Raw genomic sequence first — 250,621 nt, 5'->3', positions numbered from 1 at the left:
AACCAGTGTGACACGGCACACTGGTGTGCCACAGTAATTTTTTAAAACATGCAATACCTGACTATTTAATCAGGGGAATTGACATCTTTTCCTTTAGATTGTCAAATTTTAAAAAGATGATAACAGCCAACACAACAATAGCCATCCAGTGTGAATGAATCAAAAGTATACCTATTTTTTGTCAGATCAGCAAAAAATATATATTTTTGATGTGCTGCAGAATTTTAGTAATTAGTTTATGTGTGCCATGAGATGAAAAGGTTTGAAAATCACTGTCTTAGATCACTGAGCCATGATGATGTCAGTGATTAGATGTCAGAAGCAGAAGATGTCAATGGTTGGGGAAATCTCCTATTTTCAGACCAAGGTGGACAGCTGGTAATTGACACCAAGCATAGGTGGGAACTACAGTACTTGAATGTTATGTCATAATCCTATCAAATCCAGTTTAAGTCTGATTTTATCCATATAGCTGAACTTAACCAACTCACACCACAACTATCTTTAATAATCCATGTCAGTGATCTCTTAGAGGATAGTCCTCACTGACGATTGTGTTTTATGATGTTCATCCTAACTCCCCACATTCAAGACATTTACAACCTGTTTTTTAAAGAAAATTATATACCCATAAACAGTGCTGTGGGAGTATTTTTGTATATCCTACATCTACAACACATTTTTCATAAAATATATTTTTAAAAAAAACAGATTCAGATTTTATCAGGAAGGGAGTAAAAAGGTGGTGAAAAAAATAATATTTCTTCAACATAAATCTGGATCTTCACAAACCCTCAGGGTTAAGTATTATTAGGTCCATTTTACAGATGAGGTTCAGAGAAGTTAAGTAAATTGTTCTAAGTTATACCTTATTAATGGCAGGTCGGAGATTTTAATACAAAACAAGTCCTAAAGCTCATGATCTTTCAGTTCAAAGGCCTATCTCCTTCAAGAAGGAACCTATGCCTTTTCCTCTAGATCCAGTACTTTGAAAAAAAATACTTGTAGCACATAATCAAAAGTTATCTCTATGATTTCAATCTTCCTCTGTCCCTTTAAACATGATCGCCAAGAAGTTTTACCCTGTCATCTTATTAGATAAAGGCAGGCAGGTCCCATGATTTTCTAGTCTCTTGTTTGTAATAGAAATTCCTATGGTCATCTTACTCCATCATTCAGAAATATAATATTTAACCCAATATATTAATTAACCCTTTAAACTCCATTCATAAGCAAGACTCTCCCCGCTGCTCTTCAACTAAGGCTGGCCACAGACGGGACACCTATCTTCAGGAATGAAATACGGTCTGTTTCTTCTCTCCTTTCCTCACGTTTTTCTCTTTCTCTCTTTCTTAATAACTGCTGTTTCTTGACCTTCCAGGATCAAATGTGTGGTGGGATGGAGGAGAGGTGACAGAGACAGGAAGTTCTCACTTGATTGTCATGAGAAGGGACTATGTCCTTCAGGCCTGGAAGACTCATTCTCTCATGGGTGCTTTTACAGCTTCTTCGGAGATTTCATGCTGGGCATCTGCAAATGCAATTCCCTTGTCCAAGGCGTGCCTTACCTCTGTCTGGCTGCCCATAATCTTTCTGTGGCTTCTAACCGCAGTGACATACGCCTCAGCCTCTTACTCTGGTCCCTCCACCCTGATATACTTTCTTCTTTTGCAGAGTCCCATGTTTAAAAGACTTCAGGCTAATGTTCCTACTGAATTTTCTACATGGCTACAATTCATACTCCTTTGGCCCTCAACTGAGGGACATACAGAAACGTTCCAGATGCAATTCTTTCCTTTAAAGAATGGTTTGACTTTACTCAAGTGTGGATCAGATACTGGTCCACTCTGTTCGGAGTTATAAGGAACACACATCTAGTTCTCTAAGTTGAACTGTTCACAAGATTCCAATCACTGAGTTGAGGAGGGTGATACCCACAGCATTTAGAGGCCTCTCTAAAAACTTTCCTCACCAAATCCTGCTTTCTTGTTCTTCAACCTGGATTTCAGTCATCTCTCTGGTTCTCGGGTAAGGGGTCACTTTCCTAATTCATTCTTCAGTATAGCCCCCAACATCTTCATGCCTCAGCCAAAGTGAAGAGAGAAAGAGTCCCGTTTTAAAGTGCAATTGCCTCAGAATATAATCTCTGGGTTATGGATTGTATTGATCACAGAGTGGTGACTTATTTCTCAAAAAGTATACATTTTACATATATCAACACACTCTGTATCCTTTCAGTAGCCAATTATTTTTTCATAGTGACATAATTTACTTTTTTTCATAACTCTATAAATTTTTTCATAGTGACATAATTTACTTTTTTCATAACTCTATAAATCACATTTAAGACCTTCCAAGTACATAATTAAATGTTTTAAATTTCATCTCAAGTGTCACCCCTGGTTTTCTCTATTAGCAAAAAGTAGATACTATTTTCTCTGTCTTTAATTTCAAATAAATTGCTAGTCTTATTGCAAGTAGTAATCTTCACTCATCCAGTTGTCTTTCACAAACAGAGCAAAGCAGAATCTGTTTCTAAGTTAAACAAAAAGCAGAAATCAGAATGTCACATTATAATTGGCATATCCCAGATATAATCAATATTGCCTTTTGCAAGTTCCTCCCACAGTTAAAGTAAACCCTGGTTAGAGCTGGCCAAATCTTGACTAATTTGGCTTCAAGTTATTACTATACTTAATATCTCTGAATCAACACTGATGACTAAGATAAAGGGAACTACAGAAATGATCAGTCTTCAATGCAAAAACTTTTTCACTTTGTGCCAACTATTGCTGGTGCACCTGTTTTATGTTCAGAGTGGGAAGAAAATAAAAAAAAGCATAGCCAATGTTGAAAGAGACACAATGTTTTAAATATCTCAAAATAGCTCAAATACATAGCATTGCTTCTACTACTTATTCAAACTACAACACTGCTTAAGCATATGTGTAAGTCAGGCATGCAAATAAAAGAATTACCTACTCACATTCCATCTTACTATCCCAGATTCCAATTTCTTATCTTAAAATTGATATTGTACCAAGTAGAGGCAGAGAGAATGGAGCAATTCATGGAGTTTTCATGGGATTTTCACATACAAAGAGGTAATGTGAGAGGAATTTCAGAATTTCTGCTATTGCCTTTGTGAGGAGTTCTAGAAATAATGTAACCAAGCCCTGTTTTGTTTTGTTTTTTTTGAGGGAAACCTCCACTCTTAGTTCAAGTATATTACACTGGTTATACTAACATTAACAGTAGGTAAAGGTGCTGTGATCTGAGTCCTAAGAAACCGAGAACAAAAAATAGACTTTATATTAACTAGTCATTTTTTTCCAAAGTTGTAAATCTAGAACAATGAGAGGCTCAGAAATTGGTGATAAGAAAGTACTTTATTTTATTTATTTTTATTATTTTAAATCTTTATTGTTGAAAGTATTACATATGTCCCCTTTTTTCCCCATTGGCCCCTTCTAGCCCACCACCACCCCCTGCCACAGGCCTTTACCATCCTATTGTCTGTGTCCACTGTTTCTGCATATATGCATACAAATTTTTTGGTTGATCTCTTCCCTCCCACCCCAACCCTCCCTTTGAGATTCGACAGTCTGTTCCATGCTTCTATGTCTCTGGATCTATTTTGTTCATCAGTTTATTTTGTTCATTACATTCCATATATGAGATCATGTGATACTTCTCTTTCTCTGACTGACTAATTTTGCTTAGCATAATACTCTCCAGGTCCCTCCCTCCATCCTGTCTCAAAGAGTAAGAGGAGAAAGTATTTTAAAGAATTATGAATGTGAATAAAGCAGTATCATTTGGCTGGAGAGCCCATACCAGGAAAGTGGAAATATAAAGCCATGTTTTAGATTCATTCCTTCGACCAATTTTGTTGGTGCCACAGGTCCTCCCAGGCCTCAGGACAAAACACAGGTTAGATGCATAGGTGAAGATTGAGACTCACATCTGTGCAAATCAGGTATGAACTATGAGTAACAAGATGAGATTAAAGCCAAGTATCAATCATTAAGGAATGAAAAGGTTGTAATGAGACTAGAAGGGATTCAAAACTGAAGAGACATCTCAAGCATGCATCAGCATCAGGAATGTGCTCTGTCCACACAAGTTCCCTAAATTAACCTTTCTTGTTTTTCCTTAAGTAATTTCATTTTCCATCTTTACTCACTGCTTTATCTATTCATTAGGCCCATAAAATTTTTAGATATATTCCCTGTATCTTGAATTTCCTGACACTCCTACACTTTCTATACTGCCCTCTACACTGCCATCTGAGTCTCCAATCTTCTGTCCTGATCACTAAATCTCAACTCAATGAGTCTCTAAATCAGGCACCCATCTCCTGACTTGTTTGTCTCTTCTAAAAAAAACACCAGTAAACATCAGCTTACATAGAGTTCTTTTGAATTTTATGTCAGAATCTTCTAGGGGGTAGTGGGGGGGGGGTTGTATAACCTTGAGTTTTTGTGTAATTTAGGCAAATCACTTAACCTCCTTTTGCCTTAATATCCTGATATGTAAATTGAGGTTAATAAGAGAAAATTAATCTCATAGAGTTGTGAAGATTAAATGAACAAATATAGGTTAAGCAATTAAAACAGTGTTTACACATAGTAAGCACTATATAATATATTATTATTACACTCAATTTCGGAAGTTATATTTTACAGTCTAATTTGGTTTTTAAAGGCAATAATTTCAACTATACTTAGTAAAACACACTAACTGCCACCTAATTAGAAAATGTGCTGATTATACAAATATAAACATACACTATAAAATTCTAGAGTCCCTCAAGACAGAAGAAACTGGCCTATTTCCAATGGAATTTGCTACAATACCAGCAGCCTGGGTGACGTAGTTGGCAACAGTCACTAAGTAGACATTGTGCTGGCCCTTGCATTCATTGGGGTTTTGGTCCAACTAAGGCACAGATAAGCCCTCCAATTTGATGGCATCATCTCAAGTTCACTCCAGGTTGAAAAGCCATCCACTGAGCTTTCTAGAAGCTTTTATTTTATTGAGACAATGGCTCATCATTTAGGCAGTTGTTCTGTGCATGCCAAATTACTACGGACTTTAAAGCCCAGAGAAGGTAAGAAAACTATTTGTCTTATCAGCATGAAAATTAATTCAGATAATGTTCAATTCCCCACACCCCACCCCTTGTTCTCCAATCTGTGCTTTAATTAGACTGGTGAGGAGGAACCAAACAATAAACTAAAACCAGTCATGAACCTCATTTCATTAAGCCCCTGGCAAGCTTCCTTATTAATTGCCTATCCAACATCCAGTTGTGCAAATATCCAAAATAGAATTCTAGTTATATGGTTGAGGTCCCTATATCATGTTCCATACATCTCACTGAGATTCTCACAAAAGGGGCAGGTATATCCCAAGTAGTTTGTTTCAGCAGTTAAAGTTGGATGTAAGAAGGAAACATGACCTCTGCAGAAACAACAGGACTTAAATCACCAGGAGGGAGATGGTTTAAGGAAATGTTGGATCCCATGTTCCCACCACAAGCACCGGGGAGATTTTGGCCTTTAGGTGGGCTGCGGAGGGAGGCAGGAGCATGGGTTGTAACAATAGTAGAGTGGCCAAGAGAGAAATACTGGGGGCCAGACAACAGGCATGGATTTCAATAGCTGTTTGGTAAGACAAAGATGTTTTACCAAAACTTTGGAAAGGAAAGCCAGATCTTAGACTGTAAAACAAAGAAATATGGGTATTCAAAATACAAAAATGAAAGATTCTGTCCTAATACTCTTCCCTTTTCTGTTTCCCCTCAGTGTGTCTCATTCCTTAACTAACCATAATATGAACCTACATTTTTGCATGATTTATGAAATTTATATTTTCCACAAGAAAATAGATTGAACTGCTTGGGTATAGAGGTTTGGGGGGTTTTCTTTCTTTTTTAGATAAATATTATTGGCCCTCCATAGAAAAAAAAATACCTACCACTTTGAGTAGCTACTTTGTTAAAGCAATAAATTGTATAGCACAGTGACCAATTTTTTAAAAGGACATGCAATTTATCTTAAGAAGTTAGTTGATTGAAGATGTTAATTAACTAATAGAAAAATTAGTCATTTGGCTGGTTCACTCAATCAGAGTTAGTTATAAAATTATAGAGGCAAAATAATGATTTCATTGACTAGCAAAGAATATTATCTTTGTTTCTCCCAACTGGTTATTTTTTAAACAAGAGATTTCAAAAGCATCTCTAATGTGCTTTTGTCCTTCCTTTAAAGAATATTAATAAAAAATTAAATCATTTTATATTTGTATGGGGTATTTGGGTTTTCATATCATGACATTTGACAATCGCTATAATTTTGTAATGGAGATAGAAAAGCCGATGTTTATTCAAATTTTGTAGGTAAGGAAATGCAGACTCAGAATTTGTTAAGATTCCTAGTATTCATATAGTTATGATTGGCAAAGCTAGTATTCAAGGCAGGATCTTCTCACTGCAAGTTTAGTGTATTTCCTCTATACTAGGGGACTTTAGTTAGAACCACCAACTAAGGGGGATTACAATTTGGCCAGTGAGTCTGCAACCATGGAAGAGATAATGCCATGATAAAGTGCAATACTTAGATATTCTATCTTGAAATAATATGCTTTCATATTATTTTAAAATATGAAAGTCTAAAATAGGAAGATAATGTACTTTGTCTTTGTTAAAAAAAAATAAAAATCCAAGGCATTACTTTCAGTTCTAGAGACCAATTTTCAAGAATTATATTGACAGAATATAAGCAGTGCTTCTGATATTTAAATGATACAAAAAATATTAACAGAAGAGGAGGGTCAACTAATTCCTCTACTTCATACACAAATATAGTGAAACATATTCAGAATAGCTTACTGCAACCATAAGATTTCAGTTTTTTGAAGTGAAAGCCTATGTTAATAGGATGGGTATCCTCAACTCTTCCATCTTTCTTGGGTCAATCTCCTCTACATTTAATTTTTTTTTAAATCTCATTTCACAATATAGTGAATAGAAAATCCAGTGTCAACCCCACTCCCCAAGCATGCTCAAGGGTCTCTGCTGCATTATTATTCTCCTGCTCACCCAACTGACCCAATTTTGAAACACAGTTGTCCCTCGTTTTTGTGGTAGATTGGTTTTAGGATTCCCCATAGATACCAAAATCCCAAAATGCTCAACTCCCTTATATAAAATAGTGTAGCCATAGCTGGTTTGGCTCAGTGGATAGAGTGTCAGCCTGAGAACTGAAGGGTCACAGGTTTGATTCCGGTCAAGGGCAGGTACCTTGATGATAGGATCCCAGCCCTGGTCAAGGGCATGCAGGAGGCAACCAATCGATGCGTCTTTCTCACATTGTGTCTCTCTCTCCCTTCCACTATCTCTAAAAGTCAATGGGAAAAAAAATCCTCAGGTGAGTATTATAAGTAAATTAATTAATTAATTAATAAAATGGTGTAGTACCTTGCATATAGTTAGTCCTCAGCATCTGCAAATTGTTGAGTCTGCAGACACAGAGCCAGCGGATACTGAGGGCCAACTGCATGGCTATTTTTTCCATCAATCCTCCCTCAGTACCAATAATAAAAGGCACTAATGAATTAAAAGCAGTGTATGAAGTAGATTTTAACTACAGGTCAAGTGTAATGTATCTGAAGATAGAAGGTAATAATACATGAAAGCATCACGCCAAACAAAAAATTAAAAATGCTTTCCAGACATCCCTACTCCCTAAGTGCTTTTGCTATCCCCACCACATCAATTTTTCCCCCCACATGCCATATTTTCTCTTCAGGCACTCCTGCCTTACAACTACTGGTTTCTCCCCTATCAGTTGCCCATTTTACCCTCTCCCTCTATGAAGCCCTTGAAAACACATTTTCTCATGCAGACCAAGTGAGCCCTCCCTCACCTTCCAGACCACATCCTGGGAACTATCTTTTCACACTCAAATGGCCCAATTATTTGCTTTGCTAAAAGAAGAAAAAAAAAGTTCTCTCCAAAGAGCAATGTGATTAAAACTTTTGGAATAACCTAGTTTTACTCCGATCACAAAAGTCTTGATTTTTATCTTAGAAATTCCAGAATTTCTAGTAGAAATGTTTTATTCTACTCTATAAAGTAACCATCTTTGATATGAAGTATTGTTTTAAGTGACTTTTCATCAAGTAAAATCAGTACTCAGAATACATTCATAGAGAACAATTAAAACAAATAGGTGGAAGTTACAGGAAAATAGTGTTTTGCTATTTGTTAATGCCTCTAATCTGCTTTATTGGTGAATATAAGCAAGACTTAGTTATATTGATTATTACAAATAATATCTAGGTAAGAAATAATTTTGTTCTAAATGTAGTCTTACCTAATTGGGTATGCTAATGATCATTAATTATGCATGTAGAGTTTAAGAAAAATAAAGACAGCCTTTGAATATCCATGTATCAGCTGATTCACACAGAAAAGTATAATAAGCTCTGTACAGAAATTGTGTATTTGAGAACTCGGGGTAAGGAACCTTCAATCTAGTAGAAATATCCTTTTCTATGAACCTCAAAAAGTGTTTCACAGAAGTCTTCTTTATATCACTCATCATTATATGGTGTATTATAATTCTGCCAGGTGATACCAACAATTTTATTTAAGGAATACTTATACTTTTGTTTCCTAACCCTGAAAAGCAAATGGTAGTTATGAAATCTAGAGTATTCCATATTCATATCCTTGACAAGGTGAAAAACGGTTAGGTACAGATAGTTTTCTTGTAAGAAAGTCAAGTTATCCTCAAGATTTTATAAGCCAAGTTTCCTTAGTATAAACTTTTTTATTCAATCAACCAACATTTACTGATTATCTACTAGTACACTTTAATGAATACTAATTAAAATTCATAATTAGATATTTATTTGTAACATTTATCAATTGTATTGCTCTAGGTTGTAAGCACTGCTAGGAAAGGAGCTGTGTCTGTTCTGTTGACCACGGGGTCCACTGTGCCTAGCTCAGTGCCTGCTACATATGAGGGATAACAGAGGATGTAATGTGCTCAGAGGGACCTGGGCTGGACTCCTATTTTAGAAATGTTTAGCATATATTAGACATAAAATTGCTATAAAACATTCATAATAAAAAGAAATAGCCAAAGACTGAATTCTATGAAACATCCCCGTGTGTACCCAGTTTTATGCCCTAGCAAGTCAATTCCCAGCTATCCAGGTGAAAAAAATATGAAATTACAATGGAACTGGTGGCACTAGTATTGAAGGTAGCAGTGATCAGTGATGTTGGCAAGAATGATAAAGAGAAATTCTTATGTTTTCCTACTCACCACTTTCTGTACAATTCCAGTAACTTCTTTTGATGTTCAACTTTATCACAGCTGAGTTCTAACTGCTAAGCATATAAACTACAGAATGTACAAGCCTTCTCTTTGAAAACCATAGGCAGTTTTGACAATACATTTGAATTCATTAACCTCATAACTCTGGTACAAGTCTGTATTCACAAGTATGACAATGATTAAATTAATGAGTTAATCATTCCCTTATAGTTACAGTCTTCCTTAATTAGTTTATTTAAATTGGGGGGTGGGAGGAAAAAGGGGAAGTATTTTCATAGTGCCAGATAAGAACTCTGAAGGCTCTTTTTATTTTTGAATATGCAGAAACATAGACATCTTTTCAATACTGTTTATTATTTTTAAGCTACCAAGCCCTACTAAGCCAATTATCATATTTTAGCAAAATATGTCACTTGACAAGCACTTCCTACATGCCTGGCCTGCAGAGACCATACCCTTAAATTGGGCCCAGCAGGGAACCAAAAAGGTCAAGAAATATGACTTGTGCTTTACAGGCTTGCAAATTTGAAGTCTGCTAGTCACCTAACCAAAAATTTAGAATCAGCTGCATCCCCTTATAGGGTCTTAGTTCACATGTAACACTGTTCCTAGGTCTTAAAAGAGAGTGTCAGAATTTACTCTATGAATTGGACCAGGCCCCACAAATGCTCTATCATCATATTAGCCCAACATTGTTTTAAAATATTCTCAGCATTTTAATTTCCCTTTCTTGTTAATGATTTTAAAAGCTCTCTCAAGTGACCTTCAATAATAGCTAGATGACAGTCTCACATTTCCTCACTTCAATAATTTCTGTCTTATCAGTGCACTTCCAAGTTTTAAAATATCTTTGGCCCTCTCCTAATAGAATACACATCACTGGGATGACGCATACTCATTCGGTACCTTTGGAGTTCAAGAATCTTTCATTTTACATCCCAGTGTCTGGAGCACAAAGGTAATTCAGTGAAAGAACACCTAGCTAAAGAACTGGAAAGATGATACCAGAGATTCATTGAGGTACTTAAGAAAGTGATTTATACACAATTTCTCTTTCCACTTCCACTCTCCTCCACTCCCTAAAACATTTCTCAGTCTCTGCTTCTACAAGTTTGACTGTTTTACATACTTGTATAAGCGGAATTATGCCGTATTTGTCTTTCTCTGACTGGCTTATCTCACTTAGCATAATGTTCTCCAGGTTCATCCATATTGTTACATATGGCAGGATTTCCTTCCTTTTTAAAGATGAATAATAAAAGCAAAGAGTGGAATGGTGATTGCCAGGGGCTGGGGGAGGGGAAAATGGGGAGTTGTTCAACTGCTATGTAGTTTCAGTTATGCAAGATAAGTTCTAGAGACCTGGTGTAAAGCATATTGCCTGCAGTTAACAATACTGTATTGTACACAGAAAACTATGGTAAGTGGGTAGTTCCCATGTTAAGAGTTCTTATAATAATAACAATGATTTTTAAATTTCTTATTCCCTCTTTCTCCCCCCACATATCCCCCACCTCCTCTTCTCTCTTATTGTTTTTCCTTAACTATATCTTCAATTCCTCAAATAAAAAATCTTACCAGGTTGAATTAATTATTTTCTTTCCACTACTTTTTAATCAAACTCAAAATACATTTCAATTTAAATACTTCTAAGAATTTTTTTTAACTATGCATTAGTCTCCAGGACCCTAAAGTAATCAAAATTAGAACTCTATGACACTGTCATTTGGAAACATAGAAAAGAGATTTATTTTTCTTTACATGGTTTCTTAGATATTATCTAATTGTTTATACATTTTTACAAATTTATTTTCACTTTACAAATGAGGATATTAAGGCCTCCGTGAAAGTGAATTGCCTCACACCTGATAGAGTGGCCATTATCAACAAGATAAGCAATAACAAGTGTTGGAGAGGACGTGGAGAAAAGGGAACCCTCATTCACTGCTGGTGGGAATGAGGATTGGTACAGCCACTATGGAAAGCAGTCTGGAAATTCCTCAAAAAATTAAGAATAGAGCTACCACATGACCCAGCAATTCCGCTCCCGGTATATAACCAAAAAATTCGAAACCATGTATTTGCAAAGATATATGCACCCCTGTGTTCATTGCAGCATTATTCACGGTGTCCAAGACATGGAAAAAACCCAAGTGTCCTATGATAGAGGACTGGATAAAGAAGATGTGGTACATATACACAATGGAATACCACTCAGCCATAAGAACAGATGAAATAGCGCCATTTGCAACAACATGGATGGACCTTGAGAACATTATGCTAAGTGAAATAAGTCAGTCACAAAAAGCCAAGAACCATATGATTTCACTCATATGTGGGATATAAAACTGGAACTCATTAGCACAAATAGCAGTGTGGGAAGGGGGTTTGGTGGGAGAAGGAAGTCCTATATATGGTGACAGGAGAAGATTTGACTTTGGGTGGTAGTCACATGGTTCAATATACAGATCTTGTAACATAGAAACCCACACCCAAAATCCAAATGTTCATGTTGACCAATGTCACTCCAATAAATTTAATTTGAAAAATAATAAATAAATATAAAAGCCATCATTATAAATAAAGCTTTGTAAGAGTAGGAATTTACTAAAAACTGTATCCTTTTTGGAAAAGACCAATGATCCCAGAACTTCCACCCTTTGGTCTCACCCTTTGTTGGGCTTCTACTTGGCTCAGATATTGGCCATAGCAATGGCAATAGGGTTCTCAATGTAGCTCTGAGATCCCTAATAGGAACAAGGGGAAGAAAAGATAAAAAGAGGGTAGGGGAAAGAGAAACAAAATAAGCAAACCATTCTGTCATTTAGTTTTTTATTTGCTTTTCCCCATAAATATTCCAAAAAACAAAGAATATAAGTATTATATGTAATTAATCAAGAACATTATTCTGAAAAGTAAATACTGAACCACGTCCAGCACAGCCAAGGGTGTACCTGAGGAGGGGCAGTGAAGGAGTAAAGAAAACAGACAGGAGCATACAGTTGGGGGCAGGTGGATCACTGTGCCTGGATGAGGAAACAGTGACACAGCCTGTAAGCCGAAGCTTTATTTTATAGTCAGATCACACAAAGGCAAGGGCAAGATGTTTACAATGTTCTTGCGAGTTTCAAATCTGCTTCTTTCCTGTTGTTGCCATTCTCTGAACTCTATCAAGCTTTGTTTAGGCAGCACTTGCTGCACCTCCCGTAGTCCACATCCCTTAGCTACTTAGGAATGCAGGGTTGGACTATAAGGTCAAGCTTACAACCATAGCCTTTGGGCTGTAATTGTGCTGGGAGGGCTTTGCCCTCTAAGCTGGAACTTGTATGTGGCTTTGCCACAAGTCAGTCCAAGGCTTGAACCTGTCTGAACGTTGTAGCCACTCTCCACAAAATGCTATCTAGCACTTTGCATTTTAATACAAAAGAATAATTTTATATTGTTTAAAACTGTTGTTTACTTATATTATTTATATTCTCTCTAATATTGTTTTCAAACTAGATTACAAGCATCTTGAAGGCAGAAACCTCGACACAGGACTCATATATACTGCTTAGGAATCATACTGCACCAAGTATATATGTACTTGAATGTTGAGGTGAAATAGAATCAATCGTTACCTAAAATTTTAGTGCCATAAGAAGGAAATTAAATATTTCATATTGGATTTAGAAGGGATCAATTTACCTGTATTTCAGTAAATAATTTAAAAATGTGTTTTAGACTGATGGTTGCTAGAGGAGAGGGGGTTAGGGGACTGAGTGAAAAAGGTAAAGGGATTAAAAAGTACAAATCAGTAGTTACAAAATAGTCATGGGAATGTAAAGTGCAGCATGAGGAATATAGTCAATAATACTGTAATAACTATGTATGAGCCAGGTGGGTACTGGAAATATCAGGGGGAACACTTTGTAAAGTATATGATTGTCTAAGCACTATGCTGTACACCTGAAACTAATACAAAATAATATTGAATATAAAAAAAACGTTTACTAAAAAAAAATGTCTGGGGATTTTTTTGATCACTTTACATGGTTTTTGTTCACCTGTAATTTTAAAAACTAAAAATAACAGTGAAGGATCATTCCAGTCTAACCTTGTATGTGTATATATGAGGGTGTGTGTGTGTGTGTGTGTGTGTGTGTGTGTGACAGAGAGATGGAGGGAAAGAAGAGTCCCTGAGCACATGAGCAGCCATTTAGCTGAAGAAACTATAGCTAGCATGTCTTCTTGCCCTTGAGATCATACATTTAATCAGTGCCTGCCTTAACACTTGCAAGTCAAATCTCTATTGATTTGCAGCCTGGCTGCCTCAGGATGTGCTGTTGGTGGGGAGTCTGTCTGGCAAGTGGGAGAACTCAGAGTGCAAAGCACTGGGGGAGAGAGTGGCTCTGCTCAGAAACGGGTCACAGGGCTTTCCTCTCCATGGTGCACGTAAGGGAGTATAATCCTTCAGAAAAGCAACAGCAGCAAAGCTGAGAAGAATAGTACAATGCATCCAATATGATCAAAGAAAAATAAGTCCCCAACAAATAAAGATATGTAACTTATGAACCTGATTCTATATAGCATATGATAAGGAAATAATTAAACCTTCAGATCAATATAGCAGTCAACACTTAACTAAAACATTAGACTAAAATGGGTATTTTTCACACTGGTTTGTACAGTTTGACCTATTTCACTTCTAAATAAGATTGATCAATTATACCATGTAAATTCTTTCCATGTGGATGTAGTTTAAGAATATTACAAGAATATGAAAAATCACATGTGCAGTCATTTCATAAGTGATTGACCAAAAATGGAATTTCCAACACAGTGTTAGTGATGATGGTATAAGTCGTGTATATAGTTTAAAGACTGATCTAAACTATTTGATAACTTAGATGTGTGTTTGGTCTTTTAAAGCTGCCTCAGGCAGCCTTGTTGTAGAAGGTTTGGGGACAGGTTATCAGAGTCTTGATGCATCTCTGGGATAAGAAAGGGAGTCTCTGACCACAACATTACCCACGAGCTCTAAAGAGTCCTCCCCAGTGAGGACCACATTCGAAAAGGATTGACAGTTTAGACTGAAAACAGCTTTCAAAGAGACTAAGCTTATGAAGTATCGCAAATGAATAAGGACAACAGAAGTAGGTGTTCACCTGCCAGCCTCCGCGGTGCAAGATGAGAGCCTGTCTGTACTCACACATGCGCCGACTTAAAAAAAATCACATAAAAAACAACATCTTTGCTACGGAGACATTTTTAACAAGTATTACAGAAAGAGCACCAGCTACCAAAAAGAGTTGCCAGGGCCAGAAGGAGCCATCAATCGAAACAGTTTACATTTCAAAGTTTTTCCAAGAAGAGTGAAAACCGTCTCCCCGCCTTGATGAAAAACGGAGGTGCCGTAGTAAAGAGCCTGTGTGCTGCTTCTCAGGCACGGCTCTTTCTCCGGAGAGGCCTTTAACCCTAAGGTCGGTGCCATCAGGTAGAGAGAAACAGAAGTGTCTGTATTTCCTGGGGCTTGTGCTCTGAGCAGCTTACTAGACTGTGGAGTTGGCATAAAAACCCTCTTCCTTTTATGAGATTCATAAGAAAAGAGCCTTCTTGCTCTTGGGCACTATTTGAGATTAATCCTTTACTTTTACTTCTATACTCCATACCTCCTGCCATCACTTAACAAATAATTACATCTATCTGCCTTGGAATGTTTTTCCCCCTGGAGATAAATCAGGAATTGACTCCTACTTAGCTAGGCTTCTTTTAGAAACTAGGAAATGAAAGCTAATAATGCTATATAACCAGAGTGTACATTTGTTAGTTTCTCCCTTTTTTAAAAAAAATTTTATTTGAAAGAAAAAGTTTGCACATTTTTCTTTGGCCGTAGGGAAGGGGGAGTTTCGGGGGGGTGAGAGAAAAACACTTCTTAAATTCAGTAACAATTTTCAAAAAGTGCATCATCTAATGTATATTTATATTTTAGCTTAATTTTTCCACAACATTTCTAAACACCAAATCTAATTTCTAAAATCTATTAGGATAAACTCTACATATATTCATTCTTTGTTCTAGAAGCAGGTCAAATGGAAACACTAGTCTAAGAATAATATTTAATTTCATAATTAAGACTTGGAGAATGAAAATAACAACAGACATTGAGAACCTTTGTCACTGACTTGTGTCCCATGAAAATGATTATTTGTGCATCTCCCTCCCACACATTCACCCCTTATGCCAACGATCCCCCCACTAATTCCAATTGTGTCACCACATCTCTTTGACCAACAGGCAATTTGTACAACCATAATGTAGACTCAGACATCCTGATAACCCAGAAGTATTGCCATGGCCATTTTCTTAGATTGCAGTAGAATAGGTTGAATAGGAGTGGAAAAACTGGAAATACTACCCTGTTTTTGCATATACATACAAATGCCGTTCATTATGATCACCAAAATTACAGCCACTTTCTTAGATTGATCTATTGACATACGTTACACAATATCACTGCAAGATATTACTAATTTCCATACCAACATCCTTTATAAATACCACTGATTCTCAATGAACTCCTCTGACCTCCTGGTCTGAGGCTGTCACCGGATGATGTACATAATTCTCTCAACACTGATACATTACTTCTGCTCAGTGTTGGGGGTCGGGCCAATAGTGTAAAGTCAAAGATAATTAGCAGCCCTATCAATAACCAGCTACAGGATTACTGCCTAAGTGACAGGCCAGAAAAGCCGAGAAAAGAGGTAGCAACAGAAAGTTGAAGGGAAGTGCCCGTGCATTCTGTGGCTCGAGCAGCTGCTGTGGACTGCCAGCATCACCAGGAGACCCCATTGCATTAGCATAAATTCAAATGACAAACACACAGTGCTATTCAGAGACTCATTAATTTGCAATGGGTGCAGTGCTCATGACATATTAGTGCAAAATTCAAATGTCTTTGTAGCAATGTGAATTTAGTTGTGAGACCAAAGTTGATAAAATGAAAATGTGTGGGGTTTTTTAGCAGTTTATTAAATTATGAACTGTGATGACTATATCTGTGCATCTTTTTAAGCAGATGAGGTCCAGCGTGCTCCAGCGGCAAATCGCATGTTTTGTGTTGATATTTCCCTGTCAGACAATTTCCAAGCAGCAGATAAGAGAGTATGTAGTCTGCCTTGCTCCGCTGCATGCGGACTGATAGCTCCCCCTCCTGGACAAATAGCATTGTCACACTAAAAGAAAAGCCTACCATTTACTGTCTTCTTTTTATATTTCAAACAACAGGCTTTGATGCAAAGAATTTCAGTGTCCACCAAAAGCAAGAGAAAATAATTTTGTATCATTCATAGTAGATGAGAGTAAATGGCAACTTTCTATAAAATGCAGAAATCACCCTCAACTGAAGATGGTCTTTCACAATTTTATATGAAGCTACTCAAAGACCTCATTTACAAGATCTTTTAAAATATAATTTCCTGATTTATACATAAGAATATAATGGAAAACAATAATAAAGCACTACAATATTCACATTGTTTCCATGTCATCACAAACTAGCTTACAATTATTAGCATTCAATTCTATAAAGAAAAAAAGCATGCATATACATAGACAGAGCCTTTTAAACAAAGCAACCAAATATATATTGTATTCTACTCAGTTGAATGAGATTATGAACAGACACAGACAAGGAGAGTCAAATCAGACCTATGCCTCAGGTGTCTGGTGGGCTAATTGTTCTTTTTAACATAAGGAATCCTCTGTCCAATTATTTCAAGTTAGTCAAGGCAAATTTATCACTGTTGTGCCTTTTAAAAATTGGCACATCATGTCCACATATATAAATAATGACTCAGATTAGCTCAATAATGGGTTGAAGGAAGTTAACTTTGTCTTCTGTATTGACATAGTCCAAATGTACAAAATGTCAACACACATACTTCCCAATGTCTAGGGTCTCAGAGCAGACCCAGTTCCCACTTTATATGATACAAATACTCACGTTTATATATAATACTTAGAAAGACATCCATTTTAGCATTTTCCTGTAAAAGCTATAGCTTTCCAAACCATGTAACATGCCTTCAAATAAACTGAAAAGCAGGTTACCTTTTGAAAATTCCTTTAAGGGGAATAGAAAATTCACAAGTAAATGATATGCACTTTGACCATTTGAACTAATCTCCACTGGGCTACAGAGTGTGCATTAGCAGATCCTTGTGAAAAATTATGTTTACCACTTTCTAAACTTTGAATATGTTTATATTGAATATCATGTAAAAAGGAGGTATACCATCCTATTATTACTTCTATACTTAATTATGTACTTTCTCAGTGCTTGGTTTATGGTGAATTTGGAAAAAGACATCTTACTAAAAGCTGTGTACTTTTAAATTCCATTTTATAATATCATTGATGCTTTGTATCATCTTCAATAATTAAAAGTCAGATCATTGTAATGTATTCTACTTAGTTACAATGGAATAGGTCTTGAGTTATTTAGCAGGCTCATCTTATTTTATAGTAACTGCTAGAAGAAAGACACAGAACTAATGAAGATTGAGAAGGATCACTGTACATTAAACATATGGAAGGAGCATGTAACTGAGCAATATATGAGATTTATCTCTGTAGCTGGCTGTCTAGGCATTGCTTTTCCTTAATACATTCTCTTTCACCAAGTCATTACAATCCCAGATTCACAGAATATTAGAGCTGGAAGGGCCATTGTTGATCATCTTTCATTTTATAGACATAAGAACCAGAGACTCAGAAAAGCAGCAAATCTACCAAGATGTAATGACTATAAAAAGGTAGAACCAAGAAAAAAAACCCTGGTCCCGAAACATTCCTTCTCAAACTTTAGCAACAACAGAATCACTTGGAGGGCTTGTTAAAACAGATTGCTGGGCCCACACCCAGAGTTTCTGACTCAGTATGGGGGGAGGGGAAGCATTCTCATTTTTTGACAAGTTCCAGGTAATACTGATCTTGCTGGTCCAGAGACTACACTTTGAGAACTAGTGGTCTCTAAACAAATTTTTGTAAACTGCTGTTATCTTACTCTAATAACTTCTTACCATGATGAGCAAAGCAAACTCAAGTTAATACCACATTACTTTATTGTCATCTCTCTAATAGAGGGTACTGGTAATACCTCCAGTATGAAAAGTTTAGAAGAATACAGAAAAAATTTAAGAAAAAAAACCACACAAACAAAAGCAAGTTACCCAAAGCCAAATTAACATTTAGGGGCACTGTGCACTGAAAAGATTATGGCCACCCAGGTGAATCTCTATCCCAACCAACTTATCAGCAATATTAAATCATAACTCCTGTACAGAACTAAACAAAGCTTTAAGATGTGTTCATTTCTCTCCCTCTCTCCCTACCCCCTTTTTTTTCCTCTCCCCCTCTCTCCATCCTCAGAAGCCTCTACTTCACTTACACCTAAGCATTTCCTAGATATCTATCAGATTGTACTAAAGACAGCTTCACTTCTATCATTACCAACCTGCCCATTTTCATTATCTCTTACCATGATCACTTGCCTATTGTGTGAGTGTAAAATCATCTCTGAGCTTCAGTTTTCTAAAATCATAACAGAATCTAGTTAGCAGCCAACCATAGAGAAGATGGCTTTATTGTCTGCTGCCTGCCTGCCCCTACCAGCTATCAATAATTAAACCAACACAGAAGTTTACCTTCTGTTCAGTCTCTAAAATAAAATAGCATCCACAGACCTCTATGAATTAAAGTGCAACTCATCCTCGCCTATATAGTATTAGCAAATTTAGGTCACAAGAACTAGAAGAATGGGAGCATACTCAAGAGGAATTTCACCTAGGCATTTGCTGGTTCCTTAGCCTACTGCTCAGAATTCAACAAACCTATTCAGGACTCTGGTCTCACAGTTGTAATATCATTGCCTATTTCCTGGTTTAGAGAATTATTTCGATGAAAGTAATCACCAAAATAAAATAAAATAGGTTATTTTTATTGTCTTTAAAATCGTGTTGGTTGGAAAATGAAAATGACTGATGGTGAAAAAAATACATAGATATGTAAACCTTGATGTTTTTGTGTTATTTCTCCCATTTTTATTGGGGTATAATTATCTTTTTTCATAAACTATTTAAATAGATTGCCTTTTATCAGTTTTCTAGAGAAATTTGATTTCATGGAATTCCTACTGTAAATGAAATAGTATTTTTCTGAATATTAAGAGTCCTTCCCCCCCCCCAAAAAAAAATAGCATTCCTGTTTCTGGGGCTCTGTAGTAAGTTATTACATTAAAATCTGTTTTAGGCCGAAACCGGTTTGGCTCAGTGGATGGAGCGTCGGCCTGCGGACTGAAGGGTCCCAGGTTCGATTCCGGTCAAGGGCATGTACCTGGGTTGCGGGCATATCCCCAGTGGGAGATGTGCAGGAGGCAGCTGATCGATGTTTCTCTCTCATCGATGTTTCTAACTCTCTATCTCTCTCCCTTCCTCTCTGTAAAAAATCAATAAAATATATTTTTTTAAAAAAAATCTGTTTTAGTATTTTACTTAAACTACTATCAAAAAAATAACCTTTTTCATTTCATAATAATTTATAAATATAAATGGTTTCCAGGTAGAGTTCACTGTATTTCTGCCTATACTTACTTTTCTCCCATTGTCCCCATTTTTTCAGGTGAGCCAATCAATCACAAAAATTAACATAGGTTAATCAGGACTGCAGGTGCATCCAGGGTATTACCACATGCCTAAATTAACACTGTATGTTCACAATCATTTCACCAAGGCCTTTCACTAGTACTTGTAATTCCAAAATTTTTCTTAGGTGCTTCCTTTCTCGTTTCTTCTTCAGGGTTAGGTATAATAGGCCTTCTGTCCACCACATTCTTTGAGTGCTTTGAAATTTCTGAATTGGAGCATAGGTTTTATTTTTCTCTGTCTCAATTAAACCGAATTATTTAAATCATCAATATTTTTTTTAAAAAAATTGTGAGTGGCAAGCAGAATTTGCTTATTCAGGATGAAAGGCTATGAGAATATGATTCTTCTTTACAAAACAATAGAATGACCATTTCTTAAAAACGCACACACACACACACACACACACACACACAAAACAAACAAACAAAAAACATTTGTCCTTTAAAAGAATGTATTAAGTGAGATCAAGTCCTGTAACTCAGAGGTCGTTTGGCAAAAAGTTTATTAATGTAAATGGCTAAAAGCTAGCCTCATGTGAATAGTAAGGCAGATAGATACATAGTAGTCTATTAATTCAGTTTATCTGCTCTACAACTGCATTTTTATTTATACCTTTTCATTTTAAAATATATGCGCATATGCTATTTTTATTCCTCAGTAAAAATAAAGCTAGATATTTTCTGGTGTATTGAGCAAATCTGTTTTACCTGTTTCTAAAGTCTTCTCTCTGATATTTTAAGACAGTTACCTTACGCATACTCTAAAAATGCAAAGGCAATAAAAATGAATACATTTTGTCTCATGGTGGAATCTTTACTAATGACTTTGTGAACATTCCCTGTACCACTTAGTATTCTGCATCCACCCATAAAAGTCTACATAGTATATTTTTGTGTATGAGCTGATTATTTATTAAATAAAAATATTACAAATGAAGAGAGCACCTATCTTTCCTTCATAGTAAGATCTTGTATTTCAGAGCTTAATAATGACCCTCCCTGGGGTTTTCAATAAAGCAGGTGCTCTGGTATTGGAGGCAGTTTTGCTTTTTTCTCTCTTTTTTTTCTACCCACGAGGGGAAAAATCTCAATAAGAGTCATGATCCTGCTTTTCAAAGACAAATCTAGTATACTCTGGACTATACCTGGTATACCACCGCAGCTGATCCAGATCTCCAGCACAACCCACTGTTCGTTACTGAGTTTATAAAGCACAGCATGCCCTCTGAAATTATATATTGGAGCATTCTCCATCTGTCCTTGCCACAAGAAGTATAAAACCAGTTTAGAGTAACTGGCAATTGTATAATGTTTCAAATTTAAAGAAATACAAGTTATGTGGGGTTAGAGTAGGGGTGGGGTAGTTCTTAAATGTTCTTTTCTCCTACAGAATACAAAATGACTAAAATCTATTCAATCCTGCTAATGCTTGTCAAATATTTCACAGTTCAGCTTTGTTCAGATGTTTTACTGACTATGAAAAATCAATTTGGTGGGATTCAGATTCTAGAGACAGAAGAGCTGAAAGAGACCTTAAATAACCTTATTCTATCAGGTCAATAGGTAAAAACCTGAGTCCCAAGGAAACTAAGTGACTTGACCAAGATTTTGCAAAGAATCCTGCTTACTAGGTATACTGGTTAACAATGTGGATTTTGTGATCAAAGAAAACACAATAATTTCAAGAGAAACATCAAAAGTGCTTTATTCAAAGTAATGTCCATCGCTAGCTACACATTCCCCCCATCTTTCAGGTAACTTGTGGATACTGTCCCAATAGAAATTTTCTTGTTTGGAGGCAAACCATTCAGAGACCCAATTTTCCACTTCTTCGTATGTTTTGAAGTGCTGCTCAGAAAGTGCATGTGCCATCGATCAGAACAAGTGGTAATCTGAAGGAGCAAGGTCTGGTGAATATGGCGGGTGGGTTAATACTTCCCAGAAGAGATCTTTTAACGTGTCTTTAACTGGTTTTGAAGTGTGTGATGGTGCGTTATCATGAAGCAAAATTACTTTGCGGTGTCTTCTGGCACATTCTGGTCATTTCACGATCAAAGCATGGTTCAAATTGATTATTTGTTGTTGGTAATAATCAGTATTAACAGTTTCACCTGGTTTAAGAAGCTCATAATACCCCACACCTTCCTGATCCCACCAAACGCAGAGCATTGTCTTCTTTCCGAAGCGATTTGGCCTTGCAGTTGATGTTGATGGTTGACCTGAATCAACCCATGATTTTGTGCATTTGGGATTCTCAAAATAAATTCACTTTTCATCGCCAATCACAATTCGATGCAAAAAAGACTTTCTTTCATGCCGTTGAAGCAACATTTTACTGATGACTTTTCGGTTTTCCATTTGCCTTTCGTTCAATTGATGTGGCAGCCATTTTCCTTCCTTTAAAATCTTCCCCATTGCTTGTAAACAATCAGAAATTGTTTTCTGAACAACGTTTAATCTTTCTGCAAGTTGTTTTTGAGTTTGACAGGCATCTTCATCCAATAATGCTTGTAATTGTTGGTCTTCAAACTTTTTCGGTTGACCTGGATGTTCTTTGTCTTTCACATTGAAATCATCACTTTTAAAGCGTTTAAACCAGCATTCACATGTATCTTGAGATGGAGCATGTTCACCATAAGCTTCCCGAAGTATATGATAACTTTCAGCAGCACTTTTCTTCAAAATAAAGTAATGAATTAAAACTTCCCGCAAATGCTCTTTTTTTGGCACGAAATTCGACATTTTTAAGCGTAAAAATATCTATGATGTTAACACCTTCAGAAAATTTGACATATGAAGTTTTGAAGCTTTCTGTCAATACAACAAAATAGTATACATATCAAATCACATATATATATCAACATATGTGTAACTCCATCTATTGAAAAAACTCCCCATTATTAACCGGTACACCTAGTAAAGCTAAAGTCTGCAGGTGCTCAGCATCCTTCCCACTGCTCATTTCATCTGGTATTTTTTTTCTTTAATGATTAAACAATTTCAAGAAGCTATACAGTATAATTTCACATCTAAGATAAAGCAGTCATATTATATCCAGGGTTATATAGAATTTCACTTGTGCAGAATTTCATTTGGTATTTAGTCACTACCATCAACACGTATTATCTTTCAATTACAGAGATCAAGTTTAGTTCATTAGCAAAGTAAAATGGTTGCAGGAGGTCTATGTGAATTCTTGAAACTGCAGTCTTTTAAATGTCAGAAGTAAAATACATTTCATAAAAAATAAAATTTGACAAGAGTACTGAAGTTTAAATGACAGCGTGAAAGTCTCACTGCCCTGTTATCACAGAGTTGCTAAAATAGCATAACTCAAAGGTCTGAAAGGGAAGCTATGTGCCATGGCCATCTCATAATTGCCATTTCCCCTTAATTCTTGGTTTTAGCAGCTTTTCCAGATTTGGGTCAAGGGTATTGTGACATGAATAAAGCATTATGGCATAGGTTCAAGCTAAAATGACCTAGGGCCTACAAAAAAGGAAGACTAGGTTAATGTCTAAGCCTTACAAGAAGATTCCTACCTATAGGGAAAAACAATGACTCAAACAAGATAGATATTAGGGATGTTGACAACCATATCTTTCTGAACTGAGAGCCTTAATTGCTATCCAGGCAAACTCCAGCCAGCTAAGCAGAGTTAAAGGTAAAGTGGGAGCAATATTATCAAGTTAAGTGGATGCCAAATATCCTCTCAATAAACTGTATTGGTATGATTTGGATTAAGTGATTTACAAAATATATATATAAAGCTGTTGTTCCTTAATATGTTCAATTATTATGAGGTTATATTAGACTTTCTAAGATAGAATGGTCATTTCAGTGTTAAATTGTTAGCGTGTGTAAAACAAAAAATATGGCCTTTGGTTTTCAGCATATTTGTAATTATACTTTTTTCTAAAGAAAAAGGTAGTGTTCTGCTCCTACTATGATATGGCCACATTAATATCCCAACTAGTGTCGGTCATGGTATAAGTCAGGCTTATAATAAAGGACTTGTTTTCCTACTGATATGGTCAGAAATTTTAAAACAAAAATGTTGAAGGTAGTTAAATTGTGCTTTTATACATAAGCCCTTTTCAACATGAATCAACTCTCCATGTTGGTTATACAACTTAAAGACTAAATGATCTCATTCTTCTTAGTGACAACTAAGTTCCACTAAGTTTCACTTCTTGGAAATTCAAGAAGTTCCCCTTGTTAAACACATTGCTAATATCGTATAAAGATCTCTGTGTGTTGGACAAAGGGCAATGGTAGTCAGGGAGCCTGCAGTAAGTAAAGCTGGTAAGCAAGTAAACAGGAATCAGGGGTGCAATAAGAGTTTGCTAAACACAAGGTAAAGCAAAATACTAATCAAGAGAACAGAAGCAGATAACAAATGAAAGGGCCCTTTAAAAAAAAGATTGAAGCAAGGCCTGGCCCAGAAAGTAAACTCCTGGGGCTGAAGTTAACGGCAGGGAAGCGTGGGATCCACAATGGGCAGACAACAAACAACTCTGGACCCCGCAAAGAGGCCTCAAGGGAGAAGAGCTGTGTGTGATGCAAAGGGCTGGGCACTGAGGCTCACCCACTGAGGAACACCCAGGGCTATGTGCCTCCCTCCAAGGCCCAGAGTCATCCTCCTTTGAGCCCCAGCTGCTGCATGAACTAGCACATGGAGGAAGACCAGAGCTCAACAGCAGCAGAACATGTCAGTGAAAAGCAACCTGATAGTCAAAAGCACAAAGCTGATACAGGGTTCATCTTTACCTGGAGTGTTGTTGGGGAACGGCTTTGTTTTGGTTTGCACAATCCCTGAAATTCTTGGACTACCTTGGAAACTGTTTGCACACACACACAGCCATCCCCAAGTACGCAATACTGTACTTCTGGCCAATCTGGTGCACAGAGGCTTGAGCCAGTCTTAATTTAATCTAATGGAAGAAAAGCTAAGAGACTGTTCTTGCATGAAGAGCCTGGGGATTGGGTTATTCCAGTTACATAAGTACTGCAGTATTTCTGTGTCTTCTATTTTAAAAATAACACTACTGAAAGTAACTGCTACCTGTGCAGATGGAAATGGAAAACTTCACTACACAACTTTTGATCTATTTTGCATTTTTTACCTGGAAGCTTAGTCTTTTGGATTATGATATTTATAACGAATGCCTTTATGTACACAAAATATAGTATTGTCCCTACTCTTGCTCTTATACTTTATTCCATAAATAAACCCATGTTAACAGGGATGCTGATGGTCAAATTGTCCTGAATGCTGCCATTACTTTTTAGAAATTCTTAGCAATTCCCTGTTGATTCATGACATGTTGCCCAGCATTCTTCACTTGCACTTACCTTTTACAAAGAAAACAGAACTAAAACAAATGCTGGGAGATATTTATGTTCTCTTAATTTAGCTTAGAGATAAAAGGGAAAAATTCAACCCTGGGGTTTAGAAAACACTGGCATGACTAGAAATGTAGTTCTCCATCAACAAAACCTTTTTAGTGGAAAAGTAACAGATTCTCTTAAATAGCTTGGATATTCTGTGGAAGGGCAAGAACCTAGAAAGATAACTTCTCAAATTATTTTAATTTTTAATTTCCCAAATGACACATTTGAGCATTTGCATTAAATTTCAAACATCACAAAGAACGCTGCAGCCCACTTGATCATCACCCCAATTCGAATCAGCTCCCAGAGGTAAGTGGTAAGCACTGCTACCAGTTACAAAGGTATTCTGGCAGACTATTTCCTATGCATTTATAAAGATGTACAGAATAAGTGCGCATATATATGAGATAAGATACCTTCTAATTCTAGGATGGCATAATTTGATTAATTATTCTGAGGAAAATAAAACACTTCTTTGGAACTATAGGCCTGGAAGCTGGCATTGAATTTTGCTTTGAAATAGCATATTAGCAGGAGAATCCCCTAGCTAAGAAAGAAAAATCTGATTTAGTAGCTTTGTCATGTCCTTTACAGCCCTCTGACCAACAGCACATAATTAGCTTCAGTCTCATCTGTAACTAGCAATGCTATTCACACGCAGTATTCATTATAAAACTTGTACACACACTCACGCACTCACACACAAGGCCATGGAGAAAATTAAACCCTATACTGTTTTTCCCTTAGAGGGGAAAGAGAAGAAAAACAACGAAGTTAATATTAAATATTTGCTGTGGTCATTTAAGTGTGTGTGTGTGTGCGTGTGTGTGCGTGTGTGTGCGCGCGCGCGCGTGTGTGTGTGTGTGTGTGTGTGTGTGTGTGTGTGTGTGTGTGTTTCCTTGGAAGTCGCTTGATAAAGGATGGATTTACACAAAGTTTAAATAAGTGGGTCAGTCTCTCTAAGACATACAGAGACTTAACTTCTTTCAACTCTATTAACTGGGACTGTTTGATTTGAAATGAAAAGGATTAAATAAATGTTTGGATAGTATACCGGATGGCAGTATTTAGCAATCTTGTTTTCTTTACATAATGTAACACACTAATGGACTACATTTTTCTTTGCTTTCTGCCGTTAACTCTGAAAATAAGCAAGTTACTGTCCAAATCAGAGCCAAAAAAACACCACGGGGTTTCTGGCTGCGAAGGGACACTTCATGCACAAATGTGGGAAAGGAAAAAGTTGATAAACAGCCAGTTGGGAAGTGTGAAGAGATTATTTTTATTTCATGATGTTTTCAGTGTGTAGTATCTCAGATGTTCAAAAATATGTCACTGAGCCTGAAAGTTTACAATCCCCATAGTAGATATTATCTAATGTAGTGGATGTGAAACACTTATAATGGGGACACTCTCCTTCAATCTGCCCCTCCCTCTTTTGGCCCACTCCAAGTCTAATGGGGTTAAATGCAGCGTCACTGAAATCGAGCCTGGGCACATTGGATTTTAATGAATGGGTCCATCAGATGTGGGTCCTAAAAAAGTAAAACAGATGCTGCCCCTCTACTGCTGTTCTCTCTTACTGGTTATTTTTATTCCTTTCCCAGCCAAAAGAGTCTGGTGGTTCGGGTGATTTTCCTTTGCTAACCATTCTCTTCCCAACACTGAATACCTACATATTATGTGCAGACCTCAAGGTTTACAATGTTAGTATTTGAACAAAACTAGGGGAAAAAAACTTGAACAAATTACAATCTTCATCCCATTGTTGATCCTGTCAAATAAGAGAAATTATTATGTAATAAAAACACACCCACGCACAATATGACTAGCCTGGATCTCTGAAATGATAAAAATTAATTATCTGACCAAAGTGCTGACCTCCAACATCTTTGCAAGGTTTCCAGTGTGTCCTACCCATTTTCGGTCTATATGAAACATTAACTACTCTTGCTCATTAGTTCATTCCTCTCATTGTCATTGCCTCTGATCATTTTATTATGATTTTCATTATTACTATTTATAGACTTGCTAGTTTTATAACACAACAAACATTTGAAATTTAATAAAGCAAAATTCTAATTGTCTCATTTAATAAATAAAGGTATGTTGTTTGGGAGCATAAATGGAAAGTTAATTTGTTTTGCAAAATAAATGTCACAATAATAGAAAGTGAGAAAGATTCAAAATTCTCTTCATAAAGGACAGAGTGGAGAATATTTTCACTTGATATCTTGGAATAAATAAGTATCCTATCTAATAATAGACAAAGATTGAAATTGACTGTACCTTCACTACGCCTCCCATTGGCTAATCAGCAAGATATGCAAATTAACTGCCAACAAAGATGGTGGCTAATTTGCATACTGCAGGCAGATCCCACTGCACCAGTGCAGGATCCGGGCCTGCCATGTCTTGGGCGGGGTGGGCGGGGCAGGCGGGGCGAGCATCAATGTGATCCGTGAGAGGGCACAGGTTGGGCTGAGGGACCCCCCCTCCTCTGCCAGTGCACAAATTTTTGTGCACAGGCCTTCTAGTAAAAATATAATCAATTGACCCTTGTATAATCATGATTACAAATAGTTCATGTATATCCATCTTCTCCCCCAGAAAGCTATTTTAAATGCAAAGAAATTATTACATATGAGCTCAAAAGTATTCACATCTGCCCTGCCAGTGTTGCTCAGTGGTTGAGCTCCAACCTATGAATCAGAGATCCCCATTCGATTCCCAGTCAGGGTACATGCCAGGGTTATGAGCTTGATCCCCAGTAGGGGTCATGCAAGAGGCAGATGATCGATGATTCATTCTCATCCTTGATGTTTCTCTCTCTCTCCTCCCTTCCTCTCTGAAATCAATAAAAATATATTTTTAAAAAGTATCCCAAATCTTATCTATAGGGAAGATAGGGGGTGGGGTGGAGGTAAGGGGGAGAGATCAACCAAAGGACTTGTATGCATACATATAAGCCTAGCCAATGGACACAGACAACAGGGAGGTGAGGGCATGAGTGGGGGGATGGGAAAGGGGGGCAATGGGGTGATGAGGACACATATGTAATACCTTAATCAATAAAGAAAAAAAAGTGTCCCAATCTTAAGGATAAATTACAAGGTTTCCCTAACTTCAAGGGGACCACCGTTAAGCTTCCCTGCCTGATCTGTCCAACAGGAGTCTTTCTGTGCCAGCTTTAATCCAGTTCTCTGGCAAGTTAGATATTATTTGTCTTCATATGTGCATTCTTTTTGCCAAGGCATACATAACAGGTTTGGATGATATGGTTTCATTTTATGATATTTTGCTCTTATTTGTGCTTCATATCCTATGGAAGACCTAATCATGTGTGGGAACCAAAATGTTAAGGTTTGGAATACTGCCACAGCAGACTTTTCAATAGTTTTTTATTGATTTGAGAGCAAGAGGAAGATGGAAAGAGAGAGAAACATGGATCAGCTGCCTCTTGCACCCCCCTACGGGTGATATAATCAAACTGATGGCCTCTTGGTGATAAGCCTTGCTCAACCAATAGAGCCATACAGGCCAAAGCAGGATATACTTTTAAAAGTCAATTAATCCAAAAAGAAAATGTCTTAATTTGGGAAGACTGGTGTTATTGAATGGTAGTATTTACCTAAATCTGGATGAAAGTTCACTCATACATATTTGATGGGATCAAGCACTAAAAATAATTTCATAATTATCTACCTATGCTTACTAACATTCCTCTAAGTCAGTGATTATCAGCTGTTGTGTCTCGGCACACTGGTGTACCACAAGTATTTATGAAACAAGCAATACCTGACTAGTCAGGAGCACTGACCTCTTTTCCCTTGGATTATCAAACAAAAAATGACAACAGCCAACACAACAATAGCTGCCCAGTTTGAATGAATCAAAATTATTACACCTTATTTCTGTCAGATTGGCAAAAAACAATATATTTTTTGGTGTGCCACACAATTTTAATAATTAGTTTATGTGTACCATAACATGGAAGATTGAAAATCGATGCTCTAAGTAAAAGGTTTCATCCTTTTATTTAACATATGTATGGTCAGAAGCTCTCTTTATATAAGATTAGATCAGAGAAGGACGTGAGCTGAGAAGCCTGAAATGGGCTGAAAGGTTTCAAATTAGATGACCAGTGAGCATATCAAATTTAATGTATTCCTCTTAAATACCACTGTCTGCTTCTTATATCTAGACATTTCTAACTACTAGAAATTTAGTGGCATGATGGTCATGTACTTCAGTATTTGCTCTCATGATCAACCTAAACAAAAATTAATCAGCCGGTATTTTAGTTGGGTTCCTTTGACTACAACAGAGATCCACACAGGCCATCTTAAAATAAGAGAAGTTTATCCAAAGGCTTAAAGAACCAGTTACTCTTGGCATCAGTTTCTGTTTTGCAGGGAGTTTTTATAGAGGCAGCATGCGCCCTGAGCATCTGAGAGCTCCTTCTTGGAGAACCACACTCAGCATCTCAGCATCAAGCCCATTACCTTGAACTGTATCTGTGAGCATGTGTTCTTTTTTTCTCTCTCTCTTTATTAAGGTGTTACATATGTGTCCTTATCTCCCCATTGTCCCCCCATCCCCCCACTCATGCCCTCACTCCCATGGGGTCTGTGTCCATTGGCTAGGCTTTTATGCATGCATACAAGTCCTTTGGTTGATCTCTCCCCCTTACCCCAACCCTCCCCTACCTTCCCTCTGAGGTTTGAAGGTCTAATCGATGCTTCTCTGTCTCCGGATCTGTTTTTGTTCATCAGTTTATGTTGTTCCTTATATTCCACAAATGTGTGAGTTCATGTGATATTTATCTTTCTCTGATTGGCTTATTTCACTTAGCATAATGTTCTCCAATTCCATCCATGCTGTTGCAAATGATAAGAATTCCTTCTTTTTTACCGCAGCTTAGTATTCCATTGTGTAGATGTACCAGTTTTCTAATCCACTCATCTTCTGATGGGCACTTAGGCTGTTTCCAAATCTTAGCTATGGTGAATTGTGCTGCTATGAACATAGGGGTGCATATATCCTTTCTGATTGGTGTTTCTGTTTTTTGGAGGGATATATTCTTACAAGTGGGATTACTGGATCAAATAGAAGTTCAATTTTTTAATTTTTTGAGAAAACGCCATACTGTTTCCACAGTGGCTGCACCAGTCTGCATTCCCACCAGCAGTGCATGAGGGTTCCTTTTTCTCCACATCCTCATCAACACTTGTCATATGTTGATTTGTTGATGATAGCCATTCTGATAGGTGTGAGATGGTACCGCATTGTTGTTTTGATTTGCATTTCTGGGATGATTAGTGACTGAGCATTTTTTCATATGTGTTTTGGCCTTCCTTATGTCCTCTTTGGAAAGGTATCTATTTAGGTCCTTTGCCCATTTTTTTTATTGGGTTGTTTATCTTTCTTTTGTTAAGTTGTATGAGTTTCCTGTACATGTTGGAGCAATCCCATTTACCATCACACCAAAAAAAAGTAAGACACCTAGGAATAAACTTAATTAAGGAGGTAAAATGCCTGTATTCAGAAAACTACAGGACACTGAAAAAAGAGATAGAGGAATACATAAACAGATGGAAGAACATATCATGTTCATGGATTGGTAGAATCAACACCGTTAAAATGTCCATGCTACCCAAAGCAATCTGTAGATCCAATGCACTCCCCATTAAAATACCAACAGCATATCTCACAGACCTAGAATGAACTCTCCAAAAATTCATCTGGAATTTTAAAAAAAGACCCCAAATAGATGCAACAATCCTGAGAAAGAAGAACAAAGTAGGAGGGAACTCAATACCAGATATTAAGCTGTATTACAAAGCCACTGTTCTCAAAACTGCCTGGTTCTGGCACAAGAACAGACATATAGACCAATGGAATAGAATAGAGAACCCAGAAAATGACCCAAACCACTATGCTCAATTAATATTTGACAAAGGAGGCAACAACATACAATGAAGTCAAGACAGTCTCTTCAATAAATGGTGTTGGGAAAATTGATCAGATACATGCAAAAAAAAGAAACTAGACCACCAACTTACACCATACACAAAAATAAAGTCAAAATGGATAAAGGACTTAATCATAAGACAGGAAACCATAAAAATATTAGAGGAATCCACAGGCAGCAAAATCTCAGACATATGCCGAAGCAATATCTTCACCGATACAGCTCCTAGGACAATGGAAACTAAAGAAAAAATAAACAAATGAGACTATATCAAAATAAAGAGCAACTGTTCTTTATCTAGATTTATTTTGTGCAGCTGTTAACAAGATGTGTCCTGAGGTATCAGAAAAGCCTAAAAGAGCTCCTAAGGGTATTTCACTTAACATAAAACTGGACGTAATTAAACATATTTGGCATGATTTTGGTAGGTCGTTTTTGGGGTCTGGGAATACTCCAAATTGTTTCCATATAAATTAATGGTGATTGCTGTTTCACTTTATGCCATTTCAGCTCTTTAAGTGTTTCATAGGAACACTCTACTTTTGGATAGCAGAAGGAACCTATATCATAACAGACTTCTAACTTATCTCCCTGCTTCTACTCTTATTCCCCTATCATCCATTTCCCACACAAGTGCAGAAATATCTTATTTAAAATCTTCCAATAACCTCATTTCCTTACTCTGTCTTACAAATTGTGTGTATGACTCAGCTTCAACCTGCACTAACCACATTTCTCTCCATCCTTTATGCTCTAGCAACACTGGTTTTCTCTCCATGGCTTGAACATACCATGCTGGTTTCTGGCACAGGGCTTTTGTAAAAGCTTGCTCCTCTGCTGACACCATTCTTGACAGTTGGGTCTCAGCTTCATCTCCTCCTCAGAGAAGTCTTCACATTATGTTATTTAATAAACAGCTTCTGGAGTCCAATAATTATTTCCTATCAGATCACCTACATTCATTCTCTACATACCACTTACTGTGGTCTCATAGCTTTCTTTGTTGCTATTTTGAGAGGTTATCTTATTTCTACTAGAATAACCTGAGAGTAAGGGCCATGTCCATTGTGTTCACCTTTGTTCATTTTGAAGCCAGAACAGTCAATGGCATATAGCAAATGTTTAATATTTATTGATATAATTAGTTGATTGTAACAAAGTATCCGCAAAAGACATCTTTCAACAGGGTCAGGCAATTTTAAAAGCCTTTGAGGAGACTGCATCAGATGACTATAAAAAGAGGTAGAGTAGGAGAATGGATCAAAACTAAGCTTGGAATCAGATCCAGCAGGACTCAAATCCCAGCTCCACCTCTCATAAGGTAAAAGACCTGAGCAAATGTCTATCATTTCTTTTTAGTCTATCCATCATCTTCCTCTCAGGGTTGTCATTGGGAATAACTAAAATGATGTAATAGGGAACACAGCACACAGTAATAATAATTTGAAATCTTATAGAAGCTGTGGAGTTCCTTGAAAAATATGTTATATATTGTATATAACAATATGAATGTAAATAAAAATGAAATAAAGGGGGGAGAATCTACCTATAATCTTGTTATCCAAAAAAATCAACTTTTCATTTCCCTTTTTATACACATAGAATATGTTTACATAATAAAAATCTTAAAGTAGATTCAATTTTGTAATGTCTTGACTTTTTGAAAACCCAATAGAGAAACGTCTCCTTTTTAAATTTCTCTCAGAGAGAGGTGATCAATTGCTAGTCCCCCTGCCTTTGAAGCTGAAAGTTTTACTACCTTCTTGAACTGCAATCTCTACATTAGCAGTTTCATCCTACACTCTGATATTATGAATGTCACGCCTTTAAAATGCATGAACCATCTCTCATTTGCACTAAAAATTCCCAGCCTTTGATAATTCCCCATCCTTTTGTCTCAAAAATAACTGTTCCAGGTTTTGGCTTGAATAGTGGTCAACTCAAAGGCACACATCTCTGTGTCTGATCATGAATCTACAAAATTAAAAGGCTTTGCTCTTACTGGAGCAATGCTAGTAACAGAGAGAGGAGTGAGCAGGCAGATGGGAATTGCAGTAGTATGATGACTGTCAGACTATTACTGTTCAGGAGAAACTGTGAGTGCCATAAGGTGGAGGACTCATGGTCACTCTGGGATGGGATAATAAGTGTAGTGAGAGAAAAATGGTAAACTAATGGATTCTCAAAAGTAAACAAGGTGAAATAAAAGTATCCAAGTTCACAAACTATACAAACAATATTAATTGAATGGCTTCTATGTGCCATGCAATATGCTAAGTGCTGGAAAGGTAGTAATGATTTTTTTAAAAATACAGAAAACTGAAACCTAGTCATGGTTCCTATTCTCATGAATTTATAATCTAGTGTAGGAAATAATAATGAGTCAAATAAACACACAAATACACATAAATTTATTACTGAGATTATTGTTGAAAACAGGGGTACATAGTGCTATAAGATCATGAAGTAATTGGATCTCACCTGAATAATGGATCAAGGGGGGCCTCTGTGAGGAGTGGGCATTGGAACTGAGACCTAACAGTACATGTTAACTAGATAAGTGCTTTTGAGTTGGGGATAGAAAGGAATGGGTGTGCAGAACATTCCTGACAGAGAGGACAGAATACACAAGTCATGTTGATGGGACTAATAGAAACCAATATGATGATGATCAAAACTGCTCAGAAGGTGAGCTGGAGTGTGCTGTAAGTTAAGGTCGAATGTATTTGAATCAGTGATGGAGTTCAAACTTACAAAGTCTGTTGCGAGGATTAAAGAAGTTAAACGAGATAATCCCTTAAAGCACATAGTACAATGTTTGGCACAAAATAAAGTAGGTGGTAAGTGTTCTCTATCATTATTATCATCACTTGGTATTACCATGTCTACTGCCTATGCATTAACTGTCTTTCTCCTTTCTGCCACTACATCAGGTCAGATCAGGCCACTGTTGTCCCTCATGTAGGTTATTGCAATAGTGTCCTTCAAATCCATTCTCCACTGAATCCTCCCCTTGCCACATGAAAGCATTCAGGACTCCACCTCTGCTCAGTTGTGTAGAAGATTGGTTTGGGATATGGTATATTTTATGTGAAGATTATAAGATTAAAAGCCAGAGTTATTTATATTGGCCAAAATATATAGAAAATACAGTGTCATTTGCCAGGGTCCAGCCCCAGTGGTCCAGGGGTTCCCAAAGGTGTGGACGGAGTCGGCGAAGAATGTTTTACATGGAGACAGCGTTCAGAACTCTCTAGCTCTCTTTAGTCTCCATGGATCTTGAGTTGGACTTTCTGCCTGGCCCCCAATATTCCCAAATTATCTCGTGTCTTTTCTCTTTCATTTGTGTGCAGCTCTTCTTCCAGATCCCAAACCCTGAACCACGTGGGACGTGGAGGGAAACATTAACGACAGTCATTATTACTTAAGAAAGTGGTAGACAGGGTTTAAATATTATAAATTTTAAATACAAGGTGGAATTAAAATATTGTCCAAAGTGATCAATTATAACTTTAACTAAGAGTTAGCTGTCAGGTAGAAGCTCCAAAATATAAAATGTCTGGATAGGGTGGTTATATCTAGCATGGAAGACAAGACCACACATGCTGGGTGAAAGATCTAAAGAGGGCTGGAAATCCCACCTGGAGCTCTGGCCATTTCAAAGTAAGGCCAGCTTCAGGAAAATCTCTCCAGAATGATGTTCCATGAGAGTCAGAGCACTCTGCTCCTGCTAACCAAGTCCAGAACCCCAACGTAAGTTTCCATTTCTTCCTGACCCAGGACTCCAACTTCTTATTCAACAGTGTAAGAGGGGAGGGTGAGAGGAGAAAGAGAAGCAATAAGATTACTGATTGAAGAGCACTAAACCTCATTCTCTTTTTATTTTCAATTTACTCCTAGGTAAACACCTAATTTAACAGTGAAACCTAACAGAACTCTTCAATACTAAGAGACGTACAAATATAATGGAGTCACCCTCCTAAAACCCTACTAATGATTCACCGTTGCCTCAAGGTAAAGGTGATACTTCTCAGCACTCCATATAAAACCTTGTATGACCTGTACTCTTCTTGCCTCTGAAAAACTTAACCATAGCTTGAAGTTTCCTGAATGAACAATGCTCCAGTTCACCTTTGGTCTTGGTACATATGTGCTACTCTCTCTGCCTAGAATTTGTTCTGTCCCTCCCACAACTTGTTCTTTGGGATTCCGATTAGAAATTGTCTCCCACAATGCCTTATGTTGAGTTTTGTATCCCACCTGAAAGTTCCACAGCACCCTTTTTGTATGCTTATCATAACGTACCTATTGACTTTTTTTTAATCCTCACCCGAGGATATTTTTCCATTGACTTTTAGATAGAGTGGAAGAGAGAGGGAAAGACAGAGAGAAAACATCAATGTGAGAGAAATACATAAATTGGTTGCCTCCAGCAGGAGCCCCAACCAGGGCCTGGGCTAGGGAGGATCCTGCAATCGAGATATGTGCCCTTGATTGGAATCTAACCTGGGACCCTTCAGTCTGTAGGCCAATGCTCTATCCATTGAGCCAAACTGTCTTTTTAGTATTTGCCTCCCCAACTAGATTGTGGCACCCATGAACAAAGAAACAATGATGTCTTCATTCATGTCTTGTTTTTTATTCATACACTAAATTGAGGGCTTTATTTACAGTAGTGAATCAAGTCCCTATCCTCAAGCAGCCTACATACTGCCTTTGGCTTGTATTCCCAGCATTTTGTAGAGAATGTTGCTCAGTAAACACTTAATAAATGGGTAGCAAGGAGAGTTTAGGTGGATTTGTTATTGATTAGGAAACCTCTTCTGAGAACAACCTTGTCTGGGGCATGAGATTTAAGAACTTTCATTTAATTTATAATACTTATTTTCTGGTGATTAAGAAGTATATTCAGTATAGAAATTTTAAATATATATATTAAAAAGAATCAAGTAGAAAATCACCTGAAAACACATCTGAAACTTTTATTAACGTTTTGATTTATTTCCTTGCAGTGCGCTTCTGCATATATGTTTATGTAGGGGTGTGTATACTATTTTAAGAGCTTTATTGAGAAATTCATATACCATAGAACTCATCCATTTAAAATGTACAATTCATGTTTTTTAATTAGTTCACAGGGTAGAGCAACCATCCCCACAATCTAACATTCTTATCTTCCCCAAAAGAAACATACACCCTTTACCATTTAATTAGCAACCGCTTCCTATTACTTCTAGTGTCCAACTCACAACCTCAAGCAAACACTAATCTACTTTCTGTCTCTATGGATTTGCCTCTTCTGAGCATTTCATATGAATGGAGTCATACAATATGTAGTATTATTATCTACTTAGTATAATGTTTTCAAAGTTTATCATGTAGCATATGTCAAAGCTTCATACTTTTTTATACTTGAATAATATTCCATTGTATGGATATACCATATTGTATTTATCCACTCAAAAATTGGTGGACATTAGGTTATTCCCACTTTTTGACTATTAGGAATAATGCTGCTAGCAATATCCACGTATAAGTTTTATGTTGATATATTGTTTCCATTTCTCTTGGGTATACATGCAGTTGGCCCTTGAACAATGTGGGGCTTAGAGGCACAAACCCCTCCACACACAAACACACAGTCAAAAATCCACATATAGCTTTTGACTCTCCAAAAATTTAGTTGTCCTTCAGTATCCACAGGGGATTTTTTCCAGGACCCCCATGGATACCAAAATCCCCTGATATAAAATAGCATAGATCAAAGCATGCAGTTGGCCCTCTGCATCCATGGACCACAAATCAAAAACAGTACAGGTATTTATTGAAAAAAAGAATCCCCATATAAGTGGACCCATGCAATTCAAATCTGTGTTGTTCAGGGTCAACTGAACACTGGGGAGTAGGACTGATGGGTTTTACAGTAACTCTATGTTTAACATTCTGACCAACTGCTAAACTGTTTTCAAAGTAGCTATACCATTTTATATTTCTACTAGCAACATATAAAGGTTCCAATTTCTTGTATACTTTTTAAAGTCTTAGTGTATATAATTTTGTGTCTGCTTTACAATCTAAATGAGTACTTCTCTCTTTAAAAGAATTCCTTTTAGTGGCTGTAGTAATCTGCTCAGGCTTCCATAGGGTGGCTTAAACAATAGAAATTTATTTTTCACAGTTAAGGTGTCTGAAGAGCCCAGGATCAAGGTTTTACCAGGGTTCAATTTCTGGTAAAAAAAAAAAAACTCTTTCCCATCTTGTAAATGGCGACCTTTTCACTATGTCCTCACATGACCTTTCCTCAGAGCACATGTGAAGAGAGATCTGGTCTCTCTTCCTCTTCTTGTAAGTACACATATACTATCAGACTAGGGCCTCACCCTTATGACCCTATTTAACCTTTCTTACCTCCTTATAGAACCTGTCTCCAAAGCTGTCACACCGGGGGTTAGAGCTTCAACTATAAATTGGGGGAGGGGGAACGGTAACACATTCAGTCCTTAGCAATGGCTAAACAATAGTCAAATGAAAAATTCTATATAAAATAATGCTCCAGGAGCAAGATACTAAAGTTAAGAAACTTCTTCCTTAAAATATATTATTTGCAAATTTCCTTTAAAATTCATTTTGTTGTGTTAGCTACATACCCTTCACATCCAAGTGTGGATAAAAGTGTCTTTCTGAAATTTCTCACCTGCATCTACTTACAATCTGGAAGAACAGACTTCACACTCTTTCAAAAGATATTTAAATTTTTTGTGCAGCTCAACTGTTGTTGTCTCTAACTCCATTTCTATGCTAGAGAAAATGATGCCTTTTGCACCATTGAGAGCATGAATAATCTTGAAAGTTTTCATGTGAACTGATAAAGGAAAAGAGGCCATCCTAGAGTTGGCCCTATTGGAAGCTTCTACTGAGCAAAACAAAATTTTAGAATTCCAAAGAAAACTAATTGGAACCCTATAGCAGATGGGAAAAGCAGAATTTTCAGAACACTTCCTTGACCTCATTACAAGCATAATGAAGGAGGCAACGATGGAGTTAATTAGAAAAGAGTCAAGAAAAAGATTAAATGAGAGTACAAAAACAACAAAAATGTAACTCAAAGAAAGGGAGGCATTCAGCAAGAAATAGAATATGCTGATCTCTGCAAAACTATTCAGAACTGAGGGAGATGGGAGCTAGAATCAAACAAAAGGAATATAAACCAGGTGGCCACTGAGGATGAAAAGTCTGTAGAAAAAACAAAGAACAAGCACCTGGAAAGGAATTACCAACTACCTGCATTAAGCAGAAAATACAGGCCTAGTAGGCAGAGGAATTTAGCTGGTTACACGAGAGGAGTCATTCTTAGTTGAAGAGCATTAATTGTGTGCCTGTGTGGGTGATGGATAAAACTCGTGTTCATTAATAGTCGTAAATAGATGTTAGTCCAAATTTGTCCTGTGCCACTTAAGGCTACATTAAACTGTTAATATCTTCACCACTTTCTAACCTAAGGGATATTACTTTATCTACTATAAATAGAGACTGAAAATGACCTCTAAAGATCAGTAATTATTTTCACAAGCAGTATTTATCCTTCAGTTAGGCTATAGACAGTAAATTTTAAAATTTATTCATAAAAATTGCATTTTAGAGATGCAGTTCGTCCATTTACCTATGGTTCACACTTGTTTAGACAACAAGAAGACAGGGCATAGCCCAAAACGTCACTGTAAAAGTTTGTGACAAAGAGTACCATGCTTTCTGATCCAAATATAATTAAGCTACTTGTGTAGACAAATAGTTTAGATTATGAGCAATAAATGGCAAAGGGATCATAAAATGATGAAGTTAATACAAGTCAACTTCTAGCAAGTCAAGTATAAATTTTTATATCTGAAATACATAGATGAGCTAGTTACAGTGAGCACACAGACTGGAAATTTTCCACATATTTTTTTTTTTTATGTTTAAGACTAGAGGCCCTAGTGCATGAAATTCATGCACAGGTAGGGTCCCTAGGCCTGGCCGACAGTCAGGGCTGATTGGGGTCCTCTGGCTGCCAGCCAGGATCTCCCTTCATTCCATGCCGCCCCCTGGTGGTCAGCACACATCATAGCGAACGATCGAACTCCCGATCTTCTGGTCAAACTCCCGAGGGGACACTTTGCATATTAGCCTTTTATATATATAGATAGCCGATGTCTATATGCTGTGGTTGAACTGATCATGAAATGGTAAAATATGATTTGCTATGGTTCGCCTTAATATCACAACAATGATAGATTTAGGGCTCCAGATTCTCGTTTGGGTCAGCTTTAGCTCAAGTGGTTACTTCGTCATGGCAGACATAAATCCTGGTTCTCATTCATGTACTGCCCCAGGGATGTCTCTTAGCAGACATCAAATTAGGCTGGCCAGTCATTTTTACTATAGTCATATAGCTTTTTGTATATCAAGAATGTAAGATTTCACCTAGCTTATGACTAATGTAAGGGTTCATTTCTCACATGTATTATATCTTTAAACCTCTCATAGAGCCATATTATATTGTAAAGATAAATGAAAGGATGATGCTGCAAACTTCTTTTACAGTATAAAGAAATAAATGAAAATTTGAAATATAAACAGAGAGAAGACTCAAATTATTATTTTTAATCCTCACTGAGGATATGTGTTTTTTGTTTATTTGTTTGTTTTTTAATATATTTTATTGATTCTCCACAGAGAGGAAGGGAGAGAGACAGAGAGTTAGAAACATCGATGAGAGAGAAACATCAATCAGCTGCCTCCTGCACATCTCCCACTGGGGATGTGCCCGCAACCCAGGTACATGCCCTTGACCGGAATCGAACCTGGGACCCTTCAGTCCGCAGGCCGACGCTCTATCCACTGAGCCAAACCGGTTTCGGCGGCAAAGATATGTTTTTATGGAATTTTTGAGAGAGAGAGAGAGAGAGAGAGAGAGAGAGAGAGAGAAACGTCGATGTGAGAGAGTAACAGTTATTGGTTGCCTCCCATATGCATCTTGACTGGCGATTGAACCCAAAACCTAGGTATGTGCCCTGACCAGGAATTGAACCTGCAACCTTTTTGGTGTATGAGACTATGCTCCAAGCAATTGAGCCACCTGCCCAGAGTAGGGTCAAATTATTGTGAATGTGATTTTGGGAGGGCTGATTCCAAATGAGTATCTCGTTAGGACTTATTTAAGAATTTATACCATGACAGCCTACTTCATTTACACCCCTGGTGACAATTATTTCCTAGCAATTAACCTCTCCTAGAAAGTCAGAACCTCATTTCATCCACCATGGTCTTTCTAGTCCACTAATCTCTTTAATCACTCCACCTCAAACACCTTTCCAATTTGTGCCAGGCCAATTCCAAAGTCTAATATTCTGAACTGTTCTGTTTCTTCTGCCCTGAGACTATAGACCATTTCTAACGGAAGTCAGATAGCCAAAGGACTGGCTTCTACAAACTCCTACCACGTGTTTCCCCAACCGCTTTTAACGTCCAAGAATTGCCGTCCATGAATTAACAATAGCAGTTGTCCACTACTCAGCTCTGGAGTCTTCCTGCCCCATCTTTTCTTAACCCTTCTCTCAGCCTTCTTAATAACTTTGGCTCCTTTATGTAGATTCCTTCTCTGGCCTGCCCACTGGATTTGAACTGTTTTGAAATGTAGTTATTCCTACTTGGCTTTGCTTTTTGATGATGCTCATTCAGTGCAAAATACAACACTATTTTCTCTTTAAGGATAGGTCTTAGTCACATTTGATTCCCACACACAAAGGTTGAACAGCAGCCACTGAAGGGTATCCTATCCCCATCACCTACCCAAAAGTTATTACCTGACCAGGTGCCATGTCTTAGCTCCTTGCAGGTAAGGATCAATCCTAAACATTTCTTAACCTTATTCAGGCCTCAACACAGTTTAATAATCATTTTTGCAACTCCTGGTTTACTTTATCATGTTTCCTTCTGTGTTCTTCCCAGCTTCTATAGCTGCCAAACACTCCACCCTCGTTTGTAGTAGACATCCTACTATATCCATCAGTCTAAAGTCATTCAGCAATATTAGGGCTCTTGCATTCTTAACATTCCAGGAGCAAGTACCACTTTCTCAAGAGCTGAGTTCGGAAATACCCTGAGTTGGGAATGTCCATCTTTCGCTCTAACACTTGTAGCCACTTGCAGGATCCTGCAAGTTTGGCAGGAACAAGATGACCTGCAAAACTAAGCCCCCCATCTGCTGGCTAAATTTTTAAATAGAGGGAAAGACTTAATACAGGAAAGGTATGAAATATCAAAGGCACAAAGGAGGAAACAAGGTAACTGATATCAAATTGAGCTCAGGAAGATTCTGGAAAACATTTTAAGTACTCATCCAAAAAAAGTGAGAAAGCCAGCATCAGTCACTAGGAAAAGCATCAGAGTCATAAATAAGCAGCTGTGAGCGGGACGTATGTACCAGGGTAAATGGGCAAACAGAGCAGAGTTGGAGTGGAGGCTTGCCTCTCCTAGATGAGTTGAGCTGTGGGCAGCAGCAGAATGGTGTGATGACAGGGATAGAATGGATAGATTGACTAGGCCAAAAACCCAGTGCCAAGGCCTCTACTGTCACAGCACAGAGACCACATTACTAACAAATCTTGCTCCTCTTTTAAATAAATCTAGGATTTCTAAGTTATAAATTGGCAAATTCTTTTATACAATTTGTTCTTATCCTATTTGAAATCAGAATTATGTGCATGGAGCAAGTAATGTTCTATATTATATAGAAAAATTTCCTGGGCATATTTGACAGCAAGGAGAAGGCATAAAAGTACAATAATAATAGCACCATTATATCTATATAGTATTTTATCATAATAATTTCTTAAAAAAATACTTGATTTTATAATAAAGAATAGCATAACCCTGTTCAGTTTTGCTCAGTGGTTAGAGTGTGGACCCACAAACTGAAGGGTCACGGGTTTGATTCCCTGTCAAAGGCATGTACCTAAGTTACAGGCTCAATCCCTGGCCCCTGTCAGGGTACGTGTAGGAGGCAACCAATCAATGTGTCTCTCTCATGTTGATGTTTCTCTCTCTCTCTCCCTCCTCCCTCCCTCCTACTCTCTCTAAAAAAAACAATGGAAAAAATATCCTTGGGTGAGGATTAATGAAAATAAAATAAAATGAATAACATATAATGTATAGTATTTTTATTACTATTATATAACACAATAACAAAAACTATATATATAATGCAAATGAGGTCAAGATTCCATCACAGTCATGACCAGTTCAGGAGGAGGGGCTGGGCTCCACCCGACCCTGAGAGATCAACACAGAGGGGTGCCTGCTCTAAGCCTCTGCAACACGACGGGGGCAGGCCCCCAGCGGACACACACACACACACACACACACACACACACACACGGTGCCTGCTTCAAGCCTCCAAGATGCGGCTGAGGGCAGACCCCCAGCAGACACACACACACACACACACACACACACACACACACACGGTGCCTGCTTCAAGCCTCCAAGATGCGGCTGAGGGCAGACCCCCAGCAGACACACACACACACACACACACACACACACACACACACGGTGCCTGCTTCAAGCCTCCAAGATGCGGCTGAGGGCAGACCCCCAGCAGACACACACACACACACACACACACACACACACACGGGGTGCCTGCTCTGAGCCTCTGTGGAGCGGCTGGGAGCAGGTTCCCAACACACACACACACACACACACACACACACACGGCGCCTGCTTCAAGCCTCCAAGATGTGGCTGAGGGCAGACCCCCAGCAGACACACACAAACACACACACACACACACACACACACACACACACACACGGGGTGCCTGCTCTGAGCCTCTGTGGCCAGACTGCAGGTTAGGCCTGCTACCCACGGGGAGCGGGCCTAAGACATCAGTAGTACATCCCCCGAGGGCTCCCGGACTGTGTAAGGGGGCAAGCTGTGCTGAAGCACCTCCACCCCCTGGGCACGAATTTCGTGAACTGAGCCTCTAGTCCAATATAATAAAGAATTAATATGCAAATTAACCCTCATACCCTCACAAGATGGCTGCCTACATCCAGGTCGCCAGGGGGGTTAGTGAGGGACAACCAAACAACTGAACAGCAGGCTATGTGGGGCGACCAGGCTGGCAGGGGGGTTAGCGAAGGATGACCAAACGGCTGAACAGCAGGCTGTGTGGGGTGACCAGGCCGGTGGGAGGGCCGTGAGGGGCAACCTGGCCAGCAGGGGGGGGGGACAGTTGGGGATGACCAGGCCAGCAGGGGGTGCAGTTGGGGACAATCAGGCAGGCAGGCACGTGAGTGATTAGGAGCCAGCGGTCCAGGATTGTGAGAGGGATGGCTGACTGCAGGTTTAGGCCCATTCATGCACCAGGCCTCTAGTATAATATATAGTATAATAGCAAAGACTAATCTACCCTATCTAATAATAGACAAACATGGTAATTGACCATACCTTTGCTACGCCTCCCATTGGCTAATCAGTGCAATATGCAAATTAACTTCCAACAAAGATGGCGGCTAATTTGCATACTGCAGGCAAATCCCGCTGTGCCGCCCTGCCTTGGGCTGGCGGCAGCGCGATCCCTAGCCGCTTGCCACCCCAGCGCAAGATTCTGGCCTGCCGTGTGCGGCCCAGGGCAGGCGGCAGCGCGATCCCGAGCTGCCGTCTGCCCCAGCGCGGGATCCAGGCCTGTCATGTGTGGGGCGGGGCAGGCGAGGCAGGCGACAGCACTATCTGAGCGGCCGCCCAACACAGCTCGGGATCCGGGCCTGCCATCTGCAACCGGGGGAGACGGGGCAGACACCGCGGGATTGGGCATGCCATCTGCCACCAGGGGAGCGGGCCTAAGCCAGCAGGTGGTTTTCTCCCAAGGGGTCCCAGACTGTGAGAGGGCACAGGTTGGGCTGAGGGAGCCCCCACCCCTGCCAGTGCACAAATTTTTGTGCACCGGGCTTCTAGTATATATATAAAAGCCTAAGCGACTGAACAACTGAACAACCAAACAACCAGAACAACCAGTTGCTATGACGAGCACTGACCACCAGGGGCTGACGTTCAATGCAGAAGATACCCCCTGGTGGTCAGTGCGCTCCCACAGCAGGAGCGCTGCTCAGCTGAGACCCATCCTGGCAGCCCACCAGCCTGGCAGCAGCCACTCACTCCCTCAGTAGTCTAGGTCCAATCTCCAGAGAATAGGCCAAGCACCAATGGATCAGCACTGCTGGCACAATCCTGACAGCATTGCCAGCCTCCTGGAAGTTGGCCTCGAGCACTGCAGCGGCTTCCTTCCCTAGACGCTCCACAAGAAAGAAACAATATAAAAGCAGCCGCCAGGCGACCCCCGATAACCTGCGTGAATGTCAGTGGGACGGATCTGGATCCTGGGCCGGCAAGGGCGTCCCACTGCCAACCTGGAGGGCCGGTTGCATCCTGGTGTCCCCCCCCCACACACGGGAACCCCACCCATGCACGAAATCATGCACCAGGCCTCTAGAATATAGTATAATACAATACAAGATAATATAATTAATATAATATAATATAATATAATATAATAATATAATATAATATAATATAATAATCAATATTATAAAATGGTATTTGTCTCAAAGGCTTTCTCCTCTACTTTTGGCTAGCTCCCAAATTGCTCACACTCCTCCTGTCTGTGAATGAATAGAAAAAGAACTTTCTCTTCCACCTAATGGAGCTCTGGCTTTGTGGTTGCTTTTTGCACTGCATAGAAAAGAAGTCCCACTAAAGCCACATAGGGAACTGATGCTTTTTGCTCCTCTATCCCCATTATTACCCAAAAATCAGTGTTCAGGGACATAGTCTGCTTCCTTATCTCATCTTCCCAAAAAACTTTCCTCATAGAATCAAAGCTTCTATTACACAATTTCCTGAATGTGACCAGGGAAGCATCAGTTCATATTTCCAAATATCAAAAAATTATGCCAAGACCGAGTAAATAGAGAATAGAAACTTACTCATTCCATCTCTCCCAAAACTATAGCAAAAGAAAGAGGCTGCACTGAAAGCAACTTCAATTAAGTGCCTAGATAAATAGTTCATCATGGAAGGACATTTTCTTAAGGGCTGGTGGCAAACAAAGACCAGAAAATAATCTACTAAGGGTACCTTTGGTTCAAACCCTGTGAAATAGAGACAGACAAGTGTGAAGATGGAGGAAGTGGTGAGGGACAGAAAGGGGCAAAGAGGAGGAAGAGAAAGAAAAATGGCATTTTTATTTACAAATGCATATAAAATCATCTAAATGTACTAGTAAACCACCTTTACAAAATAAATATATTTGGAAAATGGCCACTGCTCAGTTAGACCCTAGATAACCACTTATCTTAATGGATTACTTCACTCCCACATTTGTCACTTTCCTCTGAGCCATGGAGATCTAAGTTGTCAGTTAATAGATAGTGTAAATTTACCTAGATGTCATGTAAGTGTTTAGCCATGTAGAAATACAATGTTCTACTTCTCTTTCAAAGATATACTGCTTAATCAAACCTTGATTTTCTGAGAACCAGTGTTTAATAAACGTTTAAAGATTACAGAGTCAATGATCCTTTAGGATGAGAAGTAATACAATTAGGATTTTTAAATGGGTCTAATACAGCAGTTCTCAACCTGTGGGTCGCGCGCGACCCCTTTGGGGGTCGAACGACCCTTTCACAGGGGTCGCCTAAGACCATCGGAACACACATATATAATTACATATTGTTTTTGTGATTAATCACTATGCTTTAATTATGTTCAATTTGGAACAATGAAATTGGGTGTCACCACAACATGAGGAACTATATTAAAGGGCTGTGGCATTAGAAAGGTTGCAAACTGTGAACCACTGGTCTAATAGAATCTCAGTTCCATAAGATGTTTATAATATACTAGAGGCCCAATGCATGAAATTTATGCAAAAGTAGGCCTTCCTTCCCCTGGCTACCAGCACCAGCTTCCCTCTGGCACTCGGGACCCGGCTTTGCTACGGCCTCTGGTAGGCACCTGGGACCCCGGCTTCCCTTCAGCTCCAGCTTCATCCAGAAGGATGTCTGGAATGATGTCTGGTCTAATTAGCATATCACCCTTTTATTATTATAGATATATGTATATAAACATATACTATATAACTTTTTAAATATAAATGATTGCAATTTTAAATATCCTAATTAATTAATTTTAAATTGTTCTTTTGTTTTAGTACATTTTTGTCTGTTTTTAAAACATAAGTACAATTCAACCTGAAATAGAGCTATATAACACCATATGATAGAACTGGAAAACACTTGTCTCATACGGATATAGCATCAATGTCTCTGAAGGTGTTAATATAACTTCCAAAAATACCAAACCAGGGACTATGGGAAAGCAGTGAGAAGACTGGTTCAATATAAAATTGATTTGTGGAATTCTTGAGTTCAGAGCAAGAGTTCCCCACTTAAGTCTATAGATCCAATTTAGGTATTCCTGGAACCAATATCCACAGTTCAGGCAGAGCTCACGAGAAATCTTAGCAATATAACCTTTGACCAAATTACTTCCAAAATGCTTTAGTTACCAGTCCACATATAACAGTGCCAGTGTGCGCCTGTGAACCCTCAGACCTTCCCATACTTCCATACATTGATATTGCTGTGAAATGCACAGACATACTCCAACAGTTAAGTAAATAATGGATAGCATTTAATAAAAGAAAATCAAAGTTAACATTTTGAATCAATTTCTTTCCCTAATATAGCAGCAGAGGTTTAAAGCAAGTGTTTTAATGGTGCACTTCCTCAGACCAATCTCATTCTAGCATTAAAACGGTGCCTCCTACCACTTTGTCACTCCCACCTGCCAGTACTAATGTTGTAGTTGTGTAGGCATAACCCATGTGCATTTAGGTCCAAATTTAAAATATTCTGGAAGTCAGTGTTCCTCTTTAATGTACTTTTCTATATACAAACAGGAAGAAGCTAAGTCTAGGCAAAATCTGTATCTCTTAGGACATTACTTCTTAAGCATTTTCCTCACACTCTTTAATCTTCATAAAACTGCTTTATGAAATAATAGCAGTTAAAGTCTTTAAAATAGTAGAAGATTCTAAATAAAGAACACTATATACAGCTCCTTGCTCCAAATTAATAAATATCCTGTTATATTGGATATTTGGTCATCACAGTTGGTCATCAATGTAATTACAGTTTAAAAGCAGCCATTAAATAATAAATATCTGAAAACAAAACACACTTTTCTATCTTTTTAGGACTTTCTATTTCTCTTGGTTAATAACGTGAATCATTCAAATATTACATTTGAACCTGAATCATAAATCCATCAAAGAGCTTATTTTCCCCAAATCCCAACTTCCAGAACATATGGGAAATTGCCTTATGGTATAGAAAGTTGTTGCTTTTATCCTACTGTGCATCTGCATTCCCAAAATGATTGATTTAATGAGGTTTGCACATTAGAAGTCTTTTCCATTGTTACAATAAGAGGAAATCACAAGAAAGATTAATGCCCTCCACCTGGTGCCATTGTATTAAAATGTCTTTGAAATGTCTTCACTCCAGGAGCACTTCCTACTCACACCAGTACTTAGTAAGTTGGTCTCGGTGTAAAAAATTTATTAGCTATGGCCAATGAAGCTGTTGTGCTGGGATTAATACTTGTGACATGCTTACTTTCCAAGAGCCACATAAGCCAGTCAGTTTCCAAACAAAATTTGATTTCATAGCTTGGTTACAAGAAGAGCATATCTCTGAGGTACTTGCAAGTGAGGCCACCCACAGGCCTGCCATGGTATCTAGGATCTTGTCACAATACTGCAGTGTTAGCAAATGAGAAGCAAAGCCCAGCAGCCTCCTATCATTGGGAAAGATTCTCACACTTAGTCTTACAGGTGTTTTGTCTCAAGTGACAGAATGTTTTCTTACCCTTGCCTTCTCTCTTCTTCACAGGAGAAAAGAAAACATTTCAACCCACTCAATAAATCTCTGAGATGGTGACATAAGTCTAAGTCTGTCCTTTCTTATACCCACTCTGATTATATAAAAGAGGTGTCTTTAAATAATATTTTTTAAGCCTGATAGTCTCATATACCATATGTAATCAATCATCCAACCAATTAACTGAACACAAATCCTATACTTGGAATATACACATGAGACAATTTATGAACCAAAAAATATGATATGATTTAATATTTCATTACCACAAAGTAAAATAATAAAGTCCAAATAATGTAGTCTATACAACAACAAAATAAGTTAAAATAATAAGAATCATACAGAAAAGCAACAGAACTGTGGCTGACATATACCAAAATGTGCATGGCATAAAAAGACAACAGTTAGTGCACACCAAATATTAAACCAATATAGCGTAGAAGCAAAAAGTTTTCTATCTATCACTTCAAACTTATTCCCTAGTATTATGCATTTCTGTTTCTTTGCCTTTACTCTGGCTGCTCTGGTCCAGAATGTTTTATCTCCATATTCCAAGGGATTCACTCCTTAAAGACCCAACTAAAATTCCACTTTCCCATGGCAACTCCACACCCCAGAGACATCGCATTTCTGTAAACTTCCACAGTTTTTATGATCTCCACTTCATACTTTAGCAAATATAGTCCTATACTGCTTGCTATTATTTCCTCTTGGTTAATTTTATAATCCTAGCTAGCTTGCAAGCTTACTGAGCATAGGAAACAATTCTTCTATAACTTCTGTCTCCCCACAACACTTATTACAAGAGTGAGCACATTATTATTATTTGCACTTACTAAATACTTGACAATTTGACTTTTTCTAAGATGGCCTATTACCAAAAGGACTTACTGAGATTAGAATCCCCAGCAATCACTGGCCTTTTTACTGTCTCCATAATTTTGTCTTTTTCAGAAAGTTGGATCATCAGTATTTATCCTAAAATTTATCTAAACAAAAATGCAAATAGTATTCCAACCTCACAGAGTTTTGTATGATTACATTAGTTAATCTATAGAGTGACATCACAATATCCCAACTATCCTGGCATACAATTGTTATTATCCCTACCATTATAGTCACCCCTTACCTGTTCAGCTTGTATTTATTACAGTTTCTCTGAACTAAAATCTTAGCTTTTCTCCAAAGTAGAATATTTGTTTAGTTAGATCTAATTTTCTTCCTGCCCATATATTGACCCCATAATCAATCTCTTAGTCTTAACTCTTATGATTTCAAATATGTGAGCAAACCAATGAAGAAACTCACCCTTGGTATACAAGACCTAATCCTCATGTTGTATAGAAAAGAAGATCACAGTAATCAGGAGGGCACTGATTTGGTAGTGAAACCACCAGCCTTTGGTACTAGAATGTAGCTAACGGGATAAAAATCCTATATTCTGGAAATTTGACTCATATATGCTAAATACTATCTTTCTAGTTAAATCTCATGTAGAGGTTTCAAATATGTACTAATAAGGTACCTTGGGCGGCAAGAGTTCCATGGTACTCAAAATGGTCCAAGGGAATAAGTCATGCCATGGGATCATAAAGCAATTGCAAGCCATTGCAGGAGAGGAAAGTAACACATTGGGGTAGATTTACCACTAAAATGTAATGAGACATTAAGATGAAAAAATAAAGATTTAAAGAAACTAAAAGGTACTCAGAGTGCACAAATAAAAGGTAAGGTTTATTTTAGTAAATTTAGTTAACTTTTTAGTGATGAGAAAACAAGGAGGTAGCAATCACATTCATGTAGACAATGATGTTCCACTGTGCATTGTGGTTGCCTACCCAGCAGCAATTTCTCTGCCTTTTCATTACAAAGAGCACCTGATTCATTTAAATATAAGTTAGCTATATTCTTCCCAAAAGACTTGGCTTCTACCCAACACCAAGAAGTTAAGCCTGTTTGTCACTTGTGTTAATTCCATTTGCCTTGTAAATGATTACTTTGGGAATGAACATGTGTTGCCAAAGTGGCCAATAAGAAGAAGGAGAAACTTCTGAATATGGGTGGGTGGGCAAATTTTATCACTCTTTCCTATATTTTGAGTAGACAAAAGTTAATGAGGAAAAATTCTTCTTAATTCAATAATTCTAACTAATAAATGCCACCCTTAAGAGAATAATGAATCTAGATAAGCATCAATAGATGTCAAAATATTATGCACAAGTTTATGTGGAACTTTACAAAATATGAATCTTGTTGACAACTTCTGAATCCACTGATAAATCTTAATATCACTAAAAGTAGAATAACCAGCACATTAACTTGTCCTCTGATTTGAACATTTAAGTTCACAGTATCACTTAATAAATATTCTTGAAAAACAAAACAAAAGTCAATCTGAACTTATTCACATCCCTAAATTTAAATCTCGAGTTTAGAAGTAGGAGAAAGAAGATCAAGTTAAGTGCATGACAAGGAAGCAATCAGCCAAATCCAGAATGTGGATAGTCTACAGGACAAAAGACCCTATTTCTTCAACAAAACAAATGGTAAGGAACAGTTGTAGATTAAAAGATGCTTAGAGAAATATAATAACCAAATTGCAGTGTATTTGGAATCGGGGTTTTTTTTCATTAGTTAGGGAAAATTGAATAGATTACTGTGTAAATTCTTTTAAGGAATTATTATTACTTTTACATATAATAAAGGTATTATGACTAAGTTTTAAAGTCCATATTTGCTAAATGCATGCTGAAATATTTATAGTATAAAATATGTGATGTTTGCTTTAATATACTCAAGCAAAAAAAGCAGAGGAAAGGAATAAATGATTGGCATATGTCTTGAAGCTGGGTGAAGGGCATAGCCTGAAATTTCTCCAAACTGAAATATTTTAGAGATGTGAGAAAAACCTGACACAAGAATAGATGCATCCTTTTCCCATTCCAGCTTATATACAGTCCTATGATCCTAACAAAGCAACTCGTCTTGTGGCAGAGCAGAGAAGGGGAAAGAAATTCAGTCATTGCTGACATCATTGAGCCACTGGATTAACCAGCCCTGAATCCATTCTTCTCTGTGATGTCAGGTAACAAATGCTTTATTATTTGAGCTAGTTTTAAGATGGGTTTTCTATAACTTGCATCCAAAATTACCCTGACACAATGTTATGCAAAATCATTTTATTGCTATTTTTAATTAATTATTTTTAATTAAACAAGTAATTGGATGCTCATTGAAAAACAACAGTAGAGAAGAATAGAGGGCACGGAGTCATTTCCCTGCATATCCCCAATCTCCCACTCCTGATCCGATGCTACCATTATTAATGCATTTCGATTTAAATGTCACTGAAGTTTATGCTCCCAGGTTTGCCCAAATGATATTGTTTATGAGTACTCTTCTGTAAGTCTGTGTGCCTATGTATCTATGTGTATCTTCATGTGAGATCTAAGCCTTTTGGGACAAAGAATTTGTCTTTTCACTCATCTATTACCATTTCCACAAATGGATAATGTAACTAAAATTTCACCAGGCACTTAATAAACACTTGTTTGTAGGTGATACTGATGTTAAGAAGAGTAGCTAGCCTCACAAGAATCATTTCTAAACTGCACTTCAAGTCTGCAAATGCAATATTGTACCTCCCCCATCCCCACAAAAAAATAACAATAGATCACAACCAGAGATACCAGCAGGTGTGCTACATGCAAATGGCAAGCATGGAAACCGAAGTGACTGACATTCTAAAGACATTTTCCAGCAAGATAAATTGTCAAAGCTGAGAACATTTGAACAGCAGGGCACAGCAAAGAGGCATTACATCTTCACATTTCAAGTCACTTGGCTGTGCACAGCAGACTTACTTATAAAACTTAGTAAAGAGAAATCTACATTAACTGTGGAGCCATCCATAGGATTGAATTTGGTAAGGAGAGAGGGCATATGTGCCCATCTGTTCCGGATCTAGCTACCTTCCCAACCTTCCTTCTCTTGTCATTTTTAGAATGTAAACATTTTGAATGTAGGGAGAAACTGGGTTCTGTGGTATGTTCTGAACAGTTTCCAGCACTTTGAGCACTTAGAACATTTTTAAGGAATAACAACATTTTGCATTGGACTGAAGGGAATAGAACTTCCCCTTCATTTGCTAAAATGAGAATATCTTTTATTCACCAAAAGCTGTTCTTTGGCTGACCAATTTAGTAAAAGAATAAAGAACTCTTCCTCTCATGTTTAGAAGAGACCTGTTCTTAAACAATGAAATGGTAATTCAAGGAGACATGTAGCAGCAGACAACCAGTTTGTAAAAGTACTTATCTGAACAAGAAAGATAGTTTCAGAGTATAGAAGCTCAATTACACCCAGCCAGGGGTTATGCCTTGGGAAGCCCACAGTCTCTAGAGCAGATACAGAAGAAAGTCTGCAAGATTAGGCCAGGCATTTATAAAAAGGACAGAAAACTTTTGATTTCACATGCTTAAGTTTTTAAAAAGTGGAGGGTTTGGTGTCTATCTGGTAGAATATTTAAGAAGTAATAGTACCTGTTTCTTAAAAAGTAAATCAATTTTTTTAAATCCTATTTGGAATTTATCCTACAGATATCATTGCTCAAGTGTGAAAATGGGTGTAAAAATAAAGTGAGTCAGTGTGTACTGTAATTGTGAAAGATTGGAAACAATATAAATATCCACTAATAGGGGACCAGTTGTATCATTTATAGCACACCAATACAGTGGAATAATATGTAGCTGTAAAAAAGAATTTAAAAAGTAATCTGCATAGTTATGGAAAGATCTGAGTAATACATTGCTAAGCCAAAAATAATACAGAATAGTGTGTAAAATATAATGCCAGTTTTATAATGAAAAAGATACATATCCAAATTTGTAGCAAGTATATGCATAAACAAAATTCTCTCAGGGAATATTTTACTGTAGCCACCTAGGAGTAGTGAGACCTGAGCTCGTGCAAGATAAGAATTAGAGGACTACTTTTCATTGTGTAGTTTATCCTACTTTCTCATTTTGAACCATATGACTACTAAAAACATTTTAATTAAGTTCCTTTTAAACCTTCATTAAAACTTAAAATCAATTCATTAGGCCAGATTTCTTCCTTAGGATAATTGCTTTTAAATGCATTCTTCCTTTCTCGTATTGCAAGAGGGAGGCCATGCTGCCCACCCTGACTGCCTCAAAAAATGAAAAAATAAATTAAAAATTGGAGCAGGTAAAAAGGATGTAAGTATACAATACACTATTTTTCCCTAGACAGCTGATAACCTGAATATATAAATATTTGAAATGGCGAGTTGCTAATGTAAAATGAAAGATGTAACCTCAGGGGTAGAACTGAATTCACAAGGGAATGACTACAATTTAGAGGAAGAAAAATACATACAGTCAGACTAATGCTAAAACCTCAGTGTGTCCACTGAGACTGTAAACAAGAAGTCTAGGTGAGTGACAAACATTATAAGATCTTCAGCAATGAATGCTAGTTTATATGCACCACTACATTTTTGTCATAACAGTTATATTTATGGAATATATATATATAATAGGACCCAAAAGCCCTATTACCATAGAAAACAAAGGTGTGGACTTGTATGCATGCATATAAGCATAACCAATGGACACAGACACCAGGGGGGTGAGGGCATGAATGGGGAGGGAGCGGGGGAATGGGGGGATAAGGACACATATGTAATACCTTAATCAACTTTAAAAAAAAAGAAAAGAAAAGAAAGGTGTGGGATAAAGGGCAACTCTGCCCACTGCCCCTGGTGAAAATAAATTGTTGAGGATACAATCCAGTCAAAGAATGAATGCCTAAAGGCTGCTCTTAAAAGTTTTAACCTAATACCTAAGACCTTTTGTTGTATCTTTATTTTCTGTTATTATTCAATTGCTTTTGAAAATAAGCACCCATATAGTAGGGGAAATAAAAGCTATATTAAGTTCTCTGTTAAGGCAATATGGGTCCTTCTTCAGTAATAACATAAAACAGAACAAAACAAAAAATCAAGTACTATTGTTGCCTCATTTTACATTCTTTCCTTATTAAAAATATTTTTTAAAGAAAATGGCCATTGTTTTTCAATGTCCATTAAATGATTTAAAAAGCCAATATTATACTAAAAAAATGCAATGAACATAAATGTTAAACCAGCTAACACCATTATATTTGCTATTTAATTTATGGGCATTAATTATAAATGTAAATCAATATAATATAGGCATAATGTTTTCCTATAGTGATAACTCCACATTGTGATCCACATAAAAATCTTTCACTTAAAAATGAAGTCAGTTTTTAAAATCAGGGAAAATACACTTGGGAAGATTGGAGCCTCTCCAAATAACCCACAGAAGCATACACTTGAGTTAATAATGAGTGTCATTTCAATTCAGTGTTTGTGAGGTATCAGATGTGTGAAAAACTGGGGTGAAAAATAAGGGGAAAACATGTCCCAACAAATTCTTATAAGAAGTTTCATTTCTACAATTTTTGAGTTGGTTTTACATCGGTGATTGTTCCTAAAATTCAAACCACAGTATATCATAGATAACACTAGAGGCCCAATGCACAAAATTCGTGCATGGGGCGGGGGGGGGGCAGTGTCGGTGAGATCACCTCAGCCCAGCCTGTACCCTTTCCAATCCTGGACTCTTCAGGGAATGTTCGACTTCCCTCTCACAATCTGGGACCACTGGCTCCTAACTGCTCACCTGCCTGTTGGCCCGATCGCCCCTAACTGCCCCCCCTGCCAGTCTGGTTGCCCTCAACTGCCCCCATCCACCATCCTGGTCACCCCGAACTGACTCCCTGCTGGCCTAGTCACCCCATGCAGCCTGCTGTTCGGTCATTACTGTTACTGTGATGGCATCCCAGACAATTTGCATATTCCTCTATTATTAGTATAGATTATTTCATTTATCCAACATCATTAAAATTTATACCCAAGTTGCTATCAGTAGTTGCAACTTAAAAAAAAATTATGAAAGACCCTGTTTAACAATTTGAGTATGCTATACTGTGACCAAAAATATAAAAAATATAAAACCCAAATGCAAAAGTAGAAGTGCCATCACTCATATTGACATTTGAGTGGGTCGCTCATGGATGTGTAGAGTTGTAATCTGACATGTTCTGAAGCTGTCCCCTGGGTGCACTGGCTCTTGAGCACCCCTGGAGATGCAAAGTCAGCCACTGCCTGTGCCCTGCCTAGGGCTACTCAGCAGGAGCTACAGAGCAATCTGCAGATGGCTGCTACTTGTGTTAGGTTTAGAAGTGCCCAGGAGCAGCCAAGCTGTGAAACAAGGTAGGCTGCTGCTAGAGCCAGGCCTGGGGCTGTTTACTGAGAGGAATGGGGCACTCTGACACCAGCTGCTGCTTATTTGAGAGATTTTAGGAAAGTCTGAAGCCTGAGCCAGGACAGGCCATTCATATGGAAAACCTGCTACAAACAGCTTGGATGGGACTGCAAATTTGGATGGGGTGGAATCTCAGGAAATCACATCAGAGTGAACAGTGCGAACCAGGCCAGGCATTTATAAAAGGGACAGCTGTAAAAAAGAATTTAAAAAGTAATCTGCATAGTTATGGAAATATCTGAGTAATACATTGATAAGTTTAAAATAATACAGAATAGTGTGTATATTATTTTCACCAGGAGCAGTGGAAACTCAGATATGGCTCCTACCAGTCACCTCTGTGGTCTCAGCATAGGAACCTCTGTGAATACTTTTGTCTAGGATAAAGCTGCCGCCTAGTTTTTGCCCTGATGTCAGACAATTTAGTTCCTCCCTGTATGTCCCTAGATGCTTTCAAGCCACTGCTCCAGCACTGGAGTTCAAAGGGAGTGAGTCCAAGTATGTCATTGCGCCAGCCCTTTAAGAAGAGCTGCCTGGACCTCCCACAGCCTCTGTGTCACTCAGCCACAATCCCTACTGGGTTTTACAGCCCAAAGTTACAGGGGCTTCTTTTCCCGGCTCTAGGGGTCTGGTGTGGAGCTGGGACCCCTTGCTCCTCATGGGAGACCTCTACAGCCGAGATATCCCTCCCGAATAAAAACATGCCACACACGGGTATGAGACCAGCCCGTTCCAGGCCTCTGCCCCTCCTGTCAGTCTCAATGTGCTTTCTTCTTTACTTCTCTAGTTATAGAATTTCCGTCCAGCCAGATTTCAGGCAGTTCTGAATGATGGTTGTTCTTATTTTAGTTGTAAATTTGATGTAGTTGTGAGAGGTGGTGAGTCCCGGTGTTTACCTATGCCACCATCTTGTAATTTCTCGCCAAAAAAAAAAAAAAAACTTTTAAGGACTTTTGGGGGCTTTTAGTAATGGAGGGGATTTCATCTTCAACAATCCTTGACAAATAATCATTCACACTGGATATTCAAGTGTACACTCTCAGTTCCTTGTTGAATAGTTCTAATTCTTATAAGAAAGGTTTTCCTATTCCAAGAACTACCCCCCACATCTTATACCAATTATCCCAAAGCAAACAAACAAGTCTCTCTCCTCCACATGGCAGCCTTTCAAATATTCAAACACTGCTGCCATGTACCCAGGTTCTTTTTGGTGCCAAACCAAACATCTCCACGTCATTCAAGTGTTTTCTCATAACATACTTTCCAGGCTCTCCAACTCCCACATTCCTTATTTCTCTATGATGCTCTCATATATCAATGTCCCCCTTGGAGTGTGACACCTAGAACTGAATGTAAGTTTGGTCTCACCGGCAGACATTGCTGAGAGAAGTGTCTCTCTTGATGTGGATAACACCATGCTTCAGCTGATACAGCCTGTGATTGTATGCCTCAACAGTCCCATCACATATTGCATTTAGAATTAACCATAAGGCTAAGGACTTTTCAATATTATACTTTCTGATTTTTATATTATTTTAATAATTATATAACTTTACATTAATATCTGCCAAATTTTATCTGATCGGTTTTAGTCAATCTTTCCAATGAGTACTGATCCTGTTATCCAATATATTCACTATACCTCAAAGTTTATCTTAATTATAATTTTCATAAGCCTAGGTACTATTTCCAAGGCAGTAAGAGGAATGTCTAAAAGGGAGACTAGAGCATTATGGAACTTCACTAGAGAAAGTCCTAAAAATTGACATTGGTGCATTAATTAACCAAATTTCTTTGCATTTAGTTACACAATCATATACAATTTTAGTTAATTGTATATCATCAATTCTACATTTTATCACCTGTTCTAAAAGTACTTGAAGAGGTGTTGTCAAATGACCAAGTCACACTATACCATGGAATATTGCTGACCCATTAATTTAGCAATCCATTAAATAAATGTGAATGTGAAGGACATTTTGCTGGTGAATACATGCTGCTACCCAGAGATTATATTTCACATTTCTATGTACCATGTACCAATTTATTTCACCATAAATACAAAAAAAAATAATTAATTATACAAACATATAATCTTACAACTTGGAATTCAACTTTATGAAGTGTGAAATGTTTCAAAGCTTAAATACTAATGAAATTACTAAAAGTGATCAAAGGAAGAAACAGAAATCTGGTATGATTACTCAATTCCAGTGGAATCTGGATATCTTCTTAAAGGAAAGAGTTCTATCAAGTTCTATCTTCAATGTAGTAATACCAGGAGATATTCTAGAGAAGACCAGTTCCTTTTAAACATGTATCTTATAAAATTTTGGACTTCTAATTATAAATGCAATATATTTCCTGCCATTAAAAATCCTTATGCTCATTATTTTTTTCCTTCTATAAAAAAGGAAAAAACTATAACATCTGGACAGATCCTTAAGCTACTTGGCTGGTAAGAAACAGAGCCTCATTCAAATTACTTCAAAAATAAGATATATTATGAACATTATTGAACTAACATAACAATCTACGGCAGAGGTTCTCAACCTGTGGGTCGCGACCCCTTTGGGGGTCAAACAACCCTTTCACAGGGGTCGCCTAAGACCATCAGAAAACACATATATATTACATATTGTTTTTGTGATTAATCACTATGCTTTAATTATGTTCAATTTGTAACAATGAAAATACATCCTGCATATCAGATATTTACATTATGATTCATAACAGTAGTAAAATTATAGTTATGAAGTAGCAACGAAAATAATTTTATGGTTGGGGTCACCACAACATGAGGAACTGTGTTAAAGGGTCGCGGCATTAGGAAAGTTGAGAACCACTGATCTAAAGGAAATTCAGAAAAAGCATGGGGTAGAGCTCTAGAATTTGGATGTTTGTATAGATTTTTAGAAAGAGAGGAAGGGAGAGAGAGAGAGAGAGAGACTTCAATTGGTTGTTTGTTTCTTGTATGCCCCAACCCAGGATCAAACTCCCTAGCTAGTTTGGCTTAGTGGATAGAGTGTCGGCCTGTGGACCAAAGGATTCTGGGTTTGATTCCCGTCAAGGGTATATACCTCCATAGCAGGTTCCTCCCTGGCCCAGGCCCTGGTGCAGGAGGCAACCAATTGATGTTTCTCTCACATCGATATTTCTCTCTGTCTTTCCCTCTCTCTTCCACTCTCTCTAAAAATCAATGGAAAAATATCCTCAAATGAGGATTAAAACACACACACAAACACACACACACACACACACACACACACACACACACACATAAAACCCTCCCAACCTAGGTATGTGCCCTGACCTGGAATTAAATCTGCAACCTTTTGGTGTACAGGATGACACTCCAACCAGACAAGGATCCACTCCTATTTTGCGAAAGCTGGTAAGGTATGTGGGACTTTATCATCCTAATCTCACAAATTATGAGATGCTGGTTCAAAGATAAGTATCATGCAAGGCCACATGGAAAGTTAAATGGTGACAAGGGCTGAGGACCCAGGACTTCCACCCCAAGATCTGGTGTTCTTCCCATAGCACTTCACCAACATGGATAAGTGAGAGACAAGGACAACTCAAGTGCTTGCAAATAATAAAAAAAGGGAAAGCTTGGCCAGGCTTTCCAACTCAGGTCTCAAACCAATGTCAGATACCTTAAATATATGGCAGCTCCTAACTTCTGATTTCTTATCCACTCAAACAATATGGTTTTCTATATATTTGCCTTTTGAATTCACCCATTCATTAGTCCAGTCAATATTAACTGAATATTAAGAGAAGTATTATGTTTGTTAATCAAACATATGCCTAAATTTTCATGGGGGCAAATAAGAGACTTACATGCATTAAAACTAAGTGAATTTCCATTACAAGTGCATTTCAAAAAATTAAAATTACTTGACTTAAATCCACACAAATGATCCCCAACATATTTAAAGTGTAATACTACATTGTATTAATAGTCTATTTTTATAAAATATATTTTTAAATGAATTAAATAACTTTGACTTTAAATTATGAACAAAAACATTGTTCAAATCCCCCCCCTCCAATTATCACTCAATAGGAAATAATGCATTTATTTTGAGAGACAAATTACATTTGACCAAGATTTAATGAATTTGATAATTCACTTCAGGAAATATAGCTCTGTTGGTTTCTTTGTTTATGATTAAGACTTCCTAAATTACTCATTTATTTATTTTATTTTTTATTTATCCTTTCAAAAACAGTTACTGAGCACCTACTAGGAGTCAGTCTGAACACTGGGAATCAAACAGTAAAAAAAAAAAAAAAAAATGTATAGTATATTAGATGGTGATCAGTGCTACAAACAAACAGTAAAGGAGGAAAACGGCTTAAACAGGGTAACCAAGGAATCCTAGTTTTCCTGGGACTGACTGGGTTTTAAAACTAAGTCCTGTGTCCTAGGAATCCTCAGTCCCAGGCAAAACCGGATACTTGGTTACTGTAAATTGAGATTGCGTAGCCAGAGAAGGCATACTATGAAGAAACCGTTTGAGTAAAAAGAACATTCAAGGTAGAGAAAACAGGAAGAGCCAAGACTGAGTCAGGAACATGCCTGGCATATTTGAGCAAGAGCAAGGACAATTGTGGTTGCAGGTGGTGTGGGGCAAGATGTAAGAGAAGTAAAAGATGAAATGAAAGTATGAGCCAGGAAGGTGCTTCAGGGAAATGCTCGTTGTCTTCAGCAGAAGGAAAGAGTATCATCCACACTGCTATCACTTCTTACCAGGAAGAAACCTGCCCTGGATTCTAGCTGTTCCCAGTTCTGACTTCTGGTACTGCTCAGGAAACAAGAAGCAAAAGGGGACAAAAACAGTAGCTGGGAAGGGAAAAGAAGGTAATGAGCCCAGACACAAAGAAAGAACCACTCCCACAAATTCATCTCCTCTAGGAAGTTTCAGGTTAAATCCTTGGATGTGCCTGAATATTTATCCCATCTCTCCATTTCTTCTCTAATCCTGTTCAACTAGGTTCCTTCTGTTTGTTGACAACCCAGGATTTCAAAGTTAGTACAACCACCAGGCATTCCTGCTAATGGAAGAAGTCCAAATTCTGTTTGGCCAGGAATACAATTACACCCACAGAAGTATATTTTTGCTCCTAGCTCCAGTCTGCTTTTGCCAGGTAGATAATTTATACAGAGCTAGAAAAAGATTGCTTGGGGGCAAATGAAACAATACACTTGCCACAGATAGAAACAGCCTCTGTTTCTGAGACCGAGACACTAAGCAGTCGCTTAACTTTTCAACTCCTGTTTCGGCATCCTTTTTCATTTCAATGGAGTTGATATTTTTACCATCTACTAGCACTGGAAGGGTGTCATGAAGACACTTTTTAAATGCTTTCAAGTACCTAAGATGAAAGATACATTGTAAGTATTATGCCATACCGTCACTGAATCTTTATTCTCACTAGCCCTATTTATGTGTCTCTCTTTTTTATTTTCAACAAACACAATCATGCAGTACATCTATTGTCTGCATAGTTGGCAAATTTGCTAACTAGGCATGGGTATGCTCCTTCTGGTGTTTCATCCATATTTATTGATAATCATCAAATATGCAGAAGTAGTAATGTAGCCTGTTTTTATTTTTTTTATTTTTTGCTGCTCTAGTTGCAAATTAAATAGCCTCTCAGATGTTAACAGCAGCTGTCAAAAAACATACCTTACTCAAAGGTCTACTAGTATTTTGTATTCAGACAGCACAAAATAACACAATACATTTACTCCAACAGCAGCAATCTCAATGGTTATCTATAGTTGTTAATTGAGGACCAACTCTGTGTCAATCATCAAATTCTTATGATTGTATATGGGTGCATTCCCAATAATGGGTAACCACCATGTGACATGTATGATTTCAAAGATTCTCAGCAATACCTTTCCCCTTAATGTATTTTCTTAAATAGAGAGGCACAATAAAGGTCTACAGGCTTTAAGTGAAGGCTTCCCAAGTTATATGAGTTCTAAAAACTCTCATGAGAGGGGTGAGTTTAGGTTTAGGGAAAGAGAAAATAAGAAGATAAAAGCATAAGCATAAGAAATGTGCTTGAAGGAGATTGAACTGGATATATGAGACCCAGGCCTGATAGAAAAATTAAGAGCAAGAATGAAAATGCTATTTAAAGAGTATTTTTAAAGTATTTTAAGTCATTCAATTTCTTCAAATTCACACTTACTAGTATACCTTGCAAGATCTCATAATCCAGCAAATGTATATCCTTCAGAAACTGACCATTATATATGTGTTTAACATAGTATGGGTTTTTGTTCAACTCTCTCTCTTTCTTTTCTCCTTTGTATTTTGTTTTGTTCTTTAAAAAAAAAGGAGGCGGGGATTAAAATATTTTACTAGAAAGTACACACACATGCATGTACACACACATGAAAAGGAAACAAAAAGTTAGTTCTTAAACCTTCCACTTGAGATTCAGATATGTTGATTTCCTAATCTCTGAAAGGTTGTAATATCTACAACCTTCCCTTGTCACAGGATTACTCCATATGTGAGGTAATGTAATACAAAAACTGAAAAATACGTCACTATGCAGATATTAGGTGGCAATTATTATTGTTCTAGTATTTAAACTATCAATTTTATTCTCCCTTCTGTCTATCAGAGGTTGCCCTGAAAAAACTTGCAAAATGAAGCTTTTTGCATTTCCTCATGTAGCTGGCCTCTGCCACTTCCATGGGAGAATATGTTTATCTTTGTCCAGCCTCTGGCAAGCACATGGGTACAACCCTGTGTAGCCGGAGGGGAAGAATGGTCCTAAATAAAAAATAAGGGTCGATCATTCAATTGATACAAACCTCTTCTGGTTCTGTCATCCATTTGTCATGATGAGAAGCCACAAAGCTATACTTGCATAGGAAATACAAAAAAGAAAATGAAGAGGGAAAAGAAAAAGGGAAACCTGAGTAATAATCGCATATTTATCCTTTGAGGGAACATTCCTCAGTCTGTGTTTCAAGAAGGTATTTTTGTTAAGGCTTTTTTTGGGGGGTAGATTTCTCAATATGTAACCTTATAATGATGTAACCTGCATCTCTATAAATTATATAGCATGTGTCAAAATCAAATGCTCTTAAAATATTATCAAAGGTTGCTAAATATATTTTGCACATTCCTTTCTAACTCTATGTTATATAGTAATTGATACACAGCCCACGAAACATCTAAAAATACTTTACAGCAAAATAAGTGCCTGCAATTTCTTTCTACTCTATGTTAAATGTGGACCACAAAAACCAATGTAGAAATTCAAAAGTACAATTCAGGAAGCAAAGGAAAGGAAAGATAAAACAGCGGTCTCTGCAACTCAACATTTACTTCATCCCTCCCTAATTACCAATCCACACATAGTTCAAAGAGTTAGAACCCATTAGAATTATGCCCTTTTTCCCCAATAATAAGGAAGTACTTTTTCTCTGGTCAGGAGACCGAATTTGGATTAAACAAATAAGCAGCAGCAGCAAACATCTTGGTGGGATGCACTGTTGTTTGTCTAGCCCACATTCGTTCTCCCTTCCTCCTTCCTTAGGCATCCATGCACATCTTCATGACTCAGAGGAGGATATCCTGACTCCCTGCACTTTCTAAGTGTACTTCTCTGCTGAGCAAACAGGATATTGTTTAAGGCTCCAACTGCTTTTGGTCCAGGATAGGACATGTCCCATCAGACTGAAGGAAACAACTTGATCCCATACTTGAGGTAAAGGATCTCACTCCCTCCTGTTGCATGCGAATGGGAACTTACATAGCCCTGGTACCCCAATGGTAACCACAAAGGAGAAATAGGAACAGGATGGACCTGATGCTGTATATGTGAGAGCATAAAGGCATAAAGAATCTAGAATCTTAATGACTTCTCATGAGCAATTGTATGTCAAGAAGCCTGCCTGACTCCTCACTTGCCAATATATAACACAAATTTTATAATTGTTCAACCAATTTAGGTTGGGGGTTTTTGTTAGTGCAGCCAAACACATAACTATTTACAGCTATATTCCTTCCAAGTATTCTTTTATTTTGTGAAGCTTAATATTATTATTACTAGAGGCCTGGTGCACAAAAATTTGTGCACTCGGGGGCGGGGGGGTCTCCTCAGCCTGGCCTGTGCCCTCTCGCAGTCTGGGACCCCTCGGGGGATGACCACCTGCTGGCTTAGGCCCGCTCCCCAGGGGATTGAGCCTAAGCTGGCAATCAGACATCTCTCTGGCAGCCTGGGAGCCCTCAGGGGATATCCACTTGCCAGCGGGGACCAGGCCTAAGCTGCAGTCAGACATCCTTAGCGCTGCTGAGGAGGCGGGAGAGGCTTCCACCACCACCGCTGTACTGGCAGCCATCAGCCTGGCTTGTGGCTGAGCAGAGCTCCCCCTGTGGGAGCGCACTGACCACCAGGGAGCAGCTCCTGCATTGAGCATCTGGCCCCTGGTGGTCAGTGTGTATCATGGTGACCAGTCATTCCCAGTCGTTCTGCTGTTAGGGTCAGTTTCCATATTACCCTTTTATTATATAGGATAGAGGCCTGGAGCTCGGGTGGGGGCCAGCTGGTTTGCCCTGAAGGGAGTCCTGGATCAGGGTGGGGGTCCAACTTGGGTGCCTGGCCAGCCTGGGTGAGGGGGCTGATGGCTGTTTTCAGGCTGGTCACACCCCCTTAAGGGTAGAGGGTCCCCACTGGGTTGCCTGGCCAGTCTGGGTGAGGGGCTGAGGGCCATTTTCAGGCTGGCCAAGCCTGCTGGCGATGGAAGCTCCCAGCCTCTCCTTTTTTTCTTTTTATTCTGGGATTTATTTACCTTCTATAATTGAAACTTTGTCGCTTTGAGTGGAGCTCAGAGCCGGCCGCAGCAGGGAAGCTTGGCTTCCTGCTCACTCCAGCTCTGTGGCCACGACCGGCTGAAAGCAGGTATCTGGGGTTTATTTACCTTCTATAATTGAAACTTTGTTGCTTTGAGTGGAGTTCAGAGCTGGCCGCAGCAGCTTGGCTTTCTCCATCATTGGGGCAACCAAGCCTCCTGCTCACTCCAGCTCTGTGGCTGCCGGCCGCCATCTTGGTTGGGTTAATTTGCATATAGTTGCTCTGATTGGCTAGTGGGTGTGGTTTAAGGCGTAGTGAAGGTATGGTCAATTTGCATATTTGTCTTTTATTAGTGTAGTTTCTGTGTAGACCTGTTAAGTAGGTACATGTAAGTTCATACATGTAGGCTTGCATTCATTATACTATAGCAAGTGATCAGTCCAGCTAGTTGCTCTTACTAGGGGCATACTCAACAGTGAAAAAGCTTCATGTGTCTTGTTGAGGGTATAAGTTTCAGCACTGACACAAAGCAAGTAGGGACTTTTCCTTGCTAGGAGTACTTTAAAACAACCTTCCCATCACAACAGTGTGCAAAATATGCTTTAAAAAAAAAAAAAAAACCTAGTTAGTTTAATGGTGTGCTGCCACTCTTCTTCTCACCTGATCTAGCTGAGTCCTATTCACTCTTCACAGTTCAATTTCACTGCCTCTTCTCCTGGAAAGCCCTTTGATCCATGAAGATACCCTTCTTGTATGTTCCCATAGCATTCTCCCTTTACCCCAATCCCAGCTCTCTTCTGTATGACAATTACCCTTTTGTTTGTTTGTATTCTCCTGGGGCTGGGATGGTATCAAATTCACTAGTGCACTCACAGTATTAGCACAATGCCTGTTAATCATAGATGCTCAACAAATATTTGTACAATGAACACAAGCTCAGAATGCAGTGCTTTAAATAGAACAAGAGAGAGAATTGCAGCATAAAATAACCATTCCTTTTAGAAATTAAATGAAAAATATTTTGGAAAAAGCCAAATTTCCAAAAAATGACTTTCTTTGGAGTGAATTTGGAGCATTTGTAATTGCATATTTCAAAAATTTAGGCCCTGATGCAAGTAAAAGCTATCTATACTAATAAAAGAGAAAAATGGTAATTGGCATACGACGATACCCTTTTCATTGGCTAATCAGGGCTATATGCAAATTAACTGCCAACTATGATTGGCAGTTAACTGCCAACTAAGATTGGCAGTTAACTGCCAACAAGATGGCGGTTAATTTGCATATGTAGACACAATGCAGGGAGGCGAAAGGGAAAGCAGGAAGAAGCCCCCTGCCACTGACTGTAATCGGAAACCCAGGGGGGAGCTAAGAGCTGGGGGGTAGGGCAAAGGCGGCCCTGGGGTCGCCTTTGCCCTGCCCCCCAGCCATGATCAGAGAATCAGGCGCCTTTGCCGCCCTGGCCAGTGATAGCAGGAAGTAGGGGTGGAGCCAGCGATGGGAGCTGGACACGGTCGAAGCTGGCAGTCCCGGGAGCTAGGGGTCCCTTGCCTGGGCCTAAAGCGAAACCCACGATCGCGGGGCCGCTGCAGCTGCGGGTCCCCGCTACCCGAGCCGGACGCCTCAGACAGAGGCGTTAGGCCTGGGCAGGGGCGGAGCCTGCAACCGTGGGGAGCTGGGGGTCCCCTGCCCAGGCCTGACACCTCTGCCAGAGGCCTCAGGCCTGGTCAAGGGCCCGATCCGGTGATTGGTGACCGGAGGGTGATGAGGGTCAACTCCTCTGGCCGAGGCATCAGGCCTGGGCGGGGGGCTGAGCCGGGGATTGGGGGGATATGATGGTCCCCTTGCCCAGGCCTGAAGCCTGGGTCAGAGGCATCAGGCTTGGGCGGGGGGGTGGAGCAAGCGATCAGAGGGAGATGGGGGTCCCCTGCCCAGGCATGATTCCTGGGCCAGAGGCCTCAGGCCTGGGCGGGGGCCAGAGCCAGTGATCGGGGGGAGATGGGGGTCCCCTGTCCAAGCCTGACACCTCTGGTGGAGGCATCAGGCCTGGGCAAGGGGCCGATCAGGTGATCAGAGGGTGATGGGGGTCTATGCCTCTGGCTGAGGCATCAGGCCTGGGCAAGGGGCAGAGCCAGCAATCGAAGGGGTCTGGGGGTCCCCTGCCCAGGCCTGATGCCTGGGCCAGAGGCATCAGGCCTGGGCTGGGGGCAGAACCAGTGATGGGGGGAAATGAGGGTCCCCTGCCCAGGCCTGACGCCTCTGTCAGAGGCGTCAGGCCTGGGCAAGGGGCCGATCCTGCGATTGGAGGGTGATGGGGGTCAACGCCTGAGGGCTCCCAGTATGTGAGAGGGGGCAGGCTGGGCTGAGGGACACTCCCCCACACACACACCCAGTGCACGAATTTCGTGCACCGGGCCCCTAGTTATTTTATAAGATATATATATAATATATGGAGGGAAAAAATAATCTGGGCTTACAGCAGACAGTGCTTTTAGCTACATTGTCTAGATTTATCACCAGTTCCTTAATGAGAAGCAATTGAACAGGAAGATCAGAATAGAGTCTATGTTCTTCATGATCTGTTGTTCTAAAATAGAGTTTTACAGTTCAGTTGTTCTCAACAGTTTGGTAGTATTCATAAAGGTCCAGGTTAAAGAATCCTTTCGATGTTTTGATGTAGGTAATTCTACTAGACTATTTTACCCTAAAGCAGTGGTTCTCAACCTTCTGGCCCTTTAAATATAGTTCCTCATGTTGTGGCCCAACCATAAAATTATTTTCGTTGCTACTTCATAACTGTAATGTTGCTACTGTTATGAACCGTAATGTAAATATCTGATATGCAGGATGGTCTTAGGCGACCCCTGTGAAAGGGTCATTCAACCGCCAAAGGGGTCGCGACCCACAGGTTGAGAACCGCTGCCCTAAAGATTCTGTTGTCCAGAAATGATTGATGCCTGTCATGTGTGAAGCTTTTAATAATTATTATGTTTCTAAATTTTAATCACTAGACACATTATTCTTGGTGCATATAACTCTAGAGGGTAACTACTATTTAAAATGAATCAGAGACTACCAAAATTATTTTATTACCATAATTTTTGGTATCAAATAGTTATAAAAACACAAGCTCCATTAGAACTTGGAAATCTCCTCCAAGTACTGTACTAATATAAGCCTTTGTTAAAAATAGAACATGTTTTATGCCATTAGAAAATGTCAAAATTTTAATAATATAAATTGTAACAGAAGGCTTTCATATTGCCTAATTAGAGCAAAGAAATGTGTTTTGTGTTTTTTAAGTAATATTTTTATTCATGAACACCAACACCCCAAAGAGGCCATAAAGGGTGTGAAAAGCAGATTTCATGGGAGATAAAACAGAATAATCACACTATATCTCCAGAGTATTTGCATTGGTTTTTACTTGATGCCTATTTTCACTTATTTCTAGTTTTCGGGTGATAATGGGATTTTCCAATTTTATTTCTGTTGAAGGATAATGATTTTAGCAGCATACCTCAAGATTACACCTATTGAAGTTTATAAAAGCCAATAAAGACCCCCTTGATAAGAAGTCCCTGTGTATAACTTATTAAAAACAAACTAGGTTAACTGAATTTCTTTTGCAAGCTACCATTCTTATCAATAAATATTTCTTGAAAACCTATTGTTGTTATGAATCAGCCTTTGTATGGGTTAGAGGTGGGGGTGGGGGTTGCATCCTAGTATCTGAAATCTTGTCTTGCACCAATACAAAGAAAGTGCAAGAAATCTAAGGAGACATGACAGAGTTGGTGACTAAAGCTAACTAATTAAACTCTAGAACTTCTTTGAGCTTCTTATAACCACCATGAATGATTTTGATCCACCTTTATTGAGCATGTATCCACTTAAATCCAAGCTTTGTTAATTGGAACAACCTAATCTGTTATTGCATGATTGGTTGGTTGACTGATTTTTATTGATGAGGGAGTATTTTCCTAGACTACGACACTACTACCAGTATGTTGCTTTGCTAATATTTACTTTTAAATAGTGACTATTCTTGTATACCACCTTAAAATGTTCCCCACAAAACATATTACATCTGTGATTCAGTCTCATGCTCTAGCTCTCTGACTCTACTCTCTCCTCCAATCTCACTTTCCCATAGGTAAGTCACTGTAGAAAAAAATGTTAAAAACATTAAATATGAAATGATACAACCTAAAATTATATGCATTCAATTTTATTTTAAAAGTCTGGATAGGAGAGAGATCCAAAAGCAGCCAATAGATTCTACCTACATTACAGAATAGGAATAACAGATGTAAGGTTATTAAGATGATCAACCTGAGAGAGAGAGACTAGGTAAGGTTCCAAGAATGATGGCATTTATGGCCTAAATATTTGTGAAACTATGCTTCAGAGTACACCAAAAAGACCAAAAAGCTCTTGGTAAGTAAAAATAATGGAGAGATTAGAAGCCTGATATATGAAGGGGAGAAAGGTAAAAGTTGGTTACAATCCAGAGATTAGAAGGTAGCATTGAGAATAGTGGAAAAAGGAATTCAGAAAATCAGAAATTCTGACATACCCCATTATAGAGAGTGCATAAAACAGAATCAGATGGTAAAAAAGGACCAAAAACTGGGGAATTTATCTTAGAAAAGAGAAATGCCATCATAAAAACTGGAAAAAGTAGATTGGAAGTGCAAATTGTAAGAATTGAAAGGGATTCTGAATATTTGCATATACATACATATATAAAATGTCTATTTTAAAAACTGACTGGAAAACAAAGGAAAAGAGGTTCACCTTGGGTCCCCTTTATTGAGTAGAAGTGAGTCTTAAGACCATACCTCACTATGCTTGCTGAGACATTAATGTCAAAACCTAATATTGATATTGAATAAATCACTAAATTTTTGCTAAAGTCTGTAATGCATAACTAGAAATAATTCTCTAAAGATATGTGGATGAATGTGAATATTCATAATAGTGTGCTGTGAGTACTACTATAAGCACTTTTTCCTTTTTTGCTATTTCAATATCCAGCAGTGTGTAATTATATAATGTCAACCTGTTGTGTTTGAAAATAACACCCCCACAGGGGTTGGCTTGTATCACAAAATCTTTGAATATGAATGTGGCTATAAAATTTTTCCTTTTGTTATACCTATGTTGAGGTAATTTATTGCTGTAGGTTGTGATAACAATACATATTTCTTAGTCCCTTTAACCAAGAATTTGGGGAGATGTTACTAAAAACAGGAGAGCTACAGTTCATTAACTAGATAAGTTAAAGTTGTGGTTCTATCTCTATTCATTATGGAACATTTTAAAGATAAAATTTGAGATGGCCACTTTTCAAATTTTGCTTTGGTAAAACAGAGGAAGATTGTGCTAATGTAAATGTAGAGGCAATTACAGGAAACATACAATTGCATAATGAACTAGAGTATATATATTGAAGAAAATAGATCTAGAGCAAAGGACAGATAAGCAGTTAAAGACTGTTTTGAAGTCTAATAAAAGCATTCTATATTTAAAAATAGAATGACACTAGTGAGCTCCTTTTTTATCTGTTTTCTCAGTAGTGTAATTGGACCCATGTTTGTCAAACAGCAGAATATGTCTAGAGTGCTAGGCTAATTCATTATTTGGGACTGAATCTACAACTAGACCATAAGTAAAACACATCAAGTTAATCCATGACACACGAAGGCAGCCAATGTTCTGTACAAAGAGTAGACCAAAGAAAAGAACCTTTAAAACCAGCAGAGGAAGAATATCATCTAATTTGTCAGGAAACAAAAATTACTGTACAAAGGTTGGTCAGTATATTGATTTGTAATGCAAATGATAACACTAAAGGATTATAGCACTTGTTTTAAGGAAAAAATGTGTATGCCATTTAATATCAACTTGTGTGAATCTCAGTTTGAAATTGATAATAATTCTCTTCTCACCTCAGTCTAAAATTATGTAACCTCATATGTCAATGGTTCTATTTTGGTTGAGGTTTTGTTTTGTTTTAATAATATATTCAAGTGGTAAAAATTTCAGAGTATCAGGCTAGTTCAAAATTGAATTCATGTTTCCAATTCCATTACTTATTCCTTCAATAAATATTTTTAAAGGCCTTAACAAAACCCAGGCACTGAACTAAGGACTGAGGAGAAAGGCATGAGTTGAAGAAATACAGCCCCTAACTTCATAAACCTGACAGTCCAGAGGGTAAGAGAGATCCCCAAAAAGCACTGTGAATGCCAGGCAGCTACCATAATGGCCATAACCTAACAACCGGTCGCTATGATGCTCACTGTGGCCAGCAAACCGGCCTGATCAGGGGGTGGGACCAGCAGCCAACCTCACGGCCCCTCCCCCTGGCTGACCATACCCCCGATGGGCCCCCACCATCCTGATCAGCCCGCAGCCCCGCCCCCCGGCCAGCCCTACCCCTGATGGCCCCTCAACCCCAATAGGGGGTGGGGCTGGCCAGCCAATCTCCTGCAGCCCTCCCCCACCCAGACCCACCCCAGATCAGCCCCCCCACCCCAATCAAGGGCAGGGCTGACTGGCCAACCACCCATGGTCCCTCCTCCAGGCCGCTGGCCCCTGATTGGCACCCCCACCCACCCCATTCAGGGGTGGGGCTAGCCAGGCCACTGCCCCTCCCCATGGCCGGCCCTGCCCCCAATCAGCTCCACAACCCAAATCGGGAGCGGGGGCCCACTGGCCAATCACCCGTGGCCCCTTCCCCCCGCCGGCCCAGCCCTGATCGGGGGCCCTCATCGGGCCCCAATCTAGGCGGGCCAGCCAGCCAACCTCCTGCCATCTCTTCCTCCTAACAGGCCCAGCCTCAATCCGCCCTGATAGGGCCAGGCCTGCCGGACCCCACCCGTGCACAAATTTGTGCACTGGGTCTCTCGTATTATTATTAAAGCCTTGAAGAGAAATCCAGGCTAGAGATATAAATTTGTGATTCATCAGCATATAGATGATGAATAAAGTCATGGGAGCAAAAGAGATTTCTCTTACCCCAGGGCAGCAGTTTTAACCAGGGACAATGACTCCAGCTGCATTGCTGAGGTTGAATTGGAGATAGCCATGATGGGAGAGACTGAAACAAATCAAAAGCTTCTTGGCCCAGATGGTGTGGCTCTTTCTAATTGTGCCATAGAGCCTGGAAAGTCTCAAGAACTGGCAACACCAAGTACTTCCGAGGTTAGGTGTGGAGTTGGAAATGAAAACAAAACTATAGACAAATCTCTCTCCTCCATCCGTGCTGAAGGCTGAAGTGTACTGGAGAAGATGAATCAGGGAAGTGCAGGATTCAGGGACAGACATTATAGCTGAAGGCATAGGTGAGCAACAAATTGAAAACAGGGGCACTGAGGGAAAGTTTACATTTAGAACAACCTTTATGCTCAACCCCAGCCCTTATCTGGCTCTCAGAACACCAGTATCTATACTTGCTTCATACCCCAAGTCATAAGATCAAAGGTTCTTCTCTGAATAAGGTCCAGGGGAAGAGACAAAGACATGGAAATGAGAAAGAAGTTAAAAATTAAGTGATCCATTCAAAAAGCCTAATATCAAAATATCAGAAATTGCCGAAAGGAAAAAGAGAAAAAGAAAAATAGAAGGACATAAATTACTACAGAACTAAACCTAAAAAAAAAAAAAAAGTTTCAAGTCCTGAAAGTCATGAGTTTTCAAACTAAAAGTTGTATAAGAACAGCTCTTTTAGGCATTGGAAACAATAAAGGAAATCAGAACTTGAACAGCCAAGATCATAGAGAAAAGGGAAGCATACTGAGGTAAACCTTACATTCACTGATGCTTTTCCCTCAGAGCATTTGTTAATTTGCAATGTGGGGCACTGAACAAACTGAACAAAAAGATTGGGAGTTTGTGTCAGTTGGCCATTGTGGTCTGGGGAGACCCAAATTCAAGATGAGGGATACGTGGCTCCCAAAATTTGAGGCTCCATTATCCTAAAGAAAAGGGGACCACTGGTAGAAGTAAACCTGGTATTCTTGGAACTTTTTCTTATCAAGGCATTTGCAGATTCTTAAATTGTGCAGGATTGGAAGCCAAGAAACAAGCAGAAATCTGCAGTCAAAAACTAAAAGTGAAGCAGAGTCTTGAATTGACCACAGTGTCAAGAAGACAAAAATTGAAATTCAAAGCCAGCCAAGAATAAGAAGTCTTGATAAACAGCTCCAGAGTTTTAGTGGAGATTCCCTGAAAGGAAATATTCTAGGAGTAAGAACAGACTAAAAAAAATTACCGCAAATGTACTGAGGTGACCCATCCCTCCTCTTGACTGCCTGCCAGAGAAAATAAAATTTTTTCTAGAAAAAGAAAAAATCATTGAGAGCATCTATACATTTTAATTTACTATATCCAGCATTAAGTCAAAATCATCCACTAAGCCAGAAACACAAAAACTAAAAACAGAAGAGAAAAAAAAACAGGTAGTCCAGGTATCATGGTTATTAATAAGGACTTCAAAATAGCTATGATAATGTATGCAAGAAAATAAATGGCAAGATGAAGAACTTTGTCAGAACTGCAATCTATGTTAAAAAGAATCCAACTAAATTCTAGAACTGAAAAATAAAATATCTCATTTAAAAAATCAATAGATGGATGTAACAACAGATTAGGTTGGCCTAGAGAATTAATGAATTGGGGAATAGTTCACTAGGAAAAAAATCCAAACGGAAACATAAAGAGAATAAAAGAATGGGAAATTCAAATAAGCATTAGAGTTAAGTGGGGCAACAGCATGCAGGTGGAGCAAATACACAGATGGGAATCTCGAGGTGACAGACTGAAGAGCAACCAGTGCAGATTAAGGCAGGAGAACAGAGGCCTGTGAAAGAGATGTCTCTGACACTCAGTAAATATAACAGCTACCCAAAGTATTAGAATTTCAGTTCTGTCAGAAAATTGGAAATGAATTACTGATATTTACATGGAAAAGTAGAAAACAAAAAAGAAGGAATGTTTTTTATTTCAGAGAAAACATAAGTTATATCTGAAAGGAAATGACATATAGTATAATATATGGTTCACTATGTATGTATAATATTAAATGATCATACAATGTAAACAAATATTGACTTAAATAAAAATGATCATATAATTTTACAGAAAGGATGAGAAATCATAAATATTTGTATTGAATAGATGGGGACATAGAGAACTAAACGATAATCTTTAGAGCAGGAAACTGATAAATCATATTTAAAACTGATAAATCAAGAAGTAGCAATGAACATGGTTATTTAGCTATATGGAAGCAAATATTAAACAGCTAAGGTAATTTAAATAGTTGCCTCTGGAGAAAATAAATTGAAAACACAAGAAATAAAACAGGGGCCAACTATTTTTTATGAGTTTCAAAGTATTGTTTGATTTTTTTAAGCATGTACAAGTATGACTTGATTAAGAAAAAATTACATTAAAAAGATAAAGAAAGTACCTAACAAAATGACTGGTGCATGGTAGGTATCCCATAAATGCTTATTATATAAATTGTATGACCTCAGAGAATGTGGTGAAAGGTACCTAACCTACATTTGTTGAGCTCATGATCCTTTTGGAGGAATGAAACATTGCCCTTGCGTATTCCGCGTGTGTCTTCTGTCCCCATTTGCTGAAGTCTCTCCTGACAACTATTCTGCAAGACTGTCCCTCTACAGAGAAGCTGTCTATACAAGGCTATTTGATAACACTAAATTGTTACATGCCTATAGGCAATATGCCTACATTTATTAAAGTTTTCCAAGCTCCTAGAGTCTGACTATTAACCCTATGGTGATATCAATTGGCTTTCCTTAGCTGCTTATTAAATCCCAGAGAAAATTCATGCTAAGTGGTCTAGATTGTGGTGGCATGTAAGAAATCCTCTTATAAAGCTGGAATAGTTTATCTCACACACCCTCACCCAAAAAAACACACACATAAGACTCACATTTCACCTCTAAGTAGCAATCAGGCCTGCTTAGGTAGGTGATCATATATCTGAAAAATTACATTTATGGTGTGGCTATTTATAGCTTCAAACAGCACCACAAACCTGATTAAGTACCTAGAGAAACAAAGGTTCAGGCTCATTGTTTGTTATTAAGGTGATGGATATAAGGATGAGTATTGATAAGGGGACAAAATATAATCCTAGCACATAGCAACTTATGTTAGACATGCAGGGTCTAAAAAATGAAAGTGCGTTAGTATCTCATATATTCCTTTCCTCAAAATTTTGGATCCACCAAATAAGGTTACCTTATACGGTCACAGATCTTAGAGTTGAAAGGGGAATTAGGAGATTGTTTCATTCTCATTATTTTAACAGGTGGGGAAACAAAAACTTTATGAAGCCAAAGTGGGGGAAATTCTGGGAAGATAGTTGTGGCAGTGGGGTAGCTTTGAATCTCTCCAATTCTGTCATAAAACCAGAAAACAGCTCTAACAGCAAAACAAAAAACCCACATACCAAAATCTAAAACAAAATACGTGATAACATACCCCACTAAACTCCCAAATCAAACAGGAACAAGAAAATATGTGGAGTTAGGATTGTGTGCAAGAAGGTGTAGGGATGTCTGACAGACCTGAGGACAATATAAGCCCTGAGTCATTGGAAAGACATGAGGCTCATCCTAATAAAAAACAAAATTGTTGTTTTAGAGATATATGTTGATTTAGTTTATGTCACAAAAGATCAGTGAGCTATTCTTATGCTCCAGTCTACAGATTAGGTCACAGAAAATTTAAATATAGGTAAGTCAGAGGTTATAACAATCTAGTTGTAACGGTTGTAGCAGGTTTTTTTAATTCTTAAGAAAATAAATAGTAGGTTGTCAGTTTGCACTCAAATAAATTCTTGTAAAAAATAAAGGAAATAAATAGTAGCCTGAAAGACCATTCATGTGTCTTATCTGTATCTATCTATCAATATTTTCATATAATCTTTCCTTCAAACTATTACTTTTGTTCTCCTTTCAGCATTAAAGCAAATGAATCTAGAAATTCACTATATTTTAATTTAAAAACTTTGGGAACTATTAGATAAAGGATATATATATATATATATATATATATATATATATATATATATCCCATAGACACAAACAACAGTCTATGAGGGAAGGAGAGAAGGAAGAGGTAGGGACTGGGTGGAAGGGGGAGGGTATGGGTCTTCTGTCATAGTGTCAGAAATAAATAAATTAATTGATTAATTAATAAAATTGTTTGGAACTATAAAATTGACCTTTAAAAATGCTTATGTTTCAGCTAAGTGCTCAAGTATCCTTTTAGCATCAGGAATACTTGCTCTCATCATGGGGATATCAAAACTGCTATTTTCCCCTCAAAATGCATGAGAAGACCCTCTAGTGTACATTAATATGGTGCCCTGAGGATGTCTCTATTTATAATGTAGAGTATCTCATGAAAAATTCTAGTTCTAGGTAACAGTGCTCCAAGGCAGAACAGAGTGGTCTGTCCCAGGTGAGTTTCTTAGGTGGCCCCCTGTGATGCAAATTGTGCTGCCCTCAAGGCACCCTATAAATTTATTATAAAAATATAAAATAAAAAAATCACAAAATAACAAAAAAGTTTGCCTTACTAAAATGAAAATCATTCCCCTGAACTCAAATGTAACTTTAAGAGAGAGCAAAGCAATAGTTATCATAAGAAACAATAAAAGAGGCCTCCAGCACTCCACACTTTCTTATATATCTCTCCCTAAAAAAAGTAAAAAATTTGATTTTTAGTTGCTGAAGTAATTATGGTGTTCTATGTGCTTTGTACTCATTACATTGCTTTGGGTTGGAAAATGAGCATTAACAATTATTATAATTTATTGTGTCTAAAATTTGTTTAAAAATCGTCGTATCACTTATTTTGATGTTTCCAGAAATGTGTACTGGCAAGAACTTCTGAACAAACGGTTAAATAAAAATCGTACAGTACCTTTTAAACACCAGTTATTTGAGACATCTGCTTCTGGCCATGATAAAGTAACAGGGAACCTTCCACCTTAAACAGAGAAAAACTTGACAAAAGTATAGAAGGAATTGGTTCAGAGCTTGAAAAATAAGCAGCACATGAGTGGTCCCTAAGAAAAGAGGGAAAACGTGAGCTTTGCCACTGCTCCAGCTGACTGATTGCCTAAAGAGAGTTTCCAGTTCTCAGACAAGAGAGGGGAACCAAAACTGAGCCCTGTGATTTCCACATTGAAAAGACAGAAGTTGGAATACAGAAGGCCAAGACAAATGGAATTTCTGGGGTAAAGTACCAGTGAGGAGGGAGCTACAAAGATAAAGATTTTCAAAGCTTGGGAGATTTACTTCAGATCTTTGAATGAGTAATGATCTGTTCAAGAAAAGACAATACTGTACCTCTGACCAAATAAAGAAGCAACAGAAAGCAATAAGCCAGGCAATTCCTACAACTCCGACAGGGATAGAAATGTTCCTACCAGCTGGAGTGGGAAGACCTCGTAATACATGCAGCATGAGGAAGAGTCTTCAGAGGGTTCTGCCTTAGCCATAGAGTCACATTAATCCTAGACTAACAAAACGTAAAGCCCAGTCTCAAAGAAATCTAATTCCTAAGAACTTAATTGTGTGGCAGGACAAAATCCAACATTAAAGAAATGCCAAAAAGTTCAGCACCCAAAAACAAAAACACAATATCCAGTATCCAGTCAATATTCACTTTGATGATAGAATTATCAAACATGAGTTTGATGAGGAGAAAAATGGAAAGCATTTTTTATTGGAACTTTTAGAGATGAAAAATGTAGCACCTGAAATATATATTTATATATCCTGCATATGATTAATAGCAGACTAGGCACTGCAGAAAGAAAGAAAAAAAGTGAATTTGAAGACATGCAATGGAAACTATCCAAAATGAAGCATAGAGAGAAAAAATAGTCAGAATAAAAGAAGTATTAGTAAGCTCTGGAATGGTCTAAAGTTGTCTGACATGTGTGTAATCAAAATCTAGAAGAAAGCCAAGAGAGGAGAGGAGAGAAAAATATTTGAGGGGGAAATGGCCCAAAATCTCCGAAATTTGGTAACTTCTATTTATTTTGTTTTTAAATCCTATCTTTGAGAAAATTCTATTTCCCAATGATTGACTTGGACAGACAAATAGCCCAAAACTCAAAGCTGGTACTGAGAAATTCAACATAATACCTTAACTATTTTACAAAAAATTAAAAGAGTGAGAAAGAAAGAAAATGAAAATAAATAGCAGCCGTAGAAGTGAGTTAGGTTGAAATGCCATGTGGTATTTTTGCCTTAATTCTGAATTTCCTTGTTCTCATCAATCTAAATCAGGCCCTAATGATATTTAATGAGGCTACTTGTATCTTCATAATAGGCAAACAGAAGGGAGGTTTAAATAATTCTATTATTTCACAATGATGAAACAGATTGAATATTTCAATTATCCTACTTATTATAGTACACATGGAACAAGCTCTGTAATCTGCTTCGATATATATAGGCTCTTTAACCACACCATGGTGGGACTAATGCAGTCAATTTGGTTGAGCTTCTCTCGCTGATTCAGTGTTGGAATAAAGTGTTTCACAGATTAGCTTAGTCTGCAGCACTTAAAGGTCAGGATTTATTGTAATGTAAATCACAAAGCAATTTTATCTTGACAGAGATTACATACTGTTACAATATTTCTCGCTGAATCTAGTGATGCGTTTGCTTTTTCTTTGCAACTGCTGTGCAAATTGGACCGTAGCCCAGAAAAGAAAAAGAGATGGCAGGCTGCTTTGGCTTTTTAGAAACAACTTAATTCCCTTCATTTTTCAAAGTTTCACACAAAAAAAATAACTCTGAAAATACACATGAAGTCATACACAAATACTTGTAAACCTTTATAGACCCTGAGTTTGAGTGCACACCGAATCTGTGAATGACCATCTCTCAAATATGTTGATGTGTTTTAGGAAAGAGAATGGCTGACCTTGAATCATTCAAACCCAAGTATCTTAATACATTACCAAAATTGTCTCCATTTTAAGCAAACAAACAAAACAATAAGAAGCATTCATGTTTTTCATTGACAGAAGTCACAAAAAGAAAACTGAATAAAAACAAAGTAAGGTGAGGAAACCAAGATGGCGGCATAGGCTAACGCCAGAGTTTCCTGCCTCGAACAACCACTTCAAAAATACAACTAAAAGAACGGACATCATCCAGAACCACAGGAAGGTTGGCTGAGTGGAAGTTCTACAACTAGGAGGAAAGAGAACAGCATACCGCGACTCAGAGGAGGCGCAGTGCTGAAGTCACATACTAAGGTGCGGAGTGCATGCGGAGCAGGCTGGCAGCTGAGGGTGCGGTTGTCTGTTTTAATCGGGAGGGAGTCTCAGGCTCAGAGCTCCAGACCCGGGCGAGTCTCTAGGGACTCAGACTCAAATGGGAGAAGTGGGACTGTCTGGCTTCGGTCGGAACTCGAAGGCAGCTTTCTCTCAGAGGTTTGCAGCTGTTGCTGGGACTCTGAGAGACAGAGCCCCTGGGGACGGGACTGAGAGCAGCCATAACTGCCCTGTAGATACCCTGGGACCCACCCTGCCCAAGCCCTGCACAGAGGCATTTGCTGGATAGCCTCAGGCAAAGGCTAGATTAGCAACTCCCTAGAGGACAGAAGTTCTCTCACTGCAGACACAGCTGATTCTCACAGCCACTTGGCCTGGAGGTCAAATCCCCCCTAGTATCACCTACAACAATCAAGGCTTAACTACAACAAGACTGTGCACAAAGACCACTAGGGGGTGCACCAAGAAAACATAAAAAAATGCGGAGACAAAGAGACAGGATGCAAATGTCAGAAATGGAAGATATAGAGCTCAAAACCACACTTTTAAGGTCTTTCAATAATTTTCTAGAAACTGCCGATAAATGTAGTGAGATCCTCAAGAAATCTAGTGAGACCCTCAATGTTGTGATAAAGAACCAACTAGAAATTAAGCATACACTGACTGAAATAAAGAATATTATACAGACTCCCAACAGCAGACCAGAGGAGCGCAAGAATCAAATCAAAGATTTGAAATGCGAAGAAGCAAAAAACACCCAACCAGAAAAGCAAAATGAAAAGAATCTGAAAATACGAAGGAGTCTCTGGGACAACTTCAAGTGTACCAACATCAGAATTATAGAGGTGCCAGAAGATGAGAGAGAGCAAAATATTGAAACCTATTTGAAGAAATAATGACAGAAAACTTCCCCTTCCTGGTGAAAGAAATAGACTTACAACTCCAGGAAGCGCAGAGAACCCCAAACAAAAGGAACCCAAAGAGGACCACACCAAGACACATCATCATTAAAATGCCAAGAGCAAAAGACAAAGAGAGAATCTTAAAAGCAGCAAGAGAAAGAAACCGAGTTACCTACAAGGGAATACCCATACGACTATCAGCGGATTTCTCAACAGAAACTTTGCAGGCCAGAAGGGAGTGGCAAGAAATATTCAAAGTGATGAATACCAAGAACCTACAGCCAAGATTACTTTATCCAGCAAAGCTATCATTCAGAACTGAAGGTCAGATAAAGAGCTTCACAGATAAGGAAAAGCTAAAGGAGTTCATCACCACCAAACCAGTATTATATGAAATGCTGAAAGGTATCCTTTAAGAAGAGGAAGAACAAGAAAAAGGAAAAGATACAAATTATGAACAACAAATATGCATCTATCAACAAGTGAATCTAAGAATCAAGTGAATAAATAATCTGATGAACAGAATGAACTGGTGATTATAATAGAATCAGGGACATAGAAAGGAATGGACTGACTATTCTTGGGGGGGAAAGGGGTGTGGGAGATGCGGGAAGAGACTAGACAAAAATCGTGCACCTATGGATGAGGACAGTGGGTGGGGAGTGAGGGCGGAGGGTGGGGCGGGAACTGGGAGGAGGGGAGTTATGGGGGTAAAAAGAGGAACAAATGTAATAATCTGAATAAAGATTTCATTAAAAAAATAAAAATAAAAATAAATTAAAATTTTAAAAAAGTAAGGTGAGGATTAGGAAGTCCACTGCTATCAATGGCTTTGTATCAAGTATCAAGAAGCAGATGATAATATCTTCCCAATTTTTCTGGTTTGTTTTTTTGGCAACTGCACTTAAACTAGATGGGATTAGGGTCAGGTACCAGGGCATTAAATGAACTACTCAAAGAGTGTGAGGAGTCTTTCTGAAATTCTCAAGACAAGACCAATTAAGTCCCATCCTAAATTTCAAAGGATAAACACGAATAAAATATCCACACAAAGATTAAAGCAGCGTACGTATTACATTTTGCCAAGTTTTATCAATTCTTCATACATCGTTTACATTAATAATGTACAAAAATGATGGTGAGGCTCAGGACTTACCAGGAAATGTGTCCAAAGTTAACCTTCAGCTGCAATTACTCCATTCTACTCCCCTCACCTGGGCCACAGTTGGGTATTGATCTTTTCTCCAACTCTTGCAAAGCACTTTTCCTGGAATGAAAGGTGATATATTATAAAACTGTTTATTCAAATACTGAGTAGATTATTCTTCATTCTACTGGCTGTATCCTATCCAGAAGGGCTTCCTACATATCAGTAGTTCCAAGCCAACCTTACTGTATCTGTAATGCAAATGTAGGATAATTTACTGACTTATTTTCTCTAAGTCAATTCATAATTTGATCTAAATCAATTTATTTTAAAATAATAATTTAACTTCCAAAATTATAGATTTGATATGATAGGTTAAAAAAATTGATGTTTGCTGTATAGTACTTGAAATGGTCTCATGTGCCACCTGTTGTCCAGGTAGCAATTTTGGTAAATACTACAAGCTATACAAAGGGTTGTGATTCAGGTTCAACTTATAAGTGGGCTATAAATTATATTCGTATTCATAAAATGTAGGCATTCCTATCCATAATAACAGGTACAAGTAAGCACAGGTACCCCCCGTCTGAAAGCTTCCCTGTATAGAGATTAATCATACATCCTGGTTTGCTTAGGGCAGTCCCAGTATCAATCTGTTGTTGTCCTGGAGTTCCCTTTTTCACTCTAAAAAAATGGTTTGGATCGTACCCAGAAGAGTAAAGCGAATCAGCCCCAGAAAGCTGGACAGTCAGAATGTTTTTAATTGGCCTTATTTTTCTCTGCTAGATAGCATTGCAGCTCGTTCATGTTCATTATCTTATTTAATCCTCACAGTAACTCTGTGAGATAGGTATATATAAATTACAAATGGGGAATCAGCCTCAGGGAGGTTTAACCACTCAGGGTTCACACAACTACTACAGGATACAACTAGGACTCACATCAGGTCGCTGTTCCATACCAAGAGATCTTTTCTAGGGAACTGGGAGGTATGGGGGTTTAGGAAAGAAAAGATGAGGCGGGAGAGGCAGAAGTATTCTGGAAAAACAACTCATTCTATCTCACAGTGGATTTGGAAAGATGAGAGAAAGAAACAGACATGTCTGCAATGTTGCCACATTCACCCTTCATAAGAACCCATTTTCACTTACAACTGTAAAAACTGATTCCATGGCCAGGATTATAATCAACAGGACTTGTGAGTTAAATGGACTTTTGTGTTCTGCCCTGAAAATTTAACCAGACTATTAATGACAAGTTAAATTTTATAAATTAGTTTTCTTTTTTGATGCTGGAAAGAAAACAAAAATGAAATGGAGGAAAAGGAGGCACCCCTGTGTAGAGAAATGACGGGGGAGGGCACATAACAAAATAGCCTGCCTTTTCCACAGGACCCTCCCTTCCTCCTGCACTCCGGTGTGCTGCCAAACACATCTATCCTCCCCTCTCACGTGCGGGAGGGCCAAGAGCTTTACATTACACCACTGGTTTACACCCTGAGAAACGTCGTGTGAGCTGCAAAGTACACTTTGAAGCAACTTTCTAAAAGGCACATCTATATTTACCAATGTGTTCCACATGATTAAACTGTGAAATTTGTCTCCAGTTTGGCAATACCTTAGAGAGATGTGAGGTTTAGAAAGAAAATGCCTGTGAAGCGCCTTAAGTTCCACAGAAGGAAAGCGCCACATACATCCAAGGTGCTATTGCACGCCTTGATGCTCTATTGGTGCAACAGTAAATAAAATAGCGTAAGTGATGATGTCACAATGTTATCATGCAACATCATCCACAGTGAGCGCAAGAAAAAACTGTTTTTAAAATGCCTTGTTCCCCCTCCTCTTCAGAATGTTAAAGCATATGGTATCCAAAACTAGTTCACAGTGAACTTCATTTCTGCCACTGCTGTAAATGAAGTTTCTTCTCAGGCAGATGTCAGTGCTAAAAGTTTGGTGCTCATAAATACCAAATTTACATAAAATCTATACAGCTTTTTTTCAAAAATCGTTCTTGGTTGATGTAGGCTGCTTGGCTAGGATACATAGTTTACTTACTTATTCCTGAAACCATAATACATTTCCAGATTCACTAATTTGAAAAACAATAATTATGACTGAGCCACAATGACATTCTCTGGCTATAAATATCATGTGCCAGGTTGAAAGAAAAAGAAAAAAATAGTGAGTTAATTGAGATTTTTTTGGACTATTATTAGGCCTATGGTTCCAAACTATGGGTCACCATTTATGCAAAAAGCATCAATTGTAGGAGGAATGAGAAGTGACTCTTATATGTACTTTACTCCCTAAAATCACCACCAAAATAGCCTGTTGATAAAGCAAACTTGAGTTTATTGTTTACCACAGTGAGTGAGGCTGCCACCTTGACAAGAATCTTGGTGATGTTTCAGAAGAAGAAAGACAAAGATAAGATATGTTTAAGATTTGGGAAATCTGATTTAAGGTTGATCGTTTGGTGTGTGAAGGGGGCTTGACTGTGATTTGGCACATTTGTGACCTAATAGTTTGGCATGGGTACATACAAAGAGGAGAAAGTTTGAACAAAGGGTCTCAAAGCAATTCTTGAAGAGTAAACAGCTGTTTGATGCTGCTTTGATTTGAATAATGTAATATTGGTTTAAATGGATTTTCAGGAAATTTTTAATATAAATAATAAAGTTATTAGCAACTTTATCTTTCTAGGCAAGAATTTTCTGAAACAGTCAAATCAGGTTGATGAAGACTGTGGAATAATAAAATCACCTTAATGAAGCATCTGGATAACAAAGTCACATTATTATAAATCATAAGCAGGTGTGGATATGGAAGGTTTTGGTTCTCAACACAAACACTTACTAGTATTACTCAAATTCTGCTAGAAAGGCAACACCCAGAGCAACTCCTTTTCCGAGAAAAGGACTCACTTTAAACCACCAAAGCAGACATGCCCAAAATCACATCAATATATTACCTTTATATTATTAATTTAAGTACCACATAGAAGAATCTTAAATAGCTATAACAGCTTAAGGGAACAATTTTATAAACTGACTATAATAGTCAAATCCTTTGAGAGTATACTGATAATCTATTTAATTTTACTAATAATACACTAGGGCAATGATTTCCAACTGTATTCCAACTTTTGTCTGCATTGTGAGGTTCTTCTGAGAATAAACATTCTACCCCATCCAAAGATTGGTCATGGTACCTATGTGTTACTCAGTGACCTGGTGTCATAAGCCACAACTAATTGGGCTAGATTTGGATATTAAACTAAAGCTTTCCCAATCAGATTTCCTCTCCAGGAAGTTGTACTTAGGATTAAGCAATTCTAGTTTGTCTCTGATGGTGGTAAAAACTAAATGACTTTGGGTTGACTACTAGTATTTAGTTGTTTTTTGTTTTTTTTGTTTTTGTTTTTTTAACAATATGCAGGAAGGGAAGATGGCGGCATAGGTAACCATCTGTACTCGCTGCCTCCCACAACCACATCAAAATTACAACTAATATACAGAACAACCATCATCCAGATCCACCAGAAAGCTGGCTGAATGGAAGTCCTACAACTAGAGAAGTAAAGAAGAAAGCACACTGAGACTGGTGGGAGGTACAGAGGTGCAGAACAGGCTGGTCCGGCACCCACATGTGCCCCTTTCTTAATCGGGAGGGAGATTATCTCTGCAGAGACCACCTAGAGAAGCAAGGAGTGCCAGCCCCACACCACAAGCCCAGCCCAGGATCCAGAGCTGGGAAGAGAAGTCTCAAAAACTACAGGCTGTAAAAACCAGTGCAGACTGGGGCTGAGTGACACAGAGGCTGCTGAAGACCCAGATGTTCTCTTAAAAGTCTAGCACCATGAACTGAACTTACAAGGTCCTGCTTCCTCTGAGTTCCGGCACCGGGGTGAGGCTTTGGGGAACACAGACACTTATGAGGAGGAACTGCATTGTCCGGCATCAGGGCAGGAACTCGGGGGCAGCTTTCTTCCAGATGGAGGTGCTCACAGGGATCATTGTTCCTATGCTGGGACCTCCCCAGTCAAAGGACTGACTGGCAGCCACTTATGTTTGCTCCATCCTGGTGATTCCCTAAGACCTAGCCTCATCCAATTTACAACCCACCCAAGCTGCCTGCAGCAGCTTTTGCATATGAATGGCCTGCCCTTGCTCAGGCTAAAATATCTCCAACAATCTGCAGCTGGGTCAGGGAACCCCAAACCTGCCAATAAAAGGCCCAAAACCCAGCATCAGCATAAGCCTGTCTTGCTTCACAGCTGGGCCTTGTCTGGGCACTTCCAAACCCGACACAAAGAGGAGAAATATGCAGATTTCTCTGTGGTTCCTGCTGGGTGGCCCCAGGCAGTGGCTGACTTTGCACCTCCCTGGAGACCCAAGAGTCAGTGTACCCAGTGGTCAGTGTCAGACCATACCAGATTACAACTCTACACATCCATAAGTGACACACTCAAGGGGCAGATTCAGCGAGTATCAAAGCCCAGTGAAGCAAGTCCTGCTCCATAGGGGTGTCTCCTGCATAGCAACTCTCCCACTGTAGTCACAGCTGTTCCTCACAGCCAATTGGCCTGGAGGCCAATTCCTCCAGTAAAAACAACAGCAATCAAGTCTCAACTACAACAAGACTGGACTCACAAGCCCACAAAGGGGTGCACCTAGAGTTCCCAGCTCAGGTTAATGGAGAGACTGAGCCACTGGGCCCTATAGGACACCCACTACACAAGGCCACTCTACCAACTCATGGGGATGTAGAGTACAGCACAGGGAATATAGTCAATAGTATTGTAATAACTATGTAGTGTCAGGTGGGTAGTAGAAATATCAGGGGCACCAGGCTGTATGCCAAAAACTAATACACAATAATAGTGAATGTAAACTGCAATGAAAATATAAAATTTTAAAAAGAAAAAGAGATTTTCCTGGGAGAACCAAGATGGTGGCATAGGTTAACGCCGGAGTTTGCTGCTTTGAACAACTACTTCAAAAGTGAAACTAAAAGACGGAACGGACATCACCCAGAACCACAGGAACGCTGGCTGAGTGGAAGTCCTACAACTAGGAGGAAAGAGAAACGCATACGGACACTCAGAGGAGGCACAGTGCTGAAGTCAAATTCTGAGGTGCGGAGTGCGCGGAGCTGGCTGACGGCGGAGGGCGCAGTTGGCGTTTTGAATCGGAAGGGAGTTGCAGACTCTGAGCTCCAGATCCGGGCGAGTCTTTAGGGACCCAGACTCAAACGGGAGAAGCGAGTGCAGCTTTCTCTCCCAGCTTTGCAGCGGGTGCTGGGACTCAGAGAGGCAGAGACCCTGGGGACAGGACTGAGAGCCACCATAACTGCTCTCTCCGGCCCACCCTGTTGATCCTGTGCGACCCGCCCTGCCCAAGCCCTGCACAGAGGCATTTGCCAGATACCCTCAGGCAAAGGCTAGATTAGCACCTCCCTAGAGGACAGAAGTTCTCTCACTGCTGACACAGCTGATTCTCATAGCCTCTTGGCCTGGAGGTCAAACCCTCCCTGGTATTAGCTACAACAATCAAGGTTTAACTATAAGACTGCGAACAAAGACCACTAGGGGGTGCACAAAGGAAGCATAACAAAATGCGGAGACAAAGAAACAGGACAAAATTGTCAATGGAAGATATAGAGTTCAGAACCACACTTTTAAGGTCTCTCAAGAACTGTTTAGAAGCCGCCAATAAACTTTATGAGATCTACAAGAAAACTAATGAGACCCTCGATGTTATATTGGGGAACCAACTAGAAATTAAGCATACACGGACTGAAATAACGAATATTATACAGACTCCCGACAGCAGACCAGAGGAGCCCAAGAATCAAGTCAATGATTTGAAATGCGAGGAAGCAAAAAACATCCAACCGGAAAAGCAAAATGAAAAAAGGATCCAAAAATGCGAGGATAGTGTAAGGAGCCTCTGGGACAGCTTCAAGCGTACCAGCATCAGAATTATAGGGGTGCCAGAAGATGAGAGAGACCAAAATATTGAAACCTATTTGAAGAAATAATGACAGAAAACTTCCCCCACCTGGTGAAAGAAATGGACTTACAGGTCCAAGAAGCACAGAGAAGCCCAAACAAAAGGAATCCAAAGAGGACCACACCAAGACACATCATCATTAAAATGCCAAGAGCAAAAGACAAAGAGAGAATCTTAAAAACAGCAAGAGAAAGAAACTCAGTTACCTACAAGGGAATACCCATACGACTGTCAGCTGATTTCTCAACAGAAACTTTGCAGGCCAGAAGGGAATGGCAAGAAATATTAAAAGTGATGAATACCAAGAACCTACAACCAAGATTACTTTATCCAGCAAAGCTATCATTCAGAACTGAAGGTCAGATAAAGAGCTTCACAGATAAAGAAAAGCTAAAGGAGTTCATCACCACCAAACCAGGATTATATGAAATGCTGAAAGGTATCCTTTAAGAAGAGGAAGAGGAAGAAAAAGGTAAAGATACAAATTATGAACAACAAATATGCATCTATCAACAAGTGAATCTAAGAATCAAGTGAATAAATAATCTGATGAACAGAATGAACTGGTGATTATAATAGAATCAGGGACATAGAAAGGGAATGGACTGACTATTCTTGGGGGGGAAAGGGGTGTGGGAGATGCGGGAAGAGACTGGACAAAAATCGTGCACCTATGGATAAGGACAGTGGGTGGGGAGTGAGGGCGGAGGGTGGGGCGGGAACTGGGAGGAGGGGAGTTATGGGGGGGAAAAAAGAGGAACAAATGTAATAATCTGAACAATAAAGATTTAATTAAAAAAATAAAATAAAAACATTTTCCTAAAAAAATAAAATAAAATAAAATAAATAAATAAATAAAAAGAAAAAGAAATAAAAATCAATATGCAGAGAAAACCAATAAACATACACACCAAAAAAAAAAAGTGTGAATGATCTTAGAAAGGTGCTTCATAATTATTTAATAAAACATGGCATCCTATCTAATAAAAGAGAAACATGGTAATTAACGTACATCCGCTACCCTTCCCATTGGCTAATCAGTGAGATATGCAAATTAACTGCCAGCCAAGATGGCAGCCGGCAGCCAGGCAGCTTGAAGCTAACATGAGGCTTGCTTGCTTCAGTGACGGAGGAAACCAACGTTCCCCGCCTGCCTTGCCGGCCTCTGAGCTTGCAGTTTGAAACACTGTTACAAATATAGAAGCTAAACAAAACCCTAGAAACCTGCTTTCAGCCCGCCGGGATCTCAGAGCTGGAGTTGATACAGTGTTTTGATTATAGAACCCAAACAAACCAGATACCTGCTTTCAGCAGCAGAGGCCTCAGAGCTGGAGCCAGAGCTAAAGCTGGCCCAGAATAAAAAAAGAAAAAAAGAAAAAAAGGAGTGGTTGGGAGCTTTAGTCACCCACCAGCCTGAAAACAGCCCTCAGCCCCTCACCCAGACTGGCCAGGCACCCCAGTGGGGACCCCCACCCTGAAGGGTGTGTGACCACCTGCAAACAGCCATCATCTCCTCATCCAGGCTGGCCAGGCACCCCAGTGGGGACCCCCAGCCTGATCCAGGACACCCTTCAGGGCAAACCAGCCAGCCCCCACCCATGCACCAGGTCTCTATCCTATATAGTAAAAGGGTAATATGCCTCCCAGCACCGGGATCAGCAGAGCCTTGAGGCCTCCCAGCACCGGGATCAGTGTGACAGGGGGCAGCGCCCAAACCCCCTGATTGCCCTGTGGCTCTGTGTGTGACAGGGGTCGGGGCCACAACCTCCCTATCGGCCCTGCCCTGTTCGTGACAGGGGAAGGCACGCCAACCCCCTGATCAGCCCTGCTCCGTGCCTGATGTGGGGAGCTCCCCAGCCCCCTGATCGCCCTGCAGCTCTGTGTGTGACAGGGTGCGGCGCCCCAACCCCCTGATCGGGCCTGCTCTGTGTGTGACAGGGTGCGGTGCCCCAACCCCCACCCCATGGGCCCTGCTCTGTGTGTGACGGGGTAGAGCCATAACCTCCCCATCGGCCCTGCCCTGACTGTGAGAGTGGCGGTGCCCCAACACCCTGATCAGCCCTGCTCTGTGGGTGATAGAGGGCAGCGCCCCAACCCCCCCTCCACAGGCCCTGCTCTGTGTGCGATGGGGTAGAGCCATAACCTCCCCATCGGCCCTGCCCTGAGTGTGACAGTGGCGGCGCCCCAACCCCCTGATCGGCCCTGCTCTGTGGGTGATAGAGGGCGGTGCCCCAACCCCCTGATCTGCCCTGCTCTGTGCGTGACAGGGCCGGTGCCCCAACACCGCTGATGGGCCCTGCTCTGTGCGTGACAGGGGGCAACGCCCCAACCCCCTGATCGGCCCTGCTCTGTGCGTGACAGGGGGTGGCGCTGCAACCTCCCCATCGACCCTGCCTTGAGTATGACAGGGGGCGGTGCCCCAACCCCCCAATCGGCTCTACCCTGAGCGTGACTGAGGGTGGCATCATAACCTCCCAATCCGCCCTGCTCTGTGCATGACAGGGGGCGGCGCCCCAACTCCCCAATCGGCCCTGCTCTGAGCCCGAACAGGGGCTGCACCTAGGGATTGGGCCTGCCCTCTGCCACCCGGGAGCAGGCCTAAGCCAGCAGGTCGTTATCTCCCAAGGGGTCCCAGACTGCAAGAGGGCACAGGCCAGGCTGAGGGACCCACCCCTCCCCCCCCCCAAGTGCACAAAGAAAAGTCCCTTCAGTTTGTCACAATTTACCTGAAATACAATAGGTTGGTTATAAAGTAGTAGGTAAATTGTGAGTCATAAAATCACACTGAGAAACTTCTAGTTTAATGTAAATAAAAATAAAAATAAAACATTTTCCAAGGTCAAGGTTTCAAATATCCTTTACCCACATTTAAAGCAATGGTCCTATTTGTGTAGATGGTTTTTGTGGCTGAGCTACAAAAGAACTCACAAGCTGCTTTCTGCCCTTCTGTCAGCAGATTTGATTATAGACACTGGGCCTTTAGTAAGAAAAAACTTAATTCTGTATGTTTCTCCTTTACTATCACATACCACCAAACTTCTGACACCAGATGTAAGTTGTTGTTTTTCTCACACCAAGCAATTTCCAGCTTGTGTCCTACAATTTAATTCAATTCCAATACCAACCAGAGTTAATGTAGACTCCACATGTTAAGGGCTCAGTTCTACAATACTGCCCCCAACTTTAGAAACCAATTAGAAATAGTAGGTCCCCAAGTTATCCACAACTCTGTCCAACTTGGCTACAAATTGGAGATTCTCATGACACCTCCCTCTCCTCAAATTCGAACATTTCCTAGAACAGCTCACAGAACTCACAAAAACACTTATGTCTACCAGTTTATCTAACTAGAGGCCCGGTGTACAAAATTCGTTTAAGAATGGGGCGTCCCTCAGCCTGCCTTATACCATCTTGCAATCCAGGACCCCTCAGGGGATGTCCGACTACGGGATTGAGCCTGCCTGATCACCCCTAACCACTCGTCTGCCTGCGTGATGGCCCCTAACCTCTTGCCTGCCTGCCTGATCACCCCTAACTGTTCGCCTGCCTGCTTGATTGCCCCTAACTGCCTCTGCCTTGGCTCCTGCCTCCACGGCTTCGTCCGGAAGGACAACCAGAATGATGTCCAGGTCATTCGGCTATCTGGTCTAATTAGCATATTACACTTTTATATTATAGATAAGTGTATGATAAAGGAGACAGATGAACAGTCAGATAAAGAGATACCTAGGGTGAGATCTGGAGTTGACATGTGCCACCTTCTGGGTAGCAATGTGTTGGCCATCCCTGGAGCTCCCTGAAACCTGAAATATGGGAATGTTTATGGAGGTTCCATCACATAGGCATGATGGAATATTAAGTACATTTCCAGCCCCTCTCCTAAACCTGGAAAATAAAGGGTGAGGCTGAAAGTTTCAAGCTTCTAATAACAGTGACCAGCTCCCAGAACAAATGACCAGCCCCTCATTAGAACAAAAGATATTCCTGCGCAAGAAATTTCAAGGGACTTGGGAGCTCAGTGTTAGACACTCTTATCACTTAAAAAATTATAAAGGTCTGAGGAGTTCTGTGTCAAAAACAGGGGTTAAAGATAAATATTGAAATAAAAGATTCTCCTAGCACCCCTATTTACAAGGATTTTAGGAGCTCTGTAACAGGAAGGGGTGAGGGAGAGGAACAGAGACCAATTTACATATATTTTTATATATATTTTTGGTAAGAAGTAGGAAAAAACTCAGTTCGCTCCATAATTATTTCTCACTTAAGGCTCAAGTCTGGCCCACATATTTTTATTCATACCCAGCCCTCCTGGAACAACTTCCACCATCTTGTGAACTGTCTGGGACTGAGAGGCCCCACGGAGAAAGCTCAAGTTCAATCCTAGAGACGCTTCATGCTTTAGGAGGAATGGATATCGAAATTATCAGGGCCCCCGCTTGCACCCACCTTGGCCTGGCGCCGATGGCTCACCTGTTCCACCATCTCGTCGCTGACGCCCACCATGTTCCGCGCCGCCCCCTGGTGGTCAGCATACATCTAACTCCCAGTCAGCCGAACTCCCACCCATGGGGACAATTTGCATTTTAGCCATTTATTATATAGGATGATCACAGGAGATTTCAATCCTGTCACTAAGTCACTAAGAAACCCAAACTATGGAAGTTCTAACTTAACACACAGCTTAATGATCATCATAGGAAAGGGATACCAAGACTGTTCATGCAATAGGCTCTTACCACTCTCACCTCTGATGTTAACACTTATCACTTCTACGAATTTCATTAGCCAAAACATGTTTATAGTCCACCTAAATTCAGAGGGGGGTGAAAATTCCATCTTTCCATATGCCCAAAAGTATAATGGAATACTTGTGAATAAGTTATTACATATTTTGTATTTGAGCACCTGACAATTTACATTTTTTTGGTAAGAAGTACGGAAAAACTCGGCTCCCTCCATAGTTATTTCTCACTTAAGACTCAAGGCTGGCCCACATATTTCTACTCATACCCAGCACCTCAAACACTTTTGAGCTATCTTTTAACTTCTTATGTTACAGAAAAATCCTCTAACAAATTCTGGGATAGGCACTGACAACCTTTCAGAAATCAGAGGAAGATGATTTGTGTAAGCAAGGGAAATAGACCTTGCTTGTTACAAATATCTTCTACCTCCCATAGTCTATCCAGCTTTGCATCTTTAGACTAAAGAGACAAGTACCATTTGATTTCACTCACTAACAAGCAAAATAGAGACAGACGAGAGGGCACTGGGAGGGGCAAGTGGAAGAATTGAGCAAAAAAGAAAAAAAAAGAGGAAACACTCATGGACAGGGACAATAGTGTGGTGATTGCCAGGGGAAGGAGGAGGGAGGTGGAGGAGGATATAGGGGGGATAAATGGTGATGGATGGAGATTTGACTTAGGGTGGTGAGTACACAATACAGTCAATGTACAGATGATGTGTTGTAGAATTTTGCACCTGAAACCTGTATAATTTTGTTAACCAATGTCATCCTAATAAATACAATAAAAATAAAAAGACCTTAAAAACATTTTTATTTTTAAAAACAATGTATGCTTAGAAACTTCAGAAGGGGGAGAAAAGCATCAGGAAAATTAAAGTATTCCTATTCACTAGCCAGAGATAACTATTTCTTATTTAGAGAATTTCAAGACATATACAAAAGTATCTAGGCATTTGATAATGATGCAATCAGAATTTGTATACATCAATCTTAAGTATTTATCAAATTGGATTAATTAAAATATAATAACTAAATCAAAAAGTATACACATTTTTAAAGTTCTTAATGCATATTGTTCACTTATAAAATCTATGAGGTCAGGAACTTTATCTTATTTGCCTCAGGGTCAGCAGAGCCAGAAGTGACTGGCACATAATAGACATTCACTAAGAATGTGCCAAATGAATGAATGTATTGCCCAGGGGCTTTCCAAAATAAACTGTACTTTCAAATATAATTATTCTCACAGAAAGTTAAATCTATCACTTGTCATCATCTTGGTCTAATTCATTATTTAGCTAATTTATTTCTTCCTGATACTCACTAAAGGATTAGAAAAATTTAATGAGAGACATTTCCTGGGAAGTAGTAGATGAGGGAAAGATACAAATTTACTTTTCCCTTTATTTCGCTCCAAAATTTCCCTGGAACTTTAGGATTCAACAATTTATTTGGTAATCTTGAACAAGAAAAGGTAATACATTCAATAGGCTGAAAATATTTATATTTTCTTAAAGCCTAGAATTGAAATAGATGCTGATAGGTGAACAGAGGTAATGTAAGTAACTGGTGTGTGTCTGTGTGTGTGCACTCACTAATAACCACAATGGCATAAATTACATCTTATCCCAGATTAAAAATTGTTCATATCCCTCAAATTAATCCACATCCCACATCCACATATTATTTCCCCTTTCTGCACAGTACTACAATCCCCTAACAGCCTTTGATAAATCCTTTAGCTTGTCTGACTCACTTCTCTCTAATAACACAAAGTATACATCTAATACTGTAGCTTGATATACAGCTTCTATATTTTAGTTCCTAAATTAAAGCCTTTCACAGAGCTTTTAATAATATAGTCCCATGCTCCTAGAGTTACAGGCAAAGTTAAAAAATCATTCCTCCTTTGCTTTTCAACAAAATTCAGTTCTCTGCTCTAACTGTGTGCATGTAAACACTGTTAATGCTAATGGAGGCAATGCCCATGCATACAGAGTGGACTATACCTCCAAATTACACTTTAATCTTTAGCTGCATAACTCTGGCACCTGTTCAAATGACACATGTGTTCAAATACTCACTGTATGTCTGTTATTTCCTGTCTGGATATTAAAATTTATTCATGTATTTTTAGTAGCTATTACAACATTTTGGCCAACAAATTTTCTTATTGTTATACATGTGTTGAGTTTTAACTGGGTGCTAGATTTAACCGCAACATTCCTGGTTTATTATAATGCAATTATAATGTAAATTCAATTCCTAACCAGGTTATATTTGCTTTCAAAAATGGAAATTTTCCACCTGGTTAAACATATGTAGTTAAGAAAAAACATAATGCAAACAAAATAAATATAAGTAAGCTGGCTGCTTGTTTCTGTATTGAATAGTGGTTATCTTTACATTATAATAAAAAATTTTAATGACTGCATTTAAAAAAAAACAGTTAAATGCCATCATATTTGGTTTACTTCACTAAAAATATTTTATTTGCCAAATTTTAAAGTGGTTAGCTAAATAATTTTACATCATTTTTATGTGATCCTAACTGATGTTATCTATCCATTTTCCCACAATGTTGCCCCAAAAGGTAAAAAAAGAAAGTTAATCCTGAAATATGTAAAATATACCAAGGCCAAAATTCACATACTTTGAGGGGAGGAAAATGGTCATTTTTCTCTACAACTCATCTCCTTTTATTCTGGAGTTCCTCCTTTTATTCCTACAATTGAGAACAACTTGCCTATCCTATCTAATAAAGAGGGATATGAAAATTGACCGTCACACCATCACAAATATGGTGGCACCCACAGCGGAGGCGGGGTTTCCATAACACAAAATGGCTGCACCCACAGCAAAGGCTGCGTTCCCATAACGAGCCTTAATGAGCAATCAGCAGGGACCTGAGGCTGTGTGGCACTGGGCTGGGGCAGGGGACCTTGACAAGGAACCTCAGGATGCGCCCCCCCACCCCGGCGCCAGGCCGGGGGACCTCAGGCTGTGCTCCCCATCTGGCAGGGCTTGACCAGGGACCTCAGACCACACCCCCCGCCTGGCAGGGCTTGACGGGGGACCTCAAGTATGCCCCCCACCCCAGTGCTGGGCTGAGGGATCTCAGGCTGCTCCTCCTACCTTGAGCTGGGGGACCTCAGGCCGTGCCCCCCACCTCAGCGCCAGGGGACCTGAGGCTGCGTCCCCTGCCCGGCAGGGCTTGAAGGGGATCTCAGACCGTGCCCCCCGCCCAGCGGGGCTTGACAGGGGACCTGAGGCTGCACCCCCCACCCCCACCAGGTACCAGGCCTGGGGACCTGATGCTGCTCTCCCCACCCGGCCGGGCTTGACAGGGTGCGGCTAGCCAGGTCTGGATCTCGCCCCGTGGGGTGGGGCCCGCCGGGTCTGGGTCTCACGCAATTTTGAGGCACTGCGGGTGGGCGGGGACTTGACTCTGGGTCCCACAGCATGCCCCAGATTCTGACAGGAGGAAGATTTTCATATACATTTTACTAATTTTCTTTCATCTCTGACACTTCTATTATAGAGAAAGGGCAAATAGCAATATTAAAATATTTCCTCTAATTAATCCCCTTTTAATGTGCATGAATTTTGTGCACTGGGTCACTAGTCCTAGCTAATAAAAGGCTAATATGCAAAACGACCAAACGGCAGAACGACTGGTCACTATGACGTACACTGACCACCAGGGGGCAGATGCTCAACGCAGTAGCTGCCTCCTGGTGGTCAGTGCACTCCCACAGGGGGAGCGCTGTTCAGCCAGAAGTCAGGCTCATGGCTAGCAAGTGTAGCAACAGTGGCAGGAGCCTCTCCCGCCTCCACAGCAGCCCTAAGGATCTGACTGCCAGCTTAGGCCTGCTCCCCACATCCCCTGAGGGCTCCCGGAGTGCAAGAGGGCGAAGGTTGGACTGAGGGACACCCCCTCCAGTACATGAAATTTGTACACCAGGCCTCTAGTTAAATATAATTCAGTCTATTTGCTGTAAATACTCAGTCCCTGCTAAGCTCAAAGTTCCTAACAGGATTTTTTCACCTTCCGCTTCCTTCTCCTTGCATCTTCTGGAGAGAACAGAGGCAGAGTGAAAGCTTTTATATCCTAGGGCAGTAGCTTAGGAGAGCTCCCAGTAGTGCAGCAGCTTTTGTCAATTCTTTTGGATGCTTCCCAGGAATTCTCTGGCTGCAACCACAGTCTCCAGGTATAAAATCCACCTTATGCAGGAACTTCAGGTTATATGGAACTCACACACAATACCAGACCCTTCACTTAGACCCATTCTTCAGCCATGTAATCTCTTACACAGTGACATACTGTCTATGGCTTCCTTCTAATTTCAAGACTTCTCTAAAAGAAGAAGCCCTCTAAGTTTAAACCTGAAGGTGGGGATTCAGGACATTCATCTCTGATCTTTTGCTCCCTTTCTTTCTCCTCTTTGTGAAAGAATTTTTTCCTTTCTCTTCCTATCTCACAGAGCCATCACTAAAATGTGTATTTCTTCTTCCCTATTCCATGGCATTTGACCTTTCCTGCTTTATTTTTTGCTAACATAATCCTGACTTTATTCAAGTATGGGTCAAGTATGGGTGTGTTTCAGGGTTGCCTGAACCCCTCCCCAACTTCAGAGAGTTAATATTATTTGGATTAAGCCAGCCCTGGAATTTCCATTACTCTGGCCACTTAGGTTAGGAATGGCATGTAATACAGTATGGTCATTGAGATGGTAAGAGAAACATATGAGGGACTTCTGGCAAAAAGTCCCTTTCTTAAAGAGAAACATGAATATGGATAGCCTCTTCTCCCATGCAGCCTTTGGACACTGTTTATGAGGACATTAGGCCTGAAACTGCTCTGGTTAGTTAACTTTTACCTAAGAGGAGACTTAAGAATGGCATTCCAGATTAAAGATTAAAAACTTGATCCTTAAGAATGTCATTGATTCACTGAGCTAGATGTCCTCCATAGAATCAACCATTTCAAGATTTCTTTTGATGTGAGAGAATATTTCCTTATGGTTAAACGTGTCTAGCTGGCTTTCTGTTACTTGCAACCAAAAGCACACTAACTGATTATACTTTACTTGGGGTAAAAATGTCAAAAGAGCTACAGGGAGAGAAAACAGAGGTCAGAAAAAGGAAAATATGTGGAACTCCAGAGAGTTCTTAATCACTCAGATGAAAAAAAGACAAGAGAAAACTGATTTATCAGACTCTGCCTTTTTTTGTGTTTTTATCAGTTATAAATATACATAGTTTAATGGGTCAATGAGTTTACAAAGCTTTCAATTTTTAAAAAAAGCAATCCCTCTTCCCTATCATCATATCCTGTTTCCCAAAGGTAATTACTCTCAGTTGTTTAAATTGAATCTTTTTATTCTCATTTTCAAATCTTTCAATAATATAATAATGTATCTACTGGATAGGATTGCCAGACTGGATGGCTTAAATAACAGAAATTATATTCTCACAGTTCTAGAGGCAAGAAGTCTAAGATCAAAGTTTGGTTTCTCCTAAGGCATCTTTTCTTGTCTTGAAAATGTTTGCTGTCTCTGTATGCTATCTGTGAGAAAGGCATGCTATGTCTTGACATGGTCTTTTCTGTGTTGATGCATCCTTTGTGTCTCTTTCTGATGTTCTAATTTTTTATTATAAGGTCACCAGTCATATTACAATCCTCATTTTAACTTAAGTGCCTCATTAAAGGCCTTATCTGAAAATACAGCCATATTCTAGATACTGGGGGTTAGGGCTTCAGCATATGAATCTAACACCTTTTGGTCACTCTGCTGTGAGGCCTCAGGTGGAGGGACACAATTCAGTCAACAAATAACAAATTGAAAATATTTATACAGTAGTTACAATAGAGCAGAATGGTGGTGTTCTCACACTTCTCCTCAGTCTCTAGAACTGTGTGTTGTATATTATCATTATCACCATTTACAGATGAGTACTGATGCGCAAGAAGTCAAGTAACTTGCCCAAGGTCAAACTGCTGGAAAATAACAAAGCTATGATTCAAATGTAGGTAGGCAGTCTGAGCCCCAACGTCATGTTCATAATACTAAAGCATGCTCCATTCTTATATTGTCACTTATCCTGGAGATGTGCCTGCAACCAAGGTACATGCCCTTGACCAGAATCGAACCTGGGACCCTTCAGTCCACAGGCCGGCACTCTATCCACTGCGCCAAACCGGTTGCAGGGGTGGGCAAACTTTTTGACTTGAGGGCCACAATTGGTTCTTAAACTGGACTCAGAAGGAGGAGCTGCGGCCGTGTTTCCCCACGTTGCCATGTTAACACTGCTGCTGGTAAAGGAGCGGAGGGGAGAGCAAGAGAACCCTCCGCTCTTTGGCTCCGCCGGCCGGATAGAACAGCCGAACGGGCCGGATCCGGCCCGCGGGCCGTAGTTTGCCCACGGCTAGGGTTAGGGCTTGGAAGTCATTTTTTATTCACCATTTCAAACATATCTATTTATAGCCTTCAAGATTCCGGTGTGTTGTTAAGAAGTCATTCTGGCCCTAGCCAGTTTGGCCCGGTAGATAGAGCGTCGGCCTTCGGACTGAAGGGTCCCAGGACCGATTCCAGTCAAGGGCACATGCCCAGGTTGTTGGCTCAATCCCCAGTGGCTGGCGTGCAGAAGGCAGCCAATCAATGATTCTCTCTCATCATTGATGTTTCTCTCCCTCTTCCTTCCTCTCTGAAATCAATAAGAATATATTTAAAAAAATAAAAATTTAAAAAATGTAAAAAAAAAATCGAAGTCATTCTGAGCCCTTGCCACTGTGGCTCAGTTGGTTGGAGCATTGTGCATGCACTGGAAGGTAGCAGGTTCGATTCCCTGTCGTGGCATATACCCCGGTTGGGGTGCCTATGGATGACAGCGAATAGATGTCTCTCTTGCCCCCTTCTCTCCCTCTCTAAAATCAATTTTTAAAATTCATTCAAAATAAAGTCATTCTGATTCTAATTCTTTGTTATGTGAACTATCTATTCTCTCTGGAAGCTTATAGAATCTTCTTTCCCCCATTTTTTCCAGCCCCCAGTATTCTGAAATTTTGCTACGAGGTGCCCTATATTCATAATTGGGTCAAACACTCAACCTGGAAACTCATATCCTTAAGTTCTGAGAAATGTTATTGAATGATTTTGCTGATGATTGCTTTCCTATTATTCTTTCCTATGACACCCATTTTCTGTTCTCTTTCTGAACTTCTTTTATTCAGATGTCAGATATTTAGACTAACCTTCAAACCAACTTTTCTTTCCTCTTTTTGCTCTATTTCCTGAGATTTCCTCGACTTTCCCTTCCAACTTCTCTATTGAATTTTTCATTTGTTATTATTTTTAGTTTCCAGCTCTTTTATGTTTTGTCAATGTTTCTTCTATGATATTTTGCTTTTATATATTGAATGTAATATCTTCTATTTTTTTTATCTGAGGTTATTAATCCTTTTCTTCCTACTTTTATTTACTTGTTTTCGATTTTGTTGTAGGGTTTCCTGACCAATACTTAGGGGCAAGTGGTTAACAATACCTTGAAGGGAGTGAGGGAGGCAGAACCTGACTGACTGAAAAGCTAAACTACAATGTAGTTGTAACAGCCAATCCCACAGGAAGCTCTAGAGCTGAGATGGCTCTTTAGAATTGTTCTGTTCCCCTTAAGGTGAGTAAACCATTAGGCCTCCAACTCACACCCTACCTCTCAAGCAGACTGGATGTGATTCCTCGGGAAGAGGATGTAACCTAAGGCAAAATAACACCTTTTGGTCACTCTGCTGTGAGGCCTCAGTAGTCAATATTACCAGCAGCTAGATGAAAGAATGTTCCAGTCCTTGAAGGGCAGATTTGAGCAGTGCAACACAGCATCCACTACAGTCTTTACCTTTCATGTTAAGAGCTTTCTTTAGTTACTTAGTGATCTTTGGGTTTTTCATATTTAAGAGTGAGGTACTTTGAAAAGTTGTTTTAAAGCTCTAAGTTTATGCTAGCACTTGTTAACTGTAAGCTTTATTGTAGGGTGTCCTGGCTAGTTATTTCATTTGGGTTCCCCAGATGTATTCTCTCTTGTCTGGTAAGATTTCATAACGAAGTATCTCCAGCCTAGACTGGACTGTCAACTATCTGGGTGTCAAGTGGGAAAAGAGAGGTGAGGGAGAAGGTCTTGATATTCAGTATGCAAATTCTCAATCACCCAATTTTCAGCAAGTTACTTGCGTCTTCCCCTCATCTTCCTGGTACATCTCAATCCAGAGACTGGGGGCGGGAGGTGGGGGGTTGCTTGTTTGTCCCTACTCCAGAGATTAAACCTGAACATTGAGAAAGGAAATTTGCCTGGCTGTACAATTGGGGATTTAACTGCTTCATATAGAAGCTTTCAACCAGTCCTCCTATTTTTAGCCCCACCTTCAATCTCATTTCCAGAGGTACCTGGAAAAGCCAATTCTTGAATCTTTTGGATAGTCTACAATGCGAAAGCTTCTCAGCTTTTTCCACTGTCAGCAAAGAATTTAGCTTTTCTAGGTCTGCTAAGTCAGTACCATTCATTCATCTGCTTTCAAGCTTCCAAAAAACATTTGCTTTCTTCTCACCTTCTCTGTCCTGTGAGTGTATGCCTTTTAAAAATATATCCCTTTACTGTAATTTTAGGAAGCAAAGTATATGCAGATAATCTTTTACTTTCTCTTTTTCTCACGTACATTTTTAAAATAGGTAGAATATTCTTATGGTTCTAAGAAAATAACTCTTACCCATTTCTCAGTTACCCAGTTGACTCTTTTACATACAATCCCAAACAGGTAATCACTTTTATTAGACCTTTGTATATATTTCAAGTTTTCAAGAATTTATGTATGTAAAAGGAAATATGAATATGTATCCTTATTCTTCCCTTTTTATATACTAGTAAAACATAGCTTCAGATATTCTGTGCCTTAACAGTTTTCATTTAATATTGCTAAAGCTCTTTGTATATCTGTATAGAAGGGTCTCATTCTTTTTAACTACTGTATAGCATTCCATTTAATCAACCTAACAAGGGGCATTACTATTTATCAATTGCCCTCTATGATGGGTGTACCAATTATTAATTCCAACAGTAGAAGAATATCTGCTTTATTAATTCCCCCACCTCCTAGAATTTAACAGTGTATTACAAAAATAATAAATAGATGAAAGTGGTATCTCAGTGTACTTTACCTGTGCATTTCTCTTAGTACAAGTAAAACTTTTCATACATTTAATACACGTTTTCATTTCATTTTGCTTGAGTTGCATTCCATTCTTCCTAATGCAAAGTTAAAATTTTTCTTTGGAGAGAAAAATTATGTGTGTGCATGGAAAAAATTCAAAGGCACCATTACAACATTGTTGAGCCAATGTATTAGGGAGTCTAAAAAATATCTCTTGTTACATCTAAAATACCATTTGTTGGTATTTCTTAGGGACAATAGAAGAACATACCTGGTTAGAAGGTATACTAATTCCAATTATGAGTTCACTATCTAGTTTGAGAAATTATATTTCTCTCCTCCCAAAGAATTATTGTAGTTTGAACAGTCAGATCAAGTACATTCTTCCTTGAAAAAAATGCATAGATGTAGGGAGTGGCTTATAGAGTTAAGCCTCGGACTGACCTATTGGCAAAGCCACAAACAAGTCCCAGCTTAGAGGGCACAACCCTCTTAGCATAATTAGGCTTGACCTTATGAATCTCCCTAGATCTTATCTGGGTAGCTAATGGAATGAGGGAGATGCAGCAAGTGCTGCCAAAACAAGTGAAACTCACAAAAACATTGTAACTATGCTGACCACTACCTTGTTTACTTCTGGCTATAAAATAAAGGCTCAGCTTGCTGTCTGGATCTCTCTCTGTGGCCTTAGCCAGGCACAGGAGATCCACCTAGACCCAGCTTATTCTCTCTATCTTTTGTACATCCTTTGCCGTCCCCCCTCAGACTCGCCGAACCCTTGGCTGAGCTGGCCTGGCACACATACAGAAAGGTTTAAGAGAAGAATTGTCTAAGTAAAGGAGGTTAGAAGGCCTATGGATTGACTGTCATCTACTCTACATATAAATTTGTTCTTAATACATTCATAATTACAAGAATAAAACCTCTCCCCCTAAAAAGAATATCCTTCAAAAGATAAAGATTTAGTGGATAGATTTAACAAACTGAATATGCATCATAGTAAAGCTTTAAAAAATTAGATTCATAGATTAAAAGAATCTAGCTAATAATTCCTCTCATTGGTCAATATCTATTAATGCATCCAAGACAAATAGGTCCTTAGACATGAAAGCATAATTATTAGTCATTGAAAACTCACAAGAGAATCGAGAACCAAGATGGCGGCATAGGTTAACGCCGGAGTTTGCTGCTTTGAACAACTACTTCAAAAGTGTAACCAAAAAACGGAAGGGACATCACCCAGAACCACAGGAACGCTGGCTGAGTGGAAGTCCTACAACTAGGAGGAAAGAGAAACGCACACGGACACTCAGAGGAGGCGCAGTGCTGAAGTCAAATTCTGAGGTGCGGAGTGCGTGGAGCGGGCTGGTGGTGGAGGGCGCGGTTGGCGTTTTCAATCGGGAGGGAGTCGCAGACTCTGAGCACCAGATCCGGGCGAGTCTTTAGGGACCCAGACTCAAACGGCAGAAGCGGGTCTGTCTGGCTTCGGTCAGAGCGAGTGCAGCTTTCTCTCCGAGCTTTGCAGCGGGTGCTGGGACTCAGAGAGGCAGAGCCCCTGGGGACAGGACTGAGAGCCGCCATAACTGCTCTCTCCGGCCCACCCTGTTGATCCTGTTCGACCCGCCCCGCCCAAGCCCTGCACAGAGGCATTTGCCAGATACCCTCAGGCAAAGGCTAGATTAGCACCTCCCTAGAGGACAGAAGTTCTCTCACTACTGACACAGCTGATTCTCATAGCCACTTGGCCTGGAGGTCAAACCCTCCCTGGAATTAGCTACAACAATCAAGATTTATCTATAAGACTGCGAACAAAGACCACTAGGGGGTGCACCAAGGAAGCATAACAAAATTCGGAGACAAAGAAACAGGACAAAATTGTCAATGGAAGAAATAGAGTTCAGAACCACACTTTTAAGGTCTCTCAAGAACTGTTTAGAAGCTGCCGATAAACTTAATGAGCTCTACACGAAAACTAATAAGACCCTCGATCTTATATTGGGGAACCAACTAGAAATTAAGCACACACGGACTGAAATAACGAATATTATACAGACGCCCGACAGCAGACCAGAGGAGCGCAAGAATCAAGTCAATGATTTGAAATGCGAGGAAGCAAAAAAAATCCAACCAGAAAAGCAAAATGAAAAAAGAATCCAAAAATGCGAGGATAGTGTAAGGAGCCTCTGGGACAGCTTCAAGTGTACCAACATCAGAATTATAGGGGTGCCAGAAGATGAGAGAGAGCAAGATATTGAAAACCTATTTGAAGAAATAATGACAGAAAACTTCCCCCACCTGGTGAAAGAAATGGACTTACAGGTCCAAGAAGCGCGGAGAACCCCAAACAAAAGGAATCCAAAGAGGACCACACCAAGACACATCATCATTAAAATGCCAAGAGCAAAAGATAAAGAGAGAATCTTAAAAGCAGCAAGAGAAAGAAACTCAGTTACCTACAAGGGAATACCCATACGACTGTCAGCTGATTTCTCAACAGAAACTTTGCAGGCCAGAAGGGAGTGGCAAGAAATATTCCAAGTGATGAATACCAAGAACCTACAACCAAGATTACTTTATCCAGCAAAGCTATCATTCAGAATTGAAGGTCAGATAAAGAACTTCACAGATAAGGAAAAGCTAAAGGAGTTCATCACCACCAAACCAGGATTATATGAAATGCTGAAAGGTATCCTTTAAGAAGAGGAAGAGGAAGAAAAAGGTAAAGATACAAATTATGAACAACAAATATGCATCTATCAACAAGTGAATCTAAGAATCAAGTGAATAAATAATCTGATGAACAGAATGAACTGTTGATTATAATAGAATCAGGGACATAGAAAGGGAATGGACTGACTATTCTTGGGGGGGAAAGGGGTGTGGGAGATGTGGGAAGAGACTGGAGAAAAATCGTGCACCTATGGATGAGGACAGTGGGTGGGGAGTGAGGGTGGAGGGTGGGGCGGGAACTGGGAGGAGGGGAGTTATGGGGGGGGGAAAAAAAAGGAACAAATGTAATAATCTGAACAATAAAGATTTAATAAAAAAAATACTTATTGTGCAAAAAAAAAAAAAAAAAAGAAAACTCACAAGAAAATTGTCAAATTGAAGTACGAAGAGATACACTTTCATTGTTAAGTTACATGAGCTGATAATCTAACAAATCCTATGTAATAATCCTATATAATAAAAGGGTAATAAGTAAATCAACCGAATGGCAGAACAACCAGTCACTATGATGTGCACTGACCACCAGGAGGCAGACGCTCAACGCAGGAGCTGCCCCTGGTGGTCAGTGCACTCCCACAGCGGTAGTGCTGCTCAGCCACAAAGCCAGGCTGCAGGACCCCCCCACACACACACACTGAGTGCACGAATGTCATGCACCAGGCCTCTAGTGATATATAATGGAAGAAGTAAGTGTGCCAACTTCTATGCATGAATAAAACACAAAGTTTTACAGTGAAATAAGAGCCAGGTGTTCCCATTTAATTCCATTAGTGGATGCCTACCCACAATTACCTTAAAAGTATGGAACTTAGATTTCATTCCATGCCCTTTTAAAAACTGAGGTCAAGCAGAGTCAGTTCCAGAGAAAAAAACTGAAATTTAGATGTCATTGTCTTTCCTTAGCTGTTCCCTACACCCTAGATATCCTGGGGATCCTAGAACATCCAAGATCATATTGTAAATCTATAAGTCACTGGAACACACAGGCAGTAACTACTCAGCAGTTGTTTTTTTCCATCAGTGTCTCCCTGCAACTCATCATTTCCCTATAACTCCTGCCAGCTTCTCCCATACCACCTTTAAATCTCTGGCCTCCTTGAGGTTTAGGAACCCCAGAATAGGTATTGATTACCTATTGGTTGGTGTATTCTTCAATAGTTATCAGAATTCTGAGCCATATTTTAAGGTACTGGGTCATACTTTATAGGAATCCTAACTTCCTTTCATTTCATGTTTCTAGACTTTCTGTAGGAAGTAGTATATGAGATATATTACCGGCAAAGAAGATGTGAATTTGCACTTCAAAAACCTCTATATCAATACTGTAAGTCATATTCTAAGTCAAATCCCTTTACCTCTCATCCCTGACTCATCTTTTACCTCAGTCTGGATTTCTGGAACAAGATTCTTGATTATATAGGAAAAGGTGAACTAGTCTTATAGTAACAACACTAAGGCATAACAGGGGTCTAACAGTTTCCCTTGATAGTTCTGAGAGTTAGAGCCAATGTGCTAGAGCAGTGGTTCGCAACCTTCCTAATACAGTGACCCTTTAATACAGTTCCTCATGTTGTGGTGACCCCCAACCATAAATTATTTCCGTTGCTACTTCATAACTGTAATTTTACTACTGTTATGAATCGCAATGTAAATATCTGATATGTAGGATGTATTTTCATTGTTACAAATTGAACATAATTAAAGCATAGTGATTAATCACAAAAACAATATGTAATTATATATGTGTTTTTCGATGGTCTTAGGCCACCCCTGTGAAAGGATCGTTTGGCCCCTAAAGGGGTCGCGACCCACAGGTTGAGAACCGCTGTGCTAGAGAATAAAGAGAGGCTACTGTAGGTTCTTAACCCCACTTCAACCAGAGGTGCTTCTCAGTTAACTCAGCACTTTTCTAATCGCAGGGAAACAAGGGGAAAAAGAGGACAGCAAAAGTGATAAAAAGGCAGAAATTTGTGATGAGGAAAGAAGTTTGTCCCAAGTCTCAGGTGTGTCTTAGCCACAGTTATTTAATAACTGAAGTTGTCTAATTTGTCTCTTCTTCCTTTCATTGGTTTGGGATCTATTGCTTCTAATTTAATAATCTTACTGTATTTGTGCTAGAGAAATTTGCTATAAATTCTTCTTTGGAAAAAAGACAAGATATAAATTATAAATGAAATAGAAACGAAAACTCTTTAAGAAAAAATATACCTTTTCTCTTTCAATGTGAATTGCTCCCTTAGATGTGAAGACCCTAATAGCTACTACAGAAACAAGATTAGCTTCGTGAAAACAATTTTAAAAAAATATCTCTTAACCATAAAAACTTTTTTTTTTAATTAAATCTTTATTGTTCAGATTATTACATTTGTTCCTCTTTTTCCCCCCCCATAACTCCCCTCCTCCCAGTTCCCGCCCCACCCTCCACCCTCACTCCCCACCCACTGTCCTCATCCATAGGTGCACGATTTTTGTCCAGTCTCTTCCCGAATCTCCCACACCCCTTTCCCCCCCAAGAATAGTCAGTCCATTCCCTTTCTATGTCCCTGATTCTATTATGATCACCAGATTATTTATTCACTTGATTCTTAGATTCACTTGTTGATAGATGCATGTTTGTTGTTCATAATTTGTATCTTTACCTTTTCCTTCTTCTTCCTCTTCTTAAAGGATACCTTTCAGCATTTCATATAATCCTGGTTTGGTGGTGATGAACTCCTTTAGCTTTTCCTTATCTGTGAAGCTCTTTATCTGACCTTCCGTTCTGAATGATAGCTTTGCTGGATAAAGTAATCTTGGTTGTAGGTTCTTGGTATTCATCACTTTTAATATTTCTTGCCATTCCCTTCTGGCCTGCAAAGTTTCTGTTGAGAAATCAGCTGACATTCCCTTGTATGTATGGTATTCCCTTGTAGGTAACTGGGTTTCTTTCTCTTGCTGCTTTTAAGATTCTCTCTTTGTCTTTTGCTCTTGGCATTTTAATGATGATGTGTCTTGGTGTGGTCCTCTTTGGATTCCTTTTGTTTGGGGTTCTCCGCGCTTCTTGGACCTGTAAGTCCATTTCTTTCACCAGGTGGGGGAAGTTTTCTGTCATTATTTCTTCAAATAGGTTTTCAATATCTTGCTCTCTCTCATCTTCTGGCACCCCTATAATTCTGATGTTGGTACGCTTGAAGCTGTCCCAGAGGCTCCTTACACTATCCTCGCATTTTTGGATTCTTTTTTCATTTTGCTTTTCTGGTTGGGTGTTTTTTGCTTCCTCGCATTTCAAATCATTGACTTGATTCTTGGGCTCCTCTGGTCTGCTGTCGGGAGTCTGTATAATATTCGTTATTTCAGTCCGTGTATGCTTAATTTCTAGTTGGTTCCCCAATATAACATCGAGGGTCTCATTAGTTTTCTTGTAGATCTCATAAAGTTTATCGGCGGCTTCTAAACAGTTCTTGAGAGACCTTAAAAGTGTGGTTCTGAACTCTATTTCTTCCATTGACAATTTTGTCCTGTTTCTTTGTCTCCGAATTTTGTTATGCTTCCTTGGTGCACCCCCTAGTGGTCTTTGTTCGCAGTCTTATAGTTAAACCTTGATTGTTGTAGCTAATCCCAGGGAGGGTTTGACCTCCAGGCCAAGTGGCTATGAGAATCAGCTGTGTCAGCAGTGAGAGAACTTCTGTCCTCTAGGGAGGTGCTAATCTAGCCTTTGCCTGAGGGTATCTGGCAAATGTCTCTGTGCAGGGCTTGGGCGGGGCGGGTCGCACAGGATCAACAGGGTGGGCCGGAGAGAGCAGTTATGGTGGCTCTCAGTCCTGTCCCCAGGGGCTCTGCCTCTCTGAGTCCCAGCACCCGCTGCAAAGCTCGGAGAGAAAGCTGCACTCGCTCTGACCGAAGCCAGACAGTCCCGCTTCTCCCGTTTGAGTCTGGGTCCCTAAAGACTCGCCTGTATCTGGAGCTCAGAGTCTGCGACTCCCTCCCGATTGAAAACGCCAACCGCGCCCTCCGCCGCCAGCCCACTCCGCGCACTCCGCACCTCAGAATTTGACTTCAGCACTGCGCCTCCTCTGAGTGTCCATATGCGTTTCTCTTTCCTCCTAGTTGTAGGACTTCCACTCAGCCAGCGTTCCTGTGGTTCTGGGTGATGTCCCTTCCGTCTTTTAGTTTTACTTTTGAGGTAGTTGTTCAAAGCAGCAAACTCCGGCGTTAACCTATGCCGCCATCTTGGTTCTCCTCAACCATAAAAACTTATGTAAAACTGTTATAATCTTTAGGCTTATTTCGACCAAATGGAAATAATAAACAGCATTATTATTTCAACCAAACAAAAACAATATATGATACTTAAGTTCTTTACTTTGAGATACCTCAAGTTCCCTAAGAATATAATTCCTTTAAATGGACTGGACACTTGGCTTGCTCATCTGCTTAAGAATACACACACACACACACACACACACAAACAACAACTAATGTGAGGTTAGAATTTACCACCAAGCAATATCTTAGCTACCTGGGTCTGGGTACACCTGAGAGTTCACAAGAGGCCTTGGAGATCACATTTCCAGAATTAGAATGTAGAACTGTAGGTTACCTGGGCCCATAGACCAATAATTCCATCTACGTGACAAGCCTAATAACTTTATATTTTAATACAATTTTGCGATTTACAAAACATTTTCACTAGTACAATCCGATTATTTTTTCTCCAAAACCAAATAACTCATTTAGAATAGATTTAAATGTTCTAGTTTTTATCTTTTTAAATATATTTTTATTGATTTCAGAGAGGAAGGGAGAGGGATAGAGAGATGGAAGCATCAATGACGAGAGAGAATCATTGATTGGCTGCCTCCTGCATGCCCCACAAATTTTCTAGTTTTTAAAAAAGTTTTCCTAGTTTTTTTTCTTTTAATCTTTGCTATAGCAGTGAAACCAACCAACTAGATATAAGCAAAATTGTATTTTATAAAGAAAATTCTTAGAATCCAAATCTTGCTTTCTTTTTTCCTTTGGAGGAGTTATTTTGTTCTTACTGCCAATACTGAACAATGTCCCACCATCCCTTAGGACTGAAATTGAAACAATTACCTCCCAGCAACACAGGTATAGAAAAAGTCCCCTGGAAATTCAGTTTTGGCCAGCTATTTCTGATATAATTGAACATTTTTATCTTAATATAAAATGAACAAGGAAAATGTGGACCTTGCTTAAAGTATGCTTAAATCTACCTGCTTTTCAGAGACTTTTAAAACATGAACTTTCAATACAAAATGTCTATTTTCTAATGAAAGATTGCTCCTTAGTAGGCCAGCCCCAAACCTTTAACCTGTTGTTAAATTTAAGAAGGTCCTCTATGGTAGAATACATGCTTCAAAAATATTTTTATCACTTAGCATTTAACTGGTATGTGCTGAGTGTTTTTTATTCTAAAGAGCCATCCATCAGCAATAGATGTGCATCATTAAGTCACCAGAATGTATGTTCTAGCAACAGTACACATTTCCTAGCTGTCAGGCTTACACAGACCTTTTGGAAGACCTTGAGGATAAACAGTCTATGGCAATGCCATAGAGTGAACATGATCACTTTTTTCAGAAAACACAGTGGTGTGTTGGACAAATGTTACAAGCATATTAAAATTAGAAATGTTGGACTCCAGGGAGTGTATTAAGCATCCCTGATTTTTATTATGCAATAAAGAAAACCCATTTTAAAATATTTTAATTAAGTATAATGTGGGAGTAACCTGCTGATACTTGATTCTATAAAAGGTCAGTAATCTTCCTAAAACTATATAATAAAAAATATTTTACATATTTTCAGAATAGCACAAGACACAGAGATCTCCAGAGTTCTAAAGAAAAGGATAATCTGGATTTTTGTAGACAGGTATTGATAATTACACTTAATATTTGGAGAACACAGAGGTAACTCTAATGTAAATATATTCTCGGATAAACCAGATATTTGGTTTCAGCACTTTTAGATTTAACTTGGCAATCTTCCATAGGGTTTTTGGATGAAGTTTTCAATGAACACTTTAACTACAGGATGACAGATTCAAAAATCAAGAAATGTAGACAAATTATCTATATCAATTGAATGAATGAGCCTAGCCCGTGGTCAGCAAACTGCGGCTCGCGAGCCACATGCGGCTCTTTGGCCCCTTGAGTGTGGCTCTTCCTAAGCCTTAGGAGTACCCTAATTAAGTTAATAACAATGTACCTACCTATATAGTTTAAGTTTAAAAAATTTGGCTCTCAAAAGAAATTTCAATCGTACTGTTGATATTTGGCTCTGTTGACTAATGAGTTTGTCGACCACTGGCTATTTAACCAAGACCCAACTAAGCTGTCATCCAGGCGACTATCGTATTTCATTCCAAGAATTCCTGCTTGCTACCCCTGAATAATTTGTTAATTCATTATTCTATTATTAAAATGATCCCTTCTCTGACAATGCACCTCCACTGAGATCTACCAAAAGCTTTGTTTAGACTTAGATCCAGGTCCATAAATCCTCCTCCTTTTCTCTTTGGCTTGATGTCTCAAAGACCCTTTCACATATCCTTTTACCAATCATATGCCTAAACCCAAGGTTCCTTCCATTTCCTACTAAGAATTAAGAGTTCTTTCTTCATTCAAGCAATCCTCTAAAACAAAATCTTCTCCACAAAGGTTAATTGGAGGAAAAAATGTTTAAGTTTTACACTCAAAATGCAAACCTTTTATGAGCCTTCACTACTCAATACATATTTCTTAGTATTTGCTTAATGTTGTCTTTGTAATTAATATATTTCTTTCCCTAACATCTAATTTTCCATTGTGTTGCCTTCGTGACTATAAAAATATAGACTATCTAGGATTATTAGCTTGCAGGACCTGGAACCAAACACTAACTCACATAAAATAACACAATACAATGAATGCCATGCTAGATTAAGCAGAAGTGTTTAATAAATGCTTGTGCTGCTGAGCTTCTCAATTCCAAATTCTACCTTTTAGTTCTGCAGTTTTAAAGGTCTGGTACTTTACACTTTGAACTAGTCTACAAGAGCCATTGTAAGGAGACGGTAAAATCTAGTGGTTATGAATAGGCTCGAGTCAGAAAGCTTAGGGTCAAATTCCAATTCTTGTTACCTTGAACAAATTACTTAAGCTAAGCTCTGATTTTCTTGTGTGTAAAATAAAGACAATCCAACAGTATCTGACCAGGTTATTAAGATTAAAATATATAATGCACATAAATACTATGTATGCCTGGAATAAAGTAGCACTGAATGTCACTAAATTTTTAAAAAGAGATTTCCTTTATGAAACTTAGCTGCAGAATGCATACAATATTCATGCAAATTTATTTCTATACTTTCATATACACAAAGGAAACAGGTAAAAATAATCTCTAAAATAACAACGGTTACTATTCCCGGAGATCGGGTAACCTATCTCCTAGTTTTCCCAAGGTAATTCTGAATTACACCTGTTGTCCCAACATAAGTCAGTCTCCTACAAGCCTCTTCACTCAAATAACCTGGAGTTCAAATGATAAATGTATGGTCAATTGTGCTGGTTATTAAGCATTTTTTTTTTTTTTGCTCCAAACCACTATTTTATACTCAACTGTTTAATACTGGAATTGAACTATGTAAACTACATTTCTTCTTTGCCAGCTGCATTTTTGTAAGGCTCCACTAATAGGACTAGAAGAGTGAAACAGAAAGGCAGGAGGCAGAAAGAATCTTTGCTTTTGTTCCTGGTTCCAGTCTCCAGCTTTTTCTCAGCATTTCCCAAACCAGCCTCCTCATCCCTCAATACTAGCACCACCTACCAGTGTCCCAGACTACTTGCTCTACAAGAATCTTCCAGTTTCTCTGTTCCCTCAGCTCTAAGGGTGGTAGTCATTTCCTGCAGTTAACTATCTCAGTATTCCCTTCCTGATTATTTGGTTCCCGGTACCAGTTTAAACTATTTCTTATATTACACTCTGTTAAAATATATAGTTATGTTATTCTTTTCTTTTGATTTGAAGCCAAACTGGCACTAATACTATTCAGAAAGGAATGGGAATGGAATTGAGGGCTATAAAAAATTGCCTTTACTTTATACAATGTCTTTATGTATTATTTGTGCAATTTAAATTTAATTACATATTTTTAAGGATTTTTGAAATTATTGTGTTTTCTTCACACTGGTATTCAGAACATTGTAAATAATCTTTTTAAAAGACATATCACTAGCTCGGCTGGCTTAGCTCAGTGTTTGAGCGTCAGCCTATGAACCAGGAGGTCACAGGTTCAAGTCCTGGTCAGGGCACATGCCCAGGTTACAGCCGGATCCTTAGTAGGGTAGTGTAGGAAGCAGCCGGTCAATGATTCTCTCTCATCATTGATATTTCTATCTCTTTCTCCCTCTCCCTCTCTGAAATCAACAAAAATATATTTATTTAAAAATAAAAAAGACACATCACTGGTAAACCAAGAGAATTTACTGTCAGAGTCTATCACCAGATAGATGGCTAATGGAGTTGAGGCCATTTTAGTCACTCAATTGAGTCTTCTCATCATGGCGTTTGCTAATTGAAGGCCATTAACACTAGCACATCAACAAAATATGAAGTCTCCCATTAGAAGTGCTGCATGAACATCCTGCAATACAGGATTAAATAAGCCTAGAACAGAATTTATGATATATTAAGTATGTAACAAATATGTATTTGTATTTTCCCTCCATCACAACTACCTACCTCCAGAGGCTAATCTAAGAGCTGCTGATAGTACATAGCTTCTTTAGAAAGTAGACTTCATTGGCTTAAAACAAAGGTTAAGAAAAAAATCTTAGCTAACAAATCCCAAACTATCAAAGATTACCAGGACATCAAACAGCAATGTACTAGGCAAGTTTAATAAGAAATAGGTATTTTCTTAAATCATGAAATGCCACTACATGACAAATACACCTACAACACATTTTGTGATCAAGATATAGAAGGCATTTCATCAGTAGACTGATAAAAAAAAATTTAATTTCTAAGTCTATTTGTTGCCTTGGATATTGTACTAATATAAACATTGATTTCATATTCAAAATTAACTTTTAGTATGATGAACAATTAACTTGCAATTAACAATTAACTTCTAGATAACTATTGAAATGTCACCACTGTTATATTACTTCCTACTAGTATTTTTTTGTTAAATTTCCCATTGATAATTCTTTGTGGAATATTCTACAGTGGTCAGCAAACTGCGGCTCGGCAAACCGTGGCTCGTGAGCCACATGCAGCTTTTTGGCCCCTTCAGTGTGGCTCTTCCACAAAATACCGGCTCTTCCACAAAATACCGACTTCTGCGTATGGGCCACGAAGTTTCAATCGCACTGTACGTGCGCGCCCACACGTGGTATTTTGTGGAAGAGCCACACTGAAGGGGCCAAAGAGCCGCATGTGGCTCGTGAGCCGTGGTTTGCCGACCACGGCTCTAGGAGGTTCACAACATTTAAAGGGCCTATTATTATTACTGTACCTTACATTTAAAACAAGAAATCTAAGGAAAGATCACTGGAATAAACAACTCAACTTTCTTCCTAGAGTGCCCATACCAAAAGGAACTCGATTATTAGTGAAAGACCAGTATAGATATAATTTCTCTATTACCTATTTCCCATAACTATTTGTTTCCCCCTAACATAAACTACTACAGGCAGAAGAACCCACCAACACCTGCAGTATCTGTCTCTTCTATTTCCTGGCAAATCAAAGAATGTTCCTTATACAGGTAAAACAGTCTTAAATGATTTCTGTGGCTTATAATTTTCTATTTGCATCACCGTTGTGTTTAATTGAATAATTATCTTAACAGGTCAAAATTCCAAAATTTAAATCTTTCATTTTGTCAAGAAATTGGATGATTCAAACAATATTCCATTAGTTTAAGAAGGAAATATCCACATTTGACATAACTTACATTAAGACACCAAAAATGTTATAGAATACCCTAGAATAAATAGATCTATATGCACAAAACTTTCTTTCTTCAAACTGACAGACATGACTCTTAAAAAAGGAATTATGCTTACACAGGATGTCCCCCAAAATGTACAAACACATTAACAGCTGAAAGCTCAATTGATGTTTCTTTTCAGATTTGACCCATTATAATTAGAGGCCCAGTGCACGAAACTCCTGCAGGGGGAGGGCGTGTCCCCTCAGCCCAGCCTGCACCCTCTCTAATTGGGACCCCTCAGGGGATGTCCAACTGCCGGTTTAGGCCTGATTCTGCCTAAACCAGCAGTTGGACATCCCTCTCACAATCCGGGACCACTGGCTCCTAACTGTTCACCTGCCTGCCTGCCTGATCGCCCCTACTGGCCCCCCTGCCAGCCTGATCACCCCTAACCGCCTCTGCCTGCTGGCCTGGTTGCCCCCAACAGCCCCCCTCTGCCGGCCTAGTCACTCCTCACTGCCCCCGACTCTGACCTGGTCACCTCCAACTGCCCCACCACTGGCCTAGTCACCCCTCTCTGGCCCCCTCTGCCGACCTGGTCACCCCTCACTGCACCCCCTGCCGGCCTGGTCACCACACACACAGCCTGCTGTTCAGTCGTTTGGTCGTCCCTCACTAACCCCCCTGCCGACCTGGTCACCCCACTCAGCCTGTTCGGTCATCCGTTCAGTTGCGATGGTCCCTGGCTCTTTATATATATAGATAATTATTCAAAGTGTATATACATTTTGAGGGGATACCTGTACTGAGTCATCATCTTGTATGGAAACATGAAATGCTAAACTTGTAGTGGAAAAAAGTGATATTCTATTGTTATTTGTATTTCAATTATGTTTCTGAAACCAGTAGCGTAAAGAAGAAAGATTTTTGAAAGATACTATTGGGGGCTAATAAGTATTTGAAATAAAAATGAAACAGAAAATTTACAAAAGTTTAAAATACTAATAAAATAAACATTTTATTAATGAAAGTCTGAAAAACATGTACACCAAAACAAAAGGGACTAATGCCAATTTAAAAACCTTCTAAGAATTTGTACCACGATTCAATTTTTTAAACTTTATATATATAAAAAGCTATATTATAATTACAATGCTATGAACTATTAGAGTGCTAACAATACTTTTTCATACAAAGAAACTTAACAGTAGTAAAATATGAATACATAAGATGCTTATTTTTGGTCCCTTTTGGAAAAAAACAAAAACTAAGTTGTGGTGTGTGTTTTTACATGCCTCCAAGCACAAAAATAGAATATAAGATGATAACTGCAACATTCTTAGTGTTTTTCCTTGTAATTCTTTAAATGTCACCAGTCATAATAGCAATGAACTCCTCTTGATTTACTGTGATAAAAAAGAAAACGTAAGTCAGAAATACAATTTTTTCAGAGAACATTATTATTTTGTATTAAATATCTTTAAATTTTATATTATACAAATTACTAATAAACCAACACAGTATTTGCTTTTAATTCTTTGCTAAGAAGTTGAACATTTATTAAACCAAATTTCATGAGTGCACAAATATATAAAATGTGATAGAAAAGGTAATATTGTTACAAAAAAGTCCATCATCATAATAATATTTGTATACATGCGCAAAGTTTTTAAAGCTTGGAATTTTTAATTTTTAGATGGTTAAAGCCTATGATCTTTATTCTACTAGTTAATTTAGCAAACCCTTCCTTCATAAATAAGTTAAATATTATCAAGCATATAAATTAGAATTCTGAAAGATGAAAACATAAGCATTAGAAAAACAGTCAAATTGGTTTATTTGGTATTGTTTTGTTTTTTTGAATTTTGATATGTTTAAAAGCCTATTTTAAAGAAAAACTCATTGAAACCAGGTCTCCATACAACAAAAATAAACAGAGAAAATTATAATTTTAAAATATACAGATTTCATCTTAACTACAAAGGTAATAGCATAAAATATAGTTGTGAACGCAGGAAATAATCACTGATTAATTATTAGCTTATCAAAATTATAAATAAAATCCAGTGAGAACCTCCAGTTTATAAAGCATAATGCATAAGAAAACCTAGAAATAATAGGTGATGATGCATAATATTAATGTGATCTTATTAAATATAAGTTTTAAAAAACAAATATACATACATACACATAAATATTAATAGAAATCTTCAGAAAAGAATGCTTTCACTTTGTAAAACAGGTAAGTTCACAGGTCCCAAGACTTAACATATACCTTAACAAGACACAAGTTAGGAATGATAATTTTGATAATGATAAGAACATAGCTCTGACACAGAACTGTTCTGCATCTGAAAATACTGTTCTACATAGATAATCTTTTAGGCTGTTCCTAAATCTTAAATACCAGAGATGATATATATGAAAATACACCATATAATTAAACATTTTAAAGTGCCTAGTGAATGCCAACACCATACTAGAAGTTATGTACTTTATCAAAATAAACACCAGGGTTCCTATTATGGAATATCTTAAAATTTAATTAAGAAAAATATTAAGTGATATAAAATTGTTAATTTTCTTCTGATAACAATGATATCATAGTTAGGAAAGATAATATCGTTAGTAGTAGAGGCATGCTAAAATATTAGAGGGGGTCAAGTTTATGATATATTTTCAAATGATTCAGAAAAACATATATGTATGCATTATATAGTTAAAGCAAAACAATATATTGTTAATTACTGAATCGAGGCAGAAGGCATAAAGGTGTTCGCTGTACTAGTCTAATATTTTTTCCTCTGTGTAAGAAGAATTAAAAAATTAACCAATTAAAAAAGTTGAGTAGATAAGATATGTACATCAGAAATAAAAAATTAGCCCTAACCGGTTTGGCTCAGTGGATAAAGCATCGGCCTGCAGACTGAAAGGTCCCAGGTTCTATTCCAGTCAAGGGCAAGTACCTTGGTTGTGGGCACATCCCCAGTAGGGGGTGTGCAGGAGGCAGCTGATCAATGTTTGTCTCTCATCGATATTTCTAACTCTCTATCCCTCTCCCTTCCTCTCTGTAAAAAATAAACCACACCAATAAAAAAAAAAAAGGAATAAAAAATTATGCTGGTACCAGAAACCATATATAAAACCAATTTCAGTCATCATGTTAGTCACATTTTATACCTGAAACAGAGAATAAATGCTGTATAATACAAAGCATGATTATTAAAATAAAACTACATTATTAGTGTTGAAAAAAATCCATTATAATGGGAAAAATCATTACTGATGAGAAAATGTGGGTAAAAATAAATCTTGACTTGGGCTCCAAAATAAAAATATAGGATTTAGTTTGACAGGTGGAAAAAAAGCTAAGGTTTTTTTTAGCACACCATCAGAAACAGCTGAAGATAGAAAGTAGTGTAAAATTAGGCTATAAGGAGTGAAGAAGAATGAGCTCTCCAAAAGGTGAATAAGAACCATGAATCCATGTATTCAATATTACACATTTACAAGACACTGTGACAGGTATAGAACAGAACAAAAAACCTCTATTACTCAAAATACTTTCATTACCTTACAAATTATAGTTCATTAACCTTTGCAGCTAAATTAACACATTTCAATATTTGAGGAAAGCTGTGATCCCTCTCTCACCAGTTGATATCTATCTTATCCTCCTATATAATAAAAGGCTAATATTCAAATCGACCAAATGGCAGAACAATATTCAAATCGACCTAATGGCAGAACAACCTGTCTCTATGACACGCATTGACCACCAGGGGGCAGACGCTCAATGCAGGAGCTGCCCCCTGGTGATCAGTGCACTCCCACAGGGGAGCACCGCTGAGCCAGAAGCCCTGAGCTGGGAGAGCAGCGGCAGTGGTGGGAGCCTCTCTCGCTTCCGTGGCAGCGCTAAGGATGTTTGACTGGCAGCTTAGGCCCGCTCTCCCTGGGGAGGGGGCCTAAGCCGTCACTCAGACATCCCCCGAGGGCTCCTGGATTGCGAGAGGGTGCAGGCCAGGCTGAGAGAGCCCCCCCACCAAGCGCACAAATTTCATGCACCAGGCCTCTAGTGTGTGTGAAAATTTTAAACGATTTCATTGTTATGCACCTTCATTTTAGAATCCTGATTTAGTCAATCTGACTGAAGCATGTAAACCAAAACAGGAAATAAGAGGATGTTTTCTCGCCCTAGCCGGTTTGGCTCAGTGGATAGAGCATCGGCCTATGGACTGAAGAGTCCCAGGTTCGATTCCAGTCAAGGGCACATGCCTGGGTTGCGGGCTAGGTCCCTGATAGGGGGCATGCAGGAGGCAGCCGATCAATGACTCTCATCATTGATGTTTCTATCTCTCCACTTCCTCTCCCTTCCTCTCTGAAAGCAATAAAAATATATATATATATATATATATATATATATATATATATATATATATATATATATATTTTTTTTTTTTTTTAAAGAGGATGTTTTCTCAGGAAAAACAACAAAATGAAAGCAGTCTTAGAATGATTTGATTATAAATCATTTTAACAGCATAATAGAGCCATGATTAAAATATTCAAAGAGAACTTATGTTTTGTTAAAGACCTAGACATTTTCTCTAAAATTTAAAATTTTAACACTCAAATTTCAAATTAAACTTCATGTCATTCTAAAACCACACTTAATTTTTATATTATTTATATATAAACACCTTAAAGTATTAGCGCATTTCAAAAGTATTTTAAACTATTCCATAATTTCATACCTCAAAACAGAATACTTAAAAACAAAAAAGTGAAAACTAAAGGGAAGTAGTTAAGAAATTAAACTACTTCCTTTATTACCAGTAAACCATTCAAACAACTAAAAGACTCTGTGATGCCTTTGTACATTTGATTTTATGATCTACTCTATCAACAATATCTTATATCAGGTTACTACATCTAATAAATCTAGCATAATACCCACCTTAAAATAGGCATTTAATAAAACATTTACTGAATCAAACGATATACTTTATTTTCTTCTACACTGCCTTTTAAAGAAAATGTTCATAAATCAATCATTTCATAGGGTAAATCACATTACATGTTATTAAAATAAAGAAATTTGAGAAATTATGTAGATTAAGTACCTTAAGACCATCTGTTTTTGGAGGGGAAAAAACATATTTTAGCATCTGAAGTGCGAATTGAATATTTGTACTAATCAATTTCTTCCTATAATAGTATGCATTTTGTAAAATTCTATGAACATAAATACCTAATATTTAACTTCATAGCAAAAGAGGCAATACAGTGTTGTAATAGAAAGTATGCTGTCATTATGGCAATCTGAGTTTGAGTTCTAGCTCTGCCATGTATTAGCTTTATGATAATGTTGAAAAGGTTATTATTAATCTCTCAGAGCTTTAGTTTCCTTATCTATACCTGCATCTACCCTAAGCACAAATAGGTTTAACATTGCATTTACTTCACAAAAGCTATTATGACAATTAAGTGACATAACTTACCATGTAACATACTAAGCACAGAATCTAACATATATTAACTGGTTAATATATGTTAACACTCATCAGAATTATTTACAAAACTATAGGCCCAGTGCATGGGATTCATGCACTGGTGGGGGACATGGCCTGCAGGGATTGGCCCGCTGCAGGAGCAGGCACTCATCCTGGTCAGCCAAGGGGTGCACTGTGGGAGCGCACTGGCCACCAGGGGGAAGCTCCTGCGTTGAGCGTCTGCCACCTGGTGGTCAGTGCGTGTCATAGCAACTGGTCAACCAGTCATTATGCCATTTGGTCGCTGTACTTTCATTATAAAAGATGGTCCACTTTGGCTTTTTAAATGTTGCTTCCATTTTCCAAAAAAATTTACTGTGTTTTACTTTATATATGTTGGGAGAGATGATAGAGAAGAGATTCTTTCTATATCATTACCACAGCTTTATTTATATTTCATACTAGAGGCCCACTGCACGAAGAGATTCGTGCAATAGGCCTTCCTTCCCCTGGCTGTCAGCACCGATTTTCCTCCAGCACCCAGGACCCAGGCCTTTGCTCCGGCCGCAGCGGAGAAGGCAAGTCTCTTCAGTCTTCAATCGTATTCAGTCTTCTCAGTCTTCACTCTGCACCTGCATATGCAAATTAACCACCATCTTTGTTGGGTTAATTTGCATAGTCATCCTGATTGGCTGGTGGGCATAGTGGAGTGAAACCAATTTACATGTTTCTCTTTTATTAGTGTAGATTATAGCTTCTTTTCCTTTAACTCCTCATTCCCCATGTTTATGATTCTGATATACACAATAAAATATTTCATTTTTATAAAACATTTTCATTGCTCTTAAATACTGAAGTGTAAAAAATTGATAAAAGCAAAAGAATTACTAAGGTTCACAAAAAGAAGCAGCAAAGTATTATGAGCTTTACCAGTTTAACACATACATAGAAAGTAGGTTATATCTGCTTGGCTGATGTGGCTCATGGTTGAATGTCGACCTATAAACCAGGAGGTAACAGTTTGATTACCACTCAGGGCACATGGCCGGGTTGCGGGCTTGATCCCCAGTAGGGGGCATGCAGGAGCAGCCAATCGATTATTTCTCATCATCAATGTTTCTATCTCTCCCTCTTCCTTCCTCTCTAAAATTCAATAAAATATATTGAAATTTAAAGATAAATAAATATTAGGCCAAAAAGAAAAGATTATATCTAAATGAAATTGTTTACAAAGAATCCAAATTAAGTGATCAGATTAACAAGTTATTATAAAAATACTAGAGGCCTGGTGCACGAATTTGTGTACCAGTGGGGTCCCTCAGTCTGGCCTGCAGGATCAGACCAAAACCAGCTCTCTGACATCCCCCGAGAGGTCCCGGATTGCAAGAGGGCACAGGCCAGGCCGAGGGACACCACTGGTGCACAAGGTTGGCCAGCTGGGAAAGGACCACAGGAGGGCTCCACGGTGTGTCCAGCCCGTCTTGCTCAGTCCCGACTGGCCGGACCCCAGCAGCAAACTAACCTACTGGTCAGAGCATCTGGCCCCTGGTGGTCAGTGCACGTCATAGCAAGTGGTTGAGCAGCCTTAGCATATCATTAGCATATTATGCTTTGATTGGCTGAACAGCCAACTGAATGACGAGACACTCAGCACATTAGGCTTTTATTATATAGGAATAGAGTCCTGGTGCACAAAATTGTGCACTCGGGGGGGGTCCCGCAGCTGGGCCTATGCCCTCTTGCAGTGTAGGACCCCTCGGAGGATGTCCACCTGCTGGCTTAGGCCCGCTCCCTGGGGGATTGGGCCCAAGCTGGCAGTCAGACATCCCTCTGGCAGCCCAGGAGCCCTCGGGGGATGTCCACTTACCAGCAGGGAGCAGACCTAAGCTGCAGTCGGATATCCTTAGCACTGCCGAGGAGGCGGGAGAGGCTCCCGCCACCACCTCTGTACTGGCAGCCATCAGCCTGGCTTGTGGCTGAGCAAAGCTCCCCCTGTGGGAGCACACTGACCACCAGGGGACAGCTCCTGCATTGAGTATCTGCCCCCTGGTGGTCAGTGTGTGTCATAGTGACCAGTCATTCCCAGTCGTTGTGCTGTTAGGGTCAATTTGCATATTACCCTTTTATTATATAGGATGGAGGCCTGGTGCACAGATGGGGGCCAGATGGTTTGCCCTGAAGAGTGTCCCGGATCAGGGTGGGGGTCCTGCTGGGGTGCCTGGCCAGCCTGGGTGAGGGGCTGATGGCTGTTTGCAGGCTGGTCAAGCCCCCCCCCTCCAGTGGGGACCCTCACCCCATGGAGGTTCGGCCAGCCTGTGTGAGGGGCTGATGGCTGCTTTCAGGCTGGCCACACCCCCTTTAGGGTAGGGGGTCCTCACTGGGGTGCCTGGCCAGTCTGGGTGAGGGGCTGAGGGCCATTTTCAGGCTGGCCAAGCCCCCTGGCGACCTAAGCAACCAGCCTCTCCTTTTTTTCTTTTTTTTTTATTCTGGGATTTATTTACCTTCTATAATTGAAACTTTGTAGCCTTGAGTGGAGCTCAGAGCCGGCCGCAGCAGGCAAGAAGCTTGGCTTCCTCCATCACTGGAGCAACCAAGCCTCCTGCTTGCTCCAGCTCCGTGGCTGCTGGCCGCCATCTTGGTTGGGTTAATTTGCATATAGTCACTCTGATTGGCTGGTGAGTGTGGCTTAAGGCATAGCGAAGGTACGGTCAATTTGCATGTTTGTCTTTTATTAGTGTAGATGACTTCCTACTTATTCAAAAATTGGCAGTTTTTCATATAGCTGCAGACACCCATACAATTTAAGGCAGTGTCCCAAAGCCAGACTAAACAGCTTAGAGTTGTAGCTCTCATGGTTTCTGCATATGAACATGCCTTTCAACAATAATTTTCTGAACTTACCACAATAACTACTACAGGGTGGGGTAAAAGTAGGTTTACAGTTGTATGTACACAAAACAGAGTTTATTCTTTTTTTTAAATTTTATTTTAGAGAGGGAGGGAGAGATAGAAACATCCTATATAATAAAAGCCTAATATGCAAATTGACCAGGGGAACGACCAGTCACTATAACGAGCACTGACCACCAGGGGCAGACGCTCAATGCAGGGGCTGCCCCCTGGTGGTCATTGCACTCCCACAGGGGGAGAGCCACTCAGCCAGAGCCGGGCTCATGGCTGATGAGCATAACAGCAGTGGTGGGAGCTTCTCCCACCTCTGTGGCAGTGCTAAGGGGCAGAGAGCTGAGCAATAAGGAGCAGAGGGCAGATGGGCAGTAAGGAGTGAGGGGTGTCCTGGACTGTGAGGGAGCACAGGTCAGGCTAAGAGACCGCCTCTTCCCACCCCCCCACCGCACTCCAGTGCATGAATTTCATGCATCGGACCTCTAGGCAATGATGAAAGAGAACCATTGATCAGCTGCTTCTTGAATGCCCCCAACTGGGGATTGAGCCTGCAACCGGGCATGTGCCCTGGACTAGAATTGAACCTGGGACCCTTTAGTCCGCAGGCTGACGCTCTATCCACTGAGTCAAACCAGCTAGGGCTAGAGTTTATTCTTGTATTATTATTTATTAATTGTTGTATATTTTTCTTACAAACAACTGGAAACCAACTTTTACAACCTGTATACTAAGTATGTGTTGCTTGAAAAATGTCAAATAGCTACTATGAATTCTGCAATAGTATTTACAAATAGTATTCTGCAATAGTATATAAATGAAAAATAGCATTATACACATGCACATGCAATACAATTATTCATATGATCTACAGACAATGATGTATATATGAATTCCCAGACCCATACAATACCTAGGAAGACCCCCCAACCCATTGAGACCCACACCCACATCCCACATTGGAAACTACTGGATTAGACTATTTTAATATGATAAGACCACATTCTCCTCCAGAAACAAGACAAATCTTAATAAAAGACTATGCATCAGCTATATTTTATTTGTAATTAAATACTTGGAAAAAACATTATTTGCCTGTTAAGTCATTTGAATAAATGACAGTAGGATATCCAAGCAACACATGTATAGTGACAAAGTGGAGTAAAACAAGCAGAGAGGACTGAAGAAATGTTTTCAGGATGCACTAAAATAAGTCTTCAAGCAAGGAAGTATAAATGTGAACTGGGAGATTCAAAAGCAGCAGCCAGAGCAATATAACAAGGGATGAAGAAATGGACACATTTTCTAAAGCAAAGTTTCACATCAAGTTTCAATTTAAGAGGCAGCTTCCTAATTGATATTTTCTCCTAATGTCAAATGCAGCTAATAACTGAAATCTGATTGCATGGGCCTAGTCCAGTAAGAAAGAAAATTATAACTGACCTTTTGACACATTGTTAAAGATTTATGAAACAGACATACCAAGAATCTCTATGTCACTGAAGATAGTACCTTTACAGAACAGAGTTCCTTTAAAGTTAATTTAGGGAGTAAATTTGAAGTCCAAATATTAGAGTGACAGCTTAAGAAATCATCTAAATTTCCTCGAGTTTTAATCATCTTTGCTTCAAAATATAAGTAACTATATCAATATCCTTAAAAAAATCTATTATTTAAAAATAGAAAAGTTTTATAATACTTAATTTTCACATAAATATGAGAAAGTACAATAATGTATACATTTAAAAAACAATCTATAAACCTGAACTGATAGCTAGTTGCTACTGTCTCACCTCCTTATTAAAGCATGCCAGTATTACCAAGGTAATATATATGTATGTATTTATGAATGTATATACAGTGGATGCTATATCAACATGTATCTACTGTAACACACACTCCAGCTCAGGGCTTTAAGTCAACAAATATAAGAGCACTCATTATGTTCAAGAAAATGCAAGGGAACAAAGATTAGTAAAGACAAAAAAGAAAGGAAAACAAGCTTACACTTAATGCTAGGCACCATCAACTATCTTCATTTAATATTCACAACAATGCTATAAGGTATTACCATTCTCATGTCTACAAATGGGAAAACTGAGATTCAGACAATGTTGAAAACTTGCACAAAATTACAAAACAACTAAATAAAGGGTAGAGATTCAATTCAAATGCAGGTCTGCATGATTCCAAAACCTCACATTATATGATTCCATACTGTTCTTAAGGGGCTTACAACATAAGTGGAGATATTACACATGTATATGACTAACAGAAAGCAGTGTATAAAGTGTCAAAATAGTTTGTTCCTCTAAATGCTCTGGGCCCCCAATGAAAGTATCATAACTTTATACAGAGCCCACTGGGAGAGGATTTTGAGAAAAAGGATAGAATTTAAAATGTTCCTGAGAAAACAACTAACATTTTAACAGACAGAAATTAGCAATTAAAATATTCTAGGATTAAGGAATGGAACGATTAAAGGCGCCGCATAAATAGTATTTTCAAGACAGAATGTATTTTGTCAAAGTGTATGTATGGGAGGTGAGGGTTAATCATTTGTATGCCATAAGCGTCTATAGACACAAGCATCAGACCTTTTTTAATTAAATTCAAAATATCATGGCAGTTAACTGGTTAAAGTAGAAAAGTGGAAGACTACAGTGGGAAATAAAACTAGATACTTAAGGTAAGACAGATCATAGAAGCTTTGAACTTTACTCTGTAGGCACCAAGGAATCACTCTAAGTGTTTGAACAAGGAAATTACATTATCAAACCTGTACTTTAGAAAAACAATGGTATCAATAGATTAAATTAGGAAGAGAATAGAGGTTTATAGGCATGTAGGGCAATTAGGAGGCTACAATAGTCAACAAAGTCAGTGAGGGCAGCGACTACCATCTGCCATTTTCATTGTGAAGCACCAATCAGCACATACGACACTGTAATCAGCAGGCATCCAAGAAAATAACAAGGCTATAATAACATTCCTACAAAAAAATTAGGGCTGAACTAGGACACCAGCAGTAAACAAAGATATAAAATAGAGCCAAAATATTTTAAGGATAGAATCAATAGAATAGTAAAGTTTAGAAGTGTATGGAGGTTGAGGAAGAAGGCATTAAAGGCTGAAATTTTACTAAGTGACCGAAATTTTGATATTTCAAACACAAGTAAAAGTAAATACCTTTTTTAAGTGTGGAACCTCATATTACAATCTATATAGTTGGTTTCAAAGGTCTGCTTCATTCTAAATTGAATTTGTAAAGTATTTATATAGACAAGTCCATTACAGGATGAACAAAAATTACAATAGTTTGCAGAGGGTCTTGAAAATCATTTGGTTTTAGAAAAACTTACTAAATGTATACATCAGGACTACTAAAAATGTGTTTTACTCAAACTTACTTTCTCCATCACCATCTTTATCAAATTCTTCTATCATAGCCCGAAGTTCTTCATCACTCATGTTTTCACCCAATTCTCTGGCAACACGTCGCAAATTCCTCAAGCTTATTTTACCTGAATCATCATCATCAAATAGTTTAAATGCCTTCAATATTTCTTCATGTGGATCTCTTTCCAATATCCAGTCTGTCACTAAAGTTAAAAAAAAAGAAGATAAAAAATAAACCTTCATCATCACAAAGGTATTCATTTGTGATATCAACTAAGTACCAAATGAGAAATAAATCTGTCAACATTTAGCTTGAAAATAAAATGCCATATCAGTATATATTTATGTATGTATATATAGTGGATACTGTATCAACCAAAAAGCCAAAGAGATAAACCTGAAATTAGAAAAATCAAATCCATATTTTTAAATGTAAGCTTTATAATATCAATAATTCATCCTATTATAAAAGTAAGCAAAATTATTTACATTGCACAGACGCAAAATAAAAGAATTATATTTATACCATATTTATCTAAGGTTTACTATTATCAAGAACTGCTGTAGGCTCCACTGACATCAAGCACATTAGTCTAGCAGTTAGTAGCCTAGCTGGAGAGATGTTATACCAACAAACAATTGAAACTAACGAGATAGCCTGGCCACTAGATAGTGGCTCAATGATTGAGCTTAGATCCATGAACCAGGAGGTCACAGTTCGATTCCCAGTCAGGGCACATGCCCAGGTTCTGGACTCAATCCCCAGTAGGGGGCATGCAGGAGGCAGCCGATGGATGATTCTCATCATTGATGTTTTTCTCTCCCTCTCCCTTCCTCTCTCTGAAATCAATAAAGACATATTTTAAATAATCTCACTAGATAAAAGATGTTTGCTGGCAAACTTAATAACACAAATTGCACCTCAAATTTAACCCAAATTAAAAACAAAAAACTGACAAATAAAATGCACTGCCATCATAATTATAGACACAATCTCAGACAGTAGATGAAAATCTCACTGATACCTTCATGATTACAAGAATCTCTTCGTTTTCCAAAATATGAGAAGTAGTTAATAAAAGAATTAAATCTGATTGCAATAACACAACCAGGAAAAAAATAAAAGGTCTGGAAAAGATATCTCATGCATTTTGTTTAGCAAAATAATAACTTCAGACAAGTAAGTAAAATTAAGGGAATAATTTCAGACCTTGATAGCTGAGAGTATCAATGTATTTTAATATACTAAATGTAATAATGTATAATAATATAGTTTACTCAACATTTTCAATATTACCAGTCTTAATAGCCGCAATAAAAAAAAAAAGCTGTAGCATATACGTATAAATCTGAAAATATCTAAGTAAACATCTCTAAAGTAATTCTGCAAGCTAGTCTAGCACTACAACAAAACGTATTTATGACTCTCACTGTGCCATTAAAAATAAATCAATCCTGCCCAGCTGATGTAGCTCAGCAGTTGAGTGTTGACCCAGGAACCAAGAGCCAAGAGATCACTGGTTCAATTCCCGGTCAGGGCACATGCCCAGGTTGTGGGCTCAATCCCCTGTGGGGTGCGTGCAGGAGACAGCCAATCAATGATGTTCCTCTCTCTCATCGATGTTTCTATCTCTCTATCCCTCTCCCTTCCTCTCTCTAAAAATCATTAAAAACATTTAAAAATAAATAAAGCTCACTGAAGTTTATGAAAGCATTAAAAACTTGCAAATGCTTAGAGAGAGAAAGTATAGGAATGTTGAATGTACCCAAAAGGAAAAATACAATTTAAGTCCCAAATATTTTATTATTGTTTTGCAGCTATTTCATCATATTAACATTCAAGATGTTAAATCTTCTACACATATATTCAAGTTTTCTTTTTCTCCTACCCATTAATTTTATCCACAGTCTTCCAAGTAACTAATTGAAGTATATTATTATAAGTATGCAAATCATCAAAGCTCATAAATATTCAGTCAAAAAGGAGTTGGCATATATACAGCCATAACACCAAAATAAAATACCACACTTAACTCTATGGCTCATACTCAATTTATTTTGAATTTAGTCCCAACAAAAAAGCAGGACAAGGGAAAAAAAAGTGTTAAGAAATTTTCTTCACCAATTAAATAATTTTACATGACAGGTGAACCAAAAAAGCAGCTTGCCGAAAGTATTAATGTACTTAAAGAAGCAACAGGGTGATCTGGGGAACAGATGGGGCTCCAAGATATATAAATTCTTATCCCACTGATGCTTTAATTGTGTTAGTTACTTCAGACTTATGTGTATATATAATCTTTTATCAATACACTGCCTTAGAACACAACTTTTCTTGGAAACTATAAAAATCCATCATTCTGAATAGCTAAAACATTAAACTTTATGGTGACTCTCCTCCATGCCTTCATGTTCTATTCCTGTCCTACAAAGTAGAATTTAATTATAAGAAAGACATTGTCTTTCAATGAAAATAAGTCAACTGACATGCAGGCAGTTAATGAAAGCATTAAAAACTTGCAAATTAGAACAAAGAGAAAAAAGGCAGTTAATAAAAGGTCTGTCCAAATAACTCTTTTTTCAAATTATTTAATTATACTATTAGAAATGTACTTCCTCAAAATATTTAGACCTTACACTTTATAAAAATCACTTGTGAATACAGCAAATTAAAAGACACTAAAAGTTTATCAAAAATCATTAAAGGTAATACTAGAAATATAGCTTCAACTATATATCTCACTGACTTTTGGAAGGCTCTATCCAAAAATACCAGTTACTATTAACTCAACTTTTTGGAGTCCAAACTCCTCCCACTATCACCAAGGTAGCTGACAATGACCCACTCCAAAAGGATGAGAGCATTATTAATAGTTTCCCATATTTGGAAAGACTGAACATTTTCAATCCCATAAACCCAATCAGTGATCAGATCCTATAGTTCTGAGGATGCTACCTTTTTTACTCTTAAATGTATCCCTTTTCATTCTCACCACCTTCAACATAAAACATATATTATTTTCTGCCAGCAATCTCTCTTCCCTCCAATCCATCTTTAATACTCTAAACAGAGTTATCTTTCTAAAACATATCTACTCTTCTTTAAAAATTGACAATGGGCCCTAACCGGTTTGGCTCAGTGGATAGAGTGTCGGCCTGCGGACTAAAAGGTCCCAGGTTTGATTCCGGTCAAGGGCATATACCTTGGTTGCAGCCATATCCCCAGTAGGAGGTGTGCAGGAGGCAGCTGATGGATGTTTCTCTCTCATCAATATTTCTAACTCTCTATCCCTCTCCCTTCCACTCTGTAAAAAAATCAATAATACATATATATTTTTATTTATTTATTTATTTATTTTTTAAATTGACAATGGGCTTCTGCCCCAATCTTACCTTTTTAGCCATTTCCCTATCCTCTAGAGCAGGGAAGTACCTAAAGGTTCCCAAACATGCTATATTTCTGGGGCCACTCTTTGTTTTGTCTGTCTGAATACCTTACTCTACTCCATCCACAATCGTCTCCTTGGGATGATATCCTTATTCACATTCCCAACGGCCTAAATTAAAAATCCCCTCTGCAAAATCTTTAATTGCTCTGATCAGAAATTGACAAATTTTTCCTATTAAAGGCCAGACAATAAATATTAGAGGCTTTGGGGGGGGGGGGGGGACTTGGGGGGTTGCGGGTGGGGATGAAGTATAAGATCTGTCTAAACTCTTCACTCTGCCATGATGGCACAAAAGCATAAAACAACAGATGTGGCAGAATACAGGCAGCAGCTTAATTTGGGCCAAGGGCTGTATAGTTTGGCAATTCCTGCCCTAGACAAAATTTACCACATAGTTTGTGGTCACCTACATTTAAATTGTAAGCTCCTTGAAAAAAGAACCTCTTAATAACTTTTAATTCCCTCCCTTACCCCAGCACAGTACCGAATGCCAATAAAAACAAAAACAAATCAGCAAATATTTATTAAATAAGCAAAACAAAAACAATAATATTCTATCATATATAGCCAATGAATAAGTAGTATGTGCCAAAAAACAGATGGAGCACAAACATCTGACTTATCTAGGTATTACTTTAAAGCAGCAATTCCTAAGATACCTATGTTACTCACTAGCCTCAGGCTGTCCAGATTCTACACTTATCAAATACATTTTAATATTTTTTTTCTAGCATTGGGAAGAATCCAGTTAAGTGTCAGACTTCATCCAGAAATACTGTAAATCAATATCCTCAGACAGCTAATAGATGTACATAAAACTAAGACTCAAATTTCTGATTTGGAGTTATTTGTCCTAAAGTATAAAACATATATTCATCTGTGGTCAGTCAGTCTTCAAAAATAAAAAACAGCCCTTGCTAGTTTGGCTCAGTGGATAGAGTGTCAGCCTGTGGACTGAAGGGTCCAGATTTGATTCTGGTCAAGGGCACATACCTCAATTGCAGGCTCAATCCCGGGCCCTGGTCGGGGCTTGTGTGGAAGGCTACCAATCGATGTGTCCCTCTCACATCAGTATTCTCTCACTGTGTCTCTCACCCTTCCTTCCACTCTCTCTAAAAATCAACTGATTTGTAAGAATTAACAAAAACAAAAATAATAAACAAATAGGGAGAATACATAGTTCTTGCCTGATTGACACTCAAACAATAATAAGTGTTTATTTGACAGCTGATATTCTCAATAGGTAGCCTAAGGATAGCTAACATATGTGCTTAGCCATGGCCTTTCATTCTAGAAGAAATCCAGTATTTCTGCTCTATTAGTAACATAGAAAAGATGGAGCGGTCAGGAAAAAGTGGAGATGGCATGGGACTCTTGCTTCAGTGGCTAATAAAATCACAATTTAAAAATTATATTCACTTTAGATGAAATAATGTGTTTAGTAAAGTTATGACAATGAGACATTACTTAAAATAGCTATAAATATGAAAAAAGACAATCAGAAAAGTATAAATAGCCCTAACTGGTTTGGCTCAGTGGATAGAATGTCAGCCTGCGAACTCAGGGGTCCCAGGTTCAATTCCGGTCAAGGGCATGTACCTTGGTTGCAGGCACATACCCAGTAGGGAGTGTGTAGGAGGCAGCTGATAGATGTTTCTCTCTCATCGATGTTTCTAACTCTCTATCCCTCTCCCTTCCTCTCTGTAAAAAATCAATAAAATATATTTAAAAAGAAAAGTATAAATATATGCTGTAGAAGACTGTTTATGTTCCAGCAATGCAATGATTATTTCCAGCCATTATAACAAATAAAAAACTATTTTTTAAATTATAATGACAACAAATACTTAATAGCACTTACTATATGCTAGACCCTTTCCTAAAGACTTAACATATTATTAACTTATTTATTCCTCATGATAACCCTGTGAGGTAATACAACTATCCCCTCTGTACAGCTGAAAATGAGGCAGAGAGAAGTAGAATGACCAAGTAACACAGCTAGTAAGTGGCAAAACCAAGACCTGAAGGTAGGCAATCGGGTTGCCAATGGTCCATGCTAAACCACTTGCTCTTTCCTAATATCTTTTCCACTATTTCCTAAGTCTTATTTCTATAAATAAACCATCTTAGACTAAAATCATAAACTCCAGGAGAGCTTCAATATTGGGAGAACAGTGATGGCTTTCTCCTTCTTCTCAAGTAAGTAATTCTACAAATTAGAGAGAAAAAAAGAAATATGCTCCCTAAAGGGACAAAATGCCTCTCTAAACAGTCATCTGTCAGTTCGTAAGTTGAGGACTTTCTGTGCTGTGCTTTCTTTCTCTTTTAGGTTTATCCTTTAACTTCTCTCTTCTTCACTTTCAGTTTGAATTTTCAGATTAAATGAAAATTACATAATGATATGAACATATTTTTCCATATGTACTAATTGTCATTTCTTTTTTATTCTCATACTGCTTCTTGCTAAATAAAATAAAGGGTTTGATTGTGAGCGTAATTGAATTTATTCCTAAATTTTAAAAATAACTAAAAATAACTACATGATATGCTTATGTTATGACCCATATAAAGCACTACCGCCCTGACCGGTTTGGCTCAGCGGATAGAGCGTCGGCCTGCAGACTAAAGGTCCCAGGTTCGATTCCGGTCAAGGGCATGTACCTTGGCTGCGGGAACATCCCCAGCCGGGGGTGTGCAGGAGGCAGCTGATCGATGTTTCTCTCATCGATGTTTCTAACTCTCTATCCCTCTCCCTTCCTCTCTGTAAAAAAACCAATAAAATATATTAAAAAAAAAAAAAAAGCACTACCATTGGTGTAGAAAATTCATTTAATAAAAAGAAATGTAAATATCAATACATTATATGTATAAAACTCTAGGCCAGTGGTCGGCAAACTGCGGCTCGGCAAACTGTGGCTCGCGAGCCACATGCAACTCTTTGGCCCCTTGAGTGTGGCTCTTCCACAAAATACCGGCCCTTCTACAAAATACCGACTTCTGCTCATGGGCCACGAAGTTTCAATCGCACTGTACGTGCGCGCCCGCACGTGGTATTTTGTGGAAGAGCCAAACTGAATGGGCCAAAGAGCCGACCACGGCTCTAGGCAATATAAGTTGTAATATATACATATATACACACACACACACACACACACACACACACATATGTATATATGTATTAGGATATATATATATGTGTGTGTATATATATATAGTAGAATAAAGGATTCCTATGTATATATGTGTGTGTGTACATATATATATATATATGCTATAAATAATTCTCTAAAATCGTCCATACCAGGGGTGGGCAAACTTTTTGACTCGAGGGCCACAATGGGTTCTTAAACTGGACCGGAGGGCCGGAACAAAAGCATGGATGGAGTGTTTGTGTGAACTAATATAAATTCAAAGTAAACATCATTACATAAAAGGGTACGGTCTTTTTTTTTTTTTTTTTTAGTTTTATTCATTTCAAATGGGCCGTAGTTTGCCCACGGCTGGTCTATACAAAAGTTTAACCATATTAAGCCCATGACAAATTACCAGTATCTTCAGTCGGTTGTTCTAAAATGTTTTCTCCTGCTTCCAGTTTCCCTTATTACAATCCTCTCCCCACTGGCAACTTTATACAGGTGACTTTATTCACCAAGATCAAAGTCATCAAGAATATATAGCCCCTCATAAATGGCTTTGTCAACTTGAAGGTATGCACTTTTTCTACAAAGATTACAGGTTTCCTCTTCTCCCACATTGCCAACAAAAATCACATACTATGCCCTAACCAGTTTGGCTCAGTGGATAGAGCGTCGGCCTGCGGACTAAAAGGTCCCAGGTTCGATTCCGGTCAAGGGCATGTACCTGGGTTGCGGGCACATCCCCAGTAGTAGGTGTGCAGGAGGCAGCTGATCGATGTTTCTCTCCATTCAATGTTTCTTACTCTCTATCTCTCTCCCTTCCTCTCTGTAAAAAATCAATAAAATATATATATTTTTAAAAAGAAGTTAATGTTTAAAAAAAAAAATCACATACTAAACGGTCTTGGGAAATATTTTCCAAACAAAATGATACCAAATTTTCTATTTTACTGTGAGAAAATTTTTGATCACCCTTTTAGTTTTGATCACATTACTTGGAAAGACATTTTTCCATAAAATAACTACATAAAATCTTGGTTAGAATCTTTACAACAAAACAAAAGACAAAATGATAAATCCCACAGCAAAGCTATAAATCATTTTTCTTTGAAAATCAACATAAAGAGTACCCCCAAAAAACCCTGTAAGATTCACATATACAGCAACGTTTATTAACAAAATTCTATAACCCTGAGAATTAAAAAAATACTGATATTAACCAGATAATTTCCTAACAACTACTAATTACAAAGACTATTAAAATACACACCAACTTCATTAAAATCTTCAAAGGTGATTTTCCCTGTGGCTTCTCTGTCATAATCTTTAAGAATCTTCAGTACATCAGCTTTTTTTACATCAAACCCCAAGGCTCTCATTGCCACCTTTTGGAATAAGAGGGAAAAGCAAATTATAAAGCATTCTTTAAAAAAAAGAAGTGATTTCTTAAATAAATTTTTACAACTTAAGGGATGATGACACATTAATAAAACATGTAATTCTTTTGCATGTTTTATGACTCTAAAATAGTAAAGAGAGAGTTTTTCTTCACTATGAAATTAAATGGCAATTTGTTAACTTTATATATCATTTTTTATATGACAAACCAATCAATGAGTGTTTATGGAATATACTATACAATGTACTGACATAGTGCACAGATACAACAAGTTCTATGTTCTCAAAGGATTAACAACCAAAAAACAAAAAGGGGCATAGCATAAATATTAAAAAGTTATACACTATGAGATTAAAACACACTGAAATAAGAATTATCATCAGACCCTACATGATTAGTTACCAGATAGTGCATGACCCCAAACTTAGAGAAAGAAGATCTTATTACTATACTAGAGGCCCAGTGAACAAATTCGTGCACCAGTGGGGTCCAGCCGGCCCAGCCCCAATAAGCAGGTCAGGACTGGGCCTGTCAGGAGGCGACAGCAGGAGGTTGGCCGGCCAGCCCACCCTGATCAGGGCACGATCAGGACCGGGCTGGCTGTGGGGAGGGGCAGCGGGCGATTGCCCTGTGGGCCCCACCCCCAATTGGGATGGGGGCTGATTGGGGGCAGGGCCAGCTGTGGAGAAGGGCTGTGGGCCAACTGGCCCCACCCCCAAATGGGGTCAGAGGGCCGATCAGGGGTCAGCGGCCAGGAAAGGGGCCATGGGAGGTTGGCCGGCTGCCGCCCTCAATGGGGTGGGAGAGGTTGATCAGGGGTGGGGCGGGCAGAGGGAGAGGCTGCGGACCGATTGGGGTGGTGGTGGCCCATTGGAGGCAGGGCCAGCCAGGGGGAGGGGTTGCAGAAGGTTGACCAGCCAGCCCTGCCCCAATTGGGGTAGAGGGGGCAATCAGGGGCAGGGCCGGCCAGGGGTAGGGGCTGCAGGCCAATGGGGGGGGGTGGGGGCCCACTGGGGGTGGGGCCAGCCAGGGGGAGGGGCTGCAGGAGGTTGGCTGGCTGGCTCTGGCCCCTATTGGGGTTGGGGGGGTGATCAGGGGTGGGGCCGGCTGGGGGGAGGAGCCGCGGGAGGTTGGCCAGCCAGCCCCACTCCCAGATCAGGCCGGTTCGCTGGCCACAGTGGGCATCATAGCAACCAGTCATTCTGGCGTTACAGTCACTGGCTTTTTATATATATATAGACTAGAGGCTCAGTGCACGGAGTCATGTAAAAGTTGGGTCTCTCAGCCTGGCCTGTGCCCTCTCACATTCTGGAACCCCTCGGGGGATGTTGGAGAGCCGGTTTCAGCCCAATCAGCCAGGCGAGGGACCCCACAGGTGCACAAATCCATGCACCAGGCCTCTAGTATGCATATAAGATCTTTGGTGGCCCTAGCTGATTTGGCTCAGTGGATAGAGCATCAGCCTGCAGACTGAAGGGTCCCAAGTTCGATTCTGGTCAAGGGCACATGCCTGGGTTGCGGGCTTGTTCCCCAATAGGAGGTATGCTGAAGGCAGCCAATCAATGATTCTCTCTCATTACTGATGTTTCTATCTCTCTCTCCTTCTTCGTTCCTGTCTGAAATCAATAAAAATGTGTTAAAAAAAAAAAAAGATATTTGGTTAATCTCTTCCTGCCCTCCCCTCTCCCCCTTTCTCTCTGAGATTCATCAGTCTGTTCCATGTTTCCATGCCTATGGTTTCGGCTCCTGTGTTGAGCGTCTGCCCCCTGGTGGCCAGTGCACATCATAGCTACCGGATGGTCAGCCGGTCGGCTGGTCAGCTGGTCGCTTAGGCTTTTATACACACACACACACACACACACACACACAAAGGAAGGAGAGACATGTTACCAGTTAAAACTTGGATTCAAGTTGTTCCTTGATATATGGATTAGTGAAACAGGATATTTAGAAAAGGATTACTGGTATTAAGACACCAAAATACAACTAGGAAGAACATGGCGGAGGTATAGACGGACGTGTCATGTGCCTTGTCCCAGAGCAGATAAGGGTGAGCAGCTGAAACGGGTAACATACAGCCCGAATAAGCGGAAGATATTCAGCTGGGAGACAGTTTGCAGCCGGGAAAGATAGAGAACTCCCGGAGAAAGGGGACGGTTGGAGACTGCAGCTGAAATCTCCCCCGGAGCGCCAGCTCAGCAGGGGAGACCGCGCCATCTTGAGTGGCTGTTATTGGAAGCATATACATCCAAAGACACGGCATCCACGGTATCCAGAGATCGGCTACTAACCCGGAAACAATGGATCTCAAGCAGCGCAGCTACGTGGACTTAGAGGAACCCTGCTTCTCCTCACAGAAAGGTCAGATTTCCCCTAAAGGTGTGGTTTGCAATTCAGGTTGGAGAAAGGAACGTGCACGGGGGAAATCTGCACCCCACAAAGTCTGCGGCCGTTGGGGCCAGCGTGATCCGTGAGTGTGGAAGGGCTCCCACAGAGCTGCTGGCAGAAGGGAACACTAAAAATAAGCCCATAGCTGGACTGGATGCAAAAAAGCAGCCTCGGATTTTGCCAGTGTGCCGGCTGCTTAGTGCCAGGGGAGAGAGGACACGCGGAAGAGACTGCGCACAGAGCTGGAAGGTGGAGGGTTGCGAATTCGCGCAACTTCTCAGGCTCTTGTTTTTTCTCTTCCCCTTAAATCTTTGGGTTTGAGTATTAAACCCAGGGCAACTTAACAATAGAAAGATAAACAATCCAATCAAAAAATGGGCAACGGACCTAGACAGACACTTTTTGAAAGAGGACATACAGAAGGCCGGAAGACATATGAAAACATGCTCAAAGTCACTAATTATACGAGAGATGCAAATCAAAACGACAATGCGTTATCATCTCACACCTGTCAGAATGGCTATCATCAACAAATCAACAAACAACAAGTGTTGGAGAGGATGTGGAGAAAAAGGAACCCTTCTGCACTGCTGGTGGGAATGCAGACTGGTGCAGCCACTGTGAAGAACAGTATGGAGCTTCCTCAAAAAACTAAAAATGGAACTCCCATTTAACCCAGTGATCCCACTTCTAGGAATATATCCCAAGAAGCCAGAAACACCAATCAGAAAGGATATATGCACCCCTATGTTCATAGCAGCACAATTCACCATAGCTAAGATTTGGAAACAGCCTAAGTGCCCATCAGGAGATGAGTGGATCAAAAAACTCTGGTACATATACGCAATGGAATACTATGCTGCGGTAAAAAAGAAGGAACTCTTGCCTTTTGCAACAACATGGATGGAACTGAAGAGCATTATGCTAAGTGAAATAAGCCAGTCAGAGAAAGATAAATACCACATGATCTCACTCATTTGTGGATTATAGAGAGCAACATAGACTGATAAACAGGGACAGATCCAAAGACTGAGAAACAGCGATCAGACTATCACTCCCCAGAGGGAAAGTAGGGGAGGGGGGGGTAAGGGGAAGAGATCAACCAAAGGACTTGTATACACGCGTATAAGCCAAACCAATGGACATGGACAACAGGGGGATGAGAGCATGAGTGAGGGGGGTGGGGGGAGGGAGGATGGGGGTTAATGGGGGGGATGAGGACACATTTGTAATACCTTAACTAATGAAGAATTTAAAAAAAAAAAGACACCAAAATAAAGAATAAGCTTAAGAACAGTGAACAGAGCAGCTTACCTTATCTGAACGGGAAGTGCTCAGGTAGAAAAAGGAGTTAGCAAATGAGAAACGTAGGTGGTAGTAAAAGTGTGGAGAACATTCAATAAAAATCAAAGGAATCTGAAGTTTATACAGTGTATAATAAGGAGCCACCAAAGGTTCATAAGCATTGAACAATATGGGGAAAGGATTTGAAAAAGATGAATGTACAGGGTAAACTAGAAATGAAGAAACCACTTAGAAAATTCCAGATATGAAATAAGATTCTCCAACCAAGGTAACAATGGCAACAAATGAAAGAGACATTATAAAGGAAAAACAGATAAAAGCTAGGTAACGAAAACAAACAACAGCAACAAAAGATAAATGTGGAAAAGAGAGCCAAAGAGCTGCAAAAAAGCCACCTTTCTCATTGTGTTGAGTGTCAGACTATCCTAACACCAATCTCCCCTTGTATCATTATAAATAACTAGAGGCATGATGCACAAAATTCGTGCATGGGGTGGGGGGTTCCCTCAGCCCAGCCTGCCCCCTCTCCAATCTGGGACCCCTCAGGAGATGTCCGACTGCCGGTTTAAGCCCTAAATCGGCAGTCGGACATCCCTCTCACAATCTGGGACAGCCGACTCCTAACTGCTCACCTGCCTGATCACCCCTAACTGCCACCCCTACCAGCCTGGTCGTGTGCGCCTCTCTCCTCCCCACTTTCCCCCCCACCCCCGCCCCCGACCTGGTTACCCCCAACTGCCACCCCCCCCCACCCCGCCCCTGCTGGCTTGGTTGCCCCACGCAGCCTGCTGTTTGGTTGTTACTGTTACTGTGACAGCATCCTGGACAACTTGCACATTCCTCTATTATTAGTATAGATTCCAGGTCTTAAAGTTGACATTTTCCCCCATTAGTGTGTCAATATCACACATCAATTATGTTGTTTGCACCAGAGAAATTAAGTTGAGACTGTGTTTATGAACATACTCAAATTAAAAGACAAATAACATCCCCCCAATTGAAAAAAGAATGAGTGGTCAAAAAATATAGTAAGAACTGTTTAAATCCTGTAGTTCAAAAAATTTTAATTATGTAAATAAAAAATAAGCCCCTCCATAGGAATGTATTTTTACATTTAAAATACTATTCATTTTATGTGAAAAGGAGTTTCTAAAAAGATGTTAGTACTAGTCAATTTTATTGTAGCACTTAACTGAAGTGTTTAAAATAGTTTCATATTTCTAAAACTAGTTTAAATACTTATTTAGAAATGTATTTTTAGCCAACTGTCAAAAATGCAAATCATTTTAACAGAAAAAATATACTATGTTTTAAAGTCTATCATTACCTTTAATTCATGATAATCTATTGCTTCATCTTTGTCCGTGTCAAATAGTTCAAAAGCATCTTTAATTTCTTGTTTCTGTTCTTCAGAGAGTTCTCTTCTTTTTTTCCTCTTTGTTTTGTCTACAAGTTCACTTCTATAAAATGAAAACAGTCTATTTAGTCCACTTAATTCCTATTTTCCTATGCCTCAAGAGTCTAGATGATTAAAATAAGATTTCAAAAATGCAACCATAAATCTTAGCCAGTGAATAACTTTCTAAATTTCTTAAAAGGATATATTTTGAGAAAAAATTTTCCTTATATGAGTAAAAGCCCTACTTATTGCAGAGTTGAAGCTGCTATAAATTTGCACTTCCCAAAACTGAGAAATGTTACAGGTTATTTAAAAAAAACAAAAACAAAAACGAGGACCTAGCTTTGTATTTATTCCCACTAATATTACTGTGGAAGAAGTAAGAACTGTGAATAAAAACCATTACTTCATGTCAGAAACCCCAACAAAAAACAAAGCATCCATACTTATTATTCACATCAATCTACAAAACACTTTTTAAAAGAAAATTAAATTTGTAATTGACTCTCACTATGTATCTGATTTACTTTTGACAGTGTTTTATAAATAAGATATCAAAATTACTACCAAAAAGACCTAATTTTTCAATAACTTACAAAGTACGTTCGCATTGTAGATTAGAAATGTTTTCAGATTACATATTTCCAACAGGGTGGCACTTCATAATTTCTTTGGTCGGTATTAACAAATCAGCCAAAATACTGAGTCCAAACAGATCACGATTATCAAATGCCTAAAAAGTATCTATTTGTGCCAATTCTATATAATGTGAAGTCAATGGTCTTATAAATGTCAACATTTAAATTTACATTTAATTTCTCACAAACTCTGGGGGGGGGAATTTTTTAAAGAAATTTATTTTAAAGGCTAGATATGTCTTCCTTAAGAGATGTTGACCCAAAATGTTCCAAATGGGACTTCACACTTGTATAAATGTTGGAACAGAAAATTGTATAAAACCTTAAAATGTAAAACCCAGTTGATTTTACTACAATAGGCTATCTATTTGCATTTGAAGTTTTGTCCTCTAAAAATCTACCCCCAAAAAAGACGGGGGGGCGGTAAGAGACGCTAGAAGGTGACCGGGTAAAGCTGCCACTGTGCGTTCACCAGAGGCTGCGCCGAAGCCTGTCCATCCCGCCGTCAGTCCTTCCCTTCCCACGGCTCCCAATGGCCCGGTCCGGAACCGACCCAACGGACCCCATCCAAGGCACCACATTACCCGTGAGCAGAACACAGCACCTCTTCCAAAGTGGGGTGACTACATCGTTTTTTTTAAAGTAACATATCTAGATGAGGCTGGGGGAGCGGGCAGCACCTCTTCCAAAGTGGGGTGACTGCACCGTTATTTTTAAAGTAACATCCAGATGAGGCTGGGGGACAGGGCAACCGAGGATTAGAGGTCCAACCCAATGTGGGGTCAAGAAACTCAAGAAATTTAGGTGATGCGGGTCTCCAGGCATACGGTCCAGCAGGACCCCAGGTGCGCGGCAAGGGGGAGTTTTGTGTTATTTCCAAAATTGACAGTAGCTACGTCATGAGCAGCGCGGCGGCGGTCGGGGCCGGAAACCGGGAAGGAGGGACTGAATCCAGGGATGCTCCACGGCCCGATTTCCCGCGGAAACAACGCGGGAGAAACCTCGCGCGACTTCGCCGCCTCCGTGCAAAGAAGACGGCCCCTCCTTTCGGCGGCTCCAAACCCCACGCGTGGACAGGTATGACTACCTCCGCAGAAATGCACGGGGCGCGGCACCTGCGGCCCCCGGGGTGGGGGGTCCGGCCCGGAGGGTGGGCCGAGGTTCCTTTTCCTCGGCCCAAATGCATCCCTTCCTCGCCTCGGCCCCCAACGGCCTCCCTTCCACACCCGCCCCGGGGCCCCCTGCCGGGGTGTGGAGAGCATCGCCGCCGCCTCGTTACCGACCTCAGAGCTAAACTCATTTTCTCTCCGGACACAGACGTTCCTCTCAAGAACGACTTTAACCCCTACTCAAGGTAGCACGACTCCCACCAGCCGCTCAACAGACACTCACAATCTCAGCGCCTCGAGGACCGCCCTCGAGACGGCCATTTCTGGGCTAAGATTGGCTGACATCGCGACTGTCCCGCCGCGGTGGCGGAAGCGTCTCCAGGCTTCTTCTCTCATTGGGCGTACTTCGCGTCAATCAGAGAAACTCTGCCGGTACATTGGCCCCGCAGTGTTTTCCCCGAATCCTTTGCGGAGCGGGAACCTGCGTCCTCGGGTGGCGATGGGGCGGTGGTGGACCTCCCCTCGCGGGAGGAAGCTCGGGCCTCTGGGCGAGTGTGGGAGGCCGGGCCACGCTCAGGGCGAAGGGGAGGGCGGCTGAGGAAAGAGCCTGGAATTCACTTCCACCTTCCAGGCCGGCCCAGTGACTGAGGCAGGTGCGGGGGGTTGTACGTATTTGGATCATCAGTGGTTGCACTATTAGCCTATTCGTGAAGCTGGACCCAACCCGCCCTTCTCGCCTGTCCTCCTCGGAAGGGATTTGTTCGCTCTGGTCCTCTGTGTTCCCGTGCTGTCAGCTGCTGTACGCATGATGTGCTGGGGCCTCGCCCTCCATCCATCTTCCAGGCCTCCACCACCAAGCCAAGTTTTGTGGAGCTCTCTTGGTACTTAATGTGTCTACTTGTTTATCTCTCCTACCAGCGGTGGGCAAACTTTCTGACTCGAGGGCCACAATGGGTTCTTAAACTGGACCGGAGGGCCGGAACAAAAGCATGGATGGAGAGTTTGTGTGAACTAACATAAATTCAAAGTAAACATCATTACATAAAAGGGTACGGTCTTTTTTTTCAATAGTTTTATTCATTTCAAACGGCCTGATTCGGCCCGCAGGTCAGTAGTTTGCCCACGGCTGTAACTAGACGATAAGGCTGGCGCGTCCTTAAAAGCAGAGGTAAAGATTGACAGATTTTACCATATGAAAATGAGACATTTCTGTATGGCAAAGACTACATTAAGCGAGGTAAACAAGCACACAAATTAAAAGCATGGGATTGGAGATAACTATGTTAAATGATGAGAGGATCTTCTATTTGTGATGGATAACTGTCTCTTCACATACTTCCAAACAACACCACACAAATGACTTCCTGTCCCAAGAGAGAAAATGTAACTTTACCAGTATAATCTGATGGTATAAATTAGCATTGGTAGTTAGGGAATTACCAGAGATTATCTGTCTGCTGATGTAATTCAGTATGAAGCACACAACCTACATCATTTAACCAAGAATGTGTAACTTGAACTTAATTAAACAATAATACCTAATTTGCCTTTTATAGGAAATGTAGGAGATAAAGAAAACACTTTTAAAAAAAAAGACACCACAAGGAAACAATCACACAAATCCAGAAAGTAACACATTCTATAGGAGATAATTGTCCATTCTCTACAATAAGTCAGTGCATGAATAAAGAGACTGGACCAGAATAAAAAGGACTTAAAAGATGGTACAGCCAGATAGATGCCTATGACTTGGGAGATAAACCACTTAAAAACAAAACAAACAAACAAAAACACCACAAGGCCCCCATGTCCATTCCTGGGCCCAGACCTCAAACCCAGAATCCAATCATCTATTGAGGTCCCAGACCTGCTTCCAAGGCCCAGAAATCCCTGTGAGGTCCAGACCTCCATCCCAGGACCCAGACCAACATCCGGGTCCCAGAATTTCATGCCAAAGCCCAGATATCCATTCTGGAGCCCAAGCCTCAAACCCAGAATCCAGTCTTCGATCGGGGGCCTAGCCCTCCATCCATGGCCCAGACCTCCATTCCATGACCAAGAGATCCAGCCTATGACCCAGATGTCCAGCCTGCGACCCAGACCTCCACCCAGGACCCAGATGTCCATGTCACGACCCAACACACCATCCGGGACCCAGCCTTCCATCCCTGGCCCAGATCTCCATCCAGAGCTTAGACCTTCATGCCAGGGGCCAAAACTCGATCCAGGGACCCTAACCGCAAACCCAAAATCCAGTCCTGTATCGTATGCCCAGATCTCCATCCAGGGCCCGTACCTCCTTCATAGGCTCAGGCCTACATCTGGGTCCGAGACTTTCAGGCCAAGCCCAGAAGTCCAGCCTGGAGTTCAGACCACCAACCCAGAATCCAGTCCTGTATCAGAGGCCCAGACCTCCATCCGGGGTTCTGACCAACATCCGGGTCCCAGACATTCATGCCAAGGCCGATTAGTCCATTCTGAGGCCAAGAATTCAAATGGAGAATCCAGTCCTGTATCGGGGCCTAGTCCTCCATCCATGGTCCAGACTTCCATTCAATGACACAGAGGCCCAGCATACGAACCAGACCTCCACCTGGGGCCCAGATGTCCAACCCACAACCGAGCCCTCTCTCTGAGACACAACCTTCCATTCAAGGCACAGACATGCATGCCAGGACCCAGACCTCCATTAGGGGCCTAGACCTTCATGCCAGGGCCCAGAACTCGATCCAGGGACCCTATCCTCGAATCCAGAATCCAATCCTGTATCAGGTGCCCAGACTTCCATCCAGGGCTCTGACCTATATCCGGGTCCCAGGCATTCATGCCAAAACCCAGATGTCCATTCAGGGGGCCCAGGCCTCTAACCCACAAACCACCCCTATATCCGGGGCCCAGACCTCCATCCGGGGTTCTGACATCCGGGTCCCAGACATTCATGCCAAGGCCGATTAGTCCATTCTGAGGCCAAGAATTCAAATGGAGAATCCAGTCCTGTATCGGGGCCTAGTCCTCCATCCATGGTCCAGACTTCCATTCAATGACACAGAGGCCCAGCATACGAACCAGACCTCCACCTGGGGCCCAGATGTCCAACCCACAACTGAGCCCTCTCTCTGAGACACAACCTTCCATTCAAGGCACAGACATGCATGCCAGGACCCAGACCTCCATTAGGGGCCTAGACCTTCATGCCAGGGCCCAAAACTCGATCCAGGGACCCTATCCTCGAATCCAGAATCCAATCCTGTATCAGGTGCCCAGACTTCCATCCAGGGCTCTGACCTATATCCGGGTCCCAGGCATTCATGCCAAAACCCAGATGTCCATTCAGGGGGCCCAGGCCTCTAACCCACAAACCACCCCTATATCCGGGGCCCAGACCTCCATCCGGGGTTCTGACATCCGGGTCCCAGACATTCATGCCAAGGCCCAGATGTCCATTCTGGATCCCAGATTTCAAACCCATAATCCAGTCCTCTATCAGGTGCCTAAACTTCCATCTGGGACCCATTCCTCCATAAGTGGCTCAGGCCAACAACCAGGTTCCAGACCTTAAGGCTGGTCCAGAAGTCCATACTGGGGTTCAGCTCTCAAACCCAAAATCCAGTCCTGTATCAAGGGTCCCATACCTCCATCCGGGGCCCATACCTCCATCAGGTGCTCAGACCTACATCCTGGTCCCAGACATTAATGCCAAAGGCCCAGATTTCTATTCCAGGGCCGAATATCGAACGCAGAATCCACTTCTGCATCATTGGCCAGCCCTCCATCCATGACCCAGCCCTCCATCCATGACCCAGAGGTCCAGCCTATGACCCTGATGTTCAGTCTATGACCCAGACTCCACCCAAGGTCCAGATGTCCATCCCGCGACCCCACCCTCCCTCCGGGACACAGCCTTCCATTGCCGGCCCAGACCTCCATCCCAGGGCTCAGAACTCCATCCAGGACCTAGACCTTCAGCCAGTGCCCAAAACTCGATATGGGTACCCTATCCTCAAACCCAGAATCCAGTCCTGTATCAGGGGCCCAGATATCCATCCGGGGTTCTAACCAACATCCGTGTCCCAGACATTCATGCCAAGGACCAGATATCCATTGCGGGGTCCAGACCGTGGACCCATAATTCAGTCCTTTATCAGGTGCCCAGACCTCCAACAGGGGCCCATTCCCCCATCAGTTGTTCACACCTACATCCGGGCCCCAGACCTTCAGCCTTGCGCCAGAAGTCCATCCTGGGACACAGACCTCAAACCCAAAATCCAGGACTGTATCAGTGGCCAAGACCTCCATCCGGGTTTCTGACAAACTTCAAAGTCCCAGACTTTCAGCAGGTCACCAGAAGTCATTCCCGCAGCTCAGACCTCGAAGCCAGAATCCAGTCCTGTATCATGTACCCAGACTTCTATCCCGGGTCCATACCTCCAACCGGGGCTCTGACCTACATCCGGGTCCCAGACCTTCAGGCTGGGCAAAGAAGTACATCCCAGGGCTGAGACCTTGGGCAAACAGAAGGCAGGAGAGTATTTAAACTGCAATCCAGTTCTGATACCTGGGAAGGGAGAGCAGGAAGGAAAGAGGACTGGGTAGGAAAAGCTCAGAGTGGAATGCAATTGTGAGAAAATCTTAGACAAAGGAGGATCCCCGGAATAAAAATTGCCCTGTAGAGGAGTCCTATCCTGGGCAGGAATAGCCAAGCTCTAGCATCTAAACTGTACTTGGTCATTGGCTGGGTGCAACCCAAGGTAGGTGTGACCTTAGTGTGAGCAGGTTTGAAGGTGTGGCAGCTGGAAGGTGTTAGCTATGCTCCTCACAGTTGTTGCTCTTAAAGCAGCGGTTCTTAACCTGTGGGTCGCGATCCCTTTGACGGTCAAACGACCCTTCCACAGGGGTCGCCTAAGACCATCCTGCATATCAGATATTTACATTATGATTCATAACAATAGCAACATTACAGTTATGAAGTAGCAACGAAAATAATTTTATGGTTGGGTCATAAAATTTTATTTCAAGTGTAATGGAAATCTATCAGCAGGTTTTAAGCTGTGAATTATGATCTGATTTAGGTTTTAGAGCCAAACTTCCTGAAAGAATCTATATTTACAGCATCCCTTTCCGAACATCTTATTTTCTCCCAACCCACAGCAAATCTGACTTACATCCTTACCCCTCTACTGGAAGTGCTTTTATTAAGTCACCAAAGACTTCTTAATTGCTAAGTTCAATGGTAACTTGGCAATTACCATCCTACTTGTCTCCTGGGTCACATCTGCATGTTGACTATTCATTTCTTAAAACTGCTCATGGCTGCTTTTTACTACTCCTTCCTAGTTTCCTATGCTGGCCTTTCTTCCTCCACTCCCTAAATGTGTGTTTGTTTATTTATTTGTTTGTTAGTTTTTAATTATGTCCTTAATACTTTCATGCTATCCCTGGGCCTTTTCATCTTCAAACTTCTAAATTTTTCTCCTCTACTTTCAGTGTTCAAACCTAGATTTCCATCTTAATAGAAACTAATATACCAAAATAAAATTATTATCTTCTTCTGAAAGACTCCTTATGCATAGAGATATCTTAGATAATGGCATCACCAATTATATAACTTCTTGGAATAACATTTAACTCCTCACTACTGTCAAAGTATAGTTTTCAAATTTAAAGATATGACTATTATAAAAATATAGAATAAATGTGTTTCCAAGATCTATATAACTCTTTAGTGAGGAAACCAGCAAGATGATAAAGCTGGTTCATAGAAAAATTAGAGAAATTGAGAATCCATAGCCAGTCACAAAAGGCAAGCTAAAGTAAATTTTCTAAGTTACAATGTCCTATAGATGAATGTCCTATAGGTCAAAATAAACTATTGCCTTTGGAATTAAATTCTCCACCAGACATTGCATCTATACGGCCAAAATCTACAAGTTAATATTTTATACAGTCTTAGCCCTAATCAATAACAAATCAAACAAATGTAAGCCTGCTAGTGAATTAAATAAGCATTGGGTAGATCTATTAAGCCGTGTTCCATAGTGACATACAGCTACCCTTTGGTGTTATTTCCAAGTTTGGCATATTTTTTCTTACACTTTTCCTTGATCCCACATCACCATCAAGTGGTGATAGAGCTATATTCTAAAGACAAATCTGCCTAACTCCAATGCCTGTTTTTCCCCATGAAAAATGTGTTTGGCAAATTCAAGTAATGCACAAAAGATGAGTAGGAATAAGTATTGAGAAAAGGCTTCTGGTTTTTAAAATTAGTAAATAACAATAATGAAAAGAATATGGCTTTGGAAAATCAATAGAGTAGACCTACTCATAAAGTCAGTTAATTCACTAATATAATTCAATAGGAAATAGAGAATTTTTCCTATATTTACTGCTTCATAATTGCCTTCATTTCAAAATTTTTATGTCAAAGAGGCATATTTTGAGGTAGCATATTCTGCTACCATTCAGGTGGTAATATCTCCTTAGGGCCCTGAGATTCCACACCTCCTATGGAAAACAGCTACAGAAGGATCAGAGTTGGTTCCAAAGCATGGGGTCCAGAACGAAGGGCAATATATAGCTAGTCACACTTAGGCCTAGCATTATCCACACTTCCAGGTTCCAGCAGTGAACACAGTAGACTCTAATACTATTGACTAGAAAAAGCAAAGGACTGAAGACCAAAATATGCTGAAGAATATAATGAAAATGAAGTCGAAGCTATAAATCCATACTAAAAGGCTGATTTCCACTTAAAAAGTAAGCCATCTAGCCTTCAGAGTTACTTTGATGGATTGGAAATTTCCCTGTGAAGCATTTCATGACACTGAAAAATTATTGATTAATCTCAGATCTCCTCCTCAAATCAGAATGTTTAGAGGCCAGCAGTGGTATGATAGCCAGCTTTTGTGAGTTTCGGCTAAAAAAGAAGAAATTTCTTTTTATAACCTTTTTGTTTGTCTTTATGTTTTTTTAAACCAAACCAGTTTTATTAAGATATTCATGTTTGTAGATGCATAGCATGTCTTTAAACCCAAATGGAGTTCCTAGCAGAACAGTCAGAAACAAAGGATTTTGCTTTTTTTTTTTTAAATGAATTCTCATCCGTAATGAGGCACTAAACATGCTACTGAATACATTATAGAGAAGATTAATAGGGTATTTTTAGCTACCACCTACATACTATAGGCAGACAACATCAAGAGCATGAGGGAAATAATGGTTCTTTTAGTTTAATAAATCATAATGTTCCTGAACAATTATTCTTTTTCCTTCCAAAATTGGGGCATCTAATTATATGAAGTGATTGCTGTAGCAACAGCTTTAATATGAAGAGAGAGAGAGAGAGAGAGAGAGAGAGAGAGAGAGAGAGAGAGAAGAAGAAGAAGAAGAAGAAGAAGAAGAAGAAGAAGAAGAAGAAGAAGAAGAAGAAGAAGAAGAAGGAGGAGGAGGAGGAGGGGGAGGAGGAGGAGGAGGAGGAGGAGGAGGAGGAGGAGGAGGAGGAGGAGGAGGAGGAGGAGGAGAAAGGAGAGGGAAGGGAAATTAGGCTATTAAACAAAAATCATAATAATTTTTAAAGTATTTTGACTAAAGAGTAAAATGTGGGAATTGGTAACTAGAAGAAAAAGGAAACACTAAAAAATTATATTTTGGACTTATACCAGTTAATATCTGAATATTAAAGGAAAGGAAAACTTTATGAATATAAATTTTTTATATATATTTTATTGATTTTTCACAGAGTGGAAGGGAGAGGGATAGAGAGTCAGAAACATCGATGAGAGAGATACATTGATCAGCTGCCTCCTGCACATCCCCCAGTGGGGATGTGCCCGCAATCCAGGTACATGCCCTTGACCGGAATCGAACCTGGGATCCCTTAGTCCGCAGGCCGACGCTCTATCCACTGAGCCAAACCGGTTTCGGCATGAATATAAATTTTTAAAAAGGAACCAGGCCAGTGTGACTCAGTGGTTGAGCATCGACCCATGAACCAAGAGGTCACTGGTTCGATTCCAGTCAGGTGAAACTCCTTTATTCAAAAAACTAATTCAGGATTGAATAGAATCACAGAAATGTTAAAAGTAGAAATAAACTTATGTCTCATCTGTACCTGAAACCCTTCCTTTAATAGATGATAACCAAGATTTTAAGAAGTTAGGTGATTTGCTTAATGTCACACAACTAATTGGTGAAGAAATTGAGGTTAGATCTTCTTTCTAATGTTATTCCTTTATATTTCTCTTCAATGTGGGTTATTTACATTATAGACAAAAAAGAGAAAATATGAACCGCTGTTGGGTTCTTGATGTATTATTTTTAATGACCAGGAACTAAACCATGAAAGTGCTAGGGGAATCTGACAAGCAGAGCAAAGAGTGAAGAGTAGTAGATGTAGCATACCACTTTCTGCCATTATCTCATTACAACTGACCACATTCAGAAGTGACCAGCTCAGCTTCTAAACTCTACATAACTGCCATCTCTGTAGGGGAAGAAACTGTATGATGACATTTCAACCCTCAAAAGTGGATATAAATAAAGAGAGAAAACATGTCTGGCATGCAAGTCTCAGGCTCTGCCTTTGTTACAATAAGGAGCGAATCTGAAAATACTAGTCAGTCTCGATGTTGCCTAAGAGAGACTGACAGACTGCCTCTGGCTTTTATTCCACAGTAATGCCTGGTTTTTGTCTTGGAATTTGAGACTGGCAATATAGCATTGTGTTAAGATCACAAGCTTTGGATTTGAATCCAGGCTCTAGCATTTGCCAGCTAAGTGATATGGACAATTTATTTAACCTCCACAAGCATCAGTTTGCACATATATAAAATGGTGACAGGAATAGTTCCTACCATCGTCATTGGGTTGTTGTGAGAATTGAGTACCTTAGTTTGGATTTCCCACTCTAAGGCATAGATTTGGGTTCAAATAATTTATGTGGGAAAAGAGCCCAGGAAACGTGGTGAGGGTGTACTGAAGTGAGACAGGGAAGGGGATGCTGCTGGGGATCCTCCATGAAAGGCTAGGAAGCTAGGAAGGGTAGTTTTCCCCTATCTCCATTCCTCATTGGTTGGGGGTTGCTCCAGGGGGATTGACTCTCAGACACTCTGGCTTACCTTGGGCACAGGTCAAGCACACTTCAGGATCAGAGAAAGCCCTTACCCAGAAAGGTTCAGGCTTGAAATAGGAAGCTTTGGGTTTTCCCAGGAATTTCCACCAAGGCTCCAGGTGATCTCTGAAGGGAGCTGAGCAGTAAGGGCAGGCATTGACAGCATCTTCCATAGTTTATCATAGTAACATCTGGAACATAGTTAACATGAACACACCATATAGCTAATTAAAGTGAAAAATACTAAGCACTGGGAAGGGAAAGGGAAAGTCTTCCCAATTAAATTACCAAGGAAATTAGATGAATGCACTCAAATCAGAAACCTGGAAGTCATCCTTCACATCTTCTTCCTCCCATCCCACCATTTTATCACCCTTTTCCACGTCCCATCAACTTAATCACATTAACACTTCTCCCTTCTCTCTTCTCAACTCTTTAAAGTAGAAATTTCACTTTTTTTTTTTTTTTGCTTGAATTATTATAACCTCCTAACGGGTCTTCCTGTCATTCTCACTTTCTTGTCGCACCCCAACTGCCATTCATCCCATTCATTAAATACTGTCAGAATGCTTTTTCTAAAACCCAGCTCTGATAGAATCCTCTACTTCACAACTTCAGATACTTCAGTGATTCACCATTTATTTCTGGGTGAAATTAAAACTCTTTGGCTTAGATACAAGGATTTAGTCCTGCTTATTTCTCCAGTTTTTCCTTGTCCCTCACTCTCAACTCCTAAATTTCAGTGTAAGAAATCTTCTTTGGCACTTCATATAGGCCACACTTTTTCATCATTCAATACCATTTTCCATGTTTTTTCCCCACATTTTTTTCATTTAGAAAACTACTGGGTTTTATTCAAAAATTCAATTTGGTATCATCTTTTATGAAAATCTATTCCTGATATTTAACCTTCCTTCCTGGTATGGATCAGTGATCAAATGGCATTTCTCTATATCTCTTAAAACAGCACTTTTATTATATATGTCTGTTACTTTCAGTCTTACTAATTAGATGAGTATTCTTCATAATCAGTTCTGAGTGTCTGCATTCTTAACAAGTACACAAGGTGATTTTTATTCCCACTGAAAAACCATTTTACATTATAAGTGCTTCCTAAGGAGAAAACCTTTTTCTCTCTGTAATTCTAGTACCTAACATAGCACCTAGCATGTAGTTGATACTCAATAAGTAATTCTTGAATTAATAAAAACATCTGTTTGAGTTTTCAGTATTTTCACTCTTTCCTCTATCAGGTTGCCACTTGTATCAATAAGATTCATTAAAGAATTATTTTTAGCCCAGCCAATGTGGCTCAGTGATTGAGCATAGACCTTTGAGCTAGGAGATCACGGTTCGATTACCAGTCAGGGAACATGCCCAGGTTGCAGGCTTGTTCCCCACGGGGCAGCTGATCAATGATTCTCTCTCATCAATCTCTCTCTCTCTCTCCCTCTCTGAAATCAATAAAAACATATATTTTTAAAAAGGATTTTCATCCAGTGATCCCACTTCTAGGAATATACCCTAAGAAGCCCAAAACACCAATCAGAAAGAATGTATGCACCCCTATGTTCATAGCAGCGCAATTTACAATAGCTAAGATCTGGAAACAGCCCAAGTGCCCATCAGTAGGTGAGTGGATATAAAAAGCTGTGGTACATTTATACCAGAAACTACTACGCAACAGTAAAAATAGTAGGCTCTCTTACCCTTTGAGACAGCGTGGAGGGACCTAGAGCAAGCATGTCAAACTCACAGCCTGTGGGCCGCATGCAGCCCACAGTGAGTATCTTTGCGGCCCAGCCTATATAATGGTATGTAAGAAACGTTTTAATAAAAATTTCATAAATTAATTTTTACAATATCCTGTTATACATAATTATTAATAACGAACTACAACATTCATTAATGACTGATTACTGTAATTGTGTTGCATTCATTTCCCTTATGTGCCTTACGCGCAGGCGCACCATTTCTCTCCACTAACACTAGCAGTGAATATTTTAGCAGCCGATAGCCATGTCATTAGTCTTGTACTGACTTGTTTGGTGTGCACAACAGGAAATATTTCGCTTTCAGAGAACAAAAAAAATAGGTTTATTTGTGTTATGCTTATTAATTTGTATAGTTATTCAGTGCCTGGTAAGTTAATGTTCAAGAAAAAAATATTAATTTTTATTAAAATATTCTATTATTTCACATTAATTGATTACTCATTTATTTCAGCCCTTTGTATTCAGCATGTCTCTATCGAAATAAACCTACATTTCTATGAAAATTGAAGCTTTTGTTTTTTTGCGACCCACATAAACTTAAACCTTGTTTATTTGCCCTGTGTTAGCCTTTGAGTTTGACATGCTTGAGAGTATTATGCTAAATGAAATAAGCCAGTCAGAGAAAGATAAGTATTGCATGATCTCACTCATATGTGGAATCTAATGAACAAAATTAACTGATGACCCAAGTAGATCCAGAGACATAGAAGCATGGAACAGACTGTCAAATCTCAGAGGGAAGTCAGGGGAGGGTGGATGGGTGGGAAGAGATCAACCAAAGAACTTGTATGCATAACTCATGGACACAGACAATAGGAAGTCTGTGGTGAAGGCTTGCTGAGAGGTGGGAAAGCTAGACGGGGTCAATTGGGGGGGGGGGGGGGAAGGAACATATGTAAAACTTCCATCAGTAAATATTTAATTTCAAAAAATAAAGAATTATTGCCTGTACAAATGGTATTGTAAATTCAGAATCTCATTGGTGATTTGCCACTCTTCCAGCTACGTGGCTATTAATTTTGACCTGTTGTTCCACTTTTTCACCATTGATCACCATTAAACCTTTTCTATGAAGAGTATTTAGTCTCATTAGTTTTGTTAATAAAGTCTAGAATGGTTCTCAAACACATAAATCAGAGAGACCTGGAAAGATTATTAAAAATAGAGATGGCTGAGCCTCAATCTTATAGATTCTAATTCAGTATTTGAGAGAGGGCTCTGTACTCAGTCTTGAAGTAATTATCCCTTATAATAAATAGATCTATATATTATATAAATAGAATAAAAATTGACATTTCTACACATTGGTAGACATTTATGTTTTACTTCCTCTAGACAAATACCTGTTTCAAGAGGTTATCAACACACTTTGCAAATAGCTCTTGACGGTTAGCATTGCTATTTTATTTTTCCTTGATTGACTTGCCTACTAACTTTAAGTACCTATAGAAAATCCATTGTCTAATTTTTTTCCTTTACTCTTAGTAGATGTAGAGGTAGATTGTATACTTATCAACCTACTAGGATTCTTTGCTTTTATTAAATTATTTCCTTACAGCAAAATTGGGAATGTAGTAAAAGAATTTGGTTATGGTCATCCAGCTTTGGCTTATGTGTACTCACATGGCTTCCTTCTTATATGCAGCTTTCTTACTAGATGATAAGATAAAACCTTACACCATCTCCAAACTTTGAATTTGTGCTTATTTTCCACAACTATAGCAGGATCTGTAGTTACCTAAAGCATGACAACAGTTGGGGATGTGGGGACAGAAGTAGGTGAGGATGAGGATATACAGCAATACTTTTTTCTTCTTACCTCTAGAACCCTATTCAGGGGTAGCATGGCAATTTGGGCCCCGAACCTTTTTCAGTGTAGAAGGTTTCATTGTTTTACACGGGGCTCATAAATTGAGCCTGTTGGTCCCTCCGTCTAGTTTCTGCATCTCACATCTAGACTTTTATATCTACCTTACAAGATGGCATGAAAAGACATTTTTAAACCTTGCTTGGCGCAGGCTGGATGGATGCCATCATGGCACTTTTCTGACCAAGGATGAAAAAGAAACTCCAGTCTGTTAAATTCGTGATAAGCAGTATGGTCCCCAACGTGTAAAACTGGCTTTAAAAGCGAAATCAGAAACTAGGCAGGGGTGGGGGTAGTTTCCTTTAGGTGATACTTGGGTTCATGATGATTTGAAAATCCAAGGGGAACCTGGAAAAATCCCTATAATGGCCAGATGGAGTGAGAATATTTGGGGGAGCTATGGTTTCTCATATTGTTATTAGAAATGAAATAGTTCTGAAGTAAAACAGAATGATTCTTTTTTACATAGGACTACAAAAATGTATACCAATGCAGGAAAAAATGATAATGTTTGGGTTTTCTGTTTATCTGTAAATAAAATTAGGCTGTATTTATAAATATAATTTTTTTATTGTTCCTCTCCACGGAAATCTTTAGTAAAAGGCAAAAGATTTATACGATCTGAAGAGAAACCAGAGTATATTATAATTTTTATGAGTTTAAATGTCAAAGTTTTTTTGTGTTGGAGAGTCTTATAAAACTTTGTTTATTTTATAATCAAAACTATATTTTACATGGTTCCTTTTTAAATTTTAATATGAAATATTAATTTGATTTTGTTATTTGGTTTAGGTAGTTTTACCTCTGACAATCTCTTCAGTGAAACATTGTCTTTTTAAAATATATTATTATTGATTTCAGAGAGTAATGGAGAGGGAGAGAGAGAGAAACATCAATGATAAGAGAAAATCATTGATCGGCTGTCTCCTGCATGCCCCTTTCTGGGGATCGAGCCTGAAACCCTGGGCATGTGCCCTGATTGAGAATCTAACCTTGACCTCCTGGTTCATAGGTTGATACTCAACCACTGAGTAACACCGAGAGGGCAAACATTGTCTTTTATTAATATTTTCTTCAATTATAAAACTATCTTTGCCTGCTCTAAATTATATCCTACATATTTAATAGTTATGGAATATAACCTGAAAAGACAGAGAAGAGTGGCAAAATCTGAAACCTTAATTGAATATTAATAATTTCTTTCTAAAAACAAATGTCTTTTTAGGACCACATAAAGAAAATATTAATATGAAACTTCATGAGAAAAAAAAAATTGTTTCACTGAGTTTCTTCAATGAAACCACTAGATGGCAATATCTTTGTATATTTGTGAATACACTAGACAAATGTCTCTTGAAGAAAACACCATATCTTTTTTAACTCTCATCTCAGTTTCCAAATGGCTATTACTCAATTCTAAAGAAATGAAACACAAGTTAAAGAGTGCTCTATTATTGTGTTTAGGTTGCAGTAAATTAAAGTCCTTCTTTGACAGCCAGAGAAGTCACGGGGTCACTGAGATGGAAAATGGCTTCACGTTGGAGCACACAGATGTCCAAGATTTAGGCCTGAAAATAGACTTTATAGAAAGACGTAGTTGAAACAGTGCTCTTGAATCAGTCTTCATTTCTTTCCTCTGATTTTTTTCTTGCTCACCTAATTTTTTTTAAATATCTCTAAAATTTATTTTTCCCTTTTGTGGATTAAAAACAAAGCAAATAAATAACAACAACAACAACAACAACAAAAACAGCCGAGGAGTAATAGAAAGATTTTGAGGGCAGGCTGAACCTTGTGGAGAAGATTCCTTTACAGTCAGAATATACCCAAAATATTCTCTCTATCTCACTCATTTTTCTGTAATTTGGGTTTACATATTTAGTAACCTGTCTGAGTTTTTTAATTGGAACTAAACACCAGACATTTAACTGCTAAAGTATGATGTTCTAAAAGAAAAACAAATATGTTTTACTCTCACATAGGTATAAAATGAACACATGCGAGAGATTTTCAACTCACCTTGCTAGTTTGATTCCCAGCCAGGGCACATGCCTGGGTTTTGGGCTTAATCCCCAGTAGGGGGTGTGCAGAAGGCAGCCAATCAATGATTCTCTCTCATCATTGATGTTTCTATCTCTTTCCTCTCGCTCTCCTTTCCTCTCTCTGAAGTCAATTAAAAAGAAAACATTTTTTTAAAAGAAAGATTTTCAACTCATTAATAATTGAGGGAGTTAGTTTAAAGGAAAATTTCACACATAACAAGGAATTCTGAAAAGAATGTGCTGATAGATGCAAAAGTGGTTTATCTAAGTACGAATTTAAATGTTTGTGGTGATCTTTTCTAGAAGGCAGTGTTGTGCCCAGATTTCAAAGTTCCCAAGACCCCCAGGGAACCAGTCAGTCCGATGCAAAAGCAAAGAGTCATTTATTTCAAACCTAGGTTTGGCTCCCCTGCCACACTCACCGATGCAACGGTAAGCTCCAGTGGCCGAGAGAGAGAGGCCTGATGGGACAGGGGGTTTTAAAGGGGGGTGGAGTGAGGGCAGGAGAGGGGACTGTGGGCCCCGCTGATTGGCCAGGCACGAGTCGGTACAGGATGTGGTCATAGTGATGGCGTGCACTTCCCTTAATTATTATTGGTTAGTCCAGAGAAATCCTGGGTGTGGCTAGCAGCGGCTTCTTCCCGTGAGGAAGCACATGGCACCGTCCCAAGATGGAGGACCCAAGGCAAGATGGAGGGTGCAGTCCTTGCCCGGCTCCCGCTGCTGCCGCTCGAACATGCCGGAAGGCAGGATGGCCCTCCCACACAGCACCCGCAGCTGGCCTGCGGGCGGACCAGGACTCCGGAGCATCTGGGCGGCACAGGCCCAGCAAACGGGGTGCAGCCGGTGGAGCGGCCCAGCTCTGGAGGAGCGGCATCCGCCCAGAGCAGGCCCGGCCCATGGGGCTGGTGCACTGCAGCACGGCGGCCTCCCCGAGCTAGGGAACGCGCCCCACTCCACTGCCGCCACTGCTGCACTGGGGCCGGGGGTCCACGCGGCCCGCGTGGGCCTGGTCCGGGGGGCAGCGGGCGGGTGGCAGCCCGCGCCGGGCTCCCACTGTGGGCCGGGGAGCCAATGCCCGAGGCCACCAGCGCAGGCCCCGGCTCCCCCGACCGGGCCCCGAGGGCCACATGGATCCCCGACCCCAGCGCGGGCAAGCAGGGAGCCGACCACGGGGGAAGGGAGGAAAGAGCCAGGCGGTGGGGCCTTCCACTCCCATGACCTCCCCCGTGGTCGGTCGCTGCCCGGCCCCCCCCCCCCCCCGCCCGCCGCCGGCCACCACGCAGCCGGTCCGGACACTCGGACCTGCTCCGGGGAGCCCAGGCCCCATGGCCCCACGGCGGGCGCGGAGGGATCCCAGAGACCAGCGGCCAGACCCCTCCTCCCGCACCGCCCAGAGAGGCGGGCGGTGCACCTTTCAGGCAGAAATCAATTTTATATGTACAAGACAAAAATAATTTGCATTGTTATGTATAAGAATTATTTGCATTACTACTACTTTTGTATGAACTAATTTCTATGGTATTGAGATGTAAAAGAGCCTGCTCAATAGAGAGTTGATCATAGATTCACAACCTGCCCTGGCCACGTGGCCCCGTGGATTAGAGTGTTGTCACAAACCAAAAAAGGTTCAATATCTGGTCTGGGCCCATATGGGAGGCAAATAAGTAATGTTTCTCTCTCACATTGATATCTCTCTCTCTCTCTCTCTCTCTCTCTCTTTCTCTCCCCCCCCCCCCCCCCCCCCCCGTCATCGCTCTCTAAAAATCAATGAAAACATATTCTCTGGTGAGGATTTTAGAAAAAAGAAAGATACACAACCTTATATAATCAAATAATCTCCAGAAAGTCTGCTAAACTCAGTAATCTCTTTTGCCCATTTCCAAGTAGTGGACAATTTTCTCCAACATTACTATTTTTAAAAATAATTATGTTGGTGGGATAAGCAATATAATTGCAGAAAGAGCCTTATTCTATGTGCTGCAATATTAGGACAAACCACAAGGAGGCATTTTTTTGAACTAGATTTTCTACACAGATGGTAACCAGGACCAATGATTAAGTCAGGGTCACTGTTACTAAGTTTTGGAATAAATTGATCTGACAATGAATTTTCTTAACTCTAGAAGTAGATGCCAGAGGAGGTGAGCAAAGAATTTTTCCTAAATTAAAAGAGAATAGGTATTACTTGTTGACTCACTATTTTGAGTGTGATATATTGCCACAAAATATTCTCAAATCTGGAGATGTGCCCCAATTTCTCCAGATAATTAAATTTGGAAAAAAATAAGAGAGCACAGTACATCTCATGAACTAAGAAAGATCAAGGTTTGAGAAAACAAATGCTTACAAGGGCAAGGCAGATATGTAGAATAAAGTAGGCTGGGTATATTACAGCACACAGAAGGAGAACTGTGACAAATTTGGAAGCTCATGCCTCATCTAAAGAGAAAGACTACTGTTTAGGTCCAACTAAATGAAAATAGAGACCCCAAAATGCCATATTCGATGATTTTTTTCAAGAGAAGAAAACCAAATTGTTCTATGGATTCTCCTATTTGTTTTTTTCTGGATGCTGGCCACTTAACAACAATAACAACAAAAATTAGGAGAAACTAAGATGGCGGCATAGGGAAACACCGAAATTGCTGCCTCCTACAACAACTTCAAAACACAATAAAAAGACAAAACGGACATCATCCAGAACTTACAGGAAGGCTGGTGGAGTGGAAATTCTACAACTAGAAGGAAAGAGAAAAGCACATTGAGGGTCAGGAGCTGCAGAAGTAAAGTGCAAAGGAGTGCGCGAAAAGGGGCTGGTACCTGAGGACGCGGCTGTCTTTTTGAATCGGGAGGGAGTCACAAGCTCCCGACTGCTCTGAACTCCGGTTCTGGCAAGTCTCTGGGGACCCAGGACTCATACAGGGAGAAACTGGACTGTCTGGCAGCGGGCAGAACTCGGAACTCGAGGGCGGCTTTCTCTCAGAGGTGCTTGCAGCAATTAAATTATCAGGACACTGAGACGCGCGGCCCCTTAGGGCAGGGCTGAGAATCCACCATAGTTCCTTGCTCCGCCCTTTGATTCCCTGAGACCCCGCCCCACCCAGGCTGCGGCAGAGGCTTTTGCATATGAATGCCCTGGCCCTTTGCAACCTGAAAATTACCTAACAAACTGCAGCTGGGCCACAGACCCAGAACTTCCAAGAGAAGGCCCAAGGCCCCACAGCAACTTGCATTGCTTCACAGCTGGGCCTCATGAGGGCACCTCCAAACTCCAAAAAAGGAAGGGGAATCTGCAGTTCTCTTCATAGCTCCTGCTGGGTAACCTCCAAAAGCCACTGTACCCAGTGGTCAGAGGGGGACCATCCGGATTACAACTCCTCAGATCCATAAGGGACACACTCAGGGAGCAGACTCAGTGAGCACCAAAGCCCCACTGAAGCAAGTCTTGCCCCAGAAGGGTGTCTTCAGCACAGAAGTTCTCCCACTGCAGACACAGCCGATTCTCACTGCCAATTGGCCTGGAGGTCAATTCCTCCCAGTGATCCTACAACAATCAAGGCATAACTACAACAAGGCTGTGCACAAAGCCCACAAGGGGGTGCACCAAGAGTGTCCACCTCGGGTAACGGGGGAGGCTGAGCCACTGGGCCCTACAGGACACCTAGCACACAAAACCACTCTACCAACACAGGGAAGCATAAAAAAAATGCAGAGACAAAGAAACAGGTCACAAATGACAGAAATGGAGGAAAGCAAACGACTGGATATAGAGTTCAAAACCACGTTTATAAGGTTTTTCAAGAATTTTATGGAAACCGCCGATAAATTTAGTGAGACCCTCAAGAAATCTAGTGAGACCCTCGAGGATATGAAAAAGGACCAACTAGAAATTAAGCATACACTGACTGAAATAAAGAATAATATACAGAGATCCAACAGCAGACAAGAGGATCGCAAGAATCAAGTCAAAGATTTGAAATACAAAGAAACAAAAAATACCCAACTGAAAAAGAAAACAGAAAAAAGATTCCAAAAATATGAAGATAGTGTAAGGAGCCTCTGGGACAACTTCAAGCGTACCAACATCAGAATTATAGGATACCAGAAGAAGAGAGAGGGCAAGATATTGAAAACCTATTTGAAGAAATAATGACAGAAACCTTCCCCTACCTGGTGAAAGAAATAGACTTACAAGTCCAGGAAGCGCAGAGAACCCCAAACAAAAGGAACCCAAAGAGGACCACACCAAGACACATCATAATTAAAATGCCAAGAGCAAAAGACAAAGAGAGAATCTTAAAAGCAGCAAGAGAAAGAAAGTCAGTTACCTACAAGGGAGTACCCATACGACTGTCAGCTGATTTCTCAACAGAAACCATGCAGGCCAGAAGAGAGTGGCAAGAAATATTCAAAGTGATGAATACCAAGAACCTACAACCAACATTACTTTATCCAGCAAAGCTATCATTCAGAATAGAAGGTCAGATAAAGAGCTTCACAGATAAGAAAAAGCTAAAGGAGTTCATTACCACCAAACCAGCATTATATGAAATGCTGAAAGGTATTCTTTAAGAAGAGGAAGAAGAAAAAGGAACTCTTACCATTTGCCACAGCATGGATGGAACTGGAGAGCGGATAAATACCACAGGATCTCACTCATTTGTGGAATATAATGAACAACATAAACTGATGAACAAGGACTGATCCAGAGATGGAGAGGCATTGATTGGACTGTCGGGCCTTGGAGAGAAGGTAGGGGAGGGTGGGGGTAAGGGGGAAAGATCAACCAAAGGACTTATATGCAAGCATATAGGCCTAACCAATGGACACGGACAACGGGGGGCGGGGGGTGAGGGCATGAGCGGGGGGGGGGGGGGTAGGGGGTAACGTGGGGATAAGGACACATATGTAATATCTTAATCAATAAAAAATATATCTAAAAAAATTAAACATGATGTGTCTTCCCTTCCTCCCCCCCAAAAATTTGCTAAGAGAAATTTCTAGACTCCCTCTCCCATTTGAAGCCTGTTGAAGGGGCAAGTTCTGAGAAGAGTGTGATTGTAGAAGCAGTGACAAGAATTGAACAGTAGAGATGAACAGATAAGTGATAAGAATTTGTAGACTACATACATATGAGCCCATTGGGAGTCACCAGAAATGGATGCTTTGGGAGGAAGGTGAACTTTCCATAACAGAAAAAAAACAAACAAACTGTGAACATCAAAGACCAGTTTTATCATTTATTGTTCTCTTCATCCCCCACCTTAATGTGCCCAGTGCTGAGTATACTGAAGGAAATCAATGAATATTTGCTCATTGAGTTGTCATTCAGATAATAAGTCAAGTGGAAGGATCAATATAATAACTTCAATTTTATAACTCGTGTGTGTGTGTGTGTGTGTGTGTGTAGTCTTAATTTCTTTAAATTAGTGGGGAAGGAATGATGTAAATTAATTAAAAATAAGATTCCAGAATGAAACTGGGAATATATTATCACCACAGACTGCTTTATTCCTTTAAAGATTTCACAAATCTATAGATGTATGTTTTTTTGTTTTTTGGGTTGTTTATTTTTATTGATTTCAGAGAGGAAGAGAGAAGGGAGCGAGAGATAGAAACATCAATGATGAGTTAGAATCATTGATCAGCTGCCTGCTACATGCCTGACACAACCCAGGCATGTGCCCTTGACCAGAATCAAACCCAGGACCCCTCAGTCTGCAGTCCGACGCTCTATCCACTGAACCAAACCAGCTAGGGCTGTTTATTGTCTTTTTATTTGTTTTGTTTTGTTTTTGTTTGTTGTCTTTTTGCACCTACCATAACATACCTTTGGAATGTCAGGGTAACCTTGTTTTGCCCAGACCCCTCAGGGGACAACCACTGCATCAGAGCAGAGTCCACAGAACCCTTCATAGTTACCTTGTTTTCCCATATACTCTCTCTATATGCTGTAAAATTCTTAACTGTTACCCACAAACATAAAAGATGTCTATTCCTGCCAAAACCGGTTTGGCTCAGTGGATAGAGCGTCGGCCTGCGGACTGAAGGGTCCCAGGTTCGATTCCGGTCAGGAGCGTGTGCCTGGGTTGCGGGCACATCCCCAGTGGGAGATGTGCAGGAGGCAGCTGATCGATGTTTCTCTCTCATCGATGTTTCTGGCTCTCTATCTCTCTCCCTTCCTCTCTGTAAAAAATCAATAAAATATATTTTTAAAAAAAGATGTCTATTCCTTTTACTTTTTATCCAATCTCAGAGATTTCCCCACTTTGCTTTCTCCCATCTTCCTAATCTGTCACCAGTGGATTCATGTAAGCCCCTTATATCTTCTCCTTTGATACTGGTGTATAAAATAAGTGGTAAAGCTTCCATTACCTGAGCATTTTCTCAATCCATTGAGATTTTGTTTCCTGGCAATTCCCATGTTTGGCTCCAAAAAACTAATAAAAATTCTCTACAGGTTTGAACATTTCTTTCATTGACATATGGTAAGAGTATGTTTAATTTTTTAAGAACCTGCCAACTGTCTTGTAAAGTGGCTGTACCATTTTGTATTACCAGCACTAGCTAAGATCTCTTACTGCTGCACATCCTTGACAGCATTTGGTGTTATTAGTGTCCTGGGTTTTGGTCATTCTAATAGGTATGTAGTGTTAGCTCATTGTTTTAATTTGTATTTTCCTGATGACATATGATGTGGAGTATCTTCTCATATGCTTATTTGCCAGCTGTATATCTTTTCTGGGGAAGACTACTATAGATTTTTAATGTTAATTTTATATCCTGCTACTTTGTTAGATTATCTTACTGCTTTACGTGATTTTTCTCATTTATTATTTTGTGTGTGTGTTGGGGGGGGGGGGTGGTTTCCCCAGAAGATTCTGCATTTGGTGTATACACAGGGTAAGGTGAAAATAGTTTTACAGTTGTATGTGAAAGTTTATTCTTGTATTATTATTTATTAATTACTGTATTATTTTTCCATAAGAACAACTGTAAACCTACCTATGTCCCACCCTGTATTTAAACTTAAGAATGGGAGATTTTAGAGTTTCCTGTGTGAGAGTGGCAAGGAAGGGAGGTTCAGCAATTGTAGGGTGATCTGATTGGACACTTTCCTCGGGACTCCAGATTCAGTATCATCCAGTCTTGTCTTTTGGGAGTCAAATTTCTAAGAAAAGGCTTTTTCAGTCTCCTGCCCAAAGGTATATATAATCCTAGCTGCCAGCATTCTTTGAGCTAGGTTGGAGACATCTGGGAGTGTGAACATTTAGGGTTCAGTCTTCCACTGTACATAAACCTTTGCTTAATCCCTCTTTTTTCCATATAGGACCCACGCTTAACAAGGCGTAGTTTCCTCTGAGTAGGGATCCTGTTTTACCCTCCCCATATAACACTCCTCTAGTCAGGAGCAGATCCCAATTTTGTGGGACCTGAAATTTATGCAATTTGGGGGCTTTAAGAGAAAGAATATAAAGTACATTTGTTTTAGGAATTAACATGACCATTTAAACACATCTCTTGGGCCCCCTCCCAGGGCTTTGGAAGGGGCTCCAGCAAATGCCAGGCCCTGAAGTTAAAGATTACTTCATTGCCTGGTAAATCTAAATAACCTCTGATCTTCTCCAATATGGGGACAGAAAATTGCTTAGCAGTGTAGAATTGGGGAGGGGTTTGGTAGTCTAAATCATAAACATGATTTGAATCAAAAAGGCTTTCACCCCAACTTCTCGAGGTACCTTGTGCTATCAATTTCTAAGCCTTTTAGGGGAACTCCCTTCCTGGCTGGCCAACCTCTCCCTTCCCTCCCCGGCCCTGATTGTGCACCGGTGGGGTCCCTCGGCCTGGCCTATGCCCTCTTGCAATCTGGAACCCCTTGGGGGATGTAGGAGAGCTGGTTTCAGCCCGATCCTGCATACCAGGCCGAGGGACCCCACTGGTGCACGAATTTGTGCACCGGGCCTCTAGTCCTAATATAATAAACTAGAGGCCCAATGCATGAAATTAGTGCAAGAGTGGGCCTTCCTTCCCTCTGGCACCCGGCACCCGGGCTTCCCTCAGGTCGCCAGCAGGCACCTGGGACCCGGGCTTCCCTTGCAGCTCCAGCTTTGTCCAGAAGGTCATACGGAAGGACTTTCGGTCTAATTAGCATATTACGCCTTTATTATTATAGAAGGCTAATATACAAATCGACCAAAGTGGCAGAATGACCAGTTGCTATGATGCGCACTGACCACCAGGGGGCAGATGCTCAATGCAGAAGCTGCCCCCTGGTGGTCAGTGTGCTCCTACAGGGGGAGCACCACTCAGCCAGAAGCCAGGCTCATAGCTGGTGAGTGCAGTGGCGGGAGCCTCTCCCACCTCTGCAGCAGCACTAAGGACCCCTTGGGGGATGTCTGCCTGGGGGCGTAGGCCTGTTCCCCCGTCAGTGTGACATCCCCCAAGGGGTCCCGGACTGTGAGAGGGTGTAGGCTGTGCTAAGGGACACCACCCCCAGTGCACGAATGTAGTGTGGGCCTCTAGTTGTATATATTTATTGGCCCTTTGTGTTTCCTCTTCTATGAATAACCTGTTCATATAATTTACCCATTTTTCTAATAAGTACTGAAGGGAATCAGAACACACAATATCTCATTTTGGCATATTGAATGAGCTGAAGGGAACTGAGAAAAGGAAGGGCTCTCTGACCTCCCTCTTTCTAACACAGGGCATAAAATTTCCCATGAAAAGGGTATCCTCCTGTAAAGAAGAGAAGAGCATTCTTATTACTAGAGACAGGAGTTGATACCAAAATTAATCTGCATAAACAAACTTACTAAAATAACACTTATTTTTAATTAGTGATTCCCATATATTTCCTAGTCCATTTCCTACAATTTGTCAACCCTAGCCCAAACCTCTTTTTCCTACCATGTCAGTCTTCACAATTTATCTTTGTGTGTGTGTGTTTTTTAATGGCATGCAAGCTGTCAAGCCTATCTGCTTCATTGGGATTTTATTTCTTATATATGAAAGCCTCCATGTACATATGAAAATATTAACAGCAAAAATATTGTATGTTTTGCTCCTGTTAATGTCTTTTGTAAGTTTAGTTGTTAGGCCCAGCCACAGAACCTAAGGGTAGAGAAGATATTTTCCTCCCCTATAGTGGCTTACATTTTTCTTATTGAATAGTCTACCTTTATCCATTGATTTGAAATGTCATATTTATTAACTACTAAAGCTTATTTGGGTATTTTTTGGTTTATTGGTTTTCTATTTTTGCCCATCAATTTGACATCTTATTACCAGCTTTTCAAAACTGCACTTCACATGGGAAAATATCCTTGCAAGAAATTAAATGGGAATTTATTAATATCATAAAACATACCAATTGGAGATTGAACTAAAATGTCCACTTTAATAGTAATCACACACGTTTACTTACATTTATCTGAAAATTATGAGGACAACTTGTGCATGTCACATTCATATTACTATCCATATAATAACAACTACATGTAATCATTTATTTACCTATATCAGGATAACATACAAAGTTTGTGTTTAAGACGTCTCAGCTAAAAAGAAACACTAAATAAGAAAAATGAATTTCCAAAGATTGTTATTAACAATAAAAATAATAAAAATAATTCCTAAATTTCTTACATTTTGACAACTTTGAATTATACTTACATGCTATCATTTCCAAAAAACATAAATTACAACAAGGGTCACTGTCAGGTTGATATATATATATGTATTTTTTTAAAGCTTTTTAAAAAATATGCTATTATTATGCTTTAACATCACTTGATTTATTCTTGGCACATATGGCATCTTGGAAAAAAAATACACTTTGCCAATTTTATGTTATTGTGCAGGTATAAGAGAAAGAGCACACAATTTAGGAGGCAGAGAGACCTATGTTCAATTACCAGCTTTGTCCAAAGTTGTGTTGTTTGAGGCTGGTCAGTTACTTCTTGGCACTGGGGCCAGGATTAAATTAAACAATGCACATTTTAAAATTCATGGCATGGGACTAAATGAATAATAGATGCTTTCCCCAATTTGTTCATATTGAAGCAATAGTAAAATATCAAAGTCTTACGTTTTGGTACAATTTGAAAAACTAAAAAAATTAAATCAATGTGTTTTGGAAAACTGCACTTTTAAGAAATAAAACCTTCAGCGGGTTTAAATATTTCTTAATAAAAATTAGTGCATACTATACCCTTTTTAAAAAGTACGATAAAATGGTCAATGGTTAAGGACTTTTGGTTTTCTTTTGTGCTACTGATATAAAAAATAATGGCTATATTTAAGGCTCGTTAAGTGATTGTTTGTAGTTGCCCTGAACCAAATTTATATTCTTCAGTCGCAGGCCGACGCTCTATCCACTGAGCCAAACTGGTTAGGGCAAATTTATATTCTTGATGTTGCAGTATCAACTGAAACCGACCTACAGCCTTAAATGACTATCATAGAGAAATGCCCATGATATTTTACATTTGAACAATCATGGCCTTCTTACTGATTTTAAGTAAAGGTTCATTTGGTCACATGTGGCAGTACAGCTTGTCTGTCATTAAGATTATTCTTATATACACAATCACAAACCCATCTTTCTCATGCTAAATACTTGGTGTTTGGAAGATCTAAGATTCCTGAAAATTAAATTTAAATTGTCACAGGGAATAGTTCCTCTAGACAAAAATGCTTCCATCCCTATCTTGAATCTTTTTCTTTCCTATCTGGACTACCTAGAAAATCATCCTTCCAAGAATGACTCAAATCCCCTCCTTAGGAATCTTTCTCTAACCCAATTTCACATCCCTCCATTTATGTCCCTGACACTCACTCATGTGTAATTCACGTCAACTTCCATCTGCATATATTATCCACATTTTGTTTGCTTTCTACTTCCAGTTAGGATGTAGTCTCTTTGACTTTTTAAGCTTCCAGTGTTTAGCACAATGCTGTGCATGTATGAATGTGACTGTGTGTATGCATGTGGGTGTGTGCACGTGTGTGTTGAGTGACTAAAAGACTAAAGAACCTGGGTGGGTGGAGGGTAGGAAAAGTTTCATAATTTTTCAGAAACCAATTGCTGGACCTTTCTAAAACTGAAAATCTGATTTCCAAAGCTATTTCAGTTTGGTCTTGGACATGTCAATAATTAAAAAGCAGTGAAAAAACTTTTTAAGAAAACCTTTATGAACTATTCCAAAAGATTTTTTTAATAGTTAAGAGCACCAAACCAAAACATTTTACTAAATAGTGGTATAATCTTTCTTATAACTTTACAAATGTAAACTTCCTTTCATTCAGGACAAAGAATACTGAACAGGAATAGGTGTTGTGAATCAGGATTAAAAAGGCAATTCACTCTAAGTCAATATCTAATGCACATTTTTCCATTATTTTGAAAAGTCTCCTGTGGTACATGTGTATGTTATGTTAAATAAAAGAATGGTTCAGACCAGGATATTGTAGATCTCTATAGTTGTTTTGATACTAGAAAATATGACATATATTGAAGCTGCTATTTCACAAGAAAAATTTTGTTTATAATAGCTGTTAACATTAAAACAGGATATAATAAAATTATTCTCAATGTGTATATTTTTCAGGTTTGCCTGACAGTGTCCTTTTGAGAAAGCTGACAATTTGTAGTTAGATTACAGACATTTGAAATTCACTTTTATGATTACAAATATTACACACACATAATAACAAACAACAATATATAACATCTTTTTACTGAAGCACTCTGCAATTTACATTTAAAGCTTTGCAATAAAACAAACTCCATTGTACCTTTTTAAGTAAAATAATACAACACATAATGTATGTGATAATTACAATAAGAATAAATAAAATGAAGTATAAAAATTCTGTATCAGAACAATGAATTGTTTTAGCTGTCATTCTAAATCTTAGTTTATATCGAGTTCTAGTGTATTTTAAACCCAAGAATCTTTTCTTTTAAATAATATACTAAAAATATCAAGTTTGGAGTATAAACATAACACTTCATGCCCTTTTTCTAGGTCATCTAGGAAATAAGACAAATGGGAGGCAAGGATAGTTCTCTTACTACAAAATGCCTCCTTGCTTTCCTATATATTTTTATGTCACTTCTAGAGCAAATATTACAAGATGACAGCTTTGGGAAATTATAATCTTACTTAAGAGGTTTATTATTTGGAGGAAAGAAAAAAATTAAACTAAGAACTTTCTTTTTTGGCTTATTCATTCTCAAACTTTTTTTTCCCCCTCTAATATACAACAGTAGTATAATAGCACTTTTTAAAATGCTCACCATTAATCATTTTAACCAGCACAAAGTGAACTGGATTAATTTATAGAATTAACCTAAATAGGTTATTACAATAGGTATTATGGTGAGGTCCTAGAATTTGTTACACGTAGGGCTAAACTTGCAAGAGATCGCATGGCAAAGGTAGAAACTTTGTGACATATCCCGGCTTTTGCAATATAGTTAGAAGCCAACCGAAAAAGCCTTTCAGCACCAAAGGTATTGAAGTGCCCAGGAAGCACCTTCTCTACCAGACCTCTGTCCACTAGTTCTATCAGACGTTCACAGGTCCCAACATAGTCACTTATCCTGCTGTATGGGAGCCAGTCAATCAGCGATCCATCATACACAACATCTCCACTGAAGAGAATCTTTCGGTCTTTGTCATGTAAGCAAATACTGCCCCTGGAGTGTCCGGGCATGTGCATAACAGTGAGCTGTCTGTCACCAAGGTTGATTACATCCCCTATAAATAGAAACAGAGTTTGCAAATAAACATGTTGCATATATGACTTCAATTAAAGAATAGAAGAACATTTAAATGGTTTCAAAGAGGTTGGGAAGGGTGACATTTGTTTTATTTTAATTTTAAAAATACCTTATTTCATATATGCATAAGCCATGGACACATAATAGTATGGGGAAGGCCTAGGGTGGGGCAAGAATTGGGCAAAAAGGGAGAAATGGGAGACATCTATAATACTGTCAACAATAAAAATAAATAATAGGGAAAAAAAGACCTAAACAAAAGAACAGATATTTCATGTCCATTGACTGGATTATTTCTAGGCAATGGAAAAGGATAAATTATTAATAGATACAATATGGATGAATCTCCAAAACATGATACCAAATAGTAGACACAAAAGCTATATATTATAGAATTGCATTTGTAGAAACTTTTCAGAAAAAATAAAGTATAGTGATACAAAACAGATCAATGGGGAGAGGGGATGAGAGCCAGAGTCTGGCCTGGTCTTGTCTTGAATCCCAGTAATTACATTGAGATGGGATCAGACACTCCCAAATTTCCCAGCATTCCAGTCATGGCCAGATTCCTTTACAGGATAAAAATTTTTTTTCCAAGTTTCTGGAAGCTTAATTCTAAGTAGTCAGAAATTTTACAGTAAGGTGCCTTTGGTTGGAAGTGTTCTGCTTCCCTCTATCTATTCTGCTGGAACTCTGGTTTCGTTCAATCTGGAAATTTACATCCCTAAGCTGTGGGATATTTTCTGGAATTATCTGTGCTGTGCTTTCTTTTCCTCCACTTTCCTTATTTTGTCTGTGGTGCTACTATTCCAATGTTGGATTTTCTAAACTGTTCCTTTACTGGTTCTTTCCTCGTTTTCATTTTACTTATCTGCTCTTTTTGTAACTTTTCAATGTTATCTTCTGGATCTTCTACTAAGTTTTTTGGATGTCTTCAATTCCAAGAGCCCTTTTCGTGTGTGTGTGTGTGTGTGTGTGTGTGTGTGTGTGTGTGTGTGTGTGTGTGGTGTATGTGTGCTGTTCTGTCTCTTGCTTATTTTGAAAGCATCCTGTTGTCTCTTGGATAATTTGAATGCAATACTTTCTGTAGTCCCCTGATGATATTAATGATAATCCTACCATCCAAGTTGCTTTATGCTATTTGTTTTAGTATTTGATCTCGTTAGAGAATTTTCACAGATTTTTCATAATGCTTGGTTGCCTGTTTAAGAGTGGGGGATGAAAAGGCTGCTAGAAACACATGCATGGGACCTAGTGACCTACAGGCTTCACTGCAGAAAGATCAAGCCAAGGATTACTTAGAGATCAGCATCTTAGTTTTTCCTCTATGTCTGAGCAGATATCTCAGATCCGATTCTTTCCGTTTTCTAGGAGGGAAGAGGTGGGGGATAAATGCCTGGCTCTCATTGTCTGGGAACTAGGAGGGAATGCATACACATCCTTCCTATTTTCCATTCTGAACATCTGTACTCAATAGTACTTGCCATCCCTCAAGTCAAGAAACCCCTTTGCTTTCCTCTCTCCAGAGAACAAACTAACTGGATGGGCATTCACTTATTTAGAAGGGTTCTAGAGTTTTAATAGCTTCTAAAATGGCTTTCAACCAATTCTACTCATTTTAGTAGTATTCTTCCCTTAGCCTCCACTTAGGTACCAGCTATTGCTAATTCCTTTTAAGGCTCCTGCAGTGCAAACTGGATTGGCTCTTGATTTCCCATTGCTGGAACAGGATAAAACTGCTCACTCAGTCATCATATTTAGTACTCTCCAGCATCTGAAACAATTCCACGGTCCCTTTATAGTAGTCTTAGTGGGGTTTTAGAAGGAAGTCAAATGAGATGTGCTTATTCAATCAGCTACCTTTCTGGAATTTTTTTTTTTTTTATTGTCCTTAAATGATTCAAGTCCACTTGAAACAGCTGCTCAAAACCAAAATAGGTTTACAGTTGTGAGTATGCAAAACAGTTTATTTTTGTATTGTTATTTATTGTATTATTTTCCATACGATCAACTATAAACCTACTTTTGCCTAATTCTGTATGTTGGTGACTCTGGGCAAATAGTTTAAATGTGCATAATAAGAGCCAAAATGCCTGCACTTCATATCACTTGAATATTGTAAAAAATAGGCAAAATTTGTACCCATTCAAGAAAAATGTGCTATATCAACCTATGATTTATTGTTATTTTATTACAGGAAGACACTATTTCACTAGTAGTAGGGCGAGTTGTTTTCCATCAGAGACGGTGCACTGTATGATGATCTCTCCTTGTCCTCCTTGTCCCTCATTTACGAGTCAGCTTTTGGATTAGTAATACAGTGTACGGATTTGTTTCCCAAGACAGGTGGTCATTAATTCACTTAAATGAAATGTAATAAAATAATGACTTCAGCTTCCTTATGTTCTAACCAAAGCAATGAAGTTGTGCTGTTTGGGTATGTGCTGTTGATGTGTGTGCATAACTGTGTATGCACTTTTAATATAAATATTTTATATCTCCTTCCAGGCATCCATATTATGATAATAGCAAGTTAGCAGACCACACCATGCAGAAGAGACAGGAAATTAATATTCCCCAGAAAAGAGGAAATTAGATACTACTTGAGAGGGTGAAGCATTCAGCTCCTAACAACAAAACAAAACAAAAAACACATACCTTTTAACACAGTATGATCACCTTCAAAGTGTTTGGTAAATATCAAACTTTCTTTTCAGACCTTCAAAGGCTTAAAATACCACACAGGTAGCTTACAGGCCCCTTGCAGCTCCGAAATACTTTAATTATAATTATAAAGTTATAATTGGTATTTAGTAAACCTGGATTCTAGTCCCAGCTCTTTGCCAAAGTGGTTGTGTGCATGGGATAGTCAGGCCTGCCTGGAGTATTTAGCTGTGAAACAGTTATTCTACCACTCTTTCACCATTGATTGCTGGCAGAGAGCAAATGGAAATCAAAAGTAATTTATTCATTTATACAATTTAAAAATATTTTAAATACTAATGTCAACATTTTTTGGTCTGGATGCCAGAAAAAATTTAGTCTGAATACCCATCAACTACGTGGAAATCTTACCTTTGCTAGTAAAAGTATCAATTTTATCAAGCTATATGGTAGTTAAAAGTACATTTAATGTAAATTTATGTTAAATTTACATTAAATATACAATAATGTAAAAGGATATTAAATGTACCTTACTTTCATCTCAAGTTAGGTAATATAAGACTACCATCTAAACCAGTTTTCTTTATATTTAAATTTTTAATGAAAGGACTTTTTGGATGGGGTGAAAGGTCTAGAATCGTGCTATGTTTTATAGTTCAAGTGATCAGGATCTCATCTGCAAGACAAAATTATTTTTGTAAAATATTTCATTATTTGTCCTATTGGCCGGTCTTAAAATGAGCCTTATTGTATTGTAGCAACTTGATTTTTTTACCTCATCAAAGGATGTTTTAATAAATTACAGTGGCAATTAAAATGGTTTCAAGAGTAGAATGGAAAGGAGAGGATTTCACATTCTACTCAGAGGTACCGTAATACATTTATGGAGTAGGGTTTATGTATGATCAGCATGCTTTGGGCTGTGGTGCCTTGGTTCAAATCCTGACTGTTGCCACTGTCTTGCTCTGTCACTCTAGGCGTGCCATTTAACTGGGTGCCCGCTGGCTCACTTCAAAACGTGTTGCTTCAAATGAAGTCAACAAAGTATTCTAAAAAGAATAAAGGAAATTAATATACAAATGGTAACTGCTGTGTCTAATTACCTCAGTTATTTAAGTGCCTGCATGGGATTGGGAAGACTGGGGTCCTACTCTTATTTCATTCCATTAGTTTCTCTCTGAACCCTATCCTACCTTTCACAGAGGCCCAAGGGTATCTACACATTAGTCCACTATCACCGGAAATAACCTCCTTATTCATCTTTCTCAGGCCTTGCTTTCAACCAGACAGGATATCTGTCATAGCATAGACTCAAGACAGAATCTACTTCTTGTGTACCCTACCAAGATTTTTCTCTCGGGAGGCAACATCAAGAACAGAAATCTATCAGGAAGATAAGGCTGCACGAGCAGATTGGAACCACAGTTCTCTAGAGGTTTTCTAAGCCTACAGGTGGGCATTTCTCATAGCCGATGGTCACCGAGCAGATGAAGTCAGCAGCTCTCAAAAGCACAGAGCATGACTTGCACTCTGTGAGGTGTCGTTCTTCAAGTCTTCTCGCTGGAAAAGCGCCTGAAAATGTCAGACAGATCTTCGGGAAAAGAACGGAAAATTTCTCATCCCAAGGGCAGCGCTACTGTATCTTACACAAGACACGGGCTAGGGGGTGGGGCCGGCTTTCACTGAGTGCTCAGCACTGCTACTCGGCGCCAAGGCTGGTCTCCGGTAGGGAAGGCTCCGGAAGAGTGGGCTGGAACTCGGGGATGGGAGAAACACGAGCGGCGTTTCTGCGACGTGACAAGCCCCTAGCAGTCATGCACTTCGGCGGCATGCATCCATCCCTCGGGCAGTTTCTCCCCAACCCCCTCCCTGACAGAGAGCGCGCGCGCCCGCGAGGGCCCATTACCATCCTGCAGGATGAGGCTGGGCTGCACCGCCTGCACTCGGAACTGCCGGGCCCTCCAGCCGGGGCTGGGCGCCCGCACCACCTCGCTGTCGGACAGCCAGGTCACCGTCTCGAAGTTGTCTCCGCGAGCCAGGGCCTCGGCCTCGGCATGGTGCACGGCCACCCGGTCAAACTGGTAAAGGCCGCCCGAGTGGTCGAAGTGCACGTGGGTGGCCACGGCCAGCAACGGCCTGCACGCCGCGTCCTCCCGGGCGCCGCCGTCCTGCAGGAGGCCGGCGGAGTGCAGGTACTCCGGGAGGCTGCGCAGCCCCAGGCCCGTGTCGATCACCACGTCCTGCTCCGAGCCGCGCACCAGCCAGATGTTGGCGCGGTTGCCCGACTCGTAGAAACGTTCCTGAATCCAGAAGATGCCGTCGCCCAGGGACTTGTGGGCGTACCATTCGAGCGCCGACATGCTGGGCAGGGGAGCGGCCGGGCCGAGCGGGTGTGGGTGTGGGCGTGTGTGCCTCCCGCCGGCGGTCCAGACTCGAGGCTCCGGGCGGAGTGGGGCGATCCGATCTGCCCGCAGCCCGGGAGGAGGCTCAGAGCGAGGAGAGGGCAGGGAGGAGGCTGGCGCGGGGAGCGAGGGGTCGGGGGGGAGAGCTGGGAGCAGGGGGGAGGCGCGGAGCCGCCGCCTAGAGCGCCCACCGCACTCCGGCCGGGTCCGCAGAGAGCAGGGGCTGCTCGGCCGCACCGGGGCGCTAGAGCAACGGCAGCCTCCGCAGCCGCAGCGCGAGGGGGCGTGAACGCCAGGGCCGCGGAGCCTGCGGGAGATTAGAGAGCGACACGTCCCCCCGCCGCGGCGCCGACTGCGGAGGGCCCTGCGAGACGCGGGAGGCGCCGGGCCCGCCCACCGCCGGCCCTGCGGGGCGCACTTGCAGCCGGCGCGGGAAGGGCCCGACCCGGTGTGGGCCGACTACGGCGCCCGCCAAGGGCTAAAAGACTTAGCCCGGTGGGCGGGGTCTAGGGAAGTGGGCGGGGCTACCTGGAGGGGCTGGGAACTCGGCTCCCAGCCGCGTGGAGGCTGGTTCGCCCCGGAACCCTCGTCGGACCAGAGGCGCCTCGTGTCCGCCTCGGCTCTTTGCTGGCCGGCGCTTCGGCTGCACGCTTCTGCCCGAGCCTCGATCCTAGGGAGCAGGTAACAAACAACTGAAGACTCGGGGGGATGGGGATGGGGAGGGAGGAAAGGCGTTCACCGGGCACGTGGAGGAAGGAGGTGGGGAAAGGCAGGGGTGGAGGCTCATGAAAACGCCTCTGGGTTGAGGGTTGTTGAGAGATAGCTTTACCTCTCACCCCTTCGAAATTTTTTAAAATCGTCTCCTCTTCCTGGGACTGTTTGCCATGAGTGAGAGAGGAATTTATGCTCTGACTGATGGTAGGTTTTCAAATCCGATGACTATGCGATTGATTCAGGCACGAATCATTGCCGCAGACTTTTCCTCACTGTAGGCATTTTATCCTGTATCTTGGGGAAAGGGGTTGTTGATAAGGGTTTTCTTCTCTTCCAAAAATAAATAAATAGATAAATAAATAAATAAATAATTCTTCCCTCACCCTCCTTTTTTTTTTTTTTGTTTTGTTAGTTTGTTCACTCTTGAAAGAGAGCAAAGGAAGTTGGTAGAAAGGTTCAACTAAGGAAAGTGCAGGCAGCCACACTTAGGACAGAAAAAGTGGATAATAACTGGGTGTAGCCCTGCCAGCCACAAATATCACTCCCATCATTAACACGAGGTCGGTCACTCCCCCCCCCCCCCCACCCCCGCACCTCCCAGCTATCGAAACATCCATTTTGTCTTCAAAGACTCTCTTGAGAACTTGACTAACCTCCAGAGTCAGCCAGGGAAAATTGGAGACCCATGAGACAGCATTATAAGAGATAATTATGAAAACCCTTATTGTGGCATCTACTAATAAGCCTTCATACAAGGATAGGTGTGCTCTTCTTCCCTATCCTCCTAAAGCTTTTGGTCGGGATGCAGCCTTTTTTTAGTATTTTCCTAACCCAGTTGGAATTTTTCCACTCTCTTCAGGGCTATCCTATGTGCAAGTCCCTGAACTAGATGTGTGAAGAAAGTCATGATCTGGGTTCTCAAGAATTTGAGGGAAGGCAGTGTGTGTGTGTGTGTGTGTGGGGGGGGGGGTAAATTCTCTCCTGTTAATACAGTTGAAGAAACAAACAAAAAACATAAGTGAAACTCCTTCCCTTTGGAAAAGGCCCATTTCCCAAAAGGGGCATGTCTATATTTCTTCCAGAATTAAGTTGTGTACCAATATGTATCACCTCAAGTTTTAAAATTGCAGGAGGAAGCACTGTTCGTGACCTGTTGGCCGTGCTGTGGCTAACGGGTTCCATTCCAGTGCTACAGCAGCCCCACTGCCACTACACTGACCGCCTGATGGTGGCTCTCAGTTTCAGGTCTTGGAGACAAGCATGGGGGGAGGAGGGGGCGGCAGGGCAGGAAAAAAATATATAGTGCAGCCCTGGCTGGTGTGTTCAGTGGTTAGAGCATCAACCTCTGAACCAGGAGGTCCTGGTTCAATTCCTAGTCAGGTGCCAGGAGAACTGCCTGAGCTGCAAGGCGGGTCTCGCTCAGCTGGGGGCCTTGTGTGTCGCCAACCCACCTGCAGCAACGGTGAGCGGGGCCTGGGACCCGGCACCGCAGGGCAGGGACCCCCACATCCCCCCAATCTGACTGGGCTTCCCTTTTTTCTCCCGCTGCAAAAAATAAAAAATAAAAAAATGCAGGAGGATCTTTCCAAGAGTAAGGTGGGATGAAATGACTCTTGTGGATGTTGAGGGACTGAAACTGGATCTTTTTTTTTTTTTTTAATATATTTTATTGATTTTTTACAGAGAGGAAGGGAGAGAGATAGAGAGTTAGAAACATCGATGAGAGAGAAACATCGATCAGCTACCTCCTGCACATCTCCCACTGGGGATATGCCTGCAACCCAGGTACATGCCCTTGACCGGAATCGAACCTGGGACCTTTCAGTCCGCAGGCCGACGCTCTATCCACTGAGCCAAACCGGTTTCGGCTGAAACTGGATCTTAAGGTGAAAACAGATGCAGCCAGTCAGGGAGGAAGAGGGAGGAAGTTGCAGTGGAGAGAATGGCAATTAAGACATGATTACAGAAGACTGAGTCAGCAGCACAGGTGCAACCATCTTAAAAAGGTTTTGAATACTTAGATAGGTAGTTTGGATTTAATTCTCTAGCCAAGAGGGAAGAAGAAGAGAGGAGCATAATCAGAACTAGGCTTTATATATATGAATAAAAACTGTTGAATAATATGGAAGGATAAATTAAACAGGAAGAACACAGGATACCACAAAATTTGCAGTTAAAAAATGAGGTGGGAAAGGACTGAGCTGGATTATGGTAGAAGAAATGAAAAGGGAGAGACATTTTGAAGGAAGAATTAGATGTATGATTTGATAGGAGGGGTGTAACAGAATGAGAAATTGATACTGACTCACTCGAAATCTTCAAATATTGGTGACTGGGGAAATAATATACAATAGATAGAAACAGGGATCTTATACATGAAAGACAAGTTAGCTTGTGTAGAGGGAAGATTATCTCAGTATGTTAAGTTTAAGGTGTTATCCAAATATTCTTTGAGTTGGAAGTGCATGTGCTGAAACTGAGGTTATTAGTGCTGGAGGTAATGATGTGGGCAAGGTCCCCAAACCCCAAGAATGGGAGAATTTTCTGAAGACAAAAAAAAAAAGCAGAAGACCAAAGATTAAACCTTAAGGAAATTTATTTTTAGGGGGTTTAAGAAGAGAAATAGACCAATAAAATGATCAGTGGGGTAGAAGGGTAGAAGAACCTGGAGTTTTATTAGAGCCCACGAATGAGAATTTCCGTAGAGAGGTGGCAGTAATGAGCTGTGTGCTTTTGAAGTCCAAGAGCATGAACAAAGACAAAAGGTTAGTGGATTTTGCCATTGGGGACCATTAGGACCTTCGCATTTCAGCATTTTCGTGAGTGTAGTTCCATCATGAGTTAAGATAGAAGCCAAACCCCTTACTACAGCTCTCACAGGGCTCCGCAAGATTGGACCAACCTCTTCCTGCTACTCACCAACTACATGGGCTTGTTCTCCCTCCCCCCCCTCCGCCCCCAGCCCCCATTGATTTTAGAGAGAGGAAGGGAGAGAGAGAGAGAGAGGAGGAAGAGAGAAATATTGATGTGAGAGAGAAACAAATCTATTGCCTCCCACACGCACCCTGACCAGGATCAAACTTGCAACCTAGGTATGTGCCCTGACTGGGAATCGAACCCGCCATCCCCACCAGCTTCTGGTGTTCAGGATGATGTTCTGAGCCACGCAGTGGCCAGGGGGATGGGCTTCTTGTTCTGCACACACTCCCAGCTTGTGGCTTCGCCCCCCCTGTACTTGCTGTTACTTCTCTCTCTAGTTATCTCTACCCCATCCCTCCAGCTGGCTCATGGGTCTTCTCCAGCACACTGTTCAGATTTATCCTCCAGAGAAAGACCTTCCTTGTATGATGAAAAAGCCACTACACACTCCTTTGTTATTCTGTATCCCTTTACCATGATTTTTATTTTTCAGAGTTGTACTGACTTTCAAGGGCTGCCACAACACATTACCACAAATTGGATGGCTTAAAACAACAGAAATTTATTCTCTCATGGTTCTGGAGGCCAGAAGTCTGAAATCAAAGTGTTGGCAGGGTTTGTTCCTTTTGGAGGCTTGAGGGAGTGAGTGTCTGTTCTGTACCTCTCTCCTAGCTTCTGGTGTTTGCTGGCTTGCAGCTGCAGTACTGCCTATCTCTGTCTCTACCTTTACATGGTGTTTTTCCTATGTGTATCTTTTTGTGTGTCCAGATTTCCCTCTTATAAGGATGCCAGTAATTGGAAGAGGACCCACACTAGTTCAGTATGATCTCACTTTAATTTGATTACACCTGCAAAGATTTTATTTCCAAACTAGAGGCCCAGTGCATGAAATTTGTGCACTGGAGGTGGGGGGGGGGGGGCCTCAGCCCGGCCTGCGCCCTCTCCTAGTTGGACATCCTTAGCGCTGCCACAGAGGTGAGAGTCTCTCCCACCACTGCAGCTGTGCTTGCCAGCCATGAGCCTGGCTTCTGGCTGAGTGGCACTCCCCCTGTAGGAGCACACTGACCACCAGGGGGCAGCTCCTGTGTTGAGCATCTGCCCCCTGGTGGTCAGTGCACATCATAGTGACCAGTTCCGCCGTTTGGTCAATTTGCATATTTGCCTTTTATTATATAAGACTAGATTGAAATCCAGTACATGATTGAAATCGTGTGAGGAGGTACCCCATGGGCCGCCACGCAAGTCAGGCCAGGCCGCCGCCACAGGTGGCCGGGACCCGCGCCTGACTGGTGCCGTGGGCGGCTAGGTCCACGCCTGACTTCCGCCCCAGGTCCCCCCTGCCTGTGTCCGCTCCGGGGCTGCCCAAGCCAGGACAGTGGCTCGGCCAGCCCCAGGCCCTCCCGCCCCCGACCCCTCTGCCTGTGTCCACTCTGGGCTGCCGGAGCTGCTGCACTGGCTGGGGCAGGCTCCTCTGTCCCTGTCTCTGTCTCCTTCTGGGCCTCACCTGCGTGCGCAACCGCCTCCTGTCTGGTCATCCTGTTACGGCCCGGCCTAATTTGCATATTACCTCTTTATATATTAAGATAAGGAAAGTCACATTCAAGTTATCAGCAGTTAGGACTTCAACATCCTTTGGGAGGGGACACATAAAGAACAGATAATATTATGTTACATATTTATTTACGTCTTAGTGTTTTTTCCTCCATTTAAATGTAAGACTTGAGGGCAGCAACCGGTTTTGTTCAGTGCTGTCTGGTTCCTGCCACTGTGCCTGGGATGCTCAATATTGATTGAGTGAATGACTCAATGAAATTGGCCAAATGAAGTAAAGTAAGACTTGGATAATGAGAAAATGGGGAAAGCTGGTTTAAAAATCCTTTTGTTTGAGAAAGAGTTGAAAAAGAAACAAAGCAATTGTTAAGTCAACTTAAAGGATTTTAAAGAGTGCTGCTTAGGCATTACTTGTAAGCTATTTTTCCCATGAGTTAGTTGCCAGAGCCAAGGGACTGCCTCTCAGCTCTGCAAGAGAAGGAAAAATGAAATTAGCAGTTTCCCCAGGTATAGGAGAACTGACTGACTCATGATAACCAAACTAAAAAGAAATGGATTTATAGGCCAGAATGCTATGTAATTATTAAGGGTGTCTCAAGAACAAGGACTGATTTTTCTCTGACAAGAGCAGTACATTCACTAAAGATAGCACTTAAGGTTGCTTGATAAAAACAAGTTTAGAGGCAGCAGAGTTTGATATTTCTCAAGGGATATCCCATCAAACAGTGGTAGCTAATAGAATCCCTTTTTAGGAAGAGTTTTCCAACTACTTCCCAAGGCCCACCTCCAAAGATTCTGGTGTAGTAGGTTTGAGGTCTTGAGGATCACTTGGGACTCTGTTTAATAAGTCTTTCAGGCAGTTCTATGATCAGGCAAGTTTGGAAGACATTGCCTACAATTGTCCTTGTGGCAAATCCTGGATTGGAATTCTACCTAGGGGTCTCAGCCATATCTACCGGGCTCCACAGTTCGTTTCTTAGAGTAAAGGTGTGAGCCCTTCTGCTTAGCAATTTTCATACTTAGGAGACCTTTCTTCAGTACGCTCAGCATATGCTTTAATGACTCAGCAATTGAAACAAGGCCATTTGGATATTTTTCTTCTCTTAGTGTGGACAGCTGAAATGAGCTTGGTTGTTAAAATAAGCACCTTTCCTATTTGAATTGTGTTTCATAGTAACTAAATAGTGGATGTGAGGAATTGACTCCTGGTAGAATTTCAGTTAATAAATACAGAAAGAATGACAAAACGTGTATATTACCATATTGCAATCCATAGTGGAATAATGGATCATCAATGACAGCTAAAATCATCAGGTCAAAACTAGGGGGAACTTTATACCAGATGAAACAGACTGACAGCACCTGAACCTACTGACCAGAACATCACAAGGACAGACACTTCATGTGCATCCTGATGTGATCAGTAGGAAACAAGCATCTCTTAAGTATCCTTGTAAAAAAGCAAACTCAAATTTAAGTAAGCCTCTAGTCCACCTGTTTATAGAAGATACAGGGAATAGAGAAATGTGTTAAACCATATCTCATGTATACAGCCATTCAAATCCAAAATATGGGACAAGGTACAGCCTTGCTGCTCTCAAAGTGTGGTCTGTAAACTAGCATCTCAAGAGAGCTTATTGGAAATGCAGATTCTTAAGCCCGCCCAAGGCCAACTGAATCAGAATCTGCAATATAACAAGGTATCCAGGTAATTCATATGTGCCTTCAAGTTGGAGAAGCATTGTATGTACAATGATGCCGGGTTTTAAAATAAATAAGTAAATGACAAGAGAAAAGCGGGAGGGAACTCTTAATTTGGTATGGGAGGGCATATTGCTTTTTGAGCTTACAGGATTGAATGATAACCTTATCAATGGGAAAAGTGATTTTAAAAGTGTGTATTAGCCCTGGCCTGTGTGTCTCGGTTGGAGCATTGTCTCTTAACACTGAAAGGCGGAGGGTTCGATTCCTGGTTGGGGCACATACCCAGGTTGCAGATTCTATCCCCACCTGGGAGGCTCCCTGTCCATGTTTCTCTCATTTTCCCTCTCTCTAAAATCAATAAAAAACAAACATATCCTTGGATTAGGTTAAAAAATATATTTAAAGTGTGTATTATAATCTTCACTACAGTCAAATGCAGAGCTGTGGTGAAAGATCCTTAGGGTAGGAATCCTGTTAATGCGGTGCCAGCTCAGTTGTCACATTATAATGTAATCATGTTTTAGACAATTCAGACATTCAGTATAGGACATTGAGTACCGTGACATCTCTACTGTCCCCATAGTTGAAGAGAGTACAGTTTTATCCTACCTTTAACAATGTCAATTTCAGGTGGTTTTCTCTGAACTTATGTTTTTTGCTTGGACGGACCTCTTCAGAGTCTTATTGAGCCCATTCCCATTTCTAAAGGGAGGGCACTGAACTTGATATTAAGGATCTTTTCTAACATTCAAATTCTAGGATTAAAGAAATAATCATTTACAAGTTTTTGTTGTTGTTAATCCTCACATGAGGATATTTTTCCATTGATTTTGAGAGAGAGAGAGAGAGAGAGAGAGAGAGAGAGAGAGAGAGAGAGAATAACATTGATGCGAGAGAGGTGCAGCAATTGGTTGCCTACTGCATACGCCCTTATCAGGGCTGGGGATTGAGCTTGCAACCATAGTATGCCCTTGACCAGGAATCCAACCCACAACCCTTCTTTCTGAGGGCTGATGGGTCCACTGAGCCAAACAGGCCAGGGCCATTTACAAATTTAAAGTATCTATGACTAATAGTCTTCAAGTTGAATGAAAAAGCAGTGTCCTCTCTTCATCAGCCTGACCTTTTCTTGTCCATACTTTTACATAGATAAGAGATCTTGTTGCCAAACCACAGAGGAGTGGAGAAAATTGCATCAACTGACTGTGCAGTGGTTGGGGCAGCCTCTTGAAGGAGACCCAGCGTCAGTCTCCACCCAGGGCCTGGGTGAGGTAGTTGAGGCCATTGTCAAACATGACTAGATGTGAGGAGTTCAGGAATCCGTTGATCACATGGTTATTTCTTTAAACATTTTGCCTTCCAGAAGTGTTTAAATTGGCCATGCTACTTAAGGGGTGGAGTGTATTTTGCTTTAAAATGTTGGTTTTATTTTTCATATGATCCAGTAAATCTCACTCCTTAATTTTCAGAATTTTCCCACATTTCTGGTGTAACTGGTTCCAATGGCTGGGAATAAAGGAAGAGGACGTGCTGCTTATACCTTCAATATTGAGGCAGTTGGATTTAGCAGAGGTGAAAGGCTACCTGATGTAGTATTGAAACCACCGCCACTCTTTCCTGTAAGTACATTAACAATGAACTCTCACAGTGTGCTTTTTCATGTTTCAGAGAACATTAAAATTCTATATAGGACTTGAATATACGATATCATTATGACATCCTTAAGTGTAAGAAAGTAAGAGCATGTTTCGCTTACTTTTGATTTAAATATTTCTACCGTTCTTCCCTGAACCTTTTCTAGTTTTCAGATTGCTTTCTCAAAATACAGAAAACAAAACTATATACATACATTTCCATGAATATATTCAGTCCTGTGTGAACTAAGAAATATTTTTTAAAATTCATGTATCTTAGGTTGCTGTTATTGATGTTATATTATTAAATAATATTTTTTAAAAGCAAAGGTTTTACTGTGGTCCTCAGTTCTCATTCTGCCAGACTTTGACTTAATGATTTTCTTTTCACCTTACATCTATAGAATTTAATTTTGCTCCCTACTTTACCATTTGGCCTTTTTTTCCCCCACTGAACTTTTTCTTTTGCTTATCTCCCTATTTTATTAAAGCAAATTTAAATTTTGTTACTGTTTCTCAAACGGTAAGTGCTTCTATTACATGTAGTGTTGCTTTTAAATCTAATGGGTATGCTGCAGGCTTAATTGGCATAATATCTAATGCTTTCACTTTATAGTTAGTCTAAAAAGTAAGCTTACATTTCCAGATGTGCATGTGTTGCAGTATAAAGCAATGAAAAAAAATCATAAATGACCAGATACACCTTCCAGGAATCTTTTTCCTATTCCAAAAGGAAAAGTTCTTGTTGAAAGATGTATGGTAGTAGAGGACCTGGGCACGTTTTTCTGGGGATCTAGACATCTCACATAAGGAGTCTCTACTTTTTGCTCTTGATGTTTTTTGCCTTTCCAATATTCACTACAACCAAAAAAACAAACATAAATATCTCAGATATAGGTATAATGCCACTTTATGATTATTTCTTTTAAAACAAGGCTCTTGTCCATGTGTGGGATTACTTCTAAACACTAGAGCTATTAGTATACACTGTTGTTTTATACATGGAATAAAACTGGAGTTCCTTACTACTGGCTAAGAGGCTGTCTGATCTGGCCTTTTTGATGTCTCTCTGACCCTTTTCCTACCGCACTATTCTCTCTCCCTAGCCTTCCTGGCCTCCTTGTTCCTTCAGGCATTTTCCTCTGCTGGTTTCTCTGGCTGGAGCCATCTGTTCCCAAAGTCTTTGCATAGATGGCTTCCTAATTTTATCTAGCTCTCTGCTCAAACGGGATTTCCCCAAGAGGTCATGCATGCTTATCCTGTGTAGAATAGCCACCTCCAACCTCCATGGACTGCCAGTCACCTTTTCCTCTACCCAGCTTCATTTTTTTCATAGCACTTATCACTACCCAAAATTACATATTAACTCATTTGTTTACTTATTTTATTGTGTTTTTCTCCCCTAGAATGTAAGCTTCCTGAGGGGAAGAGCTTTGACTAGTCTTCATGGTATATCCTTTTGTCTAACCATGTCTGGCTTATAGTAGGCACTCAATAAATAGTTGTAGAATTAATGGATAAATTTGGAGTAAAATTTTGAAAATGTGTCCTACACTTAGCCTCTGAAACCAGAAATGTCTTTACTATATGCCCTGAGGATCTACTTTTTTATGAATATGTGTGTGTGCATGTAACTTTTAAAAATTGAAGATGTAATTTCAAACTCCTGCTTTATATGTTCTGTGGGCTTAAAGATTGTTCACTTCTTCAATTCCTTCACTGTAAAATGGGAAATATTGATGATACTTTAAATGAGATCACAGATGTTGAATATTGAGTACATCCTAGTCCTAGCAACCACTTGCTAAATGATAGCTGCTACTATTACTTTTTTTATGCTACTGCTCCAACCAATACTACCACCACTGTTGAGGTTAATAGAAAATGATAGCAGTTACTCTCATTTGGGTGCCTTGATCTTTAAAATATGAAATCGCAGTAAACAAACTGTATAGCAAAATTTTTATTTTGTCATCAGGAAAATTAGGGCCAGTAGAAAAATTAACCATCTTTCCTACCTCTAAAATAAGAGCAAATGGGCTAAAAGGTTAAATAGATTACAAAAACTCAACATCTTTTAAGTTGATTGTAAAGCTTATTGCCTACAAAATGTGGTTTTTCAATAAAACTGACATTTTCCAGAATGTAGGCAAAAGGGATATTAAGATATTTATTTAAAAAAATCATTGTTCTTAACTTAAACAGGATACAGATTATAAACCAGTGCCACTGAAAACAGGAGAGGGTGAAGATTATATGCTGGCCTTAAAACAGGAGTTGAGAGAAACTGTGAAAAGAATGCCTTACTTTATAGAAACACCTGAAGAAAAGCAAGGTGCGTATTGGACTGCAATTTTGTGGCTCAGTGCGTACAGATGAAACAATGCTTTGGCACAGGATACATGATCATTCAGTACTGACTGATTCGATTTAGTCACGAATTATTCTACCTTGAAAAAGTGTATTTATGTTGATTTAACAGAAAATATATATTAAAAATTTTGATATTTTATTTGTGGAATTACCTTTCACAATAGTTTTATGTATTCAGTAAAAATTATGAAAAACAAAACATACTTAAAAAGTGAAACTCATCTATAATGTTTATGTCTAGATTAAAATATTTTCTAGTACAGCCCAGAAATTTTCTTCTGTATGTGTATTCTTTGTTGTTGTTGTTAATCCTCACCCATTGTATGATTTTTAGAGAGAGTGGAAGGGAAGGGGAGAGACAGAGAAACATCAGTGTGAGAGAGACATGTAGATTGGTTGCTTCCTGCACACTCCCTGACTAGGGCAGGGGATCCAGCCTGCAATCCAGGGGTACATGCCCTTGACTGGATTCAAACACTAGACCATTCAGTCCGAGGGCCGACGCTCTAAATTCTGAGCAAACCAGCTAGGGCTGCATGTGTATTCTGAGACCTTTCAGTCTGCAGGCCGACGCTCTTTCCACTCAGCCAAACCAGTTAGGGCTGTATTCTTTTTATAAAATTGGACTAATGTTACTTTGTATCTCCCTGTTTTACTCAGTAGCATATTATTAGCATTTTTGCTTATCCTTAGTATTCTTAGAAAATATGATTTTTAATGACTACATGGTATTTCATTGTGGATATAACATTAATTGTAACTAATTTCCTACTGTTAGATTTAAGGTTGTTTCTAATTTTTTTTTCTCATATATAATGCCATGATTACTATCCTTATACATAAGTCTATATGCAGGCCTCAGATTATTTCATATTTTGGTTAAAAATTTTAAACGCCTTAACTGTATTTTGGCTTATTATTTATACATCAGATATAATAGAATACAAAACACATATTCATTGGTTATGCTAAGGTCAGAGAGAAGATTGAGTTGGAGAAGGTTTGACAATCTCAGACTGGAAGTGGGAAGTGCTTTTAGAAGCAGGGAACCCATTTCCGAGTGCTTATTTAGCAAAGTAGATCTATATTGATTTTCAGTTTCTGCCCTTGAATGGTGAAATTAGAGAGATCGATATCATTCTTGAGTTTTCAAAACATCATTAAAACATGAGAAATTCATATAGTATCATCATATTCCATTAGTAATAAAAATGCATTCCATTTTCCCTCTCTCTGGAAACTAGAATTGGCTAAGAGTCAAAAGGAAGTCTTGTCAAGTAATATTATATGTGCTTGTAATTATAAGAAGCCTTTTAGACAGGTTCATTTAATTTTTCAAAATATAACTGCTTGAAGTTACATAATGGTTTGATAAGAAAGAGATAATTTTACTTTAAAAATACTGAATTTTTTTTACTTCAACATACTGAACTTTTTAACTTTCATGATTATGTTGCATACTTTTATTTCTTTGAATTGAAAATGAAATTAAAGCTCTCACATTAAAGATTTTAAAAACTAACACTAAGTGAACTAATAAATATTCATTCTTATTAGAAAAATAACAATGTAGGGTATACTTGAATCTTTTCAAAAATTAGTCTTTTTTGCTCAGCCAGCATGGCTAAGTTGATGAGCCTAGACCTATGGACCAGAAGGTCAGGTTTTGATCCCTGGTCAGGGCGCATGCCCAGGTTGCAGGTTCGATCCCCAGTAGGGGGTGTGCAGGAGGCAACCAATCAATGATTCTCTCCTATCATTGATGTTTCTATCTCTTCCTCTCTCTTCCTCTCTGAAATCAATAAAAAATATATATTTTTAAAATTAGTCTTTTCTCTAGACTGCAAAACAAATTTATTTAAGTAAATGTGCTTGGTATTAAAGCACATGTCTAATTTAAAAGTGTGTCATGTCATTAAAGTATTCATGCAAGTCTTTTAGACAGGCACATTAAAAACATAATTTCGTTGCTGGTTTCTGGGAGTGGTTGGTTTGTACCTGGATAAAGATGCTCTTGATCTTTTTTCTTTTATTTTTTTTTTAAGAGACTCTTTATCTTTGATAACTGCACAATAAAATATCTAAAAATACAGGAATCTTTTGCTTCTGTTTTTTTTATTCAGGAGAAAATTTGTATAGGATTTTCTAAACTAATAAAGTACATTCTCCTTGAAATCTTCATATTTAACTCTCTTTCCTGATGTAATCTGTTTTTTAAAAAATTATGGTTGAAAATAATGGTTTTTAAAATATAAGCATACATACGTTTATATAGGTTATTATGGTATTATATATATATATGTATGTACACACACACACACGTTTATATACTATACACACCATGAATGAAAAAGAATTGGCCAGACTGAATGGAAATAAACTGTGAGAGGGAGATACGTTCTACATAATGTTACATCACTGCACCTTTACCAGCCTTCTGCCATCATTTGCCACCTACGTGCTTTAGGAAAGAGATACTTATGGACTAATGTAAAAAACTAAATTACTAGAGACTAGAACAAACAAATAGGGCAGGATATCACAAGAATTCCTGATAATCAAGTCGCTGGTGGCTTGGGGCACTGAGATTTGTCACAAAGAACTGGGGCACAGAATAAACATTTAACGTTGTGATGTCTTCAAGGCTTGTTTACGTTTTCAGGTAGAATTTTAGAAGTGATTGGTATTTTCTTTACAATGAAGTTTATTATTTTTATAATAAAGGAAAAACACCAATGAATTTTATTGAATTTTAGCTGCAAAGGCACATAGAGATCCTCTGGTCCAGTGGTTCCCAGCTCAGGTTCCTGAGCCATGAGATTTTTTTGTAGAAATAGGAGTGACAGAGGAGATGGTTCTGTAAGCCATTTCAGAACTTAAAGCCCAGTGGAAATTATGAATTTACCTGTGATATGGTCATAATGTCTTTTACTGAATAAATGGAATTTGTTTTATTAACTCTTGATATATATACCATTAGGATCCATATAACCCTATTTTAATTTTTGAGTTTCTTTTTGAGCAGTTCTTACTATATGTAATGATTGGTGTTCGTAACTTATTTTTTTCGTAGAGATCTTCAAAAGGACAAGACAGTTTACTTAAAAATTTTTCAAAAAAACACCTTTTTAAAAATGTTATTTAAAACACTTATTGATTCATTAATAATATAATCAATACTATTAATTCATTAATATTACATTTACAACCAACAACACTGTAACTCATGCCTGAAGGAAGACATTTAATGCATGCATTTTCTTTGTAAGGCACATTACAGCCCCTGTTGACTATTATTTACTCTCTGTTTTTAAGAGTTTGGATTCTTTAAATTTCATACATAAGTGATACCATACAGTATTGGTCTTTTTCTGTCTGACTTATCTCACTTGGCACAGTGTCTTCAAGGTCTGTTCATCCATTTCTTCTTTCTTTTGGCTGAATTGTATATACGCCACATTGTCTTTAGCCATTTATCTATTAACTAGAGGCCCGGTGCACAAAAATTTGTGCACTTGGGGGGAAGGAGGGGTCCCTCAGCCTGGCCTGTGCCCTCTCGCAGTCTGGGACCCCTCGGGAGATAACGACCTGCTGGCTTAGGCCTGCTCCCGGGTGGCAGAGGACAGGCCCAATCCCTAGGTGCAGCCCCTGGTCGGGCTCAGAGCAGGGCCGATTGGGGAGTTGGGGCGCTGCCCCTGTCATGCACAGAGCAGGGCGGATCGGGAGGTTGCGATGCCACCCTCAGTCACGCTCAGGGTAGGGCTGATTGGGGGGTTGGGGCACCACCCCCTGTCACACTCAAGGCAGGGTCGATGGGGAGGTTGCGGCACCACCCCCTGTCCCTCACAGAGCAGGGCCCATCAGGGGGGTTGGGGCTCTGTACCCTGTCATGCACAGAGCAGGGTTGATCAGGGGGTTGGGGAGCTCCCCCTAGTCATGCACAGAGCAGGGCCCATCAGGGGGTTGGGGAGCTCCCCCTGTCACGCACAGAGCAGGGCCGATCAGGGGGTTGGGGAGCTCCCCCCTGTGACTCACAGAGTAGAGCCAATAGGGGAGTTGGGGCACCACCCCCTGTCACAGAGCAGGGCAGATCAGGGGGTTGGGGTGCCGCACCCTGTCACACTCAGGGCAGGGCTGATGGGGAGGTTATGGCTCTACCCTGTCACACACAGAGCAGAGCCCATGGGGGGGGGGGGGGGGTTGGGGCGCTGCACCCTGTCACGCACAGAGCAGGGCCGATCAGGGGGTTGGGGCGCTGCACCCTGTCACACACAGAGCCGCAGGGTGATCAAGGGGTTGGGGAGCTCCCCCCTATCAGGCACAGAGCAGGGCTGATCAGGGGGTTGGGGCGCCTTCCCCTGTCACGAACAGAGCAGGGCCAATAGGGAGGTTGTGGCCCCGCCCCCTGTCACACAGAGCCGCAGGGCGATCAGGGGGTTTGGGCGCTGCCCCCTGTCACGCTGATCCCGGTGCCGGGAAGCCTCGCGGCTCCGCTGATCCCAGTGCTGGGAGGCATATTACCCTTTTACTATATAGGATAGAGGCCTGGTGCACGGGTGGGGCCCGTCTGGTTTGCCCTGAAGGGTGTCCTGGATCAGGGTGGGGGTCCCCACTGGGGTGCCTGGCCAGTCTGGGTGAGGGGCTGAGGGCTGTTTTCAGGCTGGCGGGTGACTGAAGCTCCCAACTGCTCCTTTTTTTCTTTTTTTTTATTCTGGGCCAGCTTTAGCTCTAAGGCTCCAGCTCTTAGGCCTCCGCTGCTGAAAGCAGGTTTCTGGCCTTTGTTTACCTTCTGTATTTGAAACAATGTTCGATCCTGCTGGCTGAAGCCCGACAGACTAAAGCAGGTTTCTGGGGTTTTGTTTAGCTTCTATATTTGTAACCTAGTTGCTTAGAGTTGCAGCTCAGAGGCTGGCAGCGGCAGGCGGGGAACATTGGAGTCCTCCATCACTGAAGCAAGCAAGCCTCATGTTAGCTTCCAGCTGCCTGGCTGCCGGCCGCCATCTTGGCTGGCAGTTAATTTGCATATCGCCCTGATTAGCCAATGGGAAGGGTAGCAGTCGTACGCTAATTACCATGTTTCTCTTTTATTAGATAGGATGGATACTTAAGTTGAAAAACATCTCATTTTTTATTAGTGTTACCATATCAGTTCATTTGACATTTTTATTAATCTAAAATACATTTGGGAATCTTAGTGATCTTATTTGTCCTGTCTTGAAACATTTTGGTGTTTCATCATTGTAGATATTATTTCATTCATTACTCCGCACTATGCTGAAAAAAAAAAAAAAGACTAAAATATTTAAAAAAATAGAAGAATGATAAAATTACATAGAAGGATTATGCAATATTGGAATAAATCATCAATCACTATTACATCACCCTTTAGTTTTCCTATTGTATTGCCTAAAGTATTACATTAATTTTTAAGAAGATATAAAAGAAGTATGGAGAGACTCTTGTCTTTGTAGTTCTGTTTTTATTTTTGCTTTTATAGAATACAACTGAGAATTTAAATTTTTTCTGCTCATAATGGCAAAGAGAAGAAAATTGACAAGAAGGTGTCTCCCAATTACTAGACAAATCAGAAGATGAATGCAAAGAGACAGAAATAGCAGCTCTCTGGTTACTAATGATGAAATTGATTATATAAACAAAACTTCAGACTGTCTTCATTTGATAATATCCTAAGTGAATTTTCTCAAACTCAAGAATCAATGAATAAACAACATTTTTAAGGATAAAAGGGAAATATGGTATTCTCATGTAGTTAATTTTTGAAAAGCATGTATTTACATATTTTTTGTGAAAAGAATTTGGAACATCCTGTTTGCTAAAATGATATGTGACCATATATATTTTATGATATTAATATACCAAATTTATTTGATGTAGTTTGTAACTGGACAAATGCTGAAGGCAAAGACAAAGATGATTGAAAATAAATAGATTATGTAGAAATTAAATGATTTAGTAGTTTGTTTATGTTAATTGGTGATTATAAATTTAATAATGAAAATGTTTTTTTAATTATAGACCAAAGAAGATAGCTGGCTCATCCTCTCTTCAACAAAAATGTGAGCCATCAAAGTTTTTTAAAGTACTATATTTTGATGGTGCAAGTATAAGAAGAATTGGAAGTAATGATAAGCTAGAACCTTATTAGACATGCATTTGTAATTTGAATCATTTAGATAGTGCAAGTATAAGAAGAATCAGAAGTAATAAGTTAGTACTTACTAAAGATGCATTTCAAGTCTGGAATCAGGATAGTTTTTATGAAACACGTATTCAGGGTTTGTGCATGACAAACACAGAATAGACAACTGATGCACAGTTAGCTGCACTCAAAGAACATTGCCATTTTAAGTAAATATACCTTCAAAACCGAAAAATAATGAAATATAGATTTGAGTTTACTAAATTTCTTATTAAAATTTCTGATAATTTTTATTCTTTTTAAATAACAGCTTTATTGAGATAAAATTCACTTTTTAAAGTATACAGTTCAGTGGCTTTTAGTGTAGTCACAGAATTGTGCAACCATACTACTATCTAATTTTTATAAGCTTTTTATCACTCAGAAAATAAACCCTATAATCATTCTCCATCCAACCCATGGCATACACTAATCTGCTTTGTCTCTAGTGACTTGTCTGTTCTAGATATTTCATATAAATGAAATGATATGTTTCCTTTTGTGACTGGCTTCTTCCACTTAGCATATTTTTAGGGTTTGTCCATGGTATAGAATGTATCAATGCTTCATTTTTTTTATGGCTGAGTAATAGTCTATTTTATGTATATACCACATTTTGTTTACCATACATCAGTTGGCAGATAATGGGGTCAGCTCTACTTTGGGGCTGCTATGAGTAATGCTGCTATGAACATTCATGTATACATTCTTATGTGGACATAAGTCATTTCTATTGGGTATGTATCTTGAGTCATATGTTAACTCTATATGTAACATTTTGAGGAACTTCCAAACTGTTTTTGCAAAATTTTGCACTTTTTCCCATCACCAACAATGTATAAGATTTTCAGTTTCTCTACATCCTTGCCAGCACTTGTTATTGTCTTTTTGGTTCTAGCCATCCTACTTAGTATAAAATGGATCTAATTGTGGTATTGATTTGAATTTCCCTAATGACAAATGATGTTCAATATCTTATCATGTGCTTTTTGTCCATGTATTATATCTTTGGTGAAATGTTATTCAAAATATATTCCTCTTTTTATTGGGTCCCAGTACTTCCTCTTATTCTTCTGTAAATTATTTGAAAGTAATTTAAAAATATAAAAAATGGTTCATTGAAAGAAGGTAATAACCGTTTTTCTTAGTATACTGTGGGTTAAATTTTTTTTCAAAATATGGAATCTGTTTTGTAGAAATTATAAAATGCAAATGCCGGAAATCTCTCATTTGTGCCGACTTCTCTTTATAGATGTAAAACTTGAGAGCAAGATTGATGTCAAACAGTTAAATACCTAGAAAAGCCTGGTCTCTTGGTCTCTGATCTGCCTTAGTTATTTTTAGTTATCTTTGTCTAACACCATGGTCTTAGTATTATTTGGAAGCATTTTCTTAACATAGAAAAAAAGCATTACATATTTGGGCCTTGATTTTTTGGCAAAGTGGACAAAGCAGAAGCAAGAGACACAGTTGTGACTCACCCATTTTTGGCAAACTCAGAAGATCCCTGCAGAGTTCTCAATAGTTGGCATGAAGGCTTTCAGCTTGCTCATTCATGGCCCCATCGAGTCCAACCTCGCCTACTCCTACCTACCCTTTTCCTCACTCTCCTCCCCAGTGGGTTGTGAAAAGTAGCTAGTTGAGAAGCCTAACTGAATGTGTTGGAAGTGAGCAAACAGCCCTCCGTCCCCACTGAGGTACTTAATACATCCCAGTTACACAAGGTTTACAGATTAGGACAGTGATGGCAAACCTATGACAGGCGTGTCAGAGGTGACACGCGAACTCATTTTTTTGGTTGATTTTTCTTTGTTAAATGGCATTTAAATATATAAAATAAATATCAAAAATATAAGTCTTTGTTTTACTATGGTTGCAAATATCAAAAAATTTCTATATGTGACACGGCACCAGAGTTAAGTTAGGGTTTTTCAAAAGGCTGACACGCCGAGCTCAAAAGGTTCGCCATCACTGGATTAGGAGCTGGAGACCAGTGTCAGCAGAAGAAAATAGAAGATGCTGAGCAGACCTCCTTGCCCTTGTATGTAAGTGGCTTCCTGACAGTGTCTTTGGCTTTTGTGACTATCCTCAGAGATGAGTCAGGTTGTCTGATTCTAAGAACTATAATTAAAGTTTAGGTTTCTGCTCAATTCCAGCCATTCATACGCAGCTGCTTCTGACACTTACTTAAATACGCAATGCTCATTGAACTCTTCAGTATGTGTTCAGGGATACATTATGTACAAATGTGGGAAACCTCCCTGAATGTGAAGTAAAAGATATCTGGTGTTTTCAGTTATTTTAAAGGAATGTCTTAAATCCAGGTTTATTCTTGATTTTTCTAATGAACACTTTTTAATTTTTTTTCTAGATATTGAAAGATATAGTAAAAGATATATGAAGGTGTACAAAGAAGAGTGGATACCAGGTAATTATAAAACTGAGAATGTTAAAATAATAATTAATGGCAATTTTTCCTACACCATATTTTCGTAGGACAAATTTTCTATTTCACCATAGTAAAATAGAGTCTGTCTCTTTTCCACAGTTATTAATGTATATCTTATAAAAACTAAGATGACAAGGTTTTTATACTGTAACAAGGAAGAGTTGAAGTATTTTTGTGGAAGTTCCGAAAAAAATATATATATATATACACACACACACACACTAGGATTTGGCAGACCTATTTGGGTTTTCCATTTTAATTTGCCACAATCACAGTTTTAGTCGGTAGTACCAATAGTACTCAGTTATGTGCTCCTGAGTGATTTGCTTTTGGATAGGTTTTGAAGAAAGAACGAATCTAGTGTTAAGGGTTTTTAAGCTAAGCTCATGCATCTTCCTTTCTTTCAAGCAGACATAGACTATTTTTAGTTGTTAAGATGCCTTTTCGAAAGAACCATACTCACCGAAACCGGTTTGGCTCAGTGGATAGAGCGTCGGCCTGCGGACTGAAAGGTCCCAGGTTCGATTCCGGTCAAGGGCATGTACCTGGGTTGCGAGCACATCCCCAGTGGGAGATGTGCAGGAGGCAGCTGATCGATGTTTCTCTCTCATCGATGTTTCTAACTCTCTCTCTCTCCCTCCCTTCCTCTCTGTAAAAAAATCAATAAAATATATTAAAAAAAAAAAAGAAAGAAAGAAAGAACCATACTCAAGAGGGTTTTTTTTTCCCCCCACAACATTCATAAATTTGCATTGGATATAGACAAGGTGGAAGGGGCTGGAGAGATCTCATCCAGCTCATTTATGTTGCAGATTAAAAAAAAAAAAGTTGCCCTTGCTGGTTTGGCTCGGTGGATAGAGCGTCGGCCTACAAACTGAAGGGTCCCAGGTTCGATTCCGGTCAAGGGCATGTACCTTGGTTGCGGGCACATCCCCAATAGGGGGTGTGCAGGAGATAGCTGATTGATGTTTCTCTCTCATCAATTTTTCTAACTCTATCTCTCTCCCTTCCTCTCTGTAAAAAACCAATAAAATACATTAAAAAAAAAAACTTGCCATTGAAATGAAGTGACCTGTCTTGGTGACTTTGGATAGTGCTACTAGAATACAAGTTAGAGGCACAAGAAGGCCCTGGAACTTAGGAGAGAGAGGAGCAAAGGTAACGTGCCTGTGAAGAAGTGGCGGGGTCAGGAAAGACACAGAGCAAGAGCACGCTTATGCTAGGCTTTTTTAAAAAGGGGATTCTATATATTGTTTTAAAAACTTTTTAACCAACAGTTTATCATGAATAACTTTTCATATCCATTCCCAAAACTTCTTATGTAGAAAAATATTCTTCTACACTTTGCTTGTTATGAAAATTTCTGTCTTTAAAATCATTATTTATAAATAGCTGTTAAAAGAATGTTGTAGTCATTTTATAGCACTGTTTCAAAGCTATTTTAATGAACACTTTTTCTTCATGGGAGAAAATACATTATTGTGATATTTTGATACCCAGGCTAAATTTGTACAATCAGATATTAAGAAATTTTATTTTCATTGCTTGAGCAACTGTTGTATTTTTGAAATAATTATGTCCAGTACCACTAATTTGTAGAAGGAACTGCAATTTTTGTATTTCTTTTTTTTGGACATACAGATTGGAGAAGACTCCCAAGAGAGATGATGCCAAGGAAAAAATTCAAAAAAGGTACATTGACTAAAATAACAATCCAGGTAGGAAAAGGTTATTGCTTAAATTCTATCTAATGTAGAATGGTCAATCTGAAGCTACACTTAGTGTTCTGAATGCTTTTCTTAAAATATATTGACATTTTGATTATTTTGCTAAAGCTCGTTTTGTTGATTTTTTGTTTTGTTTTGTTTATTTTATTAAATTATGGAATTTGATGTGATAGGAAAGACTTTTCAATTATGTAGACAATTTTATTTGCATATTTGAAAATTTGTAAATGGTTATATTGCCCGATTTTTCATTTTTTAGTTGAAACATTTGGAATTGGTAAAATTTGGGGATTGGTAGAATAGAACATTATATACATAAAATACCAAAGTGAAAGTTTCTATTGTGTTGTGCTTTCATAATTCCACTGAGTAAATAATTGTTCAGTATCTACTTTTGCTGGACACTGCTAAGAGCAGTTAAATAGTGAGCGAAGTGGGAACAATCCTTGTCCTAATGGAGCTTACATTAGTAACAACATTAAAAGCAAAAACCGGGGTGCCAACAGGAAGCGGAAGTGAAGAATGCGAATCCCTGCGGTTTCCTAGCAACGCGAGGGGGGCGGGAGCAGGTGACACAACCAGCTGACTACGGTGGGAGAAGACGCTGTGGGTGGGTCTGTGGAACCCACTGCCTGACCGGGAACCGAAGTCGAACAGTCATCGTCAGAATGTCGGGCAAGACCTAATTGAAATCTTTCCCTCGCGACTGGCGCAGACCATCATGAAGGCTCGATTAAAAGGAGCACAGACAGGTCGAAACCTCCTGAAGAAAAAATCTGATGCCCTAACTCTTCCATTTCGACAGATCCTAAAGAAGACCATAGAGACTAAAATGTCGATGGGTGAAGTGATGAGAGAAGCTGCCTTTTCACTTGCTGAGGCCAAGTTCACAGCAGGCGACTTCAGCACCAGTTATCCAAAATGTGAATAAAGCCCAAGTGAAGATTCGAGCAAAGAAAGATAATGTAGCAGGTGTTACCTTGCCGATATTTGAACATTACCGTGAAGGAACTGACAGTTATGAACTGACTGGTTTAGCCAGAGGTGGGGAACAACTGGCTAAATTAAAGAGGAACTATGCCAAAGCAGTGGAGCTCCTGGTGGAACTTGCCTCGCTGCAGACTTCCTTTGTTACTTTGGATGAAGCTATTAAGATAACCAACAGGCGTGTAAATGCCATTGAACATGTCATCATTCCCAGGATTGAACGCACCCTTGCTTATATCATTGCAGAGCTGGATGAGAGAGAGCGAGAAGAATTCTATAGGTTAAAGAAAATACAGGAGAAGAAAAAGATTCTCAAGGAAAAAACTGAGAGGGAATTAGAGAAACGGACGGTAGCTGGAGAGGTGATGGAGCCTGCCAACCTTCTGGCTGAAGAGAAGGATGAGGATCTTCTGTTTGAGTCATCTTGCCTGCTCTGGTTCTTCTTGCCTGTTCTCGTTCTTTCAGAAGTCCTGACGTGCCATCATTTTAGTTCAGTGTGTAGGTTTGGTTCGTGTGGTTATTTTTTGGTCTAATTTCACTGATTGTAAAACTTCCCTGGATGTCCATTTATGGGATTACTCTTGCAGAATCCTAATTTACCAACCAATGATCACAGATGAGATTTAGAGAACCTGCCTAGGAACTTTTAGAATTTATTCTGCAGAAGTGTCACCGTACCCCAATTATAAATGGTTACAAGTGAATGGCTTACCAAGCATATTAGGAAATTCCCCTTAGGAACCACAGTGGTCTCAGGCCAATACAAGGAGGCCAGCTACTGTAGAAGCACCCTCCATTCCTACCCATCCACACCCCTAGCGCTGCTGTCTGACATAGCTGCAGTCATCCTGTGTTCCTGTGGTACTCCTGCACCTCTAGGAAAGCCTTCCCTTAATTTACCTTGCATGACAGGTCTCTGTTCTCTCTGTCATGGAACAGTTGTGCCAATTTGCATGTGACTGTAGTATAAACAGTAAAATGATTAAAAACAAAAACAGAAACCACTGTCCTCACTGAGAAGTCAGGGAAAAGCTTTTTGAGGAGATGGAATTGGACTCTAGGTTCAAGAATGAATAGGAGTTTACTAAGATAAGGTTGGGGGAGGAATTTGGAGAAAGATCTGATTTGAGAATGAAAATCATAAGTTTAATTCAAAGATAGTGTTTAAGGGTTTGGATTTGCTGTGTTTTTGTCTTTGTCTTTGTTTTGTTTTTTAGATATAAAAATAGCAAAGTTGAATATGTTGTTGGATACAGAGGGAATGGACCTCAAAAGGGAGGTGGTAGTCATCAGAATAGATACTATAATTGAGACTATGAAAAAGAATGAGATTGTCTAGAGTGAAATTAAGGAACTTGGGCCAAAGCCTGAGCTTGGAGGAACACCAAAATTCAATGGCTGGTAGAGGAAATTGATTCAGTAAAGAAAGGAGATGGAATGAGAGGAAAAGGGAGTTGGAGGAGAAACAAGAGAGTGGGGTTACAGAAGAGTATTCAGAGGTGAAGATTATTTTAGGAGGTGGGCAACCATGCTAAAGGACGCTAGACAATGCTGCTGAGGGGTCTATAAAGATTGGAAAATATAAATTAATTTTTGGCAGGTTGATCATTGCTGACTTCAGTGAGAGCTTTTTAAAAGATCTGTAGAGGTAGAATTCAGCAGATTAGAATGGGTTAAACATTGGAATGGGAGTTTAAGAAATGGCAATAGTTAGCATAGAGGAGTCTAGAGAATTTTGCTAATAAGAATGAAGAGAGAAAAAGGGAATTGCCAGAGAGTTTAAGAACAATGGGGTTAGTAACTAAGAGAAGAAATTCCACTCATACACCCCTTTCTTTTTTCAGGCCCTGTTTATGTTTTTTAATAGACTTTTTTAAAGAGCAGTTTTAGATTCACAGCAAAAATGAGCCGAAAATACAGATTTTCCATATATTCTCTGCTCCACGTGCACGCATAGCCGCATTGCCAACATCTCCCACCTTTGTTATAGTCGAGGAACTACATTCACACATCGTTATCACACAAAGTTCATAATTTACCTTTGGATTCTCTCTTGGTGTTTTACATTCTATGGTTTTGGACAAATATAAATATATGACATGCATTCACCATTATACTATCAAACAGAATAGTTTTAATACCCTGAAAATCCTCTGTACTCTGCCTATTCATCCCTTCCTCCTCTTGAATCCTGGCAACTACTGTTCTTTTCACTGACTCCATAGTTTTACCTTTTCCAGAATATCATATAGTTGGAATCACATAGTTTATAGGCTTTCATATTGGCTTTTCTCATTTAGTAATATGCAATTAAGTTTCCTCCATGACTTCTTATGGCTGATAGCTCATTTATTTATAGTGTTGAATAATCTTCCATTGTCTAGTTCAGGGATAGGGAAGCTTTTTTTCTGCCAGGGGCCATTTGTATATTCAAAACATTATTTGTGGGCCATACAAAATTATCAACTTAAAAATCAGCCTGCTATATTCGGTCAAAAATGTAATTAACTCACCCCTAATATCTTGGCAGGGCCAGACCAAATGACTTTGCTGTCTGTTTACAGCCCGTCGGCCGGATGTTTCCTACCTCTGGTCTAGTTGTACAATAGTGTTTTTATCCGTTCATCTACTGAAGGGCATCCTGGTTGCTTCCAAGTTTGGGCAGTTACAAATAAAGCTTCTATAGACATCCATTTTTGTGTGGACATAAGTTTCCAACTCCTTTGAGTAAATACCAAGGAGCATGATTGCTGGATTCCATGGTTTTAGTTTTGTAAGGAAACACTGAACTGCCTTTCAAAGTGGCTGTACCATTTTACATTCCCAACAGCAATGAATGGGAGTTGCTGTTGCTCTGCATCCTTGCCAGCATTCAGTGTTTTCAGTGGTCTAGATTTTTCCTATTACCTTGTTTTAATTTTCCTCAATAACATATGATATGGAACATCTTTTTATATGCTTTCCTTCCGTTTGTATATTTTGTTCAGCAAGATGTCTGTTAAGGTCTTTGGCCCATTTTTTAAATTGGGTTTTTGTATTCTTATTGTTGAGTCTTAAGAGATTTTGGTATATTTTTGGATAACAGTCTGTAGGAAAACACACTCCTGTGTTTTCTCCTTTACGCTCATACTAATGCCCATCACACTATTTCTGACACCAGACGTATGGAGGTTTTTTTTCACACCAAGCAAATCTCTGCAACATCAACTGGGTATCTTACAATTCAATTCAATTCTGACAGAAACTGGAGTTAGCACAGACCCCACAGGTTAAGGGCTCAGTCCCACGAGTCTGCTTCCCATTTCAGATGCCAATTATGAGTAGTAGGTTCCCAGGTTACCCAAACCTGTCTCTGACTTGGATACAGATCAGATGTCCCCATGACTACTCCTTGAATTTGATTTGCCAGAATAGCATATATTTGGCCAAAGATGGAAAAATAATTCATGTTAATATTTTGAGGTTAAAACAGTCTTTTAACAAATTTTGGTAATTTAACACTTCTCCCCTATTTATACATACATGAATTAAGGCATTATATAAAGTGAGAATAATAAGTAGGAAAAGATTCTGAGTGGACTTGAGCATACAGTTTACTTTCTTGGTTAAGAAATTAGTAATTTTAATAAGTTTATTTACCTGACCCTGTTCTCTAGTACCCATAGCAGACTTATGTGTTATGAAATTTAAATAAAATGATAATAGAACCTTAAAGAAAAAGACTTAATGGTGTGAATAAATTACATTTTTAGCTAATGTTATCCGGCATCAATATTATAATATGCTAGAGGCCCAGTGCATGAAATTTGTGCACGGGTAGGGTCTCTAGGCTTGGCCGGTGATCAGGGCCCATTGGGGCCTTCTGGCTGCTGGCCAGGGCCTTCCTTCTGCACTGCCCCCTGGTGGCCAGTGCACATCTTAGCGAGCGATTGAACTCCCAGTCTCCCGGTTGAACTTCCAAGGGGACACTTTGCATGTTAACCTTTTATATATATAGATATTGAGATCTTGTTCATTTATGATACTGTATATTTATGTGCTACAGTTCAAATTAAACAGACTTTGCCCACAAGGGGACCGAGAAAGTTACCCATTATTAAATCTAACCATTACTTTTGTTCCAGCAAAACCTCACTAATATGTATGTTTGGGAATTCTGAGCTTGGCGATTACCCAAGGGGCAATTTGGAATGACGCAGTAAATTATAATTCATTAGTTATGGATCATCCACCACAATCTAAAAATTTCTTCTATAGGTTAAATATTAATCTTTAACAAAATTACATCTTTCTGAGCCATATTTTCTTGTTGCCAAGTAATTTCTAGGTATTTAGCATGATTTGGGGAAAGAAATTTAATACTTTTTTTATTACAATGACAATTTTGTAGTATATTATGATGCTTTGGTAACTGATTGGCAGGACCTATGTGTGAAATAATTCCCTAGTCCCTGCAGTTTCAGAACAGCCTAAAATGCAATATTTTTATATAGCTTAAAACAATATCCCAAAGGCATTAACACATTTTATTTATATTGCTTTAAATTTTCAAATTCATATGATAGATATGTTCACATTAACCATTTTAATCTTCATTCCAAATACAGTGCTATGTTGCACTGAATATAACCTCTTTCTCATCTCTTTAACCATTGGCAAATGCATATTTATTCTGCACTTGTTTTTTATTTTCCAAACTTGGTAAAATTGCCCTACTTACAGTAAAATACACTGATCAGTGAACAGGAAGCCAGTGCAAATGATATATTTGTGAGAGCTTTTCACTGGTCCTGTAGTGACTCTATTGGAGGTAATATTTTAGCAGTTTTTACCTGAGTGGCATTAATTGCCAGTACAGATTCTCAGTACTAGTAAAACGATATCTAGTTTCAGTCTTAGAAAATATCCTATTAGGTGATTATCATTTATTTATCATCATGGAAAATTCGTGAGGTGTGCTGATTTTTGTTGTTTATTCTTTAAGAAAATCAATCCAGTCTGCAAATTATGTGATTGCCCGGTATGGCATACCACTATGCTAGGCAGCATGTTAGAAGGCAAAGAAATATAATATACCATAGCTGTTATTTACTAGTAAAAATGTGTTAACAGTGGTTTTACTTCAACAGGTCCCAAATCCAAAAAGGTGAACGATACTGGCAAAGACACTTCACTCACTAATACTGCAGATGTATTGAAAAAAATTGAGGTAATGTTTCCTTCTTGTTATAAGAGTGAACTGAAAAAATTGTCATACTGCCTTTGCCTTCTTCAGCCTTTTCACCTTTTCTGACATTTTAATAACATGTGGAATTGACAGATCCTAGCCCAGCACACAGGTAACTGGGGAGGTTTGACATCATTGGCTGGGAGATAAGGGACACCATTCTCTCCTTCTCTACCACCCGCCTGTCAACTTGCCTCGCCTTCTGTCACCTACCTCCTTTTCCACTCTGTTCCTATTTTTCCCTTGCATTTGAATTATACATGGGGGAAAAAACGAGTTACATACCTAAAACGTATTTCTTTTAAAAACTTTTCAGTTTTTCTCCTATTGTTGTATGTGTACTTTTTAAATATTTTCTAATGTCTCATGTTAATTGTAGAAGATTATATTGAGGGAAAACCATAACTTATGGAACTTATTTTTATATTTCAAAACCAAAAAGATGTAAAATTCAGAAGTTTAATTAACTGAAAATTCCCCCACCCATTCCGTTCCCCTCCTGTAGACAACCAATGTTACAAGTTTCTTATATATCCTTCCAGAAATATTTTATGCATAGCAAACACAATTTTTTTCTTTAATTACAAAAGATAGCATATACACTCTTGTATTTTCATTTTATCACTTAAAATATCTTCAAGATAGTTCCAGGTCAGTCTGTATAGACTAGGCTCTTTTTTTTTTTTTTTTTTTTTGGCTGCACTATAAGAATGAACCATAATTTTTTTAAATCAGTACACTACTAATGGACATTATGTTTCATGTAGTATTTCACTACTAGAAACAATGCTGAATTCATGTCAGGTATGTCATTTCACATGTGTAGGGTCGATTTCTAGAAGTGGATTTGTTGAGATGGTTGTTACATGTATTGTATAATATGGATTAATATTAACAGATCACTGTCCATGAAGGGCATACCAATTTATTGTATCATGCAGGTAATACCTTGCATTGATGGTGATGATGAGGATGATGATAATGATAACCACCAGCACTTTTTGAAAACTTATTATTTACGAGGCTCTTTGATGATTTACATTCATTATGTCCTTAAGACTTCATTACAATAGGAGATATTTTGTTCCTTACAGATGAGATGGGTGTTATTATCCCTTCCTTACTTTAAAACTTTTACTTGCCTGGCCAAGTTGGCCAGCTACATGGTAACAGAAACTCGTATTTTTGTTATTTTATTTTGACCAGTGCTAAAGCTGGAGAAAACATGGCTGAAAATAAAACCAAGAGGAATAGTGTTGGAGGAATAACATTAACTGACAGGTTTAAGTGTAGTGGACTGATCAATGGGGTTGCAGACCTACCCAACTTGTATTGATTGAACATAGATTCTGACTTTTCATAAGGCTTCCTGGAAAGAAGTTGCTAAGTTGGCATGTGCTATGAGAAGATTGATTTGGACCTCTGAATGCGGTTTCTCATCAGATCAGATTGTTTTCTTTGTCCCTGCATTGGAACACCTTTTCCAGTACAAACATTGTTAAAACTGGAGTTTCAAATCTAGAAACTCCAATGAGCAGTTTTAATAGAGCAAAATTAGCTTCCAGGTGACTCTGTTACTGTGCATTTCTTCAACAAAAGCAGTTGCAAGTTTTATTGTAATAAAACTTCTGTGGATGGAGAGGGAGTGACATACACTCAGATTTCATACTTAACATGTGAATCACTAGACACCAGTAAACTAACCTTTGAGCTTCCTATTTTGCATGACACACAAAGAGAACTATAATAGGGTGGCCATTTAATATTTAAACTAGAAGAACTGCTTCCTACCTGTAAATTAATTGTTTTTAAAGTGTTTTCTCATTATATTAGTCACATTATTCTTAAAACAAATATGTAAAGTAGTAGGCTAAATAGTTAAATCTCATAGAAGAGAAAATGGAAACTATTACATACATGAACCAAAACTAGTAGCTTAATGCAAAAAAAAATGAAGTAATGAGACAATTTGTGTAGCACTTAGATCATTTTTTAAATTCCATAAATCTGCTATTTGTTAACTGATCAGGTATTTTATGGGTTTGATTTAGGTCTATGTCATAGAAATAAAGTTGAAGCTATTTATTTAAAGGTATTTGAGCCCGGCCTGTGTTGCTCAGTGTTTGAGTGTTGTTGACCCATGAACCAGGAGATCAGAGTTTGATCCCCGGTCTGGGCACATGCCAGGTTTGCGGGTTCAATCCCCAGTAGTGGGTGTGCAGAAGGTAGCCAATCAATGATTCTCTCTCATCATTGATGTTTCTATTTCTTTCTCCCTCTCCTTTCCTCTCTCTGAAATCAATGGAAACATTTTTTTTTTTTAAATTAAAGGTATTTGAGGTGGCAATAATGGATATAAAGTATGGAATGAATTTTATATTTCTTTATAACTAGTTTAAATAATTTCCTTGATAATTATGAAATAATAGCTAATAGCATGATTTTTCAAATGCAGTGCATACCTTGCACATAGTTAAATACAATTCCCTTTTACCTACACAAATTTATGGTTTCATTAAAACAGAAAATAAAAAATTTATATATTAATTAATATTAACATAGCATCATTATATATATGTGTGTGTATATATATTTTGTCCATTGAGGTATTGTATTTGCATGTATGTATTACATCCCTAGAAAAGTAATTCCAGGACTTTCCCTCCTGTATGTTTTCATCTTGCTTCTTCATGGTCCGTGATGCCCAATGAGGTTGTCAGTACAATGAAAGCAAACTGATGGAATGGAAGCAGATTGTTCTGCCATTTTTCTAGATCTTTTGAGTTGCACATCAAATCTGGGGCTGATTACTCCACACTTGTTCAACCTGCCTGTGAGTTTTACAACATATTTCCCAGTGCTGTGGTCATCAATAATTTCAAATTTGCCAATGTGACCATGCTTCATCATCACAGTTAGAAACCAGATGACTTTGGAACATGGCCTAATAAGAACCTGGAGTTTGCCTTCTTTTTGGCATTATTCATAGTCCTGAGAGCATCAGCCAGGACATTCATGTACACCATTATGGTGGCATGGAAAGATGGCAGAAAGAGATGTGTACGTGTACGTGTGTGTGTGTGTGTGTGTGTGTGTATAGACACTTTAGAATATCTATAATTATGATTTTGTTTACTTGCAGTTTTCCAAAGGATTGCCACTTATAAAGCATGCACACATTCTATTGTAATAATAAGTTACGTAAGGCAAGATGGATTAATATGAAGATAAAAGGTCTCTTTTGTTCTGTCTGAGTGGGGTGAAGTGACAGGAAAGTAGAGTTTGAATTTTGATGGGAAACTGAGTTTATCTGGTGTAGTTTTTTTGTTGCCTTTTATTTCCTTAAATTCAAATTTGAATAATAAAGAAATTTCTAAAAATAAATATTTACGAACCAATAAAGGAATAACTAAGTTATAGTTGGTCCAAATGTAAAATGTGTTTTTATCTCTATATCTACTCTACTAAGCAAATATCTTATAATAGGATGGAGTATTTTCAAATTTATGAATTAGTGTTATGATTACTGTTTAAGATTATTCACATCTTAGCTATCCTATCACTTGTGCATATTAAGTGTAGAACATTTTAGTGATTGAATAGTGACAGTAACGAAGACAGCTCATTTTTTATCAAATAGAAGAATATTGTTGGTATTCATAAAAGAATATGGGAATTTGTTAAAGTTAAAGTTATGAGATGATAGCATAGTGATTTTACCAGAGTGGATAAGTAGAATCATCAGGCAAAGTTTTCTAACTCTGTATCTCTCTTTTGCCTCCTCTCTCAGAGTTGTTAATAAGTGCTAATGTTGACCTGAGTTGAGTTAATCTTTCTTTTTTCTAATTAAGAAGCAAAATTCCTGGAAAATGGGAAGTAAATAATGAAGAAAAGAAATAAAAAGACATAGATAATCTACAAATAGGATAACTCACCCCAAAATGACTTGATATTGTTTTAAATAATTTCACTTATAAACTAAAACATAGACATTTGGAAATAGTACCATTACATTCTCTTTTCTCCTTCTATGTTAGAAGGAAACAAAAGAACATTCTGAAAGTTCTCCATAAACTGAGTCAATTCAATATTTTTTGACTGAGGTGTGATAAAAATCACAAAAATAAAGCACTGTGTATACAGCTGATCCCCCACCATCACCTGGGACCCAATTATGAAGTAATGAAATAAAAGAAAACTCTAGTGTCATGATAAGACAATGAGTTCCTCCTTTCTTGGGTTAACTCACAATTTCCTATATGATGCCCAGGAGGTGTTGGTAAGGGAGAATTAGAATAAGGTGATAGGTGACAGTGTTCTCTTGAGGCTGAGCAGGGATGTCAAAGTCTACTGGGTTACCAAAAAAAGTTAATTAAGTCATTTATGACAGGAATTGGAAAAAAGAGGTGATGGTGAAAAATCAGATGAGGAAAATGAAGAAAAAGAAGGAAGCAAGGAGAAAAGTAAGGAAGATGATGAGGAGGAGGAAGACGATGCTGCAGAACAAGAGGAATATGATGAAGAAGAGCAAGAAGAGGTAATGGTCTATTTTGTAAGGATAACAAAGTAAGGTTAAGAATTATCCAATAAGGAATCAGATATATGGAATAGATGAAAATGAGCACCAAGTTGATGGGAACCAGGGACATATTTTTATCACTGGCATCATTTCCTTTCTACCAAGAGAATTTTTATAGCATTGTTGTTATAATGATGCCAATTTGAATATAGGAGTTAAAAATAAAATGATAGGCAACTTTGTAAGTGGAAGTCCACCAGTTAATGAAATAGGTAAGATTGATTTAATTAAAATTTATTGATATAAAATTTTACCAGTAAAACAGCAGTTAAGGGCTTAGTTGTGTAGGTCTGAGGAGGAAATCCCTTTACCACAAAGTGCATGTAGACACTAGGAAAACATTTATAATCCAACCTCAGGTATCTGACTGAGTCAGGAGTGAGTGTTTTGGATTTTAGATTTCCAACTTTGAGAAACATGGTATGTTTCAAAATAAGCTGGAATCATTCCAGATATTTTTGAACAGGGTAACTTTGTTGGTCATGCCTTGTTGGGACTTGTAGAGACCTTATGCAGTAACCTTAGGCTGAGAGTTTTTCCTCCTTTCTTATGATCTTTGTCTTCTCTCCATTTCAGCTTCTCACACCACACTGAGTCTTCCCCTGAAACTCTTCCAACTATGAAATCTTTATTTGCTTTAATTATTTTACATTAAATTTCATATTCTTTTGAAATTTATATTTGTATAAAAGGAGAGATATGGATCTATTTTTACCTGTTCCCAGATAGCTAGCCAGCTGGTAACCTCATTTATGAAATAACTAGAGGCCCGGTGCACAAAAATTTGTGCACTCGAGGGGGGGGGGGGTGGTCCCTCAGCCCGGCCTGTGCCCTCTCGCAGTCTGGGACCCCTTGGGAGATAACGACCTGCTGGCTTAGGCCTGCTCCCGGGTGGCAGAGGGCAGGCCCAATCCCTAGGTGCAGCCCCTGGTCGGGCTCGGAGCAGGGCCGATTGGGGAGTTGGGGCGCCGCCCCCTGTCATGCACAGAGCAGGGCGGATTGGGAGGTTGCGATGCCACCCTCAGTCACGCTCAGGGTAGGACCGATTGGGGGGTTGGGGCACCGCCTCCTGTCACACTCAAGGCAGGGTCGATGGGGAGGTTGCGGCGCCACCCCCTGTCACACACAGAGCAGGGCCAATCAGGGGGTTGGGGCGCTGCCCCCTGTCACGCACAGAGCAGGGCCAATCGGGGTTGGGGAGCTCCCCCCTGTCACGCACAGAGCAGGGTCAATCGGGGTTGGGGAGCTCCCCCCTGTCACGCACAGAGCAGGGCCCATCAGGGGGTTGAGGAGCTCCCCCCTGTCACTCACAGAGTAGGGCCGATAGGGGAGTTGGGGCACCACCCCCTGTCATACACAGAGCAGGGTCGGTCAGGGGGTTGGGGCGCCGCCCTCTATCACCCACAGAGCAGGGCCGATCAGGGGGTTGGGGCGCCACCACTGTCACACTCAGGGCAGGGCCGATGGGGAGGTTATGGCTCTACCCCGTCACACACAGAGCAGGGCCCGTGGGGTGGGGGGGTTGGGGCGCCGCACCCTGTCACACACAGAGCCGCAGGGTGATCAGGGGGTTGGGGATCTCCCCCCTATCAGGCACAGAGCAGGGCCAATCAGGGGGTTGGGGCGCCTTCCCCTGTCACACTGATCCCGGTGCTGGGAGGCACATTACCCTTTTACTATATAGGATAGAGGAGGCCTGGTGCATGGGTGGGGCTGGCTGGTTTGCCCTGAAGGGTGTCCTGGATCAGGGTGGGGGTCCCCACTGGGGTGCCTGGCCAGCCTGAATGAGGGGATGATGGCTGTTTGCAGCTGGTCACACACCCTTCAGGGTGGGGATCCCCATTGGGGTGCCTGGCCAATCTGGGTGAGGGGCTGAGGGCTGTTTTCAGGCTGGCGGGTGACTGAAGCTCCCAGCTGCTCCTTTTTTTCTTTTTTTTTTATTCTGGGCCAGCTTTAGCCTGGCTCCAGCTCTGAGGCCTCAGCTGCTGAAAGCAGGTATCTGGTTTGTTTAGGTTCTATAATCGAAACTCTGTATCAACTCTAGCTCTGAGATCCCAGCTTGCTGAAAGCTGGTTTCTGGGGTTTTGTTTAGCTTCTATATTTGTTACAATGTTTCAAACTGCAGGCCAAGAGGCGGGCTGCGGCAGGCGGGGAACGTTGGAGTCCTCCTTCACTGAAGCAAGCAAGCCTCATGTTCGCTTCAAGCTGCCTGACTGCCAGCCGCCATCTTGGCTGGCAGTTAATTTGCATATCACCCTTATTAGCCAGTGGGAAGGGTAGCGGTCGTACGCTAATTACCATGTTTCTCTTTTATTAGATAGGATTTGCTTTCTTCATTGATTTAAAATTCTCCTTTTTCAACTGTTAGAGTCCCACATCTATTTAGAGATATTTCTGGACTCTATTCCATTGTTCTATTTCTGAACCATCGTTGTTTTAATGACTAAAATCTTCTAATATTTTTAGGGTATGTTACCCTTTTTCAGGATTTTTCTGAGTATTGTTTGTTTATTCTTCCAGATAAATTTTAACTCTAAACATTTTTAAATTAAACATATCACATTTGTCTCCAGTTTTCTTTCCAGATCATTCACTTTATTTCTGAACTGACTTGATTAAAACTACCAAACCCTCTGATCCTCTATCTCTTCTTTATTGGTTCCCTGTCTTTATTTCCTTCCCTAAGGAGCCCTTGCTCACCCCTCAACTTCTTTGTTGCTATTGCTCTTATCCCTTGGTCTCCCAGAACATACTCAAGACCAAAGCAAACTTGATCAATTACATTGTCTCCCTCCTTTTCCTTCCAAATCTGCCTATTGAGCTTTTCTGAAGAATCATAAAAACTGATGCCCCTAAAAAAAAAAAACACTATCCCATTTGGCTGTCTAACACATATTCTGTTTCTCTTGTCAAGTCAGCTCTCCATTGCAAGTATTTTAGATCATCTTTCTTCTTAATCCCTCTTCTTGACTACCTTTTCTTTCACTTTTAGCAGATATAGCATCCACCGTCATACAGAAAATAAAACCATCAAGTGAAAACTCTCTTTTATTTCATTTCCTCTGTTTTCAAACTAACTATCTTCCCTCCTCCTTCTCTTTTTTATCAACGGAAAAAGAAATGTCCTTCATCCTGTTTAGAGCTAATTGTCCTGCCCTTTATTGAGACCTTATGCCTTATGTCATTTCCCTTTCCATATTTTCAGTCTCTCAGCCATGCCATGCCTCCTCCATACATTGGCTTCAGGCTTCAGCCAGGTTCCAAACATTGTTGGATTACTTGGCACTAGAGAAGCCAAGCCAACATCCTGGAAATGGTAAGGGTCTTAGCCAGATACAGAAACTTACAGTATTTAGGAAAGACAGAGTAATGAAATATATATCTGAATAATACAAGTTACCTTTCTTGCATTATTTATATAAATCCTATATAATAAAAGAATAACATGCAAATTGACCCTAAAGGTGGAACAACTGGTCGCTATGATGTGAACTGACCACCAGAGGGCAGATGCTCAACGCAGGGCCTGCCTGCTGGTGGTCATTGCGCTCCCACAGGGGCAGCTCCGCTCAGCCACAAGCCTGGCTGACGGCTGCAAGCACAGCAGCGGTGGCAGTAGCCTCTCCTGCCTCCTCCACAGCTCTAAGGATGTCTGACTGATGGCTTAGGCCCGCTCCCTAGGGAAGTGGGCCTAAGCTGGCAGGTGGACATCCCCCGAGGGGTGCCGGACTGTGAGAGGGCACAGGCTGGGCTGAGGGACACCCCCCCCACCCCCGTGCATGAATTTTCGTGCACTGGGCCTCTAGTTTATATATAAAATTCCACCATGGAGATACTAAATAAGATGGTATCCAGGAGACTTTCTTTTGGGAATAGTCCCTGTTTCTTACTGTCCTAATTCCTACTGTAGACAGTAGAGATGTGGACATTAATTTTTTATTGTGGTTGATTTCAATCATGTGCAAAAATCTAGTGACTTAAAATAACAGCCCAGCTTTAACAATGATCACTGTATTGCTGATCTTTCAGTCATTCACCCACCAAGTTCGTTCCTGTCCACCCCACTTCAAAACCCATGTGCCTTGGATTATTATAAAGCAAATCCTAGGCATTGTATCATTTGATCCATAAATATTTCATTATGTACTCAAAAATAGGAACTCTTTAACAATGTTATAGTATCAGTGTTATTCCTAACGTATGAAATATAATTCCTTAATATCAAATATTATGTCATTGTTCAAATTTTTTAGATTGTCTCAAAAAATTGTTCCAATCAAAATCCAAATACTGTCCACACATTGCAGTTGGTTAGTAATTTTCTTAAATTTCTTTTAATCTTTACATTTAAAAGTGCTCTATAATATAGTCATGCATCACTTTTATATTCAGAAATAAAATATTATTTTTTTACTAGAGGCCCGGTGCACAAAAATTTGTGCACTGGGGGCGGGGTGGGGGGGGGGTCTCTCAGCCCGGCCTGTGCCCTCTTGCAGTCTGGGACCCCTCGGGAGATAACGACCTGCTGGCTTAGGCCTGCTCCCGGGTGGCAGAGGGCAGGCCCAATCCCTAGGTGCAGCCCCTGGTCGGGCTCAGAGCAGGGCCGATTGGGGAGTTGGGGCACTGCCCCCTGTCATGCACAGAGCTGCAGGGCGATCAGGGGTTTCGTTGCTGCCCCCTGTCAGGCTGATCCCGGTGCTGGGAGGTCTCCTTGCTCTGCTGATCCCGGGGTCCTGAGGCCTCGAGGCTCCGCTGATCCCGGGGTCCTGAGGCCTCGCAGCTCCGCTGATAACCTGGACAGGGAGGCCTCTCGGCTCCGCTGATCCCAGGGTCCTGAGGCCTCGCGGCTCCGCTGATCCCGGGCTGGGAGGCCTCTCGGCTCCACTGATAACCGGGGCCGGGAGGCCTCTCGGCTCTGCTGATCCCGGGCCGGGAGGCCTCTCGACTCCGCTGATCCCAGGGTCCTGAGGCCTCTCGGCTCCACTGATCCCGGGCTGGGAGGCCTCTCGGCTCCGCTGATCCCGGGGTCCTGAGGCCTCTCGGCTCTGCTGATCCCGGGCCAGGAGGCCTCTCGGCTCCGCTGATCCGGGGGCCGGGAGGCCTCGCAGCTCCACTGATCCCGAGCCAGGAGGCCTGTCTGCTCCACTGTTCCCGGGGCCCTGAGGCCTCTCTGCCCTGCTGCTTCAGGGCTGTTTGGCTTCGCTCTGCTTGGAGCCTGAGTATGCAAATTAACCGCCATCTTTTAGCTTCTATAATTGAAACATTGTATCTTTTGGAGTTGTTGCTTCAGGAGCTCAGAGCCCCCCAGCTGCAGATGGGGAACCTTAGCTTCCTCATGCTGGGGCAAGCAAGCCTCCCTGTTCACATCAGCTGCCTGGCTGCCGGCCGCCATCTTGGCTGCCAGTTAATTTGCATATCTCGCTGATTAGCCAATGGGAAGGGTAGCGGTCGTACGCCAATTACCATGTTTCTCTTTTATTAGTGTAGATTGTTCACAGTATTATAGATGTCTCCCATTTTCTCTCTTTTTGCCTCCCTCCACCCAACCCCGCCCCACCCCAGGCCTTCCCCCTACTATTGTCTGTTTCCATGGATTATGCATATATGCATATATGTTTTTTGGTTAATCTCTTCCCATCCCCTCACACACTCCCAACCACCACTGAGATCTGTTATTCTGTTCCATGCATCCATACCTCTGGAACTATTTTGTTCCTTAGTTTATTTTGTTCATTAGATTCCACATATAAGTGAGACCATGTTCTATTTGTGTTTTTCTAACTAGCTTAGCATAATCATCTCCAGGTCCATCCATGCTGTCTCAAAAGATAAGGGCTCCTTCTTTTTTACAGCTGCATAGTATTTCATTGTGTAAATCTAACACGTTTTTTTTTATCCACTCATTTACTGATGGGCACTTGGCTGTTTCCAAATCTGAGCTATTGTAAATAATGCTGCTATGAACATAGGTGCATATATTCTTTCTGATTGGTTTCAGGATTCTTAGGATATATTCCCAGAAGTGGGATTGTTGGGTCAAATGGCAGTTAAATTTTTAATTTTTTGAGGAACTGCCATACTGTATTCCATAGTGGCTATACCAGTCTGCATTCCCAACAGCAGTGTCCTAGAGTTTTCTCCACATCCTCACCAGCACTTGTTCGTTGAGAATTTTTGATAGGAAGCATAGAGTTATATTAAGTCACTTATGTGGGTAATAATCTTGGCCATAAGAAGTGGAATATTCCCGGGGGCTAATCCCTCTTGACCTAATGGAAATTGAGTTGCTGTAGATGGAATGTATTACAGCATCCTCTAGTTTTTTTGTTTTGTTTTGTTTTGTTTTGTTTTCACTGAGAATAGTTAAAATTTATTTTTAAGCCTATAAATTAAGAATCACAAAAGGTATAACAGGTTTTTGTTGTTTTATGTTACAATGATTTAATTTGGTTTGTCTTGAAGAGTATTCTTTTTTTTTTAATTAAATCTTTATTGTTCAGATTATTACATTTGTTCCTCTTTTTTCCCCCCATAACTCCCCTCCTCCCAGTTCCCGCCCCACCCTCCGCCCTCACTCCCCACCCACTGTCCTCATCCATAGGTGCACGATATTTGTCCAGTCACTTCCCGCATCTCCCACACCCCTTTCCCCCCAAGAATAGTCAGTCCATTCCCTTTCTATGTCCCTGATTCTATTATGATCACCAGATTATTTATTCACTTGATTCTTAGATTCACTTGTTGATAGATGCATGTTTGTTCATAATTTGTATCTTTACCTTTTTCTTCTTCTTCCTCTTCTTAAAGGATACCTTTCAGCATTTCATATAATACTGGTTTGGTGGTGATGAACTCCTTAGCTTTTCCTTATCTGTGAAGCTCTTTATCTGACCTTCAGTTCTGAATGATAGCTTTGCTGGATAAAGTAATCTTGGTTGTAGGTTCTTGGTATTCATCACTTCGAATATTTCTTGCCATTCCCTTCTGGCCTGCAAAGTTTCTGTTGAGAAATCAGCTGACAGTCGTATGGGTATTCCCTTGTAGGTAACTGAGTTTCTTTCTCTTGCTGTTTTTAAGATTCTCTCTTTGTCTTTTGCTCTTGGCATTTTAATGATGATGTGTCTTGGTGTGGTCCTCTTTGGATTCCTTTTGTTTGGGGTTCTCTGCGCTTCCTGGACCTGTAAGTCTATTTCTTTCACCAGGTGGGGGAAGTTTTCTGTCATTATTTCTTCAAATAGGTTTTCAATATCTTGCTCTCTCTCATCTTCTGGCACCCCTATAATTCTGATGTTGGTACGCTTGAAGCTGTCCCAGAGGTTCTTTACACTATCTTCGTATTTTCGGATTCTTTTTTCATTTTGCTTTTCTGGTTGGGTGTTTTTTGCTTCTTCGCATTTCAAATCTTTGCCTTGATCCTTGCGCTCCTCTGGTCTGCTGTTGGGAGTCTGTATAGTATTTGCTATTTCAGTCAGTGGTGTATGCTTAATTTCTAGTTGGTTCTTTATCATAACATCAAGGGTCTCATTAGATTTCTTGAGGATCTCACTACATTTATCGGCGGCTTCTAGACAGTTCTTAAGAGACCTTAAAAGTGTGGTTCTGAACTGAATATCCTCCATTGACAGTTTTGTCCTGTTTCTTTGTCTCCGCATTTTTTATGCTTTCTTGGTGCACCCCCTAGTGTTCTTTGTGCGCAGTCTTGTTGTAGTTAAGCCTTGATTGTTGTCGGCAATACCGGGGGTGATTTGACCTCCAGGCTAACTGGCTATGAGAGTCCGCTGTGTCTGCAGTGGGGAGAGCTTCTGTGCTGGATCTCTAGGGCGGTGCTAATCTAGCGTTTGCCTGAGGGTATCCGGCAAATGGCTCTGCGCAGGGCTTGGGCAGGGCGGGTCCCGGGGGATCTACAGGGCGGGCCGGAGCGAGCAATTATGGCTGCTCTCAGTTCTGTCCCTAGGGGCTCTGCCTCACAGAGTCCCAGCAACCTCGAGTTCTGACCGAAGCCAGACAGTCCCGCTTCTCCCGTTTGAGTCTGGGTCCCTAGAGACTCGCCCGGATCTGGAGCTCAGAGTCTGAAACTCCCTCCCGATTGAAAACAACAACCACGCCCTCCACCTCCAGCCCGCTCCGCATGCACTCCGCACTTAGTATTTCACTTCAGCACTGCGCCTCCTCTGAGTCTGGGTTATGATATTCTCTTTCCTCCTAGTTGTAGAATTTCCACTCAGCCAGCCTTCCTGTGGTTCTGGATGATGTCCGTTCCATGTTTTAGTTGTTTTTTGGAGTGGTTGTTCGAGGCAGCAATCTCCGGCGTTAACCTATGCTGCCATCTTGGTTTCTCGCATCCTCTAGTTTTGATTTGGTTTCTTGAGGCCTTTTTATAGGAAGCAAAACTCCCTCTGCTTTTGCTCAGTTGTGCATTGTGACTGAAAACCTTAGTTCTAGTGTAGTCTAAGGTTAATGTAAAAATTGGCTGTTTCTTAAGTGTCTGTACATTTGTTTTAAATAAGTGCTCAGTGTTTTAGCTAATCATATATCATCCCACTGAGGAGTAATGAATTAAATGTGTCATCCTACTAAAGTGTAATAGGCACCCCTTCATGTTCTCTTAGTTGATGCCTGAGTGGTGGTCTTGAAGAAAGCAGCACAGGTAGATGCAAGTGAAAACTAATGGGTTTTCTAAGCAGATGGCATAGCAGAGATTCCTTTTAAGCCTGATGTATTTTATTACCTAAATTTGGTATTTGTAAACTTAAAGGGACAGCCTACATATGTTTCTTAATAATAATGTTACTACTCATTCATTTTAATGTTTACTGAGGGATCTATTGTTTCACATAGGAAAATGACTACATTAACTCATACTTTGACAACGGAGATGATTTTATCGTAGACAGTGATGACAACATGGATGAAGCAACCTATTAGCTATGAAGTTTCCCAAAAAATATTTCCATGATACAGCTTCTGAGCATTTGGACAGATTTATTTCCTTATTTCTGATAAGGAATGAGTAAGTATTTTTGTTTCTGTTTTACTGACAATATTTGTTACCAAAATATTCAGTACCATTTTGAGTTTATACACTAGTTACTTTACCAATTAGTCTCTGACACTCTGACATTCCTTCTCAAGCACCTCTTTATCCCTCTTACGTATTCAAGTGAAAATTTTATTTTTGGTATTATTTGGATTAGAATGTGCCTAAAGAGTTTTTGCATCTTTTAATCTATATATTCATACTTGGAAAAATTATTTTTATTTAACTGCTTTCTGATCTTTTATAAAACTATTACTTGCCATCATAATGGGTTTCTGTAACCTAAAAGTTGATTTAATACTGCACATGGAGCACTTTAAAAACAAAATACTTGAAATTAATTTTACTTTTTACTTTTACATGGTATGTTCTATGCTACTATATGATGACTCCATAAACCTACCTGAGTTCTTAAAATTGCATAGGAGATTAGAAGTTTGTGATAAAAAATATACACAGAGAAAAATATCAGTCAGAGCTATATAAATTTTATAGCTTACATGTCAGCCAGTGCAAAGACTTGGGAGGAATATTAAGTATACTTGAATTTGGTAACTTCATACCACACAATATGTGAAATAATCATCATCTTACTGTAATAACTTTGATATTTCAAATAATTGGGCTTATGAAAAATTAGGCATTTAAATTTGTACTTTACAAAAGTGTGGGGTAAATTCTAGTCACATGAATCTCACTGCAGAATGCATGTGTGCAACCTGCGAGGCATGATGGCCTCTCATATTTCAAAGGACTTTATAGCCATCCAATTGGTTTATTTAACAGTGCAGAATAAAACTCAGGTCACTTTGAAATTAAGATTAATCTTTTGTCTTAATTAAAAACTAGCTCCCCTGACTTTTTATAGTGAGAATGAGGGGGAATACCTAAAAACCTTAGCCTCTAAAGACTCACAAATGCCAAAGATTTTGAAGGGAAGTCATATTATATATTTCAAAAATTATTTATTAGTATTACCTACCAAAAGAAATGTTTATTTTTACCTTTTGGGAAGATATCACCCATTACCCTCTAACCTGAGACTCAGAATCCTGGACTCTATTTCTACCCTTACCATTAAACTCAACCTTGAAAATGAGCTTGCTTTTCTGTAAACAGTTTTCTATAAGAACTGCTTAAAGACCAACCAGACCTTACCATATGTACTCATTCTCTTAGTATCTAGAAATAATCTCTTCTTTATTTAAATGTGTCTGGCCCTCTAAAAAATTATAGCTTGTAAAGTGATTGAAAACACTATTTAGAGAAACAAACATGTTTTCCTCACAAGATATATTGTATGTAATCTGACTGGATTCCCATCTTGTATTCTGGTGGGAAAATTTATATTGTCTTGTGCCATTTTGTAAAATGGCTTTCTCAGGAAAAAGATCACTTTCCATTTTAATACTTCCTCAGATAATTCGAGATGGGTGAGGACCGTTATTAGTCCAGTGCTTATCTTGTTCATATGTGAAATATTTCTTTAAAGAAACTTATAAAAAATTTTAAAGATTTTAAATGGAAAACATGAATAAGTCTACTTTAAAGCAGCAATTGATTGTACTTAGAGTAGAAACCTCACTTAAAGTTTTAGTTGTAATGGGCAGTCATTTAGGATTAATAATTAACATAGGTGTTTTATTTTCTCACTTCCTTAGTATCTTAGTATCATTTAATTTATAAAGCTTATCTCTGTGCTTCTGTTTGCTTGCTGTATTGTAAATCTACAGATAACTGCTTGAATAGGGCAGATACACCAAAGATACAGGTATTTCTCCCCAGCTTTCATCTGTCTTCAACAGTCTAGTTCTGAAGGTGGTACGACAGCCCTTTGGGCAGGGGTTTGCTTCGGGAACCCCCAGCCATCTCCCCAAGTGCATTGTCTGTCTCCTTTGGAAAAGAGGCAGAATGTTTGCAGGTTCCTTTGCCAGCATGAACCTTGTTTTTATAGCTTAAAATCTCAGACTGTGAAGTTATTCCATAGGAAGATAAACTTTCATGCAGAGATAGCATCTTATATATAAAAAAGTACTTGTTGGTGAAGTGTCTTTAAAATTGCTAACTAGCAGATATTGTTTTGTTGCTTTAGTGCTTATTTTTCTGTATTTGTTTACATGTTAAATTCATACAAAACAAAATTGTGTCCTGTTTTATTTTGAACCTACTTAAATATATTTGATAGGGAAAGCTAATTTATTAATACAGATTCTATCTGGTAAAATAACTCAGGGATGCCAGTATCAAATATTCTTGCACAAATCAACAGGAAACTCAAGGTAATTACAGTCATGATAACAAACTAAGAGATTTGGCAGCCAGTGTAATATTAGTGTGATCATTGGCTTCATGGACTGACGAACACTGCGTAAAAGAGAATGCTAACAAATTCAGAGGATATTAACCTTCCTTCCCCACTACCTCAAATGTAGTGTCTGTGGTTTGCCCTTAATATGGGTAGAAGTCCTGGAGTTAATAAAAACATTTTTTTTATTATTAAAAAAAGATGTAATTACAGTTTTAAGAGCAAGATGATAGTAAAAATGCTAAAAGGATTACATAAATTCCTCCATTGAATAAAAACTCCAAAGAACTTCAATTCTTTTGCTAATGTAGTTTTTAAAAATTAAGTATAAAGGTTTTTTGTTTCATAATTAAATTTACACATAAGTAGAGCACATTATTATGACTGAGCTACAACTCACTAATAAGTTCTGAACCCTGCTTTATGAGGTCTTCTTCCATGAGATCCAAGATCCCTCAAAGAACATTCATCTGAAATTCGTTTTCATTTTATTTACATCCTATAAGTAATCCAGTGACTTTTCAGTATAACAAGGGAGGAATTTGAATTAGTAAACCTTTGGCAATTCACTCTATCTTACATAGTGTTTTGGGGTTTTGTTTTTAATTGATTTCAGAGAAAGGGAGAGGGAGAAACATCAATGAGAATCACCGTTTTGCCTGCCTCCTGTACAACCCCTACTAGGGATTAAGGCTGCAACCCAGGCATATGCCCTGACCTCCTGATTCATGGGTTGACACTGAACCACCAAGCCACACCGGCCAGGATACATAGTGCATGGTGTCTTTATATCAACTAGTTTGAAAGACGAGAAAAGGTTTGCTTTATTCAATTAAATTCACCAGCTTCCATTTTAGATTGAGTAATAAAATAGAAACTTTATTTTTATGATCTTTTTAAAATATGAAAAGGGGCAAAAAGTTTTAAGAACCAGTTTTACAAATGTACATACTAATAATGCTCTACAATTCCATTTTGCATTTGTATAAAATACATTATACAAAAGATTTATAGTGTATGCATAAAGAATTAAATATTGCATTTAGAGATTTCTATGATATAACAGTGCAATATGCACATACTTAGAAAATACTAACTTCCTGAGCAACATTGTTGTAATTGCAAATAATGATTCCCATCACAAAGCGCCATTTAAATACTTCTAAAAACTCCATCTTAACCCTATAGCGCTTTGGATCCTTGCTTCATATTTCTAAAACTCCAGCAGTATCCTTCATATTCCCAAGTAGGTAATTTTAAAAGTAGATACGAATTGTTAAGCAATGAACTATTATGGTTCACTGAAAGAACTCTTCAGGCCACTGAACAGCAAGTAGAGTCCAGAAAAAGAAAAAGCTTTAGAAAACAAAAAGTCCTCCGGATAAATTAATTTAACATTGCAGTCTTCTAATTCTTACTGTGTCCAGCAGACTCTATCATCAGATTTCCTTAAACAGCATTTGTTAGTTCAAAACAACCTTAACCATTGGTACCGACTTTTAAAAAAACAACTCTCCTCCTAGTTTTCTTTACTTGTAACTCTCATTTTTTAAGTGAACCAAATGCAATGATTCACACAGTTGTTACTTTCATATATATATATATCCTAATGTGAAACCGCAAAGTAAATTCAAATAAGGGTTTCAACACAATTAAAATTCACAATTTTTCTTATTTTATTAAATTTTACAAAGTAATCTGCATTTGCTACAAGTTTTGAGGTATATTAGTACTTTATAAAAGCTAAATTATTCTCTACTAAATGTTTAGGAATTTTTTTCTTTTAAAAATGACACAATTAGAATCTATAATTCTATATATAACAGAATTATAATTCAAATTATATTCAATTAAAAATATATAATTCAGGTATAATGTGTGCTTCAAGGAGTAGGACACTAGTAAATACACAGTACACTTCACTACTTTAAAAATAACTTATCCTGGGAATCAGACCTCTCATTCACAATCTCAAAGTACCACTAGTAAAAAGGAATCACTGGCTTTCCTTAATTTCATCACTTTGATGTAAACAAAGTTCTTCAAAGGACATCTAATCCATTCTACCTTAAAATATTGGTATTTTCTTCCCTAAAACTTGATTTTTCAGCAGGCTTAATAAATACAATGTAAACTGAGTTAACATTGAGCATAAATTACAAAGACCACACTCCTCTTCTCAAGATGCCAAGGCACATTAAAATAATTTTTTACATTTTAAACGACAGAGTTACTCAAAGAATCAATTTGCTACAATTTCCACATTAACACTTTTTGGTCATTATCTAAGGTCCTCAAACATATGCAAAGGCTTTGTTACTTCACGTCCTTGTCCTATCTTTTTACACTTTGCTGCTGAAGATACATGAACTCCTACTTACCACATATGCTTATTCACACCACTTTGTATCAAGATTAGAGTTTGAAATACAAAGTGGTCAAAAAGGTGAAACATTAAAATTAGGAAATAATGCCCAGAAAATGAGGTGGTATTACAGATCTTAAGGTACATACTTTATTATACATAAAACAGGCAATCCAGATTCCACCAACTCTTGCTTCTAATGAATCATTTTAGTTACATTTTTAAAAAACACACACTTTAAAAAACTATATGAAACCAGTATGCAAATGTTTATCTGGCAGATCCATAGCAGATTTTAAAAAGTGGCCCTGTACACTTTTGGCTTCTGTTCCTCAATTTCATGCTATAGTTAAAGGGGAAAAAAGGTTTAAGTTGAACATTTTTCTCTTTGAAAAGTTTAAGGTATCAACAAATAAAGCAATGTGTCCATTATTGCTAATGCCAAAGGTGTCTTTACTCCTGCTTTTGCTTAATGAACCATTTTCTGCAACAGACATCAGAGGCAGACAGTGAAAACTTGTTTTGACCCCATTAATTTGTGCTTGATAGCGAAAGTGGAGGCAAATTTATGAATCCCACTGGACCATCTGAAATAATGCCTTTTAATTCTAAAAATATTAGCTTACATATTTTATAAGGCATTAAATGTAATTAAGGCATGTTACCATATGTAACACAGCAACATCTTATCACAGTATGTAGGAAATTACTTTCTAAATTATGCTAACCTATACATGTATAACACTTTTCAAAGAATTGCAAAAGTGCTTCAAATATCAGGTCAATATAATGACTTAAAAATCAAAAGCGGAGGCAGCACTCTTTTTAAGAGACAAAGATCACTTTAGGTTTTTTACCTAATCCAGTGTTCTAGTGACCAATTGGCAACTTCTCAACCATAACACATTATTTTAGGGCTTAAAAATATTTAATTTCTATCTTAGCCTCTATTACAGACATAACACATCGCTTTCCTACTTCTGTGTCTACTTATGTCTTCATAGCATATGTGCTACACTTGTTTTCAAAAGTTTTAAAATAGAGAAGTATGTGCTATCATAAATAATTTTACAAACTTTTGCAACTAAGTATTTTGATGGTTCACAGTAGTAAATTTTCTTCAGTTGCAGATATCTGGTGCTATCATTATTCTACTTAATAAACATTAATAACCTTAATTATTTAAATAAAAATTAAACATAACTGGTCTTGAATAAGAAAAATGTTTTCCAAGAACTTCCTGGACACATAAAATACATTTTTGCTTTAAACATTGATACAACATATAAATTTACTGTTCTCAATATCAACAACTAACAACTGCAGGAATTTTATACTCAATCCATTTGTAAATGGCTCAAAAAAACCCTGAAAAACAAAAGCATCTTCAGTCTTCCTAATTTCTGCTTTTGAAGTGGTTATTGAATATAACTGATTCACCACAGTCCAGATGAACCTGTGACCATTAACACTGTAATTACGAGCTAATTGCTATGTTTTGTGTTGAGCATCAGGAGACTGAGAATTGTGACTATGCAGTTTATGATCATCTTGTTGGCCAAATGGTATTCCTTTAGTTGGAGCAATTCCATTTTCCATTTCTCTCGGCTGTGATGGGGGTGTGACTCCTGAATGCAAATGTGTAGAATCCACTGTTGAATGGTGACTAACATCCACTTTAGCTAAAATTTCATAATAGAGCAAATAAAATACTGGCGTTATTATACCCACTATCAGCATTATCACTACAGCTGCCCACCATCCTATTCCCCAGTCTGCTCCATAATAAGGATCCTTACGTTGAATGTTTTTGTTATCAGGTTCAAAACGTATCTGTTGTGCTGTTAAGGCAGACACCACCTCGTTAAGGTTCTCTCTTTTGGTGTCTGTACATTTTACTAATTGTTCTATGTCTCGGTCTACTTCTTTTAAAAAGCTACCAGCTGACTCACTGGAAGAAAGAGAATCATTAAGTGACAAAATTTCCTGTTGTTCTGGAACGTATTCAACAGATGAAGGACGTGAAGCCTGTCTTCCTTTTGGAGGATAAAGTGTTTCAGTCAATGAACTAAACTTTTTTACTGGAATTTTGACAGACCTAAGGGCAAAAAAGTCTTGATCACTGATGAGATTGTTGACCCTCTTGATATCTGCTACCTGTTAAAACAAAACAAAACAAAACATTCAATTGAATTCTAAATCAAAATAGAGGTAGCAATAATCATTCATCCCACTTATTTTCGAAGAGGGGGGAAAAAAGTTGCTTAATTATTATTAGTAGCATTAAGTTATCATACCCAGAGAGATTGTATTTTATTTGTGGACAACAGTTCTACACAACTTATGATCTACCAGTCTTAGGAAATCACCAACTAACTTTTTACTATCTCCCATGTTTAACAGCCTAATGTCAGCTATTTAAGTAGATTCCAGCATATATGTCTGAAATGCAGATGATCTCAACTAGAGATATATATTTGTGGTTTACCAGCAAAATGGCAACAAGAGTAGGATGGATTCACTAGAAAAAGACAGGAATAAAAGGTAACACAGGAAAGACCCCTAAGGAATGCCAACATTTGACAGGTATGTTGAATAAGAGAAATCCACAAAGGAGATTAAGAGTGACCAGGAAAAAAAAAAAAAAAAAAAGAGTGACCAGGAAAGTAATAGATGAGGGTGGTTATTAAAAGCATGGACTATCTGGGTTTGAACGATTGCTCTGACACTTTCCAGCTGTATGATTTGGGGCAAGGTGTTTAACCTCTCTGAAATCCAGTTTCCACATGTAAAATGACAGTGATACTACTACTTACCATATAAGGTTGTTGTAAAGATTGTGTTGAGCATCGGGAGAACATTTAGAAAAGTGGTATATAGTATGTTATGTAAATATCAGCTATTCTTAAATATCAGTAACAGGAAAATCAGAAGCCTGCAGTATCCAGGTCAAACGAAGAGTTTTTAGGAGGGAGTGGTGAACTGGATCAATGCCAGATTACTGATCAAGTCCAATGAAGACAGAATTTCTTGTGGGAAAAATCATCTCCCTTGAAGTGTATGTGTGGGAGCAGGGAGAGAGGATTGAAGAGTAAAGAGGAGATGAGAGACAGTAAAGATAAAGGGTCTTTGTCATTTGACTACCTCAAGATAGTTTTTTCTTAAAGCAAATGATTCATCAACAACCAACAAAAAAAGATTAAACAACCAACAAAACAAAAAGACAACTAACCAAATGGGAGATGTTATTTGCAAACAACAGCTCTGACAAGGGGATAATATCCAAAATATACAAAGAACTCATACAACTCAACACCTATCAGCTATGAAAGTGTGTACACATTTTTGGGGGGGACATCCTGTATGTGTGTGTTTCTATTTCAGGTAACTATGACAGAAAATCATAAAATGTTTGCAACTATAGCAATAATTTACATTATGAAAAATTTGGGGGGTGAGGATGAAAATATTAATCAAAGAGAAAAAACTGATATGAAATTTCATACTTATAAAAAAGCATATATATCTATATTTTACATGAATAATTTCAGGTAGCAAATCCTAAATTTCAGGTGCAACCAGGCCAGCAGTGGGACAGTTGAGGGCAACCAGGGCTGCGGAGGTTGGGGAGGGGGCAGTGAGGCGCGACCAGGCCAGTGGGGTGGGGGGAGGGCAGTAAGGGGCAACTTTTTATTCCTGTCTTTTTCTAATGAATACTAGCAATTCTAGTATTTAGAATTCCATGCATACATTTAAAAACTATTCTAACAGTCTTATTTTTAACTGACTTTATAGAAATATTTTAAGTTATTAGGAAGTATTTAAGAAGTTCACTTTAAAATGTACAAGGTACTAGGGGGCGGGCGTGGCTGGGGAGAGGTCTGGGGGGGGGGGGGAGACATATAATACTTTAAACAATAAAGATTTTAAATTAAAAATAAATAAAATGGCCGAGACCGGTTTGGCTCAGTGGATGGAGCGTCGGCCTGCGGACTGAAAGGTCCCAGGTTCGATTCCGGTCAAGGGCATGTACCTGGGTTGCGGGCACATCCCCAGTTGGGGATGTGCAGGAGGCGGCTGATCGATGTTTCTGACTATCTCTCTCCCTTTCTCTCTGTAAAAAATCAATAAAATATATTAAAAAATAAATAAATAAATAAATAAAATGTACGAGGTACATACATTTCAAAATTCTATTGGATGTATGAGAACAAAAAGTTTGAAAACCAATGTTCTAAACAGTTTCCCTATCAGTGTGTTTACATGAAAACATTTCATGCTAAGGATGCAAGATTGAAATGACACAGATATAAAAAGGGTTTAAACAGCTTAGTATCTACTAAAATAAGAAATATGCCCTAACCGGTTTGGCTTAGTGGGTAGAGTGTTGGCCTGCAGACTGAAGGGTCCTGGGTTCAATTCCGGTCAAGGGCATGTACTTTGGTTGCGGGCACATCCCCAGTGGGGAGTGTGCAGGAGGCAGCTGATCAATGTTTCTCTCTCATTGATGTTTCCAACTCTCTAACCCTCTCCCTTCCTCTCTGTAAAAAAATCAATAAAATATATTTTAAAAAATAAATAAATAAAATAATAAATATACTTTTCCTTTATCAATCCCACTTTTGGAAATCTATTCTACAGAAATAAAAGTACCTCAATTTAAAGATATAGTTGTAAAGATATGCACAGCACAATAGAAAACTCAGCGAAAATCCTGACTACCCATGAGTATGAGAATGGCTTAATGATTATGGTACATCCATACAATGGAAAATTATATATATAAAATAATGAGTTAGATCTATGAGGGACTATCCATGATAAACTAAGAAGTGAAAAAGGCAAAAGCAACTTGCAGAGTAACAGGCATGGTATAAACCAATTTTAAAAACACAAAAACCACCAACCCCCCATGAATTTTATATATGTGTATTCTTAAAAGCAGAAAGAAGGTATGAAAAGATACACAATGTGCTATCTCAGGAAACGGGGGCAAGGAAAAACTTCCTTATATGATTTTACATTCTCTTACTACTTGGATAAGGAGAAAAAGATAACATATTTGGGTGTTATTCAGTACTGAAAATAGAAGCATGGATTTAGGAATAACAAGAAATTCAAGTATTCACTTAAAAATTTAAAAAGTTAACATCCACCAACAGGATACAGATTTCTATGGAAAGAAGAAAAGGGGAGGAGGAGCAAAATAAAAAGGCACAGAATTTATTTCACTTTGTGTTATGAACAAATAATTTATTTTGGACTGCTATTGCAAAATCAAAACTTACCGTACAACAGTATTGGAGGGCTATTGCATTTAAAGTATCTCCTTCCTGTATATCTTTTGTTAATACTATAATGTCATCTAGTCTATCTCTTGACGTACTTCTTCGGATTTTCTCTTTTCCTCTGGATCGAAGCTCATATACTTCAGCATCCTCCTCCAAAACATCACTCTCTGTACAATTTCCAAATGTATATACTTGACCACTGGAAAGAATTCCTGGAAGAGGAAAACTGCGATTCTGATGCCTCCCTGCCATAATGTCAAAACCTGGGTGGGGGGAGAAAGCAGAGAAAAGTTTAAAATATAGCTGATCCACTTGACTGGCTTTACATGAGTCATACATTCAGGACAGAATGGTTTTAGTTATTTTAAAATTTAGGTTCAAGTTTTTTTTTTTTTTTTTTAATATATTTTATTGATTTTTTTACAGAGAGGAAGGGAGAGAGATAGAGAGTCAGAAACATCGATGAGAGAGAAACATCGATCAGCCGCCTCCTGCACATCCCCCACTGGGGATGTGCCCGCAACCCAGGTACATGCCCTTGACTGGAATCGAACCTGGGACCCTTCAGTCCGCAGGCCAACGCTCTATCCACTGAGCCAAACCGGTTTTGGCTAGGTTCAAGTTTTATACCTGACGAAGTACAGTGAATATATTTGGCAGTGGAGACAATGGTATGGGATGAAGAGGTAATCCATTCTTTAGACCATATATCACAAAACATGTAAGGTGATTATATTTTCTTTCTTTTTTAAAAAAGATGTATTTTTATTGATTTTTCAGAGAGAAAGGGAGATGGGTAGAGAGATAGAAACATGGATTAACTGCCTCCTACACGGCCCCTACTGAGAATCGAGCCCACAACCCGGGCATGTGCCCTGACCAGGAATCAAACAAGTGACCACATGGTTCATGGGTTAATGCTCAACCACTGAGCCATACTGGCCTGGCTAATAAAAAAAAATTGCTATAATCATTTTTTAGGTAAAAAAATTAAATTCCCTTATTTTGCGTATGAGAATAAAATGAGATAACTAATATTATCTTAAAAACATGTGAGAATATATATATGTATGTATGTATATATATATGTATGTATACACACACACACACAATGTTTTATAGGTACACACACAAATACTTTTATAAAAACTTTTTGGGGTTGAAATATCTTTTGCACTACCTACCTACCTACCTACCTACCTCCTTGGATCATGCTGACATCATTTTTTATATTTACTACTAGAGGCCCGGTGCACAAAAATTTGTGCACTCGGGGGGGGGAGGGGGGGTCCCTCAGCCTGGCCTGTGCCCTCTCGCAGTCTAGGACCCCTCGGGAGATAACGACCTGCTGGCTTAGGCCTGCTCCCGGGTGGCAGAGGGCAGGCCCAATCCCTAGGTGCAGCCCCTGGTCGGGCTCAGAGCAGGGCTGATTGGGGAGTTGGGGCGCCGCCCCCTGTCACACTCAAGGCAGGGTCGATGGGGAGGTTGTGGAACAACCCCCTGTCACACACAGAGCAGGGCCCATCAGGGGGGTTGGGGCTCTGTACCCTGTCACGCACAGAGCAGGGCCCATCAGGGGGTTGGGGTGCTGCCCTCTATCACCCACAGAGCAGGGCGGATCAGGGGGTTGGGGCGCCGCCACTCTCACACTCAGGGCAGGGCTGATGGGGAGGTTATGGCTCTACCCCGTCACACACAGAGCAGGGCCCGTGGGGGGGGGGAGCTCCCCCCTATCAGGCACAGAGCAGGGTGGATAGGGAGGTTGTGGCCCCGCCCCCTGTCACACACAGAGCTGCAGGGCGATCAGGGGGTTTGGGCGCTGCCCCCTGTCACGCTGATCCCGGTCGGTGCCGGGAGGCATATTACCCTTTTACTATATAGGGTAGAGGCCTGGTGCACGGGTGGGGCCGGCTGGTTTGCCCTAAAGGGTGTCCTGGATCAGGGTGGGGGTCCCCACTGGGGTGCCTGGCCAGTCTGGGTGAGGGGCTGAGGGCTGTTTTCAGGCTGGGGGTGACTGAACTCCCAAACGCTCCTTTTTTCCCTTTTTTTTTTTTTTTTTTTTTTTTTAATTCTGGGCCAGCTTTAGCTTGAGGCTTGGCTCCAGCTCTTAGGCCTCCGGCTGAAAGTAGGTTTCTGGCCTTTGCTTACAATGTTGCCAATCTGCTGGCTGAAGTTGGGCGTATTTGTTACAGAGTTTCTTAAACTGCCCAGCTCAGAGGCCTGCAGCCGCAGGCGGGGAACGTTGGTTTCCTCCGTCACTGAGGCAACCAAGCCTCATGTTAGTTTCAAGCTGCCTGGCTGCCGGCCGCCATCTTGGCTGACAGTTAATTTGCATATCTCGCTGATTAGCCAATGAAAAGGGTATCGGTCGTACGCCAATTACCATGTTTCTCTTTTATTAGATAGGATAGTAGGTGACTTCTACATAGGTCATGATTTTGCTCTTGACCAGGGATTTTTCTTCTCTGGAAGCTTTTCAGAAAAGACATTGTAAGATTGAATGAGAGCTGGCCTAAGCTAAAAACATGTATCAATAAATTATTTTTGTTTTACTGCATACTCACAACTCACCTTCATCAAGTTAATCTATTCTCATTAAAAATGAACAATATGAGAACAAACTAATTCCACATTCCCATTTTAGCTTGAAGAACTGCTACATTTAATACCCTGGTGAAGGACAATCAACATGCAAAGAACATGGGAAAGGAGGAGAAAGAAACCGTATGTCATAAAAGCCAAGGCAAAATTATGTCTCAAAAAGAAGGACCGCCAAAACCGGTTTGGCTCAGTGGATAGAGCGTCGGCCTGCGGACTGAAGGGTCCCAGGTTCGATTCCGGTCAAGGGCATGTACCTGGGTTTCGGGCACATCCCCAGTAGGAGGTGTGCAGGAGGCAGCTGATCGATGTTTCTAACTCTCTATCTCTCTCCCTTCCTCTCTGTAAAAAATCAATAAAATATATTTTTTAAAAAAAAGGACTTAGTTCACTTGTGAATATTATGAACAAGTACCAAATGAAAATGAGAAAAAAAGAAATCAGAAAACACAAACTCCAAAAGTCTGTGAAGTTTGGATGACAATAAATTATACTTTCTATGTAGACACATACTTACAGATTTTTTGGAACAATTTCATATAATTGAACCCAACCCTTGAAAACCAGTTTCTGACCCTGTTCTATGGCAACATAATGCTTTAAAAACTCAAAGGTTTCTATTCAGATAACACAGATAACTAATAGTTATATATTAAGTAGATTATTTCACCTATTCCTCCAAGTGCTACATTATTTATTACCTACCATTCACTGGGACTCCTGACAGCTACCAAATGAAAGAAAGCTCCCCACATTTTGCATCTCAAAAGCAATTTTGAAGGCCTGATCAATTCTTTCAAGGAATTTGAACAAGTAACAACGTGATTCATCTTGTTTTAGCACCGTAATAAACTAGGGATGCTTTAATATTCAAAAAGCTGAAAGAATATCTCACTTTCACCTTAAATTTTAATTATTTTATTTCCACTTATTTAATCAAGTATTTTCGATCCTGTGTCTTTAATCTAGGGAATGCCTGTGAATCCTGTGATTCATAGGCACATTTTATATGTATGCATATTTTTCTAGGGAAAGTATGATTTTCGTATTTTCAAAAGGTGTCCATGACTTTAAAAAGTTAATAACCACTTAATATACCACAGCTTAAACATGGCTATACTGTCCCAGTTATGCCACCCGTTAGAATTTTTCTACCTCATATTTTGTACCCCACAATGGCTTAGTACATACAGCTAAAAGTCACTAAGCAATGCCCAAAAACCATTTTAGATATTTATATCAACCTCTGTCCATGATATATCTATACTAATAATAGAGGTAGGTGCAAATTGTCTGGGACACCATCACAGTAACAGTACCAAACAAACAGCAGGCTGCATGGGGCGACCAGGCCCTAGGGGGGGGGGGGGCAGTTGGGAGTAACCAGACTGGTGGGGGGAAGGGGGGCAGTTGGGGGCAACTGGGGGGGGGGGGGCGGAGGGGAACAGTTGGGGGCAACCAGGCCAGCAGGGGGACAGTTGAGGGCAACCAGGGCTGCGGAGGTTGGGGAGGGGGCAGTGAGGCGCGACCAGGCCAATGGGGTAGGGGGAGGGCAGTAAGGGGCAACCAGGCCAGCAGAGGAGGGGGCGGACAGTTGTGGGCAACCAGGCCGGTGGGGGGCGGGGAGGGCAGTTGGGGGCAACCAGGCATGTGAGGGCGGGGCAGTTAGGGGGATCAGGTTGGCAGGCAGGTGGTTAGGGGTGATCAGGCTTGCTGGGGGAGGGGTCAGTTAGGGGTGATCAGTCAGGCAGGCAGGTGAGCAGTTAGGAGCCAGCCGGCTGGATTGTGAGACCCCCACCCCCCACCCCCGTAATCCGTGCACCGGGCCTGTAGTGGTAAAATAATATTCGAAGGCTGGACTTTGTCTCACTATCTCTCAACTCCCCCTGGCAGGAGATGCAGGCAGCAGAAACCACCCGCTGGCATTGTTTCTGAATCATCAAGAACTGGTTGTGTGTCTCACTGCGGAGAAGCTAGACTTTGGCCGGGCGGACGACCATCTGGGCAGCTACGGGAGATTAGCAGGGACACAGTCCTCGGTCCTGACTCGCTTCTCTCACTGTCTTCATTCTCTCTGGGCGAGAAAAAGGCACGGATCTGCCCTCCGGGAGAGGAAGCCAAGCCAGCCTGTCCGCAGGTTACGAGCGGCCACAAACCCGCCGCCGGCTGCGCCAGCCCGGCCTGCAGGGGACCGCGGCTCTCGGACGCCTTGGCCCCGGGTCACTGCTGGGGGCGTTTCGCGGCGACGTTCCCGAGACGCGGGACCGGAGGGCCTGCCCGGGGCCCAGGGAGCTCAGCACCGGGGCAGCGGCGCCAATTCCGTGTTTAAAAACTTAACTTCCCTCCCTCCCCAGCCCACACGTCTAGCTTTTCCTTTCCGTGTCATTCCCTGCGACGATTCAACCCCAGGTGTCCATGTCACACACCATGACACTTGGGCGATGGGGACAAGATGCCGTCAGCGAATATGCAATACGGACACCAAGTGGTGGGAGAAAGCGTGTTTGGGGCGAAAACTGCGTCGATCCGGCACGCAGAACTCCTTCCCCGGGGCCTCAGTTTCCCCAACAATGTGCCGCGGGGCTTTGGTGGGGGCCTGTCTCCCCGGTCTCCACCTCAGTCCCCTCCACCGCCCCAACACAGCCGCGGCCAATGGCCCCGCGTCGCCTCCGGGGAGAACGCGGCGGGGGCCCAACCCTGCCGCGCGGAACGGAGCCACTCCCCACCGCTCGCCGCCATCTTTACCTGTCCCGTTAGCAAGGGGGACGCCACGAGGAGACGGCACCGGAGTCCGCCGCCGCTGCCGTCCCGGGGAAGTTCATGGCCGAACCCCCGTCTTTGGCTGCCACCGTTTTCCTCTTACGCCGCCGCCGCCACCGCCAAGGCCAAAGTCTCCGCCTTCCCGGCCTTGCGCCGCCGCCACGTCCGCAAACCTGCGGTGCGTCATCGCGTCCAGTGGGCGGAGGTGGGACGGGGTGGGGGGAGGCGGAGGGCGGGGGCGTAGTAGCCTGCTCCGAACCCGGTCTCCAACTGCCATGCGGGCGCGCAGGCGCAAGGACGCCGCGGCCCCGCCCCACCTGCCCCCGCTGGAGGCTCCGCCCCATGTAGGCTCCGCCCCACCCGCCCCCGTTGGAAGCTCCGCCCCACCCGCCCAATGCAGGCCCCAGTTGGAGGCTCCGCCCCACCCTCCCCATGCAGGCTCCGCCCCACCCGTCCCTGCTACAGGCTCCGCCCCACTCGCCCCATGCAGGCTCCGCCCCACTCGCCCCATGCAGGCTCCGCCCCACCCGCCCCTGCTGCAGGCTCCGCCCCACTCGCCCCCCCCCTCCGCTGCAGGCTCCGCGGCCGAGTTCTCTGCTAACTCGGTTCCCGGGCGGCCGCGGCGGTGTCTTTGTCCTTCATCTGCACAGCGCGGACCACACTGTCGGGAAAGCGCCGAGTGAGGCGGCGCGGGGGACTTGCCGAGGGCTGTTGTGCATTTCTTATTGCGTTGCATCTGGAGGTTTCTGCAGGGTGGGGATGGACGCGCATAATCACAGTATTGACGCCTGTGTGTTATAAAATTGCCCTACGCTTATTTCTCTTCATGCTGAAGCCTCTAGACCTCTGCAGAAGAGGCAGAGCACTGGAGAAAAAAACCCTTCAGGCGGCGGAAGATGATTATTTCGGCCTTGGTGTTTATAGGTAAAGAGAGCGAGCCACCTAGAGTCAGGCCCTGGGAAATGTTTGCCCTCTAGCCCTGGTTCTCAGGCTTCCTGTCTTCAATGAGACAAAGCCAACTACATACAAATGGTAACTTATTTTGTTTTGAAAAAATAACTGAAAGTCATTGGTGGTTACAGTTGAGGTGTATGAGATAATAACGAACAGATTAGTTTGTCCAATGACTTCATACGTGATTTTCCTCAGGACTTTACTAAAAGAGTATTTGAATTTAGGTAAAGAAGTGTAAAGCAGCAATTTTCAACCCGTGTATGTGCTGCAAGGATTTTTAAACATGCAACACTTGACTATTTAGTCAGGGCCACTGATCTCCTTTCCTTTAGATTGCCAAATTAAAAAAATGACAACAGCCAACACAACAATAGCATTAGGTGTCCATGCCCTGTCTTGAACCATGAATACAGGATGTCCCCAAAAAATATATACACACTTTAACAGCTGGTAGCTCAATTTTGAAAATAAAATGTATTTTAGTGTAATTATAAATGCCTTTATAATTATTCAAAGTGTGTGTATACATTTTTGGGGACACATATGTCATAAGTATAGATAGGCACCTGATTTTTTTTAAAGTTATTTTGGAGCAAAAAGGGTTAGTAATTCTCCCCCCCCCCCCCTTTTTGTGTAAATCAATCAAAATTATGCCTATTTTTTGGTCAGATCAGCAAAAAATATATTTTTTGGTATGCCGCAGAATTTTAGCAATTAGTATGTGTGCCATGAGATTAAAAAGGTTGAAAATCGCTGGTGTAAAGCATTTTAATGATGGGCCTAAGGTCTCCCAGTGTTGACGTTACAGACTTTTACTTTGACGACCATATGACAATATACATTTTAGATCAAAGAGGCAATGTGCAGGGTGTAGACCACTTCTTTTCAAAATATCTGAATACGGTATTTATGCATCATGAGGCCTTTGACGTTTTGTTTTAAATTATTTCTAAAGTGTATGTTTTTTGTTTTCTGGGAAGTGTCTCAGTAAAGGTTAGGAATTCGGTATTCAATATTTTTCTTTTCTTTGAGGGAATAGGCACTGTGCTCCACAATGCGACAAAAAGAACTGCAGGAGAGGAAGATTTAATTTTCTTTAAGTTTGTCAGAGCTGTTCTGTGTGCCCTTGCCCTTGTGACACCCCTGTCTGTAACCATTTATCACTGCGACATTTTCTCATCAGTAGACAAAGGATATATTCCCTACTTGACGTGTAGGGCTTCAGCTGCTCAGCCTTCATGAATGTTAATGTGAATACAACCTTCCTTCTGCATATAGGTTACTTTTCTTATTTTAATGTCAATAGGCAGTGGGATCCTTGTGAGAGCCCTAGTGATAGTGTTTCAAGCACTTCTACAGGACTGCAGCTCGTTGGTTTTTTTTTTAATAAATACTTTCTCAATGACATCTGCATGCTCTTGAATTGTTATTTATATTTCACAAAGATGCAGTTATTGAACTTCTTACAAAAAAACAATAATAGAATTATATTTTATTATTAAAATATACAAAGGAGGCAGTTAACCATGAATTGTTGGCCAAGTTCCAAAAAGCTGGCCAGTAGGAACAAATACTTTGTCTTGGAGAAAAAGGATGTCCCCAGTACTTAGCAAAGCCAAAAGGCTTTTCATTTTTTTGAGATCTCATCTGACACAATTTTCATTAAAAGGCTGTAGATGAAAGAATATGTATTTTCTAAGAATGTGTGTTTCTGTCACTACCTTTAGGTTTTCAGATTTGCTCCAGAATAAAAATTGTAACAAGAGTGTAAATTCATACAGCTGGTTAGGAGTGATACTTGGCAAGATGTATAATAGTTAAAAATGCAATTGACTGAACTATTGTTAAGTAATTACCTTGGATTCACATACAGATATATAATGATATGATTCAACACATATGTTTAGGAAATTTTACTATCGTAATAGCCAAAAACCTGCAAATATTCTAAATATTCATCAGTAGCAGACTGGATATTCTTGTACATTTAAATAATGTAATATTATACTTTTGTTCAAAACAATGAAGCTGATCTGTATTTTCTGATTTATTCATTCATTTACCTAACAATTTCTTTTTTGGGGAAAAGTATATGTGAGACCTCTGTTCTAGACATTGGGATACACTGCTTAAAAAGAGAAAGTTTCCTTACATGTGGGACTTCCATGAATAGGCACATGGGAAGATCTCCAAAATGAATTTTAAAGAGAAAAAAGTAAGTTGCCATATAGGAGGTATGATGTTATTTCTATAGAATAAAATTTTAAATGTACACCCCATCACATATTCATATATCGATACAGGATAATGCATTTTATTTTTCTTTCTGGAAAATTACTAAAGGAATTTTTAACAGTGGTTGAAAAGGACTAGATACAGCAGGGGAATAGGCAGGAGACTTTTCCTTTTCTTCTTAGACCTCTCTATATAAGTTGAGTTTTTATTACCACATGCTTTTATTATTAAAAAATATTAGGACTGCCCTGACCGGTTTGGCTCAGTGGATAGAGCGTCGGCCTGCGCACTGAGGGGTCCCAGGTTCGATTCCGGTCGGGGGCATGTGCCTTGGTTGCTGGTCGATGTTCCGCTCTCATCGATGTTTCTGACTCTCTATCCTTCTCCCTTCCTCTCTGTAAAAAATCAGTAAAATATATTTTAAAAAAATATTAGGACTGACCATATTTTATCATTGAATAAGTGGACTTGTTGTGTCCACAGTTAACAAATAATCAGCCATCCATCTCTTAATCATTCCTGAGTCAGTGTGTACTTTGTATTCAAGTAGTGACTGCCTGGAGAAAAGAACCAGATCAAGAGCCTTGGAAATAAAAAATGAAAGAGTAACAAAACATTGAATTCTTTTTATATTTCTTCTTGATTTCTCTCTGCCAGATTTCTTTCATTCCTCCCCTTTTACTCTGTTCCTTCCTATATCCTTTTATCAGTCTTTCTCTCTAATTCTACTTTCTAGCAGCAAAACCAGCAAATACATTAAGGAAATACGTAAGCACAAATGAATTTAAAACTGGATTATGGGATGAAACCTTAAAAAAATTTCCCTCATCTTTGACCTTCAAACAAACTATATGTAGAGAAAATTACTGTGATTCTTCTCTAGAAATCCTGAAGAAAAAAAAAAACACCCCAACAGATTGCATGACTTAGATATGTTCCGCTAGAGGTGAACCACCAGATGACCTGCCTAATTGCTGTTCACTCTGATTTTAAAGTATAGTGATTACCCAACAACATAAACTGATGAACAAAAATAGATCCAGAAACAAGGAAGCATTGAACAGACCGTCAAACCTCAGAGAGAAGGCAGGGAGGGGGCAGTTAAGAGATCAGCCAAAGGACTTGTGTGCATGCATATAAGCATAACCAATGGACACAGACACTAGGGGGTTGGTGAGAGCATGTGCTAGGGGGTAGGAGTGGCCAGGGAGCAGTCAATGTGGGGGGAGGGGGGGGAAGAAGACATGTATAGTACTTAATAACTTGAAGTAATAAAGAATTTATAAAAAGTAAAGCATAGTGATTATCATAATCACCATTCTGCAATAATGTGGATAAGAGTCAAGCATACTTCAGGCATCCAGCATTTCTTATAAATGCTAGAAAGTCATTCAAGGATATTAAATATGACTTGACAGTGATCATCCTAATGTTTCCGTCTGCATAGACATTACTAGAGGAAAAGTAGACTTGCAAATACTATTCTTAAATTCTTTAGCTAGATAGTGCACACAGAAAGAAACGGTTACATGTTTATAATTAAGTAGACTATAACTTGAAATGCTTTGTTTCCCGTGATCTTTACAGTCACTATTGCCACATAGGTAAATTGGTGCGGGTGAATAACCTATAACCTATAAACCGCTGGCTGTTGTGTTTACTCCTCCAAAGATCTAAGGTGGTCAGACAGAATTTAAATAACTGTTTAACCAAGGAAGACAGGAGGGATGACCCAGTATATGGAATTGGATGAGGGCAGAAGGTGATCACCCAGAAGTAGAGTGCAAGTCAAAATAGAGTCTAGAGAGCAGCCATCCAGTTAAATTTCTTAGGTATTTGGTTTGTTAATGGAGTTGGGAAGATTAGGGGGTGGGGAAGCATAAAGGGAGAACGGAAGGGCACTAGCGTCTTCTCATTCTAGTCTGGGTTCTTTCCAAGTAGTTACAGACCACTGTGACAATTCACAGCTTAAACAACTGTACCTGAAAAACCAAGCAGGAAGTTCAAAAGCAAAGCTTCCATGCTCATATAAAGAATCATAGAACTGTGGGATGTATATGTGAAGATACTGCTGAATATACTAAGTGAAGATACTGCTGAATATACTAAGACAGAAACTACATCTATTCATTCCACAATTATTACTTCAGTGCCTTCTGTATTTCAGGCCCTGTTTTAAGCATTGGGTATATGTGCTGAACAAACAGGCCCAAGTCCTTGCTCTCGTGAAGCTTCAATTCTTGTGGTAGAAGAGAAAGAAAACCAAATAAGTGAAAAAAATATCGATATGTTACATGTGATAAATTAGTGGAGGAAAAGTATGTAGAGAAGGGGGTTGGAGTGTTTTGGGTGGGAGGACTTGTCATCTGCAATAGGGGGGGTAAGGAAAGACCTGTTTTAAAAAATGATAGACTAGCATAGGCCTGAAGAAAGTAAGTGTGTGAGCCATGTTGGTACCTGGGAGAACTTGTCAGGCAGAAGGAGCAACGAAGTGGCTTGCCAGCCCAGTCCCTGAGAGGAACTGTGCCTAGTGTGTATTGGAGGAACAGCAGGAAGGTCAGTGTGGCTGGAGAGGTTTATACAAGGGAGCAGAGCAGTAGGAAATGAGGTTAGAGGGAGCCAAATTGGAGATCGGACTTTGTAGGCCATTGCCAAGACTTGGGCTTTTACTTGGAGTGAGATGGGAAACCATGAGAGGATTTTGAACAGTGCAGGATATTATTATCCACGTTTTAAAAGGATCACTTAGGGGGGCTTACGTAGAAGCAGGGAGATCAGTTAGGAGGCTCCTGCAGTAACTCAGGCAAGAGGGAGGTGGGCTTGAGTCAGAGAGAAGATCAAATGTCAGATTGATTGGGATTACAAATATTTAGTTTAAAAATATTTTTTTCAAAGCAAATGAATTCATGAGGTTGCTCAATTTTGGTTTTAAAGATATTTTTTACTGTTTCCTTCTTGCATACTTTGATTAGTGAGTCTGTCTTTAAAGCCCGTTTCCCCCATTAATTTTAAATATACCATACTTAACCACTATAGCAGTTGTTGGATGTAAATAAAGATTTTCTTTTTCCTTCTTACATGTTTTCTTTTATGTATAGTTAAGGTTGAGATTATTTTTCCACCTTTTTTCCCACGCTTTGATCCTATCTGGCTTCTAAATCCCTTCAGAATTATTTGAAGCAAAGAATTCCTGCTGACTTTAAAGAGTATTTTACATTTGGATTTACTCAGTGGGGTATATAGCAAGAGTAGTGGAACCTTCCTTCCTTTCCATGCCAAGTAGTGTTTGGCAATGATATATGGTGATCGGTGAGTAGTCTGTTAAAAAGAAACACACTGAAATTCATCTCTTTGATTTGTTGTTTGAAAAGGACTCATTTTCAATTCTAAATCTAACCTGTTATTTTGTAGGAGAATCTAGTCTATTAATAGAAACTTTACTATCTTCCCTTTCATCTACTAGTATATCATAACATAATATAAATGAATTTTTGATTTGTGAAGATTTCTACATCTTATTGTTTCATTCATTTCATTGAAAGATGAATATTTTACTACACCAGTCCTCAAAAGAAAATTTCTTGTGTGTTATTTTTGGCTTTGTCAAACACAAATTATGTAGGCTTTATAATCAATGCTGATAACAAAAGAAGATATTAGATTGAGAAAGGATCATTCTTTGTATAAAAATTTCATGGTCACTTATAAGGCAAAGCTGTAAAACCATCACCTAATCTAATAAGATATGCTAACTAGCCCTTCTACATTATTTGTTTTAATAGCAACTGGATGGGCTAGAGCTTGGAGGTGCATATGATATGAATACCTGAAACAGTTTATAGTAAATTTTCTTTTCTTCCTGCCTTGTCCTATCTTCCTTGATCCATATTCACCTTTCTCTAAATATCTGCTCTTTACTCATTAAAATTCTAGTTTCATAAGAACGATTGCTATTGTTTGTTGGATGTGTGTAATGAGAGCATCCAAATGCATTGCTAATGGACTGGGAAACTTCAACCAGGAAATTATGATAAGAATGGTTAACATCTACCTCTTTCAACATTTATGAAGTTAAGGCAATCTGTGCAAAACTGACATTTCAATAGCTATATCAACTGTAGATCTCTTTGGCAGCATTTGCCACCTTAACAATATTAAGTTTTTCAATCCATGAATACAGGCTGTCTTTCCATTTATTTATATTCTTTCATTTCAGCATTTTTTTGCATTTTATTGATTAAATAAATATACTTCTAAGTATTAATTCTTCTTGATGTTTAAACATTTTTACTGATTTTTGAGAGAGAGAGAAAGGTCAATTTGTCATTCCACTTATTTATGCATTCACTGCTGGTGTACAGAAATACCTGTGATTTTTATGTGTTGACCATGTAATATGCAATTTTGCTAAAAGCATTTATTAGCTCTAATGACACTGCTGTACATTTGTTTTATTTATTTATTTATTTATTTATTTATTTATTTATTTTTATTGCTTAAAGTATTACAAAGGGTATTACATATGTATCCATTTTATGCCCCCACCCTAGACAGTCCCCTAGCCTCCCCTATCCCCCAGTGTCTTATGTCCATTGGTTATGCTTATATGCATGCATACAAGTCCTTTAGTTGATCTCTTACCCCACTACCTCCTGCCCCCCAACCCTCCCCGGCCTTCCCGCTGCAGTTTGACAATCTGTTTGAGGCAGCTCTGCCTCTGTATCTATTATTGTTCAAAAGTTTATAATGGTCTCTATTGTCCATGAATGAGTGAGATCATGTGGTACTTTTCCTTCATTGACTGGCTTATTTCACTTAGCATAATGCTCTCCAGTTCCATCCATGACGTTGCAAATGGTAAGAGTTCCTTCCTTTTTACAGCAGCATAGTATTCCATCGTGTAGATGTACCACAGTTTTCTAATCCATTCATCTACTGATGGGCACTTAGGCTGTTTCCAGATCTTAGCTATGGTGAATTGTGCTGCTATGAACATAGGGGTGCATATATCCTTTCTGATTGGTGTTTCTGGTTTCTTGGGATATATTCCTAGAAGTGGGATCACAGGGTCAAATGGGAGTTCCATTTTCAGTTTTTTAAGGAAACTCCATACTGTCTTCCATAGTGGCTGCACCAGTCTGCATTCCCACCAGCAGTGCACAAGTGTTCCTTTTTCTCCACATCCTCTCCAGCACTTGTCGTTTGTTGATTTGTTGATGATAGCCAATCTGACAGGTGTGAGGTGGTACCTCATTGCTGTTTTGATTTGCATCTCTCGGATGATTAGTGACTTTGAGCATGTTTTCATATGTCTCTTGGCTTTCTGAATGTCCTCTTTTGAAAGGTGTCTATTTAGGTCCTTTGCCCATTTTTTGATTGGATTGTTTATCTTCCTTTTGTTAAGTTGTATGAGTTCCCTATAAATTTTGGAGATTAGGCCCTTATCAGATATGTCATTGGCAAATATGTTTTCCCACACAGTGGGTTTTCTCGTTGTTTTGTTGATGGTTTCTTTTGCTGTGCAGAAGCTTTTTATTTTGATGTAGTCCCATTTGTTCATTTTTTCTTTAGTTTCAAGTGCCCTAGGAGCTGTATCAGTGAAGAAATTGCTTCGGCATATGTCTGAGATTTTGTTGCCTTTGGATTCTTCTAGAATTTTTATGGTTTCCTGTCGTACATTTAAGTCCTTTATCCATTTTGAGTTAATTTTTGTGTATGGTGTAAGTTGGTGGTCTAGTTTCATTTTCTTGCATATATCTGTCCAATTTTCCCAACACCATTTATTGAAGAGACTATCTTGGCTCCATTGTATGTTCTTGCCTCCTTTGTCAAATATTAATTGAGCATATTGGTTCGGGCCGATTTCTGGGCTCTCTATTCTATTCCATTGATCTATATGCCTATTCTTGTGCCAGTACCAGGCAGTTTTGAGAACAGTGGCTTTGTAATACAACTTGATATCTGGTATTGAGATCCCACCTACTTTGTTCTTTTTCAGGATTGCTGCAGCTATTCGGGGTCTTTTTTTATTCCAGATGAATTTTTGGAAAGTTCGTTCTAGATCTCTGAAGTATGCCGTTGGTATTTTAATGGGAAGTGCGTTGAATTTATAGATTGCTTTGGGTAGTATGGACATTTTAATGATGTTGATTCTACCAATCCATGAACACGGTATGTTCTTCCATCTGTTTATGTCTCCCTCTATATCTTTTTTCAACGTCCTGTAGTTTTCTGAGTAGAGGTCTTTTACCTCTTTAGTTAAGTTTATTCCTAGGTAGCTTAATTTTTTTGGTGCAATGGTAAACGGGATTGTTTTTATAATCTCTCTTTCTGAAAGTTCACTATTGGTGTATAGAAATGCCTCAGATTTCTTGGGGTTAATTTTGTATCCTGCTACATTGCCAAATTCATGTATTAAGTCTAGTAGTTTTTTGATGGAGTCTCTAGGGTTTTGTATGTATAATATCATGTCGTCTGCAAATAAGGACAGTTTTACTTCCTCTTTTCCAATTTGGATGCCTTTTATTTCTTCTTCTTGCCGAATTGCAATGGCTAACACTTCCAATACTATGTTGAACAGGAGTGGTGAGAGGGGGCATCCCTGTCTTGTTCCTGTTCTTAGGGGAAATGGTGTTAGTTTTTGTCCATTGAGTATGATGTTGGCTGTGGGCCTGTCATATATGGCTTTTATTATGTTGAGGTATGATCCTTCTACTCCCACCTTGCTGAGAGTTTTTTATCAAAAATGGGTGTTGAATTTTGTCAAATGCTTTTTCTGCATCAATTGATATGACCACGTGTTTTTTTTCTTTCAATTTGTTTATGTGATGTATCATGTTTATTGATTTGCGGATATTGTACCATCCTTGCATCCCTGGGATAAATCCTACTTGGTCATGGTGTATGATCTTTCTGATGTACTGCTGGATCCGATTTGCTAAGATTTTGTTGAGGATTTTGGCATCTATGTTCATGAGGGATATTGGCCTGTAATTCTCTTTCATTGTGTTGTCTTTACCTGGTTTTGGTATTAGGGTGATGCTAGCTTCATAGAATGAGCTTGGAAGTGTTCCTTCCTCTTGAATTTTTTGTGGTAGTCTGAGGAGGATAGGTTTTAGTTCTTCCTTGAATGTTTGGTAAAACTCCCCTGTGAAGCCGTCTGGTCCTGGGCTTTTGTTTGATGGAAGCTTTTTGATGACTGCTTCAATTTCTTCCATAGTTATTGGCCTGTTGAGATTTTTAGATTCTTCCTGATTGAGTTTTGGAATGTTGTATTTTTCTAGGAATTTGTCCATTTCCTCCAGGTTGTCTAGTTTGTTGGAGTAGAGCTGTCCATAGTATTTTTTAACAATCATTTGTATTTCTGTGGGGTCTGTTGTTATTTCGCCTCTATCGTTTCTGATTTTATTTATTTGGGTCCTCTCTCTCTGCTTCTTGGTGAGTCTGGCTAGAGGTTTGTCAATCTTGTTTATCCTTTCAAAGAACCAGCTCTTGGTTTCATTGATTTTCTGTATTGTTTTTTTGGTCTCTATGTCATTTATTTCTGCTCTAATCTTTATTATCTCCTTCCTTCTGCTCACTCTGGGGTTTTCTTGTTGCTCTCTTTCTAATTCTTTGAGTTGTAGAGTTAGATGATTTACTACCATTTTTTCTTGTTTTTTGAGATAGGCCTGTAGGGCTATAAACTTCCCTCTCAGGACTGCTTTCATTGTGTCCCATAGGTTTTGGATTGTTGTGTTTTCATTGTCATTCGTTTCCAGGATGTTTTTAATTTCTTCTTTGATCTCATTGGTAACCCAATCAATATTTAATAGCATGCTATTCAGCTTCCAGGTGTTTGAGTATTTTGGGTTGTTTTTATTGTAGTTTATTTCTAATATTATGCCATCGTGGTCTGCGAAGACGCTTTTTATGATTTCAATCTTCTTGAATTTGGGGATACTTTGCTTGTGACCCAATATATGGTCTATTTTTGAATATGTCTTATGAGCATTTGAGTAGAATGTATATTCCCTGGCTTTGGGGTGAAGTGTTCTGAAGATGTCTATTAAGTCCATCTGATCTAGTGAGTCATTTAGGATTGCTGTATCTTTGCTGATTGTTTGTTTAGAGGGCTTATCCAGTGCTGTCAGTGGTGTATTAAAGTCTCCTACTATGATTGTATTGTTGTCGATCTCTCCTTTGATATCTTCCAGGAGTTTTTTTATGAATTTGGGTGCTCCTGCATTGGGTGCATATATGTTTACCATGGTTATATCTTCTTGTTGTATTGATCCCTTTAGTATTATGAAGTGGCCTTCCTTATCTCTTGTTATGGCCTTCACTTTGAGGTCTATTTTGTCCGATATAAGTATTGCTACCCCAGCTTTCTTTTCCTTTCCATTTGCCTGAAAGATATTTTTCCATCCTTTCACTTTCAGTCTGTGTGAGTCCCTTCTAATGAGGTGGGTTTCTTGTAGACAGCAGATGTATGGGTCATGTTTTTTTATCCATTCAGCCACTCGATGTCTTTTGTTTGGAGCATTTAGTCCGTTTACGTTTAAAGTTATTATTGAAAGGTACTTGTTTGTAGCCATTTCTTTTTTTGTGTGGCTGTTTTCTTTCTGAGCTTTTTATTTCTTATTTTTATACCAGTCCCTTTAGCATTCCTTGCATTGCTGGCTTGGTGGTGACAAACTCCCTTAGCCTTTTTTTGTCTGTGAAGCTTCTTATTTCCCCTTCAAGTTTGAATGATAGCCTTGCTGGATAGAGTATTCTTGGATTCAGTCCTTTGCTTTGCATCACTTTGTAAATTTCAGTCCATTCTTTTCTGGCCTGATGTGTTTCTGTTGAGAAATCATTTGACAATCTAATGGGAGATCCCTTGTATGTAACTTTCCGTCTCTCTCTTGCAGCCTGTAAGATTCTCTCTTTGTCCTGAACATTTGCCATGGTGATTATGATGTGTCTTGGTGTGGGTCTTTTCAGGTTCAACTTGTTTGGGACTCTCTGGGCTTGTGTGACTTTTTTCTTCCCCACCTCAGGGAAGTTTTCTGATATTATTTCTTCGAGTAGGTTTTCTAATCCTTGTTCATCCTTCTGTTTTTCTGGAACTCCTATTATTCGTATGTTGTTTCGTTTCATGTTGTCCCAAAGCTCCCTTAGGCTCTCCTCCTGTCCTTTAATTTTTTTCTCCAATTGCAGTACATTTTGGGTGTGTTTTGCTTCCTTGTCTTCTAATTCACTAATTCGGTCCTCCGCTTCTCCTAGTCTACTGTTGATACTTTCAATGGAGTTTTTCATTGCAGCTATATCACTCTTCATTTCTTCTTGGGTCTTACTTAAGTTGTTGATTTTTTCATCTGTTTCTTCTAGCTTCTTCCATATGTTATCGATTTTTTCATCTGTTTCTTCTAGCTTCTTCCATATGTTATCGATTTTTTCATCTGTTTCTTCTTGCTTCTTGCAGAGGTTGTCGATTTTTTCCTCCATCCGGTTTATGCACTCTAGGACCCTTATTCTGAATTCTTTATCTGTCATGTTGCATGCCTCTGTATTACTTAGCTGCTTTTCTGGAGAGTCCTTCTTCTCTTTCCTTTGGGGGTTTCTTTGTCTACCCATGTTTGATCTCACTGACATATCTAGACGTTGAGTCGTTCAGTGGTTGCTCCCTTGGTGGCAGTGACTCCTTGGTCTGTGGTTGCTCTTCGGGTGGTTGCGGTAGCAGCTGCTTTTCAGTTGGCAGCAGCTCCTCTGGTGGGTGCTGTTCACAGCTGTGGTGGCTCTTCTGGCTGGTGGGGCGAGGTTTCACGTACAGCTGCTGTTCCTCAGCAGAGGATGTGGTGCTCAGGAGGTTGCTATTGCTTGGATCTGCTGCGTTGATTTAAAGGCACAAAATACAACACAACAAGGCACCACGTACCAGGCACTATACACAAATATATTCACGATATTAATAACCCCAAATAAAGGTGACCACCTAAATTAAGAGAATTAGGGGATAAGGAAGAAGGAAGAGAAAAAGATAAAAGAGAAAAAAGAAAAGAAAAGTAGGGACCAAAAAAAGGAGTGCAAAAATGAAATTGGGAAAAAGGAGGGGGGAAAATAAAAGCGAGAAAAGAAAAGAAAAAAAAAAGAGCGAAAAGAGAGAATGAAGTGGAAGAGGGGAAGAGACTTTATATATGAGGAGAATACTCCTATAGAACAGCCATTAATCCCAACAAATTCCAGCAACAGCTCCCTGGATATGAATGCAAACTAGAAACAACCAATAATATAATGATGAAAATAGAATGGAGAACACTAATCCCAAAATAAAATAAAGAGAAAATAAAATGGCACTTTAAAAAATGGTAAAATGGTAGCAGTAATAATACTGGTTAAAAATAAGAAGGTAGTAACTAAAAGGGTAAAATCAGGTGATGGAAAAAGAAGAAAAAAAAAAAGAATAGAAAAAAAAAGAAAAAAAATTGGTTTCTTAGTTAAAAAGTGAAAAAAGAAAAAAAAATTGCAGTAGTGAAGGTCCTTCGGTTCTTCTATTCTTCAGTGTGGCTCGCCTTAGACCTTCCAGGTATTCAGGAGAGTGTTGAGTTTCCCTGCGATATACTGTTCCTCTGTGTTGTAAACCACAGTCCTTATTTTAAAGCATGCCGCATTTATTTCCCAGACTGCCTTATTTTGTGTTTAGCAAAGAGTCAGTTTGTGGGTCAGCCTCTGGGTGGCAGTGTTCTGGGGTTGGCCTCTGAGGCTATAGGGCCTCTCTGTCCAGTGGAAGTTCACTGCCCAGAGCTGACTGTGTAATAGTTGCCGGCGCTATGTTGTTGCTGGGATTGAAAATCCCTCTATAGGCCAGACCCTGTTAACTCCCAGGGAGTGATCAGGTTATCTTAATCCTTGATCTCGTTCAGGGTGGAATCTGGGTGTGGCTGTGCTCCTTGCCTGGGGGCTGGGGGGAGGAGTCTCACTCTCTGGAGAGGATGGCTGCCCCAGTCCTGGGCTCAGGGGTGTCTCAGCACTCAATTCACTGCCACCTCTCCCGGCTCCCCCCCTCTCCCCAGTCTCTCCCCAGATTCCACTCCTCCGCACACTCTCCCTCTCTTCAGCACAGGTGAGTGTCTGTATCCGAAATGTCCCATGAACAGGATTCAGTGAAAACAAACAAACAAACGCCGGCCGTGGAAACGGGGAAGGCTTGGTTTCTGTAAGCTTCTTCTCTTACCGGGACTGCATGGTCAGGTCAGCTCTTCAGGCTGCCCCCTTTAGGCTCAGTCCTCCGTGATCACAGAACCCAGCTCTCAATTTCCCTGGCGGCGCCAGGAATCCCGCGGTTCTCCTTCCCCCCCCCCCCCCCCCCCCCCCCCCCCGTCAGGGGCTGTGCCTGTACCAGGGGACGCGGCTGTCTGCCACACGGTCTCCCTCCGACTCTCTGGGCTCAGAGGTCTGGCAAACTTTCCTGCCCAAATCCCTGGTTTTTTTACCTTTCCAGGGGAGTTCTGCTCTTCCCGGCTGCAAACCCTCTCACCAGCTGAGCAATTTCGCCAATTCGGTGTGGGTGTTACTAGTTTCAGCTGCTCATTCCATTTGCTCCCGACACTGCTGTACATTTAATCTGTTGCTATATACTGTTTTGACTGAAGAAAATCAGAAAATATGAAGAATGGGTACAGGATTTCCTATTGGGGTGCTGAAAATGTTCTGAAAATAGTGGTGATGGTTGTGAATGTACTAAATGCCACTGAACTGTACACTTTAAAATGGTTAAAATGGTACATTATATGTCATGTGTATGTTACTACAATTATTTAAAAAAGAAAACAGATGTCTTTTATTAAGCCAGACATTAAGAAGAGATTTATGTTTGAGGACATATATTTTCATAAATATGTTATTTATATTAACATGAAATGGGTTTATTTTTAACTGAATTAATAAATACACATCTTAAATTGTTATTTGTTTTTAATTTTTAATATTATAAATATTGATAGGTATAAGTAATCAAAAGCTTGAGTCTTCAATCTTTAAGAGACTGAAAGAATCCTGACTCTAAAATGGTTGAGATCCACAAATCTATTCCATAAAGTGTAGCCTTAAAATTATCTAAGCCATGTTATTGTATGAGTTTGATGGTACAAAGATTTTATAATATGTCAGCTGTGAATCTAAGAGATTAAAGCATATTTAGAAAAACATCTTCTGATCATATTAGCTACCAAAATCTAAATTAGGTTAGGAACTATATTAGTGGTCTACAGGGAGGAGTGGAGAAGTTAATGAAAGATGAGTGTTGGGAGCTGGAAAAGGTGGGTGATGGGTGAAGAGGGAATTAGGAAATCATGATTCAGTGCATTCAATTTAACAAATGAGTAATATTATGTGATTTTTTCTGTTGTCTAAGTATCTGTACTAATAATACATAATCTACACTTATTATGTGCCAAATACTGTTCTAAGAGATTTATTATGTATTGTGGCACTAAATTATTATTTTTGAGGAACAATTTGAAAATAACTTACTGGCATCATGACACTTTACCCCTACATACCTCAATATGTCTCCAAAGGACAAAGGCTTTTTTTCCCCCAAAAAGCTTTATTGTTTCATTTGGTCCAATGCATGGGAGAGGGCCTCAGGGCGGTTAAAAGAATGGCTCAGAGTTTAGGGAAGAGGTTCAGGTAAAAGCCAGACACCAGGGGATGCAGAGGGCCCCCTCAAAGGCTCTGGGCTGCACAGGCTCCTAGTCCTGCTTGAGGGTGAGCCTTTCGAAGAGACACCCGCTCAGCCCAGCCTGGGGCCGCCAGCCTGCGGAGGTGAGTCAGGTGCCGCCCATCTTCTTGATGAGTTTCACCCCCTCATCCGGAAGTGGTTCTCCAGGAAGTCACAGAGACGAGGGTCTGCACAGGTAGAACCCGGGGCCTGCAGCTCCACAAGGGCCTGGTTCGGGTTCCTCTCCAAGGCCAGAGCGGCTTCCATGGCGTCCTGAGTTTGGCCCACTCATCTTGGGGAGGCTTCCGCACGTCCTGGAAGGGAATGTGGCCACCGCGCTGGTTTTGCTTCTGTAAGAGACACTGGGCGCCCTCTCACTTCTTGGCCAACTCGCGGAAGTGGCCCACGCCGAGAGCCGCATCGTCAGGGTGGAAATAGAAGCCCAGAGAGGTAGGTGTGGGAGGCCCGCAGATGCCCGGTGGCCAGGGGCTTGGCCGCAGCCTCCACCTCGGTGGAATGATTCTGACGAATTTGGGAGCTCATGGTTGTTCGGCTATAAGGAGTTAAGGTAGAAGAAAACCCGGTGTGTTGGCTGGTCCCAGAGCTGGTTCTGAAGGTGGTGACTGGATAAAATGCAGGAGAGTGGCCGGAGGTTGGGAGAAGGGGCATTTTTGTGTCTTTCCCGTCCAAACACTGTTGAAGCAAGAGACAGATCCAGGACCGCTGAGGGCACTGCCCAAAGGCATTCTTTTACACAACCACAACATAACTATTAAGAAATATAATACTGATATAATTTTATTTTCTAATATTCAGTTAATAGCTAAATATCCAAGGTTGCCCTGATTTTATCCTTTATCTCTCTCTCTCTCTCTCTCTCTTTATTTTAAAATGAGATCCAGGATTTAATCAAGGCTTATGCAATGCATTTAGTTGCCATGCCTCTCTAGTGTCTTAATCCAGTCCAAAAGAATTCCACAGCTCCCCTCCCCCACCTAAAATGTTGCTCTTACATTATTTTGATATTTTTGAAAAATCTAGACTGCAGTTGTGCTGAATGCACCTCAACTTGGATTTGTTTGATTATTTTTTCATGATGAGATTCCGATTAAATACTTTTTTTTACCAAGAATCCCACATTAATGATGTTAGATACTTCATAGCACATCTTATCAGAAGGCACATGATGTGAGTTTGCTTTATTATTTATTCGTGATCAGGCACTCTTCTAAGTACTTAATGCATTTAATTTTAAAACAACCTATGCTATAGCTATTGTTTTATTTCTTAAGATTTCAGTACTTTGTAAATAAGGACACTAAAATATTAAGTATCTTGTCTAGGGTCATATAGCTAGTAAATAGTAGAGCATAGTTCTAAATGTAGGTAGTTTTAGAAACTACTTTGTGAAGAAACTGATTTTGCGATTCTTAAGTCATCACCTACCTTCAGGGTATATAAGTGGAGGCCAGGAGATTGGTCTTGATGCTCACAGTGAGAATTCCTCTGGAGAGAGCTGTCACAGTACTATGGCAGGATAGGAAGAAGCTAGGAAAATTCCTGGGCAAGTGGAATGAGGAAAATGAAAAAAGAATAAGTATAAGAATTGGGACAAATCAATTGGGAAAATAAAACAAAGCCGAACAGTTTGCACAGCTTGTAGCCAGCTTGTGAATCGCGAGTCCTTATATCTTCCCCAACCAAAAACACTTGAGAGCAAATGGTTTATACCTCTCCTCCCTAACCAGAGAATACATAGCTTAAATCACCCTGCCCTGGGAAAATAGAGAACAAAGACCCAATTAATACCACTTGTGCCAGCTAATCCCAAGGACAGATAAAGTCTGGGGGACAAAAAACAAAACCCCAAAAACATTTGGGGGATTTTAGGTAGGGAAGATAGCTGTTAGGGCAGGAGGAGGGGAAGGGAAAAAAAAAGGGGGGGAGCCCTAACTGGTTTGGCTCGGTGGATAGAGCGTCAGCCTGCGGACTGGAGGGTCCCAGGTTTGATTCTGGTCAAGGGCATGTACCTTGGTTGCGGGCACATCCCCAGTAGGGAGTGTGCAGGAGGCAGCTGATCGATGTTTCTCTCTCATCAATGTTTTTAACTCTTTATCCTTCTCCTTTCCTCTCTGTAAAAAATCAATAACATATATATATATATTTTAAAAAAAGAAAAAAGGGTAGTTTATCTCACCCACTGAACAAATAAGTCAGCAGTCTTGGTAATTGCCAAGATAAAATCAGGAGATGTTCTCACAAATTCTGGGAAAAGTCATAACAATGAAAAGGGGGACTTTGAAATCTATCCTATCAGAGAGGGGAACCTTGAAACATATGGGAGGTAGGGGGAGTATAAAACTCTTGAATCTCCACCAGGTGGGGCACTCAGACTAGCTGAGTTGCATGCTTATGCTTTATGCCAAGTGTATTATTATTTTTTTAATGTTTTTTATTGATTTCAGAGATGAAGGAGAGGGGAAGAGAAAGAAACATTAATGATGAGAGAGAATCATTGACTGGTTGCCTCCTGCACACTCCCTACTGGGGATCGAGCCCACAACCTGGGCATGCGCCCTTGACCAGAATCAAACCCGGGACCCTTCAGTCTGCAGGCCAATGCTCTATCCACTGAGCCAAACTGGCTAGGGCCCAAGTGTATTCTTAATAAGCCCACTTGCTTTGCTTCCTTAGTACATTTGCTTGCTTTGTTTCCACACTGCTGTCTAAATTCCTTCTCTGGAGCTGACAAGAGTCAGGCATTCCACTTCCACCACCCATAGGCAAAACTGGTGTTGAGTCAGAATCACTTGGAGAACCTGACATGGACTTTGAGGGACAAAGGGACTGGTACCTGACTCATCCAGAAACAATTGGGAAGTGAGTCTAACTCTGCCCTGCACTCAGAGTAATGGCAAGGGAAAGGTGTGGTGTTCTGAAGACCAGCTGTGGGTATGACCAAAGGGTCTTAATTGTCTAAAGATACCACACCCCAAAGACATATAAAGAGGAAGGAAGTGACCCCTTCATTCCTGTGGTGGACTGAAAAGGATCTGTAATGGACCGCCGGAGGTAGGGAATGGAAGGCTAATGGCAAGTGGCCCGCCCAGAAAAACAGAGCCTGTGTCAGGTATCCCCACAGATGACAGTATTAAGAACTCAATTCGGAAATAATCTTCATTTTCCTCGACATATCTATTTCCCTGCTTTCCAACTCTGAAGGAGCCATAAAAGAGCATAATGAAAAGGGAGAAGTATAAGAATTGGGACAAATCAAGAAAAAGATTGACCACACATTCCTTCCCCACTTTAGGCTTTATAACCTGGATCAGGCTCAAGCAAGCACAGAACTAACTCTCAGAGCATAAATGGGAAATTAAGTTTTGCATTGTATTATCTGAAAATGAGACTATTAGCTAATAATTACAAATGAATGTGAAACATGGGATCCATCCAAGATTTCATCCTGGGGACAGAAAAGAATGGTTAACAGTACAGGTTTTAATCAGTAAACTGAATTCAGTGAACTGGTTACTGATGTATTGAGCTCCTTTCCAAAATTTCCTCCTCATATTAGTCTCATACTAAACTCTGGAAAAGAACTTTCTCAGTCACTTCCAGACTGCCTCCGACCTTTGACTCTGATTTAGGAACAGTTGTTTAATGGTTATTCTTCTCCTGGGAAAATGTCCAGAATTGTGTGCTGTGTAGCCTTTGTGTTAACTGCAAACAGAACTCTTCCAGTTGTTGGATGCTGTAGATTATCACTGACAGCATGAAATTTTTTCAGTAATGCCACCCAAACTCTATCCCTACAGAGGGAGCCAACTGCAGTTGTCTGAGCACAGTCCAAGCACTTGCTTGGATGTTGATTCTGTTCTCCCTATCCCACCCCTACTGCTACATCGTTAAACTAGGTTGTACAGGCAGCACTCCACATCAAAGGTCTTTTATTTCTTCCAACTCAGTCCCATTCTGTCCCTCTCTTCTCCTTTCAACACTGTTCCTAGATGATCCAGCTTTTAACCTTTGGCTTTATCTTCTATTTCCAGCACTATTCTTTCTCTCTAGACCAGTGGTTCTCAACCTTGGCTGCACATTAGAATCACCTGGGAATCTTTTTAAAATCCTGATTTCTGAGCCTCATCCTCCGGAAATTCTGTTTCTTTGTTACTAATGTTGTGACCCCCCACCCCAACAAAGAAACAGAATTTCTGGAGGATGAGACCTAGAAATCAGGATTTTAAAAAGATTCCCAGGTGATTGTAATGTGCAGCCAAGGGTGAGAACCACTGGTCTAGACCTTAGAAAGATGTGTTTTTTTTGGTTGGTGGGAGCATGATCATCCCCAGTAGGATTTGCCTTTGCCCTCTAGTCCCATTAGGATAAACCTTTGCTCAGTCCCACTCCAGGAGCCATAGACCTCACACTCAGAACCTCCAATCCCTCAACAGACCCAAGGTACCTGCCTCTGGTCTCTCAAGGTAGAAGTGAGAAGAAGCCTGCTACTTAGCATCCATCATCATTTTATTTTGTAGAAAGGATATAAGAGGAGAGCTGGTCTGGGAAGAGTGTCTTCCTTCACTTCCAATAGAGAAGGTGTCCCTTGAAGTGCCTCATGATCAGCTGAGCACAGGCCCAAATATACTAACAAGTGGGAAATTTTGGTATATCCAACTGAAAAAAATTATTTCTTAATTGAAGGAGAGAAAAGGAACATTAATTGAGTCATGTATTTATGGAATCATTTTGCATAAAGAGCTAAAAAGTTAAATAACTTAAAATTTTAAAAAAATTACATAAAAATTGCTCTAGCCTGTGGTTGGCAAACTGCAGCTCGTGAGCCACATGCAGCTCTTTGGTCCCTTGAGTGTGGCTCTTCCTAAGCCTTAGGAGTACCCTAATTAAGTTAATAAACATGTACCTACCTATATAGTTTAAGTTTAAAAAATTTGGCTCTCAAAAGAAATTTCAATCATTGTACTGTTGGTATTTGGCTCTGTTGACTAATGAGTTTGCCGACCACGGCCCTAGCCAATTTGTTTCAGTGGATAGAGTGTTGGCCTGTGGACCAAAGGGTCCTGGGTTCAGTTCCGGTCAAAGGCACATACCTCGGTTTCAGGCTCCTTCCCAGGCCCCGGCTCTGGCTGGGGGTGTGCAGGAGGCAACCAATCAATGTGTTTCTCTCATATTGATATATCTCTTTGTCTTTCCCTCTCTCTTCCACTCTCTCTAAAAAATCAATGGAAAAATACCCTCAGGTGAGGATTGAAAAAAAATTACATAAAAATTAAATAAATGTCTTTTATTCTACTGAATGGTGATAATAAAGAACAGAACAGACTACAGTTTTAAATTGGAGGAAAATTAGGTATTAGGTTGAAGCACATGAACTTGCTGTTATTCAACCATTTTGCCCATGTTTGATTAT

The 250,621-nt window shown here is 39.8% G+C and overlaps 5 protein-coding genes, 2 non-coding genes and 1 pseudogene across 11 annotated transcripts; 3 read left to right on the top strand and 5 right to left on the bottom strand.

The window, feature by feature from the left end:
• Nucleotides 1-114,625: 114,625 nt before the first annotated feature.
• CETN3 (centrin 3) lies at nt 114,626-140,623 on the bottom strand. 2 transcript variants are annotated; one of them, XM_059694129.1, is made up of 5 exons: nt 140,420-140,586; nt 138,427-138,559; nt 133,278-133,392; nt 125,430-125,621; nt 114,626-115,032 (listed from the first exon to the last, which is right to left on the bottom strand). In XM_059694129.1, the coding sequence occupies exons 1-5, from the start codon at nt 140,434-140,436 to the stop codon at nt 114,989-114,991; spliced, it is 501 nt and encodes a 166-aa protein (XP_059550112.1). In that variant the 5' UTR covers nt 140,437-140,586; the 3' UTR covers nt 114,626-114,988. The 2 variants fall into 2 exon arrangements, with proteins under 2 accessions (XP_059550112.1, XP_059550113.1); XM_059694130.1 differs by lacking the exon at nt 114,626-115,032 and adding an exon at nt 122,621-124,140 and having other exon boundaries at nt 125,426-125,621; nt 140,420-140,623.
• Nucleotides 140,624-142,193: 1,570 nt separating this feature from the next.
• Nucleotides 142,194-142,805, top strand: LOC132233850 (uncharacterized). Its single transcript, XM_059695090.1, has one exon. It carries the CDS (start codon nt 142,194-142,196, stop codon nt 142,803-142,805), a length of 612 nt encoding a protein of 203 aa, XP_059551073.1.
• A 10,711-nt stretch (nt 142,806-153,516) lies between these two features.
• Nucleotides 153,517-153,637, bottom strand: LOC132234043 (U5 spliceosomal RNA). Its single transcript, XR_009452856.1, has one exon. It is a non-coding gene; the product is annotated as a U5 spliceosomal RNA (small nuclear RNA).
• Nucleotides 153,638-164,421: 10,784 nt separating this feature from the next.
• Nucleotides 164,422-173,319, bottom strand: MBLAC2 (metallo-beta-lactamase domain containing 2). Its single transcript, XM_059694125.1, has 2 exons — nt 172,402-173,319; nt 164,422-167,808 (listed from the first exon to the last, which is right to left on the bottom strand). The coding sequence occupies exons 1-2, from the start codon at nt 172,853-172,855 to the stop codon at nt 167,423-167,425; spliced, it is 840 nt and encodes a 279-aa protein (XP_059550108.1). The 5' UTR covers nt 172,856-173,319; the 3' UTR covers nt 164,422-167,422.
• A 115-nt stretch (nt 173,320-173,434) lies between these two features.
• POLR3G (RNA polymerase III subunit G) lies at nt 173,435-229,560 on the top strand. 4 transcript variants are annotated; one of them, XR_009452630.1, is made up of 9 exons: nt 173,435-173,578; nt 181,255-181,404; nt 183,625-183,754; nt 192,363-192,419; nt 194,082-194,132; nt 200,284-200,363; nt 204,772-204,918; nt 213,799-213,970; nt 228,450-229,302. XR_009452630.1 is itself a non-coding variant. In XM_059694127.1 (8 exons), exons 2-8 carry the CDS (start codon nt 181,288-181,290, stop codon nt 213,883-213,885), a joined length of 669 nt encoding a protein of 222 aa, XP_059550110.1. In that variant the 5' UTR covers nt 173,436-173,578; nt 181,255-181,287; the 3' UTR covers nt 213,886-217,719. The 4 variants fall into 4 exon arrangements, 2 of the variants coding, with proteins under 2 accessions (XP_059550110.1, XP_059550111.1); XR_009452629.1 differs by lacking the exon at nt 228,450-229,302 and adding an exon at nt 226,603-226,728; XM_059694127.1 differs by lacking the exon at nt 228,450-229,302 and having other exon boundaries at nt 173,436-173,578; nt 213,799-217,719.
• LOC132233984 (small nucleolar RNA SNORA54) lies at nt 174,746-174,871 on the top strand. Its single transcript, XR_009452821.1, has one exon. It is a non-coding gene; the product is annotated as a small nucleolar RNA SNORA54 (small nucleolar RNA).
• On the bottom strand, nt 202,956-203,407 carry LOC132233437 (small ribosomal subunit protein uS8-like; annotated as a pseudogene).
• Nucleotides 217,913-229,442, bottom strand: LYSMD3 (LysM domain containing 3). Its single transcript, XM_059694124.1, has 3 exons — nt 229,302-229,442; nt 223,956-224,221; nt 217,913-220,824 (listed from the first exon to the last, which is right to left on the bottom strand). Exons 2-3 carry the CDS (start codon nt 224,208-224,210, stop codon nt 220,159-220,161), a joined length of 921 nt encoding a protein of 306 aa, XP_059550107.1. The 5' UTR covers nt 224,211-224,221; nt 229,302-229,442; the 3' UTR covers nt 217,913-220,158.
• Nucleotides 229,561-250,621: the final 21,061 nt, after the last annotated feature.

The sequence above is a fragment of the Myotis daubentonii genome, chromosome 4 (assembly GCF_963259705.1).
Source record: "Myotis daubentonii chromosome 4, mMyoDau2.1, whole genome shotgun sequence".
NCBI lineage: Eukaryota > Metazoa > Chordata > Mammalia > Chiroptera > Vespertilionidae > Myotis > Myotis daubentonii.
Note: the sequence above shows the minus strand (reverse complement) of the source record. Positions and strands in the feature narration are given on the sequence as shown.

Bases quoted from the DNA above. Each gene is read 5' to 3' on its own strand.
- CETN3 (XM_059694130.1), bottom strand. The intron at 133,393-138,426 runs GTAATGATAGAC...TTATTCCAAAAG, and splicing joins TAGATTATCATGAATTAAAG to GTGGCAATGAGAGCCTTGGG. The intron at 125,622-133,277 runs GTGTGTATTTTA...TTTTAACTTTAG, and splicing joins TGAAGATTTTAATGAAGTTG to TGACAGACTGGATATTGGAA.
- LOC132233850 (XM_059695090.1), top strand. From the start codon at position 142,194: ATGCCAAAGCCCAGATATCCATTCTGGAGCCCAAGCCTCAAACCCAGA.
- MBLAC2 (XM_059694125.1), bottom strand. From the start codon at position 172,855: ATGTCGGCGCTCGAATGGTACGCCCACAAGTCCCTGGGCGACGGCATC. The intron at 167,809-172,401 runs GTAATGGGCCCT...TTCTATTTATAG, and splicing joins CAGCCTCATCCTGCAGGATG to GGGATGTAATCAACCTTGGT.
- POLR3G (XM_059694127.1), top strand. From the start codon at position 181,288: ATGGCTGGGAATAAAGGAAGAGGACGTGCTGCTTATACCTTCAATATT. The intron at 183,755-192,362 runs GTGCGTATTGGA...TTTTTTTTCTAG, and splicing joins AACACCTGAAGAAAAGCAAG to ATATTGAAAGATATAGTAAA. The intron at 192,420-194,081 runs GTAATTATAAAA...TTGGACATACAG, and splicing joins CAAAGAAGAGTGGATACCAG to ATTGGAGAAGACTCCCAAGA.
- LYSMD3 (XM_059694124.1), bottom strand. From the start codon at position 224,210: ATGGCAGGGAGGCATCAGAATCGCAGTTTTCCTCTTCCAGGAATTCTT. The intron at 220,825-223,955 runs GTAAGTTTTGAT...TTGTTTTAACAG, and splicing joins CCCTCCAATACTGTTGTACG to GTAGCAGATATCAAGAGGGT.